Source organism: Culicoides brevitarsis, chromosome 1 (genome assembly GCF_036172545.1).
Source record: "Culicoides brevitarsis isolate CSIRO-B50_1 chromosome 1, AGI_CSIRO_Cbre_v1, whole genome shotgun sequence".
Lineage (NCBI taxonomy): Eukaryota > Metazoa > Arthropoda > Insecta > Diptera > Ceratopogonidae > Culicoides > Culicoides brevitarsis.
Genome location: NC_087085.1, coordinates 32182093 through 32389068, shown reverse-complemented (window position 1 = coordinate 32389068; position 206976 = coordinate 32182093). Strand labels below are relative to the sequence as shown.

At 27.8% G+C, this 206976-nt stretch overlaps 9 protein-coding genes and 4 non-coding genes across 18 annotated transcripts in view; 9 read left to right on the top strand and 4 right to left on the bottom strand.

Moving 5' to 3' along the window:
• The first annotated feature begins 461 nt into the window (after positions 1-461).
• LOC134832786 (extracellular sulfatase SULF-1 homolog) lies at positions 462-35981 on the top strand. Of its 2 annotated transcripts, XM_063846945.1 has the most exons (11): positions 462-640; positions 29914-31109; positions 31860-32186; positions 32257-32636; positions 32693-32818; positions 32884-34357; positions 34415-34552; positions 34615-34790; positions 34851-35045; positions 35136-35184; positions 35715-35981. In XM_063846945.1, exons 2-11 carry the CDS (start codon positions 30271-30273, stop codon positions 35833-35835), a joined length of 3825 nt encoding a protein of 1274 aa, XP_063703015.1. In that variant the 5' UTR covers positions 462-640; positions 29914-30270; the 3' UTR covers positions 35836-35981. The 2 variants fall into 2 exon arrangements, with proteins under 2 accessions (XP_063703015.1, XP_063703025.1); XM_063846955.1 differs by lacking the exon at positions 35136-35184 and having other exon boundaries at positions 35715-35901.
• A 1498-nt stretch (positions 35982-37479) lies between these two features.
• LOC134828260 (U6 spliceosomal RNA) lies at positions 37480-37586 on the bottom strand. The gene has a single exon (XR_010161890.1). It is a non-coding gene; the product is annotated as a U6 spliceosomal RNA (small nuclear RNA).
• Positions 37587-37776: 190 nt separating this feature from the next.
• Positions 37777-37895, top strand: LOC134828239 (5S ribosomal RNA). The gene has a single exon (XR_010161870.1). It is a non-coding gene; the product is annotated as a 5S ribosomal RNA (ribosomal RNA).
• Positions 37896-52657: 14762 nt separating this feature from the next.
• LOC134827527 (zinc finger protein 395) lies at positions 52658-124117 on the top strand. The gene is made up of 6 exons (XM_063840209.1): positions 52658-53899; positions 83317-83492; positions 95445-95790; positions 122183-122280; positions 123200-123512; positions 123573-124117. The coding sequence occupies exons 1-6, from the start codon at positions 53318-53320 to the stop codon at positions 123957-123959; spliced, it is 1902 nt and encodes a 633-aa protein (XP_063696279.1). The 5' UTR covers positions 52658-53317; the 3' UTR covers positions 123960-124117.
• Positions 124118-132769: 8652 nt separating this feature from the next.
• On the bottom strand, positions 132770-132888 carry LOC134828227 (5S ribosomal RNA). Its single transcript, XR_010161859.1, has one exon. It is a non-coding gene; the product is annotated as a 5S ribosomal RNA (ribosomal RNA).
• A 190-nt stretch (positions 132889-133078) lies between these two features.
• On the top strand, positions 133079-133185 carry LOC134828259 (U6 spliceosomal RNA). The gene has a single exon (XR_010161889.1). It is a non-coding gene; the product is annotated as a U6 spliceosomal RNA (small nuclear RNA).
• LOC134837652 (intraflagellar transport protein 56) lies at positions 133097-135491 on the bottom strand. The gene is made up of 3 exons (XM_063853034.1): positions 135459-135491; positions 134621-135344; positions 133097-134140 (listed from the first exon to the last, which is right to left on the bottom strand). Exons 1-3 carry the CDS (start codon positions 135489-135491, stop codon positions 133218-133220), a joined length of 1680 nt encoding a protein of 559 aa, XP_063709104.1. The 3' UTR covers positions 133097-133217.
• Positions 135492-137707: 2216 nt separating this feature from the next.
• Positions 137708-140670, top strand: LOC134827736 (cytochrome P450 4d1-like). 2 transcript variants are annotated; one of them, XM_063840525.1, is made up of 6 exons: positions 137708-137975; positions 138952-139335; positions 139392-139461; positions 139524-140023; positions 140086-140325; positions 140390-140670. In XM_063840525.1, exons 1-6 carry the CDS (start codon positions 137723-137725, stop codon positions 140548-140550), a joined length of 1608 nt encoding a protein of 535 aa, XP_063696595.1. In that variant the 5' UTR covers positions 137708-137722; the 3' UTR covers positions 140551-140670. The 2 variants fall into 2 exon arrangements, with proteins under 2 accessions (XP_063696595.1, XP_063696604.1); XM_063840534.1 differs by lacking the exon at positions 137708-137975 and adding an exon at positions 138164-138336.
• Positions 140671-142340: 1670 nt separating this feature from the next.
• Positions 142341-145732, bottom strand: LOC134827330 (dual specificity mitogen-activated protein kinase kinase 4). Of its 2 annotated transcripts, XR_010161772.1 has the most exons (7): positions 145402-145732; positions 144824-145025; positions 143706-144291; positions 143504-143644; positions 143360-143445; positions 143049-143296; positions 142341-143002 (listed from the first exon to the last, which is right to left on the bottom strand). XR_010161772.1 is itself a non-coding variant. In XM_063839932.1 (6 exons), exons 1-6 carry the CDS (start codon positions 145430-145432, stop codon positions 143113-143115), a joined length of 1230 nt encoding a protein of 409 aa, XP_063696002.1. In that variant the 5' UTR covers positions 145433-145732; the 3' UTR covers positions 142341-143112. The 2 variants fall into 2 exon arrangements, 1 of the variants encoding a protein (XP_063696002.1); XM_063839932.1 differs by having other exon boundaries at positions 142341-143296.
• Positions 145733-146972: 1240 nt separating this feature from the next.
• LOC134831230 (BLOC-2 complex member HPS5 homolog) lies at positions 146973-151432 on the top strand. Its single transcript, XM_063844909.1, has 3 exons — positions 146973-147156; positions 147252-148836; positions 150030-151432. The coding sequence occupies exons 1-3, from the start codon at positions 147073-147075 to the stop codon at positions 151022-151024; spliced, it is 2664 nt and encodes an 887-aa protein (XP_063700979.1). The 5' UTR covers positions 146973-147072; the 3' UTR covers positions 151025-151432.
• A 621-nt stretch (positions 151433-152053) lies between these two features.
• Positions 152054-153280, top strand: LOC134838404 (armadillo repeat-containing protein 7). Its single transcript, XM_063853929.1, is given in 4 exon segments — positions 152054-152233; positions 152303-152470; positions 152523-152774; positions 152777-153280. Coding segments are annotated over 4 exon segments (969 nt in total). The 5' UTR covers positions 152054-152121; the 3' UTR covers positions 153214-153280.
• Positions 153281-158390: 5110 nt separating this feature from the next.
• On the top strand, positions 158391-162104 carry LOC134837125 (tenascin-like). The gene is made up of 7 exons (XM_063852456.1): positions 158391-158574; positions 158637-158781; positions 158841-159001; positions 159058-159149; positions 159562-160579; positions 161761-161885; positions 161945-162104. The coding sequence occupies exons 1-7, from the start codon at positions 158477-158479 to the stop codon at positions 162004-162006; spliced, it is 1701 nt and encodes a 566-aa protein (XP_063708526.1). The 5' UTR covers positions 158391-158476; the 3' UTR covers positions 162007-162104.
• A 35703-nt stretch (positions 162105-197807) lies between these two features.
• LOC134827526 (protein tramtrack, alpha isoform-like) overlaps positions 197808-206976 on the top strand; it is a 19379-nt gene continuing 10210 nt past the window's right edge. For 2 of the 3 annotated variants that reach the window (XM_063840208.1, XM_063840204.1), the window contains exon 1: positions 203137-203404. The gene's annotated coding sequence lies outside the window, so the exon portion shown is untranslated. Of the gene's footprint in view, positions 198626-203136; positions 203405-206976 lie in introns of those variants that run through there. The other variant, XM_063840205.1, reaches the window with a different exon arrangement.

The following is a 206976-nucleotide window of genomic DNA, read 5'->3' as shown; positions in this document are numbered from 1 at the left end:
TCTACACGAGAAATTCATTCATTCAAGCTGTACGTTTCGCTTTCATCTCGTCTCGCCTCTCTCTCGATGTATGCACGCGTACACGTCGAAAACATTTGTTTCTCTTCGGAATTTTTGTTGAATTGTAAACACAGAACTCGAACAGCGTTTGATCGGTCAACACGCGTTTTCCTGAAATTATTTCAAGAATAAAATAAAATAAAAAAGAGTGTTGCATGAATTCCATTTAATGGCAAGTTGATAACAGCAACAGCCAGCAATAAGTGTCATAAAATAATAATATCGGAAAAAATATAAAAAAAAATCATAAAAAGCAGTAATTAATATCCAAAAGGTGCGAATAAGTGCGCTAAATAAATAAATTAATTTTATCGCGAATAAAATAATAAATAAATATTAAAAATTAATTCCTTAACAAGAAACCGGACTTCACGTGTTTTGCCGGTTGTTAGTGAAAAAATAAGTGTAAAATAATTCAAAATATTTCAACAAAAAAAAAGCAAATAAAAACTAGTTATTCTTGCATCATATTATATTGACAACTTTATAAAACAAGATTTTCTGTTTGTTGAAACTAAATAAATAAAAAAGGGAAGATAAAGAGAGAATTTCGGAATTTAATTGATTTGCATAAAAAAACGTAAGTGATTCACAGTTGAATAAATCTAAATAAGGAATGAAGGAAGTTTATGTAACAAAAAGTTTTTTTTAAAGATTTATTTTCTAAGCGGAAAAATATATAAATAAATAAGATATGGAAAGAATTTTTCGAAAGAAAAAAATTTAAAATGGATTTTCGTGTGAAGGTTTTGTGAAGTTTATGTAATAAACGTCAATTTAAGAAAGTTAAGATTTTCTATCAAAAAATTTTAAATTTTAATTGACGTTTGTAGGGCATTTTTTTTCATAGGAAGATATTTTTAAGTGAATTTGTTTGATTTTTTTTTCATTTTATCAAAAATTATTTTAAATAATTTTTTTGAGTAAAAAAAATTAATTCGAGAATAAAATTTATTTTTTTTTAAATAAAAAAAGTAATTTTTAATGAGCGTAAACATTAAAATATTTTTTGATTAAATGAAAATTATCTTTAGGATCATTTTATCAAAAATTAAGAAAAAAAAAATTAAAAAAAAAATTGAGGAAAAATTTAATAAAATTAATTAAATAATTTATAATTAATTTTTATTTATTTAAAATTATTTTTAATATTATTATTAATTTTTATTAAATAAATTTAATTTTTGTGAATTTATTATTTCGATTTAAAAAGTTTAAAGTTTAATAAATTCTGTCAGAATATTTTAATACCAAAACTCTTCTTCAAATAATAACGAAATAACAAAAACAGATCAAAATTGATGAAAAATAGAAACTGTTAGTTTTTCAATAAATTCCTCAATATTTCCATCCAATAACTTTATTTTCAATAATAAAATTAATTTCCTTTGACAGTTGCTTACAAAACTATTTCTTCCATTTTATTTTTCCAATAATCACATTTTTTTTAATATAAAAAAAAATCCATTTTTCTTCTCTTGTCTCACGGACAACATTTTTTTATTCTCAATTTTAACAATAAAGAAAACGAATGTCTTTTCATATTATTAAAATTGCACAAAATAACAAAGAGCAGCAGAAAAAAAAACGTTTAATAATAATGATAGTAGTAATAAAAATGCATAAAATGCAAAAATCCGAAACGTATTGAAGAGACAATAACATAAATTTCATTTTGATTCATTCAAGTGTTAAAATGTCGTACACTTTTTGTCCCATATTTTATGCCATATTTTGGCTCGGAATCCTTTTTTTGCTCCGATCTGTCGTTTTATCGAATACATGTAAAAATTGTAATTTCGCATGTGAGATGCTGGAAATGTTATAAATTTTTGTCAGTACAATGAAATGTGCCTGTCTCTATAATATTTCTTCTTTTTCTTACAATTTTTACGATAATGTGAGGACGTGCATAAGAAATTTATTTCTCCTCGATATCTTCTTCTTTGGATAAACGTTTATTTAAAAAAAAAAATCGAAACTAGTATCGTTTTTAACTTTGCTCCAGCACTAAATCATAAAATATAATATTATAAACTATGCTAAGGATATCTTTCATTTCTCTCTTTTATTTTATATGTTTTATCGCATTAAAGCATGACACAAAAAAGAGATAAATGCAAGTTGTTTCGCCTCGCTTTGTACAATTTTTTTTTCGAGATTTCTTCTTTCTGGCGTACCTTTTCACATGAATGAATGGATGAACTCTTCGTGGCATTATTTGAGGAGAAAAAAAATAATACGAATTGTATAAATAATAATAATAATTCTATTCTAATACGCATGAAATAATTCAACGTTCGTATTTATCACAAAATTTTGTACAAAGAGAAACTTTTTTTTACCACATTTCGAAGAAAAATGCGGTTTTGTGATGGATTTGACGTCTGGCGGTTGAAATGTGCATTGGGACAAGAATATAAAATGTGAATTGGGGTCAAAGTTAAAATCAAAGAAGCCTAATGCACATTTCATATTATCATCCTTTTCCTTCTGAAATGACCCCAAATTACATTTTAAGTTTTTGTCCCAATGCATAATTAGCATTTAAATATACGAATGCTGCTTTGTAGGTTTGAACAAAAAATTTAAAATATGCATTGGGACAAACTTTTTAAATAGTTTTGTTTCTGAGAAATAAAATTTGTAATGGAAAAATTTAAAAAAAATGTGCAATAAAAGGAAAAAAATCAATTTGTGAAATGGGACAAAAATTATAATAAACCTTTGGATATAAAAAAAATAGAATTTGCATTGGGGAAAAATTACATGTAAATTGGGGTCAATACGAAAATTGAAAAAGGTTGACAACAACACAAAATGTACATTGGGGTAAAAAGTAAAATTTAATTTAGAATTTAAAAAAAATAATTTTTAATAGATTAAAATTTTTAAATGTGCATTGGGACAAAATTTAAAAATTAATTTTTGATTTAAAAAGTAAAAATGCAATATGATAAATTTTTTAAATGTGCATTGGGATCAAAATTAAAAAATTTGCATTTAATTTTAAAATGCGTTTAAGTCGTTTCATCATATGAAAACTTTCTATAATTTCTCCATAATTTCGTCGACGACTTGGTAAAGTTATGGAATAAAACGAAAACATCTGCTATTGTTGAAGCGATATGATTAAATGTGTCTGTGTGCGATTTTATGCGTTACTCTTAAATACACGACGAGTAACAAGGGATAAGAAAAATGACATCTACTAAATGATAAAACTGTCAGACACTATCTGCTTATGCGAAATTTTTAAGAAGGACGACAAAGTGGCATGGCAGCAACGAGATAAGAAGACAACTCACGTTTAATACCGAGGGAAAGATTATAAAATATATTATGCACTCACCTTTCTACTAATCTTGACCTCAAGCGGAGTATCTCTGTGCGCGTTTATTTAGGGAGGCACGTGAGATTAATTAAATATATCCCCCGCTCCGAGAATGAATTCACTCAATGTCAATCATAATTAAGGCTGTTATTAAGGAAATTTTAATAGCAGCCATCAAATATGAGAGATTTACGGCGAAAAGACGCGTTAATGACGTGTGACGTACAGATTAATTTCTATCGCGAAACACTTATCTATGTAGGTCACATTATAACTGGCAGGCCAATTAAGCGAAGAAGTGCAAAAAATTACACGAAACTTCTCGCGGTGAGGAGCACTTGTGGTTTTTTTTCGTAAATCTCTTTAATACACTCAAGAATCCCATGCGGCACATTCCTCGCGAAAAAAACACTGGATAATGTTCGCATTAAAAAATTATAAACATTCGTTAGCACTCGGTAAACACTTTTTTTTTGTTGTTGCATACCTGGTTTATTGTTGTATTTGTATTTAATCCGCTGAATGTATACTTTTTTTTGTATAATTGGCTAATTTAGCACATTTTTCATCGTGTTAAACATTTACATATACGATTCTCTCGCCTTTTTTGCGGTGCGATATTAAATTCTACAAAAAAAAGAGAGCAAAGAATTTAAAGTAGAATCACATGTGAAAGAGGGAAAATGAATGGGCAGACAGAAAAAAATAAATTCAAAGGGAAAAATCTCTTTTGACGCAGTAACACTGAAAAAAATGAGTGTCATAAATTAAGCATCAAGGGATCCATTCCATTTCATTTGGAATTTGTAGCAGAGAGTTCAGTACAGTGTCGGATTGACAAATTATCGGAGGAAAGGTGCTCGTTTTGACAAATGAGATGATATTTAACGCATTTCCGGGATATTTACAAGTGTTAAACAGAACGGAGATATTATTATTAATAAATTTATGATGGATGATGGCAAGCAGCAGTTAAGTTATAAATTTTGTTATTGCGTTTAATTTCCTGGAATTAAACTGTCGAGGTAGAAAATTAAGTTTTGAGTGTCGAAATTGCTATTGGAACAGCAATTTTCATTAAAATATGTGAATTTTCCGACAATTTTGAGGTTTGAAATCAATTCAAATTTGGTAACAATTATATTGAGTTTTGCATTTCTGTTCTGATTTTTTTTTAATAAAATATTTTTATTTATTTTTAAAATATGAAAAATTTAAGAAAAACTTAAAATTCTATGAGAAACTTCAATTAAAGCAAAAAAAAATTTTTTTTTTCTCGAAAACAAAAAAAATTGCATTGTCTTCCTCGTTATGTTTGTGGTATGACCAAATATACGTATCTAATATTTTAAATAAGAAAGAAAACCGAAAAATGTACAAAAATTTGATATTTCGAATGCGGAAATCTTTTTAAATTCCACAAAAAAAAAATATTTTTAATTCATAAATTTTTACGAATAATTTTTTTATAAATATTTTAAATAAAAAATTTAAATTTTTATGGCTTAAAACATTATTCGTAAAAATTTAAGCAATTAAAAAATATTTTTCTGTAACCAAATAAATGTTATTTTTTTTTTTTTCAAATTAAATTTTGACTGACTTTTAACATTTCGAAGGGATATTAGTACTTTTGAATATCCATTTCAATTAAAATCCAAAAGCAAATTTGGTCAGAATTGAATTTCTCCAGAGAAATCACTCTTTGAAAGATTTTCATCCTTTTAAATATAAATTATTTATGTCCCAAATTTTAATTATTCGAATAGGCTATTTTCGGTATTTTTGATATTTTTTGGAATTAATTTAAAAAAGTTATAAAAAATTTCTCAGGTTTGAAAAAATATTTTTACTTACCAAAAAAAGTGTCTCAAGTGTTCACATCCATCTTAAAAGGCAAAAATATTTTTTTTACGATTTCTCCGAAACTCTTCAAATAAGCAAGAAGCAATCCCCGTAAGGCAAACTGTGGTTTCACACTTCCACTTACCGTTTTCCTGTCGCTCACTTTTCATGCATCTCTCAAAATTCGAAAAAAAATCCAATAAAATATTTCCGCGTAGAGTATCGAGTTCAGTGAATCCAAACTTTTTGGCTCATATCGTATCAATTTCGGTATTTATCAGAAGTGCAATGAATTTTGCTTTTCAGTTCAATCCCATTCCAGCAACTGACCACCATCGTGATTACAGGCAGATATTTCGCTGTGTATGCTATCAATCACACTGGCTTGGCACACTGGCTGGCAAGTTGTTTATCAATTTAGACAAACAAACATTATCAGTGTATCACGCTAAAAGCATCGAAACGTAGGCATCGATGGCAAGGCAAGGAATGAAACGAACAGCTAACGAAACATCTAACAGACATGATTAAATAAAATTCATCACGAGCATTATTTACGGTTGATCAAATTGAAAAATTGTCAGGATTGGAGGGAATAACCGCAAAATTGAAGCATGTATCTTCATCGATATCAGGAGTAAATGCTGAAATTATTTGCAGCTCACTCGATCGTTGGTTGGCTGCCGTTGTTGTCATCACTCGAAATACACCGATGATGTGTGGTTTTGAGAGAAACATTAATTAAATACCGGCAACAAAGTGTGTCTAGCTCTTCTTTTTGTGCGGTTGTGTGAAAATGTGCGACAAGAGTGTCATCGCATGTCCTTTTGTTCGAACATTTTTCGTCGTTTCATCGTGATTTCATCCGAAAAAATTGCACAAGAGAACATTTTTCGGTTCTAATTAAACAAAAAACTCTCAAGTTTCCAGCATATTTCTTTCATTAGTCATGTTTCTTGTTCATTAACTTTTGTGTGTCTGACCTTTAAGGTCGTTCATTAATGCTGGAATATTTTTTTTCTCTTTTTAATTTGATCGTAAATCCTTTTCTTTGGCGTCGTTCGCTTAAAAAAACATAAAGAACAAAAAGAACTTTTTAAAGGAACGAAAAAAAAAGAACAGAAGAAGAACATAAATAGGAAGAAAAAAAACGAGAGAAGACTCGTGCCGAAAGCATTACATTCATTAACAGCGCAACACACACATTCCACGTTCATGACATTAACTTTTATTTTCTTTCTGGTTAAAAATTCCTTTTTCACTGATTGGGCCAGTGCCGGAATTAAATAACCAAAAAATAAAATTAAAATAATTTATAAAATTTTAATTCACCGAAAATCTCATTAAAAATTCACACATATATTGTTTCGGGTCTGTTTTATATTTCTCGTCACTAAAATATTTATTTTAGTTCACATTCAAAAGTGCATTGCAATTTTATGTGTGCTGTGAAATTGTACCTGTCTGCACTTAACCTTGATGTGTTTGAAATTTATTTTGCATCCGTTTTTGTATGAAATTTCGGGTTTTTCGCAAATATTTGCATTTTTCGTATGTCTCACACATTTTGTTATCGTCAAATGTTTAATTTAATTAATTTTAACTTGATTTTCTAAAATAATCAAAATAAAAAAAAAGTTTATCCTTTGTTCATTTTTCGCCGTTTCCCGAGCCATCAAATTGACTTTTGGTGTGTGAATTCAGCGAAAGCGGTTAACGAAAGAACTTTATAAACAATCAGAATGTTTATACAATCGCAATGTTTGTAATGCATGTTATGATGACTCAAAAAAAAATTACTCGTACTTTTGCAATATTGACTTTGAAGCGTTTTTTTTTCATTCTTTCTAAATGGATTGTTGATTTAAATTTTTTTCGAGTTAGGTAAACTGTGATTGAAGTGACGCGACATTTATGAGGTCTGGGTCTGGTTTTGTGTGAATTTTTATGAAAAATTGTGTTAATTTAACTTTTTTTTATTTTTTATGAAAAAAAAATTTTTTTTTCTTATTCTGAAACTTAAATAATTAATTTTTAAAATTGTAACATTTACTTGAAGAATTTAATTACAGTATAATCTCCCAAAATGGGCACCCAAAATTCAAATAAGTGTACGAAATAGAGAATTTTTATTCTCAAATTGGGCACCTCCAAATTCATGAAAATATTTATTTTTTCAAGAAAAATGTTTCATATTTGATCAGTTTTACCTAATTTTTTTTTTTTTTTAAACTAGCTGAATAAATCATATTTAACAAAAAATTTCAACAAAAATAATAATTTTCTTTGAAAAATTAAAAAAAAAATAATTTTCTTTTAAATCATCAAAACTTTGAGTGTTTTGTAGTTTATACACTTTTTTATGACATTTTAGGTAATTTTAAACCATTTTTTATTAAAAATATTCTAAATAAGCATTAAAATTGAATTTTTGGTTAAAACTTCATAGAAATCGGGGTGCCGAATTTCAGAATATGCCGAATCTCAGAATTGCCCATTTTGGGAGATTATACTGTATTTAATTTGATAATATTATTTTTTTAAATAAATATTTTATAGTTTAAAAAAAATAATTTAAATAAAATAATTAAAATAAAATAAAATAATAAAATAAAAAATAACTAAATTCAATATTTAGGTAATTAATGGATTTTAAATAATAAAAAATAAATTATAAAAAAATACATAAAAAATATTTGAAAAAAAATTAAATTTTAATATTTAAAATAATTAATTTATATAAAAATTTAAATATCAAAATATCTTATTTCAAAATTAATTATTTTATTTTTAGTCAAATTAATTAATTTTATTATTTTAAAATAAATTTAAATTTATTAAATTCAGCTGACAAACCGATTAAATTTAAATTTTTAATGGAAAAATTTTAAGAATACATTTTTAATGATTTTTGCTTAAAAATAAATTAATAGCTTAAAAAAATTAAAATAAATGTCAAAAATTCTTAATAAAAATATTTTTGTCATCAAAAATATCAAAAATTTATATTATACGATTGTTTTTTGACCAATTTTGTTTTTACCATTCAACATCACAATAATTTGAGTCAATTTGTTCTCAATTTCCTTCAATAAACACCTTTCACTGTTTTTTACTTCACGTTTCATCGCCCATTTATGACAAAAATTGAAGGCGATATTTGTAAAAAGGACATTCTTTTCAAAAATCACCAATTTACCTTTTCAAAAAATATCAATTTTGATTTTTTTTCATTGTCCATGATGTTTTTGATTGGTCTTCTATTAAGATTCCTATGGAGACAGCTCTTTTTACACTAAAAAAAATGTCTAAAAATATTGAACGAGTTGAGCCCCAATTGCCTTTGCAATGTTATGATAAAAATGGATACGAAATCAATATCTCTCGTATTTTTTCCTTCGTTACTCGCCACAAACCAACATTTTCCGTTATTATGGCAAAGGTTGGTCCAATAAATAGGATTATGATCAAGAAAAAATTGGTTTTATTAAAATTTCGTTTATTTTTTCCTTGTTCAGTATTTTTTTTAGATATTTTTCTTCTTATTACGGGGGAGGATGGATGTTTATTATTAATATTAGATAAATAAATATTCGGTTTTTGTTGGCAGAGATTTTTTTGTGGTACCTGAAAATCTTTGCACGCACCAAAAAACTTTGATTGACTAACACATTGAACATTCAATGAACCAATTCGATTTCGATTCGACACCAAAATAGATATATTTATTTTCCATTTAAATTTTTTTATTTTTTCTCGTCAGGCACAAATATCACGCCAACACAAAACGGGATGAAACTCTTTTTTTTCGGCGTGTTTCATTTATTTGAACATCGAAAAATCTGTTGTATTTTATCACAAACACTCAGTCACATTTGAATAAATGTTTTGCAAACAAATATTTTATTCAAATTACAAACAGAAACACACTGGCTCACGTTTCTCTTTTATTTTCTTGCGAGGAGGAAAAAGAGTACTTAAACACACGTTTGATGGATTTAATATTCCGAAATGGAATTGAAAGTTTTTTTTTGTATTTTCTTAGGTTTTTTTAGATGCATAAGTTTTTTTTCTATTTTTTTTTTTAAGAACGACGACCTCTTATCGGGTTAATTCGATTTAGATCATCATCACGATTCTTTTGAGATCGTTTTCTCGAGAAACATATTTGAATTGATTGCTTTTCAATTTAGTGCTAAAGAGATGTCGAACACAGACAAAAAGAGGACGATTGAAAATTGATTGATTTGAAGATTTTAAAGAAAAAAAAATAACAATGTTCTTCAAGTGTTTTTGTTGGCATGGTTCATTTCTATTTCTATATCATTCTATTTTCGAACTAAAATTCATTAAAAATTTATAATTTTTTTGTAATTTTAAATGTTAAAAAAAAATAATTAAATTTAATAATTTGTTAAAAATGAATTTTTAATTATTTAAAAATAATTAATTAAAATTAATTTTTAAATTAATATTAAAAAATATTTTTTTTCTTATTAATTTAAAAAAAAATCATTTAATAAATCTTAAATCAAATTAACTTCAATCAAATTTAAAAGCATTAAAAATTAAAAAAAAATGAAATAAATTAAATTAAATTTTACAAAGCTTAATTTTTCAGTTTTTAAAATTATTTTACAATTTATGTATTATTTTAATATTTTTTTCTAAATCGAAAAAATAAATATAAGTTTATTTTTTTTACAAATCTGAATTATTTTTTAAATGTCAGAAAAAACTAAAAATAATTAATTTTTGTTTTATTAAATTAATTTTAATTAGTTTAATTTTTAAAATTTATTTTTAATTCATTTTTTTTATTCAAAAAATGACAAATTAATTTTAAAAAAAATATTTACTTCAGAAACTTTCGCCATTCCCATCCCTTATTTAAAGCTAAAAATATAAAAATCTCAATTTCGACAAACTTTAACTCGATAAAACTTTACATAATTTAATACAGTTATAGAAAATTGCTCAAATTATTTGTACGTCGATAACAATTTTGCATTCTTTTATATACGATTATTATTATTACACGTACCTGATGCGGTTTGCTTGCACAGGTGTTCAACATTTTGCATCCTAAATTGCGATAATTCCAGCCTCAGGATACATTTTTACTTTTTTTTCTCTCTATTTTTAGTTAAAAGGATGAATTTTCCTCTCAAATTTGTAACAAATACACAGCCACGAGTATGACGATAACAGTTCTCTAGATAGATAGAAATGTTTGTGATTCAGATTAAAATATGAATATTTGATACGAATATGTTTGTGAATGTGTTATTACGACAATATTCTAGGATTCACACGAAGTTGGCATGAATTTGCAATTCTAACGCTCATTTTAAATTCAACACTATTATTGTGCGAAGTTTGCGGTGTCGTTCCAAATAAAGTCTCTATAGAAGTCTCGTGAGATAATTAAAAATTGAGAAAGTAGCTTAATATTTGACTTTTAAATAATTTTAACGAAATTTTAAAATTTTGGCAAAATTCATTGAGGCACCTTTAACAAGTTGTTAACATGTTCGCACGTTCCCCCATATCTTGTTTTTTGGCAAACAACATGTGTTGCCTTTTTTTAACATATTTATCATCAAATAAAAGATTACAATATTTTTTATTTATTTATTTTGCGAGTTTTTTCCAACAAACACAAAAAACTCGCATGAAAATCCATTACTTTTGATGTCCTTATTCATTCATACATCAACATCATTCACATTCGAGTAATTTTTCATTTTCGCGCCATGCCAAAAAATAAACGAAAGCCAAAAAAAATTTTTTTTTTCGAAGCATGATACATCATTTGTAAATGGTTTTACTGTGTTTTTTCTCTTTAGATCAAAATAACAATAAAAATGAGCATCAAGTCCTTCTGTGAGAGCAAAAAAGTTCTATTTAAGCGCTTTTTTGTACATTGAATCTAGAAAAAAGACAAAAAAAAGGTTTAGACAACAAAAAGTTGTTTACTTGTTTGCACACAAAATTTATCTCGATATCTCTCTGATAAAGCGTAATTTTTCGTACGAATATGATATATCTAGTTTGGATATTCGAATAATATTTTTGTAATAAAATAGTAATAATAATCGGAAAGAAAACAAAAAAAAATCCGCGGGATTTTTGTTTTACTCATAATATATTTATTTTTGTGTTTTTCCTTGGTTTTGTGGACATGGATCGATAATCATGATATGGTATCGAAAATATCTTCGATTCTTGGAATCCATGAGTATTAAGAAGAGAAAATGAAGGGAACAAAGCCGAAAAAAGGTTTTTCTTTTCTTTTATGATACTTTTGTGAGAAACTTTTGTTTCGCGAACAATAAGAAATTGTTATAAAATATTTTTTTTTTCTGGAGAGTTTTGATTAAATTTAAGTAAAATTTATCAAATTTGCAAAAAAAAAATAATTCAAAATTTTATAGAATTTTAAAATAAACTTACCTTAAAATTGTTTTTAATTCCTATTTTACCTTAACTTCTTTTACTTTGTCTTTATTTCATGTAATGAACTAAATATATTTTACCTTACCTAAATTTAATAGAAAAAAAATTAAAAAATAATAAATAAAATAAAATAAATAAAAAATAATAAATAAAATAAAAAAAAAACAAATAATTAAAAATTAAATAAAATAAATGCATTGAAGCAATTAAAAATAAAATAAAAATAATTATTTTTTTTAAATTGAATTTACTTAAACAAATTTTATGCAAATTTTTTTCTTTTGTCAAAAATATGTAAAATTTAATTTAATATTAAATAAATAATTATAATTATTAAAAATAAAAACTAAAATAAAAAAATTGTAATAATTTTCCATAAACTAAAAAATAAATAAAATTAAAATAAATAAATTAAAACAATAAATATTTAAAAAATAATTTCAAAATTTTAAATATTGTTATATCTGATTTAATAATATTTTTAAAAATATTTTTTTAAGAGGTAACACTTTTTTTATAAATTAATTTTTGTGTAAAACGCAATTTTCTCACATCATAAAAAACACAGGATGGCAAGAATATAAAAAAGACTAATAAACAGGTGATTAACTTAATACCGTTGTTAATGATCTTCAAGGCCATTTGCGAACAATTACCGTTTTTTATTTATTTTTTATCAATTTCATTGATGTTATCTGAAAACAAAAAGTTATTAGAAAAAAGGTAACCAACGAAACACAAAAATAATGAGCAGGTCAAAGTACCAAAAAATGATTTATTATCTTAACCGCCTTCCTCCATATCTGTTTATTTTCCGTTGTTTAATGTTCCTCATCATTCATTACTTTGTTCTTGTCATTTTCTGGAATCTTACATTTTGTTTGGTTAATAATTGGTTTTAATCCTCATCATGCAACAACTTACCAGACGGAAAAAAATTAAAATAAATTTAACCCAAAACCAGATTAAAATCGTTTCTCTCTTTTTTTTTATTTCTTAGCAACATAAAGTAAAAGGTTTTCTCGCGTTTGTGTGTGGTTAATATTTAAATGGCATTAAATGAATCAAATTAACTTCTTAATCACATGAAATGAGCCCGAGATAATTTCTTATGATTGCAGTGATTACGATCAATAAACGGTTTGTGTGTGGTGTCTGCAACTTTAAATGCGTTGGTGGCAACCGGAAGATGTAGGAAGATGCAGAGAAAGAGACAAAGCAAAATGAGGAATGATGACAAAAAGTGAGCAAATTGTTTAAAAAGGCAAATAATAAAAAGAGAAAGAACGATGCCACACTAACCTCAGGTGTTATCCGCAGGCATCCACTTGTCATTCTTGTTTTTTGTGTCGTTTCACTTTACCTACGATTGATGTACGGACAAATTAACTTTAATAGACTGTGAATTGCGTAAATCAACGGGGTGCAATTTGATCGCGTGCGATATAATTTAATATTTCTTTCGAGAAATCTTACTCAATTTGTTTTTTTTTTTTGCGTGTTTGCCATGAACGTAATCTGATACTTTTGAAGACAAGAACTTTAATTAAAAAAAAAAGATTTTTTTCAGATTTTTTTTTATGAAATATTTACCTATGGTTGGTATGTGAAAGAAGTTAATTAAATTAACTTTTTACGTCATCAATTTGCATAAAAAAGGTAAATATTTATTAAAAAGCAAGGCAGTGTAGAGCAATTGCCTCTTCACATACTTTATCACTTGAAAGTTTAAAAAGCATGAAAAAGTTTTATCTGCTCTCATAAATCATTGAAAAATATTTTATTTAATAATGAAACGATGATAAGAGGATAATTCAAGTTTTGCCTTTGAAAATTTTTTTAATAAAAAAAAATTGGAAAAATTTAATTTTACAAAAGAAAATGCGCTTTTGTTTGTTTTTTGAACGACTTGTAGTCTCGACGGAGTAATCTTTCGTTTTCACTTAGCTACTTAAACTATCTGCTGAGTAAATTTTACACTTGAAGACAATTCATATTTTCTGTTGTTCGCACCAGATACAAGAATTTTGATGATATTTTCTTAAAGTGGGTTTTCGTTTTTTTTTTCTTGCTTTGCATTTCATAAATTTGCATATTGAAATTGAATTTTCTGCCTCTCTCTTGCTTCGTCTCCTTTTTACCACAACATTAACAAAAACATTGAACAAAAGCCTTTTTGAGTAAATACGAGAGACATGTTCTTTGGGTTCCTTTGTTTTTGGAATTTGAATTTTGGTTGTTGCTTATTTGACAATTGCTATATGAGTAGGTAAGAAACAAATATTTGTAGCAGGTGTTTACTGTTTTTTTTTTGTTTTAGATTTTTATGTGTGAAAATTGCTCGCAATGAAATTGCAGAAAAATATTTGTTGATAATTTTGTCGAAAATTATGTGTGATTGTTGGAGTAATAAAAATATGAAAAAATATGTTTTGGAATTATTAAATTTTGAGAATTGAGAAGTTAAGGCGACGCTTTAAATTATTATTTTTTATTTTTCTTAAAATTTAAGTTAAATAATTTTTTTTTTATATTTACATTAAATTTTGAATAACTCAATTTTGAAATCCAAAGAAACTTAAATTAATTTAAAACAAAAAATGTGAAATAATAAATTATTTGAATAAAAATTTAAAGCGTTGCCTTAAATTAAATTTTTGTTTTAATTGGGTTTAAAACGAACTTCGTATTCCTACACTCGAATTAATTTTTATTACAAAATAAATTAACTTAAAAATTCAATAAAATTAATTTATTTTATTATTTTTATAATAAAAACAAAATTTTATTTAAAGCGTCGCCTTAAACAAATTTCATTTTAAATTTTTTTGATATTTTTTTCCATTTTGAAAGACAATCTTTGAACAATAGACAAGGAAAATGCCCAAAAAATCAAAATAACATTTAAAGCGTTGCCTTAAAATAAATGCTAAAGTCATTTTATTCCAAATTAAATTTCTCAGTAAAACAAATCAAATTTTTGGTTGCAAAAATACTTTTTTCATTTGTCATAAAATCATTCGTGTTCGGAGAAACGATAAAGTTAATGCACGTTGATTTATGTCGCTCACCATCGATGCGAAAGTGAGTCATGAATAAATGATGATCCAAAATTGGCAAGCATTCCCAATGTGTATATTCAAATCAAATAGGATTTTGTGGTTTTCCTTAAAACCAAAATTATGTCATTTTCACAATTAGCCACGCACGTTACATTGTACAAAATACCGAACGATATACATATCAAGTGCATATATTTTACTAATTTACTAACCACGCATATCCATTAGAGAAGCTTTAATCCAATCCAAACTAATTAACTCTATTTAGTTAGAAATGTTATTAGCACGATAAAATATTTACAGATAATATTTAAATTCATCACGACGACGCACGACTTCAAAAACAAAATTCTAACCAGACAGCAAAATGTCAAGTTTGAGTGAAGGTATGTTTGTATCGCATCAACATGTCTCTCATTGCAATCTCCTCGCAATGTTGTTATTAGTCATTAATTATTTTAAATAAACTCACTATTTTGTCTCTTATTTGTCTTTCATCGTGCAATGTCGGGTGTCGTTATTAATTTTATTATTGTTGTTATTATGATTTTGTACGCGTTTCATTTGTGTTAAACTGAAAATAATGACAATTGTCACTGGATAATAATTTATTAGACAGTTTCTGTGAGCGAGTGTGGGTAATAGAAAACCGCCGTTTGTGTACAGAAAATAAGAGAAGTTTAATATTTGTTTAAAGTTGTGACATTTAAAAGTATTATTTATGGTAATGTAAATATTTTTATTTGAAATATGATTGGATTTTGCACATGTAAGTTTACTACGAGACAGAGCAAAGAGATGGCAAAAGTGATATTATGTTTACTTTAAAGAGAATCCTGACATGATGTCACCTGTCTTTGTGGTTTTTAAGAGATTATTTCTTGCATTATTCTTTTAATTTGAGGTTTTGATTCAGATTTCACTGAAAAATTAAAAAAAAATTAAATTAAAAATAATAAATACATAAAAAATTGTTTAAATTTATTTATTTAAAAAAAAAACCTTTTTAAAGAATTTTTACAGATAATTAAAAAAAAAATATTTTTAAAATCAAAAAATTATAAATAAATATTTTTTTCTAATTTTTTTTATTATTTATTTTTTTTTTTAATTAAAAAAAAAATATTAAATAAAATTAAATTATTAAAAATTTTTAAATTAATATTTAATATTATTTAATATTAAATATTTAATATTATTAATATTTTATTAAAATATTAAAAAAAGAATAATTAATATTTAATTAAATAAAATATTATTTAATAAATTATTAATTTTTATTTTTTATATTTTTTTTTAATTTTCGTGAATTTCATTTTTTTAAATTAATGAAAACTAGGACAAAGTTCATTTAATTTATTTTTACCATTTTCGTCGCTTCTCATAAATTCCTCGCATGTTACAAATAAACCAATTTTATTCAAATTAACGGCCATAATAACTAATTTTCGTCGTAATTCCAGAATTAACTTGGCCTACCAAGCGCGCGCACAATGACTCATTGCCCATAACACTGCAAGCACAACAACTGGCGATAAAATAATAAATGTTTGCACATAAAATATCCAATTTACATTTACAGACAAATAAATTCATGTGCTGTACTGTGCATAGCATGAACCTACTTGCCGCTTGTCAAATTAAGGCAATTTAAATAATTTGCATAAAAATGCATCGATTTAACGCGTTCATCTCGTCAGAACACTATTTACAAGCCAACATTATCTCTCATGATGATCAAAAAAAAAATTTTTTTTCTTCCGTTTATTCATTTTTTAATTCATAGGATGACCCTTTGAGGCATTTTTCATTTTTCAACAATTTAAAAAAAAATATTTTTTCCCTCAGGAAACAAATTTTTTCAAATAAATCGGATAAAATAATTTTTTGTGCCAAAAAAAACTGTTGAACTCCCAAATTTTTGCCATATTTTGTAAAACATTTCGTTGCCAATAAATAAAAAAAAATAATTTTAAATGTCAATACATCATTGCATCGATAAAAACATGAAAAAATATTTATTTACATAAAAAATTAATTTCATTTATTTTTTTCGTGTCATCGTTGTACTTGTAGTTTTAACAGTTTTGCAAATACATAAAGTTGTTCCCATATGTAAAAAAAAAATACAAAAAAAAAAAATAAAATTACAAAACCGTTAATGGGCGAGTTTATCGCATTTCCAGTTGGATTAATTCAGAAAGTAATTAAATTTTTGACAGTTGAGCTAATTGATTCCCTTTAATTTTTATTTTTCTGTAAATTTTAACTCTTTCAACGGAAGTATTTTTGCCAAATGGCTCAAAATGAAGAGAAATATTTATTTTATTGGCATGCAACGACGACAATATTGACGGTTTTATGATGGATTTCGGATTAAGAATTCGATGAAAAACCAACACTACATGAAATGACGAGAGATAAAACTCAATAAATGCATAAAATACTTGGAATTTGTCGTAATCCAAGCAATATGCACGAGAGACAGCAAAGACAAACACAAATCAATTTAAATTGGCATCCGAAGGAAATTTATTGTGTTAAAATTTTGTGTCAAGTTAATCCATGCCGTGCAATGTTGTAGGCAGCTAAATTTATCGAGCAACACTTTAATCTAATTTAAATAGAAATTTATGCAATTTAGAGATTGGTTGTTTTTATGATATTTATTAAATTAAATTAAAAGTTTAGAAAAAAGTTTTCGTTGGAAGAACTATTAAGTCGCGTTCTTATTTTTTTATTTATTTTTTTTTAAATTATATTTTTAATTTATTATTTTTAATTTTAGTTTTTTTTTTAAATTTTAATAAAATAAATTTATTTTATAAAATTATTTTAATTTATAAATTAAATTAAATTAAAAAATATGAAAATTATAAAAATAAATAAAAAATCAATATTACTCTGCATTAAAAATTTATTAAATTTATTAAATAAAATTAAATATAAAAAAAAATAAAATTTAATTAATTAAATACAATTAAAAATATAATATAAATTTTTGAAAAATTGAAATTTATAAAAATAATTTTTCAAAAATTTAAAAAAAAAATAAATTAATTAATTTCAAATTTTAATTAAATAATTTAAATATTTTTTAAATAAATAATTTTTAAAAAAATAATATTGTCGATTCATATAAAAAATTCAATTTAATTCACAATTTCATCATGTGAATGAATTTTAAGCTCTTTTTTCACTCAAAGCATGAAACGCGAAAATATGCAAAAATGTTCAGCGGATTTTATTTACTTTTAATTCTATTAAATTATTATAAATATAATCAAAATTATGTTAAACATGATCACGATGATAATTTAAATATTTATTCGGTCATATTTATAAAATTAGTGGTTTCGAGCCAATCAACATAATTTTTGTTTGTTAATTCGATTAAAAATGCAAAAACAGCGATACAGAACGAAATGATAAAATTTTATAAAATTTATTCATATAACGGAAATAAATAAAATTCTGTATCTCTCTCGTCTATTTTGTACTACGAGCATAATTTAATCTGCTGTTTAATAACTGCTTATTCGCACCCACGCAAGTTGACTCGAAAAAATGATGCGTCGTCCCACATGACAGACAAACAAACGAACGACAGACAAGAAAAAGTTGTAATATAATAATAATTTAACTGGCTAACCAGACAGAATGTCTCCATCATTTTATTATTATGTGAAGAGATTTATTTTCGGTGCGATGATGCTCGATGTTTATTTACGAGAATTGTGATTTTATTAAATATTTGTTTAATGTAGAGGAAGGAATGGCATCCTTATTTATCAATAAATCACATCAACCCCCAATAAAATCCTCAAAAAAAAAAAAGTAACAAAGTTGCGAAGAAAAGTTACTTTGTTGTCTGTCCTAAAAAAAGGAAAAATTTATAGAATGTACGCCACAAAAAAAAAATAAAATCATAAATTTCTTTATTGTTATTTCTTTTTTTGTATGACGAGGACTTTGTCATGTGATCGCCTTCAGCACAAGGGTGATATACACAAAGAAAAATGCAAATAACGTTCATGGGACTTTTTTTTATGTGAACATGCCAGAAAATAATAAAGTAAAAAATTTCCTAAATGCAATATAATAACTCTTTTCTTCCAGTTTTTGCTCGTGTCTGACACAAAAACGTCGTCCTTGATGTAAAATTGTGAGAAACATTTCATTTTGAACCCCAATAAACTATGGAAAATCACATTTTAAGTGCTATTTATATAAATTTATGTAAGATGTTGTCACACTTTTAACACTCCCTCGGATATCCCTTTCTTGGCAGTACGCCACGTATCTCGGTTTTTCCAACAGCACGGAGCAATTTTAAGCAGAATTTTCCATTAAATTACTTTAAAATTATGTCTGCCACATAAACTAGTGAAAAAATCCGAGAAAATGAGCAAGAGATAGTTTTTTCCGCTGTGTTACCTATCACATGGACCTTTTATTAATTTTTAATAGCCAGACTCGGTTCAGGAAAAAAAAGTTTGCAGTCCATGGAGACGTCTAGCATTAAATAATTTATTTCTTTTTTTTTCATTAAAAAAAATTTATTTATTAGATTTTTTTATCAGAATTAATGCATGCTGCTAACTTCGGTAGGAAAAAGAAGAAACAGGTGCATGCTGAGATAAAAACAAAAAAAAAAAATAAAAGTTATCATTGATTTACTGCAATTCCACAAAATAAATATCTTTTTTTCGTTGATCAACTTTTTTACCTTTTCTATGCCCGAAGAGAAGCCTTTTCCTGTCTCTCTATCGCTTCATATGTGTATTTGTGTTTGAACATCAGCATAAACAACCTGGGAGGTCGTACGTTAAATAATAAAATAGAAATGCTTTTCCTAAAATGGAAACAGTTTTGTTTATTTAATACTTCTCTTCTCTCTCTCACAGCAGAAACTTGCTGCGAACTTTACCTAAATTGCACTCGTTCGAGCAAATTCATTTATTTAGCAGCTCTATTTGTTTTTAAAGTTACATTCAAGCTGTGTGCATGCATGCAATATGGCTCAATTTTTTTTACGGTGCAAATTGAATGATCGTTTTTTCATGTAGCTACTCTAATCAGGATTTACTGTGAGTGGATTTTTGGTTGGCTTTTTTGTGAGGGAGATGAATTATGTTTGACTTTTTGCATTTGTGGAGAATTTATCTTTCAATTTTGGATTTTGTGATAAAATTGAATAGATTTTTACTCCTTTTTTACAATTTTTTTTTTAAATTGAGTAAAAAATATATTATTTTTTTAATGTTTTCAAATTAAATGCATCAAATCAAAATTTTTAATTTTAAATATTTTTAATTTTTTTTAATTAATTTTTATTTTATTTTAATTTTTTAAAATTATATTTAAAATTAATTTTTGTCTAAAAAATATTATCTTCAATTTTATATATGTATTAAATTATATTAATTTTAATTGATTTTACTAAAGTAACAATTTTTTATTAAAATTTCATAAACAAAAAAAAAAATTTTTATAATAAAATTAAATTCAAAATTAATTCATTGATTTACATTAAGATTTTTTAAAGTTTTTCATTAAATTTAAATTTTTAAGAAAATTATTATTTTTAAATATTTTTTTAATTTTTGTTTATTTAAAAAATTCTAATATAATAAAAAAATTACTTTTTATTTAAATTAGTTTTTTTAAAATTATTTTTTTTAAATTTTTTTAAAAAATTTTTTTTAAATTTTTTTTAATTTTTTTTTTATAATTTTTAACAATGTTCTAAATTTGGCTTAAACATTTGTTTTTTAATCTTATTAAATATAACAAAAAAATTAATTAATTAATTAATATTTCTTAAATGATGTGCACCAAAAAATAAAATTTCTTCCTTAAATTTACCGTATTCAAAATTCCCGCTCAAACACGTGCTCGTTGATATTTTCACAGTTCTTTTAAGTTCGAAAAATTTCCGATGTTTTGACCCATCTCTTAAAATAGAAAAAGTTTCAACAGAATTAAGATTTTTTAAAATTTTACATTAAACTTATATTTTTAAAAAAATTATTATTTTTATTTTTTTTTTTAAATTAATTTTTGTCCAAAGATACATTTTTTTAATTTTAATATTTTTTTCTGTGTTAAAATCATTATGTTTTGAAAAATTTTCAGGAAAATTTTAATGATGTTACTAAAAAAATTTTTAAACTTATATTTAAATTTTTTTTTAAATTTTTTTATTTTCAAAGAAACATTTTTTTTTTAAATAAATTATGAAAAATTTAAAAACATTCTTAGCATTTTATGAATTAAAAAATTTAAATTTAATTTTTTAAAATTAATCTAACAATGAAATTTTCTTTTTAAAAAATTAATAAAAAAATTTACGCCTAAATTTCTCACAAAATAATTTTTCTCTGCAAATTGATGTGCACCAAAAAACCTTAATATTATTACATTTTCTTTTTTTTTCTTCCTTAACATTTACCGTACTTCATAAATTCCCGCTCAAACACGTGCTCGTTGATCATTTTGTTGCTCTTTTTTGCTGTTTATGGTTCGGAAAAAACATCTTCAGTGAAAAATAATACTTCAATTCCGTCTTTCCCTAAAAAAAAAAGTAAGAAAAAGTTCAATCATAACATACCAGTACCAGGTGAAATTTTTCACAAGGCATGAAAAGTAGTTTTTCTCGGACTCGTTCAAATTCTCGTTCGTATTTTATCTTTTTTTTGTGTATTTCTCAATTATTTTTTCATCTACTTGTTTTCTCATTTCCGTTTTGTTGCTATTTTTTTCCTCCTTGAACGCTTTTCTAAGTTCTTCCGCTGCTGTTTTGAACAACAACAATAAAATGTGTTTTTGTTCTCATGCATGCAATCGCATCGGGGAACAATAAAAAAAAAGAATTATTTTTAAGAAGTAATAAAAAAAAAGTTTTTCTTTTAAAAAATTCATCAAATTACGTCTCGAGACTTTTGCTCTTTGAAAGAAAATTGTGGAAAAATTTCCACGATAATTAATTGATTGTCTGATCCTTCGTCTGTTAAATTCCTTTGATTCGAGTAGTAATTAATTTAATTATACAAGAATTTCACAAATGCATGCAAATGACTTCTGAAATGCATTTTCCGTAACTAAAAGGAGCATTTCAGCAACAAACTTATAATCCACACTGTAATTACATTCGGACTGTGAAAATTGCAGGAAAATGTTAAATTGCGGTCTTTTGGCAGATTCTACGAACAAAAAAAAAGTACACGGGAGACATTTTTTGTGTTCACAACTTTAATCCAATTTAATCGCACACGAAGCTAATTGAGAATTGTCAAGTGAAAATATGCATTTTTGTGACAAAAAAAATTAAATGAATTCACCGCGAATGCAAAAAATTAAAATTAACTCTTAATTGTGATAAATTGTGCGTCATTATCTCTCTCTGCATTTTTTTCTGTTTTATTATTATCATTTCGTTTAATAAAGTCGACTCTTCTGCGTTCTCAAAAAATTTATTGTTAGGCGTTGGTGCGTCGAGTTAAAATAATTAAATTTAAATCAGAGCGAAAATTCCGTGTAAAAGATATTATTTTGTATTCATGATGCACACGACTTGATGACTTGAGTAATTAACTAATTAAAATAACGGTAAATTCATTTTATTTATGGATGATTGGTATTTCCGGTTAAAGAAATCAATATAATGAAGTCGCGTTGTGATGCGATATCCCATTAAAAAGATATAAATATGGTGTTAAATGCTTTATGGAAATGCAATAAAGTGCATGTCAGAGACGTAAAAGGAAAGATCGCGTCGTTTAAAGGGCATTTTTAATTATTTTTTTTAAAGAGTCTGTCTGAGATTTTACAATTTTAAGAAAAAAAAAATAATTAAATTATTTAATAATTTTTTTAATTATTTTTTTAATAAAAAAAATATCTAATTAATTATAAATATTATAAAAAAAATTAATAAATTAAATAAAAAATAAATATATTTTTTTTATTTTTCATACAATTTTTTTTAAATTTTAAGATGTCTAAAGTATTAAAAAAATATTTTAAAATTCTATAAAAATTAATTAACTTTATTTCAAATTTAAAAAAAATTAAAACGATTTAAATTTTAGAAATAATTTGAATGAAAAATATGAAAAACTTTAAAAAAATATTAAGTTTCATTAATTAAACAATTAAATTTATTTTATTTTATTTATTTTATTTTAATTATTTTAATTTTTTAGTTAAATAATTTTTAATTAAAATTAAAAAAAAATTAGAAAGAAAAAGTTCAAAATTGTTTTAATTAAATTTAAAAAAAATTTTTTTTGTTAATAAAATTAAATTCAATTCTTAATGAATTAATTTTGGTCAAAAATCTCTTTAAAGTCAAAGAAAATAAATTTTTCATCCAATTTGTTCATTTTTTCTTTCATATTTTAGCAAAAAAAAAATAGCAAAAAAAATTACCTCAAATGCCTTCATACATCATTTTGACTCGATTTTGACCCATATTTTGCCACTGAATGTCCAAACACAACTTCTTTAAATCACAATTTTCCCCCTAACAACACTAACTTGATGCATTCGCAACCGTTATAGACACATTCACATGTCATGTCGTACCAAATTATGTTAATAAAGGACTTTGCTTCGTTTGTTTTTGGCATCGTGACAAGAAATTTCTTCATTTCCCGTACTTTGAGGAAACATTTCGCACTCCGAATCGGTCCAAATGACGAAAAAAAATCTGAAAATAAATCTTCAAAGCCTCATCCTCCTCATTAAAAAGTCATAAAAATGCACTTTTATTCTCGCAAAACGATGACTTCATGAATCAAGAACTGCGTACAGATTTTTTTTTGCTGTTCTCTTACTTACCTTACATAATCTTCCTCTAGTCTCTTCCATTCTATGGTGCGATCTGCTCCATAAATAATGCATATTGCCAATTTAGGTTGAATCGAGTCCAGTGAGCGAAAAAAAAGTGTGTAAGAAAAAAAAAGTTAACAACGAGATTTATGGTTTTACAAAACGATTATATGGTTCAACGAGCGTCGACTTGAATGAACACACAAAGATTTTTTTTCCAGTAGCAAAACATGCATTTATGCACCGAAAAAGGTAAACTAGAAAAAAAAGACATGTTTTCGTTGCGAGAGACGGAAACAGCTCGGGAAATGATTTTAATGCAGTTTTGTGTGCGTTGCCGAGAAGAAGAGTCAACATACCAATCATTAAACACTGCTTGGTCAGAAATATGATATCAGTGGATAATTGCTCAGTCAGTCAGTTGCTGCACCGCTGTCATGCACAAAAAGATCTAATTGATGTTATCTCATGTATTTTAATGCACGAGAGACTTAATTTACTCGCATAATGATGTCGATATGAAGTTATTTTTTTTTTGTGCACAAAAATGGTAATGTTTGTCGTCAGCTACGTTCTCGTGACGCGAACAAAAAACGTAAAGTTATAAAATGAAATGAGAGAAGAGAACTTGTTGTGGCCTAGTTAAAAGTTTGCTCGAACATGAAATGATTGAATCGAGTTCGATATGAAGTGCAAACTTTTACAGAATTATGAACAAACTTTGTTGTTATAACATGAACTGAAGGCAATGAGCAAACGACTACAAACTCTCGAAGGTACAATTAGCAGTTTAATTCCAGGCATTTTGGCGAATTTGTAGGAGCTTTAACTTGTCACGTGCACAAAAAGTACTTGAGTTAGTTATTTCGAGTGTTAATAGAAATCAAAATGAAACCAGACAGAGGATTGTAAATTATTATCCTTTTAAAGCTCTGAATTGTCCATTTGCAGGAAATGTGGAGAGGATACATTGAAATTGTGACACTTTTGTTCTTGGCATGTTTTTAAAGACAAGAGGAAAGTTGCATGAGGGATTTGGCAACAATGAAGACAATGACATCATCTGTTCTGTTGGTTTCTTTTGTTTTGGGGGTCGTTTTTTGTTAGAAAAGTTTATTTTGATGAATTTAAAGCGACGCTTTAATTTTAGTTTTTTTTTATTTTCATTAAAAAATAGATTTTGTGAACAATTTTTTTAAATAAATTAAATTTTCAATATGTTTTTTTCTCAGATTTGAAAATTCAAAAAATAGTAAGTTTAAGACTTCAAATTTTTATTTTAAGGCGACGCTTTAATTTTAGTTTTTTTCTTAATTTTTGTGAATATTTTTTTTAATAAATTCAGATATTTCAATAATATAAATTAAACTTAAGATTTTAAAAAGCTTAAGACCTCAATTTTTGTTTTACAGCGACGCTTTAATTTTGGGTTTTAAATATTTTCATAAAATATTTCTTCGAACATATTTTAAAATAAATTCAGATATTTCAATATTTTCAATCAAATTTGAAACTTTTTAAAAATTTTTAAAAAATTTAAGGCTTTATCTTTTTTTTTAATTTAAGGCAACGCCTTATTTTTCTTTTTTTAAATGTTATAAAATATCAGATTTTGCGAATATTTTTTAAAATAAATTCAGGTATTTAAATATTTTTAATCAAATTTGAGAATTTTCAATATTTTTCAAAAGTTTGAGACTGCAAATTCAACTTCAGACAATGCAACGCCTTATTTTTACTTCTTGAAAGTGTAGGAAGAAATAATTGTCTTAGAGATTTATTTTGATGCAAAGATAAGATAAATAAAGCATTTTTAATTATTTTGAAGTCGTGAATGTAAAAAAATTAATATTTTAAATAAAGAGACAAAAATTTGAAAATGTAAAAAAGTCGCCTTAAAAATAAATAATATTTAAAAAATATTTTTTTAATGCTCAAAAAATTTTCAGAGCTATAAAAAATTAAATTCTATTTTTTGAATGAAGTTTGAAGTTACTTTAATTTAAATTTATGATTTAAAAATCTAAAAATAAACCTTTTAAATAATCTGTCATTTCAAAAAAATAACCGTTAAAAATAAAATTTATTTTTTTACATTTGAAAATATTAAAAACGACGTCTTCGCTGATTCGATTAATTTTTTTTCCATCAAACTTAACACTTAACTCCACTCATTGAAACCTTATAAAGCTTTTTGTGTTCTTTTCTTGTTAGCAAGTGTCGAAAGTTGTTCAGAAACTTTTCCGTTTTTCTAGTTCTACATAAATTTTTCCCTCAACAACACAAGAGAAATTCACAAGAAAAGCAAAATAAAAACAAGAATTATGGTCTTGTAGGCAACAAACACTGACACAACTCGATGGCGGAAGCAATCTACGACACCAAACGAGAGCGCCTCTGATACATGCCACAAAGCAATTTTCTGTGCCATTCTCTCCGTATCTCGTGCCTATTGTGGTTTCTATCCATTATACGGTCTTTTCATTTATTTTTCGACTAACATTTTATCCTTTCATGCAACAACAACAACAACTACTTCATTTCTATTGCCTTTAATATCATTTAACATTGCACTCAATCTGATTCTATTTCCGGATCAGAATTTCAAAAAGAGCTTTTTATTCCTCTTCCTCCTGCATCGATGCACGATGGAAGCAACAAAATGTTACATTTTTATTGTTATATTGCCCAAGTTGTGTGTTATTTGTGGTACTTTTTGTTCTTCGTCGACTTCCATTTCATCCATACTCGAGGCTACATTCAATTTTCATCGCAACGTTAAATTTCATGAGGCATTAAATACACATGAAAATGTTTCAATTTGTGGAAAGTGTAAAATTCTCTGGTTTTAATTCGGAAAATCTGCCTTTAAGCCACATACACGAGGAATATTAGCTGCATTCCAACGTTGATTAGCAATTTATTTGCACCATTTATTGCCAAGAAATAAGAGAAATTGTCGCAATATTGAAATTTTTTGTGTGTCACATAACAAGATAATTTTTTTTGGCCTAGAATGACACACAAAAATAATAACAATGATAGGAGAAGACATCAGGTCCTTTGTGTGTTGTACGATCGTTGATTCAATTATATTTTAGCTGACCGGCATACTAACATTGTTGATTGTATTGACGACGACATTGATGATGATGCCGATTCCTATCTCGAACGAAATTTTTCTTTTTTTTTTTTTTTATCAAAATTGAACAAATTCCGGTCAATGATGATAAAAATAAAATATTATTATTAATAAAATAAAATTATTACGTTTTTCGTCTCATGCACGAACGAGACTGAGGGGGGCTGACATGTTAAAGATGTGCGTCATTAGGGATGATTAATATTCCGTATATGTCCTCCTTCCTTCTATTATTTATTTTTTATTAAATTGTCGATTTCTTACGAGCCGGCCTCTCAAAAATTAATTATTAATCGTTACTTGCATGTGCGCCCCTGCTCCAACGTTAATTTAGTCGATTGAATTGTTAATTTCGGAACGACACGTGAATGCCTCACGTCGCAGAGCTCAAGGTAACAACTGCAAAGAAAAGGGAAAAAGTTGAAGATTAATTGTTTAATTACGAAAATATAACACATTTCATGTGAGAAATTGTGTGTGGGCACGAACACATCACATGAAAGAGTAACTCGACTCATTTATTTCCTGTCTACTTTGCTCTTTCACAATTTCTCTCTGATCTTGGGGGAAAGAATGCTTTATTGTGATTAAAGCGAGTAAATCACCTGCACTTGCCTTGCAAACGAAATTTCTTTGTCTAGTTTCGTTTATGTTTAAATTGTGCTAAGAACAATCCAGTTTAGTTAACACAGTGCTAAAAATTTGAAAAAAAAAATTACATTAGAAAATTTCTCATATTTTTTAATTTTTATTTATAATTTTTTATTGTTTTTTTTTAATTTAATTTATTTATTAATAATTTAATTTAAAATAATATTAAAAATTTTTTTGAAAAAATATTTTTTTACTAAAATATTTATTTTTCCTTAAATTAAAATATTTTTTTAATAATAATAAAAATAAAGTGAAAATAATAATAAAATTTTTAATTTAATTTTAAAAAATATTTTTAATTAAAATTCAAAAATTGTAGAGTTATTTAATTAACTATTTTTTTCAAATTTTTTATTAAATTTTAATTATAATAGAATTCAAATAATATATTTTTTTAAATTATAAAAATATTTTTTATTGGAAATTAAAAATATTTTTGTATGTAAAATGAATTAAAAATAATTAATAAATTTTTAACACATATTTTTTTAAATAATTATTTTTCTATTAAAAATAAATTAAATTTAAATTATTAATTTAATTTTAAATTTTAATTTAATTAAATTAAATTTAATTAAATTAATTTTAAATTTAATTTAATAAATTAAATTTATTAATTAAAAAAAAATATATAGGTATATTTTCAAAAAATTTACAAAACTTAATTTTTAATTTAAGACAAAATTTTTCTCAACACTGTGCAATATGTCATGAGTGAGAAAGAGAGAGGTAAAAATCTGATTTATGTCTTTGTGATATTTATCGGCTGTTAATGACTAGTAAAACAAGAGGAATTTAAAAGCAAACACATGTATTTTTTGTGTGGCTTTGACTTGAATATGACACACTAAGAATAGCTCCATAGATCAAAAGGAATAAATTTGCATTTTTAATTACATAAAATTTATCATTATCTCGCATTCCTTCGATGTCGAAGCTTTTTGTGCGAACAATAATTCATCTTTAGACATCTCTTGAACGGCACGAGGAGAGGAATTTCAACACAAAATCAATTCAAAAATTTATAAATACATTTCTTATCGGTCATCATTTCAGCAGCTTGTTTCTATTTTATGACCGACAACAGATTTATGTCAAAGCCTTAATTGCCAAAAATCAACCAAAAATGATTTCTGTGTGGTAAGAATTTAATTTCCGATCTTGTGGTTTCAGTCCAAGCATGCAAGCATGGTAGGAAGGAGATAAAGAGAAAATTGCATAAAATATGATTGAAAAATTAACATTCAGTGATGTTTCTCTCTACCTCTTTGCTTTTTAATTGGAAATGTTTTTCTACTTCGACTGTTTTATCTATGCATCGAAGAATGAATGAATAAATTTTAGAAAATTGCTGCAGAATTTGCTTTAGATTACAACTTGAGAATTTATGCAAAATCTATGCGTAAATTTATTTTAGAGTTGTTTATTTTACGAAAAATAAAAAATTTAGTTTCTTTAAAAACAATTTGAAAATTATTGAAAATTTTAAAAATTTAAAAAAATAAATTAAAAAAAATTGAATGATTTATTGAATGAAAAAACAATAAAAAAAATTTAACAAGTAAAATTCTTTAAATTTTTGTTGAATAAAATCTATTTAAAAATTTAATTATTTTAAAATAAATCATTATAAAAAAACAAAAAAAAATTAATTAATTATTTTTTATAACAAATTTTTAAAAAAAATATTTATAATTTATGAATTTTTTTTGAAATTAACCATTAAAAAAATATTTAAAAATTATTAATTCTTTTAATTAATTAATTCTTTTAAATAAAATCTAAGAATTTTTAAATAAAAAAATTATTAATTATTATAAATAAATTTATTGATTTAAATTATTTTTTTTAAACTATTTAATTTATTAAAAAATTATAAAATAATAAAATAATAATTTTTAATAAATATTTAAGACAAACTGTTATGCCTTACCTTCTCGTTTATTTTCCATAAAACGCCTCAAAACTTTTTTAAGTTTTATTATTATTTAGTCCAAACACTCTCTTCTCTTCAAGCATAGTTGAAATGATGAATGTCAGACTACCAACAACCGACAACGATGAAAATGTTTTGCGGCGACTACCATGCAACAACTGCATAAATCTTACATTTTGATGAATGCCATCATTTTATGGAGTCATCAAAATTTATGATCTATAAAGAAATGCACTCAAACCAGACGTCTCCATTATCGTTTATTTTATTTTATTGCTGTGTGAAACATTTTTAAAACACTTAAAACTTTTATTTCCTACAAATTTTCGTCAGTCTCTTTTTCATGTCTTCAATTCGAAGCACGACATATTATCACATTAACGATAATAAAATATGCATCAATCAAGCGTTTTTTTTTGTGAGATGTATCGATAACTTGATTCAATTTTTGCCGCTCCTCCGGTAGCTGTTGAACTTCCTTCCTCCGTAAATTTCCTGTTTTTCTATCAATTTATCGCAGTAAAGATATTTAAATGACATTATTAAATAAATTTTCTTGTCTCTTTTGTGCTCTTTTTTTTTGCAGGGAAAATTGACAGGCAGCGTTACGAGTGGAACGACGATGACAAAAAGCCAGAAAAGTTCATAGTTCACGTAAATTTATTCAATTTTTGTGTGTGTTTTAAATGAAAATCATCAGGAACAACGATGTCGTTTAGCAGCGGAGCGTAACAACAAAACTTTTGAGCAAAAGACAAATATTTGACAGAAAAAAAATACAAAAGTGTGATAATCTTTGTAAAATTTAGCGAAAAGTTGAATTTATGTTTTAATGAAAAGTTCTGTGATAGAAGCCGAGCACAATTGATTCAAGCGAAAAATGAATTAAAAAAATAAAAAGTCAGTGAAAAATAAAAAAAAAGCATTAAATAAGACAAAAAAAATGTTGTGGCAACGACAATTCCGCGTGAAAAATCACTTTTGCGTGTTTGCGATAACGTTGTTGGTGCTTTTTTCGATAAATCTCGTGCTTTCCTTCAACGATGAGCATCCGCATCGACATCACACCCGGCACTACCAACACCAATCGCATCGTCGTGCCCGTGCAGGTCGCGTCAAGAAAAGCGGCGGCATTGATCCGCTCTTCTCAGCCACAAACATCCGCGAAAAGAAACCAAATATAATTTTAATTCTCACCGATGACCAAGACGTCGAGCTCGGTTCGCTCAATTTTATGCCACGTACGTTGCGATTACTGCGTGACGGCGGTGCCGAGTTCCGACATGCATACACAACGACGCCAATGTGTTGTCCGGCGCGATCTTCGCTGCTGACGGGCATGTATGTGCACAATCACATGGTTTTCACGAACAACGACAACTGCTCGAGCACAACGTGGCAGGCCACGCATGAAACACGTTCGTTTGCCACGTACTTGAGCAATGCTGGTTATCGCACGGGATATTTCGGGAAATATCTGAACAAGTATAACGGGTCGTATATTCCGCCTGGATGGCGCGAATGGGGAGGACTCATCATGAATTCGAAGTATTACAATTACAGCATTAACATGAACGGGCAGAAAATTAAACATGGATTCGATTATGCCAAAGATTATTATCCGGATTTGATTGCGAATGACTCGATTGCGTTCCTGAGGTCGTCGAAGCAAGCGAATCAGAGAAAGCCGGTGATGTTAACGATGAGTTTTCCTGCGCCGCATGGACCGGAGGATAGTGCGCCGCAATATAGTCACTTGTTTTTCAATGTAACGACGCATCAGTAAGTATCGATTTTACCTAAAAATAATTTAAAAACTCAATTTTTGTAACTTTTTTACTCAAAAAAAAAAAAAAAAAAAATTTAAAGTTTTTGAATTTAAATTTTAAAAAAAATAATTCATTAATTTGATTTTAATTTTTTTAAATAATAAATTTTTTTTTTTTAAATTTAAAATGAAAGCAAACATTTTAATATATTTTTTTTAAGTATCAAAAACTAAAATAATTAACAAAATTTAAAAAAAAAATTTGAAAATAAAAAATGTTAAAAAAAAATAATAATTTATTTAAAATAAACACAATTACTTAAAAATTTAAATAAACATTGAAAAATAAAAATTTGAAAAAAAATAAAAAAATTTAGAAATTATTTTATGGTAAAATATAATTAATTATTTTTTTTTTAAATTTATTAAAAATTTATCAATTTTTTTAAAATTATTATTACAATCCTAATTTTTTATGTTTCAAATTTTTATAAAATAAATACTTTTTTATAGACAAGTTAAAATTTTATTGAGTTTTGAGTCGATATTTTAGAAAAAAATCATAAATTTTAACAATTATAGTTTCAAAATTTTGTTCATATAAAAAATTTGTTGAATTATGAGACCAATTAAGGGACAAATTTTAAGATTTTTGAACAATTTTTATATAAAATTAGCTTTTTTGAGATATTTTTTCAAAAGAATGCGAGTAAAATATTGAAATTTTGACGAAATTTAACAATATTTTTACTTTTCTTTTACAGTACTCCATCATACGATCACGCTCCAAATCCCGACAAACAATGGATCTTGCGTGTAACAAAACCAATGGAACCAATTCACAAAAAATTCACAGATCTCTTGATGACAAAGAGATTACAGACCCTTCAAAGTGTTGATGTCGCTGTTGAACGAGTCTACAAAGAGCTAAAATCGTTAGGAGAATTAGAGAATACTTACATTATTTACACTTCGGATCACGGATATCATCTTGGACAATTTGGATTAATCAAAGGCAAAAGTTTTCCCTTCGAATTTGACGTTCGTGTTCCATTTTTGATGCGAGGACCCGGAATTCAACCTGCAACTGTGTAAGTTTTCATGAATATTTCGAAAATTTACCTCAAAATCCACTAAAAATTTTAATTTTTTGTCATTCAGCGTTGATGAAATCGTTTTAAATGTCGATCTGGCTCCGACTTTCTTGGATATCGGAGGTGTTGTGCCTCCCTTGCACATGGATGGAAAGAGTATTTTGCCGTTAATCTCCAATAGACAGCGAAATATCAAAGAAAAATGGCCGGATACGTTCTTAATTGAGAGTTCCGGAAGACGAGAGACGCCCGAACAGATGGCAGAGATAAGAGCAAGAAATGCTGCGATGAGATTAGCTGCAAAAATGAATGAAACGGAAAACACAACGACTTTTGAGGAGGAAGACAATGACGGAAGCGTCTCGCCAAGAAGTGCATTAGCGGATTTGTTGAAAAAAGACATGAATTTGTACTTTGGATCGCATGAAGATGACGAGGATGATGATGGTAAGTTCAATTTTCGATCGAAATTTAACGTTTTTAACCCAAAAATTGCATTTTAGACAAAACTTTATCTTCAAACGAGGACGAATCTGATACCGAAAGTGTCAAAGTTGAAGTAGAAGATTACGGAAGTGATCATTCCGAGGTCATTTCAGAAGATTCTGGTGTCAAAACTGATGACGAACGTAAGATTTTTCTTATTTTCTATGAATTTTTTAACAATTCTCGACAATTTCTTACCGAAAAACAGCTCAACACGACCAACTTGACAACAATCTCCCCATGACACCGTTCAAATCGAAAGTAGATCGTCTCAATATCGAATGTTCGGACCCGCATCTCCTCCAAAACTGCATTCCCGGTCAAAAATGGCACTGCGTGAACGAGAACGGGCGTTGGCGCAAACACAAATGCAAATTTCACGCACAACTTCAGTCGCATCTTGATGCCGTTACGCAATTTACAGCTCAAAACAAACGAAATTGCGCTTGTTTCACTCCCGATGGCGTCGTTTACACGCGAATTGATGCTTCGGCCTCACGTCGTGCCAATTCTGTGCTGCGACACAAGCGATCCGCGTCAGATTTTGACGATTTTGTCAGTGACATGAAGTCGTTGAAGCAGCTGAACATGAATTTGAACGAAAAAGTGAAGGAACACTCGCATTACATGGACTTGTATCCGGATTTGTACGAAATTAATGAAAAAATCGAGTCTCACAAACGCAGTAAGCGCGACATAAATCACATTAGCTCCATAATCGATGATTTACAGAAGACTTTGGATAGTGTCGAAAGCAAATTCAGCGATAAGAACGTCGTTTTGCAGAAAAATTACGAAAATGGCACGGATCGTCTCGCAAATAGTCCCGTAGCAAAGTGCTATGTACGCAGCGACGGCAAAGTGAATTGCTCAAACATCATCTACGAGGACGAACGAGCATGGCGTCAAAGTCGACAACAAATCGATGCCGTAATTAATTTACTGAAAACGAAATTAAATGACCTGAAAGATATTAAGAAGCATTTGAAAGAAAATCGCCCGGCGGGCATTCGAGACGATGAAATTGAAAATACATCCGCTGCAACGTACGACGATTACGAAACCAAAGAAGAGAATCCCGATCAAAATCCAATTAGACACAATGAGCACAATGGCAGAAAATCACACGACCATCATCATGTGAAAGTAAATAATAACCGAAGAAAGCACAAAATTACTCAACAAAAGAAGCAAGAAGACGACAACGAGGAAGGACCATTAATTGACATGAGTCTTTTTGTCACGGAATCACCTTCGCCATCAACCTCGCATGTCCCAATGCGTCATAAAAACCACAAAAATCACAATCACACCGCGAAACATCATCATCATCGTGCCCAGTCAACGACAAATTCGCCAGAAATTGTCTCGGATCCGTCATTTTATGAACAAGAATCAACATCAAAGCCCGTAACAACCAAAGCAATTGCCAAAAATGACGAGGATGACGAAGAAATTGTGGGAGAAATTGAAGAAGAGGACACAGAAACGACTCTTGCACCTGAAATTTCCTCTACAACGGAACAAAATTTCGGATTTCGTCAAAGGCATCGACACAACCATCGTTTGGGTCATAATGAAACCCACACAAGTGACTTCCATCAACAACGACATGGCCTCCATTCGCATAAAAAAATCAACGTTGAAGCTGCCGAATGTTATTGTGAACCAGAAGTTGCAAGGTAAGAATAATTTTTCCTTAAAAAAATATTTTTTAATTAAATTTAATTAATTTTAAGCGTTCCTGATGAAAAAGAAATCGCCCGTGAAGCAAGAAGACGCTTAAAAGAAGAGCGCCAACGACGAAAAGAGCGAAAACGTAACCGAAAAGCCAAATTGGAGAAGGAATGTATGTCCGAGAAGATGAATTGTTTCAGGTCTGTGTCATTTTTTCATTATTTTTTGAGCAAAAAATTAATTTTTTCAACATTTTTTTCAGTCACGACGTTGATCATTGGAAAACGGCTCCCTTTTGGACTGAGGCACCCTTCTGTTTCTGCATGAATGCCAACAACAATACTTACTCCTGCATTCGTACCATAAATTCTACTCACAATTTCCTTTATTGTGAATTCACGTCGGAGCCGTTTACGTTGTATTTCAACCTGAGAATCGGTAAAAAAAAATTTTTTTTCATTAAAAAATTAATTTTTTAATTTAAAAACTTACTTTTAGATCCATTCGAGACGCAAAATCGTGAACATACACTCACGCCGGAGGAACGTTCGTACTTGCACGACACCTTGAGACACTTGGTTGCATGCAAAGGTAAAAACTGCGTGTTGCCACGACATCATATGGCGACGGCAGCGGCGGAAAATCCATTACTCATGCAGACACCGGTTAAGGCATCGAAGCGAAAGCATCCAGGTAAGGGAATTTTGACATGAAAAAAAAATTTTTTTTTTTTTTTTGAAGACGAAGAGCAACTGAAAGACCTTCAAAATTTGATTTCCACAGATTTAGTTGACGATATCTCTCCTAGCGGTTCCAAAAAGCGTATTTCCAAGTGAGAATCTCTCTGCATTAGTTAGAAAAATAATAATTGCAAAAATTTAACCAAAGAGTGTGATTTTTTTTAACAAGCTTGTAAATAATTTCTTGGCTTTTTTTGGTATGATTTTTTTTTATAATCGGATTGTTTTTAATTTTATTTTTAATTATTATTTTTTAGTATGGAAATGGTATTTTTTTTTTATATTTAATTTAACGAGTGTGATTTTTAACAAAAAAAATTAATCAAAGCACCTTGTAGAAAATAAATAATTAAAAAAATGAAGTTTCTGCATATTTAAAGAAGCTTATTCACCGCTTTCAATAAAAAAATGCACAAAATACGGAATAAAATTCTCAATTATTTAAACTGATTGAGTCACAATGCTTTTGCGCTTTTTTAACACTTGTAGCTAATAATTTGTTGTGTGACGATAACTTTTAATAAAAAAAGAGTGTGTCTTGTCTTGTAAATAAATTAAATAAAAAAAATATTTTTGAATAAAAAAAATATTAATTTAATTTTAAATATTTTTATTTAATTAGATGGCGATCAAATCGAAGGCAGTGGCATGACAGAAGCGGAGGCGTTGATAATATAAGAAAATTTCGCTCCGGCAGAAGATTTACCACGCCATCGTGGATACAAAGAGAATTATATGATTAAATAAATAAATGAAAAAATTTGAACAAAAATAAATAATTATAGTGATATAAATATAATTAATAAATAAAATAATTAAATAGAGATTAATAAAAAAAAATAAATTATTAATTATTAAATTATTTAAGCTCCTTTCAACATTCACAGAAATCGTCTTTTAGAAAAAAAAATACAAAAAGGTTGTTAATCAGGATTAAAAAAATATTAATTTTAATATTTTACGCTTAAATTCAAGAAATAAAAATAGAACAACGAATTTGTTATATTTTTAATGCTAAATATAATTTTATATTATTTATGTATTTTATTAAGTTTTAAATGCCAAAAAATAGGAAAATTATAATTTTTTAAATAATTATTTTTTTTTAAATCCTGTAACTTTATAAATAAATATAAATATGTATTTAAAATAATTTTTGGTCAAATAAAAAAATAAGCAATTGTGTCATAAAAATTTTAAAAAATAAAATAAATAAACTGAATAATGTGAAAAAAAATTTAAAAATGTGTTCTTCTTTAACGACTTCGAAACCTTACAATTTATTTATTTATTTTTTGTAATGTTCCCTAAATCTCTTGTACTGTACAGTTTTTCCGTACATGGTAAATTGCTGTAAAATGCAATATATATATTTCGCAAAAGCTATATAATCATAACGATTACTATATATAGCAACGGAAAAATATCAATAGTCGGGTTAGTCTGACACTCGAACTGTACACCATAGGGCTGGGCATCACTCTACGATGCATCCACAAGCGAGATATGTATTCTCAGTTATTGAAGCTAAAAGTGTATCTAATTGATAATTGCAACAGTAGTATTGTATTTGAAAATTGTGCGCTGAATTTTGACTTAGTGACTAAATTCGAAGGTCTGCTGACATGTTACCAAAGGATCTGCAAGATGGTGATCCTGGTCCATTCAGAGACAAGAAGCTCATGAAACACAGTTGTGTGTGAATTGAAGAAAACTTAACGTTCATTGATGAACAAACACATTGATGTGACCATTTCAGATAATGGGTATATACAAAAACTAACGTACATGTTGAGTGAATGGCGACTAATCTTTTTTGATGAAAATTTCATTGATTTTTTTTTTAAATATTTTTTCTAAGCTTGAATCAATTTTTATATTAATTAATAATTTTTTTTAAATTTGGTTGGTTTTTACATACCTAATTAAATTGAAAAAAATATTAAAAAATCAAAGTAAAAAAAATAAAAAAAAAATATATTTTTTTAAATAATGGATAACAATTTATAATTTGAATTATTGAATTATATAAAAAAAAACAAAATAAATTATATGAATTATGTATATTTAACAATTTTTAAAAATAATTTTTTAAGAATTTATTATTTTTTTTTTAGATTTTTTTATGAGATATCCATAGGTATGATGAATAAAAAGTATTCTATAAATGAGAAAATGAAAGCAATATTTTTTTTATTTTTCACATTTTTAAAAAAATATTATTTTATTTTTATTGCCATTCATTAATTTTTTTTTATTATTAAAATGTTTCATTAAAAAATAATTTCTTATTAATTTTTTTTTAATTAAAACAAAATCTTTGAAATTTTTTAAAAAAATTTTTGATATCAAAATTATGAAAAAAAAACATAAAATAATTTTCATCAAAAAATGTGGAACGCTTCACGATTTTGCGTGTCATCCTTGCGCAGGGGCCATGCTAATCTTCTCTGTATCGTTCCAATTTTAGTATATGTTCTGCCGAAGCAAGAACAAAGTTTACTGTTCAAAGTCTCTATTTGACTTGCACGACGAAAATTCTTGCTTTTGCGAAATATAGTCGTTGTAATACACGAATGCCACACACATACGCGGTTGTACGATGAACGTTGAAGTGAGCATGGAATGTGTAGAGAAGTACGTGAATGGGAAGAAAGACATCGACATTCAACACAGGGAACTTTGGCAACGATCATACCATGTTGAAAACACCGGTTCTCGTCCGATCACCGAAGTTAAGCAACATCGGGCGTAGTTAGTACTTGGATGGGTGACCGCTTGGGAACGCTGCGTATCGTTGTCATTTTTTTTTTATTTTTAAAAATTAAATTATTTTATAATACTTCTTTTATTAATCTCAGATAAAAAAATATATTAATTAAATTTATTTTTTACATTTATTTATTCCATACAAGAAAATTAAATATTTGTTATTTTTTTAAATTTATTTTTTTTAGGTATTAAATTTTAAATTATTTTTTAAAAAATTGATTAATCAATTAATTTTTAAAAAATTAAAATTAAAAATTTTATTTTAATTAATAAATTTTATTTTAATTAATTAATTGTATTTTGAATTGAAAATATTTTTTTAATTGATTTTTTTAACGTATTGTCACGATTCTTACAAGACATACAAAATTTTTGTTGCAGATGCTTTACTTTCATATTTTTATCGTACTTGATGTTCATCAAAATCGGCTCATTCAAATGCAAAATGTCACCAATTTCTTCCAATCTATCATCACACTCGGCATCCGCAATTACAATCCATTGTTGTTGCACCGCGACATCCTTGAGTTTTGAAAAATTAAAGTAACTATCATAACGTGTCGTATTTTTCCCACTAAATTAAAAGAAAAAAAAATATTAAAAATTCAAAATAATAAAAAATCAAAAACTTACTACTCGAACAAATATTTGGCGTCATCAAAAACAATAAACGACAAATTCCCATTTTGCACTTCTTGATTTACGAAATGGCGAAAGAAACGATTGCAAAAATACATTCTTGGCGTCGCGAAGAGAAAATCAATTTGACGATTGGCAAAATCCTCTCGTGTCGCATCACGATCTTTGATATGAAGATGATAAGTGTAAGCAACTGCGTTGATGCCCAATTTTTTCAATTGCTTCACTTCGTAGAAAATTGTTGAAATATGCGGCGTAAAGATGATCGCTTGTCGATTCCGTTCAAGAGTTGGATAAATAAAAATATCGAATTTTTCTAGCGTTCTGTTGCGGTTGCACAAGGAGTAAATTAAATCGTTTTTCATTTTAAGGAAAAAAAAATTAAAATTATTTTTTATTAATTTTCACTTCTTTAGGTCTTCACTGGTCAAAAACTAAAAATACACTGACTCATAAATATAATTTTTGTCAAATTTGTTTATTTTTTTGCTTTATATGAAGTTTTTGTGTAATTTGAGTCCTCTTTTAGTTACGATTCTTCAAGTGTATCAAAACAAATGTCTGTTTATTTGAATTTGTCACTTATCAGCTAAATTTATCCATATGTTTTCAATTTAGTACACAATAGAATAGAAAGGGATAGTTCACAATGGTGGTCTAAAGAAAGTTTTCTTTACAAAAAAAAAAAAAAAAAAAAAAATTAATGAAGAACAAATTTTTTCAGGTTTTTCTTTCAAAAAAAATGAAAATATATTTTTGATCCTTGAAAGAAATTTTGGTAATTACAATATCCATTTGAATCGTAATTACTAAAAAAATTTTTAAATAATTTTTTGTTTAGGCCGCTCCAAATGAAAATCATTTAAAAGTCGCCCCATTTTAAAAGTCGAGAATTCAATGGGTTTTTCGCGTTTTTTGCTATATTTTCATATTTTTTTCAAAGAGTTTTCAAAAATTTTTTCAAAAAATTTTCAATTTCTCTAATTTTTGTTTTGAAAATCATGTTTTAACTTGAATTTTCTTATCTAAATAAAAAATATTTTTCATCAAATAACTGAATTTATTTTTTAAATTTTTTTGACTGTTATTTTTTATGACATTTTATTCTTTAAATTTTAATATGAAGTATTCTGAAATCTATTTAAAATTAGCAAATCTATAAGTAAATGGAAAAAAAACATCAAAAATTGTTAAAATTTTGTCATTGTCATTGTCAAAAAAGTATTGTCAAAACTATTGAGTTTCATTTGGAGCGGCCTTACTGAAAAAATTAAAAAAATACTTACAAAATGAATAATTTTTCGGCATCATCAAAGACAATATAAGCGAGATTGCTGTTGGTCACAACTTCCTCTTCGATCCATCGTGGAAAATATCTTTCGTTTCCCTTAAAATACATCATTGGAGCTGCGTACAAAAATTGAATTTTTCCATTTGAAAAGTTTTCGCGAATCTTATCTCTGTCCTTATATTCAATTAAATGGTTATACTTTTCACAACTAATTCCTTTTTCTTGTAAAATAGCAACTTCCATGTTCATTGTGTCGATAAATGGAGTGAAAATTATTGCTTGTTTTTTCGTTTTTAATAGAGAATCGATAAAAATTTTGAATCTTTTTTCTCGATTAAAAAAACTGTGTTTTATAAAATGAATAGAATCGGAATTCATTTTTATTTTTTGATTAATTTTTCGCGGGCAGTCTTTATTGTTCAACGATTGAATTGAAAATGAAAAGATTATAATTGATATATCAACTACTGAACGTAAATAATTATTTTGCATTATTTAGTATTGTATGTACAACACTTGACTCAACTTAGCATACAATACATCACTTGACTCAACTTGTCATATCTGTAATGATGTCGCCGCGTTTCTAATATTAAAGGCTCGTCGACGATTTAGCAATAATCAAGAGAAATATGACCTTTTTTAATTTTCATTACAATATCTTAACTATTTTTACTTAACAACCATCAAGTCTGTTGGGAAATTTGAGTTTGCCAATAAATGAAAGGATGACTGAATAAAGGCCCTAAAATGTTTTCTTAAGAGTTTTCCAACTTTTTGTTGGTTTTTTGAGATATTTTTTTTCAGAAAAATAAAATTTTGAAAGATTATTTGCTGTCAAAAAGAACACAAAAATATATTTAAACAAATAATTTTCGGGCATCATCAAAGACAATATATGCAAGATTACTGTTGTTCACAACTTCCTTTTCGATCCATGGCGGGAAAAATCTTTCATTTCCCTTGAAGTACATCATTGGAGCTGCGTACAAAAATTGAATTGTCCCATTGGAAAAGTCTTCTCGAATCTCATCTCTGTCCTCGTATTCAATTAAGTGGTTATACTTTTCACAACGAATTCCATTTGTTGAAATAAAAAAAAATATAAAAAGCAACTTATAAAAAAGAGAAAAATGTTCAAAAGAAATTGTGTCGATAAATGGAGTGAAAATTATTGCTTGTTTTTTCGTTTTTAATAAAGGAGAGATGAAAATTTTGAATCTTTCTTCGTGATTAAAGATGTTTTCAATAAAATGAATAGAATCGGAATTCATTTTTATTATTTTTTTTTCACTGATTAATTTTTCGCGGGAAGTCTTTATCGTTCAACGATTGAATTGAAAGTGAGAGATTATCATTAATACATCTACTTCTTAACGTAAACAATCATTTTTGGACATTGTATTCGTGTCAGGGGCGTAGCAAGCCGAAAATGGTTTTAAGGGGCACACAAAAAAAATTTTTGTCCCAAATTCGGAAGTTCCCTTTGAAAGTTTAAATTTCTGGGGGAATAATATCCGTATGTTGCCCTTTGACGCCACGCGCCTGATTCGTATGTACTGTACATAACAAATATTATCACACTTTTGCAATTAATACGTTCATTTTTAGAAAATAACAATGCTGAAGGTCAAATTTTCTGATATTTTATTTCAAAACAAAGATTCTTAAAACTGAAAATAATCTAAAGGATCTAAAATGCATATGCTTAAAATGTACTAAAATTTATAAAAAAGCCCCGAAAATTTAAAAAAATGACCGAAAAATGACAGATTCCCCTTCCTTTCATAGGCTTCTGAGAACCCTTTGGATCCGTCCTTGATTTTATAAATTTTTCATTTTTTTCTCCTTTTTCAATTATTTTCTATTTATTTTATTATCATTGAAACTGAACAAAATTTGAGCAAAAAAGAGCAGTCGCATTCACTTCAAATGTATTTTGACATTTTTTTCAAAGGTTTGTAAAGTTTTTTTTTGCGTAAATTGTTTGCGTGCTAGAAAAACTCCAACACAATCGTCATATATTGGTTTTGTATTCCATTCAATGTTTAAAGTTGATTGAAATGAAAAACTATATAGTGTTTTACCGTAAAGTGGTAGCTCCTCTTTGAACATTGAAGTATCAGACTACCCCAAATGTATTGAAATGGCAGAAATTATTTATATTAACTTGCGTTTTGTTTTTATTCTTGTGAAATATTTCGTTTTTTGTACGACTTTTTTTATTCATCGAGGGGAAAAGTAAAAATTGTATGAATGGAAACTTGTTTCATTCATACATATTGGGAACTTCACAATTCCATAGATGAATGTTTCGAGTGTTTGTCACCAGAGGTCTTTTTGTGCTCATTCATATTCATAAATCCGTTGATTTTTACCGTTATTTCTTATTACACGTGTCTAATGATTTTGATTAAAATCTCAGATTAATTTTAATTTGTTACTTTTTGAATTTTTTATAATAATTTTATAATAAATATGTTTGTTATAATTTAATTATTTTTTTTTGTGAACTAAAAATATTTAATTTAGTTGAATTAATTTATTTTTAAAATTAATTTAAATTAAATTAATTTTGTTTTATTAATTTTTACTTGAAATTTAAATCAAATTTAATTAAAAAGATGAATGTATAAAAAAATTAAAAAAAATATATATTTTTTTAAGAATTTAAATTTATTTTTGAGGTTTTATTTTTTTTTAAATATTTTTATAAAATTTCTTTAAAATGTCAGAAACACATTTTTAATAAATTCAAAACCAAAAGATTTTTAAAATTTTAATTAAAATTTTTCTTTGATCTGTTTTTAATAAGTACTTAATTGCCCAATTTTAATTAATACTTTTCATCCCACAACAACAACAAACAATGACAAAATATTTTATTTAACACTCGAACTGTTTACATAACATTTGACTTTTATTATAGTCAAATCATGAATCTATAATTACTCCATTCATTCATCGACTCCAAAGCACTCAGATACGAACGAATTAGAACATTAACAAATAATTCATACCATTAAACACAAAAAATTTTTGCCATCGACTTACAATACCATGAACAATAAAAATTATTTTATTACAATTAACGTATATCACTCGCACATTGCATGCCATTGTGGGTGCGGCACTTCTATTATGTTTAGCATTATTATAATTTTCAATTGATATTCAAATAAAATCTTAAATAATAATAATAAACTTGCGCTCCGTACATGGTTAATAAGTTATGTAACTAAAGCAGCAAAAATATATCGGTACTTTATTTAGATTTATTAGCTAATGGGCATGGACAATCTAATCATATCCTATAAAATTTACTGCAAGAAGTACTTGAAAAAAAAAAATAGTGAACGTTTATATTTCTTTAAAATTTATTACTTCACGAACGGATTTCTTGTAAACTTGCAAGGTAAAAGTGAATTTGGTTGCAATTTATCTGCGTTTGGCAAATTACTTTATCTGTTTCGAGTTAAAATTCCAATTTGACAATTAGTGACCCAAATAACGCCGCAAGTAAATTTTTAATTAAAAAAAAAATGTTTCGAGTGCCGTAATAGTGCATGTCCAAGGTCGAAAAGTTGTTAAAGCTGTTATTCTGGTGCAACTTGTGCATGCACTCGTTCTGCCATGTACTCGAAACTAGCTGAAAATAATTATAGGTTCGCCTAAGTTGTAACAAAAGTTTTATTGAGAAGTCATTTTTGTTGCGTAAAAACGGTCTTTTATCGATTTTTGTGTCGCTCTGTCGCTCATTCTATCATCATCGTCGTCATCGTCGTGTGCATTGAAATTGTAAAAACTTGTAAAAAAATTTCTTATGCTCTATTTGGTTTCTTCGAGTTGTTTAGAGAGCAAGAGATGACCCAAAAAATTGGTGACTTGTCCTATTTCCGAACAAAAGAATTGTTGTTGTAATGTTTTTTTTTTACATAGAACCATAGAAAAAAAAGAGCTTTTCGTGCCTTCAGGAGTATTTTACATAGGCAATCTGGCACACACATACAAATTGATGCGCAAAACTCCACACGAACGATGCCGAGTTAAAAATGGGTCGATTTTTGAGTTGGAGTTACTGCTACAACAAACTTTCGGTATATAAGTCAAAGTACACACATTGTTGTAACGCGAAGTAACGAGCCGCACTCTCGTCTATGGCGATAGATAATTTCGTCATATTTTCCGCGCGTAACGTGCATGCGGTGTGTGCGCGGCCCCAAACACCAAACCCAAATAAGTAGGTCACATAACATACATTTCGAAGCGCAGCACTCGTACATGTGTTACAGAAGCACGGAGGCACACACCTCTCACACTCTCCAAACGAAAAACCGAACCTTTGTTGTTGTTTTTTTTCTGTCGTCTTCTTCTGCTACGAGATATGTGATGAGAATACACAACCACTTCGGTAGTAATAACATTGGAATTAGTTCTGGGTGTGTGCGTGTGTGGAAAAGCGCAACAACCGTACCTTTTATTGCACAAACACACACACACAGACCCGGGTACACTTGTTGTTCGGCATTTGTCAGCTGTGTGTTCGGAAAGTGAGTGACTTCCAGTGTGCGATGCGCTTGTATTGGTGCCGCTTGTTTTGATTTCGTTCAAAATGTAAATAAACAAAGGAATCCAATGTAGAAAAATTGATGTTTTGACTAAGATTTCATTCCTTTTTTTGCACTTTTCATTTGTTTACTATTTATTTTAAGGCTGTTTTCGGTATTTTTGAGATGATTCAAAAATTGTTTGCGTAATTCCGCAGATTCCGTGATTGCTTCTGTTGACCTAAATATGAAAATGGGACGCCATGATGGAAAAATTTTCCCTGTGTACAATGTATTGACTGAATTTTTCGACGACAACGACTCCTCTTCTGTGCGGCGGTGTGACGTCGAAGGAACAATGAGTCATTTTTTCGTGCGAATTCCCAACAAGATGGCTACTTTAATTGCATTAAACCGTCAATAAATAAATTATCGCATTCTAAATGATGTTTAATATTGTCAAGAACGCACGCAACACACAGAGATTCAGCAAAGTGTAGATAAAATGCAATAAATTTTGTGCCGAATGCAACACAACAACACAAGGGGAGATTTATTTTTCTCTCTATTATTTGAAATAAAATAATAATAATGACAATTGTGAATCTTCTTTCCTGTCTTTTTTTCTGTGTATGCTGCAAATCTAATGCAATGACACGATCGTGTATAAATCGTAAAAATCATAAAATTTTATTATTAAAATTGCATTTTATTCTTTTCTTCATTTTTGTGCCAGAGAGACACAAAACTTTAAGAATATTTTCAAAAGATTTGATTTTTTTTGCAAAAAGGGTCAGAAATTTTAATATTCAAAAGTAGTTGTTGCTTCTCGGTAATAAAAATAAATATCGAGTGTCTATGCAAAACACGCACGCACGCACATACACACATGTGAACACATAAAAAAAAGCATTAGATGACGACGAACCGCATACACATATTTCATGAAAAAGAAAAAAAAAATAATATAAAAAATTGGGGAGAGAGACGGGAAGCTCGAAACTATTACGCAGTATTTTTTGTTGTTATGCACTTTGAGTGTAGAAACTCCTCTCTCGTTCTATCCACATACGAATAGATATCATCTAGCAGTAATAGAACATTTTCTAAATAAAAATCATGTTTCGACTATCGATAGAGAGCGATGTATGTGACGTTTTTGTAAAGATTTCGCTCCAGCATCGCCTTTGTTTGATTTTATTTCTTTTTGTTGTTCTTACGCACATGAGAGTATTGGAGTGTGTGGAATCTTTTAATGAATCGATCTAAATTACTTCTAGTTTAATGGCATTCTTACTTAATTGGCGGATCAAGAGCTCCGAATGGGATGAAAATGTTACGTTCTGAAATTAAAAAGGAATAAAATTATATCTATTGAATTTTATTAATTATAATAATTGATTTTCGTTAATTATTTTTTTTTTCAAAAATATAAAATAAATATTATAATTTTTTGAAATGGAAAAAAAATTAATTAAATTAGAAATTAATTTAAAATAATAATTAATTACTTAATTAAAAATTAAAAAATGTTTCAAATAAATTTAAATTTAATTTAAAATAAAATTAAATTAAATTAAATAAAAATTAATTTTTTATTAAAGGTATATTTTCAACTTAAAAAAAATATTTTGAAGAAGTTTAAAATAAAATTAAATATAGAATAAATGTTTTTAAACATACCTATTTATTTAAAAATCATTATTTAGTATTAATACAAAGCATATAAAAAAGTGTAAAAATTTTTAGAATTTATTAAATTTAAATTAATTAAATCAAAAAAAGAAAAAAAAAATTGAGATTTTTTGGGTAATTTTAAGATTTGACACAAAATAATTAAAAAAATAAATAAATTTGAAAAATAAAAATATAAATACAAATAATTAATAATTATATAAATTAAATAAATAAAATAAAATAAATAAATAATAATTAAATATTTTAATGCTAATAATTAATTTAATTAAAAAATAATTAAATTAAAACAAATAAAATTTTAAAAAATATTTTTAAACTATTTCAAAATGGTTTTTAGAATCGAATATGTTCAAGTTTAAAAAAATATTTTTTGGAATAAAATAAAAACTTACCTCCCTCAAGCTATTAAAATTCATCTAAATACGATTAAGGTCATTCGCCTCCGATGACTCGTGGAAAATCCCAAACATGTGTGAGTATCACAGTATTCCTTTGTTTGCTGCTCTATTCTTTGTGTGTTGCCATATCACTTCTTGATGGATTCCATAAAAGCAAATGTCCTGATTGATTTTTTTTCCATCAATCGTCAATAAAAGTAATCTTTCATATTTTTTTTTGCTGCTCAAACTATTCAAATGACAGACAAATCGTTACAAAAAAGAGAGAGAGAAAATCTGAAAACATTAATCATAAAACTTACATTTCACTCAACAAAACAATTCATGACATCGATTTCTACCTTGGTCAAGTCCGCTCTATAATTAGTTGACCATTGTCCACACATGCCAGTTACCTTCAATTATGTCCACGTCTTTGTTTTAAAATAATAATAAAATGCAGTGTTTTGCCTTTTGTTGGTCGAAGTCGTTGTCGTCGTGTCATAATTCTCCGCTCGCAATGCATGTACGACACGTGAATCGTTGTAATGAGGCAGAACAATGACCGCACCGTTCTAAGTTTACAATTCTCGTTTTGTTTGGAATTCATGCACTCGCTTGATGGATGGACGATGCACCGACTGACACGAATTCACGTTGATGGCAGCGATCGCACCGAAAATAGATCGTCAGTTGCTGGATTTGAATCAATATTTGCAAGGTAAATTTGATTTAATTTGTGCTAATGACACGAAAAAAATTTGAACAAAGAAAAAAAAAGTTAATGACGCATAAAATTTTATAAAAATTAATTTAAAAAAAATATTTACCTTAAGTAACTTTTTTTTTTACATGAAGTGATCACGATTATTTGTCCGCGTGAGGAAATATTGAAAGAAGAAGAAAAGTAATTGCCGTCAAATATTTGATCAACGGTCCAGTAGTCGTTGTCAGGAATGGGAATTCTTGTCGATCAAGAAATTACACGCAACTTTACGCTATTTTACCTTTCACGGGACGAGGGTGCAAAGTTCTCTCAGCTGTGACCGAATATTCAACAACTTGTCGAGAATACCTGTTCCCTTTCGCCTACCTACGAGAATCGAAGGTAACGACGAAAAAATCGAAAATCAAGACGTCCTTGAACGAAGTTCATTGTCCCTGTATGACGCGATCGTCGTGCCTCGTCGTCGTCGTCATCACACAAAAATTAGTATTCCTTTTATTTCATTTTAATTCCCTTTTCGTACTTTTTCTTCGTGTCTTCTTTACATGGAATCCACAAAAATTTGCCCAATAAATGACCTCTAGACAGGTTTTACCTTTTATGCTTCTTTATCCAATTTTCGCTTTTGTGCAACTTTTATGCTCTCTGAAAAAAAAAATTTTTTTAGAATTTGGCGGAATGAAAATCTGTTTTAGAAACTTGACAGGAAATGCCAAATGCGTTAAAAAGCACGTTCTTTAAAAAAAAAGTTAAAAAACATTTTAGGGGAGACGAAAAAAAAATCAAAAAGATCGAATATCAGTCAAAGAACAAACAGAAAAAAAAATATTTAAGGTTGATTTTTTTTAAAGAGGATAAATTAAAGAAGAGAAGACGTCTTTTAAAGACAAACAATTATTTATACACGAAAAAAAAAATTTTTTTTTTGCACTACCTGTTTCTGCTGCATCTCTCAAATACTCATTAACCTCTGCTGTACGTCGAAGAAGATATCTCTTGTAATTTATCAGCGTTTCAAAAGAAATTAATTTTTGGCGAGCAACTTTCGCGTCATCTTTTTTTAAGCATGTGTGCCCATTTTCAAGTGCTGAAAGAAAAAAAAGTTAAAAAGTAACCTTTATCACTTATTAAATTACTTTGTTTACGCTTTTTTTTCGACACGAGTCATCAAAACTCACCTAAATGGTCACGTGGAGTCACGTAGTTACAGCAGTTTTTAAAAATAGCTAACAGTAAATACAATAATAAATAAAACAATTAAGCATTCCTCACACTCGGCTCTTCAAAAATTGCATTCGTGTGTGAAAAAAATCGTTTCATGAAACACACGAGTCACTTTTTTGTTGTTTTAGGTTGTTTTTTTTTTAATGAAGAGGATAAAGAGTTTCCATAAATAATGTAATGGCATAGAGAAAGAGAAAAAAAAACGGTTTCTTTCATGAAAATTATACATTCTGCACACTTTTGATGTTATTATTTTCAGAGCGAAATGTATATATGGGCAACGAAACCTATTTAAGCGTTGCCATATCGCGTGTAATGGTAGCCAGCGAAAATTACATGTGTGAGTTGCATTTTACCTTTTGCAATAAATATATCATAAATGGGGAGTAATAGCAAACCAATAATAATAATCGACTGGCTAGCTGAAGAAAAAAAAATAGTCGACTAGCGACGACGTGTGTTGAGCGAAAATAATTTTACCGCAATTATGCATCGAATAACATGAATCAAACGAAAGCGGCGTGGTTTTACTGCGAATGTAGCGAAAACTATCATATTTTAACTTCCCGTTTTCTTTTTTTAATTTTTTTTTTTATGAAAAAAAAAATAAAATTAAAAAATTTTGCCGGGCGGTTGATGAATTGACGATAAAAATCGAAAAAATTGACACTTTTAAGGATTTCCAGTTCAATAAACTCTCTCGACTTGTTGCCGCACGATGCCGAACGCGTGATGATGCCGGTCAACGAAAATCAAACAACATGTGTGTCCCCTAAATGTTTCGAAAAAAAAAAGTAATTTTGATTATTTATTTTTTTTTTTCGTGAATGATGTTGTGATGCGATATGGTTTCCCGCCAAGCCAAACACCATTATTCACTCCCTAAAATATTTTCATTCACTTTTTCATTTCCCGTATGTGTGCATCTTCGCTTACTACGATTTGCCATTAAAAGGTCAATATCCTTTCGGTGCGTTCCGATAATATGCGGGGGTCCCTCTTCACTTATTTTCCCGCACTCACACATGAATTTAATTTTCGGTTGCTGACCCATTGCGATGCGTGTGTGTGCGTAAAATTAGACAAGCGTGCATTTTGGACGCTTTCTTTCCTTTCTTTCCTGTCAACAGCAACAACAACAACGGAGAAGTCGACGTCCTGTTGAAATATTTTCACCCTTCGTTTTTAGCGCGCATTTCGTTTTGACTTGAGCGAGAGTGTGCGTGTTGCGTTTGTGATTTTTTTTTCTTGTCGAGTTTCATTTACCCACATTTTCGATGTTGGCCATGTTTGTGCATAAAGAAAGCGTCGCCATACCCCCTTTTTGCTTCCCTACTTTTAATATTTATTTTGCGAGCGCAAGAGAGTGTTTAAGGAGTGGTATCTCCAAAATTATTGCGTCTTACTATCAGAAAATTGTTCTTTGCGTCGTCACTTTGTCGTTCTTGTCGTCATCCTCTGTTTTTTTTGTCGAGGGATTCGCTGGGATGATGTTATTACTTTATTTTATTTTTTTTATGATAAATTTACTACGCGTCGTTATTGACATCGTGGAATATTATTGATGCGATGTGACAAATCTTTATTGATGATTATTTGAATATGATGACGTTGTAACAACAATTTCTATTATTTTATTTGAAGGGAAGTTACGTGTATAAGAAGATTAGGATCGACGAAATTTGTTAAAAACAGGATGTTCGATTGACAGTTTTGTAAATTTTAATCGATTTTTGTGGTAGGGACAAAATACCTGAAAGAAATAAAAAAAAATATATATCTTAAAAATTAAATAAAAAAAATACTTAGAAACTAAAATAACTGTAAAATTAATAAAAATAGGTATATTTTTTTCTGTAAAAACTTTATTAAAAAAAAATGAAGTAAATAAATATTATTTTTTTAATTAATTAAATTTAATTTTAATTTTTCATTAAACTATTTAAAATATATTTAATATTAATTTTTACTAAAAAATTAAAAAAAATAAATAAATTTTAAATTAAGTACATCTTTCTTTTAATTTTTAGAATAAATATTGCACCTTTTTTCAAAAATTATTATAATTTATTTAAAATAAATAATATTGTTTTAATCAACTTTGAAGTAAATTATTAAAAAAAAATTAAGAATAAATTTAAAAAGGTATACATATTTAAAAAAATAATTTTTAAACTTAAATTTACTTTTTAAAATTAAAATATTTAGGTACCTAAAATAAATTTTATTTTTAAAAATTATTTTCAGGTAAAATATTTAACTTTATCTCTCAATTTTTTTTTAAATAAAAATTGATTTTGAAAAATTTAAAAATCTATAAAATAAATTTAATTCATTATTTAAAATTATTTAATTTTAATTTAAAATAATAAATAAATTTAGTAAAATATGAAAATAGAAGAATTTATTTAAAAAAAATTATTTAAATAAATTTAACAAAACATGAGAGAAAATATGAAAACATTTTTAATAATTCATAAAATGTTTACAAAAAAAATCTTCAAATCCTTCAAAAGTCCAAAAATCGATTAATTTCCTCATCAAAGACGCCTTCTTAACACAAAAAAAAAAATCAAATAACCGGGTTCAAAGACCTCAAAGAAAACATCATCCAATTAACCTCAGCAAATCCACAAGAACTCCTTTAAACCATGTCTGACCAAAAATCTCTCCCACACACTCAAAATTCACTCCGCGCAAGAACAAGAACAATCGACGAACAAGAACACAAGCGACGACGACGACGATCAGGATCATCATCAGAATTGAGAACAAGGGATCAATAACCGTTTCTTTTATATTTACACACAATATCCAGTAGTAGTTAGTCGAATACGAAACAAAATAAAAAAAAATATATAAAAGAAAGAAAATATATATAATCTACCTGTTTGGCAGGCAGCAGCACCATCGTCTCTCTTACGTTCAGAAATATACATGATTCAGACGCGCGACGACGATCATCATCATCATCGTTCCCATAAACGTACAAATGTTCGAAACGAAAAAAAAATCAGTGAAAAAAGAAGATCTTGATAGTTAGTTGTAAGTGCATCCACCTCTGTTCTGCGTTGTTGTTGTTTTGATTTTTCTGTGTATTTTCTGTGCAGGCAGCATGTTTTTGTTGTTGTTCGTCTTCTTGCGCTCTCTCTGTATATGGGCAACGATCGTACCGACATGTTGCAGCTTGCTTTGTTATGAATTCGTGTGTCTATGGAAAAAGATGCATTTTAAAAATTCTTCTTTTTCAACTACCACAAAAATACACCTGGAAGAGGGAATTATTATTATTTTATAAAAAAATAAAAAAAATATGAATGTCTGCACGTAAAATTTTTGTCTGGATCAGATTTTTTTTTCGGTTAATCTCCGTAATCGATGAAGAGACAAGAGTCATCAGATTTTGTGGCTACTGTTCCACTTTTTTGCACAATTTACGCACAATTCTGCGATAAGCCGGTTAATAACAAAACCATGCCAAGCGAACAATTTACGTCGTAATAAAATTATTGATATTGCAGAATAAGCGGGAATAGCGCGTCATTCGATGTACTTTGTCTTTCCCGTAGATTCTTACGATTCTTGTGTGTTTCCCCTTGGTCTACAACTCTTCGCCGCAATGAAAGCATGAAATAGAAGAGAAAAAGGTTAATATCCTCTGTAATGCACTTTTTCGTCGTTGTTTTGAATTTTCATGTACGCCGCGCGCCGCAAAAGAACTTACCCACGCGTACGTTACGAAGAACAGCGAGCGAGCGACTTGTAAACAAACCCTCCTGAATCCGTGTCTGCTCTAAGGTTAAAACACCGCAAACACTCACGAACTGCATCTGATTTCCCGTGAGTGCCTCGCATCTGTTCCGATCGCATATTCGAATAACTGTATTCGAGGCGGCCCGTGTATGGCGAGTCAGCTGAGAGTGCCGCGTATGACGATGAAAAGTCTGAATGAAACGGCAACAAAACAAAGCGTTCCCTTTCATTCATGCCAATGCGTCTTAATGGACCCGGAGAATATACCGGCCGGGCAGAAATAACATACATCGCTCTACGTATAGTAACAGCGCTCTCGGAACATTCGTCATTGCTCGTTTTCATTCAATTCATCGTTTCAACTCACACTCCTCTCCTCCTCGTTCGATCGTTCGTTCGGCTGTTTGTGTGTGTGTGCGTCGTTGCTCAAGTGGTTTTTCACACATAGAAACAAAATGTTGTACATAAGACAACAAACGAACAGTCGGTGTGCTGGCATATGGATGTACAAAAAATTTTCAGTCTAGTACAGATTATCGTAACGCAAAGTTGTCATTACTTGGATTGCTTTCAAAGGTTTCTGACTAATAAAGGTCTTTGATAAGGAAAAAGAGGAAAATATATTTTGTGGAATTTTATGCAATAATTGTGCATAACTCTCAGTGAAGAAAAAAAAAAATTTTTTTTTTGTGAAAATTTTGATCGGAAAATAGATCAAAAAATAAAAAAAAAATAAAACTGTGAAAAAAAATACAATTGGAAGAAAAATAATAATAAAAAAATTATTTTCTTCTTTAAAATCGCAAAAAAAATCATAAAAATTTTGAAATTATGATTTTGTCGATGCAAGAAAAATATACGAATAAAAAAATAAATAAAGTCAAGAATGACGATAGTTCAAATGTACTGCTGATCGAGTCTGCAGGTGAAGAGCATCAAGGAAAGATTGCTTGTGGCTCCGTTGAATACAACAGTGTTTATGGTAATGAAGTTATCTTGTGAGAGAAGAAAAAATCACAAAGAAGAAAAAATTCGTATGAAAAAGAAGCAAAATTAAAATAAAATTATAAATAAAAAAAAAAGTAAAAGAGAAAGTGAAGTGTTAAAAATTATTTTGGAACTGCAAAAAAAAAATTCAAGAAAAAAAATTAAACTGAGTATGATCACTTTTGGTACAAAAAGCTAAAAAAAAATCAAATGAAACAAGAGTGCTTAAATTTCAAATTCAAAAAAATCGTCAAGAAAAACTCGGCAAACAAAGTTAACTTGCACGGCATCGTGAAGAAAAAGAAAGGGGATTTTTCGAATAGCAGCAGCAATCGCGACAGCGAAAACAAAAATTTAATGAAAAAATATTTCCTCAACAAAATGTCAACCGGCAAACGCTTGGCAAAACGCTCAATTATCGGTACGCGCGTTTGTGCCATGGGCTCCGACGGGCTCTGGTACTCGGGCATCATTGCTGCCGTCAAAACGCCCTCGTCGCCGAACATTCGCGAGAACAACAACTGCATCAATTTGACGCCCAACACAAAGTACACCGTGCGTTTCCAGCAACTCGCGAACCTCAAGGAGGACTTGATCCGACTTGGGCTCGCACGCGAGTTTCGCGACACCGAACTCATCGGGCCGGGTTTCCGTAACATCTTGGACGTCAAATTGAATCCGGGGCAGAAAATTTTCATCACGTATAACGGGCGCGAGAGTTCCGGCGAAGTTATTTCGCACGACGAGACAAAGGACGAAGTTTCCGTGCAAATTTACCTGATGGGACAAGAGGTCAGTAACAATTTTTCTTTCCTTTTTCATTAAATTTATTTCAAGTATTTAACCTTGCGACAAGCACTGCATTCGACTTACACGGAACTAAGTCGCTACACACGAATCCCCTTGAAAATTTTCCGATAAATGTGTGACGTAACAACGTTTCAATGCAAGCTGTATCGCTGTGTGTTTGTCGACGGAATATATAGCTGACTTGCTGACGAACGAACGAATAACGAGCAAATTAAACGGAACTGAGTTAGTCATCATCTTCCTGCAATTTTTTCTTTTTACATCAGAATTCCGCCAAATTAAGAGTCACGATCAACGACGGCATCGGAAAGTCCCTCGGGAAAAACTTCATTTTTTTTCTTATTTTTTGATGAAGAAGAATATCTTACAAATTTCGAACGCAAGTCACACAAAGACAAACAAACACCCACATACGCTATTTTTTTTACGCACAAACGCCCGATTTTATATCTATATCTATAGCTGTTTATGCGCTTGTGCGTAAAAAATGCGTACATTCCGACATTCACTTTTTTTTTGTTGTTTCGTAGCGTAGAAATTTATAAACCGCACGAAATACGACGACGGCGACGACGAAAACGATCGTTTTTTCGTCTTTTCAGTGAGAAGAAAAAATGAAACGTATTAAAATTCCATCGCCCGAATTTATTGGTCTTACACAATGTCGACGTCGTCTCTCTATCGCTCGTCGTAGTAGTAGTAACTTTGGGCGCAAACACGTGTATAGACACAATTCTGGATTAGATTTTATTTTTTTTACGATGAAAAAATGTAATCAAAGTAAAAAAAAATAAAAGAATTGAATTGTACACGTGTAACGCAAATTTGTGGCATGTTTCGTCCACAACTTTTTTGTTCGAAAAAAATAAAAAAAAATGAAAGACCTCATCGAACAAACAATTCTCGTCATGTAACTGTAAAACAATTTAACCATACATGCCAAAACCGCTTGACATAATTTTTTTTGTTGCTCAAATCCAAATGTGCGAAAATAATTTGCAAATTCATTTTTTTCGTTTAGTATGTCATGTTAGTGTTGATGACTTGACTTTCAATTGTTATGCGATTTAGTTAGATTCCAGGCTGAATTAAATTTTTGGCATACATCCGTGTTGTTTTGTTCATTCGTTGCATGCACACCTTAAAAGCAATGAAAAAAAATGATTAAAATACTTTTTGCAAGGTCTCGCGTAATTTTTTTTTTGTGTCGATATCTCATTGCTACTCCCTCATTGCAACAACGGCAACAATAAATGATAAAAAATTCGCGAAAAATTATATTTGCTGTCTGGTGGGCTAGGTATAACATCAGTCATATCGTAAATAAAATGATGATGATGAGTCAAACACACACAAAAAAAATGTGTCATGTGACGTCAGAATTTTTATTTGTGCGGCGCGCATGAATGACGGTATTTCCATAATTGTTGCTCTTGTAGCGCGAGGTAATTTACTTTTCGGTCAAAGTTGTTTAAAGGTTGGCCGAATGACAATGACATTCGTTATCGCGCGGATTTCACTGAAATTCTGGATTTTTATTTTTTGAACCTGTTCAAAGTTTTTGAGGGATTGTTCCTACACTATTTTTCAAAAAAAAAAAAAAAAAAAAAAATTAAATAAAAATAAAGAGGCGAATAATAGCAACGAATGACATAACAACAGATTATTACGATATTTTGAGTGGTGAAGAGACGAGGGCGAGCCGTAACATGAACACGACTGAACAATTACTTGTTAATCTCTTCGCGAGACACAATTCCTAATGAGATTAAACTAGATTTGTAAAATCTGGACCGACATTGCTTGTCAAGATTATTAATTAAAAACCATTTGTTTTCTTGTAAATTTCAAGTTTAAAAAAAAAATAAATAAAAATATTTAAATAAATTTCTTATTAATTATTTTTTAATTTTTAATTTAAATTAATTTATTTATTTTCATTTTTATTAAATATATTTATAATAAGATAATTTTTTTAAAGTTTCTTTAATTTTTTTAAATTTATTTTTAAATAAATAAATAATTTGATTTGTATATTTTTTTATTTTAATTTAATTAATTTAATTTAATTTTTTATTAATTAATTTTTTATATAATTTTTTTTATTATTTATTTTTATTATTAAATATGAAATTAAATATTAAATTTAATTAAAAATATTTAAATAATTTTTTTATTTATTTAATTTAATTTAATTTTTTTGTTAATTTATTTTAAATTTTTTATTTAATTATTCTTTTTTTTAATCAAATATATTTATAATTAATTTTTTAAAGTTTTTTTTAATTTTCTTTGTTTTTATTTCACTAACGCTTGTGATGTAACAAAAAAAAATTTTTTTTTCGTGAAAAAAAATCATGAAAAAATAAGTAAAATTTAAAAAAAAAAAAAAGTTGTTGAACCGAAGTAGGTCATCATTTAACGTACGTCGTTATTTATCATTGTCTGCTGTTGTCGTAGGTAACCCAAAAGTAAATAATAACTATGTCAATGCTAGAAAACTCTTTAAATATTTAATACACCTTATCATTAAATAAAAAGTAACAAGCAGGAAAACAAATCGTAATTTTCCGAGAAATCGAGCTTCCTAATGCTTTAAATAAACACAGACATTGATCAAGCGATCGTTCGACAACAAGTCGAAAATATCGCGTAATAAATTTGATAAACAAATTTCGGCTCGCAGACGAAATGAACGACGTTTTGTTTATCTCATCGTGTCGCACTTACGTCATCAAAAAAAATTTTTTTTTCTGTACAACAAATTTCGTACGAAACAAAGACGAATAAATCATAAAAAATTCCGGAAAATTCCTCCGTATTTTTTTCGGACTGTCACGAGCGACTTTCCTTTGTACTTGCGTAGCGGGAATCAATGAAAATTCTCATGACACCGGAAAAAAATGGGAAAGGCTGTTCGTTCGTAGGTCATGCTGATGGAAATGATTGTGCGTAAATATGAAACACGAGGCTACAAACGCGTGTAACAACAATCATACCTGATATGTTTCTTTTTTTTTCAAGGTTGCTAGAACGATGATGATGATAATGTATTTTTTATGGAACATTAATATTTATTTTTTTTTACCGCTAGTTGGAAGAATGGTGATAACTAACTGTTCTCGTTGTGTTTTATTATTTTTTTATGCGGAGCCAGACGATTGAACGATAAACCAAGTAATCAATTAATTTTTTCGAGTTACTTTCATTAATGATCTCTCTTATTCGGCGGCAAATGACGAACATGACAAAAAAATCGTGCGTTTTTTGGGTGTTTAATCCATTATTAATTACCGTCGTCGTTGTCGTCATGCTTTTACATTATTTATTGTGTTTATTTTGGATATTTTTACCACGAAAATCTGTTCGTAATGGATGTCGAAACCTTCGGAGCGCGGCATGGCGGTGCTTTGTGTAGGAATGTCATTGAAACAAAGCAAGAAAAATATTGTTTGATCAAAAATATCGTGGCAGCGGGGCTCCAATCTATGCGTTTTTGTTGCGCTTTTTCAACTACACACGAAAAAAATATAGAAAAAATACACCTACAATGCGGCTCGATGTCGAATGATGAAGAGTAACCTTGTCATTCAAGCGTGTATTCTACCCGGTTCGCTTTTTTTTATTTATTTTTTGTTCGAATAATAATATTCGACTAACATTCAAGATTCAAGATGATTAACGCTGAAGGTCTTTCGATTGTTATAAAACATACAAAATACTATTTAAGTATATATTTTTTTATAAAATTTATTTAGTTATAGATAGAATGTTAATCAACATATATTTTTTTGATTTGTAGGCATCACAAGCTAAAGTAGGCTATTAAACGAGTGGTCAATGAGTGATTTGTTATTTTGATTTATTTTTTTAAATATATTAAGCGTATATTTATTGAGGAGTGATAATAATATTACTTCCGCATGTAAAAACACACAAACACATACAAACATGAAAAAGTTACCGCAACGACTACCAAAAATAGTCACAACATAACCAACATAGAAAAAAATAACATAAACAATGCTATGAAAAAAAAATCCAGCATGGCCGCCAGCGCCTGGTATTTTTCGTTCAGCATTGCGTATCGTAGACAAAATCTGTACTTTGTACCGAAAAATGCGTACGTAGACACAAAAATTTGATGATGATGTTGTGCGTTATCAGAAATTTGTACGCAAATTTTTTTTTATGTGTTTTACTATTTATTTGTTAGGTTAGCGGTAATAAAAAAAAATTAATTAAACATTAAAATTTGTTTTTTTTTTTGTGTAATAATTCTCAATATTTATACAGTTAAAAATGTTGTTTATTATTTTTCATGAAAAATAAAAAAAAAAATTCAGAAAAAAAATTTTTTTTTACATTTTTTTATAATTTTATTGGTTATAAATTTTATTTATATATATTTTTTTAAAAATATAAAATTAATAAAAAATATTTTTAATTCATTAATTAAAATAAAATTTATTAAAAATAATTAATAAAAATTTACTAAACTTTTCGAAATAAAAAAAATATATTTTTAAATTTTTTAAAATTGATTTTAAAAAAATGTTTAATATAAATAATAAAATATATACTTAAAAAAAATTTAAAAAAAATAAAAAAAATTAAATAAAAATAATTAATTAATTTAAATTTTACAAATAAATATAATATAAATGCTTAAGTCAATTTTTTTCTCAATTTTTATTTATTTTTGAATATTTAAAAAAAAATATCTTTCATCATTTTTTCTTTATTTTATAAGAAAATTTGAGTAAAATTTTTTATTTAAAAAATGAAGAAAAAAATTGCTCAATTTTTTATATTAAAACAATAAAAAAAAAAATAAAAAAGTCGTCAGGGTTTTTTTTTTATATTTTTTTAGTTAAATCTTTTTTTTTACAAAAACAACGACATAAAAAATGTATACAATACGTCATTTTCATTGTGTAAATATTGTATAAATAAAAATCACTGAACTTGTATAAATATTCATTACACAACAAATAAAATATAATAATAACAGAAATGGAGTGACAATGAGTTGCAAGAATCAAGATGCGAGTGACATGCAATTCATCCATTATGTAGAACGAATAATGATACCAAAATTACGTGTAATATCAAACCTTTTTGCATTAAATAAAGGTGACAATTTTCCGGCTCTTTTCATGTGCATTTTATTTTATGCGTTGAAAAAATAGCGACGATTAACTTAAAATGCTTTCAAAAGAAGCGTTTACGTAAAAAAAATCCACTCTACGATGAATAGATAAGAAAAATCGCAACAAGTAGTCAAGCAACCAACATCATCATTTCTGTCTTCACTGCTGTTGTCGTAATAAAAAAAAATAGAGAAAGTTAAAAAAATACATTAATTTTGTATTCAATTGCTATAGATATACAATGTTGCATTTCATTTTCTTCACACTCAGAGAGATTCATAACTCCGACACCTACCCACACAATTCGCGTCGTTGCAGTGAAAATTCCAACTAGTAGCTGCATGGCTAACAATTAAAAGTTACAAACGAATGAAAAATGTTATTGTTATGTTTTGTGCGGCACTCCGCGATTCCAAACAATAACAACAACAAGTGAATTGCTCACAGAAAGAAAGAGAAGAAGACAAAAAAGAGAGATGGCGAGAGAAAAGACGAAATGAAAGCAACGCGATGATGATGTATAAAACAGGCCAACTGTCGGTCGATCGTTCGGTCTTTATGATTGGAATAATTATTTATAAACGACGAGCGAATGTTTATCAAATGCACTTGATTGCGTAAATCGCGTTTAGTCTCTCAACTATTTACGTGGGTGCACTTTTAGTAATTGTTTAACAGTTGAAAGGGAAATTAAATAACTCGAGCAAACTTATGTAATTCAATTATTGCGATGCTCAAATACTTGCGTCTCTAATTAGTTGAAAATTTTATTTTTTTTTTTAATTTTTCGGAGAAAACAAATGATTGACATACTTTTTTTTTGTCCGCGCCAAAAAAAAAACACCACATGTTAAATAATAATTGCTAAAAAAATAAATGTTAATAAAAATAATAAACAATGCATTAATGAGTTGTCTGTAGGAGCAAATTTTACTTTTAAGCTGTGAGAAAGTTCGAATTATTATTTTATTTATAAATAAATAATATTTTAATAATGAAAACATGTATGTTGAGCAACATTATGTAAGAAGAGAAGACAAACTTGCACAAACACATCTTTGATAATATGATTTTGAAATTGAATTTTATTTTTTTTATAAATATATAAATAAATTATATGGAAAAAAAAGATGAAACCAACAAAAAATTGCAATAAATTTTTATGTATTTTAAATATTCAGCGAGTAAGAGCTTTAAAAAAAAATAATAATAAAACGAAGCAACCAACCAACATCATGATTTGTGAATATTTATCACGCTGTTAGCCGTGCACGAAAAAAAATATTTTCTTACACATAGGAAATACTTGTGAAATAATTTGATTAGCTTGTTCATTTACTGACGAAACAACGCGACAAAAAAACAAAAAAAAAATGTAAGTGAATGTCTTTATTTTTTATTAACGCACGAAAAGCGAAAAAAAATGATGATACAAAAAAAAAATTCGAAAGTAAAAACGACTGGAAACTAACTGCAAATGTCAAAAATGTTAATAATAATAAAAAAAATCTTACACAACAATTTTTTTTTTAATTTTATGTTAAAACCACACCATAATGTAATTTTATGGTTGTTGCTGTTTTATTATTATTAGAACTATGATTATTTTATTAAATTCAATAAAAATAATAACATAATCAATACATTGAGTAAATGTAAATTATACAACTGATTAACTCCTTGTGCATTGTTGTTTCGTCGTTGCATTGCGAAATTACGAAAAAAATGCGAAAATAATAATAATCATTGTCTTTTGATCTTTTATTGTTCAAAACTATAAAAAATAATTGGTGTTTGTTTTTTTCTATTTTTTTTTTCTTAGAGGAAGAGAAAAAAAAATTCCTTATGCAATTTAAATAAAAATAAAAATTCAAACAGTAAACGTCGTTTTCCTGATCCGCTCTTGACTGACTAGAAAATCTCCTCTAAAATAAATAAATATGCAGAAGTATGGCACCGTACAGCGCAAGATGATGTTGTTTAACTTCTTTATGCCGGTTTTGGTCTGCACTGTCATGTCAAGTCAAAAAGTGACATCAATCGCTTCGGGCATCGTGCTTGTTGCTGCTTTCATGTTATTTTTTTTTCATACATATTTACTACTTGTACAGCATACATTTTAATAAATTTAACATACAAGTGAGATTCCGTAAAAAAAAAATAAAAAATTACAAAAAAACAACGGAAAATTTCTCGATCATCGTAAATATAAAATAATAATATTGCACAAAATGCAGGTTATTTGAGTCAATTTTTTGCGTTGTTGTTTACAATTTGAATGTTACAGATGTATCTAGCTAGAGAGTATGACGATGAAAACAAGATGAATAGCAATAATAATCAAAATTTTATTTGTTTACTTGAAACTGACTTAATTGAAAATTTATTTAATTTTCTTACGAGAAATCTTTTAATAATAATAAAATTTTACTTTTCTCTTTGCAGGTAATAACTTGACATGTTTGGATTATATTTCACTATTTTTTCATAATTTTACGTAAGCTATAATTAAAAATTTCCATTTTCTTTGAATTTTTCTCATACAAATACAATATGTGTGTGATGTAAAACGTGACTCTTATTAATTTTTTTTTTTTTACAATTTTATTAAAATAATAAGAAGATTTTTTTTCCGACAACCACACAATAAAACAAAAAGAATTCGCCTCTTTTTAATTACAATTTTATACGCAATGTGGGAAAAAAATTAATCATCCTTGGCCCACATTCTGAGCAGCGGAGCGCGCGCTTCATTCTAAACCAACGCAAAAAGCTGTTTACTTGAAATTTACCGCGTCACATGTTGATAAGTGGCCAAGTAAACAAGAAGCCCTTCAAATAGTTACAATTTTTTCGTTAATTGATGTAACCTAGAAGAGCAAAAAAACGCAAAATAAAAAAAAAATTCAAGGTGATGAAAATTATTAGTAGACATCAATCTATTGACCGGCATGTGATTCAGTCACCGGCTTGCATTTCATGTTAAATTACTTCCTAGAAACATGATGATGACGATTTATTAATAAATTGCGCATTGATGATAATAATAACTCACACTCCGCTACGACACATGTTATCTTCGTAGTAAAAACCTTCGCATCAACTTGTTTATAAGTTTCTAAAAAAAAAAATTGAGTAAACATGCGCAATTTTACGTCACATATCGGCACAAAAACACGAGCCTTTTATTTATTTGTAACATCATAACTTTTAATAAAAGAAAAATATTTTGTGCGATAAACGGCAATCAAACAATAAGAGTCACATCTACGAATTTACACAAAACTCCTAAACATCTTGTTTATTTATTTGTAAAATTTATACAAACAACGCTTCAACTACCGGTCTCGTGTAACTTTAATTTAATTATCATTCCGACGAGTTTTTATGGAAATAAAAAAAACTTTGAAAAAACATTGAAATACTCAATTATCATCCGCGTGCAATCAAATCATCAACAGGCGAACTTCATTCTAACGTTGCAACAATGCGATAATAATGCACTGAAATTACTTTGACCTTATCGTATACGCACATCACATACAAAATATTACTGAAAAAAGTATAATTTTGTAGTAAAATTTAATTTTAATCACGATAACACAATAGATATTTTCATTCAAATACTTTTTTTTTTATTGTCGTTGCAAAAATACAATTTTAAGGTTATTCCGACCTTGCAATTTTATACAGGCACGTGAATATACTTGAATTTTCGAGGACCCCCGAAATTGATCTTTTTATTAAATTGTTTATTTAATTTTTTTTTTTGCACTAAAGAATGATTAACGATGTTTAAAGGAGCGTGAAATGCACATTTTTGCGTAAAATATTCTTCTCGTAAAATAAAATAAAAAAAAAATAATGAGGGTTGGTCAATCAGGTCATTCAATCACTCAAACGGAAAAGGGAACCGGTTACTTAATGAAAACGGCGGCGAATGGCGTAAATTGAGTGCGAATTTGTAAAGTGTCAAAATTACATCAAAATTTATTTTTAAAAAAATGAGACAATTGTTTTTTATTTAAAATATTATTTTATGTAACAAGATAATAATATTAAAAAAAAAAACAATTTTAATGAACATGTCAAAAAATTGAAATTACAAAAAAAATGCATGCGTTTTCTTGATGTGTGCAGTAAAGCATGACATCGATGGAATTTTTTGACAGGATTTTTTTTTTATTGTTTTGTTAAATAAATATATCTCTTGATGTGTAATGAAAATCTGTTTGAAATTACATTACATTTATCAAGTAAATTGGCACTTAATTTACTGCCCAGTTAATGTTTGTTTTTTTCGCGCGTTTCTGCGCGTTTGACCCAAATATTTAAATTTTAATAAAAAAAAAATTTTTTTTTTGACTCACGATGAGCGTCATAATTTTCGTGAAACACATTAAAATCACTTAACCTGTCATTTTGTGATATGTGATAGTTGTACATTTACACTTGCACAGCAGAATACTAATAAATCGTGAATGAGCTTTACATTAAAAAGAGACATATCTAATTTCAGTGTAAGGCACTGCATTCAATTATTATTCCATGATTGATATGTCATTCATGCAGTATCACGATGAAAAGTGAAATTCAATATTTTTCGTAAATTTTCGGAGCAAGAGGAAAATTGAGGGGAGGAGGAAATAAATGGCTACCAATTTGTGTTACGAGAGCAGAAACTTAGTCACGTCTTTTTCCAATAAAACAAAAAAAAAACTAAATTTGAAACCACAAATGCAATTCTTTTTTGTAAAAGTAGGTCAAATAATTTTTTTTATACTTAATAAATATTTTATTTACTACACACCACAACGAGCGCGCAAGCAAGCAGCACCAGATACATGCATAAACAGCTTATTTGGTAATATACAATTAAAAATCAAGGCTATCTCTAATGTTGCAAATAAAATGTGGTCTACACAGCTGAAATGCATATATTTTTATTGACTTATTATAATTTATAGTAAGCGAAAAAAAAAATAACAATATTCAAAAACTGTCTATACTAAAATAATAATTTATTTAGTAACTGCACAGACTTTGTGTCGAACCTCGAACGGAACGCAGTAAGTTACACAATAACCGTTTATAGTTAGATGCATGTGCATTTTAACATTCACTTTTAATATGAAAAAAACTGAAGTGGATACAATTACAAGCAAAATAAAACTGCACCGGTAGAATTGTCTCAAAAATAATTTTAAATAAAATCCACGCTGCAATGGAATGGATTGGATGCATACACTTGACACCAATAAAATGGCATCGTCTATGTGTGTTATTAACTCATTCTTTTTTTTTTCGTAGTGCATTTGCATGATATGTGTATGGATTAGGGACAAATAAACAATATTAATGACTTTGATAGCGCGCGCGAATGACTGATATATACCTTTATGGATAGGGAACATCAGCTATTGTTATTCAATCGTTTTTATTAAATAATGGTAAACAATTCAGTCGATGGTACTTTACCTCGTGTACACAAAACACTCGAAATTTCCTTGGTTGCAGCGAAAGATCAAAGTTCAACCCATAATTATTAAAATTTGAATCATAAATAATTTTTCTGAGTAGTAATTATCTTGTTAGGCGATGGATTTTACAGTGATGGATTAATTTTTTTTATCCCTCAAAAAATTTAATTTAATTTATTTTATATATTTAATTAATTTTTTTAATAAAAATTAAAAAAAAAATAAATTTTAAAAAAAATTAAATATTTTTTAAAAAAATTAATTTATTTATTAAAAATAATTTATAAATTAAAATATAATTTATTTAAATTAAATAATAAAATTAATATTATAATAAAATTAAAAAATTATTTAAAATTTAAAAAATAATTTAAATGAATTAAATTAGCCTTTTTGAAAATTGGATTAAAATTTTTTCGTTTTAAAAAAAAATAGTTAATAATTTTTTTTAAATTTAATTTTAATTTAAATAATTAATAAAAATTAAATAAATTAATTAAATTATTATTATTAATAAAATTAAAACTTTAATTTACAGTTAAATTTGAATTTAATAAAAATTATTTAAATTAAATTAAATTTTAGTAATTTAATTTAAATTTTAATTCGTGAAAAAATTTTTTTTTGGTTTGGGTTTAATTATAAAACCTTTTTTGAACAATTTCGGGATCCAGGTCCGCCTCTGGATGAAAAATATATATATTTTTTTCCTAGAAATAAAACATACGGAAGACGTGAAATCATAAACAATTCACAAACTAAACAATACCGTATTCATAACTATTGCTGGTAAATGTAAATGTCGACAAGTATGATGTTGCTTCGAGATATAAACCTTCGTTGTCGTCGTCCAATCTACATGTGTAATAATAATTATGTTGCAATCTTGCCGCATTCAAATGTACATTCGTGCATATCGCGGTCGCTGTGCCCCTGTAAGAAAAATAGAGAATTAGTTAAGTAAGCCAAGGACTTTTATACGCCAAATCACTCACTCACTTTTTTTTTGCATGTACCGTGCATTTTATAAATGCTTTACTACTATTTGTCTATGTAACTATGTTTGCTTGCATACTTGATTTATTATATTAAAACATTGTATGCAACTATGTAGACGAATTTTTTTTAAGTTTAATAGTACAAGACAAATCAAAATTGTGCCTCGAGTAGTTCTTTTTTGAGAAATACGCGAAAAATACAAAGCGAGTGATTGTAAGGAAGGTTTTTTTATTGTCATCTTTGTACTGTGGGTGATTCTATTAGATTATAATGTGCTAGAATTCTCAATAAATTTATAATGTTTATTGCGTGCATCCACATAGAGCGCAAAGATTGAGGTCAAATCACATCAGTGGATGGGAAAATATTTGCACTTTGTGCATTGCGTATGGAAGGGAAAAAATTCTGTATGCGTGTAAGAAGACCTTACAAAACACACACATTGAGTGATGACGATGTTGACATATTAATAAAATCATAATAAATTTATCCATTTATGTTCATGTTCAGCTGCTAGAACGACACATCGCATTGGGGCTACCATAAAAGTCAATTTAGTTTCGTTGTAGTACTTGCTACATTATTAGGTCATGATTATTTTTTTTTTTCGCTCGCTTCTTATAAAGCGACATGACATACTTGAAGCGGCGGGCTGCAAAACGAAAATGCACTCGTTCAATAATTATAATTATATTGCAAAAAAAAAATGTACAGGTACACAGTAACTGTTAATTAATTGATACAATTTTTTTTTCGTTACACAAGTAAGTAAGTAAAGTGTACAAAGTCTATTACACAAGCAAATACAAGGCTTTTTAAACGGAAATTATACGCTTACGTGTGGTTAGCCAGTTTTGGTTTGCTTGATCATGTCAGACGAATTGCATTTTTTTTTGCAATATATACATTTTGTCTTTCATTTAAAAAAAATATTTATTATTAATACTCGTTGGATCATCAATATAATTGTGAAATTTTTTTTTGTGTTTTTAATATTATTTTAATAAAAACAACATTATTCATGCACTTTTGATCAATTAATAAAATTATTTTATTTGGTCAGCTACATTCAATACAATTTATTTATTATTATTTGTAACAACAATGGTTGTGCAAAAAAACGGAGTAATTTTTAATTTGAGGTAATGGTAGCAGTAATGCAGGTCAAGAACTGCGAAAATTGCAACTTAAAAATAATTGTGGTTTCATATTTTTAAAAAATTATTTTTTTTTCTCTAGAAGCTGCGGTAAAAAGTAATATTCTTTACCATCATAATTAAAATTATTTTTTTTAAATATTATTAAAAAAATTAAATTTATGATAAACAAATTAAAAATTTAACTCATTTAACTAAAACATTTTAATTAATTTTTTAAATTATTTTTAGTTTGATTTATCTTGAATTTCTCAAAATAAAAACTAAAATAATAAAATTAATATTTAATTAAAAAATAATACATTTCTTTTCAAATATTTTTTAAAAATATATTTTTGAGATTTTTTTTTATTTTCGAAAATATTATTTTATTTTTTTAATCATTCAATAAATAAAAAAATTTATATAAAAAAAATAATTTTTAAACAAAAAGTAAAATATTAGAAATTAAAAATTTGAATTTTTTCTCTTAAAAATTTATTTTTCCCGCATCTTAATGCAAAAAATGTCAATTTTATAAAAGCATAAATGTTGTTGTGACAATGTTGCGGTTTATCTAGCGGTTTGTGGTACTTTGATCTAAACTCAAACATTTTATTTTTTTTTATTTTTTATGCAATTAAGGCAAAATCCGCAAATAATATATGATTAGATATGTGTTTACGCCTTACAAGTTTCATTATTTTCAAATATTTGAAAAGTGAAATTCCGATGTTTGTTTAATATTTATAGAAAATATTTTTTCTTCAAATCAGATTCGATGAAAAAATAATCATTCCGGTTATTACATTAATCATCATGATTACTATTACTACTAATATAATACTTATAGATGAAACGTGCACTCATGCAAGGCAGACCAACACATATTTCATATTTATTGATAATAAATTTTAAAAAAAATGTGGAGAAAAACATTTAAAAGTAATTATTTTCGCATCATTTCTCCGTGTCTTCTAACATAATACTCACGTCTATTTTTACGATGAAGACGACGTCGATGTTAATTGTTCGCCGATAGATTATTTATGGATTCTAAGTAAAAAAAAAATGAAATATTTATAAAGTTAATAATGATTTTATAAAGAAATTGTTTAATTTTTATGTATTTTCCTCGTTTTATTAACATAAATAGACGCCATCGTAATCTAATGATAATAAAAGTTTATTAACGGAGAAAAGCGTCATCTTCTCATGTTATTCAAATTGAGTAATTGTACACAGAAACTGCGATGAAGCTGCCGATAATGATGATTAGCAATTAAAATTGTAAACTTTTTACCTGTTTATCGCCGCACTGATCACTAAATACCTCGTCATCGGGAATATTCGACTTAATTCATGGTGAAAAGTTACTTACACACGGAACCTAGCATGTTGTTCATGCGCAAGTGATCAACGAAAAAATATCAGCAAAAAAATTATAAATGAAAGTGATTGCATAAAAATTGTTACACGATTTTTTTCTCTCTTTTTTTTATTTACCATCACATGAGTCGACAAATTGCTTGGAATGTCTAGTCAGAAAAAAAATCACAAATACATGCTTAAAATGTATAAATTTGTCAATGCATGAATGGCATTTACACTAAAATATATTAACGATAATATTATTATTATTATAATGTTAATGTCTTTTTCTGTCTCTCTTTGTCCATTTTTGTGCCTTTTCTTTAACTCACACTGGCACACGTAAGGGTACGAATGCGAAAAGTAATAAATTAAAAACGAAGTATTTCTAAACATGATCACAAAAATATTTCTACCTGTTTTTTTTTTGATCGCATCGTATCGGTCAAACATATGTTTCATTGTGTATATATGTTGCACAAATGTAAACTATACTCGTTCATATATCATCAAAACAAAATATTTGCAAAAGTATTTCAAATATTTGTTAATTTTAGGCACGAACTATTTTTGTTGTTTTGAATGTTTGTTTTTTTTTGTTTTCGATTGACGATGGTGGCTTTTTTACTACTTTTTCGATTTTTTTTTTTTGTTTTCGTGTTAACACTTAGTCACCGGGCGAAAATTGGGTCAAATCAGTATTTTTTATGCATTTCGTACAACTCTGATGAAAGTTCGTAATTTCGTAAAAAAAAAATGCATGCCGTCAATTAAATTAACGCAATAACTTTCAAAAAAATTATGCATTTACGAAACAATCTAAAGTATTTCAATTGATAATATTCATTTGTCAAGCGCTTGCTTTGAATTGATTATAATTTTTTTTTTATTTTTTTAAATATAAAAAGTTAGAAACCAAAGACAGACAAAAAAATTTAAATATTTTAACAATAAGTCATGATTAAGACATGCACAAAAAGAACTGAAACTAAAACTTTTAAACTGGGCGACCATGATTTTTTTTTGTTGCGTTTTCAAAAATAAATTAAATTTAAAAGAAAAAAAAATTCGTTAAGCTTGAACATTTGTTATATTTATCTATGTGCATTTATCGAGGACAAGATTGACTACGGTTCAAGCAAGCTGCTCGGGAAGTATTTATAAGCCGTTCACTTTGAACATTATTTTTCGTTGTAATTCCATACAAAAATAATGAGATTAATCTAAAGGTGTTGGCATAAATATATATGAAAAACGGAATAAAAGCGTTAAAGACGTAAATTAATTATTATTTATTAAAAAAATGATTGAAAAGAGATCAAATGCAATTTTAATGATAAATAAGAATTGCATGACGTTAAAAATCAAAATAATATTTATTAATAATGACGTGCTAATTATTATGTTTGTTAACCAACTATTAAGATTTATATCAGAATTTAAGTTTTTTGTTAAAAAATTAAAAAAAAAAAAACTTAATTATTATTTTTTTATGACGATTAAGGAAACAACTCCCTTTTTTCTCGTTTAGCTCCATAAATACAAAAAAGTGACAGACATTGTTAATATTTTTTTGTACCTATTATATATAATATATATGTTAGAATACAAAAAAATGAATAATGATATAATTGTATCTAATTCACATAATGATCATTAATTTTGCAGTTGCAACTCTCATACATCGGCGTTGTTCCGTAGTCGTCATGTATGTTCAAGGTCTAATCACACCATTATATATACGATTTCTAACAAAATGTAGAGTTGTGTAGAAACACTTGCATATGCGGGATGAATGTTTAGTAAATTATACAAAAAAAAAACTGCAACCTTGAAACTCTACTTTGATTTACATTCATTACCTGTTCCATATTTGTATTATTTTTTTATTTGTTTTTAAATCGTGTGCATTCAATTTTTTAGCCTATCTACGATCTCCGCGATGAACGTGAATATTTTATGTACTTATGATTGATATTCAAACAAAACTGACCTTTTTGCGACCGAAAAAAGATTGTGAGGTCGTCGTTTTTTTTTTAAATGCATTTTTTGCGTGATTTTTCGTGTGTCATAAGTGAATGAAAGTAACGTTGACGAAAAATTGACGTGTGTGCGAAAATGTGTCACAAGGTCTTTTTTTCGTAAAAATTCCAACGAAAAATTATTAAAATTATGAGCCAACGAAAAAAAAAAATTAAGTGAAAATATTATTGCAAGAGATCATCATCATCTTTCGGTCATGAAAGCGTACAAAAAATTACGTAAGTCATTACAAATTGCTTCAAGCAACATTTATTAAAAAAAAAAAAATTAAAAGCATTCGTCAGTAAAAGTCACTTTAAGTTTTTTTTGTTGTACATGAACTTGGCTTCGTTTGAACAAAAAAAAAAAAAAAGTTTCTTCATCATTCTCTCTCTCTTGCTGCATGACATGACACGGATTGCCAAGTGAAAGGGGCCGAAAAGCCGGCAATAAAGCATGCGCATTTTTGCCTTTCATTCAAACGATTTTTTTTATTTATTTAATTTTTTTATTAATTAGAGAGAGAGATACAAAAATTTCGTAATCGTTTCCTCGTACAAGGCGCATTTTTGATGAAAAATATTTATTTTAGATGCATTTCGAATGCATATTGTAAGCTAAATATTCAATGGAGCTGATCTGTTTCCGCCATAAACAGTTCGCATTATTTTCTTTTTGGTTTCTTTCGAATGCGAACAACGAAAAAAAAAATGGCAAACTGTTTTGTAAGCGCATGGCTAAGCATGTTTATAGCAATAAATAATAATAAAATTTATTGCTTCTAGTAGCGAGGCAACATTAAAATTGCATATACTTAACATAAATAAACAATTTCTTGCAATTCGCAAGGAAAAAAAGGCACAAGACAGTTCAAACAAATTTCAACTCCAAACAGATAAAAAAGAGAGCAAAAGTGCAACTTTCATCGGTTTCGTGTACTTTGTGTGTCTATTTATTGTTATTATGTCACAACCACTTACGAATTTATGTTTACAACATTTGTTACAACTGACCTGTTTTAACGAAATTTTGTGTTTTTCTTGCGAACTGACTCGAATTGCTGACCTATAATAGAAAACTAGAACAAAATTTAAAAATTTATTTTTGCACGAAAACTGACAGTGCCGAGAAAAAACGCATGAAAAAATGGTGTCACGGAAACACATCTCGTACTTTGAAAAAACAAAAAAAAAAGAAACCGTAAATAAATTAATTATAGCCGCATACTTAATTTTATACGATATTTAATTTAACATTGTTTTAATTATGTCAACATACATGTTTGATTTTTTTCATTGCAACATACAACATTCAAATAATCAACTCGGACATGTCACATAAAAAAAAATGTATCTGAAACATTGTTGGGCGACACAAATCAAAAACTATATAAATTATTTTAATTGTATGCGATTTGTACAAGTTACGTTAATTTATTCGGTTTCTTTGATGCAGTTATGTGAATATCTTGCGTTTTTGTCGATAGAATTATTATGAACTATTACAAAAAATAGGTCGCGAATCCAAGTGCCATCTTGTGCCTTTCAAAAAAAAAAATTATATGGGCTTGTCTTTTGATGCAGTTAGGCCGCTTCAATTTTTTTAAACAGTTTTTGTGCCATGCTTAATTTTAAAAGTCAATTTAAAAGTTAAAAATAATTTGATATAATGGGAAATAATAAAAAAAAAATAAAAATTTCACAAAAAATTAAAATTTTTTGTATTTTTCTTTTTTTTTAGATTTTTTTTTTAATTTTAATAAATTTTTGAAATTTGTATTTAAAATGATATTTTTTGCAAATTTTTATAAATTTTTTCAAACTTATTATTTATTTTTTGGATTTTTGTTTTTATTTTTTTATTATTATTATTTTTTTTTTTTAATTTTTACCTTAATTTTTTTTTATATTATTAAATTTTATGAATTTATTTTAAGATAAGCAAATATTAAAATTAATACTTTTAAAAAATAAAAAAATATATTTACGATAAAAAATTATTATGAAATTTGCCATTTTATGTGAAAAAGTATTTCAAAATTTTTTTTTGATTTATTTTATTTTATAAAAATTTTTTAGGGACAAACTCTTGGAAAAATTTGGAACAGCCTTATAAAATATCCAGAAGAAAAAAACGCATTAAACATAATTTTTCGAAGAGATTGTTACAAAAATAAAAAATAGTTATAACAAAACATAATAATAACACTGACACCAGCTCCACAAAAACAACTTTTACTTTTCACTTTTTGAATATTCGTTATTATTATTTTGTTATTACGTGTGGCATACGGGCCCGCTACAACAACAACAACGATATCGACACAAAACGGCAACGGAATGAAAACTTACAGCTGTTGTAATAATAAGTCTTGTAATAATATCTATTACTTGATCAAAGTAATTGAACGGAGAGAAGAAAAATGGTACGTGCAAGATAATGTCGACACTGCTGATCGCAACTTAGAAACATACGAAGAAGAAGGAAAACATTTATTAACGAATATGTTTTACGATTTTCATTTTTTTATGTGTTTTTATATATATTCTTTCTTATGCAAATGTATAACAACATGAAAAAAAAGTATATATTGCTTCTGGGCTTGAATGAGCTGGAAAGTTGTTGTTGTTGATTCTACATATAGTGGTTTATATAGGTATAAATTTAATATAATTGGAAATAATGATAAAAAAATTAGGTATATATCTTGTCAAGTCAAGCATAAAAAATATCACAAATATAAATTTAATACAATTAAATAGGTTAGCTTGTATTTTTTTTATTATTATCATTATATGGTACCATTTTATGTGCAAAACATTAAAAAAAATAACATTTACATTCGAAATGGAGTTTCTAGGAATAAAATTGGAAAAAATAAATAATAATGGACTTGCAATCATAAAATAATCGCGCAAAATATTGAAAAGCGAAACAATAATAATGATGACGATAAAGGCGAAATCCAGCAAAATTGCAAGAAAATGCGTGCTAAAAAGGCAAAAAAAAATGTTAGAAACTAAATTTTATTATAAATATTAATAATAGTAACTTTACTTACGAAACAAAAGAAAAAATATGTCAATTTTTGTACAAAATCCGGTTTATTTTTTTTTCGTAACATATGTTCCGGCTCGCTTATCGTTCTCGCTCACTCGGTTCGCTTGAAGAAAAAAAAATATTTAAACAAATTACAAGGTCTCTAATAAAATGTACGAATTTGTATAATAAAGGGCTTTATACAACAACACATTACTGAAATAATAATTGACCTTCGTTAGTAATTTCGAAGCTTTTTTTCGGTGTATGTGTATTTTTTTTTGTGTAAAGCCCTTTTGAATCATGATGAAGTACGAAAGTTACGTGCGCTCAAAATTTAATAAATAACTCGTGTGGGTTTATTTGGTCGACCTTTTCAATCCATGTCACTACCAATTTCGATTTTATGCTTGTTAATTATCATATATGATGTTTCTTCGACGAAGTAAGATGTGTTTGAAACATTTCATCTCCAATAGCAAACGTATAATTTAATCAATATAATCAGTTAATGTAACTGCATTTTCTATTTTCTGCAACATTGTATCCCGAAAACGGAACACATGCACTTTTTATACATAAATAAACATTGTTTAACTTGTAACGACATCTTGTTGTTTATTTATGTTCATTATTTGTTCGTAATTGATAGTTTATTATGTTTACTTGGATGTTTTTGCTGCATAATAATAATTGTGCTGGCGATCTCCTTTGAATCGCATGAAAATAAATTAAGATGACTTACTTTTTATTATGTTACATTAACATTATCTTCGGAACAAGTGAATATAAATATATTATTATCTAGTTTTTATGTTTAATGTTTATCAATCGCGTTGCATACGAAGAGAAATAATGAACGAGATACTCGAAGCGCACTCGATTGGTCGCAGAAAAAAACTTTCACTTATGCAAATGCTCGTAAAAAACCGAGAGATACATAAACAAAGACGCAAATGACGACTAAGCCTATTTTTTCTGTTGTTGTTTATGTTCGAAAAAATGTTAAATTTACTTAACATAGATTTTCATGCGATAGAAGCAACACAAAGGGAATACATTGTACATTACTAATCTCATGTTTGGTTTTGTTTTTAACCTGAAGGTGTGTCGTCGTCGTCGTTGCTGCCGCTCTATGACTCGCCATTTGTTTGTTTTTGTTGTGAAATACCTACGAAAAAAAAAATAATAATAAAAAAATCAGAAATTGGTGAAAATGTTGTAAACACAATTTGTTCCGGTTTTTGGAACTTAAATGACGAAACGTTTGTTTGTTTTTTCGTGCCCTTAATTCCAAACTTAACGATTCATTTAAAAAAAAAGTAATTGTCGTTTAAAAGTTACTTTAAAAAACTATTGTAGTAGTCAAGGGACTGATCAAGGCTGAAAATCACAACAATGTACAGTCACTTCTATTCATCTGTCAAATGGCATCGAATAGAAAAATTAGGTCACCTTCCGTTTCATTTTCTATAATCATGTTGCTCCGTTATTTTTTTTTTCTAGAGTATAGTGCCCCATGTTTGACGTTCACGATTATTACTACTCTAATGCATTACACATTTGAATAAATTAATAAATAACAGCACTCGGTACCTATAAAAACTTATCAAATCATGAGCAAATCTGAAGCTGTGGAGAGAGAAAAAAACATCAAAAGCGAAGACTTTGAACAAAAAATTGTATCTACACACATAATTTTTTTTTTTTGTATAAAAACATAAACAAGTTTACAGCGTCAATTGTATAATGATGGCTGCTGTTGCCGCCGCTGTTGGCTGCTTGCAGATACCGTTACATAAATTCATCTCATCAACAAAAAACTACAAACTTTGAATAGATACTATGTTCCGAGTCAATTACTTTTTTTTTCAAATGGCATAACAAAAAAAATGTGTTTGAGGCGTTTAATTGATTTTAGATTGGAATATTAATGGATTTCCCATGATTTCCTAATTTATGTTTTTTTTCATTAAAAAAATTTAATTTTTTTTTATTTTTAATTTTCACATAATAATAAAAAATTTGATAAAAAATTAAAAAAATATTTAAAAAATTTAAAAAAATAAAATTAAAAATATAAATAATAGATAAAAAACATTTAAAATTATTATTATTTGAAATTATAATTTTTTTTTTAATATGTTTTAATTTAATATATATTTTTCATGTATTATTCATATGATATTCATATGATAGTAATAAAAAAAAAATAATAATAATTTTTTTTAAATAATTAGGAACTAAAAATTAAAGGAATAAAAAAAAGGAATTAAAAATTAGGATCATATATGTATGTTATTTATTTTTTTAACATATATGTTTTTTTTATTACAAATTTTGTTAATGTTTATAATTTTACATAAAAATAATAATAATAGTAAAAAAATACAGAAACCAAGTAAAGTTTAATAATTACGAAAAAAAAAACTTTCACCAGAAAATTTCCAATTTGTTATGTTTCTTTGCCACAGTACATTCAACAACATGCATTTTCTATATAATGTGTCTTAAAACATTATATTATATTATATTACAACAGAAACCATTATTTTGCCGTTTTTTTCTGTACTGCAACTACAAGTGTACTATTTATAATTCATTTATAACGGTACATTAAATAATAATATTATTATCATTAATATCATTTATCTCGTACTATCTATGGTTATTTTGCATTTAAATAGTCCAAAGTGTGACAATCAGTGACACACAATCCAGTTGACGGGCTGTTTGCGTTGAAAAATCGTTCAGGAAGGAGATGTGTGAACATTTTTCTTTTGTTACGCAACTTTATATCGAGTGACAACAATTGCAGCAATTTTCAAGCAAAAAAAATAAACATTTATCTGTCTTTCGGCTCAACTCTTGAATATCTCTTGAATTTATTTATGTAATTAGAAACTTTATTCAATTCAATTGTTCGTTACCATTTCCTCGTGAATATAAAATAACATTTAACTTAATTTTACTTTTCTTCAATCCTCTATAAAAAAAAAGTTGTGTACGTTAGTTACGCATTCAATTCAACATACATTTTTTTTTTGTTGTACGGAAAAAAAAAGTGAAGGTGATGTATTAAAATTTATGTGCGAACCAACATCAATTTATATCGAATATCTTATTTCACTTACTTTTTTTTTATTTTAATAGAAAACAATAAAAACGAGGAAAATGTTGCTTTACCGGCAATATGTTGTTTTGTTTTGCATTAACATGTATTATTATATAATGTTATGTTTATATATTTTTTCTAATAAAATAAAAAAAAGAAGAATAAAATTCTCCAATAATAAAACTCGTTTGAAAATTGCCAGACAAACACAAAAATTGATCATCATAAAACGAAAAAATAAATTTTGAATGGCTTTTAAATAATCACTTTCTAATGAACTTTCAAAAAAATATAATTTTATAAATTTATGACGCCTATTACAGCATAAAGTGAAGAGATCTCGCTGATGATCTTTTCTTTCATTTGTTGTTACAATCACGTTCATTTAAAAAAAAAATCATTCTGATTGATTAAATTTATTCACATATCGAATTGCATTGAACTCACGTCGAACACTTTCCCATGAAAGAAAATTTATTTTTTTTTATATAACCGAAACATCAACAAACAAAAAATTATACGAGAAAAATAAAAAAACAGGTATTTGAATTTCTAATTTCTTTTATCTTCTTGTGTCACATCGTGTCTTCCTCGCACATTCATGTTTCATCTTGCAAAATCAGGTTTTCGCTTCTTTTTCTGTCTGCGCCATGCCAACGACGAAGAAGAAGAAGAGTCATGTCCGGTATAGTGCAGTTAATTTATTATTTATGGCGTATGAAAAAGATAAAGTATCGACGCAAAAAAATCTCTTCATTAATTATTGATATGCCACACACATGATAATAATTTGTTGCAATAACTCAACTTCGTTAGAGCGACACACACAAAAAAGTGTCGTGAATTATAATTATTAAACGTACAAAGATTTTTGCTGTGAATTGTAATTTATTTAATTTTTTTTTTGTGACAAATAAATTTTCGATGTCACTGAGAAATTTTTGTTAGCAAAAAAAAAATTTAATTTTCATTGTACCGAAAAAAAACTAAATTTTTAACAAAAATTTTAACTGTGTCAGCGGAACGCAGTACGAGCGTTAGTTTAAAATGTTGTAAAGTAAAGAGGTGTGCGCATAGAGTTTAGTGTGTCAAGGACAATTACGATTACATTGTGTCAGATCGATAAAATAGTTGTTGTAGTAACTGCGCGCTCTGTGTACCAACAACATGCAACTGCCTTGTCCTAGTTTTCAAAAAAAAAAAACTTACACTGCGAACTGACACTGACATGAACATTGTTCCGATTTTCTTTTTGTTTTTCGCTACATTTTTCGGGGGAGCGTTAACCCAATTTCCCATTTCGAGCATTTTCCGTTACATTATTACTGCCGCTGACCTACTTTGTTGCTGGCGATGCACATTTGACCTGAATTTCGGTGCGAACAGTGCTTTTAATTAATCAAATATTAGAATTGCTCACCTGTACGTCGCACCAAACTGCAACAGCTGTCACGTCACCGTTGCGATTCATTACAATAATAAATAATTTAACACCGCGCGATGTTTATTTTGCGTTTATGTCACACAACTTAATCGACGACAAACATTATTTTTTTCCCTGTGTAACCTTTGCTTGCGAGTTAAATATTTAAAAAACGCATAAATTTAATAATCCTCCGTTAACGATATTCACACGAGAGTCACGATGCATTTTTAACAAAGAACGAACGAGGCAGAGGAAAAATTGTTAATCAAAATAATTGTCATCGGCAGTGACGTTAATGTCTCAAAACAACAGTGCGGGGCCATATTTTAATGAAGCATTTAATTGCTCTGCTCTATTTAATGAAATAGATCACTGTTTAACGCACATCTCTCACGAACAATATTAAGACGTTTATTTGATGATGTGACGACTGCGTTAAAATCGTATATAATAAAAAATAAACATATGCATTTTATTTTTAATTATTTTACGCCCGTTTATTTAAATTTTTCGTTGCTCTCGTCTATTTAGTTGCTAGATGTGCGTTATGCGTTCGTACATTCTTGCTTCAGTACAAAATTTAGGTCAAAATTAACATAACGCATTTGTATGACAAACATTAAATTTTATACTGCTCACTGATACGATTATCAATTTTTTAAAAAATTATTTAATTTTTATTCGCAGAATATTCAAAAAAAAAAAAAAAAAATTATTAAAAAAAATAATTTAAAAAAAAATCTGGAAAATTTATTTTTTTATTTAAATTAATAATTTTTTTTCTTCATTTTTTAATCAATTAAAAATATTTCAAATTGTTTTTAATTATTTTTTTATTAAAATTTATTTTATTTTTGTAAAAACATTAAAATTTAAATTATTACAAAATAAATATAAATATTTTTAAAAATAATAAAAAAAAATTTAAAAAATAAGAATATATTTTAAAAAAATTATTCAAAAAAAAATTATAATTATTTAATTTAACAAAAACAATTAAAGAAAATTAAAATAAAAAATAAATAAAAATTAGTTGATAATTTTCTGTATAATTATAACCACAAATGAGCTCAATTTAATGTTTATTAATTGTCTTTTGTCACTCAGAATGCCTCAATTTCACACAAAAATAATCACGAAGCGCAACAATGTTGAATATTAATATTACATACAATCGAATTTGAATCAGAAAATCATTAAAAGTATCTTAATGGCGTTAAAATTAAATCAAATGAATATTAGTTTGATGACAATTTAAGTAATATTAATGATGGATAAATGCGTTTTCGGTTCAATTCTCACATATGAATTTTATTTAATCAAATCCGACAAATGTCACCCAATCAATTTAATTTGGTGTTTATTCGAGAATTTTATTACAAACTTATTATTATTTTTTTATTGTCGTGAGTTTCAGTTATGGTGATTCATCCTGAACTTTGTTCCAAGGAAATAAATTGTAAAATCATGATTTTGCTGGAAATTAAAAAAAAACTAAATAATAATAATGATGATGGATAATAATGGGCATGTGTCATTGAATTTGCGCGCAATTTGCCTTCGGAATAGAATTTTCCTTAATTTATCCCGCATTTGATGCACTTTTATTGCACACATGACATTTAAAATGTGAATAAATTTTCTTTGTTTTCTATTTTATTATTCGCAGTAGATATTTTTTTTTTTGCAGAACAAGGAAATGAACAAAGGTTAAAATAGAATAAAATAAATAATTGACATACCTTCATATTTTATTAAAACGGAGTGTTGATAAGCAAGAAAGCGAATTCCTCCTTGAAGTAATGAAAGCCCGTTAAAATTAGTCATTAACTGCAATAATAGTAACAATAAAATGCAGGCAGCAAGGAATGAAGCAAAAAAAAAAAGATAAATTGCTTAGAAATAAAATACAATTATTATTGCACGCTTTATTTGTAAATATATCGCCTATTACTTTTATTGCATTAAAATACTTAAAGTAGTAGTCACTTACACTCGTCGTCGTCGTCGCATTCACAATCGGATATGGAAATAATACAACAAAAACAAGGGTAATAAATAAAATGTTGCAATGATACTCACAATGACAAATAAGCGCACGTCTGATTTATCTTTTTATTTAACGCTATTTGTTGTTTTTTTTTCGCAACACGCGAGAAGTGAGAACTTCTCCATTGTCATAATTTCACTTTTAAAATGAATCATTCGACCTTTGGACGAAGAAACACGTTTGTTCCTGATAAAAGATTTAACTTTTTTTTTCCTTTGTGTCACTGATCGAACGATATCTACTCATATAAAAATAATTTGGTAAAAAAATTAAAAATTCATGAAAAATATGTTTTTAATTTTTTCAAGCATTTAAATTTTCATAAAAGCTGACAAACAAAAAAAAATAAAATAATTTTGATTTTTTTAATAATTTTTTAATTAATTATTTAATTAATTTATTATTTAATTTAATTATTTTAAAATAAATAAAAAAAATAATTAAGGTAAATAAATTAATTAAAAAATTATTCAATAAATATCATAAAATAAATTTCTATTAAAATTTTTTTTTTAAATCATAAAACTAAAAAAAACTATCTAAGAACCATCATAAGAAATCCTTAAATTTTTTAAAAGTTAAGTTAATAAAAAAAATCATTTTTTTTAATATTTTTTTTTTATTTTGTTAAAAACGATTTGAAATTTTAATTTTTTTTAACTGAAAATTGAAAAAACATTTTTTTTTATTATGAAAAATAAATTTTTTTTTACCAAATATTTTTACAAGGGCAAACAATGGACTTTAAGTTCAATAAATGAACAAAAACTTTTTTTTTTGAGAAATTGATATAATCCGGAATAAAAAAATAAAACCAAAGCAAAAATAAAAATCAATCTCTTAATCATGTGGACATGAAAAATGATTCAATCCAATGACTTTTGCCCTTTTTTCTCATTCAATTTATATGAAATTCTCGAGTAACTGTACAAATAATTAAAACGTCCAATTTTTTCGTTGTTAATCTTATAAAATAATCTTTTTTTTCTGCTGAATCGTTCTACAGAAAAATTTCTATGTTCATGTGTGTAACATGTGTGTCAAATTGTGCAATACTTGACAAAAAATAGGTCATCACTTAACTGAACTTCTACAAACCGGTGAATAAATAGTAGTGGAAAAAAACGTTGTTGATTTATTTATCAATCAAGTGCGTTCTCGAAACCCGCATTGACTTTATGACGTCATTTTCGCGGAATTTATCATAATTTTTGAAACCCACACATTTCATGTAACGCGAAAAAAAAAACAACGAGACACTTAATTATATTAAAATTATTGATAATGTTCAATAATTGCACGTTTTGAGCATGAATTGGTTCAACTTTTATTTTGTAATTAAAAATATGTATTTAACCACATTAATTATCGTGAATTTATTAAATTTTGTAGGTGTTTGGAACTATTTAAAGTGATAAGAAAACAAAAATGCATTAAAATCGTCTGGAACGTTGGTTTGTGGCTCATGCCATGCCATATCTTATCATTTAAGCACCGAGCATGTCTGGCAAAAGTAATAATAATAGATTGTAGTAAAAGAAAAAGTGAATGTGTTATGCATTTTTCTTCGTCTCTCTCCGTTCTTCTGCTCGAAATATCACACAAACACCCACAAAAAGAAAAATAAAAGTAAGTCAAATGCACCTCGATACACGAAACACACACGAAAAAAGAGCAGCAGCGCAGTCAGAACAATAAAACAACCACCCCCGTCAGATTTTATTACAATTTCTCTCGACGCGTCGTGTGCAGTTGAACCCAATTTTTATGCCAGACATGACCTTACCTCACTGTAGCTTGCGTTGCGACGTCGTCGTCTGGGAGCATTAAATTCTGACTGACTGACTGACGTGTGTTTGTGTGCATGTGCGATAAGAAATTTCTCGCCTGATAATGCAATTTAGCAGAAAAAATTGGCAAAAAATGCCTCCCACTGTTGCACACCCGAAAAAAAAGTCTTCGTGCATTTTTTGTCGAGTGCCTAAAAATAAACCAAATGATTCACGAGCGAGGTCTGATGTACGTTGAACCACTTTTTCGCATGAAAATCGGACTTTTTGTCTGTGTGTGTGCTCATTCGGTTCATTTACATCAAAGTCAAGTTGTTGACTGAGATCCATGTACAAAATTTGATGTGCAGACACAATCGTGGCTCGTCGACGACGGTGATGGGGATGGAGAAGGTAGATGTACGCGCCGGCTTCGTACCGAAACGCAGACATTCCTCTTCTCATCCCCCCGCAGACTGAAACTTTTCTCGTGAACATATGTAGGTGTTTTTCTCTCTCATGCCCTCTTCATTACAATTTTCGAATGAAATTGAAAGAAAAAGCAAAAAGTACGAAAAGTAAACTGAGACAAATAAGCCACCTAGTTTACTTTACACAAAACTGTCTCAATGAGTTTTCACATGAAAGACGTAAAAAAAAGAGACGATGTAAAGGCACAGACTGCATCATACCACAATCGGCTAGACATTCAAAATTGGGCTGCGTCGTTCGTCGTCTTGCAAGAAAATTCCCAAAAATGGATGCAATTGACGCGTCAAATGCACTTAAACGTCGGGATTATCGCTATTTGTTCGTAATCTGCCTGCTGTCTGGTTTCGATACTCATCTCTTCGCATGAAATCATTTCGAGTTCTCATTGAATTAAACGACATTCCATCGGATTTTTTATGATTTATTTTATGATATTCGAGTCTTGTTCGAAAGTTGTTCAATAAAAGACGAGCAATGAATTTTATTTGAAGCACCGGCCGGTATTATGACCCAGTTTGAATAAAAAAATGTCGAATGATCGATGCATTTGATCGAAGGAACTGGCACAATAAAAATGAAGAATGTGCCGTCTTGTCATGTCATGTGATTCAAATCTTTGTTCAATATTGTATTATTTTACAAATACAATCGAAATTCCTTGAATTTTGTTACATAAAAGCGGTGCAGTTGAATATTTAGTGCATTTAATCAATGTTAAATGAATGACTATTTAAATATTTGTTGTTTGCGCTTTGAATTTATTCAATTCGATTTTTTTTTGTGAAATTCAATAATGGTGTCTGATGTCCCATTTTGTTATCTAAACAACAAGTTAAGCGAAAAATGTACATAAAATTGCTAAAATTTATTAAAATTAAATTAAATTAAAGAAATTAAATATTTGAATATTCGAAAAAAAAATTAAAAACAATAAAATTAATTTAATCGATTTAAATTTAAAAAAAAAATAAAAAAAAAATTTTTTTTATTAAATATTTATATAAAAAATTACAGAATATTTGTTTCATTGAATTAAATTTTAACAAAATTCAAAGAAAAAAATTTTTCACTTATTAAAATTTTTATTTTTTTTTTATTTTTAATTCAGAATATTGAAATGAATATAAATTTAAAAAAATCAAAGAAAAATATTTTTTATTCAATTTAATTAACAAAAAAAAAAATAAAAATTAAATAATTTTAATAAATCTATTTTTTTTTTAAATAAAAAAAAATTAATAATCTATAATAATTTTTTTATTTTTCTTTTTATAAACTAACAAAAAAAAATTAAAAAATGAAACAATTTAACTAAAATTTTATTTTTTTTTTTAATTTTATTTTCAGAGCCCTTTGGAGCTGAAGAAGAAATTGGAGGAAGTTCGTTTGTTGGAGTCACGTCGCTCAGCTCGTTTGGCTGATCAGGAACGCGACACAGACTTTGCGCGACTCGCTGACATGGCGAACGATAGACGACGACAATCACACAGCATTGATGTCCCCTTCCAGTTGACACAAAATGGGTAAGTTTCTTATTTTTAACTCGCTAAGCCACCAAATCGCGTGTGTATGTGTAAAGTGAAGGTCTCTGCGACAAAAAAAAAATTTTTTTGAAACATATAATTTATTTATTTTTTCTTAAACGTCGTGAAATTTGTCGAGACAGAAAATCCCTTTGTACAAATTTTTTTGGGAGACAGCTGTTTTCTCACAATTACCGATAATAATAATAAAAATGATGATGATGGTGATTATAACTCTTTCATCTGCTGGCTTCTTCTTGGCAATTTAGAAAAAAAAAATTTTTTTTTTCATTGTATTGTGAAAGATTTTTTTGACGAAAAACCCTTCTTCACACTTCTTTCGTATTTTTTTTTTCTTTTTTTTTTAGTTCAACATTAATCAAGTGTTTCTCAATTTTTTTTGCCTACGCACGCGTTTTTTTTTCAATGCTTTAAGAATTTACCGTTCGTTTTTTTTTGTACGAAACTATAATTAAGCTACTAAAATATTTATTAGAAAAGATGCGTTGAACTGGTTGTAAGCACATCACGGTCAACATTCTTAAAATATTTTTTTTTGTTAATTTCAAATCGCGTTCAACGAAAAAAAAAAGAAAAGAATGAAAGAGGAAACGCATTTCATATTCAAATTGAACAAAATTACTTTATACATTAGTTTTTTTTCTCGTCCGACACTCGCTTAATTATTTAGAAAAATGCTTTGTGTTTGTTGCGTGCAGGCACTGTTGAGGCTCCGAAGGGCCCCCAAAACACGAAAATAATTAACGCACACAATTATTGACACGACTGAGGCGACTCACGAAGCACAGCGAGTTCAAATGTATTCAAATTGATCGTAATTGTGTTGCTAGCCCAATGGAAGTTCTCGTTTGCGTCGAAAATAATTTTTACAATAGAATAGAAAATTAATTTACATATTTTGACAGTAGCTCGTTTAGATATTTTATGAAACGTGAATGAACGTCCATATCTCTCTCCCGCGCTCTCGCTGGGCTATTAATTGTCACGTTCAAGTCGTTGACTCACATAATTGGAGATACGTGCAGATTATTGTTATTTTTTATTTAATATTTTGCGTTCTCTAAACAACTGGCCTGTCAAACTTTTCTCTATTTTCTCCCCTTTTTGGACTTGGGTGTCAACACCGTGTCCATTGTTATTTTTTTTTACATGCAAATTATTTTCGATTATTATTATTATTATTTACGTTAACTCTTTTTTTTTTGCATGTGCGTTATTCCTTACTCTTTTACCGATCTTATCTCTCTGATCTAGCCAAATAGGCGCATATTGTTGTATTTTTTCTGCATTTATTTCTACGAAAGAAGAGAAAAAATTTAAATTTCCTTTGTTTCAGACTTTTTTCGAGCTAAATTTAATTTTGCTTGTTCCATGAAAGTCGAACAAGAGATAAAAACAAGGGTTTTATGCCATTTTCGGAGAACACGAGATAGTATGAATCATAAAATGTTCATTAATTATGTGAGAAAAATTATTTTTTATCATAAATTATGCGAAACCACATCCGGTTTTTTTTTGTCAAAAGTCAACCAAGAGATAGAAAAAAATAAAGTGTCAATTTTTATCTTAATTTAATCAATTTTAAAACCAAAAATCATCAGGAAATTGGTTTTTAAAAAAATTTGGTTAAGTCCTTGCAGCGACCAAAACAAACTTTCTAAGCTATTTAAATATTTTAATTTTTTTTTCTCGCGCAACACAAACAAGATGACGTCAAACAATATTTTATATATTTAAACAACTTCTGACACTTCAAAGCAAGGCAACACAAAATAAAAAAAAACAGCTTTTGTTACCATAACAACATCAACGTCTGGCAAAGTCAGCTCAGGTGGTTAATTTTTTTTATTTCTATACTGCATGAAAAATATTCATTCGTAATTATGCACGGCATCGAGACGTCTATGGAACAAAACATATGACGAGACACTAATAAAATTTTTTTATCAATATTTTCGTGGAATTTTTTTTTTTTTTTTTTTTTGCAAATAAAGTCTGTATTCTAAATCATTTTGAGCGTCGTCGTCATCGTCGTACAGAAATCGCAAAAAAAAAACGAAACAATATAAAATAACTCACACTTTTTTGTACGACGACGTACGAATTTGGGTATGTCTGCGAATGGATATTGCGAATCATGACCTTGGGCAATGTGATTTTTTTTTCTGTAAACAACCGAAATTCTTCGTTGTACGTACGAATTGCCGAAAATGTGCATTGTATAAAGTTATTTCGATACAGCTGTTGCCATTTTTTGAGTGTTGTTCGGGTTTTGCAAGTTGTTCGAATGCAACTTGCGAGAGAGAAGAGAAAATAAAAGAGAAAAAAATATTTTTGTTGTGCTTGTCATTGATTTCAATTGTCTCATTCCATGGCACCCAATTATCTTAATTATCGTTTCTTGCTACTGTGTGACGTCGTCGCTACGTGTAACTAAAATAAAATAAGAAAAAAAATGAGAGAAGAAAAGATGATAAAAAACAACAAGTAGGCGTTTTTTGGCATTGCCCTTTCTTTTCTCTTTTTAAATTTAATGCGTTTTTTTGAGCCATAAGCTACTGTGCAACGAAAAAAAAAGAAGCAATGTGCAAGACAAAATGCATTAACATTTTATTACTTTAATCACAGCGAGATTGCCGACGATTTTTTTTCTCCTCAATTAATGATGATTTCAACGACGACCACTCGATAAAATAGACAATAGATTTTTTTTGCTATTTTTTTTCTAAACACTTGCATTTTTTGCTGAAATTCACCTTGAATTGACCTTTAGACCAAGTAACGAGCAAGTTTCGTCAGTCATCAAAATATTTTCTGTCTGACTTTTTTTTTGCGGTGCATGAAATTTATGCTTCATGTCACTCTACAAAAATTAAACGAATCTCAGACAATTGTTTTAGTTTTTTTTTTTTGCAGATTAAAATAGTAAAAAATTTAATCATAAAAAAATTTATATACACAATAGAAACTATTGTCTCGTCTAAAAAAAAAATTTGCGAATTTTATTTTTTTTTATGTAATAAAAACAAAGTAGAGGAGATGGAGGAATAAAAAAAACATTACTGACCATAGTCAAGATACTGCCATATAGTTTATATTTTGTCTGTCAACGTTCGTCGTCGCCCACTTTGGCTTCCATTTTTATGAATCCAATGAACCTTCGTCAGTTGGGGGACAAATTTTTGTTCGTTTTCATGCAAAAACAAAACAAAATGCTCTAAAATAGGTTATTTGCTGGGAAATTTTCTGCTCTATATCCATATGGGCGCACCACAGTCACACACAAACGAATGTTAATGATGTGTTTGCCGAGTGATTTGTGCAAACATTGCTTTTTTCTCTGTTATCGTCTTCGTTGTTTGTTTGTGTTCTTCTCGGTTCTTAACGAAATAAATAAAAAATAAAAAAAAATACATAAAAGTGCTCGTTCGCTCATTCACTCGAAGACGAGTCGTCGAGCTAGAGAAGAGTAAACAAGTTTTGTGCCATGCAGTAATAGGCGTAAAATAATTGAGAGTAAATAACGGTAAGTTTTACTCTTCATTACTACGAAAATGACGATGATGATGATGATACACACGGAAGATATATAGCTTGGTAGTAATAAACTTCGACTCTGCGTTGAAGAAAGAGAGAAAAAAATTACAGTTATATAATTCCGGAATCATTGCCGAGTCACAGCCGCGACTCTTCGCGCTCCGTATGTCATGTTGTGTTGATTTTATTCTTGTTCTCGTACATTTATCGAGCATGCGATTAATGATGGAGCAACAAACATCGTAAAATAACGACGAAATGAGAGTATCGAGTGTCAGTCAGTGCTTGACTCATAAAAAAAAGTAATAATATCGCATTAAATTATCAACTTGAAGAAAAATGGGTTTCTAACAGTTTTTTGACAGACTTCTTGACCGGAAAATGCGTTAAGCACAGAAAATAAAAATATTATCATTTTTTTTAAATAAATAAATAAATTGTCTTGTTTACCCTTGAATCACTTCTGGATCGCTGCTCGTAAAAAAGTCATTTATTTGTATCAAAAAACGGGAAAAAAATAAACAAACAAAGATAAAACTGCACCGGCCGGTTATTCGCACAAATATCCTTCAGACGCACTTTCACAAATTATGGCAAATTATCTTCGTTCAATTTCAACGAAGGAAAAAAAATTATTCAAAAGGAAGGTCTTTTTTAAATGAAAAAATAACTTTTACTTCGTTAATCTTGGCTCAAATCAAACAATTTTTCGGGTCCGTTTGTACATAAATCAAAAAGCGACGCAATTTCATGGCACTTGTACATCATCCGGAATGATTAATTACGCTTCATCCCTGTAATTTTTCTGTCAAGAGTCACGCAATTACAGATGAAAATCATGTCGAATATTTGTTTTTCACGCAGTAACGCTCAAGAAAAATATCCCGAAGCCATTTTGATGGATGTAAGCTTTTTTTTTAGTTTGTGAGCTATTGAACGTTCACGTCGTTGAGGGAGGATCCCGATAATGCATGATATATGTTTCCATACAACTTTCAAAATATTAATGATGGTTTTATTGGAGGCAGTGACGTTCCTTGAAGTTGATTTTTGTGCTTGGTTTGGATTAAAAAGTATTTTTTTTTATTTGTTTTGATTCAAAATATATAATATTAAAAACTTAAATTTATATTAAAAATATATAAAAATTTAAAAAAATATTTTTTTAAATTTAAAAAAAAATAAATTTTTATTAAACCAATATTTTTTTATAAAAAAATAAAATAATTCAAAAATTGAAAAAAAAAAAATTTTAAATTAAAAAAAAATTAAAAATAATTAAAAAGAAAATTTTTAATAAAAAAAAAATATTTTTTTAAATATTTTTTTTTTTAAATATTTTTTTTATATTTTTTTAATAATTTATTTTATTTTTTTTTAATTAATTTTTTTTTATTTTAATTATTAAAAAAATATAATTTTTTTTTATTTTTTTTTTAATAAAAAATGTTGGGCTTATAAATTGCAATTCCGCTACTGATCGGAGGTATATTTATTGTTCAATCAGATTATTTATTGCAATATTCCGAGTTATCGTTTGTTATGATTTTTCATTATGCTTTATTCATATTTCTTGACCACAACGGAATTCCTCGACAACAAGCTGAAAAGAAAGAAAAAATATGAGAATGTAACGTTTTTTTGATAAAATAATAAATGTTGTTTATTTCACACTTTTTACAATGGAAAATTCCATGCAACGCATTTTATTGACTCACACAATAAAATAATCTTTGAACCATCAAATTGTGCGCTTTCTAGCCAGCTTTTCTCTCTCGCGCGTTGTGCAGAGTGGAACACAAATCATAATCATAAGTTGTTGTTGTTATTTGAGAGAATGGCCGTCAACTATATCATTGATCATCATTACCAGCATGCAGAAAATTATATATTAACAAAAAAAAAACAGTCAAGAGTAACAACTTGAACGTTGACACGATCGATCTATGCATGAAACGCGAGAAAGAAACAATAAATTTTTTATTTTTATTACCTAGAAGCAAAGTTAATGAATGATCTGACTTTTCTGATTTCTTTCACATTTTTTTCCTGCTCCGTCTATTAAATTATAGGCAGGCAAAATAAGGTTAACGCACCATGCAGATGCTGCTGATGATGATGATGAAGAACAAGTTGCATTACATTACATTACATTCCGTCAATTAGTGATGGTGAATGCCTATTATTAACATCATATCTCCTTTTCTCGGCTCTCGACGCTGTTTCGACGCCGTTTCTCCGCACACATGCACGAAATTAATTATTATTTGGAAAAAATGGCTTCTAAGAGAGTCAAATGTGTGCTAGTTTTCTCCCGTAGTCGCGCATAAACTCAATTCCATAATTATATAGGAAATGCATTTATTTCGCTCTGGCATATAGAAGAGACTTTAATATGTAATTACTTTCTTAGAAAAAACAACTAGCATGATTTGCTCGTATTATTAGCGCGAGAAAACGAACGATTGTCCAGCGCTTTGCATATGCAGCGCTTAATTTCACATCAAATGTCATAAAAATACGCGGACTTATTAACTGCCATGTTAAATTGCATGTGGCATGTAGGCAATTTTCCTCTAAGCCAAATACTCGACGTTCGTGAAGCGAGATACGCGCCATTATTTAAATAGCCGCGGCGCAGGAAAATATCCAAGATAAGCCCCATTTCTCTGCAAAAAACAACAAAAACATGCAGATATGTCGTGAACGAATAAAATACACATGATTATTATTATTAAATATTAATAGTTACGTAAACAATGTACAGCAAGCAGGCCTTTTAGAGAACAACGTCGACGACGACGACGCGACGTAAGAGCGGAGGCAAAGAAAGTAGTAAGTAATGCTAATCAACAATAAACAACATCTGCATTATTTCAGATCTCCTTATCGCTGTGCACTCTTTTATGTTTAGCTTCGTTCGCTTTCAAAAGTCGACAACATATCGCTATCTCCGAGAATTCCAGATAGACGTTATGAATATTAATTAAGTACGTCGTCGTCTTGTGTGTCTCTAATTTGGATAGAAACCACGATAAAAGAGCTTATCATGAACCTTCTAACCTATTTATACGCAATATATCACAATTATTATTATTATTATGCTCTTCAATTTTTTTTTTTTTTGAATACAGTGAAATCTCCCAAAATGATCAAATCTTAAGATTTTTCTTGAAAATTATATTAAAAAATTGAAATTTTAATGTTTGTTTTAAATATTATTAAAATAAATATATACTGAAATTACTAAAAAATGTCATAAAAAAATATTTAAAATTTTTATTAATTTAAAAAAAATAAAAATTTTAAATTTTTTTAAAGAAAATTATTTTTTTTTTTATTTAATTTTTATATTTAATTTATTTTATTTATTTATTTTTTTTTTATTTTATTTTTTTTTTTTTTTTGATTAATTTTTGATGAAATTTAAAAAAAAAATATTAATGTTTAAATAAAAAAAAATAAATTAAAAATTTTAAAAATAAAAAAAAAAATTATATTAAAATTCGTAAAATTTTGCCCATTTTTGGGAGACTTGACTGTATATTTTTTAAAGAAAATAACGAAAGAAAGACAGAACAGAGTGCATTATTATTTATTTATGACGATCATTGTTCTTTATTTTGTTATGCATCTCAGGCAATTCAAGCTCTTTTCTCTGTGAAGTTTTTCTAAAAAATTTGCATTAGAATATTAATGAAGAAATTAAACTTGAAACTGACCTAAAAAAAATATTTTACGATTTTATAGTAAAATGCAATTAAAAGTTTGTAAATGGAAACTTGTTGTGTAAAAAAATTGTTTATTTTTATAAAGCACGTATCAAGTTGTTGTTGCAAACGACATAAAAATAAATAAACAACGAATTTGATATTTTACCACGTCAACAGTTAACGTGTCAATAAAACATAAATATTTGTCGTTGATGCATTTATTCAAAAAAAAAAAAAAAAAAAAAAAAAGTTAAAAAGGCACCTCTTTGTCTCAATTCTTAATAATTTATGCACACGCGTCTATCGCACAATTTCTCAGCACATAAAATAAATATACATATAACATAATCCCATTAATAACTATTAAAGTTACATATGTATGTTACCTTTCATGTTTAACATTATAAATAAACATAAATGTATATTTTTTATTTTTTGTACATATATGATGAAAAAAATGTACAATTACACACTTTTTACGGCGAAAAAAAAAGAACAAACAGTAAAACATGGAAAAAGTAAGGCAAGAAAAGAATCACTTTGCATAAATCCCATCATAAAGAAGAGAAACGATATGCATCAACGCGTCACACGACGTTGAAATACGCGCAAAAAAAAACAAATGAATTGCATGTTTGAGCTTTAAAGCGGTCAAGAAAAAAAAATAATTTAATTTTTAACACAACATAAACTTTTAACAACTGCCGTGCCCTTTTAACGCACAGCAAAAAAAAATGAATAAACGGAAAGGCAGCCCATTTTAAGTAAAAGTAATGACCGTGCACGTCGAAGGATCGAAATCTTAATTAAATAATCGATTAACTTTTTGCCGTTCATAATTTAATTATCAACATATTGAACCCGAAATAACAGGTCAAGATCGAGGTATTTTGCATGCGTAGTCTTCGTTTCTCCTCTTTCTGTTCGTACGAACAGACATTTTTCTTTGAAATGGTCTCCGACATACGGAGAGAATAATATTTCATAACAACAACCACCTCTTCAAATCGTCTGATTTTGTGTCCCAAAGGCATGCTTCAAGTAATGTCTAGCCGAGCACCCATTCTTCTATTCTCCCGTTTCTTTTTGTTGACGACGTCGATAATATTGATAAAACACACGAGCGACAAAGCGATGGACAGGAGGAGTATTGACTTGACATTGACCTGCGCTCCGTTTGTGAATGCGTTGAAATTATTTACAGTCTATGAAGTTAGAAGAAAAAATACCAACTTTCACTTGTTGCTCTTTTTTCCTTCATTTGAACTAAAACCACGTCGTTTTCTAATTAAACATTGATTTAAAATTTAATCACATAACGGATTAGAAAGGTTAAAATCCGATTAGTTAATTTTTAATTGCAGCTTTTCTATATAAAAAAATTTCTTGAAATTTGAAAAAAAATATGGATTAAAGTTTCAAAGAAAAAAATAATATTAAAAAAATATTAAAGTAAGTTAATATATAAATTCATAAATAAATAAAAATAAATATTTAAAAAATTTTAATTATAAAAAATTAAAAAAAAAATAATATAAATTAATAAAGAAAAAATATAGAAAAATTAAAAAATAATTACAAAAATAAAATATAATTTAAAATAATGAAAAAAATACAAAATAAATAAAAATGTATTTAAAAAATAAAATCAAATAAAAAAATAAATTAAAATAATTAAAATTAAATTGAAAAAAAAATAAATATTTAAATAATAATTTAAATAAATACCCTTCAATTAAATGACGCAAAAAAATTCTGCGTTTCGTTCTAGATATTGCGAGAAATTACGACGACGACAGTGATAAGAAGCGTGAATTTTGCCACTCACACATCGCGTAGATGATAATTGAATAAATAAGCGCGTATAATCGGCTTTTGAGTGTGTGTTGTGTCAAGTCACAAGCAAAGACGCGACGTCGTACTATTAACAAGTGACTGACGATGATGATAATAAAAGTACGATTGGAAAAAACCGTATTTAGGTTAGTGTGCTAGTTTTTGAACGACACACTTTTTGCGTCAACATCGTCATCTTCTGGTTTTTTTCTCTTCTACTGTATCTCCGTTGATGATTCTTACTCATTAAAAGCTATTTGCATTCATTATTTTTTAATGCTTAACGAAAGTAAGACATTTTTTATTATTTTTTTTTCAATAGTATTTTTCTTCGCTAATAGAAAAATATAAAAAAAAAAACAAAATAATAATAAAAAATGTCATCACTTTTAAATTGAAAACAATTGAAACATAAACAAACTTTTGCTTCCTATATAAGCTGATGGAGACATCTCCACACATGTTTGCATGAATAAGAAAGTGATCACGACATTTTGCATCATGCATATTTTATTACATGAATGCAAAAATAAAATAATAATAATACGGCACAAGGCAGATCAAAATAAACAAATACAATAAATCAGTGTCCGATATATCAAGCGAGGAGAATTTCTACACAAAATCACCTTTGTTTGTCTCAAACTTCTGACATTTTGATGAATTCGCTTGTCCAATCAAACAATTTTTTTATAAAAAAAATAAAAATAAATAATTGCAATGAACAAAATCCACTCTATTATGTTACAAGTATACATTATTATATTATTATTACTAAGTTATGTTTGTTCGTCGCTCATCATAAATTTTTGTGCCAATTTATTCCAAAGTTATGTTAGACTGTAATTCAGTTGATCTCGACACTAATAGAGATAATTTATAAAAAAATAATAATTATCATTATAATACACAAGTTTGTTTAATTTAAAATAATAATTTTGTTTAATGTTATATTGTCAAGTTTAGCTGTGTACTTCTACATAATTGCGTAAAATACTGGTTCTTTTTATAATAACATTTTTCAAAGTTGTTTTTTTAAAAAAATACACATTTTGAAATTGTTCAAGTTGTTTGTGTTGAGCGACTAGATGATTCGATTGTTAAATAGAATGCCACAGTTACAGTTATGAGGTCAGTTTACGCATGATTACCTCTTAATACGAAATCAAAAACCATTATTTTGTATGATGATGATGATGATGTTGTTGTTGATTAAAATGTAACTTGAATTTAATTTAAAGTAACTGAAAATAAAAATTAAAAAAATAAATTATAATTTTATTTTGTAATAAAATTGAAGTTTAATTGAATTAAAATTTGAAATAAATTAAATTTTTATTAGATAAAAACAAGATAAAAAAATATAAAATTAATTTAATTTTAGATAAATATTTTTTAATTTTTAAAATAATTATACATTAATTTTTTTTTAATGTTTTTAAATTGAAAGTTTTAATGTTTGAAAGAAGTTTTTGAAATTTTAAATTTAACAATTCAATAAATTAGTTAAATTTTAATTTTTTAATTTTAAAATTTTTTCATTAATTAAACTTTAATTTTTTCGATACCTCTATTATTAAAAAAAATATTTTTTTCTATAATAAAATTCAAATTAAAATTCGAAAGAAAATTAAAGATATTTTGTTATAAAAAAAATAATTAAAAAAAAAATTAACTGAAAAATAAAAATAATTTTAAAAATTAAAAATTATAAAAAATGAGACACGAGTAATTTTCACAGAATTTTTTTCGTGTTTTCTAATAATTCACCGTTACAATCCGTGACTCAATCTGACAAGCCTTATCCAATTTTGACATTCACTTAAAAATTATGTGAGCAAGAAATGCAAAAAAAATGCAAACGAGACGACAAGAAGAGATTAGAAACGCTGATATTCACTGCAGAAAAGCAAATTAAATGACACAATTGTACACATGACAGAGCAGGCTTCTTGTCTTTCTCATAGCATAAGTAACGACGACGTTGACAGCTAAAAATTTATATCGCGTAATATTTTCGGTCCGAACAATATCCATCTGATTATGGAGTAACAAATTCCTTAAATGTCTATCTGTAAATTTTTTTTTTTTTTACTTTTTTTCTATGAGATGCATTTTTGTTGCCTTATTAAACATTCCACAATTTATTTTAACTATTATATTCAGATTCGCAATATTTGCTGGCTTCACTCATAAAGTAAAAAAATTCGAGTGAATGGAATTTTCGCAAGGCGGATGCGAGTTTTCGTTGTGCTTTGAATGGGAGGTTAATAGTGAGAATGAGGCATTAACGTCACTTGGAATGGCTTTACGCAGCGGAATATTTTAATCACAATTTATGTGAAAAACAGATTCAATTCACCAAACAATCCGCCATTGAGAGCGCACACGGGTCTGCTTAATGTTATTTAAATGTAAAATGATTGAGTAAGTTCATGCATGTAATAATAGTTTGTTTGTTGTGAATAAAATATTACAACAGGCAGTGAAGTAACGAAGTAACGACGGCGAATGCACTTCAAAACGCGGGTGATAGGGCATTCGTTTTAAATTAAAAATCAATTTATCGACGAGCGAGACTTGCTGCGCTTTCACAAATGGCATGTGCATGGTCGACAAGCCATCTTCTTCCTCATTGAATTGTCTTCATTATTATTTTATAATTTATTAAGAAGACACCGTATCATGTGTACTAATCGAAAAATACCGTAATTGGCGTCGACGAAGGGCCGCCGTCGTGAAAAATGATGAAAGTAATTGTTTATCGAGAATCGCTAAACTTGAATGATTGATAGTTTATGTCAGATTTTTATAGAAATTTATTTTTTTTTTGTTTTTATTGCAGTTCCCGTAAACGCCGTACTTCATATTCTCAGGACGAACGAGATTATTTCATCAATAGCATCAACGACGATGACCCGATGGACGAGTGCAATGCCGCCTTGGTGCTCATGAGTCTCTCGTGTTCGCCCCATTCGCCACGCGCCGCCTGGGAAACGCAACTCGGCTCGAGTCCGTCAAGCAGCAGCGCCTCGTGGAGCACGGGATCCTCATCGCCGCCATTGAGCGACGACGGAAGTGCTCCGCCAATGACAAATATCACGCGTCGCGGACCCCGAACGACTTCCCTTTCGACCTCCGACGAAGGAATTGTCATGGATTACAACGAGGATTTGCCAAGAAAACGCCGGGTAAGTAAAAATTTCATTATTACGCATTTAAAAAAATAAAACGCGGAACACCAGATTTCCTTGATTTGACCAGTTTTCAAGTTTTTTAAAAGCCTTGAGCTTTTTAAAAGCGACTGATATCAGACTTTGTGACAAATGCGACTCGTTTACAGCAGAAAATTAATAAAAACACGAAAAACACCTGATTGGCACCTGATTTATTCGCGTGCTGCCATATAAGCTGACATAAAATTACCATTTTACCCGAGCTACACAGTTAGCTCTTAATCACCTTTTTTCGGTGACTCGCTATTTGTGCATTTCTACGAGCGCGCCGAAAGTAGGTCACAAACGTTACTTGACCTACTTTGATGTTTTTGTGCGTGCGTACACAGATTTTTCGGCAAGATGCCTTTTTTTTATTAATTTCTCGAACAATTTGCTTTTTAAATTACAAAAAAAAAAATAGTAATTTAAACTTTATACGCGACGCGATTTAAAAATTAATCAATAAAAGTCAAGAAAATTTTTTTTCAAACATATGGTCGAGGTTTTTAGATAAAAATGTCATTATATGATGTAAGAATCGGGTTTTTTCGACAAAAAAAAATATTCTGTCCTAAAGTTTTTTTTCTATTTTTAAAACAAGCATCAAATGACCTCGTAATGGGCACTTCTATTGTTCGAATCTCTTCAACGAAATCATGTTTGACGGAGCCTTGAGCCGTAATTTGTCTTCGAAACAACAAAAAATATTGATTTCAAGGAGGAACAACTTGTCGAAAAAATCGCTGATGATGATGATCTGCGACACAAATCGAAAATTTGACATCCGGAAAGTAAATTTTGTCTTCGTTGCACCACATTTTTGCTGGTTATTACACAATATCGATTCATTGCCGTGCTGATTAAATTTCCCTTTCACTTTAACTCTCGTTGCACGTCGTACAAGATAATTTATATTGTTATACTTAATATATTGGCAATGTGACCATACAAGGCATGCAATTTTCGTTCGTTATACAATTTTTGTAAAAAAAAAAAGAAGACAATGCGCGAGATATAATTGTTTTGTGCGAGTAATAATAATTGGGAAAGGTCTTCTAGATGTTTCGCGAACGATTAAAGTGTCACGAACAAGGTTTGTTCGTAATAACGTGCGGTAATTTGTACAAAAACAATTTTTTTTGACCGGTTTGCAGCAGCAGCGACATGCAAAACTTGTTGCGCGATCGAAATCAATGAGGAAGTACGGGAGGAGACAAATTTCTTGCTGACCAAGCTTTAAATTTTATTTGATTTTAAAAACAAACCGGTAAACATATAGTTTTGGTTATTTTTATATTTATTTATAAACACATCGCGCACACACACCAACGCCTCAAAAAAGTCCTTGAAATCGCGAGTCGAGTAATGAAACTTTTGAAATTATTCGTCATCATCTCAGAAAATAAATTTGTCAGATTTTTGGCGATTTTACAAGAAACATTAAAAGTTACACGGCACGAAGGCGATAAAGTTTAAAAATAAACCGCCTTTGTGAAAAAATCTCTTGTAAATGTAATAAAATGTAAATTTTCATCTAATTTACAAGAAATAAATTCATTACCTCATTCAACACCTTCTAATGTGCGTTCATTACGAAATGATGTTCATGTGTGTCGTTTCTACGCAATTATTCTAAATGTCTAGTTTGTCCGTGAAATTTTTTTTTGTTGTATTTCTAAATTTATAACATAAACACACACATACACACATAGCCGCTAATAATAAAATAAATACTTTACAGCGAAAAAAAAAACAATTTCTTGAATCATCTTTGTTTGTTATGAAAATTTTTCCGCGCCGAAGAAAAATATTCGGCATGATTGCGTCATTCATGACTTAACGATAATTTTAGAAAATGTAATACAAGAATTTCAGCGGCGGCTCATGATTTTTCCATCCGGCAAGTCACCCTTTAACGAAAAAAAAAAAAATTGTCAATCATAACAAGGTCGATTTTTTTTTAATTTATTTTTTTCTTTGAAAAAAAAAAATAAAATAAAAATGTCACCTTGATTGTTCGACAAAATATTTAGTATAGTTGCAATATGATGCCAACATACAAAAAAAAATTAAATAAAAAAAAAAATAAAATGAAGACGACAACGAGAGTAAATAAGAGAGGAAAAAAAAATAAACCACAACCTATATACCGCAAAAGCCAATTTATTTCAATTGATTTGATACACATAGCACGTATATCACTATTGCACCATCTCTGACATTTAATATTACACAATCGGTCGGTAGTAATTCTAAAGCCATTAAATCTCGCGTGAAAAGAGCTACTCGTCGAAATTTCTACGTTCATGAGCCAAATGTGCTTTTTTCCTGTGCAAAAATAAAATAAAACGTGATGCATTTCTCGCAATTATTGCTATATGGACTTAGCATTAGTCATAAATCATGAAGTATTTTCGGCGAAAAATTATTAAATTCGAAGAAACTTTTCGTTTCAAGCCGCCCCTGAATCTAAAAATAGCGCAAAAATGTTGTAACGCTTCATAAATTGTTGACAATTGAATAATTGTTTAAATTTTTTTTTTCGAAAGTAAAGAACCAGACGTTTCCATTTACTCAAAGGACTAAATAAAATATTGATAATTATGAAGTTGACATATTTGAAGGTCATCCAGTTGTCGTCGTCACAAAATCACTCGCAGACTGCATGTTTCTTGTCTTGTTTTCTAACCTACCTCCACACACCTCGTGCACACAAAGTTATTTATTTGCCCTAGACATGAGTGTGTAACAAACAAAATAATAATAATAATTGCTGCAAGTAGTAAAAAAAACTGTATTGAATAACGTGAAACATTGTAGCGAATAATAGAATGGAATGAAGCCACATTGCTGTTCTTACGTTCACGTTTGCGGTTTTTTTGCTGTGTGTCGACTCGCTACGATAAAAAACACCTGACGCTAATGTCACGCGTAAAAGTAACCGGCACGTTTATGTGATAAGAACATATTTCTCGCACAGATGCAAATTTTTCACGAAAACTCAGAAAAAGATGTTTTTGCCATTATCATGTCGCTCGAAAGTCGCACGTCTCGCTGACACTAATAATAATTGCAGAAGCGGAGTTGCCTGACACTCCGGTGATAACTGAATTGCACTTTTTTTCGTTGTTTGAACATGTCATCATTATTATATCACAATTTCATACTTGGACTGTCAGTTATGCGCAATCATTTGACTTATATTTGCACTCTAGACACTTTTTTTTTGAATGTCATGAACGAACGTTCTAGTGTATGACTTGCGGCTGTACGGAAATTTAAACGCAAATTTGTGATGTAATAACAATAATTTTTATTGTTTTCCTCTAAATCGTCCTTGGACTTGAGTTGTTTTACAGTTTTTTTTTTAATTTTTTGCATGCACGCGCATTTGCTTCTTATCAAGAATTAATGCAAGCGAGCAACCTTCAAAGATTCACTTTTCACTGCATTTAAACAGGGCGGAAAAAAATTTTTTTGACTTAAAATTATGAGACCTAAGCTTATGTTTGAGTAAAATTATTAAAAACATTTTAATTTAACCATAAATTTGAGATTTTTTTAAATTAAGTTTTAAGAAATTTAAGTTTAAATAATTTAATTAATAATTAATTTAATTTAAATTTAAAAATTTAAGTTTTTGTATTCAACATAATACAACTTAAGTTTAAGCTTGAAATTAATTTTATTTTTTTGAAATTAAAAAAATTTAATTTTCTTAAGCTTTACTTAATTTTTTTAATCAGAAATATTTTTTTTAAATTTAATTAATTTATAATTTAATTAAAAAAATATTTCTGATTTAAAAAATTATTTTTTGACTAAATAAGGCCTTAATGTTATATTTTTTAATAAATGAAAATAATTATTTTTTATATTTAACTTAATATAACTCAATCTTAAGCTTAAGTTAAACATTAAATTTTTTTATTATTAAAATAAAATAAAAAAAAATAATTTTAATAAAAAAAATTAATTTTAATTTATTTAATTAATTCTGACTTAAAATAATTTAATCTTAAGCTTAAGTCAAAAGTCAATTAATTTTTTTTTGACCCTGCATAAAAATAAATATTCATTTGACGTGCGTAATAATTTTTCTGTTCAACTTCCTACCGACTTTATCGCCAATATTTTATCTAATACTCAAAACACGAGACATTTACTGCACGTGACAAAATGTCATTCAGCTATTTTATTAGTTTTTATTTCATTTTTTTTTGTTTCGTGTGTTCGTATGAAGCCCGATAACCATCAAGTCAATATTGCCCGTGACAGCTTCACGTTTTATCCGTTGCATTGTCTCCGGAGCTTAGACATGACCTTAGTGCAGAATTCGCATGTTGCGCAGCAAGAGACAACCTGGTTAATGATGATGATGCCTAAACACACACAGACAGTTGTTGTAAACATTTGTTTACGAATTATTGTGTTTTGCAGTGCTTTGGAGCGGAGAAACAATAATTGCATTAGCAATTTATTTGCATTGTTATTTATAAACTTTTTTTTTTTTGCTCTGTATTGACCAAAGTCTGTCATAATAACAAACAAAGTGACATCGAACCAAACTCTTATCGGATTAAAATGTTTTTTTTTTGTGTGCGGCGACACAAATCAAGTCAGAAATATTTGTTTTTGTCACCGATCGTGATCCGATACTTTTATTTATTCAAATAACTTCCCAATTTGTACATTTTTGTGAACCAAATTTTTGCACCTTCCTTTTTTTAAATTTTAAATTATTTGTTTTTTAGCTAACCAACGCGATGCGATGCAAAAATATTTGTTGGCATGAAATATCATAGGCTATTTTTAGCTCATTTTTATTTCTACATGATTGAAGAAACAACTTGTTTGACATTAAAATGCACAAACGAGTGAAAACCGGGCACAAAAGCAAGACATTAAGTCATCAAATTCGACACAGCAGCATCTCGCAACTCGAAAAATCATTAATAATAATCTACGAAAAAATAAAACAAACAAAACAAAGACTAATTCGCGTTAGATGTACGTACGCCTGCCTTTTTTCAATGTCATAATGGCCTTGCCAAAGTGCAAAAAAAAATATTTGCATAACTGTATAGACAAAAGCAAAATTCATAGCGCAAAACTTTTTGATGTGATCACTTGAACAAAAGTTTATACGGAGTGACAAATCGATAATTTGCTCATTATTAATGCATAAAAGGAGGAAAAATTCAATCGATACTTGTGCACCAAAATCATATGTTGATGTTTCAGTCCGTTCAAAAAAAAATTTTTTTTCTACGCTTCGGAATGTTTAATTTTGGTACAGACCCAAAAATTGTTTTTTTTATGCTTTTATGTACAAAAATTTCACATAGCAATCGATTAAACATTCATTTTTGGGGCTTTTATATAACAACCGGAAAAAACTGCATATTTTCTCGTATTTTGAGCAGCTGATCTGTGAAAGGCACATATCTGAAGGTAAAGGACGTGTTTCATTTTGTATTTTGACACACATCAATAAAATGCATTAAATACGCAAAATCAGACGGATGCGGCAACTGACTCCATTTTTGTTTCTATGTACAGCTCCGGCGTTTAATATTTGATTGCATGAACAATTGAATTGATATTTTTACCGGGTTTCAAGGTGAACTAATATTTTTTTTGTTCTGTATGCGATCAATTGTTTGCTCGGTTTGGATTGCATAAATCTGATGCGGTACGGAGAGTGAGAGAGAATAAAATCTTATCTCCGGCTTGTTTATACATTGATTAGTACTCTACAAGAAATAAGATTTTTATAAAAAAAAAAATATTGAAAGTTTTTAAAAAGTAATAAAGACTGGGCGTTGTCTCCGTCTTCGTGCAGCAAAGTTTTAGAAGCAAAAAAATAAAATAGAATGGAAAAGGTGTGATTTTATATGCGGAACGGCAAGAAGTGAATGATTCAAGGTCATCATGCACATATTCTTTGTTCCAGTAGAAACGCAATGAATGGCAGATATTGCATAACGTTGCAAGTATTTATCGTCTAAGCTCTGTTTGTGAGTGTGTGGGAAGCTGACAAATCTCTTTACACGTGCCCATGCCTTTCAAAGTGGTAATAAAAATGCATCTCCGTAAAGTCCATGATAGAGACAAATATAAACAAAACATAAAATTTAATTAAAATCTCAATTTCCTTCAATTCTATTGTTGACTAAAATTGCTCTCAGCGACAAAACATGTAAATTTTTGAATTGAATGAGCGTGAATAAATTAATCAAAAAACTTTGTATGCTCAGAAGAGATAATGAATAAATTCTAAAATAATTCAACCTTAACCTTGATGATGATGATTTTTTATTTTTTTTTTCTTCAATTAATTACATATTATTTGCAATGCACGTGTCACACATTTTTTTTTATTTCTTCAAGAAATGCAAGATTTACAAAAAAAAATTAAATGTACCTTCTGCTGTAATTCTAAAAAATATTTCGTGTCGTTTATATTTACAGCTTGGCAAACGACGTTTATGTAATAATAATAATAAATAAAAAACAATAAAAATTTGTAGAATGACATAACCGAGAGTGCTGTGCGCGTGCAAACTTATTGCATATTATTAGAATGATTTTTCAATACATGCACGAAAAATAAAAATTGAACGAAACGAAAAAAGAAACAATTATACCGCCTGCTAATATAATTATTATTAATGAGTTTTTGGTCAGCTGAGCAGAATATATATATTGTGTATGCATCTGACATATTGCCACTGAATTTTTATACTATAGACGACAAAAAAAAAATTGGCACTAACGATTTGTGGTTGACTTATTTTTAACACTTGAAGTGATTGTTACTGGCTGAATGCAAAAAAAAAAATTATCTGTGTAATAATTACAAATTAAGTTATAATTATAATGAATTTTTAAATGACAATTTTATTATAAAAGTTAAATCTTGTTTTATATAATAAATTATTATGTATAATTATATAAATATAAAAAATATGCAAATATTATAATTAAAATATATTTAAAGTTAAAAGTATTTGTCGCCCACATACGAAAAAATATATAAAGATTCGTTTTTACAAGCATTTCATGCATATATATTACATTAGAGTATAATGTCTAATCATATATGTAAATATAATAAATACAATAAAAATAGAATATAAACTAGGCATTCAACAAGTGAACGCAAAAAGTGCCACATGCGCGTCAAATCAAGTGCATATAGTCTAAAAATTTATTCAAGGTTAGATAAATGCGCGATGTGTGTGTTTGTATAATTGCTCGTATATTGCTCTCTTTCTATATAAATAATATATATCAACATATATAAATTATTTCAATTTCTGTTTAGCTATTTTTTGTGCACAACACAGCAGTTTGCGATTATATTAATTAAACGACCGGCTTTTTATTGTTGTTGTTTGCTTATAAATTTTTTGTTGCCGTACACTCACGAGATCATAAGATACCTACATACGAAGAAGAGAAGAACATTCTAGTTGATGCGCAATTAAAGCACAAAAAAGCAAGACAAAGAAATTAAAAAAAAAATTAGATACGTTCAATATTTATCAGTACCTAGTTCAGTGACAAGCGGCTCAAACCACATATTTGTACAAGTTTTTTCGGATTTTTATCATCATCGTCAGCTATGTATGTCGCTCTGGTAAATGACCTTTTTACTTTACTTGACAGACAGGAACGTTATTAATAATAATAATGATAATTTTCGTAAAAAAGCACGAAATTTGTCATTAAAATATGTGCGAGGAGGCACATGATAAATGTTATTAACCGCATCACTTGCAAAGAAAAAAATGTTTGTGAGAAAAAAACATTATTTTTCTTATTATTATTCAAAAAGGTCTATGATCACACATTTTATATTTATTTATTAGCATAAGAATAGGAACGGACAACCACTTGTTTTCTTTTATTTTTCATTTCATGTCACCGTTAATCATGATTAATTTGATTTTTTGCAACTTTCTAAGAGAAATTTTCACAAAAACACTTTTCAACATGTGTCATCGGCGCGTCGTCGTCGTCGTCTTCGTACTTGCATTTAATTTTATTTGTATAAAAAAATAACAATTTTTTATTTTGCATAAATTGCATGTAGGTACGATGATTCACATATGCAAAGAAAGGTCAAAAAATTCCATGCCGGATCTTTAACCTTCTGATACAATAAAAAAAAGCGAAACAAAGTATCATGTGCATGGAAACATCTGAAAAGACGCGTCTTTGACGTCATCAATATGTTTCTGTTTTTGAACAAGTGTTTTTTTTTCGATGAAAATATTTAACGCACAGCGTGCGATGCGGCGAAAAAAAATTAAAAATAGATAACGAACGATTTTTAATATTTTTTTTATTTTCAAGGTTTAGAGATAAGAATTTTTATGAGTTTTTTGATACTTTTCGAGAAAATGAACGCAACACGTGTCCAAAAATATATTTTTCCACTGTGAAAAATCTAATCACGTGTGAAAAATATAGAGAAAAAAAATTGTTTACTCTTATCTCTCTCGTTTGCTCAACAAATGCCGGCAAAAGTCACCTAATGCCGTATATTTATTCAATTAAGCGTCATATCATTCGATCGTGTTCTCGTATTTGTACAAGTAAATATTATTTTGTCTAACTCTCGTGTACGCAAACAAACACATACGATGACATGACAACGATGATGATGATAATAATTAATAGTAGTTAATGATAAACGTCGATTCTTTTGACGCAATTACTTCCATTCAATTGTGGCTACACGTGTTTCGTGAAATCTGTAAAAAAAACTAATTATTTATTTAGTTAAGTTTATTTTCCAATAGAAAAAAAAATGTAAAAATCAATAGAAAAAGGAATAGAAAAGAGAAAATTAACATGCATTATCAAGGTAATGAGTGTGTGTTTGTTCAATTTATTGCACGAGACAGCGTGCCGAGACACAATCATTAAACCAATACCAACAACTAATCACTGCAGTAATTTTTTGTACATAAAAAATAGGCGAAAAACCGGTAGCAACAACATTAAACAATATGTACTTTAGATACAAATAATTGCACTCGATGTTAGAATTCTTCGTTGTTCAGCATAACGCGATACGGATCTTCCTTTTGTGCATTAGTTGCACAATACCATAATAAAAATGAACAGTAGCTGGCAATAAACAAACATTTCGTGTTAATCATTAACATTAAATCTATATAACAAGCTCGCGTATCAAACATTATTATTATTATTATTATTAGATTATTTTATTTTATACAAAAACCGATGTTTTTAGTTATTTTTTGCATTATCTCTTTTTGTTAATAAAATAGATTTAATAATAAGGCAAGTGCAACTAATAAAAATGTTTTTTTTTCTACTTATTTTTTTTATTTAAAAATGATAATTTTAAATTTATTATTTATTTAATATTATATTAAATTATATTTTTAGTTTTTTTTTAAATATTTTTTATAATTTTTTTTACACATTATTATTTGTTAAATTAATTAAAATTATTTAGATTAATGAAAATTTAAAATTTAAAAAAATTTTTAAAATTTTTAATTAAATTCATTTATTTTAATTTTTTTTAATAATTAAAACAAAATTTATTTAATTAAATTAATTTAAGAAAAATATTTAAAAATAATTTTTAATATTAAATTATTTTTCTAAAAATAAAAATATTAGTAAATTTATATAAAATATAATATTTATTTATATAAAAACAATATTATTTTACTTAATATTTTGTTAACATAAAAAATTATTTGATTCTTATTATTCAAAATAATAAAATAAAATAAATTATTATTATAATATAAATTATTTTAATCTTTTATTTTAAATATTTATTTTTTATGTAATTTTACATAAAAAAAAATAAAATTTAAATTTTATATTTTTCAAATAAAAATATATGAAACATTTTATTTTATTGCAATTGCCTAAAAATAACAATAATAATAATAAGCTAGTGAACAACATGAAATTTTACGATATAATTTGCAATTGCAACAACGTAGAAGAGTTAAGCTAAGAAAAATGCAGAAATATCATGATATCGTGACTCTTCGTTCAGCATCTCTGCCTCTTTTGTGCTCTTTCCAGTTGTTTATTGTTTACAAGATAAAATGATAAAACATATTTATAATGATCGCAAAACTGCTGGAACACCTTAAAATCCAACAACAACAACAACGTCGAATGATGGACAAAACAATGTTTTTTTTTTTTTAGATAATTTGCACGTGACTTTTTGCCCGAGCACTTTGATAACATGTGTCAATGTAAAATAAATATTTTTTCGAAACGTTTCGCCTATCAAGTGTTCATATCGTCATGATAATAATAGTTTGTATTAAACATGAGCAAAATTGAAGCTAACGGTACAGCCAACATTGCATTGTTGCATGCGATTCAGCGTGTTTCGTTTGGGTCAAAAGTCTACAACCATTTCATAATTTTCTATATTATTTTTTTTATGCTACAAAATATCAGGGAATATAGTAGATTTTAATATGTGATAAACTTTATGTTACATTATTATAACTCTGGCATGCTATTCCTGCAATTTTTATATACGCGGCGCATAATGTATGTCAGATCGTTGCACTTCAATTGCAATGATTCTTGGAAATCGACACAATTAGTTGCTGTTTGTGGCATTTTCGAAGGAAAACACGGAAATTCAATCCACAATTCTCATGTAAATTCGCGTTGTCGTCGTCGTCAGCAAATTAATTATACATCGCTCGGTATTGTTTGTGACTCGCAACTCGTCATCGCATGCATGTACCATTCAGACGTTGTTATATTAACTTTTATCAATAACATTCACAATAACAATTTTATTATTGTCTGTATCCGAGAGCGCGAGAATGTGTCAATAAACTCGCGACAAATGATAAAATTTGACGCAAAGCGGCTTTAAAACGAAATACTTGAACAATTAATTCGAGCAATTCGTCGGAATTCTAGAAAAAAATGTGTGTGAGAAGGATGCCGTGTGACGCAAAATCGACATTGAAGTGCGTTTATTGTCGAGTCGCGACGTCGTACTTGATTTAACCTTACCGCACAATGAACAAAAGTATTTTCCATCACCGCTCGAGCTTTGAACTACCAAATTTGACCTTGATTTTCTTGACGTCTCCTCGTCAATGGAACGGAAATTACTTGATTTGATGAATATTTTAGGCTTGTCCATAATTTTATTTTTTGATGGTTCCTGTTTTTTTCGTCGTCGTTTTTCTTGCAAATCATCGAAAAAAGTAGCTTTTTAACGAGAATCATGACATTTCAAGCTGAGTCACTTGCAGACGCGATGGCGTGACACCAAATTGAGTGAAACGCACACGACACACACACGTCGACGAAGGAGAAAGAGAAACAATCCTTAAAAAAATTTACTTACCTGTCAACCAGCTTTATTCTAATGAATTACTTTAATAAAATTGTATATAATAACTGTACTTGACAAAAAACATGCTCATTGCTCATTTATCATGTCTAGACGAGTAACCGACTTAATAATAAATAAATTTAATTTTTTTTCGGTATAAAAAGTGATTTACCTACTTTTTACAAAAACAAAGCAATTTTATGCATAACATTTTCGGTTAATTACATTTTTTTTTGGACATGTCTCGTGCTTGTTATTGATTGAGCCGCAACTAATTTACCAAAAATTTACAGATTTTTCTGTCTGATGGTTTTCCGTGTCGACAAATGTCACAAAAATTACTTGTTGAGCCGTTCCAAATGAAATTAAAGAATTAAGTTCGATGCCCCATTTTAAAAGTTGAATATCCTGTGGGGCAAATAAAAATAAAAAGTTAAAAATTACATCAAAAATTACTTATTTTTATAATTTATTTATTTAATTTAATTAATAAATTTTAATTTTTTAGTAATTTCAATGAAAAAAATAAAATAAAAAATTTTAAATATTTTTCTTAAAATTACTGAACATGTTTCAAAAAATTTTTGACATATATATTTTTTTTATTTTTACTTTAAAATCATTTAAAATTTTATATAAATGTTTTTATTTTATTTTTTTCAGTTTTTTCATTAATATTACTAAAAATTTTTATTAATTAATTTTTAATTTCAATTAAAAAATAAAAATTAATATTAATAAAAAATTAAAATTTATTAATTAAATTAATAAATATATGAATTTTAAAATTAACATAATGATTAAAAAAAAAATAATTGTTAAAAATTTTAATTTTGTATGAAAAAAAATATTTTAATTTTTTTTTACCTCCCCCTACTTTATCTTAAAAAAAAAATTGTACTTTTTTTTTGTTTCATTTGAAAAGACCTTAAAACCAAAAAAAAAAGTATAAATCAACATACATTATAATTTTATTATTAAATTCCCATTAAGTCTATGCATGTGACGCACTCGAAGAATAATTGCTGCTAATGACATGTTAAATAAATTAAAACTGGAATGAAGATTTCTCAGAAGAAGAATTCTTATCTCGCACACACACGGGTCAGCCCTCCACTGAAAAATAATTAAAACCGGATGTGGCATCAACTTAGATAAGATTTTTTTTATCTTCTGACCAAAAACTCAAAACTCAACTTGGAAACAGCGATTTTTAGGGGCGATTTCACAAGTCATTAAAAAAAAAAGTAAACGCCCGACCTTGAACTGGAGCGTTAGTCTTTTCCTTCCATTCGCTCGTATTTCACAATATTCTTCTGCTATATATCTAGAAGAGTGCATTACACTCGCTCGGCTTAATTCGTGTTTATGTTGCATTGCTCTACAATGAAAAAAACTTGAATAAAGTCCAAAAATGAACAAAGGAAAATTTAAAAATTTTTTTCAAACAAAAAAAGGATGATGCCTTTATGGGTGATTATTTGATCATTTAATCACTAACTGGAGCAACGACACAAATTTCAAAAAAGAAAAAAATCGTTCATACACACATGACTTGTTTTCGAGTGTAAATATTAAATAAGATCATTGACCATCCCGGTGGCATTGTACAACTAAAACTCGTACAAACACATTGTTTCGTATAAATCTGAGAGTTGATTGTACGCAGCAAGCACACAAAATATAAGAACAATAATAGTCGGTCGTCGTTACTTCGTAAAAACATGAAAAAAATAACGAAAAAAGGAAGATGGAAGAAAAATGGAGTCCCACAAGGCGGGAAGACGCCACGCTTTTTTCTCTTTTTTTTTTTTGCCACAGTAAACTTGAATTAAACGACGCAATGAAACCGCTCTTGACCTATCCTAATCTCGTCACGTTCAAAGACATTGAACTTAATAATTTTTTTTTTGTGAATGCAACAAACAAGATTTTGCGGCTTATCGTCGTCGTCGCTCATTATCACGAACGGAAGGTGATAATTAAAATTGTTTTTTCGTGTCAGTGCTCATATCAGGTATACATTTTTCGTAAAAATTCTCGTTTATTATGACAATAATGCATAGAGACAATCAGATTGTTGACCTGTATCGACCGGTAATTCAATCACAGCTGACAAATGTTTTCGTATTGATAAGCAGCAAACAAAGAAAATGTCGTCTTTTGTACTTTTTTTTTAATGAACTCAGATTTATGGTCAGAGCGTTTCTGTGGACAATGTAATTAAATACCGGCATTTTTCGCCGGTATGTCTTTTATGCTGGTTGATTCTTCGAATTTTTGATTTGAACTTTCAAGCATTTTTTTTACCTAAAAAAAAAAAATTAAGTACCTTCATTGTTATAATTTTTTTTCTAATGATGGCGTTGTGTTGGGGGAATCACAGCAATTTGAAGGGCTCTGTTATTTCCTAAACAATACACTTTTTATTATGTTTTTTTTTTAGCCAAGTCATCATAAAAAATTAATGGTGTTTTTAATAAAAGTTATTTACTTGGTTACACAAGAGCCAAAAAGAGCGACTGTCACGCTTGTTTATTTAATAAAAACATCGAGGAAGTTTACAATTTTTTTGTATCTTTTACCAAAATAAACATTAGGAAGCATTTTTCGTGTCTATTTTGCCAAGACAAAGAAATGTTGACTTGATAAATTATGATAATGATCTCCTTATTGTCATAAATTTATCATCGAAGCCATAAAATTTTATGCGACGAATAAATAGTGAAGGATTGGAATTGCAATTCACGCACATCGCTGGCATTTCACAACATTAAAGTTTATGAGTCGATTGTTTCTGCGCGATATGCGAGAGCACAACTGCCTCATTTAGCAGTAAGAAAATAGTTTTTCGTAGTAATATGTAGTTATAATAATAATAAACTAACACACTCGTAATGTGACTTGAAATGAAGCCGACAAAGTTATAACTTTCGCACTTTTCAATGGGAATTTTTGCAGTTGATTTGAAATATTTTTATTTTCTTTTAAATTAAAATAAATTGTTTGACGACGCGTGCAGTTTTGCTTCTTCTTCGTCTTTAGATAGAAAAAAAATAGTTTGAAAGTTAAGTTATTATTATTTGAAAACATAAAAATAATTGCGTTATTTGAATAGTTAGAAAAAAAACACACACAATAATCATAAACATTTCGAATCAGCTAAAAACACACCTCTGGAGATAATTTCTGTATAAGGATCGTGTAGCGGTAATTTTTTCTCTTAGTCATCCAGTTGCTACTGTTTGTTAATTTTTATTGTAATAATAAATATAACATTCATTTTGTAAAAAAAATCATAAATTTACAAATCATGACATGTTACACGACTTTTAAGCAGGGCAAAAAATATTAAGTTTTAATATTAAAAAAAATATATATTTATATAATGTAACTTAATGTTGAATTAAAAAAAAATTAAAATAATAAAATAATTCTTGATTCGATTTTTTTTGACTCAAATTTAAGTTTTAATATAAAATTAAAATGAATTATAATATAAATAAAATTTTAAGTCATTATTTAAGGAAATTTTTTTTAAAAAATTATTTAATTTTTTTTTTTTATTTATTAAATTAAATAAAAATAATATTTTCAAAAATTATAACTACAATTTCAATTTTATACATTTTTTTCGATAAAAGAAATTTTTTTATTTTTGAAAGAAATAAATGTATATTTAAAAAAAATAAAATAAAACTTTTATTAAAGATTTTTTTATTAAAATTATTTTTAAAAAATTGAATTAAAAAAATATATAAATTTAAATTAAATTAAATTAAGTTTATTTAATGAAATAAATTAATTTCAATATTAACTCAATAATTATTTTAACTAATTTTCCATAATTAAATTATATTTATTTTTAATTAAAATTAAAAAATAATAATATTTTTTATAAAATAATAATTAAATTATAATTATTTATTTATTTTTTTTTTAATTTTAAAATATTTTAAAATTATATTCAATATTAATATATTGAAAATTTTTTTTAGCCCTGCTTTTAAGTCTAAAACATTCAAAAATTGGAAACAACACGCCAGAGAAGAAGAGGACGCCCAAAAAATGCAAAGAAGACAACGACTCCTGAGATACAGTAAAAAATTACCTTGAAACCACTCGAGAGCGATAAGATAATTTAATCTCATGAGGTGCCGTGAAGGAAAACCCACAGTAATAAAATCCACAGAGATATGGGAAGTGACTTTTGTTTTTCCTGTGGGTTGTGGCGATCCGATGTCATGCCGTGACACGTTTTGTGTAATGAATTTATGACAAGTCACAGTGGAAAATTTAATTAATCACAATAATTATTTTTTTTATTTTGAAACCGGCAAGCGGATAGAATCCGGAAAGTATAGTATCATGATAACTGTTAATAACATGCATACATTGTTAGATTACGCATGAGTTCTTGTTCTACTACACAGTCATTTACGAAAAAAAAAAAAAATAAAAATTAAATACACTCGACTTGATTTGAATAATAAAATGCTTTTGTGTGCATAGCATAATTATTATGTTGACTCTGAGAATCGTTCTTATTGTTTTGCTTTTTGAATTTATTTATTATTATGTAGGAAACTGATACAGTGACTGTCGTAATTTTGTAGTGGCTTACTTTATCTGTAAATGTTCTACATGATAAAATGTAACGGAAGTGTGTGTAAAATCGCTGCATATTAAATTAAAATAATTAAAAGTTACTTTCTTCGACGTTTTATGTTTCGTGTTTTTTTGAATAAATTAATAGAAATTGCCTCTAAAAGGTATCAACAGCTGGCAACTAAACAAAAAATGGTTCAAAAGGTTCTTGACTTCTTTCTGTCCAAACAACCACAAACAAAGATGATCCGAAATGCACCTGGATACAAAAATTTCAATGGAATTTATCGTCTAGATATTTCTTTTTGATCATTTTGACGATCATCTCATCATATCTCCTGTTGCCCTCAACAAACGAATTTTTTACACATCACCAAACAAGATATATATTTAAATAAAGAGCGACGTGCAGACACTCACGCACACACAAACACTCGAAAAAAAGCGTAAAGATGGAATAAAAAGAAGACAAAACAGGAAAGGACTCGTCTGGAACCTTAAATATATAATTTGTACAAAGTGTTAATAAAATAACATGTGATGTCTCTATACATGCCGTCTCGTCCTTTATTTTTCGTTTTTTTTTTGATAAATTGTATCTTTTACAAGTCTTCTTTTGTCGATGTGTTGGTGCCTGAGTCTGATTCATTGTTCACAGCACCCAGATTTAAGTCGTTTTTGATTAATTTCTCCGATGATTTCCAGATAAAAAGGGGGCAATGTCACGCCAGCTAGACACCATCGCCACGAAAGAGGCAGAAAAAGACACAAAAAAAAGTGTACATCGCGACTATAAAACCAAAGGACGGGTACAATGACCCTGCGATTGGAACAAGAACCAACATGAACTGAACAAGAACAGAACAAAGTGCCGGATAATGACGAAGGTGCATGAGAATCAGATGATTTTGTACACACACATGTAGCTCAAAACTGTTAGTTTATGCGTGTATGATATGTAATTATGTGAGGAGCGATGAAAATGATGATGATTCAGTGCATTAACTTTTTTTTTCCATAATTTTTCAGAGAATAGCGCAGCGTCATATTCTCGCTGGATAAGAAAAATAAATCGTTCTGCGTATAAATTTAAACAAAAAAATGCCGGTATACTCACTAGACCAAAAGTCAATGGCCTGAATGCCGGTTATACACTCCGTACGACGAACGACGTCGACAACGACGCTAAGAAGACAAAAACAACAACATGAGCATAATAAACAATGAAAAATTCTACGTAGAACGCGTCGTACTTGATGCGTTCAAGAAACTATCCAAAAAAAATTATTTATTCTAAAGTGTTATAAATACATTGAAATGCCGAAATTAACACCGGAACCCTAAAGTTTTTACATATTTTTCCAATAAAACAACTCACAAACACACAGATAGTAATCAAGTTGCTTGATTTGCATCGAAATTTAAACACAATCGAGCTTTCACGTGTTTTCTTTTAAAATATTTAAATTTTTTTAGTGCCTATCGATTCTTATTTATTTATTTTATAACTTTTTTTTTTCGAAATACATAATGATAGTTCACATGCAGCAGTGCAGTTCCCGCGTTTTTACTATGAATGCACAGAAAGAGCGTGTGTAGCGTAAAGTTGTAGAGGGAGTTCATGAACCCGGTCGATTACTATGAAATTTAATCGACGACAAACATGCCTCTTGTTTTGTTTTCTTTAACACACACACACGAAAAAAAATCATTTAATGAGGGAAAAAATATGTGTGTGAACGAAAAAGATGTTGCTGAGACAACAACGACGACAAGAGATGACATTTTAATCCAGCCATAGTTAAAAAAGCATTAATGCAGTTAGAAAATAGTAAAAAAAATAAAGAGAGAGAGAGTTAAAATCAAATATAATTAATTAAGAAATAATGTTGTCTTAATTTTCATCCAAATATGGATATCGACTTGGATATCGTGCTGTTGCGATAGACAAAAAATAAATGTCTATTGAGATTTTTTTAATTTTACTTTATTTAGCAGGGATGGAAAAATTTTAAGTTATATATTTTTTTATTATTTATTTATTTAAAATTATTTTTTTTTATTTTATTTTATTTTTTATTTATTTATTTTTTTTTTATATATGAATAATTTTTAATATATTTAATTAAATTTTAAAAAAATAAAAAAATTGTTTAACAAAATTTAAAAAAATAATTGACAAATTTTTCTGATGGTTTAATTTTATTTTTTTTTTATTTTTGCAATAAATTATTAAAAAAAAAAATAAAAAATTTATTTAAGCTTGAAATTAAAAATAATTATTTAATTAATTAATTAATTTAAAAAAAAATAATTGAAATAATTTTTTTTTCTTAAATTTTAGTAAAAAAAAAAATAAATAAATTGACTTTATAATTATTCTTTAAAATAAAGCTTAAGTCAAAATATTTAAGATAATTTCACTAAAAAATTTAAATCTTAAGTTTCTGCATCCCTGATTTTTTAAATTAATATAAATAATTCTATCTTTTCTTTTGTTATTTTTCTGTAAATATTCATGACACGACGACGACATCGAAGAAAAAATTTGCAAATGTGAATCACATCGTCGTCGTGAACGTACACTGACCTCGTTGTCTGCCATGCCACAAAATTTCAAAAAAGAAGGAACAAATCTCTTTTGTGATTTTTATTTTATTTTTTTTTTTAGTAAAACGCACAAAATATATGTGCATATAATAAACATGTTAAAAGTATAAAATAATATGAAGAAAGAAAACACTTTTAATAATAAATGATCGTCATTCCAAAAAAATAAAAATATATAAAATTTATACATGTGCAATAAAAATGCACCGTTAGCCGCCGAAAAAAAATATTAATTGTATACATTTGATTTTTCGTATAAAATAAAAAAAAAATTAATGATGCTAAATTGGAATTGACACGGACAGAATTTTTTGGCACATCCTGAAGTTAATGGCATTTTGATGTTTTTTCGTCGTAAAAACAAAGGTGAATGTTGCGCGCGGAGGCAATTAAACCAAGAAACTTAATTTAATTGATCAATGTCTCGTTGTGGGTTGGAATTAGTAATCCTGCGGAATAACATTTAATAAATGTTTCGCCTATTTATAAACATCGGTCGGTACAATGTAAAAACACCCACAATTACTTTTGTGTGGAATTTTCGTCACTCTCGCTATTTTTAGGCAAGTTTACAAGATTTTTTTTTTAGAATTTGATTTGAAATCCATAGTTGGCAGGAAATGTTTCGTCGATGATTCAACGTGATTCATATCAATTTACATCCATGGCGGGGATGACGTCATTTATTTGCCGGCAAACCGGCATTTTTTTATGAATTCCTCGTAATTTGTCTTGATTTTATTTTTTTGTGTGACTTGTTAACAGATGTGTAAATTTTTAATGTTTTTGACCTGATGGACTTTTCCCTGATGTCTTTTTTTGTGACAAGAACTGTCTTTTGTTTAACGGAGAATTTAAGTAATTAACACGCTGACGCTTTCAAGAACGTCATAAGTCGTTGAGTCGTTTTCATGCATCAGTGCATGGAACTTTTTTCATTTTTTGCAGGTAAATGTCCTCCCGTTCGTTGATTCTTCGATATAATTTTATTTTAATTTTCTTGAATTATGCCTCTTTACATTTATATTTGTTTTGTTGAGTTTCGTTCGCTTTGTGTAGAAAAAAAAAATAAAAAATAAACAGTTAAGTCGAGTGTCTTTCATGTAGCATTTTTTGTACTTCCTTCAAGAGAAGAGCGAAGAGTCGTCTATTTGATGTGGTTTTTTATAAATATAAAATAAATGCTTATCATCAATATCATTAATATGTATTTTATTTCATTTTACCATTTTTTGCGCGTTGCACAAGTTGGTTCTTTTGCATTTATCGCTCGAATGTATCTCCGTGCCGAGTGAGGTTTAATTTCAATGCAACATTGTTGCTCGCTAAACAACCTATTCATGTATGTTTCCGTCCTTTGTCGCATGTAACAAGACTTTCTACATCGCCTCCCCAACAATGACACGAAAATTATGCATGGAATTCATTCAATGAGAACATTTATCGCGATAAAATAGAAATTTACGATGAACTCTTTAGTCAAAAATGCCAATTTCTCCATTTTTCGACATCTTTTCAAGTAAATCTCACGTTTCTCCGCATTTAATTAAGTTTCATGCCAACCCCACTCAATTCAGGATTGAAATTTCCTCGTTGGCGACTCAAATTATCCTTCGCCGCGTGCGTAGGTTTTTTGCGTAGGCGATTTACTATCCTTATTTACGAGAATAATTATTTACGACGTCACGAATCCTGAAACCTATTCGTAGGCGTTTCATTCATACAACCACACAAATGACGTCATATTTATAAACATTAAAAAAATTGCGACGAAAAAAAATAATTCGCGAGAAATCCAGAAAATTTCCATATTTTTGTAAAAAATAAAAATAAATTAATCAAAAAAATAAATAAAAACAAACAAAAACCGGTTAGAAACGAAAAGTCGTAAATTTCAAGGCAAAATTATGCTTCATCCCGAAGAGCGCCTGTGCAAATCGATACGAGCGACGACAACGACGACTACTTATGTTGCATACACCAACCAACATAAATGGCGCGCGATAACTATTTTCAGGACTTGTAAGCTTTCTCCTTGAATTTTTTCCTTTGTTTACACACAGAGCGAGGAAAAAAATTCGTCGCCATTTGTTTATTTCTCCAATTTTTCAATTTTAACTAATTTTCAGATATTACGTAGTAAAAAAAATTAATGACACAAAACATATGTTGCCATCGAAAAATTCTTGTTACACAAAAAAAATCAATATATTTACACAGGAGACCAACGCTTGGCTTGACAGTATCTATCTATCATCGTATCAAATTCTGGAACGCAATACAAAAAAAAAATTTTTTTTCGTCTTCTCTCTAATAAATAGGGCATTCGAAGTTCATTAAACCCGTATTTGACAACACTTTTCATTATTAAAAAAAATAAATGTGGATTTTTGTAGTAAAGTGTTTAGCATTTAAATTAACATTTAATGTTTGAATGCGTGTAGTGAACAATAAAAGTACAAAATATAGAACATTTGTATGTTTTTATTATGTAAATTGATTTTATTTATTATAAAGCTAAATAAATGCATTTCTCCCTAATTTTCAACTCGATTTATCGTCATGTTCTAAATAATAATAATAATAAATGAATGTGTTGAGTGAATTAGAACCCCGAACATTATTAAGTTGTATTTTTTTGGGAAAACATTCAACAACACGAAATGCATTTATTTCAAATTCACACGACACGAAAAAAAAAAAATAAAAATTTCCACGAAACAAAAAAAATCTTTTGTTTTATATTTTTCCATAGAAATGTACATGTTAGCGCGAAATAAACATCCACAAGGTAACAATTTTAAGTAGCCTTGCACTCGGTCTTTCCGTCAGAATGTGAGCATACACGAGCCCCATTGCTATTTGCGCCGCAATTTAAAACACATTCCGTACGTCGAGCTGTTGTTGTGTGTGCGAGGCAGAAAAAAAATGTAAACAAAAACAAAAAACCGGCATCCAATTCGTAAAACTTCGTTCGTTGCTCGTTACCCGGCTCTTCGGTTTGTTTTGATCCGGTATCTACATATAGCATACAAAGTCCGCTTACAATAATATCGGTTTGACACACATGATGATTTACATTTTTTTTTCATCATCAACGTCGTAGAGTTTTGTACGACACACACATGAACAACTGTGTCAGGCATGCGCACATGTGAGCCGCTTTGAATGTTTTTGTTTTCATCATCATCATCATCGTTGCTCAAGTTATCGTCATACGACTGCCAACACAAACGCAATTGGGAAAACCTGCTGTTTGTGTCGACGTTCATGCGTGCTGCGTACAGAAACGAGTCTTTGTTTACAATTTTCCGTGTATTGATTTCTGGATCATTTTTCGCTTCCAGAAACACAAAATGTTGGGTATGAGAAAAAAATATAAAATAAAATAAAAAGCGACCTATTGACTGGAATGTGCGCAAATTAATCAATAATTTATTTTTATTTTGTTGGGAGATTCCTCTGAACGTCTAAAAAAAAATAATGGTTAAATATATTTTTAAATAATTATTAAAATTGAAAAATAATTATAACAAAATATTTAAAAAATTTTAATATTAAATATTTTTTAAAAATAAATTTAATAAAATAATCAATTTTTAAATATAAAAAAAGAAATTTTAAAATTTAAATAAATTTCAATTATTTTAATTTTTTAAGCAAAGTTAATTAAAATGATAATTTTTTTAATATTAATAATATTTTAAAATTATTATTTATTTTTTTTATTATTTGTTTAATATTTTTAAAATAAATAACTTTTTAAATCTCAATTTAAATTAATAAATTTAATTTTTTTTTTAATTCTTAAATAAATTATTAATAATTAATATTTTTTTAAATTAAATTAATATTTTAAAATTAAATAAATATATAAAACTAAAATTTTTTAAAATTAAATAAATATATAAAACTAAAAATTTAAAAAAATAAATAATTTTTTAAAATTTAACTAAAAACATAAATAATTCTCAATATGATTTTTTTAAAATTTTTTTTTTAATAATTGAAAAAATAAATTGAAATATTAAAATTTAAATTTAAATCAAAAAACAATTTAAAATAAAATAAATTTCAATATTAAAATTTATTGTCTTCAGGATTAACGTCATCATCATAATTTAATTATTCCGTCGACATGAGCCTTACGCAACGACACAACTTTTAAGATTTATCGTCTCTCTCGTAACAGGAAGTAATTTTCGGTATCTACGAAGAAAATACAGAAAAAAGTGTAATAAAAAGTTTACCAAAATTTACATATTATTTATTCACGCAAGTAAATCGTCGTGTGTCATCCATTTGGGTGTCTTTTAAAACACAACGACCACCAAAGATGATTATGTTTCCGCATCCAATATTCTTGAAAGAAAAGACTCTGCATCATTTCACATGAAAGAAGAAGTTTACGCCTGGTTGTAATTTTTTGCGACGAAATTGGAACATTTAACGTTATTGCGGGAGATAAGGGGAGTCCCTTCAGTAAATAAAAAAAAGAGGAAAAAAAAATAAAATAACCTTTTTTGTTCCAATTTTTACTCCATTTCGGGCATTTCTTTTTATTTCGCATCTTGACAATGTCAGAGGGAAGAAAAGAAGCCATTTTGATATATTTATGACATGACTTCGCATTGTTCGTGTACACAACGTACCTACCATAATTTAGAGTTATTGCCTTGTTTTGGGGTTTGAGGGAACAAACAATCCAAAAATTAAATGTTCGGCAGCAAAGCAACAAACATGTTACTCACTATTATTATTATTATCATTATTGTATGAGTTTTAGATCCCCCACTGCGATATCGAATCAACAAAATAACAAACAAAAATTGGGTCAAATCAGTAAATTGTTGGCAGTGCGATGATAAAATGACAACGGAAAGTTTTTTTTCATTTGTTGTTGAAAACTTTCCGGGATTGCAGTGAATTTATCCCGATGTTGCCCTACTTTCCCTTCCATCCATGTCCTCGTTTAATTTGGGGTTGAAAATAAAAAGCTTTTTCCCGTTTTTCTCACACCCCCCGAAATTCATGTTATTTACTTGCCTTGTAAGTAGGTTACACAGTAATAGCGTTTCCCCCATCACACAACATTGTGTACAATGTCGAGCTTTCCATGACCCAATTTTACATTGTATTCCTATGTACTTCGTTTTTCCCTCAGCAGACATTTTCACATATAACGAAACAACATTTTGCTTTTTTTTTTGCATCGTCCTGTTTTTATGTACATGGCACGACGACGACGACTTTTTCCGACTGCCGGAGAAGATAGATGATATCATTGTATGTTGCGCGCCGTATACCGGCATTTCCTCGTAGACACCCGACAATGAGATGAATTCGTTTTTTCGTCCTTTTTGCTGCTTGTACGAGTCGGTACGACGGCAAAAAGTTCCTTACATACCTTTGTTTCTACCAAATTGTGCACTTCACTCCCTCCCAAGCGGTTCGCCTCCCACGTAAATAAATAAAAATATAATAACAGGAAGTAAATAGGAACGAACTTCTTGCGAAAAAACGTATTTATAGCAGCAGCAGCAGATGATGATGAAGAGAAAAAAGATGAGGGAAACTTTCTTCTTTTTAAATTGATTTCCTGGAATAAATTTGCCGTAGTGTCAGAAGTAGTGTTTGTTAACTTGATGTGACGAGCGGGGGATAGCGGATCAATATTTTTGTTTATTCCTCTTTTTTTTTGCGTGTTTAGCCGATTTTTTGCCTTTTTTCAGCAAACTACCGATAAATCAGCAGCAATTCTCGATTATATCATCATTTGTATGCTCGCACTCGTTTCCGCCATAGATCCATAAATACTTTCCGGAAAATAGGTCAAAGCCATTATTCTACTTATAGGAAAAAGCAAAACAATAAGCCCCATTTTCTTTTATATTTTCCACACACACTCGCAGAAATGAGTTTAAAAGACGGCAAAACAGGCGTCTATCAGAATTCAATTTCCTCCGTGTCCCATTTAATTATATTTCTCGTAACGCAGCAGGGAAGACATGTCGAGTGTGTGTGTTTGTGTAATCTTTTTAATTACTGCGGAATCATGAACGGGATTTATTTCGCTTTGAACATGAGAAAAATACAAATCAAGGGAATTTTTCCTTTCCGTATTTGGATAATTTATGCCGCTTAACCGCCCTTCGAACATGATAAATGTCAAGATCTCCGAATCGATGTCAATGTAAATAATCGCCCGTTAAATTATTTATCAATGTGAATAAATTTCCTTCGTTCCAGGTCACAAAGTGTATTTTTTTCACTTGACTCCCCGATGGAGCATCCATTATTTTGCTGCAAAAATAAACTTTTTTTTTGTATTTTTCAAGTATGCTCATCATCAAAAGCAAGCAACAACAAAAAAAAATAACAAACTGCATTTTCATGTTAGCGTTATGTAAAAATTTGAGTGGCTTCTATATACTCGGAGCGATGGCGTTATGTACTTTTTGAATTTTGAACGCCATCCACAGACCAAATAGTGCAGTGCACAAACGAATCTAGGTCACTGCATACGGCGATGCACACAATGACGCTCTTTGATGATGATGATGGGGAGAAGATGCGCACACGTGTGCATAATAAAAACCCCCCTTGCTCGTTTTTTGTTGCATTTTACTGTGTTTTTTTTAAATGCCGGCCGGCATGCACTTCCTGTGTGCACTTTGCTGCTGCTGCTTCTTGCATCATTGGTCGATAAACACACATAAGACGCGGCGCAATAAATGGAACACGACACGGAAATGCAAATTGGAGCCACAACGACGACGATGACGCCCGCTCACCATTCTCCTGTTTTGTAAATTTTAGCTTGGTTTGGATTGATTGGAATTTCAAATTGCGGCTTAAATGGATTGATCCTTCGATGTTTCTCGCAAAACCTGTAAATGGAAATAAATTTAAATATAAATTGGTAGTAAATGCGAATAAATACGAGAAATGGGTCAAAAAGCAAAATTTATTGCTTTTTACATCCAGAAAAATTTTTTTTCATAAAAACCGATTAAATGTTAATTACAACTTAATTATTTTTATCTGTCGTTCAAAGTATATGGAAATCCAATTAATTTATCCATTTCGATGGAACAAGATAACGTGATTGATATTTTTTCATATATTTTTTTATAAATACATACTTGACCCATTTTCGGTCTTTTTTTCGTGATAAACCGATTTATTTTTTTATTTTTTGCGGCAACTATGTAGTAAAATGTGAAAAGTTATGTGCCCCAATTTCGGATCCCAGCAACTTTGTACAAGCGCAGTAACCTGATTCCCCGCTCGTAGATACACAATGTCTGTTTAGGGGATTGTCTGCGATGTAACACGGTTACTGGATGGCCCAAGTCGGAAAATATAGGTTACAAGTGACACAAATGCCGCTTTTTTATATATATTATATGTGTTATAAAAGGCAGTTGATGTTATATATTATATTTTTGTAAAATGCATGTCCTCATGTACGTTAACTAGGACACTGGCACACTTTTTCGTATCAAATCGCAATTATGATGCAATGGTAGGAATGTTAGTAACGAGTGCCAATATTATTAATAAATATATCATGACATGAGAAATTATGATGGAATTTGATAGTAACACGTAAGAGTCTATCGTAAATTTATGTGCAATGAAAATTTATGATTATTTGCTCATGTAACTTCTTGATATCGCATTTCGCATGGGGGGCTGGTCAAATCTTTATTGCTTGTTATCTGAAGTATTTATTAATATTTTTTCTTTTTTTTTTTGCAGGCTAATGAGCCCTTGTACCAATGCATATGGAAGGGATGCAATGAAATTTACAACACATGCTCGGAGATAACTTCACACGTCAGAAGTGCTCACTTAGGGTAAGTTTTTTTGTGTGGTAATTAGTAAGGCGAGGGCAATTTTACAAAAATATTTCATTTTTCATGACTTTTTAAATTTTCGGAACTTAAACCAATTCTAATTCTAAAAAAAACGTTTATAAAAAAAATTATAAATTTTAACGATTCTTGAGTTTTTTTAAAATTTATAAAATTTAAAAAAAAATTAAAACAGTTTCATTAAATAGTTTTAGTTCATTTTTAATGACATAAATTTTAAATTATTTTAAAACATTTTAATTTATTTTTTTATATTTTATTTATTTATTTTATTTTTTTCTTGAAAAATCATCAAAAAATGTTCAAAAAATTTTTTTAAAATTCAATTTAATTTTTGTTCATCTAATTATGTATATTAATTATTATTAGTAAGATTTATGAAATATTAAATATGATGAAAAGAGAAAAAAATATTAAAATTGTTCTTGCCTAATTATGTGATAATAATTATAATCCTCTTACTGCCTGTAAGTGTTGATACGTGATTATTCCCGAGATTGAGGTCATACAAGCATAAAATGTCGGTCGTAAAACAATTTTTACTGCACTAAATGCATATCAGCATAATTATTTATGATTTTCAGTACAACACGACGCTTGGCAGGCGAAAAGTAAATAAATAAATAAAAAAATGAAAAAAGAGCATTTAATGCGTTAACAAATTGCTTTATGGTAACATTAAAAATCAATTATGACTTTTATGATTATGTCTCGGGGAAGTGCGCTGTACCGTAATAAGTACAAGCAAGTGCATGTGTGAGAAATATAATCAACAATTATCGCATGTTTGTGTAATATAATTGTTGAACGGTAGCTGCACTAAATTTATGAAGTGAAAAATTATGATGACGTTAACTAACTTTCACTCTTACGTTTTTTTTTTGCATTGTTTCGCGCACAGTCCTCGTAAGCCCGATGATGACAGTGATGAGGAAGATTTCTACATACAAGAGCTCGATGAGGAATCATCGCCCAGCCCACCGTCGCCGCCAACATTGAGTCATCGCGATATGGCTCGCCCACCGCACGAGGATCCCGAATATCAAAGACAAATTGTCGGCAACTACCGCCAAGGCTTGTTGTCGCTCACGCAGACATCGATTAAACCTCCATTGCCAACATCCGCCACAAATCTCTCGAATGCCGGCATTCTGCATCAGACTGTAGCTAACACACTGCTCCATCACAGTTATTCCTGGTCACAAGCGAGTCCGGTAAGATTTCTCGATTTTTCGAAAAAAAAAAATTATTTTTAACTAAATTTTTTTTTAAAGACTTCGCCGCAAAAACACGTTCGTTTGTCGCCGCGCCCGTCCACATCTTACGCTCCGTACCCATCTCCCACATACTCGACCGTGATTGCTCAACATCACCAACAGCTGCAACATCAAATCAACGGACACAATTTGACAATGTCGCCGAACAACAACAACAACAATAATCACTTTAGCACGGCAAACACAACAACGACCTCAATTAACTTGACACCGACCTCCAGTGCTGTCGCTAACAACCAGACAAACCATCGATCTCCAGTTTCACCCAATCGCAGAACGCGCGGCGAGAACAAAAAGTGCCGCAAAGTTTACGGCATGGATCGCAAGGAAATGTGGTGCACTCAATGCAAATGGAAGAAGGCATGCAGTCGATTCGGGGACTGAAAAAAAGTCAAAACTTAAGTTTATTAAATTAATTTTTTTAGTTATATTATTTTATTTTTCAGAACAATTTTTTTTTATTTTATTATCTATTATAATTTCTCATTCTCAAGAAGAAAACAAAATATATATATTATTATTATTATAAAAAAACATAAATATTATACACACAAGAAAATTATTATTATATATATTATATAGTTTAATTTTTTAATTATTTAAATAAATATATTATACATTTTATTATACACGCATCATCTTATTTTATTAATTAATTATTAAAAAATAATGAAGAGAATATATAAAAATTATCGCATAACATTGAATAATAATAAAAGTTAAAAAATAAAAAACATAAATTATAAAACTCGTCATTTTAAGAGATAGACGGTAGCGGAGTATGATAATAATAATGAAATAAAATATTAATCTATATTTAACTTTTTTTTTTGAATAATATTTTATCATGATGAATGTCTAAGTAAGGAAAACAAATTAAGAAGAGATGATTAAGGATCGATATAAAAGTTGAAAGTAAAAATTATTATACATATTGAATGAATATTTTCAATACAAAATTTACTATTACATTCTTTTTAAAGCTAAATGTGTGATTTTTTCTTCAAAAAGAATAAAAAAGCAACATCACATTATTAAGTTAAGGATACAAAAGAAAGAAAAACTATATGATTAACAGTAAAAGTTTAAATTTTAAACACAGTTTAGGTTATATTCATATATATTTGGACAGCGATATGAAGTAAAAAAGAAAAAGAAGAAGGATGATTTATAAATATATATATAAGCAACACTGTGAAAGTAAGAATTATTATATTAATATACATAAAAAATATATATATTATAAAATATAAATGTGTTCAAGATGAGACGTCGTTGAACGAATCGTTTTAAAATTATTTTAAATTGTAATCTACCGGCACACACAAATCAAACATATAGAAAAAATGGTGTAAATAATAAAAATTGCAGAAGAAAGAGTTATTTTTTTAGCAACAGCTAATAATAATAAAAATAATACAAAAATAGACATGAATACTAAAACATAGAGGAAACTATAGAAAAACACATACAAACATTAATAATTAATAAACGTGACACGACAAGCAAGGATTAAAGATTTGGAAAGAAAAACGCGTAAAAATGGACAAAGAAGGCAAAAAAAAAACAACTGACAATGACATGTTTTAAGAGACACAAAATTAACAACATGGACGACGATATGATACGATGTATCTTGAATATAATATAAACGAAGACCTGTGTATTTAATTTTTTTTTTATTTAAATTTCAAACTTTTTATTATTTTTTTTTTATTTTCAAAAATGAAGCAAGAACAACTTTTAATAAAAAGGCCCTGAATGGTTTTTAACATTTTCGACTGAATTGGCATGGAATCAAAATTTAAAGATGAAAGAATTGGAGTCTATCTCTTAATTGAAAAAAAAAATTACAAATTAAATTTAAAAAAAAAAAAAATAAATTTATCAAACAAAATTGGCGAAGTAAAATTTTTATACAATTAAACAGTTAATAATATTATTAAAAAAAAAATCACATTTAGAGTCGAAAATATTAAAAATAACACACGTAATGTGACATTAAAAGGCTGATTTAGTTATAACAAAAAAAAAAAATATTAATGTTACTCGATACTCGATTATAAAAAATACCAAATAATATAAAAACATATATAAAAAATGAAACAAACGAAAAATTCTTCCTTTTGACTGTTACTATCATTTTCATATCATAACTTTATTAGTTTTGCGATGATATTAATTCAACGTTTCACATTGGTGGCTAAACCACTGAGAATGTTTGTCCTCCGACGACACGAACAAACAAACATCGCGCTCAGTGATTTGTGTATTTAAGAACAAAATTGACAATTACATCACTGCCAACAACTAACAACCGCAACCAACAAACGCATAACAATGCCGAGATCATTATCAAAAATACATTTCGTTATAAGATCATAAAAAAAATATTAAAAATTTTCACGAAGATACTCGATCGAATCTTCAGTGCATGAATCAGGTGATGTCGATCATGAATTGAATTTCTGATGCAATTTCAACATTACTCCCCATCATCGTTCACACATATTAGACTTATTATATCGTAAAAAAATAATAATATATAATTAAGATTACAACAACAATAAATTCAAAAGAGGCTGTGATATGCATTTTCAATAAATGTTCATACAAAATATCTTTTTTTTTATCATAATTAAATGTTTCACACTCACTTTGCTTAAATTCAACTTCTCAATCGACTCATGTTCAAGTTCTTTTCTTTCATCATACTTAATAATATTGTTCATATTATAGATAAAAAGTATAAGACGTCCAAAAAAGACTTGAAAAAAGTGCTTCACAGACAAATTTCTCTCAGTTTTAGTCTCTTTTCGTACTTTTGTACAAAAATCAGTTCATCAAAACAATCAAAAATCATTTGCTTCCAGTATTTTTTTTTATTTTTCATCGTCAAATAATTCCAGTTTTAGCAAAAAGACAAAGTAAAAATATTGAAATTGTACGAGAAATTTAATGAATGATCATTAAAATAATTAAAATTGCCACCAAATGAAGAGTGAGACTTCACATCTCTCTTATACCGACTAAGAGTAACATAAAATACTTGACTGACTCTAAGTAATATTCGCATTACTTATGAAACATATTACAAAAAAAAAATAAATGTTTGGACAAGCATGGATGCCGTCCAGTACTTGCCCACATGACAATTTTAAGAATGACTTTGATGGAAGATAACATCGGTTATGGAACTACTTTCATACATTGAAAAGACTAAATTTTTGCCTATTTGTACAAAATCCAAAAATTATGTAGGACACCATTATCATTTGTTAATGATTCTGATGATATGATACAAAAACATAAAATTACAACAAAATAAATTATATTATATTATATAAAATAATTATAAATGGAAAATAATAAATAATATTATAAAACTTATTGAAATTATATGAAAAATATATATATATTATTACATGTAACATTGAAAAGTAATTTAAATTAAGCGGTAAAATCGAGTCTAATCTATAAAAAAAAAACAAATTTTTATTAAAAATAATAATAATAATTGCTACATAATTTCAATAAATGTCGAATTAAAACTATTTGGTAACACAAATGCGATTAAACTAAAATAATAAATTAAAAGTAGATGATCTCCGTTAATTACATAGAGTAAAAAACATATATATTTATTAATATATCAAAGCATCCATAAACTTATACATACATACATGCTTCATTATATAAATATTATAACATACATATTCACCATCAAAATTTTAATGTAAAGTTATTTCCTCTTTTTAACCTAAACAAAAATATTTAATGAAACAAAGTAATAATATTACCGAAAAAAAAATGAACGTTGTGGTAGCTCTTGTTGTATAAATGTTGACCATACATATAAAAAAAAAACATTTTTCCATACAAAAAAAGATTATATCCGTGGACAATTCTTAAATGTGTCATTTCTCTTAAAATTTTACCGCTTTGCTTTGACAAATGTTTCGCCCGTCGAAACATTTTTTATTTGTCGAACGCATTTTTTTCCACAATTAAAAATTTGTTTGCTCCATGAAAACTTCTATTTTGTTCACGCCGCGCATCCACCGTCTCTTAATGTATTTCATACAAAATATTGTGAGAAAAAAAATTAAAATTTAGAAACAAAATGGAAGCAATCTTCATGTCGCATATTAATGTTTAAAGAACAATATATCGATATGTGTATAGTTTTTAGTAGTTCACGTATTTTTTTTTACATCAAACGCGATTTAATTGTTGTGCAAATAAACATCTAACAAGCAAATGAATAAAGTACAACAAATACGATACCATTGAAATTTAATTAAAATATTCGCAATAATAACTGAGTGATCATCAAACACCAATAATGCAAGTTGGGTACGATTCCCACTCGATGACACACATGATGATCTTTACTTTTACGAAAAAAAAAAAATGAGGAAAAAAACAACAATAATAATCTTAGTAATAAAAATGAAGGAAATCAACCGTTATTTTTAATAAGTGTTTAAAATTAAAAAGTAAGGTCATGAAAATTATTAGTCTTTATGGGTAAAATTGATAAAACGAATAAAAGACTTATGATTGTCATCATTATAACATGTCGTTATAACGAGAATAATCATAATAAAATGTTGTTCGGTAGTTTAAGCGAGACTAACGATAAGAGAAAAATTACGATTAAAATTGAAAAGTAGATGATGAGGATAGTTGTATGTCGTAATAATGTAAAGATTTAAGATAAAAAGACGTAAAAGCAACATAATAATAATTATTTTTAACGAATCAGATGCGTCGCGTTTGAGAATTTGTTTGAAAAAATTTAATTTTTATTTGAAGCTGAGTTTTTTTTTCGATTATAAATGGCAAAGTTTGAAGATCACAAAAAAAAATAATTACCAATCATTTTCCATCGACATCATTTTATTGCTGAATTTTTGTTTAATTTGAAATGTGTATCCCTCATTTGTTGTTTCTACCATTTTTATTTTTGACACCAATCAATCAAAGATTACTTCTTACGCAATGTGAGGCATTACAAAAAAATAATAACTTATAAACGAAACAGAACACAAGAACCTAAGTTACCATTTTTTTTTTATTTAAACAAAAAAACTTATTTATATTATTATATAGGAATTCTGATGATACACATATATGAGAATAGCTTTAAACCACAATTTTGAGCCATCCTCTACAATTTTTATTTGCCGTATTAATTATTGATTCTTCCATTGAATTATAAACATATATATTTATATATTATATATAACATTAATAATATTAAATATATTATTTTTGTATCTCATTTTTTGTTTTAAAAGTTAATAATATTACGTTTTAAGCTCAGGTAATGCCATTTTTAATAACTTTGTCAAATAATTGATATAAATTATGATTAATGCATGCGAAAAAAGCAAAAAACACACGAAGAGGAAGAGAGAAATATCATTTCTCCCAGTCTTTCAAAAGCACTGCTTACAAAAATTTATATATTATATTGACAGTTGACTCTTTTACAACTTAAAAAAAAATCATTATAAATAGCAAGCATTGAATGCTAGACACGAAATGCTTGATTTCAAAGCCTATGGTGTGGTTTAACTTCATAACTTTGTTAAACATATATTATATACATATATATTATACTTTCCTTCGATTGCGAAGTGAAAAACAATGAAAATTAAATGATTGAATTATTTTTTTTAATTATTAATAAACGTATAAAAATATATATAAATTTAAAATTATATTATCTATGCATAAAATATTACAAATATTATAAAGTATATATTATTATTTTTATGTACATAAGCTAAGTGACACTCTTTCATGGTCCCCCCTTTATTTTTTTTCTTCTAAATTCACTCAAATGCCGCACTAATTCTTAACGGTTTCAGATCTTCATCACTTGATTATTTTGTCATAATATTCCCGCGCGACTATTTATCTCACAAAAAACATATACATTACATTACATAAACATACAACAAACATTAATTGTCATAGAAATTCACCCACAAAATACACAAGAAATAATTGCCAAAGTATATTAAAGATGCATCGACGTGCATCTGTATAAGGCCAATAATCAGCTTCAAATAGAAACCATATTAGAATTCATACTTAAAAATAGAACAAAAAAAAAACATAAAAATAGTACATAAAAAAAAACTTTCAATAATTTAAGTGAAATGAAAAAATGAAATGGAAGAAAATGTGAATTATGTATTTTATTAATGTTGTTATAGAATTATTATTAAATTGATGATTACAATTACACATTATTATTACGATTAATTAACAGATCCGATTAGGTTTAACTTATCTTGTAACAATATAAATGAAAAAGCAAAAAAATTAGCCATTTGTACCTAAGAATCTAAGTTAAATTCATAATATCATATATTATTATTATATTATTCTAAACATATAACATAATTATTTAATTATACACATTATTTCATTATTTAGATATAAATAAATAAATATATATTATTTTTACAACACACAGAAAAAAATGAATATTTAACCATTATTAGAATAAATTTTTAAGTAAATTTTACAAAAAACCAATAAATAAAGAGTATATTTAAAAAACAGAACAAAACATGTAGTTTACAAACATTACAAAAAGGACCTTCACACTCACACAACATGCATACGAACGAAAGTAAGGGAACTTTGACTAATGGTACAACTTACAGAGATATTTTTTATTTAATTTTTTAAAATAAAATCAGGGCTAAACTTGTAAAAACTCTGGAATTCTATTACAAAAAAAAAAGTAATAAGCAAAATATATAGAAAGAAAATAAAATTATATTTATTTAAAAATATCACAAAAGAAGAAGAAGAAAAGTAAATAAATTATAATAGTAAAATATAAAAACTAACGAAAAAAAATTAATAAATAAATTTTACAAAGAAAAAATCACACACTGGAAAAATAAAAAAAAATAGTTTAATCAAGAGAGACAAATATATAATAAAGTAAATAAAAATATATCTATATACAAAGCAAAAGTATATTTTATTATACAAACTATATTAAATGAATTTCTAACTCACTTTTCAGATGCTTTAGCATTTAGCACAGACATACATACATCACTCACTGTAAAAATACGAAACTTACTTACTTACCCCCAAATGTATTTAGCTCTGTTTTATTAAAAAAAAGTTCTTGGAAAAGAGTTCAAAATTTAGCTAATTACTGATTCGACTTTTTTGCTTTCCAAGACTCAAACTCTACATATTTTGTTCTATATATTTTTGTTATTACAATATTTAATATATTATTAATGATACTATTTAAGTGTATATTTAATTTAAACAACAAATAAAACATCACTGTCCATATCATAAAGTACTAAAATATTATTATTTTTAAGTCTGACTCTTCTTTTATTTTTGCTATAATAAAAAAAATATTATTTATGTAACTTTGTAAATCTTATAGAAAAATTATCATTTTTATTAAACAAGTAACAGAAAGAGTATAAATGGTTAAAATTACAAAATATCTTCAAAATAATAACAACAGCGAGACAAAGTAATAATTATACATTTAAAAATAATATAAAAAGAGTGAAAATTTCTATAAATGTATATTATATTATAATTATTACTAAACAAACATATACGGCAGAGAAAATTGGTCGTATAAAAAATAATAACAACAAACATACAAACAATAAATACGAGATAAAATGACAAAAACAAACCAGAAATTTATATTGTTTTGTTTCATTTGACAAAAAAAAAAGAGTAAAAATAAAAATTGACTGTAAAATCAAAAAAATAAAGGAAAACTTTTAATAAAATATCTCATTGACGAGTTATTAATAATAATACAAAAAAATGGAAATAAAATGTGCGTAACATGAAGATAAAAAAAAAAACAGAAAAATGAATAAACACGCATTACCTATTAAAAAATTAATAAATATTATTATTATTATAGAAAGTAAAAGTAAAATATATAATAATGAAATACGTATTATGAAAAAATAAATATAAATCGATTCAATTTAAAAACAAAAATTTTGTCTTTTAATTTTCTTCTGAATTTTTGATTTATTTCTTAGAAAAAAGGTAAGCTCACTTCCAATCGTTCAAATGAAGAATTTTCGCAATTTGTGAAATTTTTGGTATACATGAAAAGTCCGCAATAATTTTCCAATGTAAATTTGGCGCAACATCCTTCAATTTGGAAAAGTAACGATATCTTGAATTCCTGTAAAAGCAATCAATTTTTGAAGTTTCAAAAGTTTTCAATGGGTGCATTTAAGATCACTCATAGCTTCCATCATGATTTTTTTCTCACATATATTTTTCATCATATTTGAGTTTTTTGATGAATATTTTTGACTTTTATGATATATTTTAACGATTTATGATGTTTTTCGATAAATCGAACAATCCATCTTATATAACTTAAACGCGTTCGATGAAAAAAATTTTGGAAAAAATCATTGATGTCCATCGATGAGCAATCTTGAATGCACCCAATGACTTACTCGAATAAACATTTTGCATCATCAAAAACAATGTAAGCGACATTTTCTGACGTAACTTGTAAGTTTAAAAAATCTTCAAAATTTTGATTGTTTTCCAAGTACATGAGGGGAGTTGCATACAAAAATTGTATATCATTATTTTTGAATTTTTTAATTATTTCTTCACTTTGAGTAATTTCGTACTTCGCATAATTAATTCGTTTTTCTTGCATCCAAGTTAATTCTTTATTAATTTTTTCGACATTTGGAGTAAAAATTATTGCTTGTTTCGGTTGATCGAGCAACGGAGAGATGTAAATTTTGAATCTTTCTCCATAATTTTGTAAATCTCTCAATAAATAAATTGAATCTTTTTCGTTTACGGTCATTTTTGCACTGATAAGATTTGTTTCCGGACCGAAAGGTGAACGTTAACTGGTCAAAATTAATTGTTTTGATTTAAAATTTGATTAATTTTACTACGAATTGAATATTTTGGTTGATTAAAACGTTTCAAAAATATGAGATTATTTTAAAAAAAATAAAAAAAAAATATTTCATTGAAAAAATTAAAAGGATTTATATGAAATTAAAAATTTAATAAAAAAAAGTTAAATAATTTAGTTTTCAAAAAAATACGAAATTAAATCAATAAAATATAAAAAAATCTAAAATTTAATTAAAAAATAATTTAATTTTTAAAAATAAAAAAAATGACAACGATACGCAGCGTTCCCAAGCGGTCACCCATCCAAGTACTAACTACGCCCGATGTTGCTTAACTTCGGTGATCGGACGAGAACCGGTGTTTTCAACATGGTATGATCGTTGCCAAAGTTCCCTGTGTTGAATGTCGATGTCTTTCTTCCCATTCACGTACTTCTCTACACATTCCATGCTCACTTCAACGTTCATCGTACACCCGCGTATGTGTGTAGCATTCGTGTATTACAACGACTATATTTCGCAAAAGCAAGAATTTTCGTCGTGCAAGTCAAATAGAGACTTTGAACAGTAAACTTTGTTCTTGCTTCGGCAGAACATATACTAAAATTGGAACGATACAGAGAAGATTAGCATGGCCCCTGCGCAAGGATGACACGCAAAATCGTGAAGCGTTCCACATTTTTTGCTAAAAAAAATCATTTTTTCCTTTTTTATTTTATTTCAAAGTGCTCGCATATTTTCTTATAATTCTTAAAATAGTGTCAGCTTGTGAGCTGTTCGAATCTCTCAACAACGAGATAATTTCTCCGACGCCTCCGGGCGGTGCCCCAACATGACGTTCCATAATAAACGCTTGCAATGCTCCAATGCACGCGCCTCGCTTTCCTTCCCAAAACTCTGGATTCGGATCCAGTTTTTCCAACATATCAAAGGCCTTTGCTGCGATCCAAAACTCTCCGGCACGATAAGATTCATTTGCAATCAATTGCAGCAACGAAAATGCATCGGGAGCTGTATTTCGCGACAAGAAAATATCCCAAGCATCTGCTGCGTGCCCCGCATGAATGTGACATTTAGCTAAGACCACGGCATAAGTCGAATCAGTTCGGATCGAAATATCCGTGATTTGCGACAAAAGTTCTTCAGCTTCTTTGTAGTAACCCGTGGCTGCCTTTGCTTGCGCGTAATTAAAGTTAAAAGTGTCATCGTTCGAGAAAAAACTCTTGATTGTGTTGAGATAAACGAGAACTTCCTCGAATTGTTCGTACAAGAAGAAAGCAGAGGCAATACTCAATCTTCCGCGGATCGTGTCGCATTCCGAGGCACTACTTCCGACCAAATGCAGACACTGTTGCGCTTGTTTGATGTAGTCTTTGGAGCCCATTTCCTGTCCAAGTGCTGCATAAACGACGCCTTTCAAGACATATTCGTGCGGCACGGTAGGTTGAATGTCTTTTAACAATTCATAAGCTTCTCGCATGTCGTTCCGATGCAAATAATGAATTGCCAAGTTAAGCCTGGCTTCGGGCACAATATCGACAAGTTGCGGTAAAACTTGTAACGCTCCAGCTCCATTACGGAAAACTACCAAATTATGTTTGATCAAATCAGCGCCAAATGTCCCGTTGTCGATCATTCCTGTTCATAAAAAAATAATATTAAATATTTATTTTAGAAAAATTTAAAATTTAAGGAAAAATACTATTTTTTTTTAATTAAAATTTAAAAATATTATTTATTTTAGGATGTTACAATTGTCGAAATTTTTGTGGATATTTTCTTTTTAAATATTTTTTTTATATTTTCGAATATCAAAAGAGTAAAAATTTAGTAAAATTTAATATTTTCTCTGAATTTTTTTTTAAATTTTTATTTTATTTAAATTTTGAGTTAAAAATTTTAATTTTTTTATATAAAAATTTTAATTCTTATATATTTTCAAAATTAATTCATAAAAATAAGCAAAATTTTAAGAAAATTTTATCTATGAATTTTATTTTTTTTTTATATGTACTTAATATTTTTATTAATAAATTAAATAAATTTAATTAAAATAAAATACATATGTACAAAAAAATATTACAAAATATAATTAAAATATGAGTTTAAATAAAATACCTTTGATGTCATGTTCCGCAATCCTTCCATTATCCAAGCGAAATTTGTTACAAGCCCTCAAATTGATCGCAATCGTGCTATCCGGATGTTGCGTAAGATACAAATCCAAAATTTCCTGTGACATGTCATAATAATCGAGTTTGTAATAACAAAGCGACACATAAACATTGATCGCCAACATGTCCTTGTTATCCAACAACACTCGTTTATAAATGTCAATCGCTTCCTGGTAATGCGCCGTCAAGTAATGCATTCCTGCGAGACAAAGTTGATCCTCAATCACGTCTCTTAACGATCCATACAACTCCATCAAACGTTCCTCGTCGCCCAATTTGTGCGACAAATGGAACAAAAGACGAATTTTCAAGGGACTTTCGGACAATTCGTGAATGTAACGTTGCGCTTCTTCATACCGTCCCAAATAAAACATGCAAACTCCGATATTTAGTTTCAACGTTTGATTTTTCTCGTCTTCTTTCAAGATATTTTCGTACAATTCGAGAGCTGCTTTATAATCGCCAGTATGAAAATTGCAAAAAGCTAACCAGAGACGTTTTTTTAACGAATCAACTTCGTCGTAATCCTTTGAAAATTGAAGAACAGTTTTTGCCCCGATGTAATCTCGTTTCAATAGAAATTCCTCAAAAGTTGGGATTTTGTTCTTATTGGCGCTCGAACGGGCACTTTCCGCTTTTGCTGAGTCATTTTTTGCTCGTGAAAGGATCTAAAATTAGATAAAAATGAATAAGAACAAAAAAAAATTAAATAAAAAAAAACTTTTTTACCATTATCAGTCCTTTTAACCTTTTTATTGTTTTTTGTTTGGGTCCAACGTAACTAAGTGCCAAAAGTTTCCATAGTAACGACTCATGTTGTATAAAACTTAAGATATATGTGTGTATATAAGAATGTAAACAAAAAAATGTATACGTTTATTTTTAACTTAAAAAAAAAAAAATAATTAACATAACCAGATTTAAAAAAAAATACATTTTTTATGCAAAGCAGGGGTTCATCTCTTACAATTTAGATCACAATTGTCTAACTAACCAAATTCAATTAAAGGGCATTGCAATTCGATTTTTACTTAACCTTGGCACTTCATTAGAAAATCCGCGAAATAATCATTTTTAACCTACATTGACCTTAATATGTTTTTGATCTCTAAAAGTTATTGATATATAATTAAATTACCTATATATGTTGTGTATGAATATTTATCTGATTGTTAATAAGATATATAAAAAAAAGTTCTTACGTCCAAGGAATTATATCTAGATCATTTCAATCAAATGATTTAATACTTTGTTAATTTTGTTTTTCTTCTTGTAAATGTATGACGTCAAAATACGACAAAATGTATACTCAAAAAAACTGCATTAAGAACTGGTTTGAAATGAAAACGAACCGGCCAAGTTCAAAATTGAAGAAGGTCAAGAAACTGTCATAAAAGAATCCTTCTGTATATGTTTTGTAGTTTTTGATAATTTTGTTAATTTTTTTTTTCATCATGATATTATAATAATAAAATTTAAAAAAATTATAATTTACATATATTTTAAAAATTATTAAATTGAATAAATAATTAATATATTAAATTAATTTTAATATATAATTTAAATATAATTTATTAATATATTAATATATAATATATAATTTAATATATAATTTTATTAATATATTAAATAAAAAAAAAATCTTAATTAACAAAATATTTTTTAGTAAAAAAGTTTTTAAGTAAAAAAATAAATACATTAATTAAAAAATAAAATATTAAAAATAATTCATAAAAATTATATTTTATATTTTTAAATTTAGTCAAATAAAAGTCGAATTAACATTATTAAATTATACAATAAAATTGTTATCTGTATAAATTTTTTTTTATATTCTTATTATTAGTAATATTAAGTATTTTAATTAATATTAGAATAAAAAGCTATTTAACATACATGTATTATATTGGTATATACTATATAATTATTGAGTCAAATACAAGATATATTAATTATTAAAAATATTAAGACAATAATAAAAAAACACTAATGTACAAAAAAACTAATTTTAATTTCAAACCTCTAAATTAATTTTTTATTCAAATACTTACTAAGATTAATATTAACAAGAAAAAATTGTAATATAAAAAATTCTTGTAGTCTAGACTTTCGCTTTATTCTGAATGTACAAGGAAGACATGTGTAAAATTACACAACATATAGTAATTGAATATTTAAGTATTTCCGAAACAAGTTCTAAGATTATTACACAATTTTTGTTATTTACAATTAAAAACAATAACATTTCCCCAAAAAATGACAATCATCTTTTAAAATTCTTTAATTATATAACAACATTTATATTTTATGCAATAAACCGGAAAATCTATATTTTGAAAAGAAAAATCATAAAATCCGGAAATAACTGCATCATATATTTTTCAAGTGCAAAATTCTCAAAATATTAATGTTTGTTTTTTTTTTTGAACTTTGGTAAATTTTAGCCTTTCATTCCTGTTCCTGTATATCAGAATGGGCCTGTAGGTACATGTGTAATATTCAAATTCACCAATCCTCAAGTGGTCAAGAAATTTGAATTGTATTTGAGAAGCAACGTAAATTGGTCAGTTACGTGTTGTTGTTACTTCGAATCGGATGTCTCTCCTCGCGCCAATAATTAATTAGAATATTTAAATAAATTTAAAAAAAAAATAGATCAAAAAAATTTATTACTTCATAACTTTTAATAGTTGTTAATAATATATAATAAATCTAAAAAAAAAATAATTGAAAAAAAACGACATTCCTTGTGACATATTTAAAATTAATAATTGTAATAAAATATAAATAATTATCGATTAAAAGTGTTAAAGGGAGCAAAAACGTCTATGATCTCTCGTATCAGTAAATCAACGAACGGCTCTCTCGCGTTGCACTTTACAATCGGGAAGTGATTCAGTGAAAAAACTCTTTTAATAAAAATAACATTATCATTAAGCACACATAGACACATATATATGTTACATCGATACGTGCAAAAAAAGGGCATTACTGATAGTTATTAATTAATTGCATGCATTTCGCGATAGAATAAAATTTCTTCACTATGATCGCAGCGGGTTCTCAGTTGTTGTCGGCGTGTCGGGACATCTACATTCGTCCGTCAAAGCTGTTCGCGTACCAAAGGACTCCTAATATGGGATCATTTGTAATTTTCACAGCTGCTCTGTGTCTCGCGTATTTCGTGTTCAAATATGTCAAACGACACATGGAGCAAGACGCTTGGTCAAAATACTTCAAACAACCGCCAACGGTACCGATTCTCGGAATTTTTTTGAGTATCCCGAAAACTCCGCCAGGTGAGTCATTAATTATTATTTAATAATTTTTTTTTTTGCTAAAAATACTCGCCGCGTAAATAAATAAAAGATTTGTTATCAAAGCAATTTTTTTGGAGAGTAGTTGATAACAGATTCGTGAGTTAGAACGATTCGCGACTCGTTTTTAAAGAGAGTGAATTTGATTCAGTGTCAATTTCATGGTCAAAGACAACAGAATGGGTCTAACAATTACTTTTTTGACTATAATTATTGCTTTTTTTATTGCTCGTTTTTATAAACGACGATGCGAGGCAAATAAATTGGCGAAGTAATTTTCCTACGCCACGAAGACATTGGCTTTTAGGATATACGGTGACAAGTGAAACGTTCGATCCTGTCGGTAAGAACGAATTTGAAAACAAAAAAATAAAAAAAATACTTCAAAAAAAATTAAAAAAATAAATAAAGAAATTTTTAAAAATTTATATCAATAAAATAAAAAAAATGAATAATAAATTATTTATTTATTAAAAAAAATATTTAAAAAATATTGATTAAAAATATCAAAAAGGTGAACTAAAAATAATATGACAGTGAAAAAAAAATCGAAATGAGTAAAAATAATTAATTTTTAATTTAAATTAATAAATAAAAAGAAAAATTTTATTAAAAATTTAATTTTAATTTTTTTTTTTTTAAATTAGTTTGATTAAATTTTATTTTAATACTAAAATACTAATACTAATACTAAAATAAAATTTAAAAAAATAATTTTTTATTAAAAAAAATTTTTAAAATTAAAATTTTAATAAAATTATTTTTAAAAATTAGTTTGATTAAATTTTATTCATTATTTTTCAGTCAAATGTTAATGAAAAATGAGAAAATATCGAACTTAGTGAAAGTTAATGACACTAAATAATAATGAAAAATAACCTTTATCTGTTATCAAACACTCAAAGTATACTTATCTTTTCAAACAAGTCACATAACTGCATTATCTTATCCCTCACAGAAATATTCAGCGTAATGATGGATTTTCCGCGCATCTATGGTGCAAATCTCGCTTTGTGGGGCATTGGCAACAAAGTTGACTTGTTAGTAACGAATCCAAAGGATATCGAAGTCATCATGAATGGCAAAACAACCAAAAAATCAAATCTTTACGACTTTATTGAACCATGGCTGGGCACTGGACTGCTCATATCTTACGGCAAAAAATGGCATAATCGGCGAAAAATCATCACGCCATCGTTTCACTTCAAAATCTTGGAGAAATTCATCGAAGTCTTCAATGAACAGGATAAAATTCTAGTGCAAAAGTTGAATGAACACGTGGGCAAGGACGAATTTAACATTTATTCGAACATTAATGCGATTGCTTTGGATAACGTGTGCGGTGAGTTATGAATTTGTAAATTTTTTTTAATTGAAATTTGATGAAAATCGCTTTAGAGGCGGCCATGGGAGTTAAAATTCGGGCACAAGATAATCCGGATCAACCGTATATTAAAGCTGTACAAGAGTGAGTGTCAAAAAAAAGTAATTTTTTAACAATTTTTTTTATCTTTTTTGTTAATTTTTCAGAATGAGTGAAATAATATTCGACAGAATCTTCAGTATTTTGCACCAATTTCCGACTTTGTATGCTTTAACTCCAAAAGCTCGTCGCGGAAGGCAATTAATTAAAATCTTGCATGGGTTCACAAACAAAGTTATCACCGATAGACGACAGCAACTTAAGGAAAATGGCATTTTGCTCAACAATAATTCCGAAGATATCGATGAAATTTACGGCAAAAAGGCAAAATTATCGTTTCTTGATATGTTATTGAATGCCACAATCGATGGAAAGCCCTTGACGAACGACGACATCAGAGAAGAGGTTGATACGTTTATGTTTGAGGGGCATGATACGACAACGAGTGCAATGACGTTCATCGTTTATCGCTTGGCACTCAATCCCGATGTACAGGAACGTGCTTTTAATGAACTTCAAAGCTTGTTAGGGACAGATCCAGATACGCCATGCTCTTATAACGACCTACAAGAGATGAAATATTTGGAAATGGTCATCAAAGAAGCTCGTAAGTGAAAATTTTCCTTGAAAAAAATATTTTTAATTAATTTTTATGACATTTTTTTATAGTTCGCATGCATCCTTCTGTGCCCTTAATCGGTCGTCAAACCCTTGAACCGATGCAGATCGAAGGAAATTACGTTCCAGCAGGAGTTGACATCAATATTCCCATTTATGCATTGCATCATAACGCGGATGTCTTCCCAGATCCCGAAAAATTTGATCCAGAACGGTTCACAGAAGAAGGACAAAAAATGCGAAATCCTTATGATTATATTCCGTTCAGTGCTGGCAACAGAAATTGCATTGGTAAATATTTTTTTAAATTTTTTTTATTGAAATAATATTTAAAACATTATAAAAATAATTTTAGGACAAAGATTTGCAATGCTGGAAATGAAAGCAGTTATTTCAACAATCCTGCGACATTACAAAATAATTGCAACAGAAAAAACTAGAAACGTCGTTACACGAGCAGACATCGTTTTAAGGCCCGTTGGGGGCATGTACGTAAGGCTTGAGAAACGTACTTGACTTTTGCTCAAAAAAATTGATATTTTTTTAAATAAAAATAATTTTAATAATAAAAATATATTTTAACTCACCTTTCTTATTAAAAATTATAATAAAATATTAAAAAAGATTATAAAATTATTTTTCATTTTTATTTATTTTCTGAAATTTTTTTCTTAACGTTTTTCTTAATCTTAAATTTTTATTGTTATCATTATTTTTTATTATTAATTAATTTTTTTTTAATTTTTATTTTACTAATATTTAATCAATAAATGAATGTTTAAATTTTGTATCAATTAATTAATATAATTTTTTTATATTTGTTTTCAAATTAAAATATAAATTTCTATTGTTTGTAGACAAGTTTATCTTCTAACAACTTTCTACACAATATTATTTAATAATTATAATAATTTTTAATCCCGTTCAGTAGTTGATTTTGCAACTACTGTATAATTATTTATTTTAATTCTATAGAAAGTTATTCCATTATTTGCTCTTGTATTGTTTTCATTATCATTTTATAATATTGGTGCATTAATTTTATATTTTTTATTCATAAAAAGTTTTTTTTTCTACCACAATTCAATTTCACTAGAACATAAAGTTACTTTGTTCATCATGTTTTATAATAATATTTTTTTTTATCATCGCAATGCTTATTTATTCCTTTTCTTTTATTTAAAAAATAATAGAAACCAAATAAAATAAATTTTAATATAAAATAAAATAAAATAAAATTAATTATTTTTTCTTTAAAGGCATGACAGAATTCCCTTTATTTATATATTTTTTTAATTTGTAGATATTTTTTATTGTAATTTATTAACTTTCATCATCATTTTAATATCATTCGGAAAAAGTTTTATGTATATTTCTATAAAAATGTTTTTTTTTATACATTTTCAATGTTTTTTTTTATTAATTATATTAAAATATTGCATTTGTTATTTTTATTCTATATCTTAATTATTAATGTTATTTTTTTATGGTAAGGGAGGGTAGGAATTATATTTTAGAGCGACTTTGTAAACTAAATTGTAGTTTAATTTTGATTGACTTCATTTCTTTTTACGTTTTTTTTCTTTCTTTTCTTCTTATATTATTTAATTATAAATTTTAAATGAAAATAATAATTAAAAAAATAATTATAAATAAAAATAGAAAAGGATATTTTCGTAAACTTTTATATTTTTAAATATTATTATCAGTACGTTAACACGTGCATACCTTCAACTACTAATATTCATAGAATAATAATCAATTTGTTGTTTTATGACACTATATTATATATTTTATACAAGATTAAAATTACCTGTAGCAAGGTAAAAAGAAGTGCAAGGTAAAATTATATGAGGTACATTAAGTTTTAGTATTTTTTTTTATATAAATGTTTAATAAAATAGCAACAAAATTTAACTTGCACGTGCATTTGAACATAGAAATTGATGAAAATTAAGGAAGGCAAAGCTTTATATTTTTTTTCTTTCTTTTAATTAATTCAAAAATTATATAAATGTAACAACTTTTAATGTTATAGAAAAAAATGTTTATTTTTTTTTATTTTATAAAAAGGCAACAAATGCAATTTTAAGCTCAATAATTCATTTTAAGTTTAATATTTTATCATAATAAGCTTTTTTACTTATAAAAAGGACAATGATGCGTTAAACAAGTACGAAAACGTGACAAAAGCAAAGCAGTGTCTAAAAATATTATAAACGCCATAAGATTGAGTTCGACTAATAAATTCCCAAAGTAGGAGAATTTACAAAAAAATATTTTTTTTAGTCTTTAAAAGTATCGCCTTTAATAGTATGTATGTGGCTTCATGTATTTTTTTTTCTTGTGTTATGTAACTAAGTATTATTTTTTATACTTTATAAGCTCAGTCGGTAGTACTGATGATTTTTTTACGATTTGTCTGTTTTTTTTTTCTCACATTCATACAACATCTACGCAAGATAGAATGAGGGAATGATTAAAAATTGGATGAATCACGTGTCGCGACGCGGTTTGGGAGTATCTGATAGGTTCAACTACTGAATTAATGAAGGAAGTGCTATCGAGTTTTTAATTTTTTTATAGTTTTGGGTTTGAAAATTTTTATAAAAAGAATTTTTTGATTCAATTTTTCGTCAAACTTATAAAAATTTTAATTTTTCTTTTAATTTTTAGTAAAAAATTATACAAAATTTAAATGAAATTTCTCGTAGAAACACTTTCAAGCCCATTACTGATAAAATGTGGTAATTTTTAGTACGTAATTGAATAGAGGATGCTCTTATCTCAAAGTGCGATTAGTAGCTTATCATTATTTCTTTACTTACTACGGTTTTTTAGAGTATAGATGATGTTAATATATTTTTTATTGTCTTGGACGATAACGTTTTAGATGAAATTTTCATCGAAGAGTTGACTAGTTATATTTTTCTTTTACAGAATTTCTAATTTTTTAAACTCTTCCGCACTTTATTTTTTTTTTAGTTAATCACTTTTACACTTTTTTACCATACTTTCATTAATTTTTAACACTACGCGATATTTTTACGTATTTTTTTCGATTGTTGAACTTCCTTTTTAGTCGAACCAATTCTCCGCCGGTTGATTTGTTGTAAAGGGAGTTATGCCATTATTTGCCATGGAATCTAGAATATTGTTAACGTAGCTAGCGACATCCGTGTGACTTCGTTCGCCGCGTTGAATAAATGGATGTTGCAATAATTTCGGGTATTTTGGACGATCTTTTTCTTCTTTGATTAAACTTGAAAAGAAATTTCATTGAAAAATTTCAATTTTTTTATAAAAAAAATTTAAAAATATTTACCAAGTATTTACAAAGTCAACAAATTCATCGGAAAATTCCATTCCATTGTACGAGGCAGCTAATCTAGGAGGATCTCCTTGAACAACCTACGAGATTTTCGTTAAAAAAGTCAAATTCTAATAAGAAAATCGCACAAAGTCTTACTTGATAAAGTTGTTCAAACACAGAATTCCATTTGGGATACGGAAATCTGCCGGTAGCGACTTCCATTAAAGTAATTCCTAACGACCAAACGTCACTTCGCACGTCATATCCTCTCGCTGTTTGCGGATCTATTCGTTCAGGCTGTAAATTTTTCATAAAATTCGATGATTTTTGATCAAAAAATGAAAAAAACGTAACTTACCGCCATGTATGGTCGACACCCAGCATCCTTTGTGCGCGCAATCGAGTCCACAAGTTGCCCCGAAATCCCAAAATCACATAATTTAATATCACCTCGTTGATGCAACAAAATATTGCTTGGCTTGACATCCCGATGAATAATCTCCAGATGCTCTTTTAGGTAATTTAACGCGTGCACCGTAGCGACGGTTATTTTTGCCAAAATTGATTCGGGAATCCGTTGTCGTTGACGCTCACAGATAAATTTGTAAAACTTATCGAGTGATGTGTCCATGAGTTCCATGCAAATCCAGCAATCGCCTTCCTTGAAAAGTGCCCCGTAAAATTGTACTATATAATTGCAGTCGTTGGATCGCATGACGACCTCCAAATCCATCAGTAATTTTCGTTGTTCGCCCTCGTCAACGGTCGAACGTATCCGCTTGACTGCCATGACGCGATCGAGACGTCGAAATATCATCTTGTTAACGGCACCAAATGCTCCTCTACCAATTTCGCCCAAATCTTGCAAGTCGTCAGACGTGAAATCGTATTGCTCATTTGGACCGAATTGGAGAGTGCCTGCTGCTTGCATGCGAATTCGTTCCCTAAAATTGAAAAAAAAAAAAATTAAAATTATTTTTATTTAATTTTTAATTGTTTAAATTTTTTAAAAAATTTTAAATTTTAAATTTAATTTAAAAAATTAATTTTAATTAAATTAAGTTAATTTAATTTATAATTAATTTAAAATTAATTTAATTTAATTTTAAATAATTTTTAAAAGTTAATTTAATAATTAATTTAATTAATAATTCATTTTTAAAGTTAAATTATTTAAAAATTTATTTTAAAAAATTTTTTTATTTTTTTTTTTTTTAAATATTTTTTAATATTTAATTTTTTAAATTATTTAAAGTTATTTAAATAATTTTCAATATTAATTAATTATTTGTGAAAATTTAAAAAAATTACAATTTGTCGATCCAACACGTCAAAGGCTTAATTCCGTTCGAAAATTCTTTTTTACTTGTAACTCGCATCATGTTCGGTTATGAAATGAACTGTTAATGCGAATTCCCGTGAAATCAAATGAGGAAATGGAAAGTTACATAAACCCTTATCACTCGTAGAACGTACCTTGTGCGATCCTGCAACGGCGGAGGAGCTGCCCGCACAACGGGAACAGGTCTTGGCTGTGCATCGGGATCAAAACTCAATCTCAGAGCGCCGCGTTGTGGTTGATGGTTCTGTTGCAAGTCATTTGTCGTAAAGTTCAGAGGTCTGGGCTGCCTACTTGTGTTCCGATTGTTGATATCCATTGCAAATGCATTCGGTCTCGCTGCAAAAAATAAACAAACAATTGATGAAAAACCACATTTTTTTCGGCAAAATCGATAAATGACCACCGAAAAATGTACTAACTAAACACTAATCTTGATAATTACAACATCAAAAATGAAAATGAATGAAGGAAGGAACACAACACACACAAAAAAGCAATAAAATAAATTTTTATTTGCTCGCTTTTTTTGCTTTCGCCGTGCTTTCGAGTGCCTAACAAGCTTGTAGGTGTAGAATTATAATTATTATTATATTATCCAGCGATAATACGGTGTGTGTGTGTGTGTTTGTGTGTGCCCAAGAAGAAAAAACCACAAACTATGGCATGCAAATGTGTAAATATGGGCTTTAATGTATTTTAATGTTCAACGTACCTGCTGGAGTCTTGTGATGGTTCTCAGCCATTATTTTCCGATCTGGCACACAAAATATATTGCAAAAAAAAATGTAAAATAACAAAAATAATGTGGAGTGTTTTTCCTTTGCTGCGATGAAAACTGCCTAAGAGGTGTCCACGAAAGCTGCCTGTCCCGTAGTTCCGCGTCGAAAGTCGAAAAGTGCGAAGAGACTCGCTCACGGAAACTTAATAACAATGTAAAAAACTTTTATTTCTATAAAATAGCCACTTTTATTACATTATTTTTGCGTTTTTGCGGAGAGAATTTTTCTTTTCCCATTCAATTTTGCAGAACATTTATGACTTTTTGTCAGTATCAGTTGGAGTGACGTGTGATATGGTTTTGTGCCTATGTTGATAATTTTATTTTTCATTAAATTTGATAAATTTTTAAATAAATTTAACTTTTTTTGTTAAAATACTAAAAATTGTACAATAAAATTCAATTTTTAATTAAAGATTATTTGTAAAATTTAAAAATTTAATTAAAAAATTGAAAAAAATAAAATTTTAAGCTGAAGTCATGTCGAAACATGTGAATTTTGTATCAGCAAATATTTCGAAGAATGACCAGAAGAGGGATTGTCAGTGTAATTTGAACGTTCAGTAAAATATAAACGTTCTTACATTGAATTAATGTCTGTCTGTCTGTGTTGAGGTAAGTAAAGTTATTGTTTTACTTTTTTTTTATTTTTAATTTTAAAATTCATTTTTTAATATTTTTTGGATGAAAATTTTTAAATTTATTTAAAAAATTTTTATGATTTTATTTAAAAATAATTTTTATAAAAATTTATTTTTTAATTTTTATTTTTTTAAGATATTTTTTTAGATTCAAAAACAATAAATTATAATAAAAAATTATTAAAAAAAATTTTAAAAAGATACTTTTTTAAAGATAGTTTTTTTAGATTCAAAAACAATAAATTATAAAAATTTTAAAAAAATAAGTAAAAAATATTTGTTAAAATTGTTTTTAATTACAAGTTGATAAAAGTTTATTAAAATATTTTAATATTTAAATTCTTATTTTTTATGTTAATTGATTTATTTTTCAAATTTTTTATAATGTTTAATTTATTAAAATTAATTAATTTTTATTTTTATATTTTTTGTTATTTAAATTTACTTTAAATTTCAAATATCTTTGTATTTAAATATTTTATTTTTTTATATTTAAATTCTTAATGTTAATTAATTTATTTATCAATTTTTTATAATTTTTAAATTTTTTAATTTTTATTATTTTTTATATTTTTTGAAAAAATTCGAAAAAATTCAAATATGTAGTGTTTTTCAAAAAAACAAAATAAATAAATTTAAAATAAATAAATTAATTTTATTTAAATTAATAATTTGTTTTAAAATTTTCCAAATTTAAAACTTATTTAATAAATTTTTGTCAAAAATGTTCAAAACATTCAAAATGAGAGCAAAAAATTGTTTTTCAATAAATTTTTACTTAAAAATATAATGCGCTCACATAACTTTAACACTTTCGCACACTCGTCGAGTTTGTTAGTTTTTATTTTTTTCTTCGACCAAAATGTAGACTTTAAGAAACTTGTAAAAAATCATGTAAAAAACTAAGAAGAAAAACCACAAAAACTTTGTTAGAGCTCTTTACAATCGTTATCTGGTCACAGCGATGGCTGACAAATATATTTTATACAATGAGGAAGACTTTTCATCTGTAATTCAGGAACCTATATCCAAGTCGTCGCGAATCAAGGTACGTTTCATCTCCTTATCTCTCTCTCCGTGCAACAGACGAGAGCATTATCACTGCACTTCTTATCTCCTCTTCTCAACCTATTCTACTTTCAGTACACTTGTTGTGATGCATCGCCGAAATATTTGGTATTTGCCGCTACCTCTGGCAGTCTCTACATCTTCAACCGCGATCCGTGTACCTTCACGAAAATCCTCCCGAGCAAATTGGGTGTCATCAGTCAACTGAAAATATCGCCGGAAGAGCGTCTCATTGCATTCAGCAACGTCAAAGGACAAATTGGGATTGTGGATTTGCAGGCGGCGGATCCGCAAGTCATCACGACGCAACTTGATCGGAGTTATGTGACGTGTTTCTATTGGGAAAGTGACGAAAAGTTATTTGTGGGCGATCAAAAGGGGAATGTTTCGGTTGTTAATCTCGGTTATTTCATGGGCAGGAATATCTTGAACGTGACTTTGCGTTCGATTTTGTTGCTCGATAGCCCAATTGTGCAAATTGAGGGCGAAAATGAGTTGCTTCTCATCTCGACTTTTTCGAAATGTGTCCTTTGCAACACGGAGGTCGAGGAATTTAAGCAAATTGGGAATCGCCCACGTGACGGCGAGTACGGGGGATGCTTTTACGTGACGCGTGATGACTTTGGTACGCAAACTCGCATTTATTGTGCACGTCCCGGATGCCGTTTGTGGGAAGTAGATCTCGATGGCAACGTCAAACATACTCACCAATTTAAAAGTGCACTTTCTGTACCGCCTGCAAAACCGTATCCGGCACTCGAATCGACACTGGTAGCGACAACAGATGCATCAAATATCGCAACACCCACACAAAAGACTGAAACCAAGTCAAGTAACGGCAAAAAAACCAATCAACAAGACAATAATCATCACAAATTTCATCTTTTGCCGCTGAAACACACCGATGTCGTCGACGTGGTTGACGAATCGCAGCAATCAACGACAGATGTCAGCCCGTCAAACACCTTTCACTTTGCAAAACTCATCAATTTCACGGAAAAATTCGTACTTACCTACTCGGATTCCAAGTTTTTCATCCTCGATCCAACGTGTCGTGTCATCCTGTGGACAAATCACTTCAACAACATCCAATCTGTGCACGTGATCGGACAAAAAATCATCATTTTCACGTCGTCTGCCAACATTTTCGCCGTAGATTTCTGCACGTTGCAAGATTACGTGCTGAAGGAATTTCACTATGGACTTTTTATACGAGCGGCGAACAGTATTAACACTCACATGACGTATTTCATAGAAACTGTGAAGAAAAGTCATGAATTGCATCAGCTTTATAAACTCAAACAAATACTCGAGGAGTTGGATGAGGTTCAGTTGGCGAGAGATTTGCAGAAATTTTTTGACGAAATATTCGCGCGAAATAATGAAATTGTGCAAAGGTCGATGCGGATCAACAATGGGGGCATTTATATACTCGATAATCAATTCATGGCGAGCGGAAAGGGAAAGCGTTTCAGTATTAGCAGCGAAAAAACGCAAACGACGACGGAAAGTGCGACAACGGGAATGAACATAAAAGATGCGCTTGTGTCAGCTTACGATGTTTATGGGAAGAATTTGAAACATATGATCAAGGGATTTAAGGCGCTTAATGTGGAAACAAGTACTTTGAATGGAAAGGAGACGATAAAGACGGAAATTGGTAAGAAATTATTTTATTTCATTTTTCTAATTAATTTTTTAAATTAAAATTAATTAAATTTAAATTAATTTTTTTATCTTTGCTTTATATAAAAAATTGGAAAATAGTGTTTTTTTTTTAATTTAAAAATTATCTTTTTATAATTTTTTTTTACTTACTTCACAGACTTTTGACTTTTTTTTAATGAATAAAATTTTTAAAAAACAAAAGAACTTTGAATTTTCTTAAAAAAGAAAATTTTTGAAAAAATATTTAAGGCCATTAAATTTAATTTTTCACTTTACGTTTGAAAAATTCAGGGGGAGAATAAAATTTGTAAGGAAAAAAATACTTTTTATTTTAATGTTAAAAATTTATTTCAAACCTTTTGCTTTGTTATTTCGTACAAAAACAAAAAATTATTTTCAAAAAATTATTTTTAAATATTTTTGAAATTTTAGTTTTGATTGAAAATGATATATTAAGTAAGAAATTTTTAAAAAATTAATATCTTCAATTAAATTTCAAAAATATTTTAAAAAAAAAATTTTTTTTTTTTATTTTATTATAATAATAATTTTTGTATTTTTTTACGTTGAAAAAAATTAAAAAAATATTTTTATATTTTAAATTTTTTTTAAGTAAAAATTTTATTAAATTTTTAAAATTAAAATTTTTTTAAAAAATCAAAAATATTTTGAGGAAATTTATTTTTTATTATTTTTGAATTAAAATTATTTTGAGAAAATGAGAAAAGAACCAAATGAAAATTATAATTAAATAAAAATATTTTAAATCCAAAAACCATTTAAAATCAATAATAATAATAATTTCTTAAAAAATTTTTTTTGATTAAAATTAAAACCAAAAAATATTATTTCGCGAAAAAATTTTAAATTTCTTAAATAATTTAAAAATTAAAAAAAAAATTAACAAATCCATTTTTTGATTAAAAATAAAAATTCAATTACAAAATGTTTGAAAATATATTAAAAAATCATGAAAAATTAATGGTAAAATTTACAAAAAATTTTTTGAAAAATATTTTTATTTTTATTTTTATTTTGACCAAAATTATTTTTTTTAATTTAATTTTATATATTTTATTATTTTAAAAATATATTTATTTTTGTCAAAACTCAATAAAATTAATATTTAATTAAAAAAAAAATTTTTTTTCAATAAAATTATTTTTTTTTCTAATTTTTTTTTAGGCAAAACCGATCGAAAATCCTTCGACAACGGAACAAATCAAACAAACCAAAACGCCACAAATAGCGATTCGGACCCAATCATCGAGCCTCCCGTCATCACAAAACGCTCAACTCACACACAACTCGAATTTTCGGTGACGGAAGAGGAGAACATCGTTCGCAGCTTGTACCTGATCTACAAGTCATCGAAAATCAGCAACTTAAATTTCCTCGATCGCTATTCCATGTTGTTCGATCGCTACGACACGCGTCACATAATCGTGCTGCTGGAAAAACTCAAACAAGTCATTATGGAAAACGATGACGAAGACGAGCCCGAAGCCACACGCGATGTCATCAAAATGTATTTCGACTACCTGAATCCCGAAATTATCTACGAACTCGATGACGAGTGTCGCATTTTCATCAAAAACAGTTTCATGACTGTCAATGCCGTGTCCGACGATAAAAATCTCATTGTTCGATGTGAAAAGTGTGAATTTCCGCTCAAAAGTGCCCGTGGCACGCAAAGTGTTTGTCGTTACCCGAAAATCGGTGTCACCCTTTTGAAGTATTATTGGTCGCGGAAGGAGCAAGAAACGTGTTTTGCTATTGCGAAATGCGTTCCCGAGATGCTGGATCAAATTTGTAAATTTTACATACAGGAAAAACGGATGGACAAAGTCGTGCAGTTTGTCGTGAACTTGGCAAGTCAGGAGTTGTTGCTCAAAGCTGCCGATGCGTACGATCTCGAGGCGTGGCGCAGCACTTTTGAAATTTTTAGCCGGCTACTACAGGACCAAACACTCAATTGTCTCAACTGTGATCACAAATGTCGCGTGCAAAAGTCTCTTTACGACACGCAATTATTTTACACGTTCAATCATATCTTTGCCACCGCCAGCAACTACATGGATGGCAGAGTAATCTTAGAGTTGTTACTCAGTTACAGCGATAGGATCCCGCACGGGGCATTATCGAAGGAAATTTACTTGAATTGTCTCTTGAATTCCTAAATTTCCCCTTTTTTCGCGGATCAAAAAATAAAAAAAGACTAAAATATCACAAAAATAATCAGTCATTATGATTAAATAAGGAAAAATATTTGTTTTAAGTGTACCCTTTAAATTAAATTAATCGTAAAAAAAAATATTTATTAAAAAAAACTAGCAGAGAAATCGCTTTAGAAGCAAGGCAGTGTCATATGAAAAAGTAAGAAAAGCTAGAAAAATGTTTGAGTCGCTTTGCTTAGTTGGAATTTGAATGAGTTTTAGTTGCATTTATTAGCTAAAATTATCCTTTTAAGCCTGATTTTAAAAAAAAGAGCAATATGAGCATTCATTGTTTAAGAAAGAGAAAAATTGTTGTAGCAAAAATAATATATTGTAACAGAGAAATAGCAAAAGATAAAATAAAATAAAAATTTATTGAAAAATTTTGGTTTTTTTTTTTAATTAAATTTTTATAAATCTGCTTGAATTTTTATCCCAAAATATTTTTAATTTTTTTGTTTATAAAATAATTTTAATTAAATTAATAAACTTTTTAATTATTTTCAGTTTTTTTATTTTATTTGAATTAATTTTTTTAAATTAAATTAAAGTAAATTTTTTTTCAGGTTTTTTTATGTAAAAAAAATATATTTGAATATTTTTTTTTATTTTTGAGGTAGAAAATACATGTCGAAATACTTGAAAAATATTCTAAAATAATTAAAATTAAAAAAATATTATTAATAAAAAATTATTAAAATAATTTTATTTAAATTAAATTAATTAAATTTTTAAATTGATATTTTTTTAAATTGAATGATTTTTTTAATGCAATTTTAAAAGAAAATTCATAATTAAAACAATAACTTTGGTAGAAAATATTAAAAATAAAAAAAAAAATTAAAAATTCTTATAAAAAAAAGTTAGAATCGAGAATTTTTTATGACTTTTAATGAACTTTTTCAACCAAATAACGGCTTTTTTTAGCGAATATTCAAATGATGAGAGCGTCATTCGGAAATTGACGGCATAAGTTCGAACTAAAATAATAAACAAACCGGCGCCCCAAATTATGAAGCCACAAAAAAATTAAATTTTAAGCCATTTTCGAGAGATTTTTGATGTTCAGCACTCGCGAAAGCCTCAAACGAAGGACTCCTAAGATAGGAATCAATCGAGAAAATTACATAAAGTTACTCGTTGACGAGTATTATGATAAAAATAGCGATATTGGTAAGCGAATTTCATGGAAATTTCCATAAGTCATAATTAAAAATTCACATTTTTCATTAATTTTTGTAGAAGCAAAGGAACAAGTAACAGCAAATTTGGCAAATTTCGCTTACGATCCCATAAATTACGAATATTTGAAGAAAGCAGAGGCTTTTGAACTTTTCTTGGAGTTACTTGGGAATGTAAATCCGGTGTTAGTTACTCACGGTATCACTGGATTGTGTAATTTTTGTCTCGGTAAGTTTTTTTAAAGGAAATTCTGATGAAATTCTAATAAAATTTCTTGTAGATCCTGAAGTCAATACTCAATTAAAGGACATTTCCAAACTGAAATACGTTTTAGATCTCTTAAAATCCGACGTCGATCCAAATATCGCTTGTAATTGCTTGACAATACTCTTCTACCTTCAATTTCCGGACCTGAAAAAGATTCTCGTTGAACGAAATCTCTTCCATCTGCTTCAAGAATTCAAATCTTCTTCCTCCGACGCACGTTTAAGAAACATTTCCACAATTTTACTGCAAGATCTCACCAAAGAACAATGAATTCCGCTTCGTTACGCAACATTCGCCTTCTCGGAGCTTCAACTTCTCCATTTTCCACGGCGGCATTTAAGGCGGGCGATGTCGTTCGCACGACCCGAGTCATCACACAACGAGATCTCGATCGTTTTTCCGATATTTCGGGCGATCACAATCCAATTCACAAAGGAGGGCAACCGAAACCGGCAATTGTGCATGGCGCATTTCTCAATAGCATCATTTCGGGCATCATTGGAACGCAACTTCCGGGTCCAGGAACCGAAGTTATCTCGCAAACATTCTTTTTTCCGAACAAATGTTACCCAGATAAGGAAATACAAATAGAGGTAGAGCTGAAAGACACGCGAAAAATCATGAAAGTCGGTTATAAATGCGTGCAAGATGGAAAAGTCGTGTTTGATGGAGAAGCCCGAGTGATTTATAACGACAGTAACTAATGACCAAAGATTATTTTTGTAAGAAAAAATGAGAAAATATCAATAAAAGTGCTTTTCTTTTTATACTAAAGGGAAATTTTGACGTTTTTTGTGTCTTACTTCCGGTAAAAATTTATTATTTTGACTAAAAATGCCTAAAACTGTCAACGAAAATAATTTTTTATGTTAGAAATTCTACTCAGAAGTCACGTTTGAAGAACTAAATGTTTAAAAACAAACGAGTTTCAAAATAAACAAAGCAAAATTTCTTTAAACTAAGCTTTTTTGCTGCTTCCGTATTGACTTTTAAAGGTATATAACCCGTAATTTCTACATTTTTCATGCATTTCTCGTCTAAACTTCTAACAAAGCTCACCTTTTCTCCGAAATTTATTCCGATTTCAACCATGGGTAAGGAAATTTCTCCATTTCACGTTCAAAAATCAACAAAAATAATTTTTACAGCTTCCTACATCGCCACAATCATCCTAATTGTCTCTTCATCGCAACTTTCCATGGCATCCACGATCAATTTGCGTCCCAATTCCCTCATCGACGCCAGTAAATTCACCACTTCTCTCCAAGCTCTCGGGCGAAACTTAACAGCGGTTGCCGGAGCTACCGATTTAACGCCTTGTACTTGCGGCATCTTCCTCACGAGTCAATTCAAGAAGGGTTCAACTGACCAACCTTCCGGAAATCCCGTACTTTTGAGCGAAATTAACCAAGTTTTCCCTTGCAACCTTGCGGGACAAAAAATGTGTCAAAATAAATGTTTGGACTCGATCGTGAAGCATCTCCCAAATTCGCCGGTAATTTTGTGCGGAAGCGTTGACAAAGACATCTACAAGGAACGTGCCTACTTGTTCGTTCAAAATTGCCAAGCCAAATGGACAAACACGAATTTATCCGCGGGACGAGAATACTGCTGTAAATCCGGGGAATATTACAAATGTCCTCTTTAAATCTGAAAAAAAGTAAAATTAATTGTTAAGTTTTTTTTTATTAATAAAAAAAATTCGTTAAAAAATTTTTTTGGTCATTCACCTCGATTTTCAACGTGATTCCCAGCCTAAAAAGCAAAAATTCCCGCGGACAACATCAAAAATTATCACAACAAAAGGAATAAAGGTAATTTTTCATATTGAAACAACAAAAAAAAAAGAAACATCACAATGTAAATTTAAATAAAAATAAGACAGAAACATACAAATTTATTCATATTTCACAAGGATTATGTACGAGAGAGACGACTTTCAGTCAACAACGACAGACGACGTCATTCTCACATATTTTTAATTCAATCAACACATCACTCACTTACACAAAGGCTCTCGCGCTACAAAGCGGACTTTGATGAACAATAGCGAAAGCGAAAAAATAAATAAATAAAATGGAACAAAAAAGGCAAAATGACAGTCATTCGTCAAAAATGTTGATGATTCTCCTTCCATCTCGAAAAAGGGTCAAAAAAAAAATTTTTTTAGAAAAACTAACTCCCATAAAAATGCTCCAAATACTTTTTTTTTCTTACACGTGACACAAAAAATTTCTTTTTCAGGCGACAAGTATCGTCCAAAACTTAAATATTTAATGAACAAAAAAAAAAAATGATGACAAACCTTAATTTATCAACTGACATACATACATTTTTTTAACAAAAAAAAAAAAAATAATAATAATAAACAAAAAACCTTTGTAAGCTTATTATACTTTTTTTTGTGTATATAGCTGAAAAAATTGGTACGCAGTCAGTTCTTGAAGAGACACGAAAAAAAAAAGTATAGTAAATGTCATTTAATTTCAGTTTTTATGCTTTTCAAGGTGAACGAACTACTTTAGAACGTGTACAATTATTTATTTGTTCAGGCATGAATGTTGAGGATTCATCTTTCTTTCTTTTCTCTCGCGTTTTGTTTGAAATAAATTTATTGTTACTAAATAGTTTTTTAAACATGAAAATTTTTTAAGAGGACATGGTTCAGAATTTTTCTTTTTTGATTAAAAATGTTCAAATTTTTTTTTTTAAATAAAAAAAAATAATACGTAATTATACTAAAAAAGAATTTCCTGAAAAAAAATAAATTATTCTTTTTACAATTATTTATATTACGAATTAATTTTTTTTAAATTTATTTTTAACTAAAATTTAAAAAAATAAAAAAAAATATAAATATAAAAATATCAATATGACTTGAACTCAAAATTTTAATTAAAAATACAGTTTTTAATTAACTTTTAATTAATTTTTTGTTATTTTTTTAAATTATTTTATTTAATTATTTTTAATTAATTTTAATTTAATAATTTTTTTAAAGCTTAATAAAATTAATTTCATTTCGATTATTTTATTTTTTTTCTCGATTTTTTTATTCAATGTTTATTATTTATTTTATAATATAAAAAAAAATTAACAAATATTATTTAGAGGCTTTTTTAATAAAATAATAAAAAAAATCATAAAGTAGAAAGGTAAATAACTTTTAGAAAAATAAATTTATAAAAAAAAAAAAAATAATAAAATTTAAAAATTTTTTAAAATTTTAAAAACTTTTTCTTTTTAGGCATTTTTTAGTGCATTTGGGTTTTTAAATAATTTTAAATATTCGAAAAAAATCAATTAAAAATGCATAAAAAATCACTTTGGCTACGATTTAATTTTATTTTTTTAGGTTTAAAATACTTAAAGCCTACAACAAAAATCCAAAATATTAAAAAATCTCAAAAAACTTTTTTTTCCAATATCGAAAGGTAATAACGTTTTAAAAAAATAAATTTATATTTAAAAAAAATAATAAAATTAACGAAAAAAAATTTTAATTTTCTCTAAAAATTATTTCACTTTAAAAATTTCAAGGAATTTTAAAAATCTTTTCCAATAAAATAATTTTTTTAAAAATAAATAAATTTAAACTTTTTAAATTAATTTTAAATATTCCAGAAAAAAATCAATCAACGACAAGATCTCATCTCAATACGAAGAAAAATCACCTTTTACGAGGATCATCCTCCAAGGAATTGATTTTCTCGTAACAAATCACACACATACCATCACATTACAAATTACAACAACAACAACAACAAAATATTACATGATCTACCTGTTCCCATTCCCTGGTCATTGCCCTCACTCCAACTTTCTATTTGAGGATTAGGAAGAAGACATTCAACTTTTTTTTCTCGTCGTCATCGTCGTTTGTGTTATTTTTTACTATTATTTCTTCTTTTTTTTCATACACTACTAACTTTTTTCTACGATCAAATGTGTTTTCTAACGTTGCGCTGTACGACGACGACGACGACACGAGACGCTGTAGGTAGTTATTCACGCTAGAAATAGTATTCGAAGAATCACTTGCCTTGTGGTGTGTTCCTTGTTTCGTGTAAATCTGAGTGTGTGTTAGTATTTATGGGAGAATAGAAGTTAAAATATAATAATAATAAAGAAAACAGTACATGAGCATTGTCATGATTTTTGAAAAACGACGACGAAGAAGAAACGGAGCAAAGCAACGGGGCGAAGTGAAGACATTCAAAGTCAAAACAAAAACCTTAGAATTTTTAGAGAGAGAGATACTAATATGATTTACACACTTTGAACATAAATTATCTGTACGGAGCTATAAACATGAAAAAAAAAATATTTATGAAATAGTAGTCAATTAATTAAGGAGTCATCGCTCTTTTTTTACACACATTTTTTTGTGTATCGTCTTCTCATCTATAGAGGTACTTCCTTCTTTCTTTCTTTCAACTCTTTTTATTTTTTATTCGTTGTTTGAGCAATCAAAATCATCTCTTTCATCTGTTCTTCATCTAATCGTTCAGCTGTGCGAGTAATTAATGTCATGCTTGTTTACGAGAGATTGATTTTTAGATGCTAATTGCGATTTTTTCTTCTCTTGAAAAGAAAAATTAATTTTTGTGGTAATAAAATTCTTTTTTTTATTGCCTTTTTTGTAAAGAATTTTTTTAATCAATTTTTTTTTATAGAAAAAAATCAAAAGATGCGTCTAGAAAAAATGAGTAATTTGCAAAATTCCATTCAAATTCGCTTATCACGGAATGAGCTGTCCATCATTTAATTGAATTTGAAATATTTGTGTGATTCATTGAAATTTTTTGAGGAAGGATCGATCGGCGTCTTATCTCAATGTTTGTCATTCGATTTGTTATTGTTGAGTTAATCACAGTAGAGCAATAAATTTATTTGACATGTGATTAAATTTTCAAACGGAATTAATCATAATAATTTTTGACTACCGGTAAAATTTAAATTTATTTAATTTTTTTTTCTAAAAAAGATTTTTTTTTAATGAATATTTGGGCTAAAAAATATGAAAAAAAAATAATAAAAAAATTAATAAAAATCTAAATTAAAATTATTTTAAATATAAAAAATGTTTTCAAAAATATTTAAATTTTTTATTATTATTTAATAATTATTTTATTTTTTGTTTATTTTTTTTATTTATTTTGTTAATTTTTTTTTAACAATTTGCAATTTAAGAATTTTTTACTTGAAAAATAAAAATATTTAGTCCTCAATTTATTTTTTTTTATTTTCTTTAAAATAAATATTAAATTTTGACAAAAAATGTCACAAAAGTTCAAAATTATGCAATATTTAACCCCAAATCTTGTAAATTTAACAATAAAGTCCCCTAATTAGTCAATTAACTCGAATTCGACACATAAAAAATTGTTTATTTTTTTTTTCGTACACTTCGTATTATTTTCTTATCACAAATTAATTCAGGGAAAGGCAATCTGTCAGACTCATGTTCTACGAATAAATCATAAATAAACAAATTTTTTTAAACAAATCTGTTGTCAATGAATATTTCTCTCGCACATTGAGTCACAAAAAAATTTTAATCTCAATCTTTAATCGTACTTCGGAAATTTATTCCTAAACCGAAAAAAAATTCTTTAGAAACTTGTTCTTTAAAAGATTTGACTTTTTTTTTGTCTTTCTTTTCGTATCACTTCTCATCGATTATCACCAAATTTACATAAAAATCCTGTCTCTCCCGTTTTATTGACAGAATCAAGAGAAGAAACACAAAAAAAAGTTCTTATCACATTTTGAGAACAAATCGTTGCAACAAACTACTCTGCTGAGCGCTTATCAGACGACGAAGTACAGAAACACAATAAGAAAAAATACAAAAAATTTGCCTTTTACAAGATTCTCCGTGCCGACATCGCATCAGTCGCAAAGTAAAAGTGATTGGGAATTGAGTTTCGCTAATAAATTCATAGTTTTATTAATATTACAAGGATGACCGATTACAAGCTAATAATTATTAGCGTTACATTTTTATTGATTTCAATCGTTTCGACGGAAGCAAATGAAAGTCTTTGTAACAAAACTGTAACGTAAGAAATTTTTTTGCGACGAAATTTTTTTAAAAAATTAATTTTTGTGACATTTTTCGCAGTGAAACCAAATACAGAGATGAAATTGAGGAATATACGACGCTGGAAATGGTCGATGTCAAGTGCAAACGGACCTTCTCGAATCTTTTCAAGAAGAAAAATTGTCCGGAATTGAGAAATGTGACAAAGGAAAGGACAATTCAAGTGGTAATTTATTAAAATTTCGAAATATTTAACACAAAAAAATGAATTTTTATCATTTTCAGCCTTATGAAGTGACAAAAGTGGTCAAAATTTGTTGTTCCGGATATGAACGAAAGGGCAGAATTTGTGTTCCCGTGTGCCAACGAGTGTGTGAAAACGCAAAATGTACAGGGCCGGATACTTGCACGTGTAAAGAGGGTTACAAGCATTTCAGCCCTTATCGGTAATTCAATTGAATTTAGTTTAAAGCGGTTTTTAAAGAGATTTTTTCCTTTTTAGATGTGTACCCGCTTGTGAAAATTGCGTTCATGGTCATTGTATTGCTCCGGGAGTGTGTGATTGTTACAGAGGGTATCAACAAATTGATGGAGGTAAGATTTTTTAATTGATTTTAAATAGATTTTAAGTAAAATGAGAGAGTTTAAGAGTCTTTAAAGCAAAATTATGAACTTTTGACAGTTTAAAATTTGAATTTTTAGCAAATTTAGAAATTTTCTTGTCTCAAGTCAATCTAAATTTGTTCAAAATACAATTTTTTACTGTCAAAAGTTCTATTTTGGAACAATTTCAAAACTTTTTAATTAACGAAAAGAATATTTTTGAAGCAAAAAGAGCGAATTATTAAAGAAAAAGAACCAAAAAGTGAATATTTGATCATCTAAGAAACAATAAATCATCAAAAATTCAACTTTAAAATTTTTTCTTTAAAAATTTCTTCATTTTTCCTTAAAAATTATTCAAAATAACAATAAAAATCACTAATTTTTAACTTTTACTTTTCAGTATGTCAACCAATTTGTGATCCCCCATGCAAAACTGGAGTCTGCACGGAACCAAATGTCTGTGATTCGAACATTGAAGCCAGCTCAACGACCGAAAAACAAGCCGACATTGAATATTCAGGCGAAATTACTCCTCCTCACTCTTATGAGGATCATTCAGAAGACTATGACGATCATTCTGAAGCAAATTCGGCAACTTTTGACGATTACAGTGACGAAATCATCAAAGAAACGCCCCTCATATCGTCTGAAATGCCAAAAATCGAAGCTACAACTCCTAAAATCCAATTCTCATCGCCTTCGAATCCATGTCCCGAAGGTCTCGCGCTCGACAGTCACGGCGAATGTCGTTTGCAATGCGAGATCGATTGTCAATTCGGCACCCATGACGACGGAAAATGTCTTTGCAACGAAGGTTTCCGTAATTCTCCCGTCAATCCGTGCGTTTGCGAGCCGCATTGCGATCACGAATGCTACAACGGACTTTGTACCGGCAACAATACGTGCTTGTGCGACGAAGGATACAATTTGAATCCGGAAGACAAATTCACCTGTTTGGACAGCAATACGTGTCATTGCATCAATGGCGATTGTGAGGATGAAGATAACTGCGATTGTTGGAGTGGCTACAAATTGGAGTACAGTGAGCGGAATTATCATCGATGTGCGCCGTTGTGTGGCGATACGAAGAATCCCGAAGGTTGTGTCAATGGCGATTGTATTGCGCCGTTTTTGTGTCAGTGCAAGGAAGGGTTTATCAAAGGACCGGTGAATAATTTTACTTGTTATGCTGATATGGAATGCGGGGAATGCATCTCGAAGGGACTGAATTGCTTGCCAGCGTGTTATACGACAACAACGACATCAACGACGACAACAACAACGACTGAAGCAAGCACAACTGAACATGATTGGATCACTTCGTCAGATTATGAAGACGAAAATTATCGATGGATGGACAGAATTAATTCAACTTGGAACGAAACTAACTACGAATATGAAGAGGAACCTTATCCAATGTAAGTTTTTTTTCCTGAAAATATCAAAATAAGGCTAAATTAATAATGAAAAATATTTTACATTTTTTGCCTAATAACTTTTTTGATAAATTTTAAAGCAAAATATTTAATATTAAATTTTAAAAATGTAATTTAATTTTTTTTTTTTTTTTTTTTGAAATATTCTTCAAAAAAATTTTTTTTCTTTAAGTTTTTAATTTTTTCTCAAATTTAAAAAAAAATATTAAATTTTTATTAAATTTTTTTGAAAAATTCCAAAAACGCTCATAAGTATAAAAAATTTTATAGAAATTCATGCTTGATGTTTTAAAAAATCATTAGGCCGCTCCAAATTTTTTTTGAACTTTTTGTCCCATGCCCCATTTCAAAAGTCGAAAATCCAATGGGGCAAAAAAAAAAAAAAAAAAAGTTAAAAATTTTATCAAAATTGACCGTTTTTTGGTCTTTTTTCAAAGAATTTCCCTAAAATTTTTAAAAAATTTTCAATTTTTAAGAATTTTAATATTAAAAATCGTATTTGAACATGAATTTTCTTCTTTGAAAGTTTTTTCAAAAAAATTTATTTTTAAAATTTTTTGACAGTTATTTTTAACAGTTAAAATTTTTAACTTGAAATACTCTGAGATAAATTTTAAATTATGAAAAAAACTTTTAAAATTTTGTCATTTTGTATAAAAAAGTATTTCAAATTTTTTTTTTTATTTTGCCCCCCCCATTTTGAAAAACAGTTTTTGGGACAAAAAGTTCAAAATAAATTTGGAGCGGCCTTATTCGATAAAAAAAATAATGTTTTCGATTTCATTAGGGGAATATAGGAAGGAAATTTATAAATTTTCTTAAAATTTTGCATATTTTTGTATTTATAACGTCAATTTTAAAAGATAATAATATAAATCGATCATTTCTCACTAAAAGTTTGATGAACTGAGAAAGAAAACTTAATCTTATTTTGATTTTTTTTTTATATTTTTCAAATTTTATTCAAAATTATACAAAATTTTGAACATTTTTTACATTTTAGATACTCAATATTAAATATCTTTCTCAAAAATAAAAAAAAAATTAAAAATTTTTCAAAATTCAAAAATAAAAATATAAAAAATAAATTAAAAATATTTTTCATCAAAAAAATTTAAAAAATATTTTTTATCAACCTTAATTTTTTTTAATTTATATTTCAGCTACAATAACAACTTACTCACATTGTATTCATCAATGTTGATCGGATTTCTTCTCATCATCATTGGAATAGCCCTTCTTCTGAGACGTCTCAATAAACCAGTTGACTACGATGTCAATCAACGAGGTACGTTACATAACCTCTTTTAATGCATTTTTTCTAACATCTTACTCTCTTTCCCGTAGAACACTCGGAAAACAACGTTTATTTCATCAAACGACAAGATGACATCAAGTTAGAAATCTAAAAAATTTTCCATTAAAATCCATTAGTTGTAGAAAATACCGCCATATAGCTTAGACTGAAATACAATTTTTTTTACAAGAAAAACGATTTCTGAAGGAATTTGCTGAAAATCGGTTACAAACTAACAGGATTTGATGTCAGTCACCACTTAAAGCTCCTTAGCAATCGATTTCCTCGTTTACGTTTTTGATCCTAATCTAATTAAGGGACATCAGTACAGTTTTTTTCGTGACACAAGCGGCATGACACCAACGCAAAGGAGCTTAAAATGTTTGTTTTTGCATCGAGAAGCCTTTCAAAAAAAATTTTTTTTAAGGACAATCGCTTGTCAACTTTAACTTTTGCACGTGCCACGCAGGGCGGTCGAATTTTTTAACGAATACTTAGACGACAAGGCGCGCAGTCAATTTGTCCAAGTGCATTTCTGTTTGTGTGTGGGGTTTTATGACAGTCAAGAAATATTGCAATAATAATTATCGTGAATGAATGAATGAAAGACACAAACACACACCGTGAATGGAACTCGGCTTGTTTATTGTAGAAATTTATTATTATGACTACATTAACGACATTTATGATCGATGCATGTTATTATTGGAAACAGCTGACACTCTACTCTAAATGGGAACAAATTGAAGTCAATTCAAAGCAAGGAATGCCTCTCGGAGTTCCAATTGAATAATCATCGTACAAAAATCACGTAAAAACGAGTCCGTTATTTCCATGTCATGCCTCGATGGTACTTGAATCTGTGCTCCGCATGTACATTGATCGATCGTCATATTTGATTGAATTTTACTTTTTTTATTTATTCCGTACGTTGGTTAAGGTTTCCTCGCATCGCATCGATTCAATCAAAAATGCCTCGAGCAATAATCAAGTATAACATCATTTTATCGACGAAGATGATGAAATCTCGATGGAGTTGCTCGAAAAAAGGCATCCTATGAATTAACTTTGTTCGTATTAAAACTATGGGATTTATTGTCATTTTGTTTGTTTTGTCAATTTGCTCGCAAATGGTCAGATAGCGGTTTCCTCTTGAAGATTGCTTACTTAAACGAAAATTATGCGTTTTTATTATTATTATTTGCGATAAAAAAAATAAGAGATTTAGTCATAATTCTCTGTGGTTTATGATGCAGGTATTCATTAAAAATATGTCATGCAATTTTATGATGGAAGCGGATGTTGGCAACGAACTTAGCGACAATTTTTAAATTGAACTTGAACTAATTAAGATTTTTCTTTCAGGAAATTTAAAATATTTATGAAGGATATTCGGAAGTAATTTTGGAATATTAGAATCAATGGAGGTCCTCTTAAAATTTTTCACTCTATGATGATTTTTTACATCGAATTGTATGAATTGAAAACTTTTAAAAAGTTTTGATGGTAAATACTTATCAAAAAAGACGATCTATAAATGTTAAATGCTCAAAAATGAAGAAAATACTCAAAAAGTACCTTTCAATACTCAGAAATGGCATCTTCAAGGCGACACTTTTAGCAGCACGAAACTCTTAAAACCCATTGTAATTGATACAATTTGACTTGTGACCTTAAATTAGCTTTAAATACACAGAGCGGGTGACATCATGTTTTTGCTCTACTTCACCTAATGCATTTCGAACGTCCTCGAAGGTATTTTTTTTTTATATAAAGCATGAACAAATAGAAAATTTGCTAAGAAAAAGATATTTTAAAACAAAAAATTAACAGAAATTAACAAAAATGTTAATAGAAAATTTAGATTTTTACCTATTTGCATGTACCTTGAAGAAGAAAAGCTGGCATTGGTCACATTAATCACTAATTCTTAAATTGTTACTCGGGTGATATCAGCTTTTCATCGAAAAATAAATGACATGAGATTTTTTGATAGTTTTGTATTAGTTAGGCCTAAATCAGTCTAAAAAATCCTAAATTCAAAATTCTGGAAAGAAATATTGGAATTTTTCACATTTTTTAGTGCATTCGGGTATCTTCAAGTACCTCTTTGACATACCCGATCTTACTAAAAATGCATAAGCTCATTCTAGAACTGTAAATTTAGGTTTTTTGGACTACTTTAGGCTTAACTAACAAAAAACTATCAAAAAATCTCATGCCGCTTATTTTTGAATTTTCGATGAAATGCTGAAATAGATAATGTGGTCAACAACAACTCGTTGCTAAGTTCATCCGCAACTCCAGTAAAACAAATTTTTAATGTCATTGTTATAAAAGTTTATCATCACTACAGCATCAGGTACAATTGTGGTTTGTCATAACTGCAATCTAAGACACCATTAAACGGTATCTTGCACTTTTATATATTTTGAACTAAGTGCCTTTTACTGTTCTCTTTATCATTTAGTGTCATTTTCAAGCATTTTACGACAATCCTTCGAGACATTAAAACCCACTTTCTTTAATTCGAATTTAGGTAGAACTAAAAAGTTTGCCAAAGTAGCAACAAGGAAGTCATTACAAAAACAACAAATTACCTATTGTTTAACTCTTTTTTTCGTTCGTGTACACCTACAGCTCGTTTGGCACGTAATAACTAACTGTGTGCAAGTAGGCAATAAAATATGCATTAAAGGTACAAAAAGTGCAGACGACATGCATTTTGATGAGTAACAAACGCTTCTTGATGATCAAAAAGCACACACACCTCATTTTAAGCTAAATTCGCCTGACTCACTCGCGAACATTGTTTCAAAGTTCTCGCAATGAACCTTCTTAATTGCTATTATTATAGCTGCACTGTTGCTATTATTATTATTTTGTAAGTCATGTGACACGTTGTTGTGATTTGAGATTGAATCAGGTCATGCAACCATAAGTTAGATTTTTTATTATTATTTTTTTTCTTATTTATCATTAAAAATGTTAAACGCCCATTTTAATTATCAAAATCCTTTCACATGTAGTTTGTTACTAAACAGATTTACCAACAGGTTTCGTACGGCAAATATTTAACGAGAGCAACAAGTGACGCAAAATAATGACATGCATTTTGTGTGAGCCTAGATAAGCGCAATCATAGTCCGCGCCATACCTTTTTTACAAATAACTTTGATACTTTGAAAAAAATTACATGAATATAAAGTATCAAATTATAAATCGAGACATAATATTGCATATGAATATTTTTTCTCTCTCTCGATCGTAGTATAGAGAGAGTCTGTTGATAATTTGGCTGTTGGCTATAAATATGGAGCATATCAAGAGTGTTATTATAAAAATGTAGGCATGCACATACATTCTTGCATATTTGGCATAGAAAAGATAATTGACCCCTACATAGATAGAAAATAATAATAATAACAAAACTCCCACCGAAAACCAAAATCTATGCTTTAAATGATAAATTGAAAGGAAATAAATTCATTCAGAATAAATTTAAAATGCAGTGCGGTACAAAACATAGATAAATGAATGCATAGCGTACACACCTTAAAAATTCTTTGACTTTTTAACTTAATATGCGTGTGAGTGGTTCAATTTTCAAGCCGAGCTGCGATATGTGTGATGTAGAATGATATTATTATTATTATTTGTTGTTGATATACAAATTATAATAAATGTAAATCAAAGTTATATAATCGCTGGAAGATGCATAAAATTGTACTTTTATAAATGTTAGTTGGAAAAGTACGAGGATTGATGTCGAATGGATTGAAGCGATATTTGATTGCAAAATATGCGGTGTGATGATCAATTTAGTTTTGAAAATTATATGATGAAATTGTAATATGATGTTGTCATTTCAACGAGGATTATTTCATCATCGCCAAGCAAAGTAGAGGTAAGTAAGAATTTTTTACATTCGAACATTAACACATGGTTTCCAGGTTTTTAAATTGATATTTAATTTTGTTTACAGTAAGTATATTTTTATCGTATTTTTTAGCAAATAATCATCGAATATTTGAAATATTCATAAAATCACACAAAAATGAGTTGAAAGTAAGACATTGAAAAAACAAATTTAAAATATTTTTAACTTTTACAAATATTATTATTTTTCAGGATGGAAAACAAACTCATGAGACCTGAACTGAAATGGAATTATTTGAGATATATCGAATTCTATCAACTGAAGGATACTGAAAGCAATTCAGCTTTACGGTCATCTACCAATGGCTTTTTCACCCCAAATAGTATAAGACTGATACGACTTGAATTGTCGAAATAAATAAACTAAACTAAACTAAACTAAAGGAGTCAGCTTAGTACAGTGGTTAGCGTATCTGACTGATGAGCGTAAGGTCGTCGGTTTGAGACTTGAAATCATGAAAACTTTTCTGACTCCAATCGTGCTCAAAATTTACTGAGATCTTTTAGAAACTCTTTATGACCTTGGGAGAGCTTAGTGAATATTGAGGGCTCCTGCTAATGATGACAGCTAAAAAGCTAAGACCCAATCCTCGGCGTTTACTGAGAAAGCTTACGATTTTACAGTATGAAGTACAATAAGACTCTTTAGAGACCGTGGTGCGAGCCATACTAGACCCTAAAAAGGTTCAAATCTGTGCCTGTGAAGAGTCCCTTTAAGAGTTTATAAAATTTTGTATGTAACTTAAGTATAGCCGATTCATGTAAATTATTTCGATAGAATGAAAGCTTATCGTATTGAAGTCTGATGAAACGGTTGAACATATTTCATACAATTATCCAGGGCTCAAGCAACCCAGAATAAGTAGAACTCATGAAATTCTTTGAAAAATAACGTAGAGTATTTCTATTGGGTCTCTATAGTAAAAGTTAAATCTTCTTGATTGATAGTACAGAGTCCCGTACAAATTTTAGGAAGTTGTTAATTACAAACGTCAATATTTTGTTCTCAGAAGTTGACATCATTCGTCAAGTTTCTCGCGAATTCAACTTTTTACCATTTCACATAAAGAAACTTCACACCAACAACATAAAATCCGTTCAAAACCTTAACTAACCTCATTACAAGACTTCACTTCAAGCTACAACGAACCATTGTGCAATACCAAGAAAAAAGTCCATTAAAAACGCGTCGTCGTTGTCCTTCTTGTTGAACACTTTCGTATAAACGCACATCATCTTCGCTTCATATTCATGTATTCTGCATTCCGTTTTGTTATTTGCATTCGTTACTGTGCTTTCTTCTCCATTCGTATTCGCGCGATGTTTTTTTTTATTATTTTATTTATCTCCTGCTGCACACGAAGACGATCGTTGTGTGAGTTGTTCACATGGGGTTGCAAGCGTATCATATCCTTCGCAACGTGAACAACTTCGTGCAAAACGAGAATGAGAAGAGAAGTGACTTCGAGGAATTTTTTTGTGAACAATTGCTTTATGTTGTTTAAGGAACGCAATTATTATAAAGTTGTTTGAAGAATAATATTTTTAAAAAAAATGAGAAATGGTAATTGAGGTTTATTTGTGTGTACAAGAAAAATGATCTCTTCGCTTTATTCATGAGGTACCAAAGTAATTGTTTTTTTTTTGAAGCAAGAGAAAGAGCAAAAAAGGAAATAATTTGACTTTTTATTTCGTGCTGGCTTGAATGATGATGATGATCATCATAGTTGTTGTTGTTGTATAGTATTTTAGAATAACTCGCAAGTAGAACACTATTTTATTCCTATGATCATTATTGTGTTATTACCATGAAATAGAATAAAAAACTGTTGGGGCACGTAGATCAATTGTTCGAAACGTTGCGTTGTTGTTAGTTTGTGGATGATATCCATGCTCCGTTCGCCTTGCCTGCTTATTTTTATAACAATTTCAATTGAATAGATACAATAAAGAACACACCACAGACCATGCCTTTTTTCATACAAATATTCTTTTCATACTTTTACACGCTCCATGCTTCGATGAGTTCAATGAACGAAAAGTCAGAAATATAACAACAACAACAACAACATCGAGTCATATACTCGCGATTCACGTGTATGCGTTTGAGATTGTGTGCGCGCGACCCCTTTTACTCGCTCACTTCACTGTATTGGTATGGATGATCACTGACGACGACGACGACAACAACGATGATGATAGCGCGCTCCATAGACACAGAAATGTTACAAAACAATTACAACATTTCATACGCGCGGATCGCCATTCTACACGTTAAAACAGTCGCGCATCCGATAGATGTTACATCGCGCGGCGATTTGTATGTTTGTTTGTAGAGAAATGTTCCTACATTTAGTTTAATAGTGTTTGCGCGGATTCAATACAGTTTTTTTTTGCTCTTTTTTTTCTGTGGTAGTATATGTGTATAAATAGAAAGGTTCACTGAATAATAATAAATCATTTCCTTTCTAGACCTTTGTACATGCCAGAAATTTATGTTGCCAACATTTTGTACATTTAAATTACCTTTGATCATATCACTATTGTTATACTTTTTTTTGCTACTATTGTGCGATCCAGTTCACAACAGAGAGAGATTCTAAAATGGAACAAAGGATCAATAACCTTTAATGTGATGCTTTCTACTTGAATTTTCCGATGATCATGATCATGAGAGTTGAAATCGATTCATTTTTTCTTCAGGATCAACTTATTCCTTGAGACCTTAAAGAGCTTTTCACATCATCCGATTTCATCATTTCATCGAAAAAAAAATTATGTCATGAGATTTTTGATAGTTTTGTGTTATCTAGACCTAAAATAATCGAAAAAACCTAAATTCAAAATTCTGGAATGAGCTTCAGTGCAGTTTTAGTTTGGTTGGGTATGCCAAAGAGGTACTTGAAAACCCCCAAGTCTACTAAAAAATGTCTAAAACCTCATTCCAGAATTTTAAATTTAGGTTTTTTCGATTACTTTAGGTCTAGATAACTCAAAACTATCAAAAATCACATGCCATAGTTTTTTTTTTTTCGATGAAATCGGATGATGTGAAAAGTTCCTTAAGGTCTCAAGGAATAAGTTGATCCTGAAGAAACTTCAGATTGAAAAAATGATTCGGTTTCAACTCTAATGATCATGATCATAGGGCATCAACCAGAAATGTCAAATTTTTGGTAAGTAGGCAAACTTCAGATTTGTTTTTTTTTTTCTTTAAAACGCGCTTCTTTTTAACTTTTCAGATGCAATTGATTGGAACCTGAAAACCGAAGCTTCTGAAATATGAATCAAAAACTGACTTAACGAAACTTTTTTGACATTTTTTCAAATTTTTGCATCATACTTCAATGAACTTCTCTCTTTGGCATACTCAACCGATCTAAAAGTGCCTAAAACACTGAAGCTCATTCCAGAATTTTGAATTTAGTTTTTTTCGACTACTTAAGGACTAACTAACACAAAACCATCAAAAAATCTCATGCCATATTTTTTTCGATGAAATGATCAACTGAAAAGAAATAAAAATGTAAGATTTTTAGGATTAAAATCCCATCAAAGTCGATGCATCAAAATTTAAAAAAAAAGTTACCTGAATCGATCTGAATGGAATGACATTCTTCAACAGACCAAAGCCAATCAGTTTCATGGATAAAAAAAAAGTCACAGCGACACTCTGCCTAATCACGTCGTTCCTGTTTTTTCGATCGCGACATCGGAGGGCGCCAAGTTTCTTTCGCCTTTTACATTTCCTTTCTCATTCCCATCTTTTTATGCTTTTACCATGATAAGGTTGACTTTTACAACAACTACTAATAACAATAATAGTAATAATAATAGTGGTTGAGGAGAGAAAGAGACACGTACCGACCATTATAACAACTAACAGTGATTTCAGGCATTCGCTACAGCACAAATAGAATCTAAAAAAAATGTGATGCAACCTGGTACAATTAACTTTCTATTTGACTGGACAGCATGAATATTAACAATTGTTTCTTTTTTCATGCCCTTATAGTCCGTCATACAGAACGGAGAATTAGATTTAAATTATGGCTTGGAAGTACATGGCTTGCCATTGTGCGATGATGATCACAAAGTGGATACAAAGGCAGAACGGGAACGTTCATGTGTGGGGGAAAAATACACAAGAATAAAACAATGCAAAGGAAATCATAGATTAGAAGACGACGACACACACATACCGTGAAGCGAACTGGCTGCTCTCTCGGTTTCAGAAAAACGAGGAAGAAGAAGGCGAGTCACAAGCGAAGAATGGAATAGAACAAACTTTTTTGATTGTGTGGTTGAGGAATTTTTTTCTCTTTCTCTCGTTTTCCGTGCTGCTCCTCCATAGAACTTTACAAAACAAAAAAAGTGTCTTTGCCCCAGCGTCGTCGTCGTCGTCGTATATGGATGATGAACATGATTGTGGTAAACATAAAAAAGAACGATTCACTCTATAAAACGGACAATAGTTGAAATAATAAAAATACGAAGCAACAGGTGAACGACCGATTATTCAACTTTTTTTTCGTAGAGTTCCTTATTAATTCAGATTTTTTTTTATTTTATTATTTTTTTACGATATCTAGAATCTCTTTAGAAAATAGAGAGTTTAATGATCTCCAAACTTGTTTCGTGAACTTTGAATTTTATTTCAAGTAAAAAATCCTTACAAAAAAAATTAATGAACAAAAATTTCGTGGGAACGACTTTTGCAACGGATACGAGAAGAAGAAAAAAAATGTCGCTGCAAGTATAATTTTTTCTCGCGTTTACTTTTTTGATGATAGACCATTATTTTATGCGTTTCCTTTTGTAATCTTTTCCTGTTTTCTTTCACTTTGCATCATGCACAGAAATACAATTAAATCTCTTTCTCTCCATCGTTGCACAAATTATAACAAATTAATAAAATGCACCAAAATGATGAATGAGTGAGAAAAAACAGAAGAAAAAAAATATAAAGGAGAGATGCAAAATACGTACGAAAAAAAAAGTGATGATCATCATGATGAAAGGAACTTAAGCCGGTCGACGATCATATTAATTTGCCGTATTTATCCAGTTGTGCTTGCATTTCGCTACGTGTAAAGAGAAAAATATATAGGTTGCTGACACTTGAATACTGAACGAGAGACGTTCAAGTAATTAAAAACAATACAATTAAAGGCACTTTTTTTGTGTGTGACTGACTTCCGTACAAAAAAAATGTTGGTTCTTTGGTGTTATTAATGAACTTTTGTGAAATAAGAACTTGACGAAGGAACGTTAATAAGTGCTTTCTTCTAACTATGAGGTTATGGCAAATTAATGGGTGATTTTGTGAGAAAATTTACCTGCAGGATATTTTTTTTTTATTTTTTGTTTTTAAATATTTTTTAAAGAACCAAAATATTTTTTTTTTATTTTTATTTTTTTATTTATTTATTTAATTTTTATGTTGATAAATTGTGAATTTTATTCAATTTTTTAATTTTGATAATTTTTGAAAAAATTTTTAAGAATTGTTAAATTTTTAATTTCAATTTTTTTAAATTAAATTTAAATTTTTAATTTAATTATTTAAATTTTAATAAATAATTTTTAATAATTTTAATAATTTTAAAAGTTAATTTTTTTATTTAATAATTTATTTCAAAAAAATTTTTTTTAAAATTAAAAATTTTTAAATAAAAAAATTTTCATCTTTACATTTTTTATTTAAATAAAAAAAAAATAATTTTAAAAAATGTTAAAAAAATATTTTTAACAAATTTTAGAAAAATTTTTATTTGAAAAAATTTTTTTTTAATTTTTTTTTGTAATAAATTATTTAAAATAAAATTATTTTTTTGTTCAGAAAAAAAATTATCAATATTTAAATAATCAAAATTTAAAGTTTTTTAAAAATTATTTTCAAAATTTTATTTAAAAAATTATTTAAAGTTATAAATTTAATCATTTTAAGAAATAATATTCAACTTTTCTTTCTTTTTCTTCACAGAATCGCAGCTTAGAAGAAATATATCATGCCTCTAATTGTTCTGACACGATTGAGTACTTCATACCTGCATTACCGTCATGGCATTACCTAATTAAAGAAATTACTCACAGTCAAAATTTATTCGCTGATGGATATCATGAGTATTGTTTTTGCTCCTCAACTCAGCGAACAAAACGAACAAAAAAACGCGGATTAGACGAAGAAAAATAGGATGATGATGATGGAGAAAAATTATAGCTAGAGACACAGTTTGTGAACAATGAACGGCGATGGAACAAAAATGGATAGAAAAGGCAATTTAAGTCGATTTAAGCTGTTTTTTTAAGTCCATTCGGTACAGAGGAAGGCTTTATACACACAAAAAAAGTATTTACGATCATTCACCCATAAATTAGTGTACTTTTTTTTAGGTGGTTCATCGTTTTTTTTTACTACTTCTTATGTGAATACAACTATTTTTAATACTCTACCATAAAAAAACGACGAAATAGAAGAAGAAATCTGTTTGTTATAGGTGAGGCGCACACACATAACTTTTTTTTTTGGATAATTTTTTTCTTCCTCTAAAAATTCTACCAACATCATCATGACATGGTTCGCATGTAACACAAAAAAAAACTCGAAACGTCTTTAATGAGCGTCGTATATACTACTTTTTGTACACTACAACGATCTAGCGAGCAGCATATCTGGGATCGGTTTTCTAAAAATAAGTTCAGTGTCCTCGTTCGAACTCTCGAATGCACGCTCACGCCTTTTTCGAGATTCAAATTTCATAGATACGAGATATTTTTGGTTGTTTTTATGTACTCGCCTCATAGAGTTCTCATCATTGGCGGTGCGTAGAGTTGCCTGTTGATGTTATTATTGTTGTTAATTTAATGCATATAGCAGTCGTCGTTCTGTAGCGGCAGCATCTTTTTGATGATATTTGGTGAAGATGTGACGGGGAAGTAAATAGAAGTGATCACACACATTCAAACATCATCATCATCATCAACGTGTTGTCGTCGCATCCCATAGACTCTAAAATAACAAAAACATCCCAAATTAATGATCGCGTTAATAAAATTATGTGTGCGCATGTAGAAAGTTTTTTTTTCTCGGTCGAAAGACGGAAAAGATCGTCATAAGAGGATGAAAGAATCATATCTTCTTAGCGTTATTATTTTATTTCCACACAAAATGTAATCAATTGTTGGGAAGAGGGCTTTGACTTCTTTCCTCTATTCATTCGTTTCTTTCATCTATTTAATTTTTTGTTAGTTTTTCTCCTTTATTCGTGGGTTTTACGTGTGAAATTCATTAAAAGATGCCGCCGTCGTGATTATCACACCACCACGAAATGATTTCAATTCATCAAAAGTTAAAATTTTAACCAAAAGGTCAAAAACCACAAGAGTTTCAAGGAATTTTTCGTGTGAAATTTGAGCCTAAAAAAAAGTTTTTTGATAGTTAAAGATCGTTTTTTTAACAAAATTAATTTTTTTATTAATTTTTGAAAATATCAAGAAAATATTTTGGGTATTTCGAAAGATTTTTAAAAATTTTAAAATATAAATTCATATAATTTTCGAAAATTCGAAGATCTTAAAAATTTTCGAAAATTTGAATAATCTTCGAATACTTGAAATTTTTTTTTAAGAATTCAAATTTTTTGTGCAAAATTATGCACAAAAGAAACAAAATTTTCCAAAATGAGTAATTAAAAGAATTTTCGAAAATGAGAAATTAAAAGAATTTTCGAAAATGAGAAATTCAAAGAATTTTCGAAAATGAGAAGTTCGAAAAGCTTCTGAGAAATTAATGAAAAATTTCAGTTCCTTTAAAATTTACAAACAATTCTTAAAAAATTCTCGAAAATTTAATAAAAATTTCTAGATCGACTTTCAAATTTGAGAATTTTAGAAAATTTTCGAAAAAATTTGTAAAGCTTTACAAGATTTTCGAAAAGTTTCTTTCGAAATTTCTGACAAAGTTGTACTTGAACAGTTTTGATGAAAAAGTTTTGGAGATTTTATTGATTTCTTGAATGAAAATTTGAATAATCTTCGAAAATTTTCGAAAATCTGAAATTTTATTAAAAAAGTACATACAACAAAAATCAAAGAATTTTCGAAATTCAAATTATAAAATAATCCTTCGTGTGAAAATAGCTTCTAAAAACTTTCCCAAACCTCATTTTTCTTTACATATTCATGAAAATCACAAGGCGCAACAATCAACCCGCAACAAGTACATGTCATCCGTCAACAGCAGCAAGAATCATGGGAAAGTTTGTGATTTCATGCATTTTCACCCTCAAAACCGAGACAACAAGTGCATAAATAAACAAAATATTCAAATCGAAGGATCGTCACACGCTTTTTATGCATAAAAAATCATTTCAACCCTAAAATGCTCAGCGAAACAGAAAATTAATTCAAATTCAAAAGGAGGAAGTAAATTGTTTGTGTTTGATTGCCAGCGAAAAATTGTCTCACCTATGACGAAATATCGTATCGGAGCATCGGATCGTCACGGTTATGTAGAGTCATGCATCACAAGTTCCTTGATCTTTCCTGAACTTTTACTTGAAAAAATTACATGAAGTAAAAAAATTTGCTGAATAATCACTTCAACGAAGAAATTTCTTGAAAAAATCGAAAAAACTCCTTTCAAGAAGCATCAAATCGCCTCGCATCGCACAGGAAGAGAAATTTTTGAATTAATTTTCCGCATCGTTCACCTGTTGGTCATTTCCCCCTATATGCGTTAAAATGTGAGAGATTTTTTTTAAACATTTTTATTACCTGTGCAATAATGGCAAGGATGCACTTGTTGTTACGTTACGGTGAAAAATCACCCCAAAATAAAAAAAATTGATCGCACAAGTGAACAAACTTGTTTAATTTATTCATCATTCATATTCATGTCGCAAGTGAAGCGATCGAAGAAGGAAGAAGCTCGAGGATTTCTCAACGAAAGGCACTGATACATGACCAACGGATGCATTTAACTGACGGAAAAAAGGGAGTCCTGTCCTGATTTAATATGTAAATTTATGTGAGAACGACGCGGACTTAATTTTATTCATTTTTTTGGAGCGGCGTAGCAAGCATTTGATCACGAAACAGGTAAAAACTCCTTTATTTTTAATTTTTTTCACATCTTCAACGGTCATAAATAACGAGGGTTTATTTTTTTATTTATAATCTTCGACTTTAATGAAAAAAAGTGATCTAGGAGTAAATAAGACGTAATAAAAAGTTTGTTACCTTGAAAAAGTTCCTTGACATTGGAATGATGATCGATCATCGTTCCCTTTAAATTTAAATTATATCATTAAATTCCCTTTTATTCTAATTTTTTGGTATTTAAATATCATCTAACCGCACCTAACCGCACACAAAACACGATACCTGATGTAACTTTGTAAATATTTGAATTAAAGGCGATGCAGCATATGCGAGGACAGGTGCCCATTATTACTCGTCGCATCAAAAACAAACAAAAAAAATTTTAAAGGGTTATTCTCGAAATATTTAAATTAAATATTTTTTTGACAAACAATCAACAGGTATCCGAGGTCCGAGGCTATTTAATTTTTATTTGTTTGTTTCTTCCTATTCTACGATCAAACACCCGAAAAAACGCTTTAAATTCATTTTTTTTAATGGAATTCGATATCAAGTGTGTTCAATGTCCGTTTAATTACTTTTTTAAGCATTTATTAGTTGAACAAACAAAAAGGGAATCGATCTACTAAATAATCACGACGATCGATGACGAAAACGAACGACGACAAATAAATGACCATCACACAAAAAACTATCGTTTAAACCTCTTTGACCTTTGTGAACGAGGTCAAAACCCTTTTTCTTCTCTTTTCCTATTTTGTTCCTTCATTACTTTTCGTATCTCTTCGTATCGACATAAAAAAAAACGAGATTACACCACAAAACTTTTTTTTTCCTCTAAATAAATAGGAAAAGAAAAAAATTAATGTATAATAAAATGTATAGTAGAGAATAGAAACGAAGCAACAAGTGATATTCCATTTCATTCGAGCGATTGTTAGTTTTATTTATTTTATTTTTTGTTTTTTTTTTGTTCTTTGATATGATATTGACTTTTGTTGTAAAGAGCTTGAAGTTAAAGGCATGGATAAGGAGTTTTTTTTAATAGATAAGGCTTTTGGATGGAATGTTTGCTTTTGTTTTTGTGTTTGTCTAGTTTGTCTTCCTTGAACCTGTTGCTTATTTGGCTTCTTTTCTGAAGAAATAAAGAAATTTTAAGAAATAAAGAGTTTATTTACCTTTTGGAAGATGAGTCAATAACACTTTTTTCGTTGGTTTAGAGTTCAATTTCATGTTTTTTTTCTCTGGAGGATGTTTTAATTTTATTTTTAGATTATTTAATATTTATCTTTAGTAATTTTCGAAGTAAAGACTAAATTATTGTTTGTTAGCTTTAACACCTTTTTTGGTTGTCCTGGCACGTATTTTAAAAGCAAATATTTGACAATTTTTTTAGATTTTTTTTTTTAGATTGAATTTCATATTTTATTTTTTAACTCCAAATTATTTAAAATTATTTTTAAAAAATAAATAAATTATTTAAGAATTTTTTTTTTTGATAGATTAAAATAAGATTTTATTTAAAAAAAAAATTTTTTAAAAGAAATTTATTAAAAGAAATTTCAAAAAATTACAAATTTTACAAGAGTTCAAATTTTAATAAGAAAAATTTATTTTTTTAAACATTTTTTTTTTATTTAAAAAAAAATATTTAATTTTTAAAATATAACTTAATTAAAAAAATAATTCAATTTTTAAAAAATTAAAATATATCAAAAATTAAGAAAAAAAAAATATTTTAAAAAAATCTGAATAAAAATATTTTTTTAACTTTTGAAATATTTTATTTTTTCAAAAATTAAATTATTTTTTTTTCAAATTAAAAAAAATCTGAACATAAATTCTAACGCTAAGTTATTTAATTAAAAAAATAAAATTAATTTCAGATTTTTTTTTAATTCTAAATTAGCAACAAAGCGATTTCAAAATTTTAGCAAATATTTTTGAATTGAAATTTAAAAATTTTTATGAAAAAAATGCAATTTTTTTTTAAATTTAATTTCTAAGAAATATTTAAATATTTTTTAATAAAAATTTTTCAATATTTGATATTTTTCTTTAAAAAAAATCTCAAGAAATTAAATAATTTCATATTTATTTAACGTTAAAGAAATTCATTAAATTTAAAATTTTCTCACAACACTCAAAGTAATTTTTCTCAAAAGTCACTTCACAAAACCAAAATCGATCACACCCTCATCCGTTTAAATTTTCACCACATTGCCTTTTTTCTCCATCGTAACACTTCACTTCAATTAATCGCCAACCAGCATATGTTTCCATTTCCATGAATTATCCATCGCGCGCAATAAATAAATTGATAACGCATGTATGTAAAGGAAAATTAAAATGGAAATTGGGGTTAAGTGGTATGAGTTACTTTTTTTTTGTATCATTTATTATTCCGCTAACCCTATTAATAGAAAAAAAGAGAAAAAAATTTCCTTATCAAACGTGTGTCGTCCGTTATACAAAAAAAAAAAGAATTAACAATCATGTGGGTAGTTATTATTAAATTGATAAGGAGTACTCGACTCGTCGTTATTTAATAATAATATCATTTCGACACAATATGGGATTGTGGAAAATATGACGGTAGCTGAAAAAAAAATTCGAATTGACGCCGCGGTGAAGTGAAGCATGTTCGATGACTTCGACGCATCACCGATTTTCGTACCCTTTTTTTTAATTTCTATCGCAACTCAACTATTTGCAGGTGTTTTCTTTAATTCTTCAGCTGGTCGTCGTGGTCAAGCGAGGAAAATCACAAAAAAATGGCCCATCCTTTTCCTGTGTCGTTAGTAATTTCAACGAACCTTATGACCTCATGGAATCTTCCTTAGATATTATCAACTTCCTGTCTGACGATATCGGTCTTTAACTTCGTTCTATGGGGCTAAAAAGAAAGAAATCAGTGGCATGTGAAGAACATCCTGTGTCTTCCTCTGTAATTTCTTTCCCATAATGTTATCGAAACCTCCTTCATTGTTTTTTCTATCAAGGGTCACTGAAATCCTTTTTTTTACCTTAAAAATGTGATTTGAAATCAAGAACCATAAAATTCTCACAGTATAATTATTTTTGATTTAAAATTCAAATGTGTTCTATTACGATTTTTTTTTTCGAACAAAACAAAGCATTTTTCAAGGAAGTGTAGAATAATTCAAAAGTCACTAACCGAAAAATGTGTAAAACCAACGACATCGACAATCACACAGGGGATTTTATTCAAATGAGTGTGGAATGATATAAAATCGTATAAAATGAAAAAAAGAAGGAATAACAATAAAATCAGTGTCCACTTTTTATTTTATTATTATTTTAGCATTTACCACAAAATTAAAACAACAACAAATGTTGCTTCTTTGTAATTCTCTCTTTTTCGTATTAAATTTATAATGTGTTTAATTTTTTTTTAGTGCAATGACGATGACAACAACGAACAAGAAACAGCAGCAAACAGTTATAAATACAAATTTTTTATGTTTTATGCACTCTACTTGATGCTGCTGCTGCTTTGATTGTGCAATAAAGTAATTTCCTAGAGTACTTTACTTAACTTACGACGACGACGACGCCGAGAGAAAGACATAACGAGCAATGGAGGAGGAAGAAAGACATGAAACAATAATTATTTTATTATGTCAAAATCGACCCTTCCTTTCCGGTGGTTGATTCTTCGTTGCATTCATCTTCCTTTCTATTTTTCAACTTTTTTTTTCAATGCACCGTGAAATACAAAATACCAAAAGTACTGAGAGACGTATTTGCGATTGTCGGAATTTCGGATGTTTTTCTTCTCTAAAGGGATTTATAGCTCATTATTGTTCCTTTTTAGACCGTGTCGAGATGAAACAATACTCTTGTTAATTTATGTTTCTTACTTTTTTTTAAAAATATTTTTTTTTATTTACAGATGAAACGTGCAACAACCCCGATCGGAAATTTATCTTTGAGCCAGCATTTACTCATGAAGCTGTCATCATATTTGTTTGGCACACGTGTCATCGGCGGCGCGGCATTTAATTAAGAGAAAAATCCAATAAGAAATTTGGTTTGAAAAATTTATTGAAGAGGAGTCGAACAGCAGGCTGTAGCGTTACAAATTGATGAAATCCGAAAAGAAACCCCGGTTGAAATTGATTAACTACAGATTTTTTGTTTTTTGAATTAGATGAGGGAGGATTTATTGGTTTTGTGATTGGATTTGGATCATCGATTGTTGAAAATTTGAAAATAGCCTGATTGATTCTTGAGAAATTTCTTCAAAAAGTATCTTCTTTAAGAATTTTTTTTATGAAAATTTTAAATTTTTTTCAGACAATTTTGCAGTTCTAAAATATAATAAAATTTATTATCAGTCTGATTGAATTTTTATTGAATTTAAAATAAGTTCAATTTTTTTTTCTCTTTAGGCCGCTCCAAATGAAAATCAAAAATAAAGTCTTATGCCCCATTTTGAAAGTCAAAAATCCAATGGGGCAAAATAAAAAAAAAAGTTAAAAATTTCATCAAAATTGATCGTTTTTTGGTGTATTTTCATAATTTTTCAAGACATTTTCAAAAAAAATTTATAAAAAATTTTCAATTATTTTAATTTTTGTTTTGAAAATCATATTTTAGCTTGAATTTTCTTCTCTAAAAATATTTTTCATAAAATTACTGATTTTTTTTTTCACATTTTTTTGACAAGTATTTTTTATGAAATTTTAATTTTTCAATTTTTAACTTAAAATGATCTAAAGTCAATTTTTAGTTTGAAAGTTTCAAAGAAGATTATTAAAAAACAACAAAAATGTTGATCAACGATCAAAAATTGCTAAAATTCTGTCATTTTGTATGAAAATAAGTATTTCAAAATTTTTTTTTTATTTTGCCCCCCCCCCCCATTTTATTTTCAAAAATTTTGGACTTTATTTTTAATTTTCATTTGGAGCGGCCTTAATATTTTATTAAAATTAGACATTGTAAAAGCTCGAAAAATATTTAAAAAAAATTTTTTTACGAACATTGTTGAACTTAAATTAATTTTTTATTAAATATTTTCAAAGTCAAATTTATTTTAACATTTATTTTTTAATTTTTCGTAGTCTGAGACAAAAATTTCAGGTAAGTACAATTTTTTGCCCTCGATTTTTCCAAATTTTATGAAAATTTTTATTTTTAGGTTTTGAAGAAGGCAATTTTCTCTATTTTATTAAGCGAAAATGATTTTTTAAGAGAAATATGAGAAATTTTCGTCCATTAATGGAGATTCGTGCCTTGAAAAATCATCATAAGAGGTTTATATTCTAAAATTTTGAAAAAATTTTAAAGAAAAGCTAAAACTCATTTTAAAATTAAAGAAAAAATCTAATTGAAGTTGAAATTCTCCTTTGATTTGAAGAATTTTTAATATTTTAGAACTTTAAGAGAGAAAAAATTTTAATTTTGAAGCTTTTTTGATACATAAATTCTTACAAACTTCTCACAAGAAAACAAAAAATCTCTAAAATAGTAAAATATCTCAACATTAGCATTCATCGGCTACTTCGTGATCATCACCAATCGCCAATTGATGGCAAAAAAGTAATTGTTATCATTTCCTGTGTCGCGTCTTCATCATTTATTCATCTATTCAAGATCGTTCAAGACAACAAAGGATCGACTTTACTATTTTTTTCTTTACTTGTGTAGGAGTCATACCGCACACGCGAATCTTGACTTTCATCAAGTCGAGTCTCATTAACAAAAGGAAGTCGACACGCGTTTTCTTTGCCTTTGTCTTAAATTTCTATAAGACGAAAAAAAAACTACACAAATACTTTTTTTTCTTCCTCAAAAAGTAGTCCATTCACACACACACATGAGTCTAAAGGCAAAAGCGGATCAAGTTTCATGGCATGGCACGTACACGCATTATCTTACGAACAAAATCATAGACCCGTATCTAAAGTGCATCTAAGAGTTTGTTAGAGAAAAACAGTCGCCTCTCTCTCTCATCTGGCATCGCATGCACAACTCTTTAAATATAACATTCCTATTTTGTTCTACTTTTGTTGAATTGTTGTTGTTGTAATCATATCGGGTTATGCATTGAAGCATACCACGATCTTCCATACGACGCGTCGTCGTCGTCGTCGTAGATTTAATAGAAACCAAACATTGCCTTTTAAAAAGTGGTGAACGAGACTGGTTTGATCATTTTCTACTCGTACTATGTACATTTGTAGTTAACATGATGTTAGAAAAGGCAATAGATTTTTTTTTGTTCTTCTATTTGGACGAGAGAACGTGAATGTGTTGGAGGAGAAGACGAAGAAGAACGGAGAAGTATTTATTAGAAAAGTCCTTGACTCTTTGAGATGAGTTGAATGAACTCTCGAACGATCTTGAACAAAGATTTTTTTTTGTTTATGGAGAGAAGGGGATTCCATCACACAAATTCTTACAAGAAACGAAAATATTTCGGATCCCCCTTGAAATATTTTTTCGAATGTAACTTGATCGACCATATGTTTTTTCAATATTAATATTTATTTTTTATTATTAAAAAAAATATAACATTAATTTCATGCCGTGACATGACTTTACATTACTTTCAGATTGATCGTAAAGGGACTCGTTGATGGAAAGAAGACGATGGTTTTATCCTTTTGTAGAAAAGTTGAGGGGTGTTTAGATTTAAATTTTGAATAACACCCTCATTCAGTGACGGAATCGTATTTTTCTGGGACCTAAGATATAAAAAAGATCATGAATTCGTCAAAATTTTCGGAAGAAGTACTGAATATTTTGAGTTAAAAGGTGATAATTTTGACTTAAGTTTAAGTAAAAAATTCTTAAAAAAAAATTAAGTCAAATATATTTACATTTTTTTTTTGATTTTTCTAAAAAAAAACTATTTTTTCAAAAATTTTGTTGAAAAGACGAAATTTAAGCATTTTAAAATGAAAAAATAAATATTTCAGTTTCAATTAGATTTAAGTTTAAGTTATAAATTTTGGAAAAATTGAAAAAAAATTATTTTTATTTTTAAATTTTTAAAGAAGAAATTTTTGTTTAAGCCTTGATTGAATTTAGAACAATTTTAAAAAAATAATAGGTACCTAAAAATTTTTGTTATTTTTGAAAAAAAAAATTAACTTCAACTTATAATTTATAATTTTAACCCTTAAACTTAAAGTAAAAGTCAAATAATTTTTTTCATCTGAAAATGCTTAAAATTCAAAATAAATTTTTTTGAAAAATTTTTTAAAGATATTTTATAAATAATTTATGTGATTTAATTTTTCTTTTAATTTTTTTTATGATTAGGTCAGATAACCTTCAAATTTTTTTTTTTTTCAAAAATTTTGCGAATATTTTTTTTAAGCTTTAAAGTTTAAGTTAAACTAAATTTAAAAAAAAATAGATTTTAATTATTAAATTAAATATTTTTTTTTAAATTTTTTAGAACAAGTTTAAATTTAGCTCTAAAAGCCTTAAATCATAAATTTCTTAAAAATTTCGCTTGGGTTGAATAAATTTAAAAATAAAATATTTATTTTTGCAGCATATTTTGAAGAAATTTCCATTCGGGACCTCATCAGCATAGAAATAAATCTATCACTGCCCTCATCTTTCAGTCAAAAACGTTTCAGGATGACTTTGAACGATCACCGCACGATCATTGAAGGAGAGATAGGACATTGACCTACCCTTATAACGTACACATCGGAATGATTATGAGAAAAAATATCCATAAAATATCTCCGTGTGACTTTGATTTTTATTATTTTTATTGTTATGGATGTTCTTCTTTTCTTTCCATTGCCGTGCCGGGGGTAATTTAGAGGGATTTGTGACCATAACGAATTACGATCACATGACATGCATACAAAATTACGTAAACCGGGATTTGTTTCGTGACAATTTTTGGATTCCTTCAGTTGGTCAATGAACTTTTTTTTCTTCTTAATCCTCCTGAAAAGAAAAAAAAATAAAATTTGAATGAATGAGATGCTGATCTTGATCAAACAATTGCTTTGTTTCGCTGATATTCTAACTTTTGACTCCTACATCGCGTCGCGTAACAAATGACCTTATTCAATTCCTTAATTAAAAACTGTAATTATCATCTACAGATGGTGATCATGAGCAGAGCAGCGTACATACCCCTCGTCGCTCGGTTAATCAACGACGACGACGACAACGCATCGATTCGTAACCCTGGCACAAAGAACTCCCACATCGCGCATGCACATCGCGCACAGCGTTGCATCACTTACGAAGAATTCAGAATGAGGAGCATTCCTACACGATAAAAAAAAACATTTTTTTTAACAAAGACGTAATTTAGTTTCTTCTAGCAATAGAAATATTACGTAAGAGAGCTCTCGTGTTTGTTCCCTTGTTTCAGTGCGCTGCCTATTCATCCATGCTACGCGAGAGTCGCGATGATGAACAATTTACTCCAGTTATTATATCACTCTCTAATCATCAATTAATTAAGGTTAATTTTTATAAATGTCTTTAACAGTCGTCGTCGTTGTTGTTTTAGTTTCATTCCAATGGGATTCTTCGCGTTCGGATTTTATTAAAAATAAATTTCTATTGATATAAAGTGTTCTGGTTTTTTTTCTTCCACGTTTTTTTTTATCTATTTGGAGTTATTTATCATTCGTTCAATTCCGTTCAATGAAATGGAATGAACGCGAACAAATATGGATTGGAGAGGAGATGATAATTAAAGGCGCACGCATGACTAGACGAATTATTTTTGTGTTCTTCAATGAAATTTGAATGCTTTCTGATTAGATACGGAGCCGATTATGGGCTTGACAGAACATTTTTCTGGCTTAAAGTCCTATTTTCTTGTTGATAATGCTGAAAAATTGATTTAAAAATTTCGTTGGAGCTACGAAGTTGATACAAAAAATATTTTTTTATTAAGATTTTCTAATTATGGATACAAAATTTGAATTTTTAGTTAAAAATATGAATTTTTTTAATAAAAAATTAAAAATTTAGGATAGATATCATTTTTTCATTCCTCATTTCGTTTTTAATAAAATTGTACGAAATCAATCAAAATATATTTTTTTGAACAATACGGATGTCCGAAAATACTTGATAGATCGTTTCTGAAATTTTATATGGCAATCGAGAAATAGATTCAACCATGTCACGTTCTTAATTCTGCTCAAATGATTCATTAAATTATTTTCGAATTAAAATCACTCAAAATAAATTTAAAAAAAATAAAAATTCTTCAAAAATTATTTTTAATTAAAATTTTAAATAAAAGTTCATTTGTACATATTTTTAAGATTTTCCAAGTTTCAGAAATTTTCTCATCGAGTGTTTTCAAAAAAAAAATATTTTTGAATACTTCAGAATCGATAAGACAAAAAATGTCTTTAAAATGTCATTTTATGAAATTTTGGTAAAAAAAAACGTAAAATTTTTCATTTTGTTAAAAATATTTTTAAATTTAAAAAATTTTTAATTAATAAAAATTAATTTAAAAAAAAAATATTTAAAAAAAATTAAAATTTTCATGAAATAATTAGCAAATATTTTAAATTTTCTTTAAATTTAATTTTTTTCTTAATTAATTTTTATTTATTTTTTTAAAATATTTATTTTCAAAAAAGTTTTTAGATTTTTTTTAAATTTTTAGAATTTTAAAACCAACTTTTTAAATATTTTACTTTAGTTTCTAATCGTACTTTATTTTTTCCTAAAAAAAAGGAAAAATCAATAATAAAATATTCAACCATCAAAACCAAATTCAATAAATTCATGCAGGTTATATTAAATTTAAATTAATTTCGATGACGTAAGTCGACATGAATCAAAAATCATCAAAACATTTTCTCATTGATATCCTTTTACAATCCATTTTCACACATTTTACATTTCAGAGGATCGGAAATTGATCTTTATGCGGGCCATGTGCAATTACTTAACATTACCAAAACTAAGTAAAATTCTAAAAATAAACAGAACCCCTCGTAATTTCACCCTCTTCTTCCTTCCCAGCAATGATCGCCCCTCGCAAGAAAAATTCTTCTTATCATCAACTCGAGGTCGTTCCGTCGATCACATGTTTTTAACCCCCACATAAGATTCCGTCATTTAAACCAGACCAAAAGAACATTAAATTTGATAAAAATAGTCCCACAGCAGAGAGTTTTTTTTATCAACAAAGAGGGTTCAAGGACCTCCATTAAGTGACGACGACGATGCGTATATTGTTCGGATGATTTGGTAAATAAATTGATAAAAACTGCGGGAGATGCGACTTCGTCTCTCGTTTACGCAACGAGATTTTTAACAGTAGGGGGGGTGAATTGATTCGTTCCTTTTCACATTTAAATTAATTGAGTAAATTAACCCTTTCACCGAAAAAAAAATATTTTTTTATCATGGTCCAGTATCGAGACTTCTGTCTGATGAGATGATGTGAATTGCAACATTTTTTTACGAATTTCCTTAAAAAAGACGACGCGTCGACAGATATTGCGCATGTAGCTCATGTGTGTGGTAGAGATCGAGAAAAAAAAGCGCATGTGATATTTGCTAACTGTTAATAGACGACAAACTGCAATAAATGCATAAATGGAAAGGAAACAAGAAACACAAGTTTCCTAGCTGGCTAGCTCTCAAATCAGTAGAATTTGTGACAAACATGAATTATTTATACATAAACGACGACGTTAGTTAGTACGTACAACTTCCCATTTAACAATTCTACGAATTCTACGATTTGAGCAGGATTAGATACCAAAAATGTGCATTGGGACAAAAGTATTTAGTGTAAATTGGGGTAAAAATTTTGAATTGTCAAATAGGAAAAAATTTTTAAATGTTAAAAATTTTGAATGTGCATTGGGCCAATCAAATTAAAATGACAAATGGGGCAAAAATGATGAATTTACATTGGGTCAAAATTTTTAAATGTGCATTGGGTCAGTTTTGAAATGCGTTTTGGGTTGAAAATCTTGAATATGCATTGGAACAATTGTTTTAAAATGCCAACTGGGGCAAATATTGAATATATAGTACATTAAAAAGTTAAAATATGCACTGGGATGAAAAATCTACTTGATGTTTTTGAACAAAAACCAATTCGTTAAATGGGAAGTTGTACGTACCAATAGTTATGATAATGCAAAAAAATAAAAAATTATAAAAAGCAACACTTCTAAGGTAGGCAGTTGTCGTCGTATCCAAACGCCATTCATTCATCGATAGCGAGAGGCTTTGTAACTTGAGTACGCAAAAAAAAAGCAGCACAAATGTTTAAGGTTTTGAAACAAGTATTTTTTTTTCTTCGTAGGTTTCCATGCCATGCCATGCCATTTTAGAATGGAGAATTGCGAAGCGCTTTATGTTTCATTCATTTTTCAGCACGTTTCACCGCGATATGGAAAAACTACGACGACGACCTCGTTTCGCCGATGTGCAATTATTACAGGATCGTGGACCGTTAACTGCTTCTGAGAAAAATGTCTACCTGTTGATGCCAGCAATGAATGAATGAATGAAGTTGGTAATAAGTTCTCTCCGGTCATGACATTTTTTTTTCTAACTAGCAAGGCCTTTCGTCGTTGTGTAATGATGATACGATTTATAATAAAAGTCATTATCATTAACTTTAAATGCCGTTGACGTTCGCATCCTCTTTCGTTAGTTGTCGTCATCATCATCATCAGAAAATACACAATAGATTATCGCAGAAAACAGTTACCTAATCAAAGCCACAGTTGGTTGTGGTCTTGTGACGACGGTTGGCGAGGGTTTGTGGGAATAGATATGATAAAAGCGTATTTTTTAAGTTTCAAAGATATTAGGCTATTTTTTGTCTAAATTTTAATTTTTTTTAGAAAATTTGAGATAAAATATTCAACAAATTTGATGATTTTTTGTTAGATTTATCGTTCTGAACTAATTTTGCCATAATTTGAGTAAAACGCCAATTTTTTGATTAATTTCGAAGATTTTATTTATCAATTTTGCACTGTTTTTCATGTTTTAAAACTAATTTGATAAAATCTAGCGTTTATTTGTTCACTTTTTAACATTTTAAATAAAATTAAAAACACACATTCGATCATTTTTTTTTGTAAATTTTCGATCATTTTTAACAAGTTTTTTTTTAATTTAATATAATTTAATTAAAAAAAATAAATTAAATTTTTTTAAAAGAAATCAAATATTTAAAATGTTATTTAAAAAAATAAATTGAATCTTAGTTTTAAAAAAAATAATTTTTTGATAAATTTTAAAGGTAATTTTTTAATAATTTTTAATTAAAATAAAATTATTTTTTTTTTTGCATCATTTTAAATAGAAAATTATCAAAATGCTATTCAAAGTTCCTTAAAATTATTAAAATTTTTTTTTTAAATATAAAATTTAATTTGATTTCTAATTTAATAAAAATTATTTTTTTTTAAATAAAATTCAATTTATTTTTTAAATAAGATTCCATTTAATTTTTTAAATAACATTTTATTTGATTTTTAAAAAAAAATTAATTTTATTAATTTTTTTAATTTTTTTTTTAATAAAATTTATTTTTTTAATCCATCTAATGATTTTTGAATATTTTTTTCATAAAATTTCACTCTTTTATCCATTTAAAAAAAAAACGCATTTTTACGTAATTCAAATTTCCGAATGCAATTTCCAAACCCTGAAAAAAAAAAACAACTTATCAGTATGTGAGAATCCACTTTTATTGTCTCTTGATGCACTTGACAATAGCTCTTGCGTCAATATGCATCAATGATTCAGACGCCAAACCAACGAGTTAACTTCCCCTCGGGCTAATCAGATACCGAATATCATGCGACATTTCGGCTTTTCGTTCTTTGTGCTTGCCTGCTCGACGCGAATGACAAATCTAATTTATGCATTTTGTTGTAATTTTAATAGGCTCCGTTTAGATTGCGAGCTGCCAGTCCAATTTAATTTGAATAATTGCCTAAATATGATTTACCGGTAGATAAAATGTCGACACATAATTTACAATTTATGCCTGTACGGAAAAGTCCTTTCTAATATTTATGCTAAATCATGTAAAAATATTCGCAGGCGTGCTCGGTGCTTTATTAACAGTTGAGTTGAGCAACACATCTCTTTAAGATATCATTTTTCCGCTCATTTTGTGTCTCTGTCTGTCTGGCAATTAGTTCTCACCGCAGTGTGCAAGCAACTTGTGTGACATAATATCTGTTTTCTGGGTCAAATTCTGACTCATTCGCCTCCTTAGTATTCGTTTCGAGAAATGCGCAGCAGAAAAAAAAACTCGCATTTATTATCATTTTGCAAGTATTTATCAAACAGCGAGCTCGCTCCTTGTTTTTAGTCCGATTTGAGTTTGTCTGTAAATAAATGAATAAATATCGACGTTGATTATTATGGATAATTGAACATTCCTTTTATTTCGTTTAATCTCCATTTTTTGCAATAAATATTTTTTTTTTGTTAAGACATAACATCGCAAATGTGGTGTCTGGCATTTTTTTTTCCGTTCGTTGTGTGTCGAGTTAGACAAACAACAGGGCAGGGTTGTATATTTGGTTTGGATCTTGTCTAGCGATCGACTGTCTTGCGTTTATTTTGTGTTAAATAATGCGGAGAACCAGATCAGTTGCTGTTTGTGTAGTGCGTTTTTTTCGCAAAGGTAAAGTTTTTAAAGCGAAGTAAGTACATGGGAATAATTTGGACCGAATGCGAAATAATATAATAATAATATTGACAAATTTATAACCGTGCATGGTTCGTATGGTGTGCAAAAAATGTTAGACAAAGAATTTATGACCGATAATAGTTGGCAGGCAATCGAGATTTGCAGATAAAGCTGGATTTATTGAGGTCTGTTGGAGGTTTTTTGTTGTGTTCTTGTAATATTTAGAAGTTTTTTTAATTGATTTATGAGAAATTCTTAGTAAGTAATTGAAATTATATGAAAAAAAAAAATCTTCGATAAATTTCCTAAATTTATTTTTATTATTTTTTTTTCAATGTTTTTGATTTTTGTTAAAGATTTTTTTTTCTATGATTTTGCAAAAAAAAATCATTTTCTAAATTTTTCAGAAATTTCATGAATATCTTTTTTTATGTTTTTAACTTCATTTTTAATAAATTTAAATTATATTTTATTAAATTAAATTAAATTTATTTTTTAGCATTTTAAATTTTAATAAATATTTACTAAAAATATATTTTTTTTTTACAAATGAGCGATTAAAAAAATTATTTAAAAATATAAAAAAAATTAAATATGAAAATTTATTAGAAATTTATTAATCAAAAATATAAAAAATAAAAATTAAATATATAAAATTAAATTAAAATTATTAATAAAAAAAATTAAAATTAAAAAATAAAAAAAAAATAAATTAATTATTAATTATTTTAAATTATTAATATGACAATTCGATTTAAAGCCAAATTAATTTTTTTATTAAAAAAATTGATTTTTTTTTCATATTTAAAAAAAAATCATTTTTCTAACAATTTTTTTTGACTCTTATAACACTTTTCCATACAAACTATTTTTTTTAATAATTCTCAAATTTAAAATTCTTGCATATTGACGACCATGTCACTCTCATTCCGTCACATTTCAATCAAATCTCAACAATTTCAGCACAAAAAACCAAGGAGTGTTAAAAAATTTTAATACCCTATTAAGAAATCCTCTTTTGATAGCCACGAAAAAAAACTTTAAGCATTTATCAATAATATCATTAAATAAATTACCTCTTGGGCTCTTACGTAACAATTTTTTTTTCATCACATTTTTCAATTTGATTCAATTTTAAGTAAATCACATACACACGACACATATGGCAACTTTTTTTTTCGCGAGACCAATAGATAGATAATAAATGGACTGCAGAGAATGTATCGCAATTTGATTATACAAACATTCTCTTCGCTTTGGAGTTACTTCATGCATGCCAGCCGTACAAGATTGCGTTTTTTTCATCGAATTTTGTGTAAAAAAAAAATATAAAAAAAACCTTAAACAGGCAACAAGTTGCATGATGTAGCCTTAAGTCACTAAAATGTGTAATTATATTATTTATCTTCGAGTCACTCAGTGAACGCTTATAACAGAAATTACTTATTACATCCACAGTAGCTGAGGTTAGAAAGACTCAAGGATTTTTTTTTATTTTATTTAATTTTTTTGTGGAAGTTTTAATTATTTTTTATAAATTGATTTTAATTGATAGCGACAGAACTAATTTTATTTATTTAATTTTTAATTTTTTTTTTAGATTTTTTTTAATCGAGATAGAATAAATTTTTTTTTAAATTTTTTGCAGAAAATTTAATTTATTTTTTTTTGCAGAAATTTGAATTTTAATTATTTTAATTATTTTAATTATTATTAATTATTTTTTTAAAATTATTTTTAATAAGAGTTTTAATTATTTTTTTTTTAATTTTAATTTATTTCATAGAGACAAAATTATTTATTTATTATTATTTTTTTTTTAAATTAATTTCAAATATTTTTTTTTTCGTTACAGGATTAGAACTAGGTCACCATTGGCATATTTGCAACAACATGTGTTTGATGTAATCGTAAGATAAACGGTCATTCATAAATTTTGCACGCTAGAAGCATTTCCCGTCTTTGATCGTCTCTCACACGTACATAGAACGTACAGATCAGCTGACACGTAGATCTACTCCATTCATTATGTAACATCATGTAATAATAATCATTAATACAAAAACAACGCACTGCGAGAATATAATTACGCTGCAAAAAATACATCCACCTAGTTACCTTTTTTTTTTGTTTGTTCTTAACATTATTTGCATTCAATGTATGAATGACTCGCTCAATGATATTTTGATGTATTATTTGTCCGTTTAGCGCTGTATGACACGTTAAGTAAGCACACGGTCATTAACGATTATTTTGTTGCTACTGTATTGTGTTTGCAGTTGCCAATGCTGTTACTGATGATGATGATGATGCGCGATGATGAGGATGGTTAAGTAATGTGCGCGGTAGTAATTGCGGTGATTTGTCAGATTTATCGTCGTTCGTTAGATTCATCGCTAGATTTCAACAAGTTTTTATTTTTCAATGATATTTCGGAGAAAAAATGTGAGTTTGATCGAGATCAGAGACAAGATTGAGACAACAACAAAACAATTTAATTCTAATCGCGTTGTAATGAGTGAGACATACACGAAAAAAATGTTTGCAAAGGAAACAGAACCCACGGTTAATGTTGTTGTTTTGTTGCAAATTTAAATAGATTTTTGTGTCATTCAGAAAAAATTAGGTTTTAAGTAGAAATGTCGTTATGATGATCACAAATTTTTAAGATGAATTTAAATTTTTTATATTTCTTTTAAAGCTTCAAATTTTTTTATTATTGATAATTCAAATTAATTTGAAAATAACATTTTGAAAAAAATTGCTTTTAAAATGTTATGAGATCTTACAAAACACAAAATAAAAACAAAACAACAACAAAAATAAAAATAAAACAAAAATAATTCAACTAATAGTTTTAAAAAAAATTGGTAAAATATATTTATTTTTTCAGTATCAAAATTATTCTATTTTTATTTTTTAGTAATTTTAATAATTTTTTTAAAAATATTATTGTTAGCATTACTTTCAAATTTTGAGGTTATGTATATTACAAAAATTTTGAGGTTATGAATCAATTTTTTTATTTTTTTTTTACATTCATAAGTAAGACAAGAATAAAACTGTCAAAAAATTTTAGCTTTTAGCTTATTATCAATATTATACGAAAATTTATAAATTTCTTTCAAATCTTATAATAAAACAGTAATAATAAAAAGTTGATCTTCTGAAGTTTTATATCCTTGGAAAAAAATTAAAAATATAAAATTTTAAAGAAAAACAAAAAATAATTCTAAACTCTTCATTTTTTTTATTTATTGAAATTTAATTGAGAATTAAAAAAAAAGATAATTAAATTTTAATAAAAATAAATTACCTAAAATAATTAAAAAATTTAATATCATTATTTATTGAATAAAATGAAATAAAAAATAATATTAAAATTTATTAATTATTTTATTAATTAAATAATTTTTTTATTAAAATGAATTAATTGATTTGATAAATAAATTAAACCTCGAATTTAACAAGAAAAAAGATTTAAAGCTCTTAAGATAAATAACTTCAAAAAAAAAATTGTTTAAAAAATTCTCGATGATCACGACTGTCAATTCATCCACTTTTAATGATGACAGACAACCTGGAGTCCATTGACAAAAATTCGCCACGTAATGATTGCTCTACGAAATTCTATATATTTAAACGATCGTCAACAATAATCTCTTAAAATGTTCAAACTGGGCGTATATTCGCGTGTGTATATAAATAAAATACAAATAAAAATATCAGCACAAATCCCTGTTTGAAACCTAATAACAATAAAAATAAATAAATGTACACATGTTCTCTTTCAAGGTGAAACAGAGGTCAAGCCTTCTTAATGTACTTTTATCAGCAAATTTATTTAAAATAAATTAAAAATTAAATTGGATCCTTTAATCTCGTGTACTTTCTTATCTCTTTAAATGAACATTCTTTCAAGATCAACGCATTTACTTCAAAAAAAAATATTAAATTACAAGATTACCAGAAAAATAAAATCCAATCCTTTGAAAAGTTTTTTTTTCTTTGAATAAACATAAATAATGTGGACCCAAGGGGTTATCACATACGAGAAAGAGAGAAAAAATTGTCTAAAAACACCACACCAAAGACATGTCAACATAAATTTAATAAAATTCTACAGCATAAAATTTATTTATTTTAAACGCGCATTCACACGCGCATAAATTCAACTTCCAATAAATTTGAGTCAGTCAGCAGCGAGCACTCCTTGTTCCATTTTTTTCTGACTAAAATTTACATCTATCGGTTTTTTTCGTGTATTTTTACTACCACACACTCAAAAAACTCCATTAGAGCGCGAGTGTCTTGGATGCCTGTGTGGGCATTAATCTCAAGTTTATTTGAAATCCATCGCCTTAATGATATTTACTCTTCTTCGGAAATTTTTTTTCTGTTTATTTCTGGCAAAGGTACGACTCGATCGAGTGTTTGTTTGGCAAAGTCCGCGCGCGCGCGCGCATCATTTTTTGGTCTGTGATGTGTGGAAGATCGAATTTGTGTAGGATATAAATATATGACGAAACGCCGTCATCGTCGACGAGATCTTTATGATTTTTTTTTGAAATGAAATGCGTCGAGATGATGTCCATAACACGTGTAAAAAAATGTTCAGTTTTATTTTTGTCTCTCTTTCCCTCGTCAAATATTAGTTTTTTTTTATGACGAATCGTTGTGTAAATATTAACAAGTGCAGGACGTAATTTTACGCCTTTAAAACTTTCGTAGCGGCAGTATCAGGAATATAAAGCGACGGCGGTATCTTATCAGCATCGGATAGATAAGGGCAATGGAACAACTAAACTCATTATTTCTCGGTTTGTGCGCGATAAGGAAGGCAAAGTAATATGAAAAGGTCTCACGGTTGTGACATAATCAACTAATGAGGCATGGCATGAAACGTGGAAGAAGGATTATTAAGTCGTAATTTTGTTTGTTTTGCATGAAATTTGAGTTTTTTCTGAGAAATAGAAATTGACGAGTAATGAAAATTTTATTTGGTGACGTGATTTGTGCTAAATTTTGTCTAAAAATTACATTTCCTTATGTTTTTTTTATGTTTTCTTAACTAAATTTAACAAGATAAGAAAAGAAAAAGCAATTTTCGAATCAAAATTAAGTTCAGAAAGGTTATGTTATATGAAATTTTCAATTCTGAAAACTATTTTTAAGACAATTATTGTAAATTTTTGCTCAAAATTGCTCTTTAGGAAGAATTTTCAGCCCGAAAATAATTAGTCTTCAAATTTTTTTTAGAGAATTTAAACTTTGAAGTTTATTTTAAACAATTTTTAATATTTAAGTTTATATTTATTTTAAAAGGATCAAAATTAAAAATTAGGGACTAAAATTTTATAAAATATAATTTATAATTTTTTTTTATAAAATTGTTAATTAGGCCGCTCCAAATTTATTTCGAACTTTTTGTCCCAAAAACATTTTTTCAAAATGGGGGGGGCATCAAAAAAAAAAAAAAAATTTGAAATACTTTTTCATACAAAATGACAAATATTCAATGAATTTTTGACCGATGATTAATATTTTCGTTGTTTTTAATGTATCTTCATTGATAATTTCTTATTTAAATTTGATTTCAGAGCAATTCAACTAAAAAATTGAAAAATAATTTTTCACAAAAAAAAAAATTGAAAAAAATTTTGAAAACATCAGTTCACTGATTTTTGAAAAAATATTTTTAAAGAAGGAAATTCTTTATAATATATCATTTTCAATGCAAAAAGCTAAAAAAAAATTTTTTTTTTTAAATTTCTTGTAAAATCATGCAAATATGCCAACAAACGGTCATTTTTAATGAAATTTTTAACTTTTTTTTTTTATTTTGCCCCATTGGATTTTCGACTTTTGAAATGGGGCATGGGACAAAAAGTTTTAAAGAAATTTGGAGCGGCCTTATTAAAATATTAAAATTTGTAAACTTTTATTTAAATAATTTTTTTATTTTAACTTTAGATAATTTTTTTAGAATATATATATTTTCTCAGAAAGGAATTTTCAAAAAAAAAATTTAAAAATAGGGCCAAAAAATATATTAAAAAAATTAATTTAGTGACAATAATGTTTAAAAACTGAAAATTAAAGCAAAAAAAAATATATTTAAAATTAAAAAATTAATTAATTTAACAATAATTAAATAATTTATGAAAATTTTTATCACAGAAGGACTCAACAGCTTCGAATTTGTAAATTAATCAAAAATTTGAGTTAAAAAATTATTTTTGAGAAAATTTTTATAAAAATTAAACATTTAAAATTCTCTGACTCAATTTTTCTTGAAAAAAATAATTCTAAGTGATTTTCTGAAAGCAATTCCTTCAATATTTTAACAAAAACTAGTCAACACATTTTGTCACATATAACAATTTCATCAAAAATCCGTTAAATTTTTATTATAACAAAGACCTCTTGTTATCTCTCGTCACAACAAATTTCAATATAAACATACAAAAAATTTATCAGGACGTCATTGTCACACAGAGAAAAGGACAAACAGACATTTCCTGTTTAAACATTCAAAACTTGTAGATAAAAATATTAAAATTTATTCAAAACTAAGTAAGTAAGCGATAAGTAAATTCAAGACCCTTGAGGATTCTCGTCAACGAAGAAAAAAAGAACAACGTTCCCTTCTGTCTGTCTTTCGTTATCGCCTTTTACAAACAAGGATATCGACCTTAAGTAAACACATTTTTATTTATCATTTTTTTCTTCCTCCTCCTGCATATTGCATTTGTTCGTTCTCGTTAAGCGTTGCAAGAAATGACGAAGCAAAGCAAAAAATCACATTATGGGGTGCTGCTCGTTCGATCCTTTTTCAACGTAAAAATACTTTTGCACTCGTGTTTGAACATTCCTACGATCGTCGACTTATTTCACTTTGTTTCCTTGTGTGTTGGCGTTCCGCTGCCATACAGAGCACGCACAAAGGCAAAAAGGGAACAAAGCAAAGTCAAAAAAGTCACAACGATCCGTAAACACGTCCATTCCATTTAAAAATCGTTAAAAATATTTCTCTGTACGAGCGAACGCGCAAAAAAAAGAACAAACCGCGTGATCATCATTTATATTATTTTTCACAATCACGGACGACGAAGTTCCTTTATTTGCGTTTGTTTGAGTGTCTTTCTTACACAAAGACATTTCTCGGTAAGCAGAAAAAAATTCGTCGTTCCCTACCCTCGTGTACGATCTCGTTCGAAAAATATCACCACGTTGGCAAAAAATTCGCCTGTTTTCACGAAATTCGCCTGGCAACGAAAAATCATCTCTTGTTCGACTTTTTTTTTAAAACAACCCAGATTGTTTTTTTTTTAAATATTTTATTCCTGTACGAACGAACGTGTATCAGGATTTAAGATCGCGTAATTTATATTATTATTCATGGCATTCGTCTCTTTGTTGTGCGCGTTGCTGTACGAGGTTTGTGTGAAAAAAGACGCGATTTTATTCTCGGCGGTGGTGTATGAACGAACGATGACGACGACGATTCTCGGCAAAAAGGCACACAATTTCAGAGGAGAAACCTTAAAATAGATCAGATCAGTCCGGGTATGTGCGATCTCTCTTGTGTGTTTTGTATCCGTGATGATCATGGTAAGTATTTGGAAAGAAAAGAAGAAAAAAATCTGTTTTTTATTTATTTAATTTTTTTTTATCTATGATGGAGTCAAGTCGGCGAGAGGAATGATCTGTGAAAAACATTTACATATTTTTTTTATTTATTGAGCAAAGATGTTTTTTTATTATATGCTGGATTTATTTTTTTTAATCAAGGCTGCAAAAAAAAATGAGTCAAAATTAAGTTAAATTTTCAAAAAATTAATTTATAATTTTATTTTATTTTTTTTATTATTTTTTTTTTAATATTTTTTTATTATTTTCTGTTAATTTTTTTATCATTTAAATAAATAAAATTATTTTTTTAATTTCTCTCAAAATTTGTTAGCTTTTGCGCTTTTAAAATTAATTTTTTTTAACAAAATAAGATAAACATCATTTTAATTATGTTGTTTAATTAAATTATTAATTTTAATTTCAATTAAAATAAATTAAATTTTTTTTTAATTCTTTTTAGTATAAACTTAAAAATGGAAAAAAAATTAATTAAAAAAAAAAGTTTAAAAAAAAAACCAAAATGAATTTTTTTTAATAAATAAAAATTTAACGTTTTAAATTTAAAAATTTTTTTTTTTTTACCTATTTTCTTCAAAATTTTATTAAAAAGCCATTTAAAACCAAGTAAGCCAAAATTATTTAAAAATTTCTTAAAACAGTTTTAAAAAAAAAAAAATGTAAAAAAATAATAAATTTTTGAAATATTATTTTTTCAACAAAAATTTTCTTTCAAAATTAATTTTTTATTTACGATTTTCTTTTAAAATTTGGTTGAAAAGTCAAAATTTGACTTAAGGATGTAATAATAAGTTAAACTTAAGGAAAAATATTTAAGTTTAAGTTTTTATACTAAAATTTAAGTTAAAGTCACAAAGTGTTACAATCCTACATTCTCTAATAAAGGGTCAAAATCTAAAATCCACTTTAAACGTGATTTCATTCAAAAAAAAAAAACTCGTCGAAAAACTGTTTCATGCTTCAAGTGATCTGTTGGTAGCCTCATTTCAGTACACATAGTACATGTCCAACAACAACAACATACACATGAAAAAAAAATTATAGACAAACATGTTGAAATATGTGGAGTGGATGGTTTCCTTCGCAACGCATCGCATCGCGGCATGTAACAACGCGCGATCTCTCTCCCGTATATGTAATTTTATCTTTTTTCATGCCTACGAGATGTTTCAAATGATTTTCAAACAAGCAGCCTTATGTACTCTACGTCTCTCTATTCCTATTTAGTTTTCATCGTTCACTGCTTCGAATTGAAATTTCAATGAAGAAAAAAAAAAGTCAAGTTAGTATGCTGGCGGTATACACGTTAAGTCGCATACGCACGAAACAAATAAGGCTCCGTGTACGTGTCGAAACATTCTACAGGAGATCACTGCCGAGTCAAGTTTATTTTTATATTTTTCTCTCTCCGCGCTGTCACGTATAGCGATCGTACATATAGTTTTATTACCCGAGCGACGATACATGTCCCGTACTAATACAATTGTAGCATTTGACTCAGTTGAGTGTATGCCGCTGATGCGGTAACAGCATATTTTTTGTACAAGAAAAATTCTTGTTATTATTTTTCATTCATTCACACAAAAAAAAAAATAAATAAATTTAAATAATAATAAATAAAAAATTAGAATTTTTTTCCGCTATTTATTGTAAATTGTGACATCGATCAATCATTTAAATTTACAATTATTCGCGAGACTTTTGTTTACTTTTCTCGCGCTGTCATTATGAAAATATTATAAAGTTGTGACGAGACGATGTGTTATCGTGGATGAAAGTATACACACATGCACATGTACAAAAAAAAATATTAAAAAGCGATAATAATCTACTAACTAAGCAATTGTATCAGAACAGAAAAATTTTTGCACTGCAGTATTAAATGTGTGTTAATTATACATCATTATTTATACTTTTGTTTAGAATATAAAGAAACAGAATTTTAATACAAAAAAAAAAATATATATAATATATATTAAACAACAAGTGAATAACAATTGAAAAATAAATTAAAATATAAATAAAAGAGGATCGTGCTGACGTCACCGGTCAACAGTGGCAGCCAACAACAACAAAATCAATCAAGTGAATTAAATTCGTAAAAAAATATATATTATAATAAAAGAAATCAAATAAAGGAGCAAAGATCAACTTATAAGAACGACGACGAGTACAAAATTAATTTAATTAAAAAAAAGTTTTTTTTTTATAAATATTATTGTTCGTTGAAACTAAACAAGAAATTGTATTTATTTACTGTATGAATACAAAGAAGTGCCTTTCAGTATAATAAATTATTTTAAGTATTGTTGAAATTATAAACAATTGATCCTTTATTTAATATAAAGTGACTTTTGGATATCTTTCTAAGGTAAGAATTACTTTTAAATACAAAAAATAAATGAAAATAATATTTTTAAAAATGATTAATTGAACATATTGTATAAAAAAATGAAATATTAAAATTATCATTTTTAATAATACTTAAAATATTTTTATAATATGATATATTTTTTTTTATTTTTATTATTATTTATTTTAAAAAGTTATATTTAATTTTATTTTTTTAAAAAAATATTATTAAAAAATATTATTATATTATAATTATTTAATAATGTAAATTTAATTATAATTTTTTTTAAATAATAATAAAAAAATAATTTTATATCATATTATAAAAAAAATGTTAAATTAATTATTTTTAAAATTAAAATGATAAAAATTTAAAATATTTCGAATATTTTTCATACAAAAATAATTAAAATTTTAACATATATATTTTTTATTATTTTTTGCCGATCCTTTTTATCATATATAAATGTATATTATATTAAAACTACTCAGAAACAAAATGAATCACTGCAAAAATTTCACAATTTTTAGCGTAAACAAAACGCGACAACGTTAAATTTTTAACAATTTCTTCATATCGCATCCCATATAAGTAAGAAATTTACAACTTCTTTTTTTATATACATATTTATTTTTTTTTTGCAACTTGAAAAAATATCCACATAACTTTATCCTATCCTTAAAAAAATCAGGTTTTTCAGACAAGTCCATGTCCAGTTTGGTTTGTTCAGGTTCGCTCTGCATGTATCCGTGTGTGTGTGCAAGTTTTATTTTTCTTTTTGGTCACTTATATTGTTCCACTTCTGCCGAAATTTATTACAAAATAAAAATAATAATAATAAAAAAAAAACAAAGCAAACCTCGTACAAACACACACACGAAGTGGACAACGATGGAATGGACGTTTAATAATAATCGGCTTAAACGCGTCTTCTTTTTTTTTATTTTATTATATTCATACAGTATTTTTTTTTCGTCGTCGTCGTTGTCTGCTGAATGTTAATGTTTTTTTAAAAAGACTTTTCGATGTCCAGTTAAGGACTTTTTCGTACATGTACGAATCGTATCTTCTTAATATAATAAAAAATCTTATGTTATATAAAGCTCTTAAATTTTTTTTTATATATATGTGAATAAAACGAACATGGGCGTATCCGTACGGTTAAACAATAAACATGACTTTTGAGCAAAAAAAGATGATGGTTAAAAAAAATACCTTTTTGTGTCGATACACGTGAGTTGTTGTAAGGAAACACTTTTTTTTACAAAAAAAAATTTAAAAAATATTTTTTTTACCTGATGTTCATCCATTTATTTAAAATTTTGTAAAAACAAGAAAAACTGGGACACATCTATTGACTCTATTGAGGTTTAAAAGGATGGGAGTGCCTTCACAAAATATTTGTGCGTAGATTGGCTTGCTCACTCATGATCGTTCATTTTATGGTCATGTCAAAAAAAAATACAATTTAGACAAAACAGCGTGAAATTTCGTATTTTTTTATGACTTATGGAAGTTTCTTCCAAAACGGATACGTGATCGTTGTAGGATTTTTTTTTGTTTAAAAAAGATGATTCAGCTTCTTTTCTAACTTATTTTTGTACTTTTGTAAATCAGGGTTAAAAAAATTAAATAAAAAAAAACATTAATGCTTTTGCTGAAAAAAAAGTCAAAATTAATTTAAAATTAATATTTTTTTAATCAAGTTGAAATTTTAGTCAAAATATGTCAAAATAAAAGATATAATTTTTTCCAAAAATTCAATTTTTTTATGAAAACTGCCAAAATTTTTTTTACTACAAGAATAAATATTCAATGACAAATTTTTTCCAAAAAATTATTTTTTTTTAATCTTTAAATAAATATTTTAATTATTTAATATAATTATTATTTAATATAATTTTATTAAAATATATAATAAATTAATTTATTTTTTAATATAATTTTTTAATTTGACTTAAAACTCTGATTTAAGTAAAAAAAAAATTAATTTAATTAAAATAAGCTTTAAAAAATTAAATAAAAATTAAAAATTTTTTTCGACCCTGTTGTAAATTTAAAAAATAGAATAAGGCGACAATGACGCAATAAATATTAGCTTAGAAGTTACAGTTGAGTCACCTGAAAGATGTCAGCCACTTGTTTTCTGGTTAACAAAAAGTCAATATTTGTTCATTATTCGTTCAAATTTAAAAGAAAAAAAAAATAAATTCCATTAGAAAAAAATCCTCCGTACAGTGTAGTAAATAAAATAAATGAAAACCGAGTGTGTGGCACTATTTCTTCCTCTTTTCTGTACAACATACACTATTATTATAATATTATAGTGCTGTACAACTATCTGCGTTGCTTGTGTACTTACACTAGAGTTAGGTCATTAACCGGAATGTTTTACAGTAATTTTTTTTTTGAATCTCAACATCAACTGGAAAACAAAACATGTACATATCTATTGTGTATCACATGGCTGGATTTTGATGTGAAACTGTCGTTACAGGCTGCTGCGATGGATGTGATATGCTACCACAACAAATATGATGAGAGAAAGAAGAAATTTCTGAATCTTTCACACATTTTACAATGGAAATAAAATAGGATTGTTTACTCCCGTACACATGTATCTAAGTACATAGTATAACAATTGTTTTAATTGCGTTTCCGTTATATATATTTCACGGTAAAATTTTTATTTTATACACAATTTTACTGGCTTTTGCATTTCGTTCACTTCATTTATTTTATTATTGTTGTGTGAAAAAAAATATTATTACAAAAAAAAAGGCAAAAACAAGGCTAGTTTCCTACTTTTTTATAATAATTTAAAATTTTAATTATAACTGTATTTTTTGATAATAAAATAATTCGAGCGTGTAAACGAAAGAAAGAAAGTCATTAAAAAACGATTCATATATCCTTGTCGTCGTCAAACCTAACGATGATCGTTGTTATGACTTTTTATTTTAATGTAGTATTAAATTACCTGGAAATTATTGAAAGGATGTAATCAGACACCAAAATACTAATAAAATAACCTGTTCTTTCGAGTTAATTGTTTGTACAAGGAATAATTGTCGTACATTCCGAAAAAAAGGTTCAAATATCACATATCTTCTTCAAATGTAAAATAATAATAATAATTATCATAAAATATGCGAAGGAATTCAAAAAGTGTATATTTGTTTAACTTAACAGCCACACCTTATCGTTTTCCTTTAAAAAAAAGTATTCAAAAAAAATATAAAAGAAGCGTTTTTATGACAACGAAGTCGGTGACAATATGGCTTATTTAAGGCACACACATAAACTTCTTATTATTATATTCTTTTTTTTATTAACTTTTTTTTTAATGTTTGCGAATGTTTTGTCATCCAGCACTTTTTGTTGAAAAAAAAGTTAAAATAAACATGTCTGTGCTAAATAATTTTTTTTATTATTTAAAAAAGGGTGTTAATATTTGACTTTCTGATAAAAATAATTTATTTTGAATTATTTATTAAAATAATTAAATAATAATATTAAAAATAATTAAAATATATAATTTTAAATAAAATAATAAATTTTATTTTTTTTAAATATTTAAAATTTTTTTATTATAATTATTCAAAAAAAATTTTTAAAATTACTTTTAAAAAAATGAAAAATTATTTCCGAAAATAATTATAAAAAAATATTTTTTTTTTATTTTTTAAAATGAGAAAAATTTTAAATAATAAATTAATTTTTTAAATATTAATTAATTTATTTTTTTTATTATTTTTTTTAAAAAAAAAATTAAAATTACTTTTCTATTAAAATTAGGTATAAAATATTTTTTTTTAGTTAAAAAATTTATAAAATATTTTTTCCGAAATAATTTTAAAACAATATAATTAAAAAAATAATTTTAAATAATAAAATATATTTATTTTTAATTATTTTTGTATTAAATTTATTTATTTTAATTATTTTTTTTTTTTTATTAATATTCAAATAATTATTTTAAAATTATTTTATAAATTTAGTAAAAAAGGAAAAATTTATTTCCAAGAAAACTATGATGATGATGATGATGAAAAATCACAGCTTCCTCTATTTTAAATTATATTTCTCGTGTCTGTGTATTTTTTTTATTATTTAAAAATTTTATAAATAAACATACATCGTCTTTCCCATACACAAATTACACATCGTATGAAAATAACCACGTTTTTCCTGACAGCTCACCATATTATTCCTCTGTGTGGGAATGTAGAATAGACGAAATTTTTCACATGTAGCTACGTCGCCGTGAAGCGCAACAATTGTTACTTCCCCTCCAAACCAACACAAATGCAAAGACAGGAAACGAGCCGAGCCGAGGAGCAGTCAATCGTGTCCAATGTATAGTATACATATTCGTTATTCTTATGCAATGTATATGATGTGAGGAGAAAAATTCCTAGTCCTCGTTTATAGTATTATCAGAACATGTTTGAAAAAAAAATTTTTAAATATTACTTTAAATTAAATGTATTTGTGTGAATCACGTTCAGTAACGATGTAGACCCGATGGGGTTAGTTTCGTCCTCAAGTAATACACATAAATATATTCTAATATAAATATATATATATATATGAACAAAAAAAAATATTTTATTATATATACACAAGTTATATTTTGTTATAAAAAAAAATTAAAGTGACAATTTTATTATTAAAAAAAATAATAAAAAATATTTAAATAAAAATTTAAAACAAAGGAAAAATCGCTGAAGTGACAAAGAATATTAATTACAATAAATTCATTACTTAATCAAATAAATTATAAACAAAATAAAGGTGTGTATGAATAACTTTGAAAAAATATAAAAAATGAAAATTAATATTAATAAATAATAATAAAAGGAATTTGATCCGATTTTCATGGACTGCGCAATTAAAAACGAGTGTCGTCATCAATTTTTCAATTGTTCAAATAAAAATCCGAAAAAAAAGTATCAAGTTCGTACAAGCAAAAAAAATAAATTCTAATACCACATAAATTATTCTTAATTAAAAGTGACATTCCGATAGACTTTAATTTCAATACGAATCCAATAAGAAACATGTCCTTCCACGTCCTCAAAAATGTTGTTCCTCATTTATTTCTGTGTACAGAAGAGATTTTTTTTTATATTTTAACGCGTTGTTAGAATGATGTTTGATGATGATGTCTCGGCTCGGCTCGTGATGCGATGCGTTGGTGTTAGTCTTCGTCGTTAAACGACGAAAAATAAATACAACAATGTTTGTGTGTGAGTATGCGAAGAAGAAAAAGGAGCGGGGAAAGGGAAGCTCTACAGAAATTTTGTTTCGTCAGTCTGTGTCGTCGATCGGTGGTATGCCTTGCTCGAAAAAAAATTATTTGCAACAGTGTGAAAGGAATCGACGAGGAAAAACTATTTTTTTTTTTGCTGACATGGCGTTTTTACTAAAATAAAAAAAAATAATTAATTATTTAAAAATTAAAAAAAATATTTAAAAAAAGTGAAAAATGTGAAAGAATAATTTTTTATCAAGTGTCTTCAGAAAAATTTAACTAAAGTTAAATTAAATCAGACAAATACAATTGAAATTCAATTAACACACATCAACTATCGTATATATTCTTAACATATATATAATAATATTCAACAGGGTATGTACGTGAATTGAATACCAGAATCGTACAAATAATGATAATAATAAGTGATTTGCTGTTAATCGTGTCTCGTTTCGAAATTGATGATATACAGGACTCGTACCATACACAAGACACTTGCGGTTTGTTCAAATAATAGCAATAATAACAATAATGATGAAACAGATACGTAATATATTTAAGTGACAAGTGAAGTCAAATAGAAGAAAATTTCCTCTTTGATTGACGAGAATCATGGCTTACCGAAGTTTATCGTGATTAATCAAATTTCCGTTACTTTGAATGAAATATTTTTTTTTATCGATGCTTCTACAAGTGATTTGTCACCCCGTTATGTGTACGGTTGCATGCCTCACTGCATCCGAATGATTATGTGTGACAATTTCATACAGATCGGGCTCAATTTTTATAATTTTTTGTGCATGTGCAAAAAACAAGAAGAAATCAATACTTTTTTTTTCGGCATGATCCCTGGAAAAATTGATTTTTTCCCTACCTACGTGAAATTTTCGTGCGTTGTGCGCCGCATATGAACTTTCGTAGGCACACAGAGTAGTTAACAGCTGTGCGAAAAATACAAAAAAAAAAAAAAATAAACAAAACGCAGGTGATGTAGCTACTTGTGGGTGGTTTCATCTGCCTTCCTTCGGTTATCCTACGAAAAAATCAGCAGCAGAATAGAATGAAACACCCGAAAAAAAAAATTAACATCAGCAAGTAGGTTTGCTGGCGTGTCTTTGTGCTCAAGGACTATCGTTACTTAATAATAATAATCGCCAGCACCTTGTTTTTATTTTTCTCAAAGGCGCGTAGGACGATTATATTCACGCTACTTGAGTAAATTGACGGTACTGAAACAACGACGAGAAGTTGAAAAAAATGTTTGTACAAAAAAAAAACAATAGAAGCAAATTATATATTTTCATGTAAGAAACCGTTTTTATCTCGTGTAAGTAAATGGAGAGACTTTGAGAAAATATCTTGGGAATATTTTTTTATCTCTTTTATAAGGCTGATGCAACGGATTTTTTTAAATCCTGTTTTTTTGAAAGCAAAAAAAAATATTTTAAATTAACGGTCATTTTTTAAATTGACATTTTTGCTAAAAATTTGTAAAAAAATTAAATTTGTTAATTAAATTTAGAATTAAAAATAATTAATTTAAAATAACAATTTAAAAAGTTAAAAATTTTACTTAAATTTAATGTGATGATTAAATTAATTATTTTCAAATTTTTAACGGTAATTTTTTTTAAACTGACATTCACAAATTTTTTGCTTTAAATTTAAAGAAATTTAAAATTTTTGAAGATTTTGAAAGTTTTTTAAAAAAAATTATTTTTAAAGTAAACATTTTTACTAAAGTTTTATATAAATAAAGCAAAAAAAAACTTTCAAATTTTAAACGATCATTTTTTGAATTGACATTTACGAATTTATGCCTTATATTTATATTTTTAGATATTTTTAACTGCATTTTTTAAATAAATCTTGATTTTTTTAAACAAGACAAGAAAATTTAAATTTTTTTTATATTTTTCATTGAAAATTAATGCTTTTAACTGTCATTTTTTTAAATTGACATTTCAATTTTTGTGCTTTAAACTTAAAAATAAATTATAATTCTTTACAAATTTTTAGAATTTTAAAATTTTTTTAAATTAATCTTAAAATTCTTTAAAAATAAATTATAAAATATTTAACGGTCATTTTTTGAATTGACATTTAGAAATGTTTTTCTAAAAATTTGTAAAATTTGATATTTTTAATTAGTTTTTCAAGTAAAATTAATTTTTATCTAAAAATTCTTAAAATAGGATAAAATATGAAACATTTTCCCTCATTGCTACCACCTAACTCATGTAAAATATTTACAGTAGAAACAAACATAGAGGATTTCTTCTTATATATCTTCTATTCGAAGTCGTCTTATGTACTGCCTGCCAACATCCGAGCACATAAGCAACATATAAAAGCGCAACAATTTGTTTTGTGTGCTCTTCTCTCATCATATCGTCGTTCGCTCGCTCTCTCTTATAAATATTGTTGTTATTATTTTTTTTACTTTTCGTACGAACAGAAGCCTCTTTCGTTGTGGTAGTAAAAATTTGCCGATATATAACGGCGGCGGCGATCATCTTGATGTGATTTTTATTGCGAAACGAATCGACTTGTTCGGGTGTTTCTGTTCCTGAGTTTGTGTGTGTGGCAAAAAAAAAAATAATTTTTCCATATCCATGAACAAAGAAGCAGCTCTCAGGGTAGCAGAGCAGAGGCTTGAGTTGAAAACCTACTTTGATAAAATAACATTAAATCAACTCGCGATGCAATAAATCAACAAGATTACATAATGGCGTCCTCCGAGCTAAGTAGCGAGCTACGAGCCAGCTATTGTTATCGAAAACTAAAAAAAAAACTGAACTAGAATAGCGTTCGTACGATGCCTGCACCCACACGCTGAATTTTAATGATCTCGTTCCATATATAGCTGTTTGGAAGTAGAAACAATAACAACAATAGAGCAGCGATATACGCGACTCAAACAATAGAGAAGATGATGAGGAACGCGAGAACATCCATCCATGTTGAATTTCAAAAAAAAAAAATTATTTCATGATTAAACTAAATACTTATTAGTTCAGGCAGGCAGAAAATTCCACACTCGATCTCGTTTTTCGTTCATTTCATTCATGATTGAGCTAGAAAAAGGGATGGGTCGATATGTCAAATC

Bases quoted from the DNA above. Each gene is read 5' to 3' on its own strand.
- LOC134837125 (XM_063852456.1), top strand. From the start codon at position 158,477: ATGACCGATTACAAGCTAATAATTATTAGCGTTACATTTTTATTGATT. The intron at 158,575-158,636 runs GTAAGAAATTTT...CATTTTTCGCAG, and splicing joins CTTTGTAACAAAACTGTAAC to TGAAACCAAATACAGAGATG. The intron at 159,150-159,561 runs GTAAGATTTTTT...TTTACTTTTCAG, and splicing joins GTATCAACAAATTGATGGAG to TATGTCAACCAATTTGTGAT.
- LOC134837652 (XM_063853034.1), bottom strand. From the start codon at position 135,491: ATGAGTCGTTACTATGGAAACTTTTGGCACTTA. The intron at 135,345-135,458 runs GTTACGTTGGAC...ATCTAATTTTAG, and splicing joins ATGGAAACTTTTGGCACTTA to ATCCTTTCACGAGCAAAAAA. The intron at 134,141-134,620 runs GTATTTTATTTA...TTTTATGAACAG, and splicing joins TGCGGAACATGACATCAAAG to GAATGATCGACAACGGGACA.
- LOC134827330 (XM_063839932.1), bottom strand. From the start codon at position 145,432: ATGGCTGAGAACCATCACAAGACTCCAGCAG. The intron at 145,026-145,401 runs GTACGTTGAACA...TATTTTTTGCAG, and splicing joins CCATCACAAGACTCCAGCAG to CGAGACCGAATGCATTTGCA. The intron at 144,292-144,823 runs GTACGTTCTACG...TTTCAATTTTAG, and splicing joins CCGTTGCAGGATCGCACAAG to GGAACGAATTCGCATGCAAG.
- LOC134827527 (XM_063840209.1), top strand. From the start codon at position 53,318: ATGAAACAAGAGTGCTTAAATTTCAAATTCAAAAAAATCGTCAAGAAA. The intron at 83,493-95,444 runs GTAAGTTTCTTA...TTTTTATTGCAG, and splicing joins TTCCAGTTGACACAAAATGG to TTCCCGTAAACGCCGTACTT. The intron at 122,281-123,199 runs GTAAGTTTTTTT...TTTCGCGCACAG, and splicing joins GTCAGAAGTGCTCACTTAGG to TCCTCGTAAGCCCGATGATG.
- LOC134827736 (XM_063840525.1), top strand. From the start codon at position 137,723: ATGATCGCAGCGGGTTCTCAGTTGTTGTCGGCGTGTCGGGACATCTAC. The intron at 137,976-138,951 runs GTGAGTCATTAA...TATCCCTCACAG, and splicing joins TATCCCGAAAACTCCGCCAG to AAATATTCAGCGTAATGATG. The intron at 140,024-140,085 runs GTAAGTGAAAAT...ATTTTTTTATAG, and splicing joins AATGGTCATCAAAGAAGCTC to TTCGCATGCATCCTTCTGTG.
- LOC134832786 (XM_063846945.1), top strand. From the start codon at position 30,271: ATGTTGTGGCAACGACAATTCCGCGTGAAAAATCACTTTTGCGTGTTT. The intron at 31,110-31,859 runs GTAAGTATCGAT...TTTCTTTTACAG, and splicing joins TTCAATGTAACGACGCATCA to TACTCCATCATACGATCACG. The intron at 32,637-32,692 runs GTAAGTTCAATT...ATTGCATTTTAG, and splicing joins AGATGACGAGGATGATGATG to ACAAAACTTTATCTTCAAAC.
- LOC134831230 (XM_063844909.1), top strand. From the start codon at position 147,073: ATGGCTGACAAATATATTTTATACAATGAGGAAGACTTTTCATCTGTA. The intron at 147,157-147,251 runs GTACGTTTCATC...TTCTACTTTCAG, and splicing joins CCAAGTCGTCGCGAATCAAG to TACACTTGTTGTGATGCATC. The intron at 148,837-150,029 runs GTAAGAAATTAT...ATTTTTTTTTAG, and splicing joins GACGATAAAGACGGAAATTG to GCAAAACCGATCGAAAATCC.